Raw genomic sequence first — 288,358 nt, 5'->3', positions numbered from 1 at the left:
TTTTAGACTATCATCAATGCATAATCTCCGGACTTAGGATTGCGGGACTCGACCTGGTGCACATGAATTTGAGGGGAGGATCGGCCACCTCTCAATTGTTGCGTCTTGAGTCCAAATGGATTTTCAATTTGGACACAGTTGCCCCCCATGGACTAAATGAAGAATTGCTGTTCACCGGTTATTACCATACCTGACATTCATGGGATGATCCCCTAATTATCTTTGGGGTCATGTATTCTTCTTTTCCCTTCTCCCTTCTGTACGACTGTTGATGTAATGTACGACAGTTGATGTAATGAGTCCCCCCTCTCTTTCCCTCCCTTTTCCCTTCCTTTCTCTCCTTCCCTCCCCTCCCCCTTCTCCCCCCTTTTCCCCCCCCCTGTTCCTTTTCTTTCCCCCCCCCCCCCCCCTGCCCAGACATCCGGGGTGTATCAAATAATTACATTATCCATGGCTAATACACGGGAACAGCAACATATATATTTTTGATACTTCTGATGTCATCAGAGCACCGACAGTGGAGACACATCAGGGGGTTTCGGTTTTAGGTGGAGGTGTTGAGTTTTCTATTTCATTTTGCTTGACAGTGTATCCTGGTGGTATTCAACCACTGTATTGTTGCATATTATGGCCACACATTTCGGCATGGATTGGGCATTGAAATTCCATTGCCTTTATAGGGTCCTTATTTAGGTGGTTGTAGGTAGGACATAGAAGGCTTGTGCTGGTTACTATAATTGGTCCCGTATCAAATAACTGTTTATTTGTGTTAACCCCTTTTCTTCACAGGCTCTTATCACTTTTTCACTCGTATTCACGCTTTCACTGCACACGGTTCGGGCATCTCTGGTTTAACCACTTTTTCTATTTTTATTTTTCTACCAGTGGCTTTACCACGCTGATCACACATTATCACTAATTTTATTTTGCTCCTCTCTAATATTATTATTATCTTTAGAGTCTTTATTAGATCGCGGATCGTATACTAGGTTCATGTATTATCATGCATGTGTGTTGTTACACATACATGTATGGTATCGTTCACATTATTTGAATGTTTATGCCTCCTTGGGGATACACATCGGGATTGCTGACAGCACCACGTATATAGGTGTATTTGTCAGATATGTCTAATATATGTATATACAGGTATTGTTATATGCATTAATGTTATACTGCCTATACATAGCCTGTCTTTATGTCCTTTTTATACACCACATATTTGAAATTTGCGTATTATGCATATGCCCAATCCACTGTTAAGCATCTGTGTTATTATATCATTATAACATTATTAATATTAACATTGTTGAACATGACCGATATGCATGTAGATATTGGTGCTCCACCCCCATCCTTCCTGTGTGTGCCTTCCCTGTGCATTGCAGTGTGTAGCCAGGCCCCTGGGCGTGTGGTGAGCGCATTGGGTGCTCCACTATTCACAGTGGAGCGCACTGTGCGTTCCACCATGCGTTCCAGAGCGGCACGTCACTTCCGGTTTTATTACCCACTTCCGGTTTGTGGGTGCCGTCCGGATTGTGGGCCAGAGTGTCTGGCACTGCCGTTTTTGTGCTCTGAATTGCTGCATTGGCCACTTCAATCTTCATTGTTTGGTACAGATTCGTTTGCCCTCCATGTCCCCTGGTTATGTGGCTGTGTTTTGGCTGGTGGATCGCATATGCGTTCCAGCATGCGTTCCACCAGCCGATCATGTGATCCACACTTCCGGTTTCTTGCTCTGATTTGAATTCGATACGCCTATGCACTGACCACAGTTTCCTGCCACACAGGTGAACGCAATTAGTTTATTTAAGACCCTATATTAACTGACGCCCCAACACACAGTCCTTTACCCCTGAGGAAGCCGGATTGCTCCGGCGACACGCGTTGGGCGCTTGCTATGTTTCCAGGTCCACTGTACCAGCTGGCTATGTAGGTTTGGCTCTTGATATTTGACCCCATGTTGGTCTTTTTGCACCTTTAATTCTAGTGGTCTTACCTTACCTTACATTTGCTATATGTGATTAATTGTATTGCTTTATATGCTGGTTTATAACGCATACATTCTCTTGTGACAATTCAGTGGACCTGTGTGTGTCGGTTACATTTATTTATTGCATACCGCACTTTGTTCTAGATTGTATACAACTTTTTAATGCGTGTGTGTTGTTGTGTCCAATAAACTTTACATATACATTTTATTCTATAATGGTTGGATGTGCATTTATGGGGTGGATCTTTTGATTCTCTCTTGGGTCAGATCATTTTTGTCATGGGATAGGCATAAGGCCATCCTTCATATAAGATAGGGCCAGGGGCTATCCATAGTACTTAGTATATTGGGCAGACTAGATGGGCCAAATGGTTCTTATCTGCCGACACATTCTATGTATCCAGGCTAGAGGCCGTATCTCATCTTGTATCCAGGCTAGAGGCCGTATCTCATCTTGTATCCAGGCTAGAGGCCGTATCTCATCTTGTATCCAGGCTAGAGGCCGTATCTCATCTTGTATCCAGGCTACAGGCCGCAGCAGGGTCCTAGAGCCTCCTTTCAATTGTACAGTTTTCCCCAATAATCTTTTCCTTTGACTTTATTATATGTGAAGAAAAGAACATGTCTGAGGAAGGAGCCGAAACGCGTCACATAACTATGAAATGTGGCAATAAATAAGTACAATATATCATCTACAAGTGAGGGATTTTTCTTGTAAATGTATGTACTACACGTCAGCCCTGGAGGGCCCCGCTCCCTGCTCCTGTGGAGGGCCCCGCTCCCTGCTCCTGTGGAGGGCCCCGCTCCCTGCTCCTGTGGAGGGCCCCGCTCCCTGCTCCTGTGGAGGGCCCCGCTCCCTGCTCCTGTGGAGGGCCCCGCTCCCTGCTCCTGTGGAGGGCCCCGCTCCCTGCTCCTGTGGAGGGCCCCGCTCCCTGCTCCTGTGGAGGGCCCCGCTCCCTGCTCCTGTGGAGGGCCCCGCTCCTTGCTCCTGTGGAGGGTCCCGCTCCCTGCTCCTGTGGAGGGTCCCGCGCTCTGCTCCTGTGGAGGGTCCCGCTCTCTGCTCCTGTGGAGGGTCCCGCTCTCTGCTCCTGTGGAAGGTCTTGCTCCTGTGGAGGGTCCCGCTCTCTGCTCCTGTGGAGGGCCCCGCTCTCTGCTCCTGTGGAGGGCCCCGCTCTCTGCTCCTGTGGAGGGCCCCGCTCTCTGCTCCTGTGGAGGGCCCCGCTCTCTGCTCCTGTGGAGGGTCCCGCTCTCTGCTCCTGTGGAGGGTCCCGCTCTCTGCTCCTGTGGAGGGTCCCGCGCTCTGCTCCTGTGGAGGGTCCCGCGCTCTGCTCCTGTGGAGGGTCCCGCGCTCTGCTCCTGTGGAGGGTCCCGCGCTCTGCTCCTGTGGAGGGTCCCGCGCTCTGCTCCTGTGGAGGGTCCCGCTCTCTGCTTCTGTGGAGGGTCCCGCTCTCTGCTCCTGTGGAAGGTCTTGCTCCCTGCTCCTGTGGAGGGTCCCGCTCCCTGCTCCTGTGGAGGGTCCCGCTCTCTGCTCCTGTGGAGGGTCCCGCTCTCTGCTCCTGTGGAGGGTCCCGCTCTCTGCTTCTGTGGAGGGTCTCGCTCCCTGCTCCTGTGGAGGGTCTCGCTCCCTGCTCCTGTGGAGGGTCTCGCTCCCTGCTCCTGTGGAGGGTCTCGCTCCCTGCTCCTGTGGAGGGTCCCGCTCCCTGCTCCTGTGGAGGGTCCCGCTCCCTGCTCCTAAGGAGGGTCCCGCTCCCTGCTCCTAAGGAGGGTCCCGCTCTCTGCTCCTAAGGAGGGCCCTGCTCTCTGCTCCTACGGAGGGCCCTGCTCTCTGCTCCTATGGGCGCCACCTGAGCAGCTGATCTCCACAATTTCAGGAGACCAGTGGCTTTAGGACAAGAAGGCGACGTATCTCCTCTCCATGTTCAGTTTCACTGTGCTCCTCAATATGACTTATTGCACTGCTGATGTTTGTCCAAGGGATTACATGGATTTGTCTATTGGATTAAAGGGAACCTGTCACGTTGAAGATGGTGTCTGAGCTGCAGGCAGCATGTTATAGAGCAGGAGGAGCTGAGCAGATGGATATATCATTTTATGGGAAAAGATTCAGTATAACTTTCATTTTATTCATTTAAATTCCTGCTCATTCTGGGCTTTGAAGTCCAGGGGGCGGAGCTATCAGTGATTGACAGCCTTCCCTCTATGACTGTGTATACAGAGATAGCTGTCAATCACTGTTAGCTCCGCCCCCCTGGACTTTAAAGCCTAGAATGAGCAGGAATTTAAATGTATAAAATACAAGTTTTACTGAATCTTTTCCCATAAATCTATATATCAATCTGCTCAGCTCCTCCTGCTCTATAACATGCTGCCTGCAGCTCAGACACCATCTTCAACGTGATAAAGCAGTTTTCATGATACCTGCTCTAAATGTATACAGATATTGCCTGCTCGCATCTGAACTTGTACTTAAGTGACAAAAAATAGATAAATTATGGCGAAATATCTTATGGGTGTGGGGCGTGCGCTTCCACCGGTACCTACTCCATGCCTACTCTAAAAATCAGGTTTTAGCAAAGTCAGACTTGACCACTAATGCTCTTCTCCTTTCAGTTTCCTGAAACGCAGGAACCTTCTCGGCGACGCAAGGCTTTTGTTGCCAAACTTGTTTTTCTAAACCAACAAAACTCTTCCTTCTCGTTTCTGATTTATGACAATGAGTCATCTCGCCCTCTGGCCCAGAAGCGGAGAGCGCTCCGCTCACCAGAAAGCTGCTCTGTGCCCATGTGCCATCATCTACCATCTGATAAGAAACTACAACTCCCAGCATGACCTGGCAACCCTTATATTGAGATGATACACATCCCTAATACTAGAGGAGATACACAGAAGAACCCTATAGATCCGGGATGTCAAACTCATGGCCCTCCAGCTGTCCCAAAATTAGAACGTCCATCATGCCCAGGCAGTCTACGGCATGCTGGGAGTTGTAGTTTGGAGAGCCATCAGTTTGACACCCCTGCTATAGATCATTACTGAATGTTGCAGCCATTAGATGTGGCGTAAACTATTATTACTGCGGCAGATATGGGCCGCAAGGACGACACCTTGACATAGATACGGGCGGCAGGGTGGCTCAGTGGTTAGCACTGGTACCTGCAGCGCTGGGTTTAGAATCTGACCAAGGACACCATCTGCATGAAGTCTGTATGTTCTCCCCGTGGGTTTCCAACGGGTTCTCCGGTTTCCCTCCACAGACATACTGATAGGGAGCTTAGATTATGAGCCCCATTGGGGACAGCGTGATGACAATGTCTGTACAGTGGTGCGGTATATGTCAGCGCTATAGAAGTGCATAAAATAAATACAGTATAGAAACCCATAGCACAAACAGGCAGAATCTGGCCCCCTATGGTGTCATAGAGTTAAAAGAAGAAATCTGCTTTCGGGAAGCTGTATGCCTTTGTCCTCTCTAGGACCTGCTCCAACTTTTCTTAAAAAAATAAATAAATTGGAACTGATTCATAAAGAAAGACCCATGAGCAGCGCTGCTTCGATCCTTCACTTTTTGTAGAAGGGGCCCCTAACAAGGCGTCCCATCACTTGGAACCCCAGGGATCGGCTCTAATCTGTGGGGGAAACTTTTAACCGCTTCGGCAGCGCCACCACAGGTAAGAGGAAGCATTACAGTAATGCAACACAGGTCCTTTAGGGCTCATGCCGGGCCGCTGCTGCGCAATGCACGTGCACCGACCGCAGGGCCGCTGTATGTGGACGCAGTATTCATTCACTTAAATAGGGTATGCGATCCGCACTGCAAAAAGTAGTGCATGCACTACTTTTTTTTTGCGGCGGGGAGGCACAGACAGAAAATCCACAGAAGCATTCAGTAGTGTTTCGGGTCCATGCCTTTGTTCCGCACTGTATCTCCCGGATTCTCAATATGGGCAACGGCCGTATGCATGAACCCTTAGGCATTTCTTCTATCTAAATCTTCTGCTGTTCATCGTCATTCTCTGCTCCCCCTCCTTCCTTACTTTTAAATGAAAATTAAATGTAAGCTGCAGGCAGCCTGCTATAGAGCAGGAGGAGCTAAGCAGATTGATATATAGTTTTATAGGAAAAGAATCAGTAAAACTTGTAATTTATTCATTTAAATTCCTGCTCATTCTGGGTTTTTGAAGTCCAGGAGGCGGAGCTTTGGACCTACAACTGTGAAAAATTACCTCCTGTGCGAATTTATTATATTTGGATCAACACAGATGAGAGACCTTTATACAGGGTGTTGTCGACCTCATCAAATCTACAACTTAGCACTAGATCGGGGTTGCTGGAATTTACAGGCTGACTGCAGGAAAATACACTTGTCTGTACTTCTTCGCTCTTTTGTGGCATCAGGTAAAGGTCACAAGGAGAAGAAAAGGCGAGCAGCCACACACCTTGTTTTATAGCACTGCACCTCCTGGTGTGGAATTTGTTATGGCTGCCTCCATATATTCTCAGCGGTCAACTAAAAGTTATGTCAGGTAACATCAGAACAAGAGTGTATGTATCAGAGGTAGAAAGCAGTACAATACATGTAGTACAGGTAGAGAGCAGTACAGTACATGTAATACAGGTAAAGAGTAGTACAGTACATGTAGTACAGGTAGAGAGCAGTACAGCACATATGGTACAGGTAGAGAGCAGTACAGTACATGTAGTACAGGTAGAGAGCAGTGCAGTACATGTAGTACAGGTAGAGAGCAGTACAGTACATGTAGTACAGGTAGAGAGCAGTGCAGTACATGTAGTACAGGTAGAGAGCAGTGCAGTACATGTAGTACAGGTAGAGAGCAGTACAGTACATGTAGTACAGGTAGAGAGCAGTGCAGTACATGTAGTACAGGTAGAGAGCAGTACAGTACAAGTAGTACAGGTAGAGAGCAGTGCAGTACATGTAGTACAGGTAGAGAGCAGTGCAGTACATGTAGTACAGGTAGAGAGCAGTACAGTACAAGTAGGACAGGTAGAGAACAGTACAAGTAGGACAGGTAGAGAGCAGTACAGTACATGTAGAACAGGTAGAGAGCAGTACAGTTCATGTAGTAGAGGTAGAGAGCAGTACAGTATATGTAGTAGAAAGCAGTACAGTACAAGTAGGACAGGTAGAGAGCAGTGCAATACATGTAGTACAGGTAGAGAGCAGTGCAGTACATGTAGTACAGGTATAGAGCAGTACAGTCCATGTAGTACAGGTAGAGAGCAGTACAGTACATGTAGTACAGGTAGAGAGCAGTGCAGTACATGTAGTACAGGTAGAGAGCAGTACAGTATATGTAGTAGAGAGCAGTACAGTACAAGTAGGATAGGTAGAGAGCAGTGCAGTACATGTAGTACAGGTAGAGAGCAGTACAGTACATGTAGTACAGGTAGAGAGCAGTGCAGTACATGTAGTACAGGTAGAGAGCAGTACAGTACATGTAGTACAGGTAGAGAGCAGTGCAGTACATGTAGTACAGGTAGAGAGCAGTACAGTACATGTAGTACAGGTAGAGAGCAGTACAGTACATGTAGTACAGGTAGAGAGCAGTACAGTACATGTAGTACAGGTAGAGAACAGTACAGTACATGTAGTACAGGTAGAGAACAGTACAGTACATGTAACCAGTTATCATGGCTGAAGTCGCCTCTACAGCTGACATTGTGAATTCCAGTACATCCCTGGAACTGGGAAGGGACAACAGAGATTTTCCATTCCCCTGGTCTACAGGATGCCTCACTACACAGTCTTACACCAACAGTCCTGATCTGACTGACTGTGTAGGGATACACCGCAATGACAAAGGGAACGGTAACAAACAGCTCTTCTTCTCCTACTGATGGACGATTATTAGGATAGTGTCACGCTTTGGTGTAGGAGGGAAACAACACACCGGGCATAAGAGGGAAGGGGGAACAGGGAATCAGGCCTGAGAACTAGGGAAGGAAGATGGACACCTCCTAGTAAAACCCTAACCAAATTCCTGACTGACTACCGGTATGAACAGACCCCAGAGGTAGGCGAGTTCATAGACAGGAATACCTAGAGTCCTATCTAGCCCTATAGGACCCTGGTACTAATGGCAGGGACGAGACTACCTGTTCCTCCAAAAGGAAGGACGAACAGGAGTCTACTTCAGGCCTTATACAAACAATAGGGAAATGCAACACACAGAAACCAGACAAAATACAAAAAGGGAAAGGAAAGACTTAACTTCAAAGGAGCAATGGAAGCACCAGGAACTCCTCCGAGATCCACACACCAGCTATCCACAGCTGAAACTGAAGCTATAAGCCGCACAGCATTGTGGGGGAAGCAGCAATAAATAAGGAAGCTTAAATGACCACATTAGCAACACCTGAGGCAAGGGGTGTGGCCATTACCAGAAACAACACAGACACCTATTGATCCACAAGGAAAACTTGTCAGATCAAACCACGTGTTGCCAGTCTCACCGATCTCCTGCCAGCTTTCGCGGGAACGTCTGTGACAGTACCCCCCTTCTACGGGTGACCTCCGGGCACCCAGGACCGACCTTATCCGAGTGAGACTTGTGAAAAGCTTTCACCAAATGACTGGCATTCACGTCAGATGCCTGTACCCACATCCTCTCCTCTGGTCCATAACCCTTCCAGTGAACAAGATACTGAAGAGATCTACTGAGAACTCGAGAGTCAATTATCTTGGCGATCTGAAATTCCAAACGACCGTCCACCATGACAGGAGCGGGTGGCAAGGAAGACGGCATTATGAATGTTCAGGGCCTGAGGAAGTTCAAGACGAAAAGCTACAGGATTAATAATGGCAGTGATCTTATATGGACCAATAAACCTTGGACCCAACTTCCAAGAAGGTACCTTCAACTTAATGTTTCTTGTGGACAGCCACATAGAATCACCCTCTCTTAGGACCAGACCATTCATACGTTTCCTGTCAGCCACAGGCATATACTTGATGCCCATATTCATCAAGTTATTTTGAATTTTCCGCCATATACAGTACAGACCAAAAGTTTGGACACACCTTCTTTTTTTTTTTTTTTTTTAATATGTTTTATTAATTTATAATGCAAAAATTCATATCCATATTACAATTATAATATTATAAAATCCTTCAGTCCGTAAATTTATGATTTGCAACATGATTAAGAATAATTTCATGCAAGTATCCATGCTTATGGAGACAAAAAAAAGTAAAAATGGAGATCTCGCTTGCTGGGGGAAAGGCAGGATACATCCGCCATTCACAGCCTAATAGGCAAAACAAACACACAGAGCATCCCACTTGACATATTGTTATCTATAGAGGGGAAAAAGGGTTAGGGGCCATCAGCCCGGGCGACAGCCAGGGAGCGAGCGCGCGCCCCGCGCTCTCTCCCCCGATCATAGGCGGGAAATTGACAGGATTGACCATCATGTAACCATTCATCCAGTGCTCACATTAACCGTACGTAGCGGGCCTACTGCGATCTTTGATCGCAAGCATTTCATAAAACAAATTTGGGGGTCCAGCAGTCTTCCATCGCAGTAGAGAAGGAACTTCTTGCATATTTTGCTGCCTCATCCCCATGTAGTTAAATTGAGAGTTTAATGCCCGACTTAACCGTAGCTCACATATGTCCACACCAGTGTCTCGCATATAAAGGGACTCAGCTCGAGTATCACTCGGTGATCACCGGCATTTAGGTAAGATGTAGACATAAGCATTACCTAAAACCGGCTCTGTCCCGCTAAGAGAACACCTCTTGGTACCCATACAACCTGTGTCATATCACTGCCTGCAGTCGAGCCTCATGTCTGTCAGAGAGAGCCGCGTCCTAGGGCACACCCATTCGCCGGGCTGCCCAGTATCCCGGGCCCCGGATCCCCACCCATAACCGGCACGGTGTAGTGGTTCAATTAACCATTTTGGTTCGTTTAAAAAATAATATATTTAACCGTTGTTTAATGGCGGAAGGTCCTGCCATCCCCCAGCATTCCTAGAGATACTCCAATTCCCAAGTGCAACTTCACCTCCTTTACTATTTATAATTCATATAGAAAAGACCGGACCAATAGGATCATTCCCAACCCCGCCCCCCCCCCCCCCCCCCCCCCCCCCCACCTTGCAGGAAGGAAAAAAACAAAACAAAAAAAAAAAACAAAAAAAAAAAAATAAAAAAAAATAACCCAGATTAATTATTTAAGCTTGTCCCAGTCTGCCCACAGTTTGCCCCACTTTAGATAGGATCCTCTTTGTTTATACAAAATCCTCTCATAACTTTTCACTTTCTCAACCAAGCTTAACCAATGGTTGCAGTCTGGAGCAGAAGAGGAAAACCATAATCTGGAGATGAGAAGCCTGGCCAAAAACATTACTTTAATCAATAGTTGGCGTTTTATAGGCTGGTAATTGACCTCTGATAAATCTCCCAGGACCCATATCCTGGGGGACAGAGGAATAGCAATATTAAGTTTACGAGCCAAGTTAATTTGGACCGATCTCCAATAGCTGCTCACCATTGGGCAGTCCCAAAACAGATGTAAATGATCCGCCTCGGAATCGCCACAGCGTGGGCAGTCAGAGGAGGCTCTAAGTCCTCTCCTATATAACCACAGCGGTGTCACATATATTTTGTGCAAAATATTAAATTGTACAACAGTGTGATTAAAATTGTGTGAAACAAATTTTAAGCTTTCCCCTATATTCTCCCAATCTGGAGAACCCATCTCTTGAAGTACAGAAGACCAGGATCTTTGTCCTGGAGAAAGAACACCCAAAAAAAATCCTTTCATTAAGTGTCTATAACAGTGTGATATCTTAATTCTCGTGACAACTTTTTTACAGAGTAAATCATGTAAAAATTGGGGAGTATCTATAGAAAGAAGGTGACTATTCAAAGTACTAGAAAGTGCTGACCTCAATTGAAAGTATGCATACCAAGCCACCTCACCCAGGTTTGTTCTTTGCCTTAGCTCCGTCGGGGACAGGATTTGTCCGCCGCTGACCACCTGATATAAGTATTGAACATTCTTAGTCCTCCAATACTGGCAACAACCCAAATCCCCTAACTCCAAGAGCTTTGAGTTGTGCCACAATGGAGTACAGATAAGTGATGCCTTGACTCCACACCAGCTCCTTATAACCAGCCACGTCTTTATAGCCATTCTGCAAAAGAGTGTATACCCAATCTGTGGATTTGATAAATAATCAGACTCCAGTACAGTAAAAAAATCTGAAAAACCTGAGTCTTTCACCGCTCTGTTGCAGAAATGGCTACTTTCCCAATCATTAAAAAAACAAAGTTGAGAGGCCACGAAATAGCCCTTAAAATAAGGGAGGTTAAGACCTCCCTGATTATAGGGCATGGAAAAATAGAGTGCCTTCAGTCTCACGCGCTTCCTCCCCCATAATAGATCGTTCAGCATCCGCTCTATCAATCTAAAATACTTGTCCGTGATCCATACAGGCGAGTTGCGAAGGACATAAAGAACCTGGGGCAGCACTACCATTTTTATTAGAGAGATTCTATCCGCTCTTGCGGGCAGGATTTTTTGCCATATCTTAATTTTGGCCCTCAGCTTTTTCAACAGGGGAATCAAATTGAGTTGAAGGTATTCTTGAGGTTTGACAGAAACTGAAATCCCCAGGTATTTTATTGAATCAGAGATTGTTAGCTGATTGTCCCAGTCGCCTCGCAACTCATCTATAGGGAGGAGAACAGTCTTCTCCCAGTTAATCTGCAAACCAGACGGAGCAGAAAAAGAGCCCACCAAATCCATTATTCGAGGAAGAGTGGTTTCTGTTTGATGGACAAAAACCAAGATATCGTCTGCATAGAGGGATACACGATCATGCTTCCCCATTACACCGAAGCCAGACACCTGCGAGTCTTGCCTAATACTAACTGCTAAGGGTTCAATATAAATATTAAACAAGAGGGGGGAAAGAGGGCATCCTTGGCGAGTGCCTCTTCCTAGGGAGAAACTCTCAGTGATCTTGTCATTAATCCTAATCCTGGCAACTGGAGAGCCATATAATAACTGCACCATTGACATAAATCTCGGACCAAAACCCATTTTTTTCATCACCTCCCAGAGAAAAATCCACTCCACCCTGTCGAAGGCTTTTGTAGCATCCAACGACAGGATGGAGCGGGAGCCGCACCCCGGGGACTGAATATTCATAAATAACCTATGCAAATTATGATGGGTGCCTCTCTTTGGCATAAAGCCATTTTGATCTGGGTGGATAATGGTGGATATAACCCGCGAAAGCCTCCTAGCCAAAACTTTTGATAGTAGCTTAGCATCAGTATTTAGTAAAGAAATTGGTCTATAGGAACTCATTTCTATCGGACACACCTTCTCATTCAAAGAGTTTTCTTTATTTTCATGACTATGAAAATTGTAGATTCACATTGAAGGCATCAAAACTGTGAATTAACACATGTGGAATTATATACATAACAAAAAAGTGTGAAACAACTGAAAATATGTCATATTCTAGGTTCTTCAAAGTAGCTACCTTTTGCTTTGATTACTGCTTTGCACACTCTTGGCATTCTCTTGATGAGCTTCAAGAGGTAGTCACCTGAAATGGTTTTCACTTCACAGGTGTGCCCTGTCAGGTTTAATAAGTGGGATTTGTTGCCTTATAAATGGGGTTGGGACCATCAGTTGCGTTGTGGAGAAGTCAGGTGGATACACAGCTGATAGTCCTACTGAATAGACTGTTAGAATTTGTATTATGGCAAGAAAAAAGCAGCTAAGTAAAGAAAAACGAGTGGCCATCATTACTTTAAGAAATGAAGGTCAGTCAGTCCGAAAAATTGGGAAAACTTGGAAAGTAAGGGCTATTTGACCATGAAGGAGAGTGATGGGGTGCTGCGCCAGATGACCTGGCCTCCACAGTCACCGGACCTGAACCCAATCGAGATGGTTTGGGGTGAGGTGGACCGCAGAGTGAAGGCAAAAGGGCCAACAAGTGCTAAGCATCTCTGGGAACTCCTTCAAGACTGTTGGAAGACCATTTCAGGTGACTACCTCTTGAAGCTCATCAAGAGAATGCCAAGAGTGTGCAAAGCAGTAATCAAAGCAAAAGGCGGCTACTTTGAAGAACCTCACCACTTTTTTGTTATGTATATAATTCCACATGTGTTAATTCATAGTTTTGATGCCTTCATAGTCATGAAAATAAAGAAAACTCTTTGAATGAGAAGTGTCCAAACTTTTGGTCTGTACTGTAGATGACAATGATGACAAAAAACTTTCCTCCTCAGGGATACCAGAATTATTCTGAACCAGAAAAAGTGCCAAACTGCAGGTGAAACCCATATGCCTCAAAAAACGGCGACTTCCCAGTGGACTCCTGTATTTGTTTATGGCAAACTCTGCCAAAGACAAAAGCGAAGACCATTTCTGGTTCTCAGAGACAAAACATTTCAAGTAAGTTTCCAGACTCTGATTAGTGCACTTCGTCTGTCCGTTCGACTGAGGATGAAAAGCCGAAGAAAAGGACAGTTGTACTGCCAGTCGAGTACAGAATGCCTTCCAGTATCTGGAAACAAACGATCCGGGACCACGTCAGAGGGAATGCCATAGGAGTTTCACAATGTTGTCACCAAGTGTTTTAGCATTAGGTAGACCCGAAAACGCTATAAAGTGCACCATTTTACTAAAGTGATCAACTAACACCAGAATAACTGTCTTTCCTGAAGAGTTAGGTAGATCAGTGATAATATCCATGGATAGGTGAGTCCATGGTCTGGACGGGATGGGCAACAGAAGATCTGGAAGGCCTAGTATGTGTCACCTTAGCATCTACTATAGGCTGACACAGTCCTCAACACACTTACGCAACCCCGGCCACCAGAATCTACGAGAGATGAGATTGGCAGTGGATCTACTCCCGGGGTGGACCATAAGAACCGTACAGTGATGTTCCTAAAACACCTTGTGACGCAATTCCTATGGCACAAACAGTTTACCAGAAGGACAATAATCTGGTGTGTCTCCCTGGGCCTCTAACGCCTTCACCTCTAGGTCATTGCAAAGAGCAGATATCACCACCCCTTCTGACAGTATAGGACTAGGATTTTCAAAATCACCATGTCCAGGAAAACTATGTGACAAGGCATCTGCCTTGACATTCTTAACCCCAGGACGATAGGTGACAATGAAATTGAATCTAGTGAAAAACGAAGACCATCTGGCCTGCCTCGAGGTCAGTCGTTTAGCCAACTCCAGGTAAGCCAAGTTTTTGTGATCTGTGAACAACATGATCGGATGAACCTCCCCTTCCAATCAATGACGCCATTCCTCAAAAGCCAACTTAATGGCCAGTAACTCTCTGTTTCCAACATCATAATTTCTCTCTGAGAAAGAGAGTGTTTTTAAAGAGAAAAAGGCACATGGACACCATTTACCAGGTGACGGGCCCTACAATAAAACTGCTCCCACCTCCGACACGTCTACTTCCACAACGAAAGGTTGTGATACATATGGCTGAACCAATATAGGGGCAGAAGAGAAGCACTTGACCGCAGAAAAGGCTTGCAACGCCGAATCAGACCACACTGACACATCTGTCCCTTTCTTAGTCATGTCAGTTAAGGGTTTTACTATTGTCGAATAATTCTGAATACATTTTCGATATTAGTTGGTGAACCTGAAAAACAGCATAAGAGCCTTCAGATTTTGGGGTTTATCCCAGTCCAATACAGCACAGAATTTCTCTGGATCCATTCAAAAACCTGAAGATGACAGCAAGTAGCCTGAAAACTGCACCTCGTGTACAGCAAAAACACACTTCTCTAATTTTGCGTACAATTTATTGTCCTTTAGGATCTGTAACACCTGTCTAACATGATCCTGATGTGTCTCCACGTCTGGAGAATAAATTTGAATGTCATCCAAATACACGACAACAAACCTCCCCACAAGGTGATGAAAAATATCATTCACAAAATGCTGGAAAACCGCAGGAGCATTGGTCAACCCAAAAGGCATGACCAGGTTCTCAAAGTGACCCTCAGGAATATTGAAAGCCGTCTTCCATTCATCCCCTTCCTTGATCCTGACCAGATTATATGCCTCCCTTAAGTCCAACTTGGAGAACACCTTGGCACCAACAATCTGGTTAAACAAATCGAGAATCAAAGAGAGGTTAAGGATCACGGACAGTAATCCGATTGAGCTCACGGAAATCCAGACATGGCCGAAGACCTCCATCCTTTTTTTAACAAAAAAGAACCCTGCTGTCACTGGAGACTTGGAAGGTCTTATGTGTCCTTTAGCCAAACTCTTGGTAAAATACTCTCTCATGGCCAGTCTTTCAGGTTCAGAAAGGTTATACAAGCTAAAATTTTGGCAACTTATTTATTTATTTTTTTTTATGATTTTTAAAGAATTTATTTGTCTTGCACTGCTAAACATGAGTATTTGAACATCTGAGAACCAGCAAGAATTCTGGCTCTCAAAGACCTGTTACTGTGCCTTTAAAAAGTCCACCTCTACTTTACTCATTAATCTAACTTAGTTGTACCTGTCTGAGCTCTTTTTTTTTTTTTTTTTTTTTTTTTTTTGGTTTCAAAAAATGTATTGGGCAAAATACAAAACATTTATAATAAATAAAATTTTTACAATCTCTCAATTCTTAGTGACCCAACTAATTATATATAAACATAAATATATTCAACTCGTCTTTTCATAACCTTTAGAAAACCCTCCCCTCCCTCCCCCCCAATTTGTGGTGCGTCAAAGTAGGACCCCTAAATATGAAACAACCTGACCTCAGCTAATCAACCCTCCAACCATCCCATATCCTACTCCACTGGTACTCAGTTTCCCTCCGTTTATATATAATTTTCTCATAGTTCTTTACCTTATCAGTTAAGTTTATCCATGTATTTATGTCTGGAGTAGAACGGGCAAACCAGGTCCGAGTGATCAAAACTCTAGCCAACATCAGTATTCTGCTCAAGAAAATCTTTTGATACTTGTGATTTTTTAGTTTGGAAAGATCATTAAGAACAAATACTTGTGGTTCAAAAGGAATTTGAATTTTTAGTTTATACATAATACAATTATTGATACTATTCCAGTAATTTATAAGTTCTGGACAAGTCCATATCATATGGAGAAAGTCTGCTCCTACAGTGTCACATTTGGGACAGTTGGACGAATCTCTTAACCCACATTTATTCATCCACAAGGGAGTAATATATAATCTGTGGCAAATATAGAATTGTATTAGAACATGGTTGAAGTTCTGGGATAATGAAGATAAATTCCCAAAAATATTCTCCCACCCTTCTATTTGTAAATTCGGACAATCCACCTCCCACGCTTTTTGTCCTGGTGAGTGTATATCACTAAACCGTGCCTTTAGTAACAACTTATATATATTTGAAATTTTTATTCTAGAAGGTGTACCCCCTACCCAATCATTCAAAAACGATAGATTATCTATATCCAACAGCCGCTTATCATCCAAACTAGATAATACAGATCGCAATTGAAAATACCTAAACCATGAAAGATTTTTTATAATATGTGTCATTTCTATAAAAGGTTTAATTTCTCTATCTTTAACTACCTGTGAAATATATAAAATTTTATTCTTCTGCCAAAATGTGTCAGCTGCAATTTCATCCAGCCTTTGTAAATAGAAATTATGCCAAAGAGGCGTAAATATAAGTGAACCCTTAACCTTCAACCATGTCCTAGTTGTGGCCCACACTTTCAAGAATAGTTTTATAGTCTCTCTGTAGCCTCGCTCATAGCTCTTCAATAGCCCAGATTCCAACAAGGTGAAAATATTATTGTGAGCGTGACTAGTTACCAACTTCCCCAGCAGTGCGCTGTTTTCTGATTCATAGCACATTAGTAGCTGGGCTGCAATAAAATACCCCTTAAAATAGGGGAGATTTAAACCCCCGCACTCCACTGATTTATACAAATATTCCAACTTAATTCGAACTCGCTTTCTTCCCCAAATTAAATCATTAATTATTCTTTCCATAAGTTTAAAATGTTTATCTTGTATCCAAATAGGTGTGTTCCTAATCACATAAAGAAATTGTGGTAATATCACCATTTTAACTAATGAAACTCGATCAGCTCTAGATAGGGGAAGTTTCAGCCAGATTCCTATTTTTCTGATCTTTACCATTATAGGGATCAAGTTAAGTTCTAAAAAATTTTCAACTCGAGGCGATATAATCAAACCCAAGTATTGAAAAGTATCAACAGTATCCAACTGTGTAACAGGAACCTCTTTCTGTGGCAGCGGGTCTATTGGGAGCAGACTGGTCTTGGCCCAGTTTATAAGAAAACCAGACACCTCACCAAATACTTTAACCATTTGAATAATCCTAGGGAGAGTAGTTTCCGTATGATCTATAAAGAACAAAACATCATCTGCATATAATGAGATACGATCTTGTGTTCCCAGTGTCCCAAATCCTTTAACCTGATCATCCTGCCTGATAGCTATCGCAAGGGGTTCAATATATATATCGAATAATAAGGGAGATAATGGGCAACCCTGACGGGTGCCTCTGTTTAAATCAATACTACTACTCAAAATTCCATTAAGACTCAATTTGGCCCTTGGAGATCTATACAATAACTTAAGGATGCGTATAAACCTCTCTCCAAAGCCCATCCTAGCAAGAACCTTCCAGAGGAAGCGCCACTCCACCCTGTCAAAGGCCTTGGAGGCATCCAATGACAGGATGGAGCGAGCGGTCCCCCCAGGGGCCTGGATATTAGAAAAGAGCCAATGTAAATTATGATGTGTACCCTTATTTTGAATAAAACCGCTCTGATCCGGATGGACAATGGAGGAAATGACCCTAGAAAGCCTTGTAGCAAGGACCCTCGCAAGAAGCTTTACATCTGCATTGAGCAGAGAAATTGGTCTATAAGATTCTAAATCTAAAGGGTCCTTGCCTTTTTTTGGAATTAGTATTATTGTAGCCTCCATCATTGAATCTGGTAGTATCCCATCCTCCATTGATTCAGCAAAGACCTCCAACAATCTGGGAAAAATACAGTCCCCATATTTAGTATAGAATTCATATGGAAGCCCGTCTGAACCAGGAGTGGAGTTAGCTGAGCATAGTTTAATAGCTCCCTCAAGTTCCTGAATTGAAACCTCCAATTCTAGTGCTTTTTTTTGCGTCTCAGTAATAGTTGAAAAGTTGATCCTATCTAGATAAGAATCTATCTTATCCTCTGTAATGTTGGAATCAGCTTTATACAGATCAAGAAAATAATCAAGAAAGGCCTTCTCCACCGGGCCCTGTCTGGTGACTATCCTACCATCACTCGCTCGAACCTTATCTATATGTTTTTTTGGTTGTTGATTGGAGATTACTCTGGAGAGGAGTTTACCAGGTCGCCCTGACTCTGTAAAATATTTTTGCCCTTTAAAAAAAAGACTCTGTTGAGCCTTATCCAGTAAAAAGTTAGCATATATTTGGGTGGCTTTTTGCATATTTTCCCTATTCTTCTCCGTCTTATTTATCTGGAAGGATTCTGTCGCCAACACTACATGTTTTTCTAGATTTTTCTGTTTTTTAGCGTATTCCCTTCTAAGATTCGAAATATTGCTAAGCATCAATCCCCTCATATACGCCTTAAAGGTATCCCATACCACTTGAATTTTTGCTGATCCATAGTTAGTATCCCAAAATCGGCCTATTTCATTTTGAATTATTTCATGTGTCTTTATAACTGATAGCCAATAAGGGTTTAGTCTAAAGGGAGGTTTTGGTGTATATCTTTCCTGAGATAAGCATAATTCAAGTAGTAGCGGAGAATGATCAGATATTGACCTTGTTTCATATTTCATTCGCTTTATCAATTTCACATGTTTACTATTTATCAATACAAGATCTATTCTGGACAACGATTTACCTGCATTGCTAAAGCATGAAAAAACCCTTTTCCCCTGTCCCAGAGTTTCCCAAGCGTCCTCAAATCCAGCCTCCAGGCAAAACCGTGCCAGGGGAGACCCCTGGACCGGGCTGTCTCCTCTGGCACTCATAGAGACTCTGTCACGTAGAGGATCGATGACACAATTTTGGCAACTTAGCTCCGGGAATAAGATTGATAGGACAATTATATTACTGATGTAAGAGGTAAATCCACTTTCAGAAAACACGTCGGCAAAATCAAATATAAAAGAGGGTAATGTCTTAGTATTGGTAAAACTGAAAAATATGTATTCAGACAATTGTCAATGCAATAATCACCCCGATCCAGAATCTGTCTAGCTTGCCAATCGATGGTTGGATTGTGCTTGCTTAACCACGGTAAACCCAGAACCACCGATGCAGGGAGACCCTCCAACACAAAACACGAGATAAATTCTTGATGAGTCGCCCACTCTTAATCTGATATCATGCACCACTTGAGATAAACACTTCTGAGTTAGAGGTGCAGAATCAATAGCAAAAACGAAATGCTTTTTTCTAATGCACTCGGTGACAACCCGTGCATACAGACGAACTGAGCATCAATCAGGTTCACCCTGGCCCCGCTGTCGATAAACACCTCAATCCCCACAGTTTTTGACTCTAGCGCCACCTCAGCAGCCAGGAGAAATCAGGTACTACCAGTAAAAGTGTTTAACTTCAGAACGATAATGTGTTTACGCTTATCAAAAAAATATACAATTAACTATAAGGTAGATAGCGTTCAAAAAAGACAAACAAAAATACCTTTATTTAGAAAATAGTGAAAAGGCTATCTGCCCAATGACCTCGTGTAAAAAGGAGAGTAGGGAATGAATAACGCCCCGTAGAGTGCTCTGCTGGAATCTCACCCCCTAGTCTGCTCCAAACACTGGAACTGGTGGAAACACTCACACATCCACCATGCCCACTTGAAACAGCGGCAATGTGGTGTCACATCAGGCAGACAACCACTGTCCAGGGAGCGCACCTACAGATCATACAGGGTCATGCACCTCATACACACCAGACACAACCGCTATCTATGCTTCAGTCCTAGGTATACTAAATAAAGAGGTGCTGTTATGCCCTTTAAAGTCTGTATCCTTAAATAAGCCTTTCTATTGTAAGGCTGCTAGCATCACACTCCTAAACACTCGACACGTTCCATTGCTGTAAGAACAGCAAATCGTCAGTGGGAGCATGGAGAAGAACACATACAGTACATTGCGCGCGACACTGATGGCGTGCGCAAAACAAAGTATAGCTTCCAGCACTATGACGGGGCATCATTCATTCCCTACTCTCCTTTTTATGTGGCAGGCGCAGCACTATGAAGTGCCTTTTGCGCTGTGGCATTAGAAGAACTTTGGTATCTCTGACTTTTAGTCTAACCAGACTGTTACTCTGTAATTCCTCTAGCACACCAAATGCTTGAAATAACTTTTTTATTAACTTCAACTTTTCTTCATATAACACTGCCGCCTCCGCAGCAGATAGTCCATGTACATAACACGTGTTGAAAAGATATCACAAAATGGCGGTATGCATAAGATGGTGGTTCAACTGTTCAATCTTGTCATTCAACATAAAATGGTGGATATATTTCTCTCTTCGGTATCTGTACTCTCACTTTAAGTTATTTAAGCACTTTATGATCTCTCTGAGAGGTATATCTGAGGTCTAACTAATAGCTCTACTTGCAGTATGCAGTTAGCAGTGACTATTTGCAGATTGGTTGAGTATGATCTGGTATGGTTGTATGCAATCTGGATTGCAATATGGAATTTGAATGCTTGCAATTTTCAGCTTGCAATTTGTATTTGGTGGAATTGTAAGTAAACACACATATAACTGGTTAAGTATACAGTTCTAATCACTATACTAACAGTAGGAACATTATATAACTGTTTTAAATACCTATTTTGGCCTCTTGTTCCCATAAAACAGGACTCTGACTGGAACGGTGTGTCAGTTGAGCTCCTCTATCTGGTGAGTAATGATTCCAGCTAGGGGAATTCCCAGACAGGCTGTGTGTGAGGCTGGCTGTGATTGGTGAAAACTCTTGCTGTGTGAGAAGCTGGCTGTGATTGGTCTAGACCTCTGCCCAGCAACAACAGATTAACACTATGCTTTCTGTTGTTTCTGCTGTGTCACTCAGCTTACCTTACATTACAAAATGAATCTTAAAGGCATATTATATTTTTCTGCTTCTGTGAACACAATATATAACAGTTATATGACATCCAAAACATGAAGGCACTGTAAATAACTCTGCTTTTGTCTTTAACACATAAACATAGGAACTGTATTAAAGCTATTGGCGGGTCTAGCTGTATACAAATATAAGCTATACTAGCAACCTAGGACAGGTCTTAGCTGGCCAGCTACATTTTACACGAGGTCATTGGGCAGATAGCCCTTTATACTATTTTCTAAATAAAGGTTTTTTTAGTTTTTCTTTTTTGAAAGCACATTTTCTAAATCTCCTCTCACCCCTCCAAGAGTCAGATGGGAATTAAATGTCCCTCTTTAAAATTTTTACCATTGAATGTGTGGACATACTTTGATAAAATGTCCCTTTTGTCCGCAAAAAAAACCCAAAAACAAAAAACACTCCCTTCCTATTACCAGTATGCTTAAAAGTGGATCTAGCTCCTCCTAATTGCATGAGTTCGTCCCCAGACATAAATCCAGGAGTTATAACTTCAAAGTAAAAAAACAGGCACTCACCATCTGTATAGCAAAATTTGTATGTAAAACATCACATTTATTAACGTAGAGTATATAGGAGTTATAAGTAAACAAGCATAAATGAGTATAAATAAAACACCATATAAAACAGCAATATCCCCTTAAAATGTTCAAATAAAATTGAAAAACTTGTAAGCATACGTCAATTCCACCACGTATCAGATGGTCGTTGCTGATGATTAATGATGGTTAGTAATTAGTATACAGTCATGGCCACTGAGGAAGGGGTAGGAACACCTCGAAACGTGTCTGGCAGACATACAGACTGGACTACCTATCAAAATCCAACAACTATTCGCCCATATCTGAGATTCAATAATATCTATATTACGCATCCTTGGGCATAGGAGCGGCAATAGCGATCAGCTGCAACAAAGCCGAGGAACGACTTCCAATCCCCTAGCGGGAAACCACGTGACCTCCGGAGAACCACGCGGGACGCCGACCTGAACGCACAGCCTGTTGCGGCTACGCTGATCAGCGGGGCGCCGGCCTTCCAGACGGGAGAAGCAGAGCAGAAGCCGGGTGAGAGGCTAAATATCAAGAGGGACCCCAACTGATGTTAGCCTAAATGTATACACCCTCTAAGTTAGCTGATACACAATAACAACTATTAATATACCCCCCTAAGTCTGCGTCCCTCAGTATATGTTCTGCAGCAGTCCAGGACTTTACAATATAGGACTTCCGCTACTTAGTGGCTGGTTCTGATTTACCTTCTCTCAGTTCTGCACTTTTGATCATTTACTATATGGAGACAAACTGATCTGAGATAAATTCATCTCTCTCGCTATTTGGAATTAACAGACTCTGTTCCATACTTACAAGTCACCTGGGCTGATTACGCTGAATATTACCTCCCTGTATGAAAGTGGCCGGTCTACAGCGGATTAAACAATCGCTATAATAGAGGCTATAAACAAAGACTGAAACAAAGATCGCTCAGTCTCATCTATACGGAGGCATGACTGTATACTGACTACTAACCATCACTAATCACCAGCAACGACCATCTGATATCTGGCGGAATAGACATATGCTTACAAGTTCCTCAATTTTATTTGAACATTTTAAAGGGATATTGATGTTTTATATGGTATTTTATTTATACTCGTTTACTTATAATTCTTATCTACTCTATGTTAATAAATGTGATGTTTTACATACAAATTTTGCTATACAGATGGTGAGTGCCTGTTTTTTTACTTTGAAGTTATCCATTTTAGTTCCTTTAGTGACTGGGTGAATCACCTAAAAAACAGGGCACCTCCACCGTAGTATAAGGAAGGGTGAGCCACTATATACCAATTACCTGTCTTACCTGTAAACTCAGGAGTATCTTCACCCAAAGTATCAGAGTATCCATGTGATAGTACGTCCTGAGACTGGGGGCCCCTAGATCTCTCTTTCTCAGACATCTATCCATGCGTATAGCAAGAGACATAGCAGCCTCCAGAGACACTGGGGTTTCATCAAAGGCCAAAGCGTCCTTCAGCCTCTCTGATAACCCTTGACAGAACTGGCTACAGAGGGCAGGATCGTTCCACTCCATATCCGTAGCCCACCTCCTAAACTGAGAGTAATAAATCTCAGTGGAAAGATCACCCTGACGAAGGCCGCACAGCTTGGTTTCAGCTAGAGTTGTCCGATCCGGATCATCATAGATAAGACCTGAAACTTTTAAAAATTCATCTACCGACCGGAGAGCCTGTGCATCCCCCTTAAACAAGGATATAACCACACTGACTCGCTGTTTCTCATCCACAGATGAGTGTGGACGTAGCCTAAAATACAGTTTGCATGCCTCCCTAAACAAAATGAAATTATCACGTCCCCCAGAGAATCTGTCCGGGAGGGCAACTTTAGGCTCCAGATAGGTCTCCACCACCAGGACCAACAGCCTGTGGTCTCTGGATCTGCGAGACGGTCGCGCAGAGGTCAGCTACCTCCAAAGACAGCCCTTGCAGCTGACCTGCCAGTGCAGCAATAGGATCCATGGCTGCACACAAACAAACAAAAAATGATGGTTTTGGCGGTTTATAATTTCACGCTTCGGTGTGGGAGGGAAACACCACACCAAGCATAGGAGGGAAGGGGGAGGGGGGGGGGACTGGGAATCAGTCCTGAGAACTAGGGAAGGAAGATGGGCACCTCCTAGTGAAAACCCTAACCAAAATCCTGACTGACCAACAGTATGAACAGACCCCAAAGGTAGGTGAGTTCATACGCAGGAATACCTAGAGTCCTATCTAGCCCTATAGGACCCTGGTACTAATGGCAGGGACGAGACTACCTGCTCCTTCAAAAGAAAGGACAAACAAGAGTCTCCTTCAGGCCTAATACATTCCTAATCAAAAGTTTAAGACCACTTGAAAAATGACAAAAAATCCTATTTAAAGGGAGTCTGTCACCACATTTGACCATATTAGACAGATCCTATAGCGTTATATGTGCCACCCAGCAGTTAAAAACGGTACCTTTGTTGCATATAACCGAGTCTTCTTTCTGCCAAAAATGAACTTTGAAGACTGTGTAAACGAGCCCTCTCAAGTGCCCAGGGCGGTGTCTCAATCTTCCGAGCCCAAGACCGGACCTCCCTAACGGCTCATAACCCTGCCCTCCTTGTGCCTGTGCCCGCCCGTTTACTCCCCTCCCCTCGCCTTTTCCATTGCGGCTGCGCGGACAAATTCGTAGCTGGCGCATGCGCAATGCGATGCCCGGTCCTGGCAGGGCATCGCAATACTTACTGCGCATGCGCCGGCTACGAATTTGTCCGCGCAGCCGCAATGGAAAAGGCGAGGGGAGGGGAGTAAACGGGCGGGCACAGGCACAAGGAGGGCAGGGTTATGAGCCGTTAGGGAGGTCCAGTCTTGGGCTCGGAAGATTGAGACACCGCCCTGGGCACTTGAGAGGGCTCGTTTACACAGTCTTCAAAGTTCATTTTTGGCAGAAAGAAGACTCGGTTATATGCAACAAAGGTACCGTTTTTAACTGCTGGGTGGCACATATAACGCTATAGGATCTGTCTAATATGGTCAAATGTGGTGACAGACTCCCTTTAACATGGCTGGATCTTAACAAGGTTCCAAGTAGAGCTTCAACAAGCAACAAGAAGAAATGGGAGTGAGACAAAACATTTTTTGAGCATTCAATTTAATGAAAACAACGAATAAACTGAAACAGGCTGTTTTTCAGCTGATCAAAAGTTTAGGACCTCACCTCCCAAAAAAAACTAAAACCCCCCAAAACAGAAATCCAACTTCTAAACATGACCTCAGTAATGAGTATATCCGCCGTTATTGTTAATCACTTCAAAAATTTGTTTCGGCATGCTTGATGCAAGCGTTTCCATGGGGTGAGTGGGAACATTTCTCCAGGTGGTGAAGACGGCCGCACGAAGGCCATCTACTGTCTGGAACTGTTGTCCATTTTTGTAAACTTCCCTTGCCATCCATCCCCAAAGGTTCTCAATTGGATTTAGATCAGGGGAACACGCAGGATGGGCCAAAAGAGTGATGGTATTCTCCTGGAAGAAGTCCCTTATCCTGCGGGCATTGTGTACTGTAGCGTTGTCCTGTTGAAGAACCCAGTCGTTACCACACAGACGAGGGCCTCAGTCATGAGGAATGCCCTCTGCAACATCTGGACATAGCCAGCGGCCGTTTGACGCCCCTGCACTTCCTGAAGCTTCATTGTTCCATTGAAGGAAAAAGCACCCCAGACCATTATGGCACCCACTCTACTGTGGCACGTAGAAAACATCTCAGGTGGGACCTGCTTGTCATGCCAGTAACGTTGGAAACCATCAGGACCATCAAGGTTACATTTTTTCTCATCAGAGAATAAAACTTTCTTCCACCTTTGAATGTCCCATGTTTGGTTCTCTCTTGCAAAGTCCAAACGAGCAGTTCTGTGGCGTTCAAGGAGACGAGGTCTTTGAAGACGTTTTTGTTTTTTAAGCCCTTCAGTCTCAGATGCCGTCTGATGGTTATGGGGCTGCAGTCAGCACCAGTAAGGGCCTTCATTTGGGTCGAGGATCGTCCAGTGTCTTGACGGACATCAAATGGATCCTCCGGCTCAGTGCTGATGAAATTTTTTTGGGTCTTCCACTTGACTTTTTTGTCCCATAACCCTCAGGATCATTTAAGAAATTCCAAATGACTGTCTTACTGCGTCCCACCTCAGCAGCGATGGCGCGCGGTGAGAGACCCTGCTTATGCAGTTCAACAACCCGACCACGTCCAAAAAGGGAGAGTTTTTGCCTTTGCCATCACAACGTGTGACTACCTGACAGAAAATGACAAGGAATCCACATCTTTGCACAGATTTGGCCTTTTTAAAGGCATGTGGTCCTAAAATTTGGATCAGCTGAAAAACACCCTGTTTCAGTCTAATCGTTATTTTCATTAAATTGAATGCTCAAAAAATGTTTTGTCTCACTCCCATTTCTTCTTGTTGCATGTTGAAGCTCTACTTGGAACCTTGTTAAGATCCAGCCATGCTAAATATGATTTTTCGAGTGGTCTTAAACTTTTGATCAGGAGTGTATAAACAATAGGGAAATGCAACACACAGAACCCAAACAAAATACAAAAAGGCAAAGGAAAGACTTAACTTCAAAGGAGCAATGGAAGCACCAGGAACTCCGCCGAGATCGACACACCAGGTATGTGTGGCCACACATTAGAAGCGGTGCGCGTGCGTGGCACAGTGGAACGCACTGCGTCACTTCCTCTTCAGATAAAAAACACAAAAGGAGCCCAATATTATAGATGGAATCTATGATATAAATACAAAATGCTAATCGATCCAAACTGGAGAGCGAGCTGTGCGAAAACAAGCACAATGCATACACACCAGGAAAAAAGGCAACGAGAGTTAGATGTCACATACTGAAATGGAACGCATGGAGCCGGTCATGTGACCAATGGAACGCACGCGCAGGAGACCCGGAAGTCCCAACTCGGCAAACCACCGCTCAGGCGATACAATTGTAACGACCCTCACCTAAGACCACATACAATGAGTACAATTGATTAATGGGCTTAAACAGATGGAAGAGCCTTAAGCTTACATAGATAAATAAACCAAAGCAATCCAAATCAAAGGGAGAGTCAAGAATTCACTTCAGTGTTTAACAAAAGAATAATGAATTATTAAATAGGGAAAATAATATATATATTAATTTTTTTCACCTTCTCACGTGTCTTTATTTTGCACATATATGTACTTGTATTTTTATATATTTATACATATATATTGAGTTATTTATGCATACATATTTTTCTATACATTTTTATATAAATATATATATACTTTTCACATTTTTCAAACACTTTTTATTACTTATTTTCACACTTTTTTTTATATATATTTATTATCATATTTATTTATATTTTTTGTTTTTATTATAAATACCTATTCCCCTTTCTTTTTTTTTTATGATGTTCACTTTTTTACATTACATGTTGTCCCCTTCTCTCCTGGTTCAGTGGCTGTTATCTTGTATTTGTTATTTATTCACATTTTTATGAATTTGGATTGCTTTTGTTTATTTATTTATCTATGTAAGCTTAGGGCTGTTCCATCTATTTAAGCCCATTAATCAATTGTACTCATTGTATGTGGTCTTAGGTGAGGGTCGTTACAATTGTATCGCCTGAGCGGTGGTTTGCCGAGTGGGGACTTCCGGGTCTCCTGCGCGTGCGTTCCATTGGTCACATGACCGGCTCCATGCGTTCCATTTCAGTATGTGACATCTAACTCTCGTTGCCTTTTTTCCTGGTGTGTATGCATTGTGCTTGTTTTCGCACAGCTCGCTCTCCAGTTTGGATCCATTTGCATTTTGTATTCATATAATCGATTCCATCTATAATATTGGGCTCCTTTTGTGTTTTTTATCTGAAGAGGAAGTGACGCAGTGCGTTCCACTGTGCAGCGCACGCGCACCGCCTCTAATGTGTGGCCACACATACCTCTCTCCCCAGCTGTTAGTCATTTAATGTATATTAGTATATATAAAAGGTACCCTGTTAGCACTTTACACTTACACCCCTTGAGGAAGCAATACGCGAAACGCGTGTCGGGGCTGCTGACTATCACTCTGGTGTTTATGTAATTATCTATTTATTACCTTGTCTATTTTACACTGCCATTCCTTTATATTTTGCATGTTGCACTTTATATATTTATATGTACTTGGCACAGTGTATTGTTTTATGGGTCTGAGGTCAGGACTTTTTTTTACTTTATACTCTTGGTTTTTGTCACTTACACTGATTTTTGTACCTTTTATGACCCATTCATTTACAAACCGGATTCCCAAAAAGTTGGGACACTATACAAATCGTGAATAAAAACTGAATGCAATGATGTGGAGGTGCCAACTCCTAATATTTTATTCAGAATAGAACATAAATCACGGAACAAAAGTTTAAACTGAGAAAATGTACCATTTTAAGGGAAAAATATGTTGAATCAGAATTTCATGGTGTCAACAAATCCCCAAAAAGTTGGGACAAGGCCATTTTCACCACTGTGTGGCATCTCCCCTTCTTCTTACAACACTCAACAGACGTCTGGGGACCGAGGAGACCAGTTTCTCAAGTTTAGAAATAGGAATGCTCTCCCATTCTTGTCTAATACAGGCCTCTAACTGTTCAATCGTCTTGGGCCTTCTTTGTTGCACCTTCCTCTTTATGATGCGCCAAATGTTCTCTATAGGTGAAAGATCTGGACTGCAGACTGGCCATTTCAGTACCCGGATCCTTCTCCTACGCAGCCATGATGTTGTGATTGATGCAGAATGTGGTCTGGCATTATCCTGTTGCTCCCATCCAGTCCCACCAATAGTACTATGTGGTAACAGTGTACCCAATAGTAATAATGTCCCTCATTTTACCCCCAGAAGTAATAATTCCCCCTATAATGTGCGCCTGTACAAAAGATAACCACTTATGTGTGCCAGTACAAGAAATGACCCCTTATAATATTTGCCAGTTAAAAAAAAAAAAAAAATTCTAGTGCCCACTGTGTAACAAATGTCTCCATAGTGGCCACCTTAGAATGTGTGCCAGTACAAAAAACTAGCCCCTTTTATAGCCCCCGTTAGAAGGGATGTCCCCATAGTCGCCCCCTTATGTTGTGTGCCAGTACAAAAAACTAGCCCCTTTTATAGCCCCCAGTAGAAGGGATGTCCCCATAGTCGCCTCCTTATATTGTGTGCCAGTACAAAAAACTAGCCCCTTTTATAGCCCCCAGTAGAAGGGATGTCCCCATAGTCGCCTCCTTATATTGTGTGCCAGTACAAAAAACTAGCCCCTTTTATAGCCCCCAGTAGAAGGGATGTCCCCATAGTCGCCTCCTTATATTGTGTGCCAGTACAAAAAACTAGCCCCTTTTATAGCCCCCAGTAGAAGGGATGTCCCCATAGTCGCCCCTTTATAGTGTGTGCCAGTAAAAAAATGCTCCTTTTTACAGCTGCAATGCCCCCATAGTGCTTCAGTTACAAAATAATGACCCCCAACCCATTGTGGCCAAACCGCATGCTGCCGAATAAAAATAATAAACTCAAATACTTACCTCCATTCTGCAGTCGGGGATGCGGTGCAAGACTCGGACCTCTTCTAGTCTGTGCCCTGAGCTCTATGCAGCTCGGCTCAGGGAGTGCGATAATGATGCCCCCGGCCTCTGATAGGCTACAGGCACTAGGACTAAGGCCTATTAGAGGAAACCTTGGGCCGGGGAGACATCACTCCTGTGCCCCGTCGCGGCATTCAACTGTATTGCAGTCCTGAGCATAGCGATGCAGTTGAATATGTAGAGATGAGCCTTTCCACAATGGGAGCGCTCATCGCCCATGGCCCTTCCGCTGATGCCCTCTTGCCCCTTCCCGGTGCTACCTGGGGTAATCGCCTCACCTCGCCTCATTGGCGGCGCACCCCTGCTATAGATATTGAATGAATTTCGTGGCTGCTGCCCAGATATCACCTACTGATTCTTTACATGGCCGAATGATATTTTGGGTGGAAGTCCTCTTTAAGGATGACCTTCTGATGTTGGGACATTTGTCTTCTCGCCAGACCATGCATTCTAGGACAACCCTAGGTTCCTATGACATTTCTCGTAATTACAGCCCCTGGGACGCCGTGAATATTAATCGCTTTGTGGATCATTTGTGGTAGAGCTGTAATTACTCTGATAAATAATAATTTGTGTAATTGCTCCGAGCGGAGTCACGAGAGGGGCAGCCTTCTGGAAAAGCTCTATATGACTAACGCAGAGAGGGACAGATGACATGCAGACAAGCTAAACACCCGCACGTACTTTCGAGGGACAAATGTAACAGGTCTGAGCACCGACATCATCCACCAAGAGTGGTACTTCACTGGTACACACATCCTGTATAATACGCATAATAGCTCATAACAAGCTCGGCCTCTGATGCCACCAGATGTAAGGCGGCTATCCTATAAGTCAATGTTAAGCTCTTAAAATAAGCCTTGAGACATGACTTGGATGTTAAATAAGCCAGCACCTCATCTGCAGACAGCTGTTTCGGGGTGATTGCCCCTCATCAGTGCAGAACCTAGAGTACTGGCTTAACTGGGTGAGAGGCCTGTGTCCGGGTCAGGGGGGAGCCAACTCTCCTTAGGGAGAGAGCACCTTAATCAGTGAGAGGAGACTTATAGGTCATACATGCTCCTATGAGGGGCAATCACCCCGAAACAGCTGCCTGCAGATGAGGTGCTGGCTTATTTAATATCCCAGTCATGTCTCAAGGCTTATTTTAAGAGCTGAACATTGACTTATAGGATAGCTGCCTTACATCTGGTGGCATCAGAGGCCGAGCTTGTTATGAGCTCATTTGAATTTCTTCCCTCCAAGAATTCCAGAGAAGCATGTATGGCCTATAGTCTCCTCACACTGATTAAGGTGCTCTCGCCCTTAGGAGAGTTAGTTCCCCCCTGACCACTTATCCTGTACTGATCCTGAGTTATATCCTGAATTATACTCCAGAGCTGCACTCACTGTTCTGCTGGTGGAGTCACTGTATACATACATTACTTATCCTGTACTGATCCTGAGTTATATCCTGAATTATACACCAGAGCTGCACTCACTATTCTGCTCATGGAGTTGGTGTGTAATTGAATGTAATACAGAATAGATTATGTATCCAAAAAGAAGGAAAGAATGGCATTTGTCAGACAGATCCAGATCCATCTGACAAATGCATTTAAATACCGGAACCGTCTCTCCGGTGTCATCTGGAAAAACGGATCTGGTATTTATTTATTTTTGCATTTTTAAAGGTCTGCGCAAGCCGGAAAACCGATGCCGTTTTGCCGTTAAAGCTGGATCCGGCACTAATACACTTCAATGTAAATTAATGCCGGTATACTATAGGCCCCGCCCCTGTATATATGTATTATATAGGGGTACACTATAGGCCCCTCCCCTGTATATATTTCTTATATAGGGGTACACTATAGGCCCCACCCCTGTATATATTTATTATATAGGGGTACACTATAGGCCCATCCCCTGTATATATTTATTATATAGGGGTACACTATAGGCCCCGCCCCTGTATATATGTATTATATAGGGGTACACTATAGGCCCCTCCCCTGTATATATTTCTTATATAGGGGTACACTATAGGCCCCACCCCTGTATATATTTATTATATAGGGGTACACTATAGGCCCATCCCCTGTATATTTATTATATAGGGGTACACTATAGGCCCCACCCCTGTATATATTTATTATATAGGGGTACACTATAGGCCCTGCCCCTGTATATATGTATTATATAGGGGTACACTACAGGCCCCTCCCCTGTATATATTTATTATATAGGGGTACACTATAGGCCTCTCCCCTGTATATATTTATTATATAGGGGTACACTATAGGCCCCACCCCTGTATATATTTATTATATAGGGGTACACTATAGGCCCTGCCCCTGTATATATGTATTATATAGGGGTACACTACAGGCCCCTCCCCTGTATATATTTATTATATAGGGGTACACTATAGGCCTCTCCCCTGTATATATTTATTATATAGGGGTACACTGTAGGCCCCTCCCCTGTATATATTTATTATATAGGGGTACACTATAGGCCCCACCCCTGTATATATTTATTATATAGGGGTACACTATAGGCCCCGCCCCTGTATATATGTATTATATAGGGGTACACTATAGGCCCCTCCCCTGTATATATTTCTTATATAGGGGTACACTATAGGCCCCACCCCTGTATATATTTATTATATAGGGGTACACTATAGGCCCATCCCCTGTATATTTATTATATAGGGGTACACTATAGGCCCCACCCCTGTATATATTTATTATATAGGGGTACACTATAGGCCCTGCCCCTGTATATATGTATTATATAGGGGTACACTACAGGCCCCTCCCCTGTATATATTTATTATATAGGGGTACACTATAGGCCTCTCCCCTGTATATATTTATTATATAGGGGTACACTGTAGGCCCCTCCCCTGTATATATTTATTATATAGGGGTACACTATAGGCCCCACCCCTGTATATATTTATTATATAGGGGTACACTGTAGGCCCCGCCCCTGTATATATTTATTATATAGGGGTACACTATAGGCCCCATCCCTGTATATATTTATTATATAGGGGTACACTATAGGCCCCGCCCTGTATATATTTATTATATAGGGTACACTATAGGCCCCTCCCCTGTATATTTATTATATAGGGGTACACTACAGGCCCCTCCCCTGTATATATTTATTATATAGGGGTACACTATAGGCCCCACCCCTGTATATATTTATTATATAGGGGTACACTACAGGCCCCTCCCCTGTATATATTTATTATATAGGGGTACACTATAGGCCCCTCCCCTGTATAAATTTATTATATAGGGGTAAGCTATAGGCCCCACCCCTGTATATATTTATTATATAGGGGTACACTATAGGCCCCTCCTCTGTATATATTTATTATATAGGGGTACACTATAGGCCCCGCCCCTGTATATATTTATTATATAGGGGTACACTATAGGCCCCTCCCCTGTATATATTGATTATATAGGGGTACACTATAGGCCCCTCCCCTGTATATATTTATTATATAGGGGTACACTATAGGCCCCACCCCTGTATATATTTATTATATAGGGGTACACTGTAGGCCCCGCCCCTGTATATATTTATTATATAGGGGTACACTATAGGCCCCATCCCTGTATATATTTATTATATAGGGGTACACTATAGGCCCCTCCCCTGTATATATTTATTATATAGGGGTACACTATAGGCCCCACCCCTGTATATATTTATTATATAGGGGTACACTGTATGCCCCGCCCCTGTATATATTTATTATATAGGGGTACACTATAGGCCTCGTCCCTGTATATATTTATTATATAGGGGTACACTATAGGCCCCTCCCCTGTATATATTTATTATATAGGGGTACACTATAGGCCCCGCCCCTGTATATATTTATTATATAGGGGTACACTATAGGCCCCTCCCCTGTATATATTGATTATATAGGGGTACACTGTAGGCCCCTCCCCTGTATATATTTATTATATAGGGGTACACTATAGGCCCCACCCCTGTATATATTTATTATATAGGGGTACACTGTAGGCCCCGCCCCTGTATATATTTATTATATAGGGGTACACTATAGGCCCCATCCCTGTATATATTTATTATATAGGGGTACACTATAGGCCCCTCCCCTGTATATATTTATTATATAGGGGTACACTATAGGCCCCACCCCTGTATATATTTATTATATAGGGGTACACTGTAGGCCCCGCCCCTGTATATATTTATTATATAGGGGTACGCTATAGGCCCCTCCCCTGTATATATTTATTATATAGGGGTACACTATAGGCCCCGCCCTGTATATATTTATTATATAGGGTACACTATAGGCCCCATCCCTGTATATATTGATTATATAGGGGTACACTATAGGCCCCTCCCCTGTATATATTTATTATATTGGGGTACACTATAGGCCCCACCCCTGTATTTATTATATAGGGGTACACTGTAGGCCCCGCCCCTGTATATATTTATTATATAGGGGTACACTATAGGCCCCGCCCCTGTATATATTTATTATATAGGTGTACACTATAGGCTCCGCCCCTGTATATATTTAGTATATAGAGGTAAACTATAGGCCCCGCCCCTGTATATATTTATTATATAGGGGTACACTATAGGCCCCACCCCTGTATATATTTATTATATAGGGGTACACTATAGGCCCCGCCCCTGTATATATTGATTATCTAGGAGTTAGACTATAGGCCCCGCCCCTCAGATACTGGGTCACATGACATTATTTTTTACTCCGTAACAAAAATATAAATAATAATAGCCATATTAGGAAACCGGAAGTTCCGCCATCTTTCTCCTCCTAGACGGGCCTCATCTCACCGCCGCCCGCCATCTTGCCACACCCTTCTCTTGAGGTCACACCAGGTCATTTTACAGGCGCACGTCCCATCTTGCTACACCCTCGGGCTCAGACCTGCGCGACCTCTCCCCGGGTCTGTCCGTCTCCGTCCAGCTCTGTCCCTCTTATCGGCCCGCCATTCCTCCCTCCTGTCCGCTCAGTTTAGTTAAATCATCAGAGGCTACGCCCCCTGCAAGCCAGCGCCCAGCTTTGGGAGCAGCAAGATGGCGGCATTTCCGCTTCCTCATTCGTCTGGGGCCGCGGGGGCCGCTGGGAGAGCTGCTGTCTGCGGGTCCGGTGCGGGGTGACCGCAGGAGACCCCGGAAACTGCGTCACTGGCGGCGGCGCCTCATTAATATACAGACTGATTACCATAATGTCCTGATCGCGGCTCCGCTGTGTGTGTACAGGCGGCTGTGCGGGCTGCGGCATCCGAGCTGTGTGCGGCCTGGACGGGATGGGGGACAGCAGGGGTGAGTGCGCCCGGGGCTTTGTTATACCGCGGGAGGAGGCCTCCCCGCATGATGGGGGTCGTGGTACTGCAGGTAGGGGTGGGGGCAGAGATTATATAGAGGGCTACAGTGAATGCTGGGAGCTGTAGTACTACAGGTAGCTATAGGGGGTGCACGGGATGGTGAGGGTTGAGGTATTACACGTTGGTATGTCAGGACATGTTGGGTGCTGTAGTACTGCAGTAACGATAGAGGGCTTTACTGAATGCTGGGAGTTGCAGTACTATAGGTAGATACTAAATGGGATGGTGAGAGTTGTGGCATTACTTGATATGTTGGCATCATGGGCGTTGTAGTGCTGCACAGATGATAGAGGGCTGACGTGGATGATGGGAGTTGTTGTAGTAGTAGCAACTAGTAAAGGCTGATACAGGATGGTGGGGGTAGTGGGATTACAGGTTCGTAATTTATGTCATAGGAAATGATGGGAGTTGTACTACAGAGATGCTAGGTGGCGGCAGTTCATGCTGGAAGTTGTAGTACTGTGGGTGGATAATGAGGGTGAGACTGGTGGCATTACAGGTTTGTATGTCAGGACTTGGTGAGAGTTGTAGTACTGTAGAAAATAGACACAGGATGGTGAGAGTTGTATGGTTATAGTTTGTAATAGATATTATAGGAAATGATAGGAGTTGTACTACACAGATGCTAGAGGGCTGCTGTTAGTGCTGGGAGTTGTAGTACTGTAGGGAAAGAATTGGCATTACAGGTTGGTATGTCAGGACTTGTTGGGAGTTGTAGTACTGTATATACATAATGATAAATAGTGGCAGGGGATGGTGAGAGTTGTGCGGTTACAGTTTGTGATGGATGTCTCATGATGGGAGTTGTAGCACTGTGGAGATGATAGAGGGCTGCAGAGCATGCTGGGAGTAGTAGTATTGTGCCCAGATAACAGATGGCTGCAGGATCTGCTCAGTGTACATGGATGTTATACCCCGGGGGGTTTGTCCGGCCGGAGATCTTGGCGGTCTCGCTCCCCTCGTCAGGCGGTACGGTGCGTCCTATAGACATGCCCTCTATGACGCTCCCCGTATATATCTGCAGCTTCTACCTCCTTTTATTATACTTTGTGTTTTAAGACCTCTCTGCTTGCTGTCAGTGAATGGAAGCCTTAAGGAAGCGAGGTAACCCTTCTTCCTGTTCTGTCCAGGCAGCCCCGGGGCCAGTACATTTGTGGCCTGTCCTCTGGGCCAGTATCGGGTGGTCTCACTGTCCACACCCCCGATGATCCGCTGTATGGCGGCCGGTATACACACCGAGGTGCGAGACCCCCGCCCATCTCATAGTGGTCACCTCTTCTGATCCTGGGCTGTACCGATACATTGAAGCAAAGTCTCAGCAGCGAGGATTGTGCCGCTCCCTCCGTTAATTGTCAACTCCTTTCTGTCTCCACAGTTTGCCAAAGCCCAGACACCTCCTCGCTGAGCCCACCTTTGGGGCGCCCGTTGAGTGACACCCCCCCACCTAGCGCTCCCTTGCACCCCTCTATGATCGGCTCCGCCATGACCTCCTCGGTGAACTCTCCTCTGGGAAGCCTCAGCTCTCCTTTTCCCGTCATTAACTGTTCTGTGGGCTCCCCCGGAATCCCCGGCACCCCGTCTATAGGGTACGGACCCGTCAGCAGCCCCCAGGTAAGTGATGGGCGGTTTTCTCTGGGCACTTATCGCAGCAGGTTCGGCTGTTCTATGTTCATATGTGTCTGCATTGCTGTGGAAAATGATGTTTTATTAGATGCAAATGAGCCTCTAGGAGCAACGGGGGTGTCGCCATTACACCTAGAGGATCAGCTCCCCCTGCGGCGGATGTTCCCCCCCCCCTGCGGCGGATGTTCTCCCCCCCCCTGCGGCGGATGTTCCCCCCCCCCCCTGCGGCGGATGTTCCCCCCCCCCTGCGGCGGATGTTCCCCCCCCCCCCTGCGGCGGATGTTCCCCCCCCCCCTGCGGCGGATGTTCCCCCCCCCCCTGCGGCGGATGTTCCCCCCCCCCCCCCTGCGGCGGATGTTCCCCCCCCCCCCTGCGGCGGATGTTCCCCCCCCCCCCTGCGGCGGATGTTCCCCCCCCCCCCTGCGGCGGATGTTCCCCCCCCCCCCCTGCGGCGGATGTTCCCCCCCCCCCCCCTGCGGCGGATGTTCCCCCCCCCCCCCTGCGGCGGATGTTCCCCCCCCCCCCTGCGGCGGATGTTCCCCCCCCCCCCCTGCGGCGGATGTTCCCCCCCCCCCCCTGCGGCGGATGTTCCCCCCCCCCCCTGCGGCGGATGTTCCCCCCCCCCCCCTGCGGCGGATGTTCCCCCCCCCCCCCTGCGGCGGATGTTCCCCCCCCCCCGCGGCGGATGTTTCCCCCCCCCCCCGCGGCGGATGTTCCCCCCCCCCCCCCCCGCGGCGGATGTTCCCCTTCCCCCCCCCCTACGGCGGATGTTCCCCCCCCCCCTGCGGCGGATGTTCCCCCCCCCCCCCCCTGCGGCGGATGTTCCCCCCCCCCCCCCTGCGGCGGATGTTCCCCCCCCCCTGCGGCGGATGTTCCCCCCCCCCCTGCGGCGGATGTTCCCCCCCCCCCCCCCCTGCGGCGGATGTTCCCCCCCCCCCTGCGGCGGATGTTCCCCCCCCCCCCCCCCCTGCGGCGGATGTTCCCCCCCCCCCCCCCCCCTGCGGCGGATGTTCCCCCCCCCCCCCCCCTGCGGCGATGTTCCCCCCCCCCCCTGCGGCGGATGTTCCCCCCCCCCCTGCGGCGGATGTTCCCCCCCCCCCCCCCTGCGGCGGATGTTCCCCCCCCCCCCCCTGCGGCGGATGTTCCCCCCCCCCCCCCCCTGCGGCGGATGTTCCCCCCCCCCCCCCTGCGGCGGATGTTCCCCCCCCCCCCTGCGGCGGATGTTCCCCCCCCCCCCCCCCCCTGCGGCGGATGTTCCCCCCCCCCCTGCGGCGGATGTCCCCCCCCCCTGCGGCGGATGTTCCCCCCCCCCCCCCTGCGGCGGATGTTCCCCCCCCCCCCCCTGCGGCGGATGTTCCCCCCCCCCCCCTGCGGCGGATGTTCCCCCCCCCTGCGGCGGATGTTCCCCCCCCCCCCTGCGGCGGATGTTCCCCCCCCCCCCCCTGCGGCGGATGTTCCCCCCCCCCCCCCCTGCGGCGGATGTTCCCCCCCCCTGCGGCGGATGTTCCCCCCCCCCCTGCGGCGGATGTTCCCCCCCCCCCCCTGCGGCGGATGTTCCCCCCCCCCCTGCGGCGGATGTCCCCCCCCCTGCGGCGGATGTTCCCCCCCCCCCCCTGCGGCGGATGTTCCCCCCCCCCCCCCTGCGGCGGATGTTCCCCCCCCCCCCCTGCGGCGGATGTTCCCCCCCCCTGCGGCGGATGTTCCCCCCCCCCCCTGCGGCGGATGTTCCCCCCCCCCCCCTGCGGCGGATGTTCCCCCCCCCCCCCCCCTGCGGCGGATGTTCCCCCCCCCCTGCGGCGGATGTTCCCCCCCCCCCCTGCGGCGGATGTTCCCCCCCCCCCCCCTGCGGCGGATGTTCCCCCCCCCCCCCCCTGCGGCGGATGTTCCCCCCCCCCCCCCCCTGCGCGGATGTCCCCCCCCCCCCCTGCGGCGGATGTCCCCCCCCCTGCGGCGGATGTCCCCCCCTCCCCCCCCCCCCCTGCGGCGGATGTTCCCCCCCCTCCCCCCCCCCTGCGGCGGATGTCCCCCCCTCCCCCCCCCCCCTGCGGCGGATGTTCCCCCCCCTCCCCCCCCCCCCTGCGGCGGATGTTCCCCCCCCTCCCCCCCCCTGCGCGGATGTTCCCCCCCCTGCGGCGGATGTTACCCCCCCCCCTGCGGCGGATGTTCCCCCCCCCTCCCCCCCCCCCCTGCGGCGGATGTTCCCCCCCCTGCGGCGGATGTTACCCCCCCCCCCCCCCCCGCGCCGGATGTCCCCGTCCCCCCCGTCCCCCCCCCGCGGCGGATGTCCTTCCCCCCCCCCCCCTGCGGCGGATGTCCCCCCCCCCCCCTGCGGCGGATGTCCCCCCCCCCCTGCGGCGGATGTCCCCCCCCCCCCCCCCTGCGGCGGATGTGTCCCCCCCCCCCCCTGCGGCGGATGTGTCCCCCCCCCCCCCCTGCGGCGGATGTTCTCCCCCCCCCCCCCCCACTGCGGCGGATGTCCCCCCCCCCCCCCCCCTGCGGCGGATGTTCTCCCCCCCCCCCCCTGCGGCGGATGTTCTCCCCCCCCCCCCCCCCTGCGGCGGATGTTCTCCCCCCCCCCCCCCCCCTGCGGCGGATGTTCCCCCCCCCCCCCTGCGGCGGATGTTCCCCCCCCCCCCTGCGGCGGATGTTCCCCCCCCCCCCCCTGCGGCGGATGTTCCCCCTGCTCTTTCTTTGAAATGACCAGGCAGTGAAAAAGTCATCACACCCGGCCCTGTCAATCGAAGTACAGAGGGCATAACCGTTGCAGAGAGAGCAGAGTCTCTAGGTGTAATGACAACGCCCCCGTTGCTCCTAGAGGCTGATTTGCAAATATTAAAACACCATTTGGTCAGCAATGCGGGCACATAGGAACACGGGACCTTTAGCTTCTACAGCACAGAAGTGTCTCAAAACGTTGGCATTAAAAATCTAACTTGTCCCGCTGAGAACAAGCCCCGTGCGGCTGGAGAAATAATCCCTGGAGCCTTAAAGGGATTCTCTGGGAATTTGATATTGATGGCTTATTCTCCTCACTGATCATAGGGGTGTCAGGTGTCACCCCCACCAGTCAGCTGGCCTTCATTGGTCAGTCCTATCTAGATGACTGGGGCTGAGCCGCAATACCATGAGCAGCCACTATACAATGGGCAGCGCTGTGAAGAACTGGGGGTGAGTACCGCGGCCTCTTCAACAACGGATCGGCGGGGTTCCTCACTGATCTGATGACCTATTCTAAGGATAAGCCATCAGTATCAAACCAGGAGAGCCCCTTTAATGGCCAGAGTAGGCGCCGTCCTTAAAGGGGTTGTGCACTAATTTCCCGACCCCCTCCCCCTTAGTGCGGTGACATTTTTTCATACCTTGGTCTATAGGGAAACATGCTTGTAAAAAAATAGCCAATGAAGCGTATGTGCCGGTGAAGAAACCTTCCAGCTAAATCTGTTTGTGAACGAAGCCTTATACTGAACTGACGTTAGTTTCTGGCGGTTGGGATGAGGTCTGGTGTGAATCAGGGCGGCATGATCTCCATTGGGGGCGGCCATACTGTATTGTTACTGGTTTGGGGGTCTCTTCATTGTCACTGTTGTAGGTGCTGTTGCTGGATCTCGTGTGCTCTGGACAGTCACGTGTAATTAAGTCCTGGGCTGACATCTGGTGACTCCGGTCATATGATCATTCAGTTTTACGTAATTAAAGGGGCGGTCCAACCTAGAGAGGTTGTTTATATGGGTCAGAATCACGGTCACTCTCGTATTTTCCGGTCACATTTTTGGTCCATCTTGTCACGTGAACACTCGGCGCATCAGAGGGACTGGGGAGTGAACACCGGAGGGGGAGCGGCGAGGAGGACGGCTTGTGTTCTTTTCTGACTCTTTGAAACATGTAGTTTGCAATTTTTTTATTTTTTAACACGAAAAGTGGCGCATGCAAGTTATAAATCTCCCCCAATGACTTCACCAGCAGAATAGTGAGTGCAGCTCTGGAGTATAATACAGGATGTAACTCAGGATCAGTACAGGATAAGTAATGTATGTACACAGTGACTCCACCAGCAGAATAGTGAGTGCAGCTCTGGAGTATAATACAGGATGTAACTCAGGATCAGCACAGGATAAGTAATGTATGTACACAGTGACTGCACCAGCAGAATAGTGAGTGCAGCTCTGGAGTATAATACAGGATGTAACTCTGGATCAGTACAGGATAAGTAATGTATGTACACAGTGACTGCACCAGCAGAATAGTGAGTGCAGCTCTGGAGTAGGGTTGCACCGGGTATCGCATTATCGATACCCAATCGATACTTTTGTATCGATACCGTGATTTGCCACTTACCGATACTATGCTGCGCTCGGCCCGCCATGTTCTCTCCTCAGCATAGTCTCTCTCCCCCCCCCCCCCCCCCCCCCCCCCCTGCTTCCGCTGCCACCAATGGGAGAGGGGCGGAGGAGGGGAGGGACTGTGGCCACTGCGCCACCAATAATAACTAAACCATTAATACAAATACAGGAAGTGGTTGCTGCACCTGAGGGGTTAACTGCCGCTGATTGCAGCTCCCTGTCAGAGGTCGGGTTCCGGCTATGTGTTTCTGCCGCCAGCACCCGCCTCCTGTATTTGTAATAATGGTTTAGTTATCATAATTCGTGGCACAGTGCGCCCCCCACCCCAGTATTGTCCTTGGTGGCAGTGGCAGCTTCTGATTGGAGCCCCAGAAGTGTAAGGCCACATGCACACAAACGTACTTTGTTTCCGTGTCCGTTGTGTGTTTATTTTTTTTATTTTTTTGCAGATAGGCTGCGGACCCATTCATTTCAATGGGTCCGCAAAAAATGTGGACAGCACACTGTGTGCTGTCCGCATCAGTATGTCCGTTCCGTAGCCCGGCGAAAAAAAATAGAACATGTCCTATTCTTGTCCGTTTTAGGCACTGTTACAATGGATCCGCAAAAAAAAAAAAGACTGCATACGGATGTCATCATTTTTAATTTTATTTTTTTTGCGGATCCTCAAAACACATACGGTCGTGTGCATGTAGCCTAATCCTGGGGCTCCGATCGGTTACCATGGCAGCCAGGACGCTACTGAAACCCTCTATGGTGACCTCCCTGCTGCTGTGTGTACTATGTGCAGGGCAGCAGGGGGAGTGCGAGATCTATCAGGGTGAATAGGACAAGGGTTCTAGCCCCTAAGGGGGGAAATAGTTAATAAATAAATAAAAAGTAAAAAAAACACCAAAATATTAAGTATAAATCCCTCCCTTTCCCAATTTTACATATAAAATATATAAACCTATTACATATCGCCACGTTCGAACAGTCCAAACTATTAAAATATTAAAAAATATCTCCTATGCCGTAAACGCCGTTACAGAAAAAATAAATAAAAACTGCGTGATTCGACATTTTTTTTTATTACCTTTTCCCCCCCAAAAAATAGGGTAGGACTGTTTGATTATGGGCCGGGCGTTTCATAAAATGCGTAATGCAGGCTACTTATTTTTTTAGAATGGTATCTAGTATCGCAATACTTTTTTATGGTATCAAAATACTACTCTGGATATAACTCAGGATCAGTACAGGATAAGTAATGTATGTACACAGTGACTGCACCAGCAGAATAGTGAGTGCAGCTCTGGAGTATAATACAGGATGTAACTCAGGATCAGTACAGGATAAGTAATGTAATGTATGTACACAGTGACTGCACCAGCAGAATAGTGAGTGCAGCTCTGGAGTATAATACAGGATGTAACTCAGGATCAGTACAGTATAAGTAATGTATGTACACAGTGACTCCACCAGCAGAATAGTGAGTGCAGCTCTGGAGTATAATACAGGATGTGACTCAGGATCAGTACAGTATAAGTAATGTATGTACACAGTGACTGCACCAGCAGAATAGTGAGTGCAGCTCTGGAGTATAATACAGGATGTAACTCAGGATCAGTACAGGATAAGTAATGTAATGTATGTACACAGTGACTGCACCAGCAGAATAGTGAGTGCAGCTCTGGAGTATAATACAGGATGTAACTCAGGATCAGTACAGTATAAGTAATGTATGTACACAGTGACTGCACCAGCAGAATAGTGAGTGCAGCTCTGGAGTATAATACAGGATGTAACTCAGGATCAGTACAGGATAAGTAATGTAATGTATGTACACAGTGACTGCAGCAGCAGAATAGTGAGTGCAGCTCTGGAGTATAATACAGGATGTAACTTATGGTTGATAATATATTAAGTAACTTCAGTTTTATATGCAGGTTAATTTTTTTAGTGGTTTCTCTGTATACTGTAAATCTTTTATAGTCTTTTCTCTTCCCCTCCTGCGTACAGATAAATTCCACCGTGAACCTCTCCGGCCTGCATCCTGTCAGCTCTTCTGAAGACGTGAAGCCTCCTCTGGGGATGAGAGTCATGGGCGGCCATCCCAATGGAGGAACATCCAGTGGAAAGAGGCTGTGCGCTATCTGCGGAGACCGCTCCTCTGGTAAGGGCTGGTCCAGTCCGGGACGTGCACCTACCTCATACTCATCATTGCATTGGATTCTGCGGCGCGCTGTCCTCCGGCGTCTGCTCAGTTGTCGGATGTAGTGTGTCCAGGGTAGAGTTCATTAGCGCGACCACTGCCTGGAGATGATTCAAATCCACTGGAGAGGAAGTTTTTTTTAGTGACCTATAGACCCGTGGTTTGCATTTGACATCCAGGGTGGCCGCCTAACAGTGTCCGTGGCCAGACGTTTGACGGGTTCTTCCAGCTTTTAGATATTGAAGACTAACAGTGTCCGTGGCCAGACGTTTGATGGGTTCTTCCAGCTTTTAGATATTGAAGACTAACAGTGTCCGTGGCCAGACGTTTGATGGGTTCTTCCAGCTTTTAGATATTGAAGACTAACAGTGTCCGTGGCCAGACGTTTGACGGGTTCTTCCAGCTTTTAGATATTGAAGACCAATTCTCCAGCTACATAATCAATATCTGATCAATAGAGGTCCAGCACCCCTACCGATCAGCTGGTGCCAGAAGCTGGAAGCAGAAGGCGCTATGCATTGCAGCTCAGCACCCTTTCCTTTTGGGCCCCTGCCGGCATTTGTCAGGGAGATAAAGATGGAGCTATTGGATTGCGGCTCCTTGAACCCTGTTGTCCTCGGGTGATGAGCCGCTGCTCAAGGAGTCTGGTAGCGGGTTTCTGGCAACTCTCTGTACAGGGCACATGCACACTTGGCGGATTGGGAATGTGTATGAGGGAGGTCAGGTGGAATGGCCACCAGGGTGGATCATGCTCAATCAGGGTTGATCCTGCTGACAGATGGCTCTTTAAAGGAAATCTGTCACCTCTGGTAGTTGTATCATCTGAGACATTGGGGATATAGAGACCTGCACCTATCCTACAAGAGGACCCCCAAAGTGACAGAGAGTGATCCGGACAAGTCCAGCCACCGCTCTATTCTCTTCTACAGATCTACACAGATCTGCCGCAAATAGCCGAGCCAACGCTTGGCAGTTTTCTGAACTCCCATAGAAGCGAATGGAGGGTGGCCGTTCCTGTGTGGTTCACTCTCGTTGACTTTGGGGGCCCGCACCTACCTGACATTGGTGGCATATCCTAGCGACATGCCACCAATATCTCAGAATGTACAACCCCTTTAAGTACAGTAATACATGTGTAGAAACCTGCTGCTGACGGCAGATCAGTCATTTGTATGTCGACACTCACCCCCATTCCCCCACTGTGCACCCACAAATCAGCCGTGGATGCATAGAGAGGACTTCTCCTGGAGTCCTCCTCTATCTGCACGTGCACAGGATTCCTCTGAACACATTCCGTGGCTGGTTTTGGGGGGTATCGACGTACAAATTACTGATCTACAGTCAGCGGCGGGTGTCCTGTGCATGTATTACTGTCCTCATCCGGGGTGACAGATTCTCTTTAGGCTACATTTCACAACTGTAGTGTTTTGCGGAACCGGATCCCGACCCGAATACGTTGCGCAATTTGCAGACCGCACGCAGCCGCCGCTACTGTAGAAAATGTCTATTCTCTTCCGCAATTGCGGCAAGAATAGGACATGTATATATATTTTGGAACTATGGCACAGTGTGCTGTCCGCAACTTTTGCAGACCCATTAAAATGATTGCGGAACGGATGCGGACTCCTTCATACAGTCATGTGAATGTAGCTTTAATGTGTACGACCAGTGTAGTGCGAGCACAATAAGGCCCTGGGGTTCATGGCCACGCTGGACTCTGCGGCCCAGATCTGTGTACGTGTTCTGCACGGATCATTATCTATACAGGTAACTGGTCTCATAGTATATTCCCAGAAACCTGACATTTTAGCAGGGGTGTGTAGACTTTTTATATCCACTGTAGGTGAGCACTCGCCGCTGGCACGGGTCACTTCCTGCTGTTGTAATCGTACTCCAGGTTTCTGGAAACTCTGCCAGTCTTCAGAGGTTGCCAAAGACGCGGGGCGTAGCTCATTACCTGCAGGCCTGTACCCACCCTCAGCTGGGAGAGGGACGAGCAGTGACATGAAGAGACCCAGTGCTCACCAAAATAATAGGATCTCGGGCTGGGAGTTATTGTCCCTCAGCTGGAGGTCACTGGTGTAGCTTGACACAGAAATGCATTTCTCCAGATGAAAGGGCCTGCGGTTATTACTGGGCATAAACCGATTCGGCCCGAGTCGCATTAACGCTCGCTGGCCCGCTTGTGTCTTGCAGGGAAACACTACGGGGTGTACAGCTGTGAGGGCTGCAAGGGCTTCTTCAAACGCACGATCCGCAAGGACCTGACCTACACCTGTAGAGACAACAAGGACTGTATCGTGGACAAGAGGCAGAGGAATCGCTGCCAGTACTGCCGCTACCAGAAGTGTCTGGCCACTGGCATGAAGCGGGAGGGTAAGTGAGCGCTCGCCGCCGGCACCATCGCCTACCCCTCCTTCTGTCATGAACCGCCATTGCATTGTGTCACGTTTCTACACTGCACACAAGGCGACGTTCTGGAGACTCGCCCTTAGGGGTCCATTCACACGAGCATGCGGCAGCCATGCAAGTGTTGCAGACCGGGTCCACAATCACAATCCCTTCCATGGGTTTCTGGGTCCGTGCGCTGCAAAAGAGAGGACATGTACTATATTTCGCTGCATCTTGTGGATTGTGTGCAACACTGGCACGGCAGCATTACAAATTTTTTTTTTTTAATAGATATTCTTCCCGGAGGGCTCTATAGACATAAAGGGGGTTTCCAGATGCTCCAGGGGCTAGGTAGGAATGGCCATAATCCTGGACAACACCTTCAAAATGGGCAGGTCTTTTAAGGGATTTATTTTATTTTATTTTTTTACCCTCAGCGGTGCAGGAGGAACGTCAGCGAGGCCGGGAGCGTGAAGGAGAGGCGGAGTACAGCGGCTCAATAAACGAGGAGATGCCTGTGGAGAAAATCCTAGAGGCGGAACTGGCGGTGGAACAGAAGAGTGATCAGAGCCTCGAAGGCGGTGGATCTGTGAGTACCGCGGGGATTGGGAAGGTCTATTTGCTGGATCGGGCCCTTGTGATATCAAATAAGAGGGATTTTATTGTTGAGTAACTGAATATGAGACATTGTAGAGCAGGGTCCGGCATTCGAGCTGTGGATGATGGGCTTCTTCCCTTCTCTTCGTCCTCAGCCCAGTGATCCGGTGACGAACATCTGTCAAGCTGCTGATAAACAACTTTTTACTCTTGTGGAATGGGCCAAGAGGATCCCGCACTTCTCTGAGCTGCTATTGGACGATCAGGTTATACTGCTTAGAGCAGGTAAGAGGTCTTCTACCCGCAGGGCTCCAGAGACTTAAAGGGGGTTTCCAGGATTTTAATATCTGATCGTAGGGATCCAACACATCGCACCTCCTCAGAGTGGCACCTAGTCCACAACCACACAGTGTAGTGGACAAACTTTATTTGTCAACTTCTAGGAGGAATAATAGTCGTAAGGATAGACGCTCCAGGATTGTTATTACATGGGAAGGCAAGTAGTTACTACATCATTGATGTCAGGAGAGGTGACGGCTCCTCTTTACAAAGGACCTGTCACCATGCAATCTGGAGGCAGCGTGTTATAGAGCAGGAGGAGCTGAGCGCATTGAGATATAGTTTTGTGGGAAAAGATTCTGTAAAATCTGTACTTCATAGGTTTATATTTTCGACCCTGTGAATACCCATCGGTACAGGAGGGAGGGGTGAGTGATGAGTGACAGCTATCTCTCTATGTACACATAGACACAGAGCTGTCAATCACTGATGACTCCTCCCTCCTGTACCGATGGGTATTCACAGCAAGTGGCAGATGCAGAGATATATATGTATGCAGACTGCCATTGGATACGGCCTAGGTTAGGGGTCTGCAACCTTTAACACACCAACTGTTCTGAAACTACAACTCCCAGCATGCTCCATTTTCTGACTTGGGCAGGGTGCTAAATCGCCTTAAAGGGGTTGTCCACTTTATTCGTATTGCTGACCTATCCTCAGGATAGGTCATCAATATCAGATCGTCAGTGGTCGGACTCCCAGCACCCCGGCCGATCAGCTGTTTGAAGAGAAGGCTGCACTTGGACGAGCCCTGCCTTTACCTGCTAGCCGTCGACTTCGCAGCAATGAGCACGTGTAACTTCAGCTTTGGCGTCCCCATTCACTTTTAAGGGGGTCTGCTCCTTCCTATACACTTGAATGGTGTCCCATAGAAGTGAATGGGATGGTTTAGGTGTAATTACACCTGCTCACGAGGTGGTGCCGGGAGTCGGACCCCTGACAATCTGATATTGATGACCTATCCTGAGGATGAAGCGGACAACACCTTCTAAAGAGACCAGTCCTGTGTGGAGACTCATTGGCAGTGATCCATGGGAAACCAGTATGCAAAGAGGTGTCTACCAAGAAAGAACCATCTCGCCAGCGCCACCTATTGGAAGTGGCTTCCTATGAGTCAAGATCTGACTTCCAAACCTTGGGATTTAACAAACCAGATATCCATTCGTAGACAGTATATAGGAGGATTCTAGCTGGTTCGGTGCAAATAACACACAAAGACGAAGATGTTCCAATGATTAAGTTGTCAGTCACATACAGAAATAAAGTTACATACCTAAGAGCTAACCTGAGAGTTAAAATAATACACCTTTTATTATTTTCCGTAGATGGGTATAAATACAAGGTGTCCAAAAATCTCCCAAAAATAAAAAATTGCTAAAGAAAAAAAAATATATATATATTCTCAGTATCGGGAAGAGGATGAAAGGGTAAATGGGTGAACTTTCCCTATTTTACCCTAGAATTTTCTCAGCCCAGGGTTAACCCCTGATGGTGGAGGCTCCCTGTCCTTGTTCCTAGAACCTGGAAATTCCTGGAAATGAATTGTTTTTATATAGTCAACAACAAAAAAGGGGATATTAAATAGATAAAAGGCAATGGGACCCCTTAGATGATGAGGCATTCTAAGAAACACACAATAATAATGAAGTGGTGATGAATGTAAGTCACCAGGAATAGGTGGCTTCTTGTAACACAGAGATACCTTTTTAAATAAGAAGGTATTATGTGTCAAAGCAAGTGAAAGTCAATCTTTCGTTTAAACCTCCAGGTGACTGGGAACGAAAACGATAAATCCATTCAGTCTCCTTTTGGAGAATCTTTCGATCCCCGTCACCCTTCCTAGGGGACAGAGGGACGGCCTCAAGTGCAGAAAAACGGAGGGCTTTTAGATCGCCATTATGACACTCGTTGATGTGATCAGCTCCAGGTGTGTTACTGAGCTGAATAACCTCATTGATGTGTTCACACGCCCTCCGCCTAAGTTCCGAATGTCTTCCCGATATAGTCCTTAGGGCTCGTGCGCTGACGGATGTAGACAACTCCCTTTGTTTTACAGTTAATAAAATCCCTGATCAAGAAAATGCCACCGGTGACCGAACAAGTGATCGTTTTTGTCGTACGTATAAAATGACAGGCCTTACAAGTACCACACCTGAAGACCCCAGGGGGTTTTCTGTCCAGCCACGTGCCTTCTCTCTTGGGGCCGGTGTAGGGGCTATGGACCAAGCGGTCTTGTAAACTCCTACCCTTTCGATACGTAATCTGTGGGAAGGGAGAGATGGCCTTTGAGATATCATCCAAATCTGAGATAATATAATTTTTATCTTTTTATTTTTGGGAGATTATTTTTGGACACCTTGTATTTATACCCATCAACGGAAAATAATAAAGGTATATTATTTTAACTCTCACGTTAGCTCTTGGGTATTTAACTTTACTTCTGGTTCAGTGCAAAGCCTTAAATGCAGCTTAGACTATATTCCCTTGTCAAATCCCAAGGCTTGTTGGAAAGCCGGATTTTCACTCAGGCGGCTACTTCCAATAGGCGACATTGGTGCGATGGTTCTCTTCCTTGGGAGATACCTCTTTGCGTTTGGAATTTCTGAGAACAGGTGAGTGAGTGCTGGGAGCTGGTTTCACAACGGCTGGAGCGCTGACCATTTTCTTGTGTGCACAGCTATACAGGTTTCATGTTGTGCTGTCTACATGGATGTCAATGATTTCATATAAATCATAATTGGCATCTAAGGGCGATTCCAATATTAAAGGGCTTTTACGGGATTTTGATACTAATGAACGGTTCTCAGGATAGCTCATCGGTATCTGATAGGTTGGGGGGGGTCTGACACCTGGGACCCCTGCCGAACAGCTGTTTGAGAAGCCACTGGCGCTGCCACCTTCTCCGTGCTCACCAAGCATAGCGCTATACAGTGCACGCTGCTGTCCTTGGTAAGCACGGAGAAGACTGCAGCGCTCACAAGAGTGACATTGGCCTTTCAAACAGCTGATCGGTGGAGTTCCTGTGTGTCGGACCCCCAAGATTCAGATATTGATGACCTATTCTGAGGACAGGTCATCAGTAGTAAAAATCCTGGAAAACCCTTTAAAGCAGGCATGCTCCACCTGCGGCCCTCCTGCTGTTGCAAAACTACAACTCCCAGCATGCCCGAACAGTCTACAGCTATCAGTCTACAGCAGGGCATTGTGGGAGTTGTAGTTTTACAACAGCTGGAGGGCCGCAGGTTTAGAATGCCTGCTTTAAAGCCTATATGCCTCTCAGTCCTGCTCACTAGGACCGCTCTTCAGAGCTTCCATAGCCGTAAACGATACCGGATGTCGCCTGGTTTGAATACAGCTCTTGGGTAACGGGTTTTAACCTTCCTGTATTGATGTTTGTGTCTCTTCAGGATGGAACGAGCTCCTCATCGCTTCTTTCTCCCACCGCTCCATCTCTGTGAAGGACGGCATCTTGCTGGCCACAGGACTGCACGTCCACCGTAACAGCGCGCACAGTGCCGGCGTGGGGGCCATATTTGACAGGTAAATAGTAAAATAGTCTAATTTCTAGCCTCTCGTGAACCCCCCCCCCCAGTATGCTAGCGTCTGACACCTGTCTGTATCTTGCAGAGTTCTTACTGAGCTTGTGTCTAAGATGAGAGACATGCGCATGGACAAGACTGAGCTCGGCTGTCTGCGAGCAATTATATTGTTTAACCCAGGTAAGTCTTCTAAAGGCGTGAGCCCCATGGCAGCGGACCATCTCATCTGGTCTTCATGGTTTCCCCGAGACTGTAAACCTGATAACTTAGTGCTTCCATTATAGAAAGGCGTCCATTGGCCCTCAGGTTGTACGTATCCTTATAGTCTGTGTCTCCGCTTTTGTGTAGATGCCAAAGGACTGTCAAACCCAGGAGATGTGGAGGTTCTCAGAGAGAAGGTCTATGCATCTTTGGAGTCGTACTGCAAGCAGAAGTATCCAGACCAGCAGGGGAGGTGAGGCCTGGGAAGAGCGACAACAAATGCGGCACCTGTCAGCCGAATCAACCCCATTAAACCAGGCATAATGCCTAGTAGGGCTGACCCTGCTGATTTAAAAGCATGCCAATATTATACAGTTTGGTTGCTTCTGATGCATTTGCACATGAGCAGTTAAGTCCACCGAGGGCGGGACCAAGCCACCTTGTGCACCATTGCTCTTCCTGCTTCCTTCTCGATGGTTCCTGTCATCTTGCCTGGCCCTGTCCATCAAGTAGAGGCAGGGGCGGGCAGATGAACCAGGAGGAGCAGGCTGCACAGAGTGACTCGGGCCCGCCCTTGGTGCACTTAACTGCTCATTTGAATATGGTTTTAAGTATTTTTTCTCCAGAATGAGGTAAACTACTATCAAGGCCACCCTACCAGGTTTAGTAAGGTTGATCCTGCACTGATTGTGTTGTCCAATAGCTTAGTGGGATGCTGCATGCCAATCACTTACCGTAAGAGCTTTTGGACAGTTTGGTCATGGGAGGTTACGTTACCGTTAGTGAAATGTCTCTGCAGACTATCTGTGATTCTGGTCCAGGAGAATCTGTACAGTAAGGTGAGGTGCCACCCTACACTGGGCAGCCATGTCTGCAGTCCTCCGCTGACTATTTCAGTTTGGGTGGTAGTAGTAGTAGAAATCAATGTTTTTCTAATTTACCTACTTGTATTTGTGGAGCTTTGCTTTAGGGTGTGTCTTAATGGGGTTGGCCCATCTCAGACATTGATGGCATATCACTGGCAGATGCCGTCAGTGTCGGATCAATGCGGGTGCTGCCTCTGGGACCCACTTCTATCTCCAGAACGGGAGCCACGAAGTGAAGAAGAGCACACTGCGCATGCATGACTGCAATGGGAGTTCCAAATATCACCTTTATGTTCGAAGGTCCTATAGCGGTGAATGGAGAGTGTCATTATTGTGAGATAAGTGTTGGCCCCCACGTCTGGGACCTTCTCCTATCTCCAGAACAGGATGCATGGCTATCCTCCGTTCACTGCTGTGGGTGTTCTGAAAGTAGCCGGGCACTAGCTCAACTATTTCCAACAGTCCCATAGCGGTGAATGAACAGGGCCTGTTTGGGAGATAGCGGCAGGTCTCACCTCTGGGACCCACTCCTGTTCGACATTGATTGCATCCTAGCGCTATGCCATCTGAGTCTGAGATGGGAATAGCCCTCTAATACTTTGTCTGCTTCTTCCTTAACTGAACCTCCTCTGCTTTCCCCCCCCAAGGTTTGCAAAGTTGCTCCTCCGCCTCCCGGCCCTGCGCTCCATCGGACTCAAGTGTCTGGAACACCTCTTCTTTTTCAAACTCATTGGAGACACTCCAATAGACACCTTCTTGATGGAGATGCTCGAGGCACCCCACCAGCTGTCGTGAGAGACTTGACCGTAGCTGCAACCTGCTGCTCCATTCTGAGAGACGGCTAGAATACATACTCTAATAGATCGCTTCCAATTGGAGATTATATAGGCACCTCAAAAAGCTACCCCGAGAGATCGCCTGAACTGGTGACAGACTGCTGGTCCCCTCCAGTGACAGATCTCGGTCTTCTCGCTCTCCTAGATGCATCCACCTCAGAAGGGTTGGACTAAATGCAACTAATTCGTAGGGCGCGTTAATGAATGGCCCAAAATAGACCTAACCTTCCTGGTACCTCCCGAAATTGATTACAACCTAATGACTGCTGCTGAGGCTTCCACTAATCATGAAGACGTGGGCTCCACGAACTTTGGGACAAGGGTTTTTCCTTTTTTTCATTCAGGCACTCCTATGCAATATCCTTCATTATGCTAAAAAATGGATGTCTTGGAAGAGGGGCACCCCACCCGTGCCAGCAGGAGCTCTTCTGAGAGATGCGAACTCTATGACGGAGAGCTGCACCAAGCGGCAGCCATCTTGGTAAAGGACTGTTAAACGAAGAATGGACTATTGACGTTTGGTATTGATTCCTGGGGTTCTGTATAACGTGTAAGGAGTTCAATCTGTTCAGCCGATTCGGAACAGACCCTCGCGCCCCCGCCCTGTCTGGCTTTTTAGGTGCCCTGTTTGATTACTGCACTTGTTAGGGTAGAGGGGTGACTACTTGGGTGAAGGGACCTCTGTATGATTTCTTGGTGTCGCTCATTAACTCTGTTGGGGTGGGCTGTTGCTGGCGGCTCTGCTTTTTTCCTTGGTGGGGGGGGGGGGTGTCTTGAGGAAAACGAGGGATCCCTGCACCATGATCTTTTCCCTCGAGGAGAGATCCATGACTTTTGACTCCTTTGCTTGGTTCAACCAGTTCTTATACGATCAATGATGAATTTGGAAGGAAGATTATTGTATTGCACATGATTTTAAGACTTTGGGGTGAGAAAAAGACCTGTCTCCAGATGATTATTATTATTTTTTATGCATCCAGTTTGCTGGTTTCCCATAATACAAGGTTTTATTTCTAATAACCTGCCCTGGGCGACGAATTGGTATTTGGGAATCGGCACCCACAGCGATTCCCCGTTGATGCCTGGTTTTAAGGTGTGGTGTGTGTGCCCCCTCTACTTTTAAGAAGGTTTTTTTTTTTGCTGCTAGATCACGCCCTTCGATGTTTCTCTCCCCTCCCCGTCATCCTTAATGTCTCATTTTCATTTCTCTTTCTCTCTCAATTTAAATCCCCCTGAAGTTTTTGCCCGTCGTGTCCGTCTATCTCACTCACTGTAATCGGTAAACAGTTTCTCACTGTTAACGGTAAACAAAGTTTGTGTCGCCGTCTTAATCCAGTCCTTGCCTGCGGATACGAGTGATGTTACATGCAGAAACCCAGCCACACTTTGTTATATACACTTTCTAGGAGGGCAGCTCCTCGTGGGAGGGGATCTTAAGGTAGGTAAAGACTCCTCCCACCGGTAGCCCCGCTCCCTACTCTGCGCTCGTTTATTATTCCTGTTGCTTGGAATGAATATTAAAGAGAATTTAGCTCTGTCTCCTGGTTCTTTTTCATCTTGCTGTTTTCGGTACAGGGACCTTTAACTCCCAAGTTTATTCCCCCCGAACAGTAAGTTACTGGACACGTGGAACAAAAGCTGCGGCGAAACTGATGTGTTTGTCATGTGTGTATAAACCTGTAAAATGTCGCCCTAAAAAGGAATATTCAGCTTTGGGTAAAGTCTCAGATTTTCTTCTATAGTCAGGCATTTGTATTCTGATGGGCCCCTGGGGCTTGGCCTACTACAAGGGAGAAATGAGAACCTTTTCGTTCCTCCCCCGACTATCACTGCACTAACCTGGCTGTGTAAAAGCAGTACTTGTCCTGGCTGGCTTCTTCTCTACTGCGCTCCTGGGCAGTGCAGACACTCAAAGGGTTGTGGAAATGGAGACCTCGTTCTGACGCTTGAAATGTGGCTCGATGTTAGTGTCTGTTATGATCACGGGGCTGATGCACCAAATCAACAACTCCTTGGGACCTTTGATGCGGTTTGTTCAGGCCATTAGACCCGCGTCCTCAAATTGCCTCCATGAAGCCTTGATCCTATGCCCATGTCCGTTTGACATCCGTAAAAAAAATGTAAGTATTTTTTTTTTTTTTGCCCTTCGTGTGTCGTCTATATTCCACGGCCACTGCTCAGCCAAATCTTAATTGCCACAGCATCTCTGATCGGTGGTCAGTGAAAAACGGATCAAACGCGGATGCCATCGGTGTTGTGTCCATGTGTTTTCACAGACCCATAGACTATAATGGGTGGGTTTGGTCTCCATCATGGATCAAGGTAGTGCATGTCTCAGATTTATTAAAAAATTTTCTTCACTGCCCCACAGTCAATAATAATAAAATATGTGAACAGACGTATTAAAATCAACGGGTACGTGTGCGGTCTGCAGAAAAATGCACGGAAAGGCCTAAGACGGACGCTAAAATGTGGCTGCCTTATGGCAATCTGAATGAGGACTGATATTGAATGAACACAGGTGCAGATGCTTACAGTAAAGATTTCTCGCCATGCAGAAAGGTGACCTCCTCTCCGCCATCAATATTTATATGGTTTTATTCCTTTAGGCCTCTTTCACATGAGCGTGTCCGGATAAGGTTCGGATGCGTTGCGGCAAACCTGTGCGAGTAGGTACGCAATTGCAGTCAGTTTTGACTGAGATTGCGTTCCGTTGTTCAGTTTTTATTGCGCGGGTGCAATGCGTTTTGCATGCGCGTGGTAAAAAACTGAATGTGGTACCCAGACCCGAACCCGGACGACTTCACTGAAGTTCGGGCTTGGGATCGGTGTTCTGTAGATTGTATTATTTTCCCTTATAACATGGGTATAAGGGAAAATAATAGCATTCTGAATACAGAATGCATAGTACAATAGGGCTGGAGGGGTTAAAAAAATAATAATAATACTTTAAGGCCTCATGCACACGACCGTTGTGTGCATCCGTGGCCGTTGTGCCGTTTTCCGTTTTTTTTCGCGGACCCATTGACTTTCAATGGGTCCGTGGAAAAATCGGAAAATGCACCGTTTTGCAGCCAAGGCCGTGATCCGTGTATCCTGTCCGTCAAAAAAATATGACCTGTCCTGTCCTATTTTTTTGACGGACAACGGTTCACGGACCCATTCAAGTCAATGGGTCCGTGAAAGAACACGGATGCACACAAGATTGGCATCCGTGATCCGTGGCCGTAGGTTGCTTTCATACAGACGGATTCGAAGATCCGTCTGCATAAAAGCTTTTTCTGATCTAAGTTTTCACTTTGTGAAAACTCATATCCGACAGTATATTCTAACACAGAAGCGTTCCCATGGTGATGGGGACGCTTCTAGTTAGAATACACTACAAACTTTGTACAAGACTGCTGCCACCAACAATATTCAAACTGGGGAGGGGGGGGGGGGGGTCTGCGGCACCTAAAGGGGTTAATTGTACTATCATATTCCCCTGTAAGATCAGGGCTGCCAGGCAGCAGGGGGCAGACCCCCCCCCCCCTCCCCAGTTTGAATATTGTTGGTGGCACAGTGTGCACCCCCCATTGGCCCCCCCCCTCCCTCCCTCTATTGTAATAAATCGTTGGTGGCACAGTGTGCGCCCCCCATCGCCCCCCCTCTATTGTAATAAATCGTTGGTGGCACAGTGTGCACCCCCCATCGGCCCCCCCTCCCTCTATAGCAGTAACAACATTGGTGGCAGTGTGCGGCCTCCCATTCCTCCCCCCCCCCCCCCCCCCAATCATTGGTGGCAGCGGAGTTCCGATCGGAGTCCCAGTTTAATCGCTGGGGCTCCGATCGGTAACCATGGCAACCAGGAAGCTACTGCAGCCCTGGTTGCCATGGTTACTTAGCAATAGTACAACAGTAGAAGATTCATACTTACCTGCTTGCTGCTGCGATGTCTGTGAACGGCCGGGAGCTCCTCCTACTGGTAAGTGACAGTTCTTTAGCAATGCGCCGCACAGACCTTTCACTTACCAGTAGGTGGAGCTCCCGGCCGGACACAGACATCGCAGCAGCAAGCAGGTAAGTATGAATCTTCTACTGTTGTACTATTGCTAAGTAACCATGGCAACCAGGGCTTCAGTAGCTTCCTGGTTGCCATGGTTACCGACCGGCGCCCCAGCGATTAAACTGGGACTCCGATCGGAACTCCGCTGCCACCAATGATGGGGGGGGGGGGGGGGAGGATTGGGAGGCCGCACACTGCCACCAATGTTGTTACTGCTATAGAGGGAGGGGGGGCCGATGGTGGGCGCACACTGTGCCACCAACGATTTATTACAATAGAGGGAGGAAGGGGGGGCCCGATGGGGGGCGCACACTGTGCCACCAACGATATTCAAACTGGGGAGGGGGGGGTCTGCTGCCTGGCAGCCCTGATCTCTTACAGGGGAATATGATAGTACAATTAACCCCTTTAGGTGCCGCACCTGAAGGGGTTAATTGTGCTATCATATCCCCCTGTAAGAGATCGTGTGTTGCCAGGCAGCAGGGGGCAGTCTTGTACAAAGTTTGTAGTGTATTCTAACTAGAAGCGTCCCCATCACCATGGGAACGCCTCTGTGTTAGAATATACTGTCGGATCTGAGTTTCACGAAGTAGCTCATATCCGACAGTATATTGTAACATAGAGGCGTTCCCATGGTGATGGGGACGCTTCAAGTTAAAATATACCATCGGATTGGAGAAAACTCGAATCCGATGGTATAAAAGAACTCCAGACTTTACATTGCAAGTCAATGGGGACGGATCCGTTTGAAATGGCACCATATTGTGTCAACATCAAACGGATCCGTCCCCATTGACTTGCATTGTAATTCAGGACGGATCCGTTTGGCTCCGCACGGCCAGGCGGACGCCAAAACGACTTTTTTTTTCATGTCCGTGGATCCTCTTCATAGAAGTTCGGGCTTGGGATTGATGTTCTGAAGATTGTATTATTTTCCCTTATAACATGGTTATAAGGGAAAATAATAGCATTCTGAATACAGAATGCATAGTAAACCAGCGCTAGAGGGGTTAAAAAAAAAAAAAAAAAAAAATTTAACTCACCTTAGTCCACTTGATCACGAAGCCCGGCATCTCCTTGTGTCTCCTCTGCGCTGAGCGGCTGAACAGGACCTGGGGTGAGCTGCTCCATTAAATACAGGTTAAGGACCTTCGATGACGTCACTCCGGTCATCACATGGTACGTCACATGATCTTTTACCATGGTGATTCACCATGGTAAAAGACCATGTGATGACCGGAATGACGTCATCGAAGGTCCTTAACCGATATTTAATGGAGCAGCTCACCCCAGGTCCTGTTCAGCCGCTCAGCGCAGAGGAGACACAAGGAGATGCCGGGCTTCGTGATCAAGTGGACTAAGGTGAGTTAAAGTATTTTTTATTTTTTTTAACCCCTCCAGCGCTGGTTTACTATGCATTCTGTATTCAGAATGCTATTATTTTCCCTTATAACCATGTTATAAGGGAAAATAATAATGATCGGGTCTCCATCCCGATCGTCTCCTAGCAACCGTGCGTGCAAATCGCACGGCATCCGTACTTGCTTGCGGATGCCATCCGATTTTCACACACCCCATTCATTTCTATGGGGCCTGCGTCACGTTGAAATCGGACAATATAGAGCATGCTGCGATTTCAACTGAACGCACAAGTGATGCGTTAAAATCACCGCTCATGTGCACAGCCCCATAGAAATGAATGGGTCAGGATTTAGTGCGGGTGCCATACGTTCCCCGCACGGAAAACTCGCCCGTGTGAAAGGGGCCTTACAGCTTCCAGAAGCCACATTCTGGTTTTCCATAAACCAGCAATATACCATGTGGACCAGTAGGTGGCAGCGTTATCACAGCCCTGACCTAGCGGCTCCAGGTACGGGTGATCTGCTGTGTGAGTGTAACGTGACCTAATGAGGGGACGTCCACCTATGTACCCTGCTGTATTATAAACCCGCCTCACGTGTAAAGTGTTCTACCTACCGATATAGAATTTATTTTTGGGGCTATGTGTTTTTTTTGTTTTTTAACTAGTACGACGAAGTCCGCCGTAATGTCCCATGGCTACACAGAGTGCGATGCCCGGTGTGTCCTGAAACCTTTGTATCATCGCCAGCCGGAGGTTTTCCAGCAATTGTCTCCCCCTGTGGGATCAGACCCCCGCACATATCACTGAGTCTTGGGGACCGGTTCACTAACTTTTCTTTCTTTGACCACTTTTCATTGATACTAACCACGGCCTACCAGGAACGCCCCACAAGACCGGTTGTTTTGGGGATTTGCCAACTCGGTCGTCTCCATCGCACTTGGGCCCTTGTCACAGTCGCTCAGATCCTTACGTCTGTCCGATTTTCCTACTTACTGCCTAATATATCCCACCCCCGACTGCCGCCAGAAAATATTCACTTCACCGGTCAGTGGCTTTAATGTTACTGCCAATCGGTGTAATAATTTTGCCATTGGCAAAAAAAAGGACCCCATTTTCTGGTGACGAAATCAACGTTCCGTCCTATGGAGATCAGTTCAGTAAGTGAATGCGCTTTGTATCTAGTTGAACACTAAGGCCTCCTCCACACAAGCCAGTTTCCTCGTGAACGCGCAGCGTCCGGACTGATTCCTGACCCATTCATTTCAATGGCTCTGGGCACGAGAGCGTCGTTGATCACGCATCGCCTCTGCGTTCAGGAAAAATGGCGGCGTGTTCCATATTGTGTGTCTTTCACTCCCATAGAAGTGACTGGAACCTGCCTGAAAAATGGAAGGCCTCCAGATACAGTGTGTTTCTAGGAGATGTAGATTGTTATTCTTCACGCTAGTGTAAAACGTATACAAACCGCACGCACTGAACGCAATCGCAGAAAAAAAAAAATGATTGAACTTGTGTACAGAACCATCAGTTTTTTCCTGAACAGATCCCGTCTGCCTGGTGTGAAATAGACCTAACATTCCCTTACCAAGGGGTATCATGGAACTTGTAGAGGTGAATTCGCATATGGCAGATTTACTGCAAAGGTTTTTGGGACGACTGCTGGTTTTCTACAGCCCTGTTCAGATAAAAGGAACTGTCGCAGAAATTTCTGCTGCGTGTGAAGGCGTCCTAACTGTGCAACCTGTGTATGACCAGCGCTGCCTAAGGGCTCGTTCACACATGTGATGCCCATTGCCGTTTTGCAGATCCGCAATACACAGGCGCCATTATGCATCACGGATGCGGACCCATTCATTTCAATGGGTCCTCAAATCTGGAGATGAGGAACGGAAGCACTACGGAGTGCTTTCTGGGGTTCCGTTCCGTGCTTCTGCACCGCAAAAAGATGGAACTTGCTCTAACTTTTTGCGGAACGGAAGGATCGCGGATCCGTTTAAGTGAATGGGTCTGCAATCCCCATGCGCCTGCCCCACGGACGGTGCCCGTGCATTGCGGACCGCAGCACGGGCTTCACACGTTCATGTGAACGAGCCCTAATCCTGATGAAGTCTACGCCCAGAAATGGGATCTAGTGATGGATTATAACCCTGATGCGGCGCCGTGAGAGCGGCTCGTGGGATACGACTCTCTTTACTGGTTGCAGACATTCAGATGACGCTGGTTTATGGCTACTGGTATTCTATGGGGCAGCTGCACCTCTTGCGACTTGCATGCAATGCCATGGTGTACAGCCACGACCAGCTGCATGCATGTGGGTGACAGTAAAAGCCAAACCCCTAATCCTTGGTTTCATAAATGTGGGGCATCATCGCCTAAATCGCCAGGGGCCCCGTTACTGCAAAATGTCCCCTAGAGCTACAGTATATGACTTAGGCCTCGTGTACATGGCCGTTGTTGGCCGGTGCCTGTATTGCGGCCCGCAAACAGTGGGTCCGCAATATATGGGCACCGGCCGTTTGTGCATCACATCACGAAGGCGGACCCATTCACATGATTTGGAAGGTGTGCTGCGAAACTGAGGTACAGAACCACTACAGAGGGCTTCCGTGGGTTTCCTTCCCGCACCCCAAAAAAGTAGTGCATATACTTTTTTGCAGAGAGGATTGTGGACCCCATTCAAGTGAACGGGTCAGCATCCACATATGGCTGGTGCCTGTGCAACACAGAGGACAACAACGTCCATGTTCATGAGTCCTTACCTGTACAATTTTTTTTTTCAGACTCCTCCCCCTCCCTCCCTATGCCCCGCCCTCTAATATTACACTGCCTGCCCAACTTTTCCTTATCAATTCCTTCCTTTCTTCCCATTTGCACAGAACCTCCCCCCCCCCTTTTCTCACACTGCCTCAGTCTAATCCTTCTCGCTCCCGGGTCTCTTTCCTTCAGGACCCCCCCCCCCCCTCTTTCCGTCACGTTACACTGAATCCCCCCTCTCCACCGCCGCTTATCCCTCTCGTTCCTGTTTCCTCCTCCTCAGTCTCGTGTCCGCTCCTGAGGATGCCTTCTTCTCTCTTGCTCTCCCTCCCTTCTTTCACTAATAAGGTTACTAAAAAAAAAAAAAAACTCCTTTCAATAACAACCCAAATATGAAAGAAATGTCTTCATGCGACTCGCTGTTATTTCAGCTCTGAAGTTTTACCTAAACAGCCGGAGCAGGGCACAGGGCGCGTTCTGAATTCCCTCTCTGTCCTCGTGCTTTTTATATCACACCAGTCCCCGAAAAAAAACCGAAAAAAAAAACCTGGATTTAAATTTTTTTTTTTTCTGGTTCTGTCAATAGCTCCTTGTTCTTTGTGCTAGACTAGAGCGAAGGAAGGAAAGAGAGAGAGAACATGGCTCTCACCTCCTGCTCCCACTACCCCTTCAAGACCCAACCGCTGTCCCGGTGCTTGAGATCAACCTGAGCCCTCTCCATCTTTCACTGCAACGTCAACCTGTTGGGTTTTTTTTCACGTCCGAATTGCACATAAAAATAAATAAAAAAAGACTAGTTTTAAAAAAATTCTGATTCTTTCAATGTGTACAGGCGGAGATCTATACGATTAATCTTCACTTAACACTGTGACACGTGATGCCTCAAATCATAAATGTTTCCCCCCTTCCCTCCCTGGCAACAATCTGATAATTCCACTGCCGAGGATTTAGCTTTTCTTGGTATTTTAAAACAGAGCTTTGGAAAATCTCTACCAATGAAAACTCCCCCCCAAGAATTAATATACAGTATATAAAAGGTGATATTTTATATCAGCAAGAAAAAAAATCTCACTTTTTTACATTTTGTAATTTATTTATTTTTTACAACTTTTTACAACTTTTTAGAATTTTACATTTTAGTAGATTAATTCTGTCTTATATTTTAGAACTTATTTTTTCTCCGGATTGTAGAATCGCTTGTTTTTGTGCTTGGAGTACGTTAGCGACGGTAGATGGGCGCTGAGAATCTGGAAGCTCGCTCTTAAATATTGTGCCTGGTTTCTTGAAGGAAGGAGGCAGGTTCAGAGGAAAGCGGGGGAGATGGGGCAGGTCAATATTTAAAAAGAGCCCTGTGTGTGTGCTCAAGGTGATTGAGAATCCCAAATATTTTACAGTCTCTTGGGTCGGTCTCTTTCCTCCTCGCTCTCTTGCTGCTTCTGTAACCCCTTGTGTCCGAAATGAAGTCTTCTCCTCCCCTTCTCCTCTTCGTCATCGATGGCTTCTGCAGAAAGTTCTCTCGTTAAATCCCAGTTCTTCACCTTTCCCTAATTTCTTACAGATTTACCTCAAGCTACAAATAATCCGTCCTGACATTTTCTGCCCCAGAAACCGACGTGGTTGTAGAATTCTATATCTTCTCGTCAAGGTTTAATTGTAACTGCGTCTTGTTATAGTTAGGATACAGGTCTCCGCGCTTTGAGGTCTCGTAAAGGCTCCTTCCCTTATTTTTCTTAGAAGAGCGCCTGTGCATATAGCTCCAATTGTCAGGGGATGGGGGGGGGGGGCACAGAGTTTTGTCTGTACGTTCCTCGCAGATATTTAACACTTGTCCTTTCATGAATTGAAGGGAGGAACAAGAGTCTTTAGAGACGTTTATTTCCGGAACAGTCGCAAAAATAAACTGCGGGTGTGCTGACTGTAATGTTAGAGTACAGGCGGCCCATAGACTTTCCATAATGAGGCTTCATTATTTATTCCTCTCATCATTTCCACTGAAATTAGAATCGCTGGTTCGGTATAACAATGACTTCTGTATGACCCGCGACTTTATAATTACATTTCCTGGATTATTGTGACGGTTGTACATGTGTTCTTATTTAAAATCCAAAAAGAAAATGGATTTTTTTTTTTCTTTTTTGTGAAATACTCTCCTGCAATGTGTTTTCAGATACTTTCTATAAAACTTCTCTTGTCCCACATCCAAAAGTCTGTAAATCCTATATAGGTAATTGATCTAGAATTGGCTTATGGTCCAGAAAGTAAAAAAAATAAAAACATTGCGATGGGAGTGATCTTTCGGAGCACCATGGATGTACTCTACCGGAAAATGAACAAAAGAAGACCTGGAAAACAATGTGATTGAGCTGAAATTGTCATTGTATAAGTATCTGGACATCGAGCTGGCCAGGGGAGCTGCTGGATCATCTGAGGAGCATGTGTGGTGGGTGTTATCTTGATGGAACACCACTTCTCCTGACTCAAAAAGGCAGTAGGCCTGGTTCCATGATGTCCTGCATATACGGAAGGCTGGTCTTTGATCCCTCCGTGAATACCAGATAGGAACAGCCATGGTGGCTAATAGCGCCCCACACCGTGACACCTGGTCTTGGTCCTGTGTGTCTCCACACTATGCATGAGGGCAGTAGACGCTCTCCAGCAAACTCTAAGGCAGCCATCAATGGCAAGCAATAGAGTTCAGTGATGAAAGCAGGTTCTGCCTTGGTACTAATAATGGTCATATCAGAGTTCACATGAGAACTGGAGAGTGGCTACTGCCATCATGTATAGTGCGGAGACGCACAGGACCAACACCAGATGTCATGATATGGGGCGCCATTAGCTTCCATAGCCATACCATTGACCAGCCTTCGTATGTCCAGGACATTGTGGAACCAGTCCTATTGACTTTTTGACTCAGTCGCAAGATGTGGTGTTCCAACAAGATAACGGCCACGCACACACTGCCTGCACTACACAACGTGCTCTTCAGGATAATCAGCAGCTCCCCAGGCCATCCCCATCACCAGATCTCTTCCCCATGAAGAATGTCTGGGACTGGATGGGGTGATGGATCTCCCATGCATATTGGTAAACTATTTTGGCTGAACTATGATCCAAGATGAAAAAGCTTGGAGTAACCACAAGAGGATCTACAGCATGCCACAGCATGCCATAGGGGCAGCCTGTATCACAGTAAGGGGAGATTCCACCCATTATTAAAGGGGTTATCCAATTTCAGAACCCCCATCCCCCACATGCGCCTGGCCCCTTACCGGTAATATACTCCTGATGCCTCTCCTGGTTCCTGCACCGCCGCTGCTGCTTCTCCCTGCACACGGATGAAAACATCAGGTGTCGGGGGGGTTGCAGCCAATGGCAGGCGGGGACGAGCCTCCCTAGCATCGCGGGTGACACTAGGGAGGCTCGTCCCCGTCTGCCATTGGCTGCTTTCCCCGACACCTGATGTTTTCACCCGTGTGCATGGAGAAGCAGCAGCAGCGGTGCGGGGACCAGGAGAGGCGTCGGGAGTATATTACCAGTGAGGGAGCCGGCACACGTGGGGGGGTTTCAGAAATTGGATAACCCCTTTAATGTGACCCTGCCCTAACATATACCCTGCTGCAGAACCTTAAATGAAGGGGCACCACCTTGGTTTTGTGATCATTGACCGAGCACCACCAGCAGGTTTTACTTTGTCAATCTCAGCTCAACTCCAAGACTTTAATACTCAGGACAGGTCATCAGTATCTGATTGGTGGGGATCTGACACCTGGGACCTTCACCGATCAGCTGTTCGAGAAAGCAGCGGCGCTCACAGGGGCGCCACGGCCTTGTCCCAGCTTTTCCTAGGCCAGTGATGACACTTTTATCAGTCACATGGCCCAGGAGCGACTCAGCCCCATAGAAGTGAACGGGGCTGAGCGCGACACCAAGCACAGCCACTGTACAATGTACAGCTCTGGTCCTGGTGAACAGGGAGAAGGCCGCGGCACTCACAGGAGCGAGGAGCGGTGGTGCCTTCTCAAACAACTGATCGGCGTGGGTCCCGGGTGTCAGACTCCCACCAATCAGATATTGATGACCTATCCGGATAAGTTTTCCAGGTGTTTTATTTTATTTTTTTCATTTTTCAGTAGTGTAGTAAGAAGGTTAATATGATTAATAGATATTCCTCTAGGCTGAAATCACTGTTGCCCTACAAAATCCCCAAAAATTAAGATATTGGAGGGGGGCGAGGCCCCCATCGATGAGAAGAATCCCCTCCTGGCACTAGTGAACAACCACCCTCCATAATCCCGAATTTTTAACCCCTTCTACATTGAGGGCTATATTTTTCGGGACAAATTTTTGTGTCTGGATGACCAGCTGAAGGCGTTACCTTGGTTGAGCAGCTCATGTATCCAAGCCTTCCCAGTGTAGATTGGAAAATTTCTGAGGTCCATGGAGGGTGTTTTCACTTTTTCAGTAACGTTCCTCATTTTTCCATCTGAGACAAGGTTGTGCTAGACATATTGACCACTGTTTGGAGAAATAATTGAATTTCACTGTATTTTTTATAAATTCTTTCGAGATATAACCTATCCCCATAGGCCTGTATGTAAAGATACTTACCATCTGCTGAAGATGCCATGATGGTTGTGCTGCAGCTATTTCTCTGTATGAAGAAATTGGTTTCTGCTAAAAACAAACTTTTTTCCAGTCATTTGGTTCCTGTATTTTTGCTCCATTTCTAGAGTTTTTACTTTTTATCCTCTCACTGATTACGGTATTCCACCTCCGGCACAGTGGAGTTATCCGTCCATACCCCACCACTGCTGTGTGACTTCACGTGCCCTTGTATCTGGACAAACAGCAGGTTTTTATGTGTTTCACACTGAAATCCCACTGAATCCCTGCCATGGTTCAAAATGCAAATGTGAAAATGCGCATTGTGATAAAAAAAAAAAAAGCTCCATCCTTGGTGCCATTAAATGGGCACAAAAAGGGCACCAAGTCTGCAGCTTGATCTTCATCATGCAAACTGTGAACCCACTTGGGCGACTTTTGGATTTCTACCACAGATTCCATGGCCAATACATGTCGCAATTTTCCAACGTGCGAACATAGTCTTAGTCTGTACACTATTATTGGAGAAAAATGGCGGTATTACCCTTGGAATCTAGGGCTCTGTTACACTGGGTGATGATCGGTCCACTGAGCGGCTCATTGTCGATCATGGGGCAGTAAGCAGCCGACAATCGAGCCATCTGATTGGATCTATCATGTGAGCAGCACCTCTCCCCGTGTTATATATAATGAGTATGGGGGATGAACAATCGTAGTAGCGATCATTCATCCCAAATACTGTATCCTTCGGCTTGTGTGAAGGCACCAGTTGACTTGTTATATCGTTGATCAGCCATGTAAGTTGCGGCTTCACATCGGGCTGACTACAAGGACCCTTGGCTTGCGGATGTCCTTGTAGAGAAGCCGTACCCTTCATTGGTCCACATTGCCCATGGAGCGGGGCACTGTGCCTATCTCACAATCATTCAGCCTCAGTACTGAATGATTGTTCATGTAGTAAAATTGACAAATACAAAATGACCATATAAACAACATAAACTAGAATATGGCATCGCTGCTTCCATACCCTGTTGTGTACTGTTGGTAGATCTCATGATCGCCAGCACAAAAGGGCTACATCACAGCCGAAAAACCATCAGGTTATAAGTCGTCTTTACACGGGCCCATGAGCGGGGCAATTATCCAAAATAAATATTCCTAGAAACAATCGTTCCCAATAATTGCCTTGTGTAAAGGTGCTGCCGATCACGCAATGAACAATCAAGCCCATCGTTGACGACGTCCCCTAAATCATCGTTTCTGGGCAGTATCCATCCCTCGTCTCCATATAGTGGCTGTGATTGCTACATGTAAATGCGTCTCTCACCTGTAACGAGCAGGCAATTATAGGGAACAAACAGATCTTTCCCATAATTGCCCACTGTTTTGGCCCCTATAGGGGCCTTAAAGGGATTCTTGGAGAATTAGGACTATTTCTCTAAAGCTTGCCCCCTGCCTCCATAAATTCATTCATACTTACCTGCTCCCCTCCGCTCCTCCGAGCTGACTCCCACATGTCCATGTTCCGGTCCCCACACTCTTGGATTATAGAGTGAGCCCGAGGACCCTGCTCCACCGAACTAGGCTACTCTTTGTATAGGGGCAGCTCCTCCGCTGAATCATGTATCTCCGTGAACATAGACAGCAGGGGACACGTGACTGCTGCCTCAGACCACACGCAGGGTTTGTTTGTAGTCTGTTACCATGGAGACGCATAACTCTGCATAGGAGCTGTAGACACAAAAAAAAATTAAGATTTTTAATCAAAATAATTTGGGAAGTTGCTTCCAAATTTTTTCTAATGTCAAATAAACCCAATAAAACGAATATCGTAGCTGGGCATCGGTGACCTCTGCACACGCCACAGAGCATGCCCACAACTATCTGCCGTAGACAGTGAGGTGTTCTCCGACTTCATTTACACCCTCTGCACCGCGTGTCCGTCCTGTACCAAATAATCTGCGTTTTATATATGAATCCACCCTTTACGCTGTAGGCTGCAGACGCCTCATATAACATGTAAAGTGATCTTTGTAATGTTGTCGCCAGGGTTATACGGCACAGGCCGCGGTTTTATGGGGTTTAGTCAGCTGTGCCCCAACCACCTGCTTTATGACGTGTCTGCGCCACTCATCCTTGGCATTTGTAAAGAGTAATGACATTGTGCCTACATGCATTATAGCTTCACCCCACCTACATTTAGCAAAAAGCGGATCTGGATACCATTGGAGCAAACCCTCAGCTGCGAGAAGTCAAATTCTGTATCATTCCCTAAATGTAAACCATAATGTTTTCATTCACAGGCAGCAAGCAGAGATCTTGAATGATGACAAAGTAGAATAGACCTGTTCGTTATTAAAGGATTTCGCTTTAGTTGCGCACTGCCGCCTGAAAAGCTTCGTATAAAACCGGACATCATCTACACCGACCAGTAAAGCAGCAGGAAACGGGTCTATACAGCTGTTGCAAAACTACAAGTCCCAGCACTCTCTGCCTTCTGGTATGCTGGGGGTTATAGTTGCAGAGTCACAGGTTGGGGAACACTGGTTGCTCCTTTCTTCATCGACAGGGTTGTCGCTTTTACGTTTCTTCTCTACACATCTTTTTACCCCCCCCCCCCCCACACATTAACTACTCTCTACCACTAGGGGGTGCAATAATGGACTGCTCTTATTCAGGTCCATAGAGGAGTATACAGATGCGTATGGAATAGGGGCTCATTCACACTTGCGTGCTAAGAATCCAAGTGAATTCAGTTTATTTCATTGAAAGATTTTTATTTATTCCGTTTCATTTTATATGTGGGCTTTTTTAACGTGCCAGACATTTTTTTAGGGTAATGTTTTCAGCTGATAAAAAATGATCGCGTTGAATGTAAAAACACATTTTCTGTAGTTCTGTAGTTGACGTGTTTCCGCATTTGTTGTTTTTTAATGATCTGCATTTAGGGATCATTACAAAAAAGCAAAAAAATCTGTATTAGATTTGTATTTTCATATTCTAGTGTGAATGAGCCCTATGGTATCCGTGGTTTGTGGATCACAAAATGGATGCAGTCATATGCATAAGGGTTCATGCACATGACCGTTGTCGGCCGGTGCCCGTATTGCGGCCTGCAATACCACGGGTCCGCTATGTATGGGCACAGGCCGTTTGTGCACCGCATTATGGATGCAGACCCATTTGCTTGAATGGTTCCGCAATCTGGAAGCTGCGGAACGGAGGCACGGAAGCACTACTGAGTCCTTCCGTGGTTTTCTGTCCGTGCCTCCGCTCCGCAAAGAAGAAGTGCATGCACTTTTTTGCAGGTGCGCATCGCAGACCCTATTCAAGTGAATTGGCCCTGTTTTATTAAGAATCCATTATTGTCAGAACGTGGGCCCATCAGAGGATCCTCTGATATTCTGGGGGGCCAGCCGACCCTGGTTGAAGGGGCCCGTATCCGATTTGTATGCCGCCATGTGTGATGGTGTAAACTTATAGCAGCAGCCCATTTCGATTATTACCACTGGGTCCCCTTATGGGTTTTGTACACCCCCACCTCTTCAGAATTGCGCCCGACCTTTATCCCTTCCGTAGTTCCACATTACAATGAACCAAATCCCACAACCTTCAGCCTCCCCATATGTATGGACACTTGTGTTTCCCCTGTGTTTTAGATTGTAAGCTCCATTGTACAGCAACCTATTTGCTTACTGTATCTTATTTCAAGTCTCTACCCCCTCTATAATATAATATACAATAATAAAGGGCTCCATTCATTATAAAGGTTCTCAGACATTGACAGTACTTCCTGCTGTGTTAAAGGGAATCTGTCAGCAGTTTTGACCATGCTAAACTGCTGACAGCACGTGGTAGGGGCTGGGGAGAGCAGGGCAAGCATAGTTTTTGTGGAGATTTTAGATATCGGGAGTAGTGTGCATATTAAGTTTTATTCTGCCAGGTTCTGCTCCTGGAAGTGTCGAGAAGGCAGAGCTTCACTATGGAGTGCTCTCTGCATTGTGCTGCTTCACAGCCCCTACCCTTTGCTGTAGCATCCAATCAGAAGACAGCAAATGGTAAGGGGCTATGTAGCAGTTTAATGCAGACAGCACTTTACAATGAAGCTTCCCCTCCAGGGCACTTGCAGGAGCAGAACCTGGCAGAATAAAACTTCATATTCACACTACCCCTGATAATAAAAGCTCCACAAAAGGAATGTTTGCCATGCTCTCCTCAGCTCCTCCCTAGTGCTGTCAGCAGTATAGCAAGGTCCAAACCGCCGACAGACACCCTGTAATGCTGAATGCAGGCTGTTGGTATCTGTTGTCAGCCATCCTCTGACTACTGGAAATTCTGCTGCACGTAGATGACTACCACTTCTTCTCAGCTATTTCCACTTCTGAAAACCCCTGCACGTGTCTAGTATATATTTTACATCTTTTTCTTTTTATTTCAGTGCTTCCTTTGAAGTGGATTCCTCCCGCAGGTGTCCGCCTCTGCGCAGTTCATGCTGCATACCATAAACTATCTATAGGACGGGGGTCAGACAGTACTAATTAGTGTGGTCTGTATTATGGCTGCTGGAGGCAGACTCTGTAATCTAGACTCCATATGTCGGAATACTTTGGGTATGTTGTATTATGGTGAGCAGAGAACCACATGTGCAGAGTCTCGACATTTTTGCTGTCCTCTGGGCTTCATCTCTGTAGTCTTCCTCTGACTGGGATCTGAGTGACAATGACAGTGATTATGGATTGGCCAGGACTGGATGATGGGCGCAGATACTGAAATCTCTGAAGAAGGTCCCGCTGCTACAAAACATTGATGCCATATTGTGACCCATGACTCCCTGTCCCTGTAATTTCAGATACTCAGAATAGTCTAAACGCCGGCCTCCTGCGTCCGCACCATAATTACCCAGAGAGGAATCTCTGCTTTCTGCTGCCTCTTCTTCTGCTGCCAGTTCTCTGTATCTGAGATTTGTTGTTTCGTGAGGTCATCTCACGTACCAGGGGGTATGTAGTATACTAGTGGCCCATGTGGCTCCGATATGCCCATAGACAGGGGACGGACAGCTCGGGTCGCTCCACATTCCAGAGGTCATCTACTAGTTAGAGGGCAGTGATGTCACATGAGACTGGTGTATGATGGAATGTTTAATGGTCGGAAAGGACAATCTGGTGGAAAATCAGCCAAAGTAAAAGAACTTTTGATTGGTCAGCTGTCTGGTAGACCCCCATTGTGGAGACGCTGACAACATTGTAGATTAGATTGTATAGTTGTCAATTCTTCCCGATTGTCCTGGACACTCCTGAAGAAAAGAGGAGATCTCCCAGTCTTCCAAGAAAGGGTTCCACAAAAATCATCCTCTCACCCGGTTCCTCTCCATTCCCAAGTGACACCCACCTGATGTTGGCACCGGTGTCAGGATGTTGTCTGTGGCGGAGAGAGAGGTGCACGATTGCGGAGAGGTGAATATATGTCTGGTCTGGGACCTGTCACATTGAACATTGAGCAGATTGATATGTAGTTTATGAGATGACATATTCAGCATACATTTTCAGTTTGATTACTGCTCATTCTGGGCTTAGAAGTCCAGTGGGTGGTCCTGATTGATAAGCTATCTGTGCATGCAGACTTATACAAGGAAAGCCATTAGGACCACCTACTGACTCCTAAGGAGCAGTAAGTAATTAAACAGGTCCCTTTTTTATACTAGTTTGGTCGAAGGTCTCTATAAAGGATGGGTTGGGTCTAAGGTTTATAAATGAGGGGTTTGATTTTGGATCTGTATGAATGATGGATCTGGTCTGGGGTCTGTGAAAATGAGATGTCTGGTCTGTATAAATGAAGGGTCTGGGGGTCTGTATAAATGTGTAGATCTGGTCTGGGGTCTGTGTAAATGTGGAGGTCTGGGGTCTGTAAAAATGAGAGGTCTGGGTTTTTATTTTTATAAATGAGAGGTCTGGTCTAGGGTCTGTATAAATATGGAGGTCTGGGGTCTGTATAAATGAGAGGTCTATCAACAAAAAAAAACATAAACACTACTGCACAATTACTAAACATAACAATATATTTATTGAATAGTAAAATATATTAAAAGCACACACAACAGCCACACAAATACAAATGACACAAAGGACATTCAAAAACATAGCACCAATAATGAGCAATGGGGGGAAGAGGGGGAGCAGCAGGAAAAAATAAGTGTTCCATATTTAACGGGGTTCTGCACTTTGTTTAAAGTGATGATCTATCCTCTGATCATCAGCATCTGATCAGCGGGGGTCCGACACTCGGGACCCCCGCCGATCAGCTGTTTGAGAAGGCTGCGGTGCTCCAGCAGCGCCGTGGCCTTCTCATTGTTTACCGCTGGCCCAGTGACGTCACGACTAGTATCAACTGGCCTGGGCCGGGGCTAAGTTCTGTTCACTTGAATGGAGCTTAGCCCCGCCTAGGCCAGTGATACTAGTCGTGACGTCACTGGGCCAGCGGTAAACAGTGAGAAGGCCGCGCCGCTGCCTTCTTAAACAGCTGATCGGCGGGTGTCCCGGGTGTCGGACCCCCGCCGATCAGAAGTTGATGATTTATCCAAACAAAGTGCAGAACCCCTTAACCAATACCATAAACTGCCCCCCCCCCATGTGCCGGGCCCCTCGCAGGGAATATACTTACCCCGCTCCCTCCGCCGCTGCTGCTTCTCCCCGTGCGCCGATGAAAACATGATGCTAGGGAGGCTCCCCCCGATACCAGATGTTTTCATCGGCGCACAGGGAGAAGCTGCAACGGCAGTGCGGGGACCAGGAGCGACGCAGGGAGCGGGGTAAGTATATTCCCTGTGACGGGCCCAGCACATGGGGGGGGGCAGTTTATGGTATTAAATAACCCCTTTAAGTCAAAGCTATGATAAGCATCACATTGAAGCTAATACATGTACTCAATCTCACAAAAACAGACTCATTCTTAAAAATATGAGTATACAAATTATATATACCAACCTGAATTGTCCATATATCTATGTAGTGTCACAGTGCGGTTCACCGTGACGCGGGTTGCCGCACAGGCTGGCTGCACGCCTTTTGCATACTGGCTGCGGTGTTCCGTGTAGGATGGTTGTTTTTGGCTACGTGCTGGCTGCAGTATCTTGTGTGTTCCGTGTGTTTGCGTGTACCCTCCCTATGGCTGTACTGTCTCCCTGTGGGTGGCAACGACCTGCTTCTGTTTGGTTCTGTTGGGGTTAACTCCCCTGTCCTATGCCTGTGGATCTGTGCCGGGTGGGGCATCTCAGGTGCCTCTTAAGCAGCCTAATCTTCCTGGGAGCTGGGATTCAGTCTGTCCTGTTCCCGGTGTAGCTCCTTGCTGCTGACCCAAGGGGTCTTACCATCTGCCCGTGTGTATGGTCCCGCCTGGTTTTACATTGTTGTATTTTGTATCTTGTTTATCCTTGCCTGATCTGTATCTGCCCTGTACTATGCTTCGTTCCCGCTCTGTATCTTGTTTGTTATCATGCCTTGTTCCTTGTCTTGTCCATGTTAGCCTTGCAGAGCTTATCTGTCTCTGTTCCTGTTCATGTATGTTCATGCCTGTTCCTGTTATTGTCTGTCTGGCAGTCCTTACTGCTTCTAGTGTTCTGTTCTGCTCTGCTTGGTGCTTCTTAGCTTCTACTGCTTGCGGTGCAGGTGACTGCTTCTGTCTCTGTTCTAGCCTGTTCTGTGCCTTGTATCTGGATCGGTATGTCTGTCTGTCTCCGTGGGTACCCTCGCTGGTATTGTCCGTTATACAAGACCAGCTGCCACTGACTTGGTGTTACTCTTGGAGTCGCTCCTGGCAACTACCGTGGCTCAAGTCTATCCTCACCACCAGAGGCACTAGTGAAAACCAGGTGTTGCTTAGTTACGCCCCTCCAGTGAGTAGCCAGTCAGTGGCAATATTGGGTTCACACCCGCTGGTCAGTTACATGTAGTTCCTGCTGCACACCCTCCAATGCACGTTTTGCGTATTTTCCACAGGGAGGGGATGAATGAGGGTTTGGTCTGGGGTCTGTATAAATGAGGGGTTGTCACGCTCTAGTATGGGAGGGAAACCCCCACACCGAACATAGGAGGGAAAGGAAATAAGGCCTGAAAACTAGGGAAGGAAGATGGACACCTTCTAGTAAGAACCCTAATCAAAGCCCTGACTGACCACCAGTATGAACAGACCCCAGAAGTAGGTGAGTTCATACACAGGAATACCTGAAGTCCTATCTAACTCTAAAGGACCCTGGTACTAATGACAGGAATGAGACATCCTGTTCCTCCAAAAGGAAGGATGAACGGGAGTCTCCCTAAGGCCTAATACAAAACAACAAAGAGATGCAACACACAGAAAAGCCAAAATACAAAGGGAAATGTAATACAACCTTCCAAGTAGCTACGGCAGCACCAGGAACTCAGCCGAGATCCAAACACCAGCTATCCACAGGTCCAACTAAAGCTAAAAACCGCACAGCATTGTGGGAGAGACAGCTATAAATAGGGAAAGTTAAATGACCACAATAGCAACACATGGAGGTTAAGGGTTTGGCCAGTACCAGAAACAACACAGACGCCTATTGATCCACAAGGTAAACATGTCAAACCAAACCACATGTTTCCAGTCTCAAAGATCTTCTGTCACTCACTGTCGCAGGGACGTCCGTATGTCTCAGTATGACCTCCGGGCACCCAGGGTGAGACCTGTGAGAAGCTTTCATCAAATGACTGGCATTCACGTCAGATGCCGGTACCCACATCCTCTCCTCAGGTCCATAACCCTTTTAGTGAACAAGATACTGAAGAGATCGACAGAGAGCTCGAGAGTCAATTATTTTGGCGATCTGGAATTCCAAACTACTGTCCACCATGACAGGAGAGGGTGGTAGGGAAGACGGCTCCAAAGGTTCAACATATCTCTTCAACAAAGATTTATGAAACACATTATGTATTTTCAGAACCTGAGGAAGTTCAAGACGAAAAGCTACAGGATTAATAATGGCTGTGATCTTATATGGACCAATAAACCTTGGACCCAACTTCCAAGAAGGTACCTTCAACTTAATGTTTCTTGTGGACAGCCACACCGAATCACCCACTCTTAGGTCCGGACCTTTCATACGTTTCCTAAACGGGAAGAAGCAAAAGTGGTGCGTTCACCTGAGGCAAATGGAGGATGCACGGACCATGCCAGGAATCTTGGTGTGAAAGTGTATATCCAATAAAAAAGAGAAGGGTCCAGCTTCCAAAAGCCATGGAATCTTTTAATTATTCAGTGCAATAAAACCATAAACATCCAATTCATACGTTTCCTGTCAGCCATCCGTTTATACTTGTTGCCCATATTCATCAAATTATTTTGAATTTTCCGCCATATAGATGATGAAAAACTTTCCTCCTCTGGAATACCAGAAGTATCTGAACCAGAAAAAGTGCCAAACTGCGGTTGAAACCCATATGCCCCAAAAAACTGCGACTTCCCAGTGGACTCCTGTCTACGATTAGCCGACTCCAGGTAAGCCAGGTTTTTGTGATCTGTGAAGACCATGATCAGATGAATCGCCCCTTCCTACCAATGACGCCATTCCTCGAAAGCCAACATAATAGCCATTAACTCTCTGTTACCCACATCGTAATTTCTCTGTGCGGAAGAGAGTTTTTCTAGAGAAAAAGGCACATGGACGCAATTTACCAGGTGACGGGCCCTATCAGAGGTTGCAATAACGCCTGTACAAGCGTCATAGACGCCTGTTCAGGCCATTTTACTCCCTGGAAAAAGTCTAAGGAGTACCGATACGCCTTAGACTTTTCCCTGCCATTCATAAGCGCTGTGAACGGCGTAGGCGGCGCAGCGATGCTGCTGCTGCTGCTGCTTGAAACAACCAATGACAAAGCTCTTTACAGTAAGGGGCTTTGTGATTGGTCAGTGTGAGCGGGCTGCCGGAGCTTAGGGCACACTGCTCTGAAGTAAGGAAGGAGGCGCACGCGATCGTCACTGGCAGGGTAAGTGGCCTTGCTGCAGCGCCTTGTTTTAACTTATTCGTCCCTCACATGCTGTATGAGCCTAATCTGGCTATGAACTGAACACATATGGATATGTCAGCTAATGACAGCTATAGCGCTGCTCGTCCTCGGTGTGCACCCTGTCAGGGACCAGCAAAAATGTAAGGAATTGTCCCAAGATCAACACTATTTACCTATCCATACTTAACCCAGAGAACACTAGAACATGGTAACCGAGGTGGGGCCCCCAGCGATCATGTACTTGAAGGGGACATGTCTGTTTTACTAACGACTTGAATATCCCATGCAATAGCAATTCTGGGGAATCAATTCTTGTGACTCTATATTGTACCATTCCTCTATTATTCCTACTATAACTTATGAACAAATTGCTAGTAGTCTGCAATAAAGGTCCAGCGGGGGGGTTACCAGTTGACAGCACTGATTGAATAATATCAGGCTGTGCAGTGACACCCCCATCTGGACCTTCACTTCAAACTGCTAGCAAGTCATTCATAACTAATAGCAGAAATAAGAGGAATGGTGCAACATAAAGTCATAAGAATAGATGCTCCAGGATTGTTATTACATGTGGGGTGCAAGTAGTTTCCGAAACAGACAAATCCAGAGAGGTGAGGGGTCCTCTTTAACGACAGGTGATAAATATCAATCTTAGGACAAACCCTTTAAACCTCATAAAATCACTGCAACAGTGACCTCAGTGGTGACAACCCCTCAGCTCAACAGTGACCTCAGTGGTGCCGACCCCTCAGCTCAACAGTGACCTCAGTGGTGTCGACCCCTCAACGCAACAGTGACCTCAGTGGTGCCGACCCCTCAACGCAACAGTGACCTCAGTGGTGTCGACCCCTCAGCGCAACAGTGACCTCAGTGGTGTCAACCCCTCAGCGCAACAGTCACCTCAGTGGTGTCGACCCCTCAGCTCAACAGTGACCTCAGTGGTGACAACCCCTCAGCTCAACAGTGACCTCAGTGGTGCCGACCCCTCAACACAACAGTGACCTCAGTGGTGCCGACCCCTCAGCTCAACAGTGACCTCAGTGGTGTCGACCCCTCAACGCAACAGTGACCTCAGTGGTGCCGACCCCTCAACGCAACAGTGACCTCAGTGGTGTCGACCCCTCAGCGCAACAGTGACCTCAGTGGTGTCAACCCCTCAGCGCAACAGTCACCTCAGTGGTGTCGACCCCTCAGCTCAACAGTGACCTCAGTGGTGACAACCCCTCAGCTCAACAGTGACCTCAGTGGTGCCGACCCCTCAACACAACAGTGACCTCAGTGGTGCCGACCCCTCAGCTCAACAGTGACCTCAGTGGTGTCGACCCCTCAACGCAACAGTGACCTCAGTGGTGCCGACCCCTCAACGCAACAGTGACCTCAGTGGTGTCGACCCCTCAGCGCAACAGTGACCTCAGTGGTGTCAACCCCTCAGCGCAACAGTCACCTCAGTGGTGTCGACCCCTCAGCGCAACAGTGACCTCAGTGGTGTCAACCCCTCAGCGCAACAGTCACCTCAGTGGTGTCGACCCCTCAGCGCAACAGTGACCTCAGTGGTGTCGACCCCTCAGCTCAACAGTGACCTCAGTGGTGTCGACCCCTCAACGCAACAGTGACCTCAGTGGTGTCGACCCCTCAGCGCAACAGTGACCTCAGTGGTGTCGACCCCTCAGCGCAACAGTGACCTCAGTGGTGCCGACCCCTCAGCGCAACAGTGACCTCAGTGGTGTTGACCTCTCAGCGCAACAGTCACCTCAGTGTTGCCAACCCCTCAGCGCAACAGTCACCTCAGTGGTACCAACCCCTCAGCGCAACAGTCACCTCAGTGGTGTCGACCCCTCAGCGCAACAGTGACCTCAGTGGTGTCGACCCCTCAGCTCAACAGTGACCTCAGTGGTGTCGACCTCTCAGCGCAACAGTGACCTCAGTGGTGCCGACCCCTCAGCGCAACAGTCACCTCAGTGGTGTCGACCCCTCAGCGCAACAGTGACCTCAGTGGTGCCAACCCCTCAGCGCAACAGTGACCTCAGTGGTGCCAACCCCTCAGCGCAACAGTGACCTCAGTGGTGCCAACCCCTCAGCGCAACAGTGACCTCAGTGGTGTCGAACCCTCAGCGCAACAGTGACCTCAGTGGTGCCAACCCCTCAGCGCAACAGTGACCTCAGTGGTGCCAACCCCTCAGCGCAACAGTAACCTCAGTGTTGCCAACCCCTCAGCGCAACAGTCACCTCAGTGGTACCAACCCCTCAGCGCAACAGTCACCTCAGTGGTGTCGACCCCTCAGCGCAACAGTGACCTCAGTGGTGTCGACCCCTCAGCTCAACAGTGACCTCAGTGGTGTCGACCGCTCAGCGCAACAGTGACCTCAGTGGTGCCGACCCCTCAGCGCAACAGTCACCTCAGTGGTGTCGACCCCTCAGCGCAACAGTGACCTCAGTGGTGCCAACCCCTCAGCGCAACAGTGACCTCAGTGGTGCCAACCCCTCAGCGCAACAGTGACCTCAGTGGTGCCAACCCCTCAGCGCAACAGTGACCTCAGTGGTGTCGAACCCTCAGCGCAACAGTGACCTCAGTGGTGCCAACCCCTCAGCGCAACAGTGACCTCAGTGGTGCCAACCCCTCAGCGCAACAGTAACCTCAGTGGTGTCGACCCCTCAGCGCAACAGTGACCTCAGTGGTGTCGACCCCTCAGCGCAACAGTGACCTCAGTGGTGTCGACCCCTCAGCGCAACAGTGACCTCAGCTAAATTTAAAATTGTCTAAATTTGCTATTTATGCATGGAAGACAGTTCTAGATACTAGTAATGGTTTCCCTGCATAAATAGCAACCCCTTAATTTTATGTAGGCCTTTGTATTAACTATTTGAATTACTGTAACTTTCGTACTCCTCATCGGCTGAAAATACTCCTCAAAAATGGTAAGAGGAGTATTTTTACTCTTCCAGAAAAAAATTTGCATGACCTCTGGGCCTTACGATAAAACTGCTCCTACCCCCACCTCGGACGCGTCCACTTCCACAATGAAAGGTTCTGATACATCCGGAGAGGTTCTGATACATCCGGCTGCACCAATATAGGGGCAGAAGCGAAGCACTCCTTAACGGCAGAAAAAGCTCTCAACGCCGAATTAGACCACACTGAAACATCTGGCCCTTTCTTAGTCATGTCAGTTAAGGATTTCACCACTGTCGAATAGTTCTGAATACATTTTCGGTAATAATTTGTGAACCCCAAAAACAGCATAAGCGCCTTCAGATTTTCGAGTCGATCCCAGTCCAATAAAACACGGACTTTCTTCCGAAACCATTCGAAAACCAAAAGACAACAACAGGTAATCCTAAAAATTGCACCTAATGTACAGCAAAAACACACTTCTAATTTTAATACAATTTATTATCTCTTAGGATCTATAACACCTGTCTAACGTGATCCTGAGGAGTTTCCATGTCTGGAGAATAAATTAGTATGTCATCCAAATGCACGACTACCAGGTGATGAAAAATGTTATTCAAAAAATGCTGAAAAACCGCAGGAGCATTGGTCAACCCAAAAGGCATGACCAGGTTCTCAAAGTGACCCTCAGGAGTATTGAAAGCCGTCTTCCGTTCATCCCCTTCCTTGATCCTGACCAGATTATATGCCCCCCTTAAGTCCAACTTGGAGAACACCTTGGCACCAACAATCTGGTTAAACAAATCAGGAATCAAAGGAAGGGGGATAAGGATCACGGACTGTAATCCGCCGATTGAGTTGGAAATCCAGACATGGCCGAAGACCTCCGTCTTTTTTTCTTTTTAACAAAAAGGTCTTGGAAGGTCTTATGTGTCCTTTAGCCAAACTCTCAGTAATATGCTCTCTCATGGCCAGTCTTTCAGGTCCAGAAAGGTTATACAACCTAGATTTGGGCAATTTAGCTCCGGGAATAAGGTTGATAGGACAATCATAATCCCAATGTGGAGGTAAATCCTGGCATCCACTCTCAGAAAATACGTTGGTAAAATCACATATAAATAAAGGCAATGTCTTAGTAGTTAAAACGGAAAAAGATGTATTCAGACAATTGTCAATGCAATAATCACCCCAATCCAGAATCTGTCTAGCTTGCCAATCGATGGTTGCATTGTGCTTGCTCAACCATGGTAAACCCAAAACCACTGGAGCAGGGAGACCCTCCAACACAAAACACGAGATAAATTCCTGATGAAAATCACCCATTCTTAATCTGATATCAAGCACCATCTGAGATAAACACTTCTAAGCTAAAGGTGCAGAATCAATAGCAAATATGGAAATATTTTTCTCTAAGGCACTCTGTGACAACCCGTGCATACGGATGAACTGAGCATCAATCAGGTTCACCCCGGCCCTGCTGTCGATAAACACCTCAATCCCCACAGTTTTTTTACTTTAGAGCCACCTCAGCAGCCAGGAGAAATCGGGTACTACCAGTCAAAGACAAATGCAAATTTTCTTGTAAATTCTGTTTATTTTATATATATGCAAGCAATCAAATTGATACAAAAATAAAGTTGAAATAAAAACAAAAATCCTATACATGATGTAGCATCATATGTGGCATATATTCAAATAATAACATAATGTAAAAAGGAAGACAAAACAAGGAAGGAAGGGAAGGGTGAGGGGAGAGTGAAATAGAGAAAGTGGGGGAATATGACATCAGTCAGGTATCACTTCACCTTTTCTGACTCTCCTCTCACCCCTCCAAGAGTCAGATGGGAATTAAGCGTCTTTTTTTTTTACTTTGAATGTATGGACATAGTCCGATAAAATGTCTCTCCTGTCTGCAGAAAAAACAAAAAAACACACTCCCTTCTTACAACCAGTATGCTTGAAAGAGAATCCAGGAGTAGCTCCCCCCTAACTGCATGGGTTGGTCCCTAGACCTAAACTCAGGAGTATCTTCACCCAAAGTGTCAGAGGAGGCCGATACATCATGTGATAGTATGTCCTGAGAGTGGGGGCCCCTGCATCTTTCTCTCAGGCGTCTATCAATGCGTATAGCCAGAGACATAGCGGCTTCCAGAGACACAGGAGTTTCATGAAAGGCCAAAGCGTCCTTCAGCCTCTCGGATAAACCCTGACAAAACTGGCTACGGAGAGCAGGATGGTTCCACTCTGTATCCGTAGTCCACCTCCTAAACTCAAAGCAATAAATCTCAGCAGAACGATCACCCTGACGAAGGCAACGCAGCTTGGTTTCGGCCAGGGATGTCCAATCCAGATCGTCATAGATAAGACCCAAAGCTTCGAAAAATGCATCCACCGACCGGAGAGAGTGCGATCCGATCGGTAGAGAAAAAGCCCATTACTGCGCATCCCCCTAAGCATTGAAATAACCACACTGACTCGCTGTTTCTTATCCCCAGATGAGTGTGGTCGTAGCCTAAAATACAGTTTGCATGCCTCCCTAAACAAAATTAAATTATCACGTCCCTCAGAGAATCTGTCTGGGAGGGCAACTTTAGGCTCCAGATAGGCGTGGTTTCCACCACCACCACCAGGTCCAACAGCCTGTGGTCTCTGAATCTGTGAGATGGTTGTGCGGAGATTGGCTACTTCCAAAGACAGCCCTTCCAACTGTTCTGCTAGTGCAGCAATTGGATCCATGGCTGCACACAAACAAACAAAAAAAAATAATGGTTTGGGCGATTTATAATGTCATGCTCTAGTGTGGGAGGGAAACCCCCACACCGAACATAGGAGGGAAAGGGAAAAGGAAATAAGGCCTGAAAACTAGGAAAGTAAGATGGACACCTCCTAGTGAAAACCCTAATCAAAGCCCTGACTGACAACCAGTATGAACAGACCCCAGAGGTAGGTGAGTTCATACACAGGAATACCTAAAGTCCTATCTAACCCTAAAGGACCCTGGTACTAATGACAGGACTGAGACATCCTGTTCCTCCAAAAAGAAGAATGAACGGGAGTCTCCCTAAGGCCTAATACAAAACAACAAAGAGATGCAACACACAGAAAAGCCAAAATACAAAGGGAAAGGTAACACTTAACTTCCAAGAAGCTATGGCAGCACCAGGAACTCAGCCAAGATCCAAACACCAGCTATCCACAGGTCCAACTGAAGCTATAAACCGCACAGCATTGTGGGAGAGACAGCTATAAATAGGGAAAGTTAAATGACCACAATAGCAACACATGGAGGTTAAGGGTTTGGCCAGTACCAGAAACAACACAGACGCCTATTGATCCACAAGGTAAACATGTCAAACCAAACCACGTGTTGCCAGTCTCAAAGATCTCTTGGGGATGTCCGTATGTCTCGGTACGTCTGTGACAGGGGTCTAGTCTGGGGTCTGTCTAAATGAGGGGTCTAGTCTGCGGTCTGTATAAGTGTGGAGGTCTGGTCTGGGTGTATATATAAATGAGAGGTCTGCATAAATAAGGGGTCTGGTCTGGGGGTCTGTATAAATCAGGAGATCTAGTCTGGGGTTGGAATAAGTATGGAGGTCTGGTCTGGGGTCTGTATAAGAGTGAAGGTGAGGTCTGGAGTCTATATAAATGAGGAGGTCTGGTCTAGCATCTGTATAAATGAGGGGCCTGGTCTGGGGTCTGTATAAATGAGCGGTCTGGCCTGGCATCTGTGTAAATTAGGGGTCTGGTCTGGGGTTAGTATAAATGAGAGGTCTGGTCTGGAGTCTGTATAAATGAGGGGTCTGCTCTGGAATTTGTATGAATGAGGGGTCTGGTCTGGGGTCTGTATAAATGAGGGGTCTGGTCCGGGGTTTATATAAATGAGAGGTTTAGTCTGGGGTCTGTATAAATGAGGGGTCTGGTCCGGGGTTTATATAAATGAGAGGTTTAGTCTGGGGTCTGTATAAATGAGGGGTCTGGTCTGGGGTCTGTATAAGTGAGCGGTCTGGCCTGGCATCTCTGTAAATTAGGGGTCTGGTCTGGAGTCTGTATAAATGACTGGTGTGGTCTAGAGTCTGTATAACTGAGGGGTCTGGTCTGGAATCTGTATAAATGAGGGATCTGATCCGGGGTCTGTATAAGTGAGGGGTCTAGTCTGGGGTCTTTATGAGTGAGGTCTGTATAAATGAGGGGTCTGGTCTAGGTTCTGAATAAATGAGGGGATCTGGCCTAGGGTCTGTGTAAATGAGGAGTCTGGTCTGGGGGGCTGTATAATTGAGGGGTCTGGTCTGCTGCCTGTTAAAATGAGGGGTCTGTATAAGTTAGGGGTCTGGTCTGGAGTCTGTATAAATGAGGGGTCTGTTCTGGAGTCTGTATAAATGAGGGGTCTGTATAAATAAGGGGTCTGGTCTGGAGTCTGCATAAATGAGGGGTCTGGTCTGGGGTCTACAGAAATGTGCAGGTGTGCACATTTGTGCGGTCTGTATAAATGAGCAGTCTGGTCAGGGGTCTGTATAATTGAGGGGTCTGGTCTGCTGCCTGTTAAAATGAGGGGTCTGTATAAGTTAGGGGTCTGGTCTGGAGTCTGTATAAATGAGGGGTCTGGTCTGGAGTCTGTATAAATGAGGGGTCTGTATAAATAAGGGGTCTGGTCTGGAGTCTGCATAAATGAGTCGTCTGGTCTGGGGTCTACAGAAATGTGCAGGTGTGCACATTTGTGCGGTCTGTATAAATGAGCAGTCTGGTCAGGGGTCTGTATAATTGAGGGGTCTGGTCTGATGTCTATATAAATGAGGGTTCTGGTCTGTGGTCTCTTCTCTATAAATTAAGGGCCTGGGATGGGGTCTATATAAATGAGGGGTCTGGTCAGGCATCTGTATAAATGATGGGTTTGTACTGGGGTCTGTATAAATGAAGTATCTGGTCTGGGGTCTGTATAAATGAGAGGTCTGGACTGGGGTCTGTATAAATGAAGGGTCTGGTCCGCCGGCTGTATAAATGAGGAGTATAGTCTGAGGTCTTTATGAGAGAGGTCTTTATGAATAAGGGGTCTGGTCTAGGGTCTGTGTAAATGAGCCTAGTCTGGGGGGCTGTATAATTGAGGGGTCTGCTCTGGTGTCTGTATAAATGAGGGTTCTGTCTGGGGTCTGTATAAATGAAGGGTCTGGTCCGTGGGCTGTATAAATGAGGAGTATAGTCTGAGGTCTTTATGAGAGAGGTCTTTATGAATGAGGGGTCTGGTCTAGGTCTGTGTAAATGAGCCTAGTCTGGGGGGCTGTATAATTGAGGGGTCTGCTCTGGTGTCTGTATAAATGAGAGTTCTTGTCTGGGCTCTGTTAAAATGAGGGGTCTGGGGTCTGTATAAATGAAGGGTCTGGAATAGGGTCTGTATAAATGAAGTGTCTGGTCTGGCATCTGTATAAATGAGGGGTCTGAACTGGGGTCTGTATAAATGAGGGGTCTGGACTGGGGACTGTATAAATAAAGTGTCTGGTATGCGGTCTGTATAAATTAGGGGTCTAGACTGAGGACTGTATAAATGAAGGGTCTCTTCAGGGGTCTGTATAATTGAGGGGTCTGGTCTGATGTCTATATAAATGAGTGTTCTGGTCTGTGGTCTCTATAAATTAAGGGCCTGGGATGGGGTCTATATAAATGAGGGGTCTGGTCTGGCATCTGTATAAATGAGGGGTCTGTACTGGGGTCTGTATAAATGAAGTTTCTGGTCTGGGGTCTGTATAAATGAGAGGTCTGTACTGGAGTCTGTATAAATGAAGGGTCTGGTCCGTGGGCTGTATAAATGAGGAGTATAGTCTGAGGTCTTTATGAGAGAGGTCTTTATGAATGAGGGGTCTGGTCTAGGGTCTGTGTAAATGAGCCTAGTCTGGGGGGCTGTATAATTGAGGGGGTCTGCTCTCGTGCCTGTATAAATGAGGGTTCTGGTCTGGGGTCTGTATAAATGAGAGTTCTTGTCTAGGGTCTGTTAAAATGAGGGGTCTGGGGTCTATATAAATGAAGGGTCTGGTCTGATATCTGTATAAATGAGGGGTCTGGACTGGGGTCTGTATAAATGAGGGGTCTGGACTGAGGTCTGTATAAATAAAGTGTCTGGTATGGGGTCTGTATAAATTAGGAGTCTAGACTGCGGACTGTATAAATGAAGGGTCTGGTCTGGGGCTGTATAAATCAGGAGTATAGTCTGGGGTCTTTATAAGAGAGGTCTTTATAAATGAGGGGTCTGGCCTAGGGTCTGTGTAAATGAGGGGTCTGGCCTAGGGTCTGTGTAAATGAGGAGTCTGGTCTGGGGGGTTGTATAATTGAGGGGTCTGGTCTGCTGCCTGTTAAAATGAGGGGTCTGTATAAGTTAGGGGTCTGGTCTGGAGTCTGTATAAATGAGGGGTCTGGTCTGGAGTCTGTATAAATGAGGGGTCTGTATAAATAAGGGGCCTGGTCTGGAGTCTGCATAAATCAGGGGTCTGGTCTGGGGTCTACAGAAATGTGCAGGTGTGGGGTCTGTATAAATATGGAGGTCTGATCTGGGGTCATTATGAGTGGGGTCAGGTCTAGGGTCTGTATAGATAATAGGTTTTGGGTCTATATAAATGAGGGGTCTGGTCTGGGGTCTACAGAAATGTGCAGGTGTGGTGTGGGGTCTGTATAAATATGGAGGTCTGATCTGGGGTCATTATGAGTAGGGTCAGGTCTAGGGTCTGTATAGATAATAGGTTTTGGGTCTATATAAATGAGGGGTCTGGTTAATGTGTTCTGTTTAAAGGGAAAGTCTGTATTTCTTTAAGAGGTTTAGTCTAGGGTTTATATTTATTTTGAGGAAACAGCAAGAAGCTCCGGTTCTCCTTCATCTGACGTGGTTCTCCCTGCCCCCCTGGTCCGTCCTTCTCTCCCACTTGCAGCAGATGCTTAGAATGATTGTTTTGTTCCTAAATATCACGGAGCGGACGAGCACCTTGGAATATTCTGTGGACGACTGAAGGAATTCAGAATCATAAAGAATTATTGTCCTTGTTCAGTTACTTACTGCTCCATGGTAGGATGCACCCCCGTCCCCTGGCATTTGGTACCTAAAATACAATCTCAAAATAGGTTTGGATTCTGCGGACATAGACGTGCACAGGGAAGGTGTAAGGTGTGCCAAGGTACACTCATAATCCACACCTATAGTGTTAAAGGGGTTATCTGAGATGAGAAAAAAAAAGAAAGAGCGCCACTCTTGCCCATGGGCTATGTCTGGTATTGCAGTTCTACCCTATTTAGAGTTAAAATGTAGACAAGTACCTAACCAGCCCATACTGAAGGAATTTAAAAAATTCAAATGTAATTTTCCTGATTTTATTCCCTTTTTTCCTCATCTACCGTCCTCCTCGAAGGGTCGTACCCACTAGAAGTATAAGGAAATCATCCTAACCTTTCCCTGATGACACACGCCGCTCACGCCTATGTCCGAGGATCTCGTGTCTATGTGCGAAATGGGCTCAAAACCCAGCGCCAAAGTAAAAAACTCCTAATTAATGACAAATATTAGTTTGTGAGTCGCCCGATAAATGCAATTAACTGTTTTCTGTAGAATGTAAGTCGCTGCTGAGTCCACAGGAGGAAAAGTGAGGAATTTTACACACCCTTGTGGGACCAGAGAGTGAAGGTGAGTGACAGGGGGGAAACCGGGGGGCGACGGGTCGCCAGTGACTGACCATGTGGGATACATAGGAAGATGACCGGTAGGTAGGAGGAGAGGTGAGATGACAGCGAGGGATGGGCTGAGGAGAAGGGAAAGGTGGAGGAAGAATTGATGGAAATTAGGGATATTGTGACTTAATGACAAAGGGAAAGTGAGAAGGTGAGAGTGGAGGTAAATACAGGGGAAAGTGGGAGAGAGTGGGTGTGTTTAATGAAAGGGAGCTCACATAGGGTCTCACCTTGGACACCCCCTCTCCTCCTCCCCTCCCAGCACTGGGCAGCCCTCCTCTCCCCTCCCCGAGCTGTCTGCACATGGTGTAAGTAGAGAGTTTTCAGCAGTAGCTGCAGCCTGTCCTCTACTCTCCTGTCCTGTCCTGTCCTGCTCCCTTGTACCTTGCTCCTGCTGATCCTGCGGCCCTCCTCCTCTCCCCTCCCTTCCCTGTACCTGGGCATCATGCCCCGGCCTCAGCCCAGGAGATGCAGGGTCCCCGGGGTGCCCCCTCTCTGCAGCCTGGCGCTGCTTCTCTTCTGGCAGCTGGTGAGGACCCAGGCAGCAGGTAAGACTGGCTTTCATCATGCATTTTTTTGGGGGTCCAAACTATACCGGGGAGGGTAATAATGACGGCAAATAAAAGTACCCAAGCTTGGGTGACCATTGAAAAATCGCCTTGAAAATGACCAACGTTGGGAGGTCACCAAGGTGGCGATGAACTGTATGGGTCCATTGAATCGGTCACTTGGTCTTCCAGAAAGGTGTCACCAGGTGCCTTTTATAAGGAAAATAATGTCTTTGGGGGCTGTCAGATATTTCAGAAGTCTGCGCCGGGCTGTCAAAGTCATTTGGAATGAGTCAGCTGTGACTGGCACAGATTTCCAGACGGACAGACAGACAGCGAGGCGTCCAATGTGCACGAAATGTCACTGCAGAAATGCTAAACGTTAGCTCTGCAGCCTAAAAAAAACAGCAGGGATGGAAATGGATGGAGAAGGTTCAGGAGATAAAAAATAGATACAAAGTATCAAAGTATTTACAGATATCAGGTGCAGACGATTCATGGAGGTTGTCAGGTGACTACATTGTATCTCTACCTATGGATGTAGTCAGGCAGGGACCCCCAGTGCAGGTCTGGGTGCTGTCTGCAGGGACCCCCAGTGCAGGTCTGGGTGCTGTCTGCAGGGACCCCCAGTGCAGGTCTGGGTGCTGTCATCTCCAGTCCTTGGGGGGGGGAAAAGGTGTAAAACTAAAATGTTGAGATTTGTTTTTTTCTATCAATGTGTTTCCTTGTGTCTAATGAGCAGATGACCATAACTCTCAGCATCCCTTTACAAACGATAACAGATGTCAATGACACTGAGAACTACTCCCAACCGCAGTGAAGCCTCAGGGACCTCCAGCGCCCCTAATCTTCTGCAGGTCAGCGGAGGTCCATTGGGTATATTTAGGGGCGTTCGCTGGATTATAGGGCGAGCATGAACCACCTGCTGCGGTTTTGGGAGAAATGTGCGCTTCCTACCAGGTCTTGCACAATGTGTATTTATGTCTCTGCTGGTGCAGCTGGGTATTTAATATATGGCTATGGTTTCAGAAGACGTTGAGGTCATGGGGCAATTATTAGCCATGTTTAATAGTCTATGGCATGCGGCGTTCCTGTGCTAATCCAGGTTTTATATCGTCATATGAGCGGAATTTGCAAAAATGCTGCATTATGCTTATAGACTGCGTCCCTTGTCCCATCTGCGTGCTAACAGTGTGTGAACAGTATCATAGGAGGATGGGAGGACGCCCCTTACATAGCAGTGCCTTGTGCCTACGTGTTTGTGTAAGGGTGCCTACAGTGGAGGTATAGACAGCTGTGTGAATAGCAGTGTTGTGTGCGTGTGCAGGGGATGCAGGCGCACAGGGAGCCCAGGTAGAGGTAGGGGATGTGAGGTATGTCTTGGAGCGCAGCCTTCATACCACCCTCAGCGACGCTCATATCTCAAAGCAAGTGGTGCATGCAAGAGGCAACGCTGCTGGATTTATCATTGTGCTGGTATTTGCATCAAACGGTCCTGAAAATGAAGAGTTGGGGGGGTCACAGCCCCCATTTACAATAAAACTAGGGGTGGTGGGCGTGGAGCAGGTAAACCCCACCTGCATGAGGCCTGATTTCAGATCGTGAAGGGTTAACCCTTCCCAGAATTCCTCCCAAGGAGGAATTCGATGAATTTTATTGATACATTGTAACTTTTTTTGTTACTTTTATGGCTGTTTTGTGACACTTTTTGACATTTGTATCATCCGGCTGTTCTCTGAAGAGGGGGATGATTGATTTATTTAGTCATCTCGTGGGTGAAAACATTTAAATTTATATTATATATTTTTTTTTCTGCTCTGACGTTTCGGAGAACAATGAAGATATTTTATTGTCTGACCGGCCAGATTACGTTTTTTTTTTTTTTTTCTCTTCGGCTTGTTTTTAATGAGCTCAGCACTGGCGGATGGAACAAGAACAACTTTTTATAGTGGGGACAGAATTTTCCATGAAGGCAGAATGTGATTTTAAGTTGCACGAATCCATAAAAAAAGGTGCTGGCGGTGATGTGTGGGAAGGAAGGTTTTTTTTTTCCTTCTGGCTCTGAGATTTGCAGGACCCAAAGTGAAGAGCGAATCGTTTAGTGACAGTGTATAGCAGATTTCTGGGATAGAGGTGACAGATTGAGGGGTGGGGGGGGACCGGATCAGGACAAAAGTGTCATTTATCGGAGTCCGGAGAGAAAATCTACATGACAGCGCAGAATAGCGGGGCAGAGACGCAACAAATCATCACTTTAACACTTATAATTAGTCTTGGGTCAAATCCAAGATGAGGAAACATTCTAGGCCAAGGGTGGCGTAGATGACAGAACGTGGAGGGACAGAGGTCAGGCCAGGACAGGATCTATAGGGACTTATAGAGAGCTCGGTATAACGCAGGTGTAAGACTGATCCTCACCCTTGACGCATTTACGCTGATTGATGCTAAAGGGGTTGTATCGGTGGCAAGCACATGGATCCGTTCACATGAATGGGACGTTTCTGCAACCAATCTCCCATGTGTGAATTCTCCGTTAGGGTATAATTAGTGCAGTCGGAGCGTGTGAGTCCTTGTAAAAAACCAGATGCGTCACTGATGGAGATGGGACGCAGAGGACCTGACATCACCTGATCAGGCGGATTAGTGTCACTCCATGCCACCCCTCCTGTGTCACTGCAGTGAATGCCGCCCTCTGTCCTCTACCTGCTCGTCAAGTGCCAAGGAGGGCTGAGGTCTGCTCAATGGTTGGGGAGAGGTGTCAGTTATTTCAGGAGAAGACGGCGGGAGAGCCGAGAGACAGGGATGAAAGCAGAGCTTGTTAGGGGCGAGCAGCGAAACGGGGGCAGCCTGTCAATCACCCGCGTCCCAGAGAGGACGACATCAAATCCTCTACTGTACTTACCGCTAGAGGTGTAATACTATGGGGAGATAGATAGATAGATATGAGAAAGAAAGATAGATAGATAGAATATAGATAGATAATAGATAGTAGATAGATATGAGATAGATAGATAGATAGATAGAAAGATAATATATAGTAGATAGATAGAATATAGATAGAAGATAGATAGATAGATAGGATATAGATAGATAATTTGATAGATAGAATATAGATAATAGATAGATAGAATATAGATAGAATATAGATAGATAGATAGATAGATAGATAGGAGATAGATAGATAGTAGTTAGATAGATAGATAGATAGAAAGATAGGATATAGATAGAATATAGATAGATATATAGATAGATAGATAGATAGATAGATAGAATATAGATAGATAGGATATAGATAGATAATTTGATAGATAGAATATAGATAGATAGAAGATAGATTAAATCGATAGTTGATACCTGACAACCAGTGTTGGACTGGGGTGACTTGGAACCACCAATGGAAATGAAATGGAGGGTTCCCAAGGGTAGAATTGGAGAACCTTGAGCCTACCATAGGAGATGAGAGTGATGGTGAACTCTGGACCCCAGTGTCCTTGTTGTGTTCTGGGCCCCATGGAGGATCTTCCTGACCTTTGGTGGGACAGTCTAACCAGTTCGGACTGGCCCGCAGAGGAATAGGTGAATTATCCCGGTGGGCTCTCTTGCAAGTTAGGCCCTAAGCCCCATGGCCCAGACTGCACTGCATACAGATACCGGCCTACACTTGTATAAAAACAGCCTATATATTTTTTAACAAACTACCAGGTTTATTCTTATACAGACATCGGGTGGTGGAGAAGACTTCTAGGGCCAGCCAGTATGTTCTGTCCCCAGGGACCTGACCTCTGAAAGTCACTACAGGGGCCCGCATAATCCATCCTCCTGTAGCGTCTTGCTGCTGCTGCCGCTGTGTGAGCACGTGGTATTTGCATGTAGGTTTACAGCGGGCCCCCAAAATAAATTTTACTGGTGGTCCCTAGGCACCCCAGTCCGACATTGAGTCCAACCCTGATGAAGCTGTGCCATGGATTGGTGCCACTGAGGGCATAGTATGGAGCAAATTGGCCTTTGATTCTAACACCGCCTCATCTGTACCACAAGGAATAGTCTGGGGGCAGGAAAAACTTGACATCGGCTCCTGGCGCCATGTTAGGGAGGAGAACGGAGCCGGTAAATAGACAGGCCTGGACTAAATGGTTTAATATGCTGGTTCAGACTTAGTTCTGGACCGCGATGAGGCATTCAGGGGATATTTTGGCCTCTAACCATTTAATTATCTATTGTTGGTTGTCAGTCCCACATATACACAGATTCCTATAGGCAAAAATACTGAGAAAAGACATTATTGTGAAGAACTAAGGAAGGACCCCACACCGGTATCCATGTCCTGTGACCCGGACGTCTAACCAGTGACTCCTGGTTTACTGCGCTGACAACTACTGGCTGTGGATTCCATGGTGGTCCTGTTGTCAGTAAGTTGTATAGCGCAGATGCACTTAGGCCCCTTACCTGCTGGACCCCGTGACATCGGCATTAGCCTTACCTAAACATGTCCGCCCCTGATGAAGATCACATAGAGACAGAGCTGTAGAAGGAGCCATGGGCAGATGTGGGAGCCGCCTGCAATAATATGAATTAATGGAACATTTTACATGGGGCTGCAGGAAATAATTTGGGGATAATTTGATGTACATTATTTCTGAGGGATGATGTAATGGATTACATAGAAAGTAAACACAGGCATGAACATGATGGTATCTGGGTATGATATAGCGGTATACGCGGTTCTACACTGTATAAACTGGGGGTCATTTATCAGACTGGTGTAAAGTAGAACTTGCTTAGTTGCCCATAGCAACCAATCAGATTCCACCTTTCATTTTCCAAAGGAGCTCTGAAAAATGAAAGGCGGTATCTGATTGGTTGCTATGGGTAACTAAGCAAGTTCTACTTCACACCAGTCTGATAAACCTCCCTCATGAGTCCATAAAACCTAACATGGCGCCTCTAATAGTTGGTGAGGCCGCGGCACATGATGTCTGTGTTTTCATCCCCTTTATGACAGATCGTCGGTAACTCGATAGATTTCTCTGCTCTTTGAATTAATGACGAGAGAGATCTGCAATGTGAGACGTCACCAAGGAAATGGCTGTGGGTGTGATCCGGCTCAGAGCGTTCCTTCACACAAAGCATAATGTGCAGATTATACTCCGAGGCCTGGCGCTCACACAGAAACTGCAGTCAGGGATGAAATACAAGATGCCCGACCCTCGCCCGCCATACTGGTCCAAATACAGATGTGCTGTGTGGCCATGTCTAGTGCTGTGGGATCAGATATATTATAGCTGGAGATAGATAGATAGATAGATAGATAGATAGATAGATGATAGATTAAATCGATAGTTGATACCTGACAACCAGTGTTGGACTGGGGTGACTTGGAACCACCAATGGAAATGAAATGGAGGGTTCCCAAGGGTAGAATTGGAGAACCTTGAGCCTACCATAGGAGATGAGAGTGATGGTGAACTCTGGAGCCCAGTGTCCTTGTTGTGTTCTGGGCCCCATGGAGGATAGTAGATACATAGATAATAGATAAATAGACATGAGATGATAGATAGATCGATACAGAATAGATGATAGGCGATTAGTAGAGATATAGGTAGAGATATAGGTAGACAGACAGAACAATACATATAGATATTTATGAGATAGATAGATAATAGGTAGAAGGATAGATAGATAGATACAGGGCTTGTGGAAGGATTTTTGCCACCCTAGGCAAAAGCTAATTTTGCCGCCCCTTGACTCCGCCCATTGACCACGCCCTTTGACCCACCACTTTTTTGTCGGCCACCTATTTAATGATTGTTGCATGCAACATTTTACTTGACCAGCTAATTTTAGATATTCTACAGCAGTCCCGTTACAATCCCCCCTCCCCAATAAGCCTTTCGACCAAATAATAAAAATAGTAAAATAGAACATTTAATTAAAACATTTTAATTGTAAACATTTTCTCATATACAAAGCATAAAATAGCAGCATTGCGCATATACAGCAGCACGTACCTCTCACATCCAGGGCTTCCAGGTGACGTCTCCTCCGATGTAGATCTTCTCTGTTATCATCTTCTCCATTCGGTCTGGACACTTCTCTTAGCCGCCTCGTCTCTGCAGAGTGTGACACATGGACATCTTAGTGTCCTCACTTTTCTATCATCATCCCCCAAACTGGAGTCCCCACAGTGTTATCCTGCTGCTCGCTGTGCCCCGGCCCCAATACGACAAATACTATCCTGAAGAAATAATAGTGCCCCCATAGTAATAGTGCTCCTCATAGTCCCCACATTAAGTAATATGCCCCCCACACTGCCCCACATTAAGTAATTTGTTTTCACACTGCCCCACATTAAATAATTTGCCCCCCACACTGCCTCACATTATGTAATTTGCCCCCACACTGCCTCACATTATGTAATTTGCCCCCCACACTGCCCCACATTATGTAATTTGCCCCCCACACTGCCCCACTTTATGTAATTTGCCCCCCACATTATTTAATTTGCCCCCCACACTGCCCCACATTAAGTAATTTGCCCCCACACTGCCCCACATTAAGTCATTTGCCCCCACACTGCCCCACATTAAGTAATTTGCCCCCACACAAGCCTCACATTATGTAATTTGCCCCCCACACTGCCACACGTTAAGTAATTTGCCCCCAAAAACTGCCTCACGTTATGTAATTTGCCCCCACACTGCCCCACATTATGTAATTTGCCCCCACACTGCCCCACATTATGTAATTTGCCCCCACACTGCCCCACATTATGTAATTTGCCCCCCACACTGCAGCACATTATGTAATTTGCCCCCCACAGTGCCTCACATTATGTAATTTTCCCCCACACTGCCCTCCATTATGTAATTTTTCCCCCACTAAGTAATTTTGCCCCCACACAAGTTAATTTTGCCCCCAGACTGCCCTCCATTATGTAGTTTGCCCCCCCCTCCCCCCTGTACTTGTGTTTCTGATCCTGTACAGTCTGCACATGCCGGCTGCGCGAGCAGAGTTTAGTGTCTTCGGCGCGCAATCTCGTCCTGCGGGGCGTGATCCCGCGAGACCCACCTCGGGAGGTCACGGGTCTCGCGCCATTGCGCACCGAAGTGACTGAACTCATGCCCGCGCAGCCAGCAAGTACAGGATCAGATCAGTGACACAAGTACAAGGGGCGGGTGCTAGTGGTGTTGGGAACTTGGGTCCGGCGGGTGACACCCTATCAGACTGGTGTCACCCATTGCGGCCCGCACCAGCCGCACCCACCTCGCAACGTCACTGGTGGCCAGACTCTAAAGCGCCGGCACCCCCAGCAAGAGTGCTCTCTACGCGGTGGCCTACTCTGCTTAAGGGTGGCGCCGGCCCTGGATAGATAGATAGATAGATACTACTAACACATTGTAGCCCATGCAGTGATGTCATCACTTGGCACCCCAGGCTTATGTAATCAGAAGATGACTAGGTAGAAGAGGTTGGCCAACCACCTAGTAGCGGTGAACCTACTCTCTCTATATATACTGTATATATTTGCCATTTTAACTCTTTGCATTTCTCATTTATATTAAGCTTTACATTTGTATCTGCTCCATAGATAAGTAGCTTCAGATATGTCTGACTGAACAGTTTACCATGGAGACGTTAGTAAATATAATGGTGGTGGCAGACCATTTCTTGGAAAACACATCTAACTAGGCCTGGACCTAAGGCGGCAAATTTAGGTGATTATCATGCAGCAGGTCAGCGCACTCAGTATTAGAATATGATATGTTATTAATTGACCATAAAAACATAATTAGTAAAATTTTCATTAACTCCTCACCTTCCAAAGACTTCATGGGGAGGCACTAAGGGGGCATCATACTGTTTGGTGAACCTAAGGGGGGGGGGGGGCAACATACTGCATGGGGAGGTACCAGTGGCGACTCTAGGAACAATATATAGGGGGGGCACAAAGATACCACAGTCAAAAATGGGGGGGCACAAACAAAATAAGTATATATCAATAAGATTACAAAATACGAGTGAATTGCGATATGCAGGGATACAGTTATAATAAAGCAATTTACTTACAAAAGAAGCTACTCAGTCGTCTGCTGTGCCGTCCTCTGCTTGCATCCACGTATTCTTTCCCCTTCTTTCTGTCTCTCGTCAGTGCACAGGCACACTGTTATGGTGGATCTGTGGAAGACACACTGTTATGGGGGCATCTGTGGATGACACATTATGCCTCTCATTAGCCCTCATTATGCCTCTCATATCAGCCCCCATATCAGCCCTTATGCCTCATTAGCTCCCATATCAGCCCTTATGCCTCATTAGCCCCCATATCAGCCCTTATGCCTCATTAGCCCCCATTATGCCTCTTATTAGCCCCCATATGCCTCCAATTAGCCCCCATATGCCTCCTATTAGCCCCCATATGCCTCCTATTAGCCCCCATATGCCTCCTATTAGCCCCCATATGCCTCCTATTAGCCCCCATATGCCTCCAATTAGCCCCCATATGCCTCCAATTAGCCCCCATATGCCTCCTATTAGCCCCCATATGCCTCCTATTAGCCCCCATATGCCTCCAATTAGCCCCCATATGCCTCCTATTAGCCCCCATATGCCTCCTATTAGCCCCCATATGCCTCCTATTAGCCCCCATATGCCCTAGCCCCTATTAGCCCCCATATGCCTCCTATTAGCCCCCATATGCCTCCTATTAGCCCCATATGCCCCCATATGCCTCCAATTAGCCCCGAAATGCCTCCAATTAGCCCCCATATGCCTCCTATTAGCCCCCATATGCCTCCTATTAGCCCCCATATGCCTCCTATTAGCCCCCATATGCCTCCTATTAGCCCCCATATGCCTCCTATCAGCCCCCATATGCCTCCTATCAGCCCCCATATGCCTCCTATCAGCCCCCATATGCCTCCTATTACCCCATATGCCTCCTATTAGCCCCATATGCCCCCATATGCCTCCAATTAGCCCCCATATGCCTCCAATTAGCCCCCATATGCCTCCAATTAGCCCCCATATGCCTCCTATCAGCCCCCATATGCCTCCTATCAGCCCCCATATGCCTCCTATTACCCCATATGCCTCCTATTAGCCCCATATGCCCCCATTTGCCTCCTATTAGCCCCCATATGCCTCCTATTAGCCCCCATATGCCTCCTATTAGCCCCCATATGCCTCCTATTAGCCCCCATATGCCTCCTATTAGCCCCATATGCCTCCAATTAGCCCCATATGCCCCCATATGCCTCCTATTAGCCCCCATATGCCTCCTATTAGCCCCCATATGCCTCCAATTAGCCCCCATATGCCTCCTATTAGCCCCATAGGCCCCCATATGCCTCCAATTAGCCCCCATATGCCTCCAATTAGCCCCCATATGCCTCCAATTAGCCCCCATATGCCTCCTATCAGCCCCATATGCCTCCTATTAGCCCCATATGCCTCCTATTAGCCCCAAATATGCCTCCAATTAGCCCCAAATATGCCTCCAATTAGCCCCAAATATGCCTACAATTAGCCCCAAATATGCCTCCAATTAGCCCCCATATATGCCTCCAATTAGCCCCCAAATAGCCCCCATATGCCTCCTATTAGCCCCATAGGCCCCCATATGCCTCCAATTAGCCCCCATATGCCTCCAATTAGCCCCCATATGCCCCCATATGCCTCCAATTAGCCCCCATATGCCTCCAATTAGCCCCCATATGCCTCCAATTAGCCCCCATATGCCTCCTATTAGCCCCATAGGCCCCCATATGCCTCCAATTAGCCCCCATATGCCTCCAATTAGCCCCCATATGCCTCCAATTAGCCCCCATATGCCTCCTATCAGCCCCATATGCCTCCTATTAGCCCCAAATATGCCTCCAATTAGCCCCAAATATGCCTCCAATTAGCCCCAAATATGCCTACAATTAGCCCCAAATATGCCTCCAATTAGCCCCAAATATGCCTCCAATTAGCCCCAAATATGCCTCCAATTAGCCCCAAATATGCCTACAATTAGCCCCAAATATGCCTCCAATTAGCCCCCATATATGCCTCCAATTAGCCCCCAAATAGCCCCCATATGCCTCCTATTAGCCCCCAAATATGCCTCCAAATGCCCCCATATGGCTCCAATTAGCCCTTATATGCCTCCTATTAGCCCCCATAATGCCCCCAGCAGCCACATTTTTTATAAAATAAAAAATAAAAACACTTACCTCTCCTGTTCCTGGACGGACGCCGCCTGCCATTTTCTCCTCAGTCGACTGTGCTCTAAACTGGCGCGCACAGCGTGAGGTCACAGAGCGCCCTCACGCTGTGCGCAGCCCTGCACAGCCGACAGCCGAGGACCAGGAAGTGGTGAGTACAGAGCGTTCACCACTTCCTGGTCCTTCGGTACTAATGAGCGCTTCCATAATGGAAGCGCTCATTAGTATTCACTCTGGGGAATCAGCGGGGGGGCACCCGGGGGGGCAAGGGACAACATAGGGGGGGCAATTGCCCCCCCTCGCCCCCCTCTAGCGACGCCACTAGGAGGTACAAAGGTGGATATACTGCATTGGGAGGCACTTAGAGAGCATCATACTGAAAGGGAAAGCCAATTATGGGGCAACATACTGCATGGGGAAGCACTATGGTGGGTATCATAGTGTGTTGGGGCACTAGAGGTGCATCATTTCTGTCTGAGGGGCCTCTTCACTGTGTGGGTGGGCACTACAGGGCATCATTATTATAAGGGGGCACTAAGGGGACATTCTTATTTTGTTGAGGCACTACTCTGAGGGGAACACTAAGAGGGCATCCTACTATTGTGGCACTATTACTGTGTGGGGGTAGAAAGGAGATTGGGCAAGATTTGGCATTTATGGATATGGATTGGGTGGGGGTTAGAGACGTGTTTTAAGCATGGCACAAACTTTATTGTCTTTCATGACATTTTTGGAAAGTTGGGAGATATGTTAACTCTAGTCTTCCCCGATTTACGCCTTGGTTCATACATTTGCCATCCGGTGATTTATTGGTGTTTGGTGCTGAGAAATTTAAATATTCATCAGATTTTATTTAAATCTTCAGTCACTTAAAGGAAGCTAAAGGACATGAGTAATAAAGTGTCAGAGTGTCCCTCTTACACCATCGTAGGGAGGCATGAAGGTGTCCTGGCCTCCTGGACAATGAAATTCATGGCCATCTACTGTAAAGACGCAGCAGAGCAGAATTTATTGCTCGTATTTATTTACAGAACCCGTAATGAGTGCTCAGGGTGATAGCGCCCCCTGGCCATGACCCTCAGACACTACCTAATCCATGAATGCACGAGTCCACTTTTGTTGGGATGTATGCCAGAGAGTTATGTGATAGGACGGATGTCAGAAAAGCTCAGAGGAGGCATCCAATGGAACACAACATTTTCAAAGTTTCCATCAATTTGCCAAATTTCTGTCCTCCTTATTAGCGGGCTGGAAAGAATTTTAAAAATTCACAGTGAAAATGTGAAGTTCTGGATAATCCATTATACAGTTGTGGATTATTTTTCAGTTCATATGGGGTGGATGCGCCTGTTTACGAGGAGTGGATCATGGGATGAAACTTCATTCTGCCAGTGCAGCCATGTCAGAATAGAAGGAACCTACAGTACTGTGCAAAAGTTGTATCCAGGTGTGGAAAAATGCTGCAAAGTAAGGATGCTTTAAAAAATAGAAGTTTTAATCATTTATTTTTATCAATTAACAAAATGCAAAGTAAATGAAAAAAAATAAAAATCTAAATCCAATCAATTTTTGAAGGAACTTGGCAGCATCTTGGAAAACTAAGCCCATATCTTCTGTGGATGTAGGCTTGCTCAGATCATTCCATCTCTTCATGTAGGCCCAGACAGACTGGATGATGCTGAGGTCAGGGCTCTGTGGAGGCCATATCATTAATTTCAGGACTCCTTGTTCTTCTTTATGCTGAAGATAGCCTTTAATGACATTTTCTGTCCGTTTGGGGTCATTATCCTGCTGTAGAATACATTTGGAGTCAATTAGACGTTTCAAAATCACAGAATAAAGTGGTCTAAAAGGCAAAAGATGCTCAAGACCTCAAATGGTGTTGCGCATTTGTCAATTAGATGTTTCCCCTTAATGTATTGCCTGATGAATAAGTATCTGCCTGTATTTCTCAGTACTGAGAACACCCTTAATTCTGACCAAATCCCCAACTTTATTCGCTGCACTTTAAGTGCAGCTCCAAACTTGCCAGGACCTTCCACCATACTTCACAGCTGCCGGCAGCCACTCACTATTGTACCTCTCTCCAGCCTTCTGCCATTTTCAGCACTCCAGTTTCTATGTGTTTGTGCATAGATGAGTTACTTGGCCTTGTTTAACGTTGAATGTATGGCTTTTTGGCCACAATTCTTCCATGAAGACCACATCTGCCCAGACTTCTGCGCCTATGGTCCTCAACATTGCTCGGTTCTTTTTGCTTCTTCAAAAGAGCTTGATACAGGCAGATACTTATCCATCATGCAATATCCTCATGGAGGTGTCTGATTGGCTCCAAATTTATTCTGCAGCAGGACAACGACCCCCAACATCATGTCAATAAGAACTATCTGCAGCATAGAGAAGAACAAGGAGTCCTGAAAGTGATGATATGGCCCCCACAGAGCCCTGATATCAACCTCAGCCCTGATCTCAACCTTTGTCTGGGATTACATGAAGAGACAGGACTGGAGCAGATCTCCTCTTAGTTCTCCAAGATATTTGGAACAACCCCCCTGCCAAGTTCCTTCAAAAACAAATGATCTAAATCCATATTCGGTGTGACTACCCTTTGGAGGCAAAGGGTAGTCACACTGAATATGGATTTAGATAATTAGTTTCTTCATTCACTTTGCCTTGTATTAATTGATACAAATAAACTATTAAAGGGGTTGTCCCATCTCAGACATTGGTAGTATATATAAATAAAAATCCAGCTCACCAGTTCAGTCGTGCGACGGAAAAGCCATGTCAGCTCAGCGTAAACTTCATTCAAATAAACAGATTTCCAGCACGAAGGAGATAAAATCTTGCATGTTCTTAATTGAATATTCCAGACGTACACACGGTGCAGTGAAAGAGGTCCCTCCATGTCCCTGGTCAGACCGACTAGCCGGCTCTTATTCATGATCTTGATCCGGCTGGCTCGAAACATGTCGGTCTGACCAGGGACATGGAGGGACCTCTTTCACTGCACCGTGTGTACGTCTGGAATATTCAATTAAGAACATGCAAGATTTGATCTCCTTCGTGCTGGAAATCAGTTTATTTGAAAGTGGTAGTATATCACTAGGATGATAGGTGCGGGTCCCACCTCTTTTTGGCAGTCCCATAGAAATGAATGGAGGACTGCCGCACATCTATGACTTTGTGGCCTCTATCCTAGAGATAAGTGTCCCAGAGATGGGACCTGCACCTATCTGACTTTGGTGGCATATCCTAACAATATGCCACCAATGTCTGAGATGGGACAACCCCTTAAACACTTCTGTTTTTGAAAGCATTTTTAGGCTAGTTTCACACTAGCGGCAGACTTCGGGCGGATGAACAGCCTGCCGGATCCGTGCTGCCGCTAGTGCGCGCGTACCGCCCGAGGTATGCTCTGGACCAATTGACTATAATGGGGGCGGGCCGGAGTTCCGGCAGCAGAATGGCAAACATGCCGAGAGGCGGGCGAAAAAAAAAAATTACGACATGTCGTAGTTTTATTCCGGCCGCCTCTTTGCATGTTTGCCGTGCTGCTGCCGGAACTCCGGCCCGCCCCCATTATAGTCAATGGGGCCGGAGCATACCTCGGGCGGTACGCGTGCACTAGCGGCAGCATGGATTCGGCAGGCTGTTCACCCACCCGAATAGCCTGCCGGAGAAGTCTGCCGCTAGTGTGAAAGTAGCTTTACTTTGCAGCATTTCTTTGCACACCTGCCTACAACTGTTACACAGTACTGTATGTATACTGTTTATACCAATATGGACAAAACGTATATAGAAAAAAGCTGTGGGGTCCTGCTCATCTTTACCCCCTTATTATGTCTGATTTCTGCCTGCTCTGGCCGGTTTACCAGGCTATCATGTCTATCCCGAAATAATACCTGAGATGCCAGATAAAATAGTTGGCGAGCGGTCAGTGGGAAGGTATTCGCTGCTCAGAGAGGAGGCTGAATACGTCAAATAGCAATTCACATGAGCCCCGTGCCCCAAAACCGCACACGTTAAAACCATATGGATCTCATTCCACAGACACACACGGCTACTGTTTTCCTTTGAATTTTCCACACGCTGGTATTCGGCTGCGTCTGAAACCGTAGACTGATGTTTCAGGAAAGGATTTCTAACTTAATGGCAGGAATGTGGTGCTAAACAATGCACGTTTTACAAGCGAATCATTATGAGTGTTTGGGGTCCCTCTGCGTCCCCACCCAGGGTACCCCTGAAATGGCCCCTTTTGAAATGGAAATATATTGAATTTTCTTAGCCCAAGTCACTGTGAGCGCTGAGGGCATCCTCTGTCTGAGCCGGGGGAAGGATTTTCACAGAGAGCCCATTGTGTGAATGGATGCAAAGAGCTCCTGTTTATAGAACGGCTTCACTTCGGGTGAAGCTGGGGGGGGGGGGGGGGGGACGGAGCGAGGGAGGGAGGTAAATATTTGGTTTGGTTTTAGAAAGTATGTGTCACAAAAAAGATAGTTTTCAGAATCTGTCGGCTGCCCGTATGTGCTGAACACTGGGATGCATTCACTAAAAAGAGCTCTGGAGAGATACCATAATATGCACATTGTAGATGTCCCGGCTGGGCCTGGGGGTTAGAGTGGGCCCCATATGGTGGAAACATGTATTAGGTAGCTGAAATGCTCCAGAAAGAAGCATGGTGAGACCGGCTGGTCTTAAACAGTTGCCTAATTATCTCCTATGGTAACTAAGGATCAGACATGCTGAATCTAACATGCTCACTCTTTCTTCTACCTGAAATCTGCTGTTGTGGGGCATTTTGTAAATTAAAATTAGATATTTGGAAAACTTGCCAAAATTGTCAGGTTCAGCCCACTTTGATTCAAAGGTGGTCATATACAGCGGCGTAGCTACCATATGGGCAGACCACGATACTGCTATGGGGCCCAGGGCAAGAAGGGGCCCAGTCTTAGTTGGGATTATCTCCTCTTCTACTGGAGGTGCAAACTTGGTCAGGACTCTACCCTCTAATGGAACAACTTTTAGCAAACAAGGCAGTGGAAAAAATGGCCCAAGGGTCATTGAGAAGGGTTTAGACAGAAACCCTTCTGTCCTGTGTGGGGGGCCTGGTTTGATCCTTGCTATGTACCCCACTGGTCATACACATTAATTTTGGTTAAAGACATTATTATGTGGGACTGGCCTTTTCATTAGAAGGTTTGGGCTACCAAGGATCAGCACCACTTGAAGTGTCTGGTGGCAGTGTGTTCCCTTCTCCCCACTGAGAACATAAATGTGTGTATGGGGAGGTCGGGAGGAATCACCGCAAGTGTATGGTCACCTCAAGGTGTGAGAAAAAGGTCACCTCATCCAATCTGTCTTCTCTCTTCTTCTACTGGACATTTTAACGGACATATTATAGGGAAAATATGCTGCCAAGTTTCAGCATCCACACGGTGGACACCACGTTTTTTAGGGTAATATCTTAGTTTTACCTTGGAAATCATGGCAGCCACATCGTGTTTCAGGCCACTGACTGTTTTAGCTTATCTGGTTGATCTCCAAAACCACTATCATATGAGCTTCTTGATTTAATTAGTCCTCACCACGTAATTCTACTGGTCTCAATAAAGGGTAAGAAGAACCTTTTGGGTTTCATCAGGCTCCTGGACCTATACTGTAGTTTCCCCACTAAGGATAATCGCGAGGTTGTGGATGGCAAAAAAATGGTAATCATAATACAACCCTGAGACCCCTATACTTTCCATCCCCATGACCCCATGGTCACAGTTCAGACAGCACTGCTCCATCTAGACTATTATCTTTACAATAAGTCTGGATTATTTTTTTTGTTTAGGTCCTGCCTTAATCAGATTGGAGCCATCCATCAATTTATTAAGTCTTGAGTATTGCCCGACATATACTGTGCCTCGGCTGGAAGGCACCGACATATGCCACTGTAGAGACATACTGTCTCATATATTGCCTATAGACTCCCATGTAATTCAAAATCAATTATACATTCATATACACAGTAAAAAAAGAGGTATAATGATGTATCCGAGCCCAAAAGAGACCAAATGGACTCTCTTTCACCCCCCCCCCCCCCCCCCCCCCCGTTGAGTGAATGGAACCCTATGGATCTGGTGAATCCAATTCCTTTATCCTAAACTTTCTACTATAAAACCCACGTTACCCCTGCAGTAATTATATTAGTAAAACCAGGCTTATATTATATTCTGTAGCCTAAATCCTTAGAGCATATGTGTCTTTTTCCTCATCCTTAAAGAAAGCAGAAATCTCGATGTTTTGTTTTCAAATTTTCTGGTGGAATTGTGGAAACGGCAGCGGCCAGAAGTAGACAAGGACATAATCCATCCCAACACAAAGAATTTGGCAGACAACCCTCGACAGACCCATTCACGCCTGGCAAAATGAGCAGGAGACGGGAGTGAGGTCACTTTACACAAAGTTTGTGCTGTTGTTACAGCACTCGTGTGCGCTCTAATCACAAAATGGCGGTGGTATTTTTTATTGGAAGTCTTTGGAGTCGGGAAGCAGAACCCCCAGAGCAATGGGTTGTCAGGGAAAGCCTGGGAACTTAAAAGGGTTTTCTGAGGCTTATATACTCATGATCTAACCTCAGGATAGGTCGTCAGTATCTGATGGGTGGGGGTCGGATACCTGGGATCACTGCCAATCAGCTGTTTGAGAAGACATTGGGCTCTTATGAGCGCCACGGCCTTCTCGAAGTTCACCAAGCACAGCACCGTACATTGTATAATGGCTGTGCTTGATATGACAGCTCAGCCCCATTCACTTCTATGGGGCCGAGCTGGGCCTAGGCCACCTGACCGATGAATGTGCCGTCACTTGGCCTAGGAAAAGCTGAGAGAATGCTGTGGCGCTACAGTTAGCAATGGAGCCTTTTGAACCAGCTGATCGGCGGGGGTCCTGGGTGTCAGACCCTCACTGATCAGATACTGATGATGATACGTCATCAGCATATAAGTCTTGGAAAATCCCTTTATAACGGCCCTGAAAAAAAAACTAAAAGTGGCCCCATGTTGTAGGTGGGTCCAAATTGATAAAAGGCGAGTCAACACAAGTAGATGGGGACAAACAAGTAGGTGGAGTCAGCAGTACCATAATGCAGTCCAAAATACCGTCCTAGCAGAATCAAATCCCACAGTACAGCACAATACACTGCCCCAGAAGCTGTCCCTTTTGTGGTGGCCATCAATAGCTACCACGTTCTCTCCTCCTCTTATTCCAGTTATCTCTAATTAAGATGTACAGCAGGGGCTTAAGGGGTGAGATGCCATTCACAGCACCAACCAGCCCTACCTTCAGCATACTGCCTGGACTTCCCCAAATAAAGACCCAGTAGTATGATCCCCAAGTGGCCACATTAAGAAGAACATAATAAAATCAGCCCACTGGGAAATTTCTCTGTAGGGTCTATGGCCAGTCCATCCCTGGTGGTCATCCACCTTAGTCTTCGCAAAGAGAGGGAGTCTGTCACCAGGAAATTCAATGTTACACCAGGTCCCGTGCTTTGTAGGTCTAGCTACCTTTCGCGTAGCTATCCGCTGCTTAATTCTGGAGAAAACATACTGTTAGTCCATATGTAAATGAGTAGTTAAGTGCACCAAGGGTGGGCCCAAACTGCTCTGTGCACCCTTGCTCTGCCTTCTTCCACTACCAGCTCCTCACTTTCCTTCTTGATTGACAGGGCTAGGTTCCTGCATAGTCATCTCAATCAGGAAGGAGAGAGAGGAGCGGGCAGGGGAAGCAAGAGGAGCAAGGGTGCACATAGTGTCTTGGGTCCGCCATTGGTGCACTTAACTGCCATGGCAAGTGTCGTTTTTCTCCAGAAGTGAAGTGAAAGGTATCATTACATTGAGCTGAGCTAATAACACCAAGATGGTCCATAGCACTGTGGCCAATTGGCGGGATCATGTCCAGCTCCTCTGTGGAGGTTAGAGGGTGGGACTTTGGGTGCACACATACCAGGAGGGTTTCTAGGTTGCATCTTCAGTTCTGTCTGATGATCTTTCCCTGACTATTAATTATAAATTCTATTCAATAGTATAAAGTACAGGGCCACCAAGTCTAGGGCTATACAAGAAATGCGGTTGAGACTTTTAGCCGGTGATCTTATGGCGCCATAACACCCTGCAGTATCGAGGGTAGGACAACCCCCGAGTAACCTGCCTCAACGTGATCCTTATTGATACTAATCAGGCTTTAATAGCCCTTAAATTCCTGCTATTTTCTCGGTGCAGACTGTCTCGGGGCAGAAAGTGTTACTGCTTCTCATTCTTGAGACATTTCCATCTGTTTAAAGTTTTCTCTGAGAGCATAAAGCGATTTTCCAGAAGTGGTTATTTGTGCAGCCAGTGAAGGGCTGTGACGGATGTGTGTATATATTACGTGCGCCGTATATGTGTCACTGGAGCTGCCACCACTGCAATGTCTCCATTCATCTTATTTGATGTGCAGAAGTCACAGCGGGACGTGGGTCTGTACGGTCCCTGCCTGCGGTCTCTCTCCACTCCTGTCTTCTCAGATGATTGGGAGGATCACAAGTGGCCGATGCTAATTAGCTATTTAGAAACTGTACGGTCAGACGCTCAGGTTTCCCGATGCAGTTTTGGAAGCCAAATACTGGAGTGGATCATAAAAGCAGAGAAAGTATAAAGGACAGATACGACTTCTGGCTTCCAAAACTGCATCAGAAAATCTGACCGTGTGTAGTTACCCTAAGGATACGTTAACTATTTACCGGAGGATCTTCTGGCAGAAATCCAGGGCTGGCACTCTGACTTCACTGCCGCATGAAGAGCACCCCCCAATGGGGCAAATCCTCCGTTTTTTCCCATATGGAATCTGCAGAAAAAAGCAGTATGCTACATATTTTCATGGCACGATTTTCTGTTTCATGGTGTGGAAAAAAATCTGCGCAAAAATTTCCCATAGCGTGAAACAGGGTTGATGAAACCCCATCAGCATGCATGGATTGTGACGGCAATTTCAGCATGGAATCCATGGCGAACTCTGAGTTCATATCTGCAATGGAAGCCCCAATGAAAATTCCATCAAAACCAGCAGACAAAAAGGTCCCAAACGGAATCTGAACGGACACCATTATAGTCAATGGGGTCTGTTCGGCTCTGTTCAGTTCAGCTCCAGCACCTCCATTATTATCGTTTTTCTGCTCCTATCAGTGAGTGGAACAACAGAAATTGACAACGCAAGTGTGAACCAAGCCTAAGGCCTCTTCCCCTCGGGCGTGTGCAAAATGCGGGCCGCAATGCACAAGCACAGTCCGTGGGGCAGCCGCATCGGATCGCGGACCCATTCACTTGAATGGGTCCGCAATCCGGCCGTTACGCAAAAAGATAGGACATGTTCTATCTTTTTGCGGAACGGAAGTACGGGACAAAACCCCACGGAAGCACTCCGTAGTGCTTCCGTAGGGTTCCGTTCCGGGGTTCCGTTCCGCACCATTCTACATCTCCGGATTTGCGACCCATTGAAGTGATACGGCAATACATAGGTGGATTTACTGAGGATTGGTGGTGTGGACTCTGCACCATAATCTGCGGCACTGGTTTGCGTATAGTATAGGTCGCTGTCCCTCCTCTCCCCCTCTCCGTCTGGGTTTTACTCCCCCGTACTACTGTCTTGCTGTGCCCAGCACCTCCCAGAATAATATTGCTTCCCTTCTTGCTCCAAATGAGAACCAAATGCCAGCAGAGACTTCACTCCCCGAGTTTTCCATCTCGCTCATAAACCCAGACAGTCTCCTTCCACTGAGCACACAATGTCCTACTGACATGTAAATCCCCTGTACATCACAGCAGGTGCCATAAAGAGGAGGAGGCCGAATGGAGTGCGCCCATCTGATATAGGGCCATACACAACATGTGAGCCTCTCCCGCTGAAATCAGCGCTGTATGGATGGGATGCCTCCTCCTTGGTTACCGCTCTGCATTTTCACCTTACGGTCAGGAGTTCCCACCAGCGTTTTGTTTGTAGTCTGTCACTAGGGAGACGCATAGTTCTGCGTAGGAGCTGCATACACAAAACAATGCAATGTTTCTAACCATTTGCATCATTGTTGTTAGTTTTTAGAAATTGGGGGCAATCAAAAAACGGTTACAACAGTGTACCTGAACATACGGCACATCTATATACGGTAATACGGACACTTGTGCCTAGTACAGTGCGCCTTCCTGTCCTAAAAATGATAAAAATACAGCAGGCTCCCATCCTTTTCTCTGCTATCTACACATTAGGCCTCATGCACACGACCGTTGTGTGTTTTGCGGTCCGCAAATTGCGGAATGGCATGGACAGCCATTGATATAACTGCCTATTCTTGTCCGCAAAACGGACAAGAATAGGACAGGTTATATTTTTTTTGCGGACCACGGAACGGTGCAGCGGATGCGGACAGCACACGGAATGAAGTGAATGGGTCCGCATCCAAGCCTCAAAAACTGCGGCTCGGCTGCGGACCAAAACAACGGTCGTGTGCATGAGGCCTTATAGGGATGTCAAGTGAAGCATTCACCTGCAGCCGTCAGTACGGAGACTGTGTGTGGGCCTCCAGCTTCATGAATGGGGACGGGAAATGTACCTTGACCTCTGGCAGCCGGGTCACCCTCCAATGTCTATTTGGAGACTTCTTGGGGGGTCTGAAGAAAATGTAAAGAAGAGGGATGTCAGTGTCCTCCCCGGCCGACACCTGAAAGCTTCTCGCTGCTCTGAAGGAATCTTTTTGCTATTTGTCCTGATTTCCCGCGCACCAGTAATAATATGGCTCCGATACTATCCTGAGTCTCTCCGTCTGGGTGCACGACTACGACACCAACTATAGCAGAGGTCGGCAACCTCCGGCAACCCCCAGCATGCTCCATTCACTTCTATTGCATGTGTGCATGCTGGGAGTCGTAGTTTCACTACACCTGGACTGCCGAAGGTTGCTGATCCCGGAACTATAGGGTAGTGTTCAAATGATTGTAGACTCCTGGTTTAGTGGATCAGGACCATCTGACTTGCTGACATCGGCCAAGAAGGGGAACCGTTTGCACCTTTGCATCTTATATCCCTTTTAGATTCTTATTATGGCTCTCTAGCGCTTTCTATCCACAGGTTCATTAGAGAGAATACAATCATTGCCATTAACTAATTACCATGCATTTCGGACTAAGGATCATGGATATGTCAAGGCATCATGCTGGGAGTTGTAGTTTTGGAACAGCTGTGAAGGCCCTGGTTGGATATGATGTGAAGAAAAAGCCGGGACAGTCATCTCATCTATCTATATATTGATCTGCTCTCTTCCATCAGCTTTCCTCATCCCTCGCTTCCTCTCCGCCTCCCCCCCTGTCTCTTAGTCCCACTTGGATTGAGATATGTGGAGGGTAATGAGTTTTTCCTCCCTGGCTTCTGGTTGGAAGTCCTGCAGACTGAAAAAGAGTCGTGTTACTGGGAGTCTGCCATTCACATCAGCTCCTTTCATTAGTCGCCCCCCTCCTGCTACGTTCTCTGCATCTCTGTCTGTGTCTTCATCTCCCTCCGTCCCCCCTGACCCTTCTCTTTAAACTTTCCCCAATTCTTATTCCTCTGTTTATACAAGAAACAGGCAGACATCAGATCAGAGTGCACAGTATACAGGGGACAGATCAGAGTGCACAGTATACAGGGGACAGATCAGAGTGCACAGTATACAGGGGACAGATCAGAGTGTACAGTATACAGGGGACAGATCAGAGTGCACAGTATACAGGGGACAGATCAGAGTGTACGGTATACAGGGGACAGATCAGAGTGTACAGTATACAGGGGACAGATCAGAGTGTACGGTATACAGGGGACAGATCAGAGTGTACAGTATACAGGGGACAGATCAGAGTGCACAGTATACAGGGGACAGATCAGAGTGCACAGTATACAGGGGACAGATCAGAGTGCACAGTATACAGGGGACAGATCAGAGTGTACAGTATACAGGGGACAGATCAGAGTGTACAGTATACAGGGGACAGATCAGAGTGCACAGTATACAGGGGACAGATCAGAGTGCACAGTATACAGGGGACAGATCAGAGTGTACAGTATACAGGGGGCAGATCAGCGTGTACAGTATACAGGGGACAGATCAGAGTGCACAGTATACAGGGGACAGATCAGAGTGTATAGTATACAGGGGACAGATCAGAGTGTACAGTATACAGGGGACAGATCAGAGTGTACAGTATACAGGGGACAGATCAGAGTGCACAGTATACAGGGGACAGATCAGAGTGTACAGTATACAGGGGACAGATCAGAGTGTACGGTATACAGGGGACAGATCAGAGTGTACAGTATACAGGGGACAGATCAGAGTGCACAGTATACAGGGGACAGATCAGAGTGTATAGTATACAGGGGACAGATCAGAGTGCACAGTATACAGGGGACAGATCAGAGTGTATAGTATACAGGGGACAGATCAGAGTGCACAGTTCAGAGTGTATAGTATACAGGGGACAGATCAGAGTGTACAGTATACAGGGGACAGATCAGAGTGTACAGTATACAGGGAACAGATCAGAGTGCACAGTATACAGGGGACAGATCAGAGTGTATAGTATACAGGGGACAGATCAGAGTGTACAGTATACAGGGGACAGATCAGAGTGTACAGTATACAGGGGACAGATCAGAGTGTATAGTATACAGGGGACAGATCAGAGTGTACAGTATACAGGGGACAGATCAGAGTGTACAGTATACAGGGGACAGATCAGAATGTACAGTATACAGGGGACAGATCAGAGTGTACAGTATACAGGGGAGAGATCAGAGTGTACAGTATACAGGGGACAGATCAGAGTGTACAGTATACAGGGGACAGATCAGAGTGTACAGTATACAGGGAAGAGATCAGAGTGTACAGTATACAGGGGACAGATCAGAGTGTACAGTATACAGGGGACAGATCAGAGTGCACAGTATACAGGGGACAGATCAGAGTGTACAGTATACAGGGGACAGATCAGAGTGCACAGTATACAGGGGACAGATCAGAGTGCACAGTATAAAGGGGACAGATCAGAGTGTATAGTATACAGGGGACAGATCAGAGTGTACAGTATACAGGGGACAGATCAGAATGCACAGTATACAGGGGACAGATCAGAGTGTACAGTATACAGGGGACAGATCAGAGTGTACAGTATACAGGGGACAGATCAGAGTGTACAGTATACAGGGGACAGATCAGAGTGCACAGTATACAGGGGACAGATCAGAGTGTATAGTATACAGGGGACAGATCAGAGTGTACAGTATACAGGGGAGAGATCAGCGTGTACAGTATACAGGGGACAGATCAGAGTGTATAGTATACAGGGGACAGATCAGAGTGTACAGTATACAGGGGAGAGATCAGAGTGTACAGTATACAGGGGACAGATCAGAGTGTACAGTATACAGGGGAGAGATCAGAGTGTACAGTATACAGGGGACAGATCAGAGTGTACAGTATACAGGGGACAGATCAGAGTGTACAGTATACAGGGGACAGATCAGAGTGTACAGTATACAGGGGACAGATCAGAGTGTACAGTATACAGGGGACAGATCAGAGTGTACAGTATACAGGGGACAGATCAGAGTGTACAGTATACAGGGGACAGATCAGAGTGTACAGTATACAGGGGACAGATCAGAGTGTACAGTATACAGGGGACAGATCAGAGTGTACAGTATACAGGGGACAGATCAGAGTGTACAGTATACAGGGGACAGATCAGAGTGTACAGTATACAGGGGACAGATCAGAGTGTACAGTATACAGGGGACAGATCAGAGTGTACAGTATACAGGGGACAGATCAGAGTGTACAGTATACAGGGGACAGATCAGAGTGTACAGTATACAGGGGAGAGATCAGAGTGTATAGTATACAGGGGACAGATCAGAGTGTACAGTATACAGGGGACAGATCAGAGTGTACAGTATACAGGGAAGAGATCAGAGTGTACAGTATACAGGGGACAGATCAGAGTGCACAGTATACAGGGGACAGATCAGAGTGTACAGTATACAGGGGACAGATCAGAGTGCACAGTATACAGGGGACAGATCAGAGTGCACAGTATACAGGGGACAGATCAGAGTGTATAGTATACAGGGGACAGATCAGAGTGTACAGTATACAGGGGACAGATCAGAATGCACAGTATACAGGGGACAGATCAGAGTGTACAGTATACAGGGGACAGATCAGAGTGTACAGTATACAGGGGACAGATCAGAGTGTACAGTATACAGGGGACAGATCAGAGTGCACAGTATACAGGGGACAGATCAGAGTGTATAGTATACAGGGGACAGATCAGAGTGTACAGTATACAGGGGACAGATCAGAATGCACAGTATACAGGGGACAGATCAGAGTGTACAGTATACAGGGGACAGATCAGAGTGTACAGTATACAGGGGACAGATCAGAGTGCACAGTATACAGGGGACAGATCAGAGTGCACAGTATACAGGGGACAGATCAGAGTGTACAGTATACAGGGGACAGATCAGAGTGCACAGTATACAGGGGACAGATCAGAGTGTACAGTATACAGGGGACAGATCAGAGTGCACAGTATACAGGGGACAGATCAGAGTGTACAGTATACAGGGGACAGATCAGAGTGTACAGTATACAGGGGACAGATCAGAGTGCACAGTATACAGGGGACAGATCAGAGTGTACAGTATACAGGGGACAGATCAGAGTGTACAGTATACAGGGGACAGATCAGAGTGTACAGTATACAGGGGACAGATCAGAGTGTACAGTATACAGGGGACAGATCAGAGTGTACAGTATACAGGGGACAGATCAGAGTGCACATTATACAGGGGACAGATCAGAGTGTACAGTATACAGGGGACAGATCAGAGTGTACAGTATACAGGGGACAGATCAGAGTGTACAGTATACAGGGGACAGATCAGAGTGCACAGTATAGAGGGGACAGATCAGAGTGCACAGTATACAGGGGACAGATCAGAGTGCACAGTATACAGGGGACAGATCAGAGTGTACAGTATACAGGGGACAGATCAGAGTGTACAGTATACAGGGGACAGATCAGAGTGTACAGTATACAGGGGACAGATCAGAGTGTACAGTATACAGGGGACAGATCAGAGTGCACAGTATACAGGGGACAGATCAGAGTGTACAGTATACAGGGGACAGATCAGAGTGTACAGTATACAGGGGACAGATCAGAGTGTACAGTATACAGGGGACAGATCAGAGTGCACAGTATACAGGGGACAGATCAGAGTGCACAGTATACAGGGGACAGATCAGAGTGTACAGTATACAGGGGAGAGATCAGAGTGTACAGTATACAGGGGACAGATCAGAGTGCACAGTATACAGGGGGCAGATCAGAGTGCACAGTATACAGGGGACAGATCAGAGTGTACAGTATACAGGGGAGAGATCAGAGTGTACAGTATACAGGGGAGAGATCAGAGTGTACAGTATACAGGGGACAGATCAGAGTGTACAGTATACAGGGGACAGATCAGAGTGCACAGTATACAGGGGACAGATCAGAGTGTACAGTATACAGGGGACAGATCAGAGTGCACAGTATACAGGGGACAGATCAGAGTGTATAGTATACAGGGGACAGATCAGAGTGTACAGTATACAGGGGACAGATCAGAATGCACAGTATACAGGGGACAGATCAGAGTGCACAGTATACAGGGGACAGATCAGAGTGTACAGTATACAGGGGACAGATCAGAGTGTACAGTATACAGGGGACAGATCAGAGTGCACAGTATACAGGGGACAGATCAGAGTGTACAGTATACAGGGGACAGATCAGAGTGTACAGTATACAGGGGACAGATCAGAATGCACAGTATACAGGGGACAGATCAGAGTGTACAGTATACATGGGACAGATCAGAGTGTACAGTATACAGGGGACAGATCAGAGTGTACAGTATACAGGGGACAGATCAGAGTGTACAGTATACAGGGGACAGATCAGAGTGTACAGTATACAGGGGACAGATCAGAGTGCACAGTATACAGGGGACAGATCAGAGTGCACAGTATACAGGGGACAGATCAGAGTGCACAGTATACAGGGGACAGATCAGAGTGTACAGTATACAGGGGACAGATCAGAGTGCACAGTATACAGGGGACAGATCAGAGTGTACAGTATACAGGGGACAGATCAGAGTGCACAGTATACAGGGGACAGATCAGAGTGTACAGTATACAGGGGACAGATCAGAGTGTACAGTATACAGGGGACAGATCAGAGTGTACAGTATACAGGGGACAGATCAGAGTGTACAGTATACAGGGGACAGATCAGAGTGTACAGTATACAGGGGACAGATCAGAGTGCACATTATACAGGGGACAGATCAGAGTGCACATTATACAGGGGACAGATCAGAGTGTACAGTATACAGGGGACAGATCAGAGTGTACAGTATACAGGGGACAGATCAGAGTGTACAGTATACAGGGGACAGATCAGAGTGCACAGTATACAGGGGACAGATCAGAGTGCACAGTATACAGGGGACAGATCAGAGTGTACAGTATACAGGGGACAGATCAGAGTGTACAGTATACAGGGGACAGATCAGAGTGCACAGTATACAGGGGACAGATCAGAGTGTACAGTATACAGGGGACAGATCAGAGTGTACAGTATACAGGGGACAGATCAGAGTGTACAGTATACAGGGGACAGATCAGAGTGCACAGTATACAGGGGACAGATCAGAGTGCACTGTATACAGGGGGCAGATCAGAGTGTACAGTATACAGGGGACAGATCAGAGTGTATAGTATACAGGGGAGAGATCAGAGTGTATAGTATACAGGGGGCAGATCAGAGTGTATAGTATACAGGGGACAGATCAGAGTGCACAGTATACAGGGGACAGATCAGAGTGTACAGTATACAGGGGACAGATCAGAGTGCACAGTATACAGGGGACAGATCAGAGTGCACAGTATACAGGGGACAGATCAGAGTGTACAGTATACAGGGGACAGATCAGAGTGTACAGTATACAGGGGACAGATCAGAGTGTACAGTATACAGGGGACAGATCAGAGTGTACAGTATACAGGGGACAGATCAGAGTGTACAGTATACAGGGGACAGATCAGAGTGCACAGTATACAGGGGACAGATCAGAGTGCACAGTATACAGGGGACAGATCAGAGTGTACAGTATACAGGGGACAGATCAGAGTGCACAGTATACAGGGGACAGATCAGAGTGTACAGTATACAGGGGACAGATCAGAGTGTACAGTATACAGGGGACAGATCAGAGTGCACAGTATACAGGGGACAGATCAGAGTGTATAGTATACAGGGGACAGATCAGAGTGTATAGTATACAGGTGACAGATCAGAGTGTACAGTATACAGGGGACAGATCAGAATGTACAGTATACAGGGGACAGATCAGAGTGTACAGTATACAGGGGACAGATCAGAGTGCACAGTATACAGGGGACAGATCAGAGTGCACAGTATACAGGGGACAGATCAGAGTGTACAGTATACAGGGGACAGATCAGAGTGCACAGTATACAGGGGACAGATCAGAGTGCACAGTATACAGGGGACAGATCAGAGTGTACAGTATACAGGGGACAGATCAGAGTGTACAGTATACAGGGGACAGATCAGAGTGCACAGTATACAGGGGACAGATCAGAGTGCACAGTATACAGGAGACAGATCAGAGTGTATAGTATACAGGGGACAGATCAGAGTGTACAGTATACAGGGGACAGATCAGAGTGTATAGTATACAGGGGACAGATCAGAGTGTACAGTATACAGGGGACAGATCAGAGTGTATAGTATACAGGGGAGAGATCAGAGTGTACAGTATACAGGGGACAGATCAGAGTGTACAGTATACAGGGGACAGATCAGAGTGCACAGTATACAGGGGACAGATCAGAGTGTACAGTATACAGGGGACAGACCAGAGTGTATAGTATACAGGGGACAGATCAGAGTGCACAGTATACAGGGGACAGATCAGAGTGTACAGTATACAGGGGACAGATCAGAGTGTACAGTATACAGGGGACAGATCAGAGTGTACAGTATACAGGGGACAGATCAGAGTGTATAGTATACAGGGGACAGATCAGAGTGTACAGTATACAGGGGACAGATCAGAGTGCACAGTATACAGGGGACAGATCAGAGTGTACAGTATACAGGGGACAGATCAGAGTGTACAGTATACAGGGGACAGATCAGAGTGTACAGTATACAGGGGACAGATCAGAGTGTACAGTATACAGGGGACAGATCAGAGTGTACAGTATACAGGGGACAGATCAGAGTGCACAGTATACAGGGGACAGATCAGAGTGCACAGTATACAGGGGACAGATCAGAGTGCATAGTATACAGGGGAAAGATCAGAGTGTATAGTATACAGGGGACAGATCAGAGTGTACAGTATACAGGGGACAGATCAGAGTGTATAGTATACAGGGGACAGATCAGAGTGTATAGTATACAGGGGAGAGATCAGAGTGTACAGTATACAGGGGACAGATCAGAGTGTACAGTATACAGGGGACAGATCAGAGTGTACAGTATACAGGGGACAGATCAGAGTGTACAGTATACAGGGGACAGATCAGAGTGTACAGTATACAGGGGACAGATCAGAGTGCACAGTATACAGGGGACAGATCAGAGTGCACAGTATACAGGGGACAGATCAGAGTGTACAGTATACAGGGGACAGATCAGAGTGTACAGTATACAGGGGACAGATCAGAGTGTACAGTATACAGGGGACAGATCAGAGTGCACAGTATACAGGGGACAGATCAGAGTGTACAGTATACAGGGGACAGATCAGAGTGTATAGTATACAGGGGACAGATCAGAGTGTACAGTATACAGGGAAGAGATCAGAGTGCACAGTATACAGGGGACAGATCAGAGTGTACAGTATACAGGGGACAGATCAGAGTGTACAGTATACAGGGGACAGATCAGAGTGTACAGTATACAGGGGACAGATCAGAGTGTACAGTATACAGGGGAGAGATCAGAGTGTATAGTATACAGGGGACAGATCAGAGTGTACAGTATACAGGGGACAGATCAGAGTGTACAGTATACAGGGGACAGATCAGAGTGTACAGTATACAGGGGACAGATCAGAGTGCACAGTATACAGGGGACAGATCAGAGTGTACAGTATACAGGGGACAGATCAGAGTGTACAGTATACAGGGGACAGATCAGAGTGTACAGTATACAGGGGACAGATCAGAGTGTACAGTATACAGGGGACAGATCAGAATGTACAGTATACAGGGGACAGATCAGAGTGTACAGTATACAGGGGACAGATCAGAGTGTACAGTATACAGGGGACAGATCAGAGTGTACAGTATACAGGGGACAGATCAGAGTGTACAGTATACAGGGGACAGATCAGAGTGTACAGTATACAGGGGACAGATCAGAGTGTACAGTATACAGGGGACAGATCAGAGTGCACAGTATACAGGGGACAGATCAGAGTGTACAGTATACAGGGGACAGATCAGAGTGCACAGTATACAGGCGACAGATCAGAGTGCACAGTATACAGGGGACAGATCAGAGTGCACAGTATACAGGGGAAAGATCAGAGTGTATAGTATACAGGGGACAGATCAGAGTGTATAGTATACAGGGGACAGATCAGAGTGTACAGTATACAGGGGACAGATCAGAGTGTACAGTATACAGGGGACAGATCAGAGTGTACAGTATACAGGGGACAGATCAGAGTGTACAGTATACAGGGGACAGATCAGAGTGTACAGTATACAGGGGACAGATCAGAATGTACAGTATACAGGGGACAGATCAGAGTGTACAGTATACAGGGGACAGATCAGAGTGTACAGTATACAGGGGACAGATCAGAGTGTACAGTATACAGGGGACAGATCAGAGTGCACAGTATACAGGGGACAGATCAGAGTGCACAGTATACAGGGGACAGATCAGAGTGCACAGTATACAGGGGACAGATCAGAGTGTACAGTATACAGGGGACAGATCAGAGTGCACAGTATACAGGGGACAGATCAGAGTGCACAGTATACAGGGGACAGATCAGAATGTACAGTATACAGGGGACAGATCAGAGTGTACAGTATACAGGGGCAGATCAGAGTGCACAGTATACAGGGGACAGATCAGAGTGCACAGTATACAGGGGACAGATCAGAGTGCACAGTATACAGGGGACAGATCAGAGTGTACAGTATACAGGGGACAGATCAGAGTGCACAGTATACAGGGGACAGATCAGAGTGCACAGTATACAGGGGACAGATCAGAGTGTACAGTATACAGGGGACAGATCAGAGTGTACAGTATACAGGGGACAGATCAGAGTGCACAGTATACAGGGGACAGATCAGAGTGTACAGTATACAGGAGACAGATCAGAGTGTATAGTATACAGGGGACAGATCAGAGTGTACAGTATACAGGGGACAGATCAGAGTGTATAGTATACAGGGGACAGATCAGAGTGTACAGTATACAGGGGACAGATCAGAGTGTATAGTATACAGGGGAGAGATCAGGGTGTATAGTATACAGGGGAGAGATCAGAGTGTATAGTATACAGGGGAGAGATCAGAGTGTACAGTATACAGGGGACAGATCAGAGTGTACAGTATACAGGGGACAGATCAGAGTGTACAGTATACAGGGGACAGATCAGAGTGTACAGTATACAGGGGACAGATCAGAGTGTACAGTATACAGGGGACAGATCAGAGTGCACAGTATACAGGGGACAGATCAGAGTGCACAGTATACAGGGGACAGATCAGAGTGCACAGTATACAGGGGACAGATCAGAGTGTACAGTATACAGGGGACAGATCAGAGTGCACAGTATACAGGGGACAGATCAGAATGTACAGTATACAGGGGACAGATCAGAGTGTACAGTATACAGGGGCAGATCAGAGTGCACAGTATACAGGGGACAGATCAGAGTGCACAGTATACAGGGGACAGATCAGAGTGCACAGTATACAGGGGACAGATCAGAGTGTACAGTATACAGGGGACAGATCAGAGTGCACAGTATACAGGGGACAGATCAGAGTGCACAGTATACAGGGGACAGATCAGAGTGTACAGTATACAGGGGACAGATCAGAGTGTACAGTATACAGGGGACAGATCAGAGTGCACAGTATACAGGGGACAGATCAGAGTGTACAGTATACAGGAGACAGATCAGAGTGTATAGTATACAGGGGACAGATCAGAGTGTACAGTATACAGGGGACAGATCAGAGTGTATAGTATACAGGGGACAGATCAGAGTGTACAGTATACAGGGGACAGATCAGAGTGTATAGTATACAGGGGAGAGATCAGGGTGTATAGTATACAGGGGAGAGATCAGAGTGTATAGTATACAGGGGAGAGATCAGAGTGTACAGTATACAGGGGACAGATCAGAGTGTACAGTATACAGGGGACAGATCAGAGTGCACAGTATACAGGGGACAGATCAGAGTGTACAGTATACAGGGGACAGATCAGAGTGCACAGTATACAGGGGACAGATCAGAGTGCACAGTTCAGAGTGTATAGTATACAGGGGACAGATCAGAGTGTACAGTATACAGGGGACAGATCAGAATGTACAGTATACAGGGGACAGATCAGAGTGTATAGTATACAGGGGACAGATCAGAGTGTACAGTATACAGGGGACAGATCAGAGTGTATAGTATACAGGGGACAGATCAGAGTGTACAGTATACAGGGGCAGATCAGAGTGTACAGTATACAGGGGACAGATCAGAGTGTACAGTATACAGGGGACAGATCAGAGTGTACAGTATACAGGGGACAGATCAGAGTGTACAGTATACAGGGGACAGATCAGAGTGTACAGTATACAGGGGACAGATCAGAGTGCACAGTATACAGGGGACAGATCAGAGTGCACAGTATACAGGGGACAGATCAGAGTGCACAGTATACAGGGGACAGATCAGAGTGTACAGTATACAGGGGACAGATCAGAGTGCACAGTATACAGGGGACAGATCAGAGTGTACAGTATACAGGGGACAGATCAGAATGTACAGTATACAGGGGACAGATCAGAGTGTACAGTATACAGGGGAGAGATCAGAGTGTACAGTATACAGGTGAGAGATCAGAATGTATAGTATACAGGGGACAGATCAGAGTGTACAGTATACAGGGGACAGATCAGAGTGTACAGTATACAGGGGACAGATCAGAGTGTACAGTATACAGGGGACAGATCAGAGTGCACAGTAAACAGGGGACAGATCAGAGTGTACAGTATACAGGGGACAGATCAGAGTGTACAGTATACAGGGGACAGATCAGAGTGTACAGTATATAGGGGACAGATCAGAATGTACAGTATACAGGGGACAGATCAGAGTGTACAGTATACAGGGGACAGATCAGAGTGCACAGTATACAGGGGACAGATCAGAGTGCACAGTATACAGGGGACAGATCAGAGTGTACAGTATACAGGGGACAGATCAGAGTGTACAGTATACAGGGGACAGATCAGAGTGTACAGTATACAGGGGACAGATCAGAGTGTACAGTATACAGGGGACAGATCAGAGTGTACAGTATACAGGGGACAGATCAGAGTGCACAGTATACAGGGGACAGATCAGAGTGCACAGTATACAGGGGACAGATCAGAGTGTACAGTATACAGGGGACAGATCAGAGTGTACAGTATACAGGGGACAGATCAGAGTGCACAGTATACAGGGGACAGATCAGAGTGTACAGTATACAGGGGACAGATCAGAGTGCACAGTGGGACAGATCAGAGTGTACAGTATACAGGGGACAGATCAGAATGTACAGTATACAAGGGACAGATCAGAGTGTATAGTATACAGGGGACAGATCAGAGTGTACAGTATACAGGGGACAGATCAGAATGTATAGTATACAGGGGACAGATCAGAGTGTACAGTATACAGGGGAGAGATCAGAGTGTACAGTATACAGGGGACAGATCAGAGTGCACAGTATACAGGGGACAGATCAGAGTGTACAGTAAACAGGGGACAGATCAGAGTGTACAGTATACAGGGGACAGATCAGAGTCCACAGTATACAGGGGACAGATCAGAGTGTACAGTATACAGGGGACAGATCAGAATGTACAGTATACAGGGGACAGATCAGAGTGTACAGTATACAGGGGAGAGATCAGAGTGTACAGTATACAGGGGACAGATCAGAATGTACAGTATACAGGGGACAGATCAGAGTGTACAGTATACAGGGGAGAGATCAGAGTGTACAGTATACAGGGGACAGATCAGAATGTACAGTATACAGGGGACAGATCAGAGTGTACAGTATACAGGGGACAGATCAGAGTGCACAGTAAACAGGGGACAGATCAGAGTGTACAGTATACAGGGGACAGATCAGAGTATACAGTATACAGGGGACAGATCAGAGTGCACAGTATACAGGGGACAGATCAGAATGTACAGTATACAGGGGACAGATCAGAGTGCACAGTATACAGGGGACAGATCAGAGTGCACAGTATACAGGGGACAGATCAGAATGTACAGTATACAGGGGACAGATCAGAGTGTATAGTATACAGGGGACAGATCAAAATGTACAGTATACAGGGGACAGATCAGAGTGTACAGTATACAGGGGACAGATCAGAGTGTACAGTATACAGGGGACAGATCAGAGTGCACAGTATACAGGGGACAGATCAGAGTGCACAGTATACAGGGGACAGATCAGAGTGTACAGTATACAGAGGACAGATCAGAGTGCACAGTATACAGGGGACAGATCAGAGTGTATAGTATACAGGGGACAGATCAGAGTGTACAGTATACAGGGGACAGATCAGAGTGCACAGTAAACAGGGGACAGATCAGAGTGCACAGTATACAGGGGACAGATCAGAGTGTACAGTATACAGGGGACAGATCAGAGTGTACAGTATACAGGGGACAGGTCAGAGTGTACAGTATACAGGGGACAGATCAGAGTGCACAGTATACAGGGGACAGATCAGAGTGTACAGTATACAGGGGACAGATCAGAGTGTACAGTATACAGGGGACAGATCAGAGTGTACAGTATACAGGGGACAGATCAGAGTGTACAGTATACAGGGGACAGATCAGAGTGTACAGTATACAGGGGAAAGATCAGAGTGTATAGTATACAGGGGACAGATCAGAGTGTACAGTATACAGGGGACAGATCAGAGTGTACAGTATACAGGGGACAGATCAGAGTGTACAGTATACAGGGGAGAGATCAGAGTGTACAGTATACAGGGGAGAGATCAGAGTGTACAGTATACAGGGGACAGATCAGAGTGCACAGTATACAGGGGACAGATCAGAGTGTATAGTATATAGGGGACAGATCAGTCTCTTCTCTGAGTGTACAGTATACAGGGGACAGATCGGTCTCTTCTCTGAGTGTACAGTATACAGGTGACAGATCAGTCTATTCTCTGAGTGTACAGTATACAGGGGACAGATCAGTCTCTTCTCTGAGTGTAAAGTATACAGGGGACAGATCAGTCTCTTCTCTGAGTGTACAGTATACAGGTGACAGATCAGTCTATTCTCTGAGTGTACAGTATACAGGGGACAGATCAGTCTCTTCTCTGAGTGTACAGTATACAGGTGACAGGTCAGACTCTTCTCTGAGTATACAGTATACAGGGGACAGATCAGTCTCTTCTCTAAGTGTACAGTATACAGGGGACAGATCAGTCTCTTCTCTGAGTGTACAGTATACAGGGGACAGATCAGTCTCTTCTCTGAGTGTACAGTATACAGGGGACAGATCAGTCTCTTCTCTGAGTGTACAGTATACACGTGACAGATCAGTCTCTTCTCTGAGTGTACAGTATACAGGTGAAAGATCAGTCACTTCTCTGAGTGTACAGTATACAGGTGACAGATCAGTCACTTCTCTGAGTGTACAGTATACAGGGGACAGATCAGTCTCCTCTCTGAGTGTACAGTATACAGGGGACAGATCAGTCTCTTCTCTGAGTGTACAGTATACAGGGGACAGATCAGTCTCTTCTCTGAGTGTACAGTATACAGGGGACCGATCAGTCTCTTCTATGAGTGTACAGTATACAGGGGACAGATCAGTCTCTTCTCTGAGTATACAGTATACAGGTGACAGATCAGTCTATTCTCTGAGTGTACAGTATACAGGGGACCGATCAGTTTCTTCTCTGAGTGTACAGTATACAGGGGACAGATCAGTCTCTTCTCTGAGTGTACAGTATACAGGGGACAGATCAGTCTCTTCTCTGAGTGTACAGTATACAGGGGACCGATCAGTCTCTTCTATGAGTGTACAGTATACAGGGGACAGATCAGTCTCTTCTCTGAGTATACAGTATACAGGTGACAGGTCAGTCTCTTCTCTGAGTGTACAGTATATAGGTGACAGGTCAGACTCTTCTCTGAGTGTACAGTATACAGGGGACCGATCAGTCTCTTCTCTGAGTGTACAGTATACAGGTGACAGGTCAGTCTCTTCTCTGAGTGTACAGTATACAGGTGACAGGTCAGACTCTTCTCTGAGTGTACAGTATACAGGGGACAGATCAGTCTCTTCTCTGAGTGTACAGTATACAGGTGACAGATCAGACTCTTCTCTGAGTGTACAGTATACAGGTGACAGATCAGACTCTTCTCTGAGTGTACAGTATACAGGTGACAGGTCAGTGTTGTCTCTGAGTATTTGCCTTCTTATATTCTCAAATTTAGGACCTCATCAACTCAATCTCACACTGAGCACACTATGGGGCTATTTTCTAATACCATCTCTCATTAATGTGAAATTTATTAAAAGCAGGTCCACTATTCCTGTTCTCACAAGTATTAGCAGAATTCATCACTTCATTTGTACCTGTTTTGAGAATATTTCTTCTGTTACTGCAATCAAGCATTCAGGAGCCATCCAGGAGTTAGATCTAGCTGGTCCTCCCAAACTGGTTGTTCAACTGACAGCCAGTTTGGGAAGTGGGATGCCAACCTGGATCCTCATTGATTTCCATTTGTATCCACGTTCATAGGACTAAAGGCTCCATGTGCAGTGTCCCACTGGGTAGCTGGTGTTGAGAATAGGAGTGGTAGTGGCCATCCCACTTCTACTTAGTGGGAAGAAACAGGGTGGTTAACCCTGTTCTTGCCAACCTTTGCCACTCCTTCCTTGCTGGCAGTAACAGCCAAGAGACAAACAGTAGAATGCAATACATATCAATATAAACAATTTGTAGTAATATTAGGTCTGGGGTACTACATACCCCCTTGTTGAAAGCTAAGCCTTCTGCGGGCAGTGCTTGTAGTCCCTTCAGGTAGGTACATAGTTAATACTGTTGGAAAAAGACATAGATCGATCAAGTTCAACCAAGGGATAGGTGGAGATGGGAATTTTAGAAAAAGAGACTTGAGACACAGATTTGTAAACATTTTAATAGTCTTGCATCAGATGTCCAAGACCACAGTTCTTGTTGACCCCCTTGATTTGGAAAGACCAGGTTAAGTGCATAATCACTTACACAACAGACAATGTGTAGGCTAACAGCTCTAACTACCAGGGTGATATATTGCTTGTGCCTAAGGGGGCTCAGTCTATGATAGTACCGGTGCAGAGGAGGGGGTGGTAGCTATCCTAGTCTAAATGCTTTGCTCAGGTGTGTTTGAGTCCTGATGGTGGGTAGTGAGCTTGAAATGTTTCAGGAACAGAATCCCTGACTTGCGTCTCTTTAGCAAAGAGTCTAGGAAGCACAGGTGAGGGTCACAAGGGGGTCTATTACTTCAGAGTCTCTTCCTTGAGTACTTATTCCTGAACGTTGCACACCTTCCTCTAAGCAAGATATATCCACAACCCAAGAAAGGAAGGGAAAGGAACACAACAGGTGCAACTTGGATGAAAGGGGGTTCCCATACGGCCTAAGAGCACAAGTGGTGGCAAAATGTAGGGCCCAGTAAAGTCAGGTTCTTGGGTCTTCCAGCTTTGCTGAAGAATTTCAGGCCTGGTCGGAATCCGTAGCCACCAGCTTGTCACCTTCTGGAGCCTAGATGCCGGTCTTGCAGCCTTGAGTATCCTGGGCATTATGTCTGGCATGAATTCCTTGGGCAGTCCACTCGATACGAGTCCACTCGATACCCGGTTCGGATCCTCCAGGCTTTGTCAAGGCAGATCATAGGAATCCCCCAAACCCAGTGGAAATTTTATAGTGTGTCCTGCTCCTGGGGTGTAGACTGGAGATATCCTAGGGTATGGACAGCAGGTCAGAGGCAGACAGGTCTTGCCTGCTCCACAGCTGGGCGTTCTATTTGGTTTCCCGCTCTGGAGAGACAGTGCTTCGATGTGTCAGCGCACGTGATGCAGATCCAAGATAGCAGAATAACCCCTCCTGTGCTAGTGTGCAATGAATGGAGTATTTCTGGGCCTTTGTAGCAGGTGATGGTGAATGCGAAACACCCACACGGAGTCTTGATAACACAATTTGCTATAGCTTCCAATGGTTTACTCCAGCAAGGCAATAAAGTCTCTTTTAGGATCCACACACATTTGGGTCAACGATAGTAAGGCACAGAGGCACAATCCTGTTTGTGATACCAAATTCAATTCAGCGTCCCACTGAGGAGCAGGAGTAGAGGATGGGAGTGGCAGTGGCCCTGATGAAGTGTTGTGTCATGGTGAATTCCCTCAGGCCGTTGCTCCCTGGGGATTGGCAGTGGAATTATAATATTGAAGAACTTAACAAAGTCCTTTTTACTAAGTGCAATGTAGAACTTGAAATACATACAGTAGCAGCAAGCTTTAGTGCAATTCTCTGGCACCAGCAAGGATATTGAGTTGGTGGTAATTCAGCACTTAGTTGATACTGGCCTAGTGGTTGTTGGTGATGGGTGGCTTGACTTGTTCCCTCATTTCACAGCAGTGTCTGTAGAATCTGAATATAGCAATTCACTCTGCTGTCTTTATCCTTTGAGGCAATTTAGTGATGGCTAACTCTGGAGAACCCTCTGTAGGAGCAGGAGCACTGCAGTCTGTGTCCTCTCCTCTCTGTCTCTAGACAGAAACTCCCTCTCCTGGCAGGAGGCAGGAGAGGCCCACTCCTACCAAGAACTACTTGCCCAGCAAGCAATGTTTATGTGTTGACAGATAGTAATATGGACTACAACTAGTAAGTGGGAACAGCTTATTGCAACGTCGGTGTCATATCGAAAAGGGAAAAGTGGCGCTGAGACAATATGTTCATGACATTCTAGTTCCTTCCCAGACCTCCACTGATAAGTTCCTTCGATATGTCAGACTGATATTTAGGAAAAAGTTGCCCTGGAATATGTAAACATCCATCTGCCACTATGAACAGTCAGTACTCAGGAATACATTTTAGCATGTCTGAATTTAATTTATTGTAACCTAAGCCTCCTTGTTCCATGTAGAGTATTTATGTTAGGTGCATTAAGCTTGAATCTGATACTGTTTTTGTGCTCTTTTGTATGGAGGGGGTATGGCGCTGAGAACTCTTCAAAGTGCAGAACTATATCATTTCGATCCTCTAAGCACTTTGCTCCTTCTTGAAAAACTCTTCCAGGACCTAACACCCATGTGGATACTCGTGGATTTAACACTTTTGCCTGTTTTATGCCTGTATATGAAACACTTTAAGGAGAAATAGCTCTCAGGATCACTGCCTCCTGGCTCAGATGGGAAGGCAGACAAGACATTTACTCCAACACATTGGATTTTCATTTTATTCTGAACTCAACCAGCCTAATTTTCACATCAACATTTCAAAAACAATTCCTCGGCTGTCCAATCACTAACCAAACCCAATAGCCATATATATATATATATACTTTGATGTAGAAGTTGTTCTTTAGCAGCTGAAGTCTTAGAGATGGCAGTTCTCTGGAGAACTTGAGACCTTGAATGCAGAACTTCTTTCACATTTCACACATGTCTGTCTTGTTCACTCTAACTCAAACTCCTAACTTTAACTGACTAGGGGGTGGACCTGGTTCCTTCACCCTAGCAACCTAATGGGTAAAGAAGGTTTTAACCTATAGGTGCCTGTACACTGGCCATTGGGTTCACATTAACACAGATAACAAGTATTTGAACCATAAATCAGAACATTTCACTAGTTCACAATTACCGGTAAGTACTTTTAAGTACTTTTAACCTTTTGCAGTGCCCCCACTGGAGTATTATATATACCTAATATCAATGTGTGTGTCAACTTCTTTAATATGTTGATTTGATATGTATATTGGGTGGCACAGCAGACTGACGAAGGCTCTGGGCACGTGTGGCATGGCGCCTGCATGAGCTGAGTACAAAGGCAGAGCTAGAGTATACAGTGAGGTGCTTTGGCATGCCTCACAGTTAATGTTACTACAGGTTTCTCTCGGCAGGATGTAGTATAGTGGGCATCCAGATTCTGCCTTCTAGTTTTGCCCAGGGCTGGAAGCCTTTCACTTTCTAGACAATTTCTGCTATGGAGTCTATAGGTTTTTTTGTTAAGTCTATCTCCACAGAGCTTCTGCTCGCACCTCCTGTCAACACTGAAATGCTCTTAAAATATATATTTTGCTCTATTCTCTATTTTAGCTGGTTCTTACACTTCACTGTATTCTGCAATCCTGGGCTGATTTCAGTTGCCTCTCTTCTCATCACTGTCTGGACACTATCCGTACGCCCTGACCTAACTCCTTCTCTCTATGGAGATGGTGACGACAGCACCACCTCGTAATTGTAACTAAGCCCTATTAACTCCTCATGCACTAATAAATATGAAATGCATATATCAAATGAAAGCATATTTTAACCCTTTTGTAGAGTACCATTACTATAGTAGTAGGATGCTGCATGTGTACAGAAGATACTGTAAGTAGTGCACAGGACTGATTCTGAGAAGGTATATGGAAATGAGTTGGGCTCTGTCAGCATTTGTCATTGAAATGGCAGTGAACCCGAGAATCTTGCTGAGAGTTTGTAGATCGCTTCCAGCTCCCTGATCCTTAAGTAGACTTCTGTATAACTTGGGTGTGCAGAGGAAATTGCTCTGTTTATCCTGCAAGTCTTTTCAGACTAATTTCAGTGTTCTCCTGTTCTGTGTCAGATGGAAACCAAAACAGAGGGTTCCTTCATGTGCCTAATAGAAACTGTGGTGCCCATCAGAGACTGTAACCACAATGCTGTGTGCCTCAGCCCAGGTAAAGTTCTGTTCCATTTTGCTGTGTCCACCTCTAGGACAGGGAGTCTGTCACCTTCAAAATCGGTTTCAAAGTAATCCTACTGCCATAGGCAAATATGTTTTTTGGTGCACCTGGGCAAGGTTGCTCAATTTAGTACATTGCTCCGCCATAACACTGCCCAGGCTTCCCCTATTGTTGACTGAAAGTTCTTGAAATTTCAGAACCGGTAAGGATGATGCAGAGGAAGCGAGGTGCACCAAACAGATCGGCCCTGCCTAAAGTGCACCGAAAATCTTATTTGCATAAAAATGAAAAGAAGCATTTCACAGGATTAAAGGAGTGGATTTCCACAAGAAAGGTATGGTTATGTTTTGTGGCATCTAACCTACGTGGTGGTATGCTTACTTTGAAACTGATAGGATCCCTTTAAAAATTGACCCTCAGTGATGTCCTCCATGAGGAGCCTGGAATGACTTTCAGGTGAGAATAAAAAATATTAAAAAAAGTGTTCATTTATAGGTGCTTAAGACCAATGAGATGTCCTAGAAGTGTATGCGTTGTGATGGACAGATCTAAATATTAGTAGTATTCTGTATAATCTATTTCTAGATATGTGTCTAGTTTGCATCTCTAGGTGGTTGGATTGTTTGGAGTACAGCCTTGAGGCTCTTTTCTGGTCCGGGCCAGCATCCATAGGGCAGGAAATGTCTCATTCCAAATCTGGAGTTTATTATTTACTATTTTTTCTCATGTTATTATCAGATATTGTGATAATCGATGATTTGTTATGTACGATTGTTTGAATTGTTGGGATCCTAATGGTGGATACATTGATGGTATGTAACAGTACATGCTTGTATCTTTATCAATCGCTTTAAGATTAATATTATTATTATATATGAACACACGATTAGACATAATACACAATATATTTACTTACTGGCGGATGTATTGTTTGACAGAATTTAGTAGGTTGGATTTACTTGGTATGATTTCAGATGATTGATTTGTTTTTGATATGTCCTTATATGGATCCAGTGTGACTGTATGTACCCGAGGAAGAGAATCGACCGACCTCGAAAAGCATTGTGCGTTATACAACAAATGTTTTAGTTTATTACACAAACTTGTTTCAACTGATCATTGACCCAATGCATATTACATATTGGAATTTGTCAATAGTTACTGAGACATCTTGGAGAATAGGGACATGTAGATAGAGTCCTACTGAACATTTCTCACAGTAACGTCTGGTTGTTCAATAACTTCAGTCTCTTCTCTGAGTGTACAGTATACAGGGGACAGATCAGACTCTTCTCTGAGTGTTCAGTATACAGGGGACAGATCAGTCTCTTCTCTGAGTATACAGTATACAGGGGACAGATCAGTCTCTTCTCTGAGTGTACAGTATACAGGGGACAGATCAGTCTCTTCTCTGAGTGTACAGTATACAGGTGAAAGATCAGTCTCTTCTCTGAGTGTACAGTATACAGGGGACAGATCAGTATCTTCTCTGAGTGTACAGTATACAGGTGACAGATCAGTCTCTTCTCTGAGTGTACAGTATACAGGGGACAGATCAGTCTCTTCTCTGAGTGTACAGTATACAGGGGACAGATCAGTCTCTTCTCTGAGTGTACAGTATACAGGTGAAAGATCAGTCTCTTCTCTGAGTGTACAGTATACAGGGGACCGATCAGTCTCTTCTCTGAGTGTACAGTATACAGGTGACAGATCAGTCTCTTCTCTGAGTGTACAGTATACAGGGGACAGATCAGTTTCTTCTCTGAGTGTACAGTATACAGGGGACAGATCAGTCTCTTCTCTGAGTGTACAGTATACAGGTGAAAGATCAGTCTCTTCTCTGAGTGTACAGTATACAGGGGACCGATCAGTCTCTTCTCTGAGTGTACAGTATACAGGGGACAGATCAGTCTCTTCTCTGAGTGTACAGTATACAGGGGACAGATCAGTTTCTTCTCTGAGTGTACAGTATACAGGGGACAGATCAGTCTATTCTCTGAGTGTACAGTATACAGGGGACAGATCAGTTTCTTCTCTGAGTGTACAGTATACAGGGGACAGATCAGTCACTGAGTGTACAGTATACAGGGGACAGATCAGTCTCTTCTCTGAGTGTACAGTATACAGGGGACAGATCAGTCACTGAGTGTACAGTATACAGGGGACAGATCAGTCTCTTCTCTGGGTGTACAGTATACAGGGGACAGATCAGTCTCTGAGTGTACATTATGCAGGTGACAGATCAGTCTCTTCTCTGAGTGTACAGTATACAGGGGACAGATCAGTCTCTTCTCTGAGTGTACAGTATACAGGGGACAGATCAGTCTCTTCTCTGAGTGTACAGTATACAGGGGACAGATCAGTCTCTTCTCTAAGTGTACAGTATACAGGGGACAGATCAGTCTCTTCTCTGAGTGTACAGTATACAGGGGACAGATCAGTCTCTTCTCTGAGTGTACAGTATACAGGGGACAGATCAGTCACTGAGTGTACAGTATACAGGGGACAGATCAGTCTCTTCTCTGAGTGTACAGTATACAGGGGACAGATCAGTCTCTTCTCTGGGTGTACAGTATACAGGGGACAGATCAGTCTCTGAGTGTACAGTATACAGGGGACAGATCAGTCTCTTCTCTGAGTGTACAGTATACAGGGGACAGATCAGTCTCTTCTCTAAGTGTACAGTATACAGGGGACAGATCAGTCTCTTCTCTAACTGTACAGTATACAGGGGACAGATCAGTCTCTTCTCTGAGTGTACAGTATACAGGGGACAGATCAGTCTCTTCTCTGAGTGTACAGTATACAGGTGACAGGTCAGACTCTTCTCTGAGTGTACAGTATACAGGGGACAGATCAGTCTCTTCTCTGAGTGTACAGTATACAGGGGACAGATCAGTCTATTCTCTGAGTGCACAGTATACAGGGGACAGATCAGTCACTGAGTGTACAGTATACAGGGGACAGATCAGTCTCTTCTCTGAGTGTACAGTATACAGGGGACAGATCAGTCACTGAGTGTACAGTATACAGGGGACAGATCAGTCTCTGAGTGTACAGTATACAGGGGACAGATGAGTCTCTTCTCTGAGTGTACAGTATACAGGGGACAGATCAGTCTCTTCTCTAAGTGTACAGTATACAGGGGACAGATCAGTCTCTTCTCTGAGTGTACAGTATACAGGGGACAGATCAGTCTCTTCTCTGAGTGTACAGTATACAGGGGACAGATCAGTCTCTTCTCTGAGTGTACAGTATACAGGGGACAGATCAGTCTCTTCTCTGAGTGTACAGTATACAGGGGACAGATCAGTCTCTTCTCTGAGTGTACAGTATACAGGGGACAGATCAGTCTCTTCTCTGAGTGTACAGTATACAGGGGACAGATAAGTCTCTCCAAACGAATTCAACGTTTTTGCGATTCAATGACTCTCGCCATTTTGCATTTCAAATTCAGTACACTAGTAAGGAAAACAGATGGAGACAGAAGAGGACATGACCCGGTACGGGGCCATGGCCGGCAGGCTCACACAGAGTGCATTGCAGTCAGCCTGACAGCCACTCAGGAGGGAAGGTATTGGCTGGTCAGTCACGCACTATGTTAGGGACACCGTTCTGAGCTCAGCCACTCATATTATAGGAACGTGTCTGTCACCAACATAGCAATTAGCACAACAAGACAACGAGTTTAGGGTCCTAGGAGGGTTAGTGTTAGAGATAATGAAGATATATTTAGTTAGGTAGATTGAATTACTTTATAGAAAGTCAGGTTTTACCATTAGGGGTAGGTTAGTGTATTGTGTATCTGTTACAGCCAGGGCTGGAGCTGTATATAAACAGACTGTTTTGCAATGCACATGAGCTTTTGAGGAGGCAGTACTCTTTTGTATGTGCAAGAGTCAGCCTTTTGTCCCGAAAAAGCTGTTGTAATGCTTCTACAGTTAATACAGTGTACAAATAAATGTGCTTTTTTTTTTTTATAGCAGCAAATATTTTGGTTGCAGGGGTTGTCCAATTTCACCTTTTTATATCAAAGCAACTGTTGCAAGTTTTCTACAGGTAGTAAGTGTACAAATAGGCATATTTTACAGTGTCAATGACTGCATATATTTTGATTGCCGAGGTTGCAAAATTGCACCTTGTTTTTTCCAAAAACCTGTTTTTAAAGTTATTAAAGTGTAGCTGCCATGTTTTCATCAAATCTAATAATATTAATATTAATCTATTTTAGCACATGTTACTGCTGCAGCAGCATTATGCATAAAACAATCTTTTGTTTCTTCACATACCACTGTTTTCCTTGAGTTTTTCCCTTAGTTATGGCTGTTTAATCATTTACAATATGAGGACCTTCTCCAGATGGCTCCTCTGCCAGTTCTCTGAGGCCAAAACTGCTTTTCCCTTACTTCCCATACACACTTGCTGTAGCCAGAAGCTCCCTGCCAGCCAATCAGATTGGATTACTGAGAGACACGCCTCCTCACTCTGAAGCCTAATGCAGGCATGCAGTGTGAAGGACCGCCCCTCCGTCTTACTGTCTTCTTAGCGGAGACAGATGAGCCATAGCAACTGTCTTTTAAGAGAGCAGTGGAAAGGGACAGAGGACATTAATGAAAGCTGTTATTATAAGGTAATTACAGGTCTTTTGACAACCATTGACAGACTAACTCAGGTATACAGGCCTATCTCTTATAAACTAGCAAAAAAAAAAAAGTGTGTGTTTGCATTAAGTGTGTGACTTTAGATTACGTGACTTCAGATTCAGGGACTTTAGGAGGGGAATACAGTAAGTTAGATTCTTATCACTGCACTATATTGTATTTCTTCTCTTTTCTTGCGTAATCCCCATTTAGTATGTCTTCCATTATTGACAGCGCAGTTCAGTGCACATCTTGTCTAATGTATGCAGTCCTGGAACAGCCATTTGAGGGTGTATTTAATTTTTAAAAATGTGAGAAAATTGCCAGTTTGGAATCGCACATCGAGTACCTAACTGGGCGAATTTCACTACTGAGAAGCGTTGACAATTTGGAAAAGAGTTTGCTGCTCACTAAGCAAGCACTCTATGGGGTAGATGTGGGGGAGGGTGGTAGTGAGGAGCCTCAGGAAAGTGATGGAGCTAGCTGGATAACAGTTAGAAAGCGGGGTAGAGGGTAGAGATGCCAGGGAGGCTAGCCCTGATCTGACACACCCCAACCAGTTTGCACGGTTGGCAGATGAGGGACGGCCATACTGGACTTAGTATTAACCAATAGACCTGATATAACAACAGATGTGCAGGTTGGGGGACACCTGGGAAATAGTGACCATAAAGTAATAACTTTCCAATTTTCATTCAGAAGAGTGTTTCTTTAGGGAGGAAAAAAAATACCAAACTTGAAAAAAGCTAAATTTAGCCAACTAAGAGAGGCCATAGGCCTAACTAACTGAGACAAAGTCCTCAAAAATAAAACTACAGCCACAAAATGGGATATTTTTAAAAGCATCCTAAAATCTAATTGTGAGAGGTACATACCGTATGGGAATAAAAGGTTAAGGTACAAGAAAAACCAATGTGGATAATTAGAACTGTAAAGAAAGCAATAAATTGCAAAAAGAAAGCATTTAAATCACTAAAACAGGAGGGTAGCGAGGAAGCACTGAAAAACTAGAAGGAAAAAAATGGAATATGTAAAAAACTAATAAAAGCCGGCCAAACTAGAGACCGAAAGATTAATTGCCAAAGTGAGCAAAACTAACCCTAAAATGTTGTTTAATTATATAAATAGTAAAAAGTAAAAATCTGAAGGTGTGAGCCCCCCTATAGAGTAATGTGGGGGAAGTTACAGAGAGTGATGAGGAGAAAGCAAAGCTATTAAATATTTTTTTCTCCACTGTATTCACTGAAGAAAATAAACTGTCAGATGACATGCAGAATGTAAAAGTTAATTCCCTATTAAAAGTGCCCTGTCTGACTCAGGAAGAAGTACAGCAGCATCTTAAAAAGATTAAAATAGACAAATCGCCAGGACCAGATGGCATACACCCCTGTATCCTGGGGGAATTAAGTAATGTCATAGTCAGACCCTTATTTCTGATATTTAAGGACTCTATACTGACAGGGAATGTTCCACAGGATTGGCGCATAGCAAATGTGGTGCCAATATATTCAAAAAGGGTCCAAAAACAGAGCCTGGAAACTGTAGGCCAGTAAGTTTACCTTCTGTCGTGGGTAAACTGTAAAAATAAGCAAATAACACCATATCAGCATGGCTTTATGAGGGATCGGTCATGTCAAACTAATTTTATCAGTTTCTATTAAGAGGTAAGTTCTAGACTTGACAGTGGCGAATCAATAGATGTCGTATATCTTGACTTCTCCAAAGCATTTGACACTGTACCACATAAAAGGTTAGTATATAAAATAAGAATGCTTGGACTGGGAGAAAACGTCTGTATGTGGGTAAGTAACTGGCTGAGTGATAGAAAACAGAGGGTGGTTATTAAGGGTACATACTCAGATTGGGTCACTGTCACTAGTGGAGTACCTCAGGGGTCAGTATTGGGCCCTATTCTCTTCAATATATTTGTTAATGATCTTGTAGAAGGCTTGCACAGTAAAGTATCAATTTTTGCAGATGACACTAAACTGTGTAAAGTAATTGACACGAAAGAGGACAGTATACTGTATATACCGTATTTTTCGCCCTATAAGACGCACCGGCCCATAAGACGCACCTAGGTTTTTGGGGAGGAAAATAAGAAAAAAAATTTTTTTAACCAAAAGGTGTGCTGTGTGTTTGGTGGGTTTGGAACGAATGGTGGTCTCTGGATGGCACTATTACTGGGGATCTGTGGATGACTGACACTGTTATTGGGGATCTGTGGATGACGGACACTGTTATGTGGGGGATCTGTGGATGACGGACACTGTTATTGGGGATCTGTGGATGACGGACACTGTTATGGGGGGATCTGTGGATGACTGACACTGTTATGGGGGATCTGTGGATGACGGACACTGTTATGGGGGATCTGTGGATGACGGACACTGTTATGGGGGGATCTGTGGATGACGGACACTGTTATGGGGGGGATCTGTGGATGACTGACACTGTTATGTGGGGGATCTGTGGATGACTGACACTGTTATGGGGGATCTGTGGATGACGGACACTGTTATGGGGGATCTGTGGATGACGGACACTGTTATGGGGGGATCTGTGGATGACGGACACTGTTATGGGGGGGATCTGTGGATGACTGACACTGTTATGTGGGGGATCTGTGGATGACGGACACTGTTATGGGGGATCTGTGGATGACGGACACTGTTATGGGGGATCTGTGGATGACGGACACTGTTATGGGGGGATCTGTGGATGACGGACACTGTTATGGGGGGGATCTGTGGATGACGGACACTGTTATGGGGGGATCTGTGGATGACGGACACTGTTATGGGGGGATCTGTGGATGACTGACACTGTTATGGGGGGGATCTGTGGATGACGGACACTGTTATGGGGGGATCTGTGGATGACGGACACTGTTATGGGGGGGATCTGTGGATGACGGACACTGTTATGGGGGGGGATCTGTGGATGACGGACACGTTATGGGGGGCATCTGTGGCTTGCACTATTACAGGGGGATCTGTGGATGGCATTGTTACAGGAGGGGGGGGAAATCTGTGGATGGCACTGTTATGGGCTGGGGGGGATCTGTGGGTGGCACTGTTATATATGTGCCATCCACAGACCCCCCCCCCCAGCCCATAACAGTGCCATCCACAGACCCCCCCCCCAGCCCATAACTGTGCCATCCACAGCCCCCCCCCAGCCCATAACTGTGCCATCCACAGCCCCCCCAGCCCATAACTGTGCCATCCACAGATCGCCCCCGCCGCCAGTATACTAAAATAAGATGTTATATTCAATTTATACTTATTAAACATGCCCCCTCAGTCCTATTCTACCTTACATCCGAATCGCTGCTGTAGAATGCAGGCAGGCAGGACGGGCGGCCGGCGCGTCTCTTACTGACGTCACTTGCCTGCGCCGCCTGCTTCATTCATAAAGTAGGCGGCGCAGGCACGTGACAAGAGTTACGCTGCCGCCTGCCCGCCTGCCCGGCCTGAATTCTACTGCCGCGATTAGGATGTAAGTTAGTAATAGGACTAAGGGGGCAAGTTTAATAACTATTATTTGAAAATTACATCTTATATTAGTATACTGGAGCGGCGGGGCGGTGCTATACTACACTGACTGCACCGCCCCGCCGCTATTGCCAGCCCCCAGACCCTCCCCCCAGTCCCTCCCCGAGTCCCCGCTCACTGATACATCGCTGCCAGCGATGTAAAACTGCACGCATTCGCCCCATAAGACGCAGGGGCATTTCTCCGCCATTTTGGGGGAAGAAAAAGTGCGTCTTATGGGGCGAAAAATACGGTATACTACAGAGGACAGTATACTACTACAGAGGGATCTGGATAGATTGGAGGCTTGGGCAGAGAAGCGGCAGATGAGGTCTAACACTGACAAATGTTAAGTTATGCACATGGAAAAGAATAATGCAAGTCACCCGTACATACCAAATTGTAAAACACTGGGTAACACTGACATGGAAAAGGATCTAGGAATTTTAGTGAACAGCAAACTAAGGCTACTTTCACACTGGCGTTTTGGCTTTCCGTTTGCGAGATCCGTTCAGGGCTCTCACAAGCGGTCCAAAACTGATCAATTTTGCCCTAATGCATTCTGAATGGAAAATGACCTGCTTAGAATGCATCAGTTTGCCTCTGTTCCGTCTCCATTCCGCTTTGGAGTCGGACACGAAAACGCTGCTTCGTGAAGCAATAACCGCGGCTCATCAGAGCCAATACATTCTAATACTGTACGGAGCTCCTGCACTTCTTATACGTGATGTTTGTTGTGCAATGTCTGAAATGTGAACACTGTTTAGTCATTGTGCCCTGCTCAGAAGGAGGAACATCAGACCCCCTCTGAGGAAGGTGCTGAAGAGTGCACATCAAGCTGTCTGTGAGTGAGGAAGCATGTCTCTGTGCAGAAGCGAGACCGCCTGTAAGGGGGTCCTTCATCCTTGCATGCCATCCAACTGCTATCATCCTCTGAGAGAGGAAGAAATACAGAATTTACAGACTGTGTGGCACCAAAGTGAAGTATTGAGGCAAAGGTGTTGTGAATGTGAACCCCCTTGTTCAACTTGGAAAGTAGTCCAGTGTTAGTGTTGTTTATACTGGGGCTTGAGTAGAGGTAGTGTACATTTTTTCTTGACTGTATGTGTCATGTACTTACCTGCCCATGTGTTTGCAACGGTCCTGACCTTACTGTGGCAGTGCAGATAGCATCGATCAGTTGCTGCGGCAACCAAATCTGATGATGCTGGGGCTGCAGGGCCTATGAGAAAGCAGGGGCATCAGGCCAATCCGGCTCAGCACCGGGGAATTCAAAGAGGTAACGGCTGGCCTCAGTTGCATGTGACTGGTTTCTCCTGCATGTTTTGCTTTACCTCTCAGTTTCCTGGATCTTGAACTTTTGGTTTGTTTCTGACTTATCTCCTGGTATTAACCCAGTTTGGTATCTGACTTTGTGTTTGCCTTTTGTTTGGTTCTGACATTTACTCTGTGGTTTGACTTAGGTCTGCTTCTGGGTCTCACTTATTCTGTCTGACTACCCCTTTTTTCCCTGTTAGGCCCTTTGCACTTAGACAGGCTAGGGACCGTCGCCCAGATGGGGTCTGCCGTCTAGGCCGGATGACCCAAGCAGGTCGTGAGAGTGGTGTGGGTGGAATTGGAGGTGTGCTTTCCCTACCTAATGTGACAGTATATTTGAGGCTCCATTCACACGTCCGCAAAATGGGTCCGCATCCTTTCCGCAATTTTGCGGAAAGGGTGCGGACCCATTCATTCTCTATGGGGACGGAATGTGCTGTCCGCATCCACATTTGCGGATCCGCACGTCCGCATCCGTGATTCCGTTTCCGCAAAAAAATAGAACATGTCCTATTCTTGTCCGCAATTGCGGACAAGAACAGGCATATTCTATTATGTCGGCAATGTGCGGTCCGCAAAATGCGAAAAGCACATTGCCGCTTTCCGTGTTTTGCGGATCCGTGTCTCCGTGTATCCGCAAAACACATTGCGGACGTGTGAATACAGCCTAAGTGTTCTGTTTCCACAGAGCAGGTGCAGAGTCTGGTAGCGGCAGTGGCCCAGATGAAGTGCTGCGTCACGATGCATTGGAAATGCAGTACTGAAAAATGAGGCTAAAAATGAACATATAATAGTCTCTTTTACTAAGTGCAATGTAGAACTTAAAATATATTCAATAGCAAGCAGGTTGGATGGCTGCAGTTTAGCACGTATTTGTACTAGCCTGTAGAATTCTAGATGATAGGTGTCATAACTGTAGTCCCTCACCTCACAGCAATGTCTCTAATGCTGAATGTGGCTGTTCACCCAGCTGTCTGTCTTCTCAAGGATTCACTTAAGGATTACAATAAGTTGATTTCTCTAGAGAATCTGTAGCTGGACCAGAAATCCTGAGATAGGCTTCATCTCCAGTCTAAGGGCTCATGCACACGACAGTATATTTGGTGTTTATCCAATCAGACTTTTTTTTGTGTGGATCAGATGTGGACCCTTTCATTTCAATAGGGCCTACAAAAGATGCGGACAGCACACCGTGTGTATGGCTGTTCCGCGGTCACACCGCGGTCACTCAAAAAATATAAAACATGTCCCATTCTTTTGTAGACAAGGAAAGGACATTTCTATTGAAGTGAAAAACAAAATACCAGCATGCAAATGCCCGGGATCCGCAAAACACTACTGGACATGTGCATGAGGCTAGGGCTAAACTAAAACTGCCCGTCCTGGCACGGAGCAGGACCAGCCCACTCCTACCGAGAGGGGAGGAAGGGTGGTTAGCCCTCCATGCTATTAATCCTTGCCATCCATATAATTTGCTGCTATGCACGGCCAAAAACATAAAACAATATATAAAATTATAAAGCAATAACTATGTAGAATTGTAGTATACCCAGGTCTGGGGTACTACACACTCCCTTTGTAAAAGTCAGGCCATCCTCGGGCTGTGCATGTGGAGCCTCCTGGTAGGCTAGCATCAGAAACCCAAAGTTGCTGATCACACTGAGCCCTCCAATTGCATAGTAAGGGCATAAGTGGACACATGAAATTACATTGTTTAGGCTAGCATTCTATCTACCAGGGCTAGAGTGTACAGTATACAGGGGACAGATCAGTCTCTTCTCTGAGTGTACAGTATACAGGGGACAGATCAGTCTCTTCTCTGAGTGTACAGTATACAGGGGACAGATCAGTCTCTTCTCTGAGTGTACAGTATACAGGGGACAGATCAGTCTCTTCTCTGAGTGTACAGTATACAGGTGACAGATCAGTCTCTTCTCTGACTGTACAGTATACAGGGGACAGATCAGTCTCTTCTCTGAGTGTACAGTATACAGGGGACAGATCAGTCTCTTCTCTGAGTGTACAGTATACAGGGGACAGATCAGTCTCTTCTCTGAGTGTACAGTATACAGGGGACAGGTCAGTCTCTTCTCTGAGTGTAATGTATACAGTGGACAGATCAGTTTCTTCTCTGAGTGTACAGTATACAGGGGACAGATCAGTCTCTTCTCTGAGTGTACAGTATACAGGGGACAGATCAGTCTCTTCTCTGAGTGTACAGTATACAGGGGACAGATCAGTCTCTTCTCTGAGTGTACAGTATACAGGGGACAGATCAGTCTCTTCTCTGAGTGTACAGTATACAGGGGACAGATCAGTCTCTTCTCTGAGTGTACAGTATACAGGGGACAGATCAGTCTCTTCTCTGAGTGTACAGTATACAGGGGACAGATCAGTCTCTCCTCCGAGTGTACAGTATACAGGGGACAGATCAGTCTCTCCTCCGAGTGTACAGTATACAGGGGACAGATCAGTCTCTTCTCTGAGTGTACAGTATACAGGGGACAGATCAGTCTCTTCTCTGAGTGTACAGTATACAGGGGACAGATCAGTCTCTTCTCTGAGTGTACAGTATACAGGGGACAGATCAGTCTCTTCTCTGACTGTATAGTATACAGGGGACAGGTCAGTCTCTTCTCTGAGTGTACAGTATACAGGGGACAGGTCAGTCTCTTCTCTGAGTGTACAGTATACAGGGGACAGATCAGTCTCTTCTCTGAGTGTACAGTATACAGGTGACAGTTCAGTCTCTTCTCTGAGTATACAGTATACGGGGGACAGATCAGTCTCTTCTCTGAGTGTACAGTATACAGGGGACAGATCAGTCTCTTCTCTGAGTGTACAGTATACAGGGGACAGATCAGTCTCTTCTCTGAGTGTACAGTATACAGGTGACAGTTCAGTCTCTTCTCTGAGTATACAGTATACGGGGGACAGATCAGTCTCTTCTCTGAGTGTACAGTATACAGGTGACAGTTCAGTCTCTTCTCTGAGTATACAGTATACGGGGGACAGATCAGTCTCTTCTCTGAGTGTACAGTATACAGGTGACAGATCAGTGTCTTCTCTGAGTGTACAGTATACAGGGGACAGATCAGTCTCTTCTCTGAGTGTACAGTATACAGGTGACAGATCAGTCTCTTCTCTGAGTGTACAGTATACAGGGGACAGATCAGTCTCTTCTCTGAGTGTACAGTATACAGGTGACAGTTCAGTCTCTTCTCTGAGTATACAGTATACAGGGGACAGATCAGTCTCTTCTCTGAGTGTACAGTATACAGGGGACAGATCAGTCTCTTCTCTGAGTGTACAGTATACAGGGGACAGATCAGTCTCTTCTCTGAGTGTACAGTATACAGGGGACAGATCAGTCTCTTCTCTGACTGTACAGTATACAGGGGACAGATCAGTCTCTTCTCTGAGTGTACAGTATACAGGGGACAGATCAGTCTCTTCTCTGAGTGTACAGTATACAGGGGACAGATCAGTCTCTTCTCTGAGTGTACAGTATACAGGGGACAGATCAGTCTCTTCTCTGAGTGTACAGTATACAGGGGACAGTTCAGTCTCTTCTCTGAGTATACAGTATACAGGGGACAGATCAGTCTCTTCTCTGAGTATACAGTATACAGGGGACAGATCAGTCTCTTCTCTGAGTGTACAGTATACAGGGGACAGATCAGTCTATTCTCTGAGTGTACAGTATACAGGGGACAGATCAGTCTCTTCTCTGAGTGTACAGTATACAGGGGACAGTTCAGTCTCTTCTCTGAGTATACAGTATACAGGGGACAGATCAGTCTCTTCTCTGAGTGTACAGTATACAGGTGACAGTTCAGTCTCTTCTCTGAGTGTACAGTATACAGGTGACAGTTCAGTCTCTTCTCTGAGTATACAGTATACAGAGGACAGATCAGTCTCTTCTCTGAGTGTACAGTATACAGGGGACAGATCAGTCTCTTCTCTGAGTGTACAGTATACAGGGGACAGATCAGTCTCTTCTCTGAGTGTACAGTATACAGGGGACAGATCAGTCTCTTCTCTGAGTGTACAGTATACAGGGGACAGATCAGTCTCTTCTCTGAGTGTACAGTATACAGGGGACAGATAGGTCTCTCCTCCGAGTGTACAGTATACAGGGGACAGATCAGTCTCTTCTCTGAGTGTACAGTATACAGGGGACAGATCAGTCTCTTCTCTGAGTGTACAGTATACAGGGGACAGATCAGTCTCTTCTCTGAGTGTACAGTATACAGGGGACAGATCAGTCTCTTCTCTGAGTGTACAGTATACAGGGGACAGATCAGTCTCTTCTCTGAGTGTACAGTATACAGGGGACAGATCAGTCACTGAGTGTACAGTATACAGGGGACAGATCAGTCTCTTCTCTGAGTGTACAGTATACAGGGGACAGATCAGTCTCTTCTCTGAGTGTACAGTATACAGGGGACAGATCAGTCTCTTCTCTGAGTGTACAGTATACAGGGGACAGATCAGTCTCTTCTCTGAGTGTACAGTATACAGGTGACAGATCAGTCTCTTCTCTGAGTGTACAGTATACAGGGGACAGATCAGTCTCTTCTCTGAGTGTACAGTATACAGGGGACAGATCGGTCTCTCCTCCGAGTGTACAGTATACAGGGGACAGATCAGTCACTGAGTGTACAGTATACAGGGGACAGATCAGTCTCTTCTCTTAGTGTACAGTATACAGGGGACAGATCAGTCCCTTCTCTGAGTGTACAGTATACAGGGGACAGATCAGTCTCTTCTCTGAGTGTACAGTATACAGGTGACAGATCAGTCTCTTCTCTGAGTGTACAGTATACAGGTGACAGATCAGTGTCTTCTCTGAGTGTACAGTATACAGGGGACAGATCAGTCACTTCTCTGAGTGTACAGTATACAGGGGACAGATCAGTCTCTTCTCTGAGTGTACAGTATACAGGGGACAGTTCAGTCTCTTCTTTGAGTGTACAGTATACAGGTGACAGATCAGTCTCTTCTCTGAGTGTACAGTATACAGGGGACAGATCGGTCTATCCTCCGAGTGTACAGTATACAGGGGACAGATCAGTCACTGAGTGTACAGTATACAGGGGACAGGTCAGTCTCTTCTCTGAGTGTACAGTATACAGGGGACAGATCAGTCTCTTCTCTGAGTGTACAGTATACAGGTGACAGATCAGCCTCTTCTCTGAGTGTACAGTATACAGGGGACAGATCGGTCTCTCCTCCGAGTGTACAGTATACAGGGGACAGATCAGTCACTGAGTGTACAGTATACAGGGGACAGATCAGTCTCTTCTCTGAGTGTACAGTATACAGGGGACAGATCAGTCTCTTCTCCGAGTATACAGTATACAGGGGACAGATCAGTCTCTTCTCTGAGTGTACAGTATACAGGGGACAGATCAGTCTCTTCTCTGAGTGTACAGTATACAGGGGACAGATCAGTCTCTTCTCTGAGTGTACAGTATACAGGGGACAGATCAGAGTATATAGTATACAGGTGTCAGGTCAGATCAGAGTATACAGTATACAGTTGACAGATCAGAGTATACAGTATACAGGGAGTGTAATTAATCAGGGAGCCATTATCTTATAACAGCTACTTGGTTGGACGTTTGGTTGATGCCTTTACCTGCCAATCTTCTAAGTATTGGATGTCCGCCACACCTTGTATCCTTAGAGGACCTGTCAGAAACCATGCGCTCTTGGCAGTACCCTGGGAGCAGAAGAAACACAGAGGGGCCGGCAAGTAAATTGCAGACGCAGAATGTCTGAATTTGTGTGCACTATGACTATGGGAATTTCCTATGTCTAGGCAACGTGGGCATGTGCAGGTAGACATTTGTGAAATGTATTGTGGCCAAAAACAAAATGTTTCCTTCCGAAACACATTACTGATCAAATAGTCCTCAGAATTTCCTGTTTCTGAAGATGGCACGTCTTCTATTAATGCCTTTTCCGACAATCCCTGGAGGAGCTGAAGAACTGGATTCTTGATTGTCTTGGGTGAAAAGTAATCTGGAAGGAATTCTCTGAACCTGGGTGCCGCCGCAGGTTACAGAATTGAGTCTTAGATGGTTCTGTACATTGACACTCCATCCATCATCTGTGTTCACACAGAACGTATAGCCTTCCCTCTTTATTCACTAGGTGTTGTGTAAAATACATTCACCATAAACAATAGGAAAGGAGACCTTACAGCTGTAGAAATGCATCATCACGGTGAAATGGAAGCCACATTACTGGCACAAACTCCAGAAGCCTATTGGTAAATGCACTGACATGATTTGCTTTACCTCCATTAAGAGAGGCCACTCCAGTGATGTTGAGCCACTCAGCCAGGCGGTGGACACCCAAGAGAGGTCCTGCATGCACAACCCCAGAGGAGGAGCAGCCAACCACATCAGGAGATATAACCAAAGGAGACGTGTAGCCACTCTCCGTGGATGCACCGCCCATGCACCCACCTCAGCCAGGCGGTGGACACCCAAGAGAGGTCCTGCATGCACAACCCCAGAGGAGGAGCAGCCAACCACATCAGGAGATATAACCAAAGGAGACGTGTAGCCACTCTCCGTGGATGCACCGCCCATGCACCCACCTCAGCCAGGCGGTGGACGCCCAAGAAAGGTGCTGCATGCACAACCACAGGGGAAGAGCAGTCAACCACGTTAGAAGAGGAAACCAAGGGAGACGTGTAGCCACTCTCCGTGGATGTACTGCCATCCAGCCCCCCTCAGCTAGGCAGTAAGGAGAGGGCACTCCAGTGACATGTAGACACTCTCTGTGGATGCACAGCTCATCCAGCGACCTCAGCTGGACAGTGGACACACGAGAGTGGTGCTTCTTCCTACACAATCCCGGGGAGGAGAAGCCAACCACCTCAATCAAGAGGTGCAGTGACTAAGCCACTTAAGGGGGAAGGTACTGTCTTGAATTACCATCAGGCAGAGGGACTGAGACGCATCCCCATATGCAGTCTGGACACCAGCCAGTAACTCCTGCATGCACCTTATTATTGACTCATGGCACCACACCTAGATAGATAAATGGATAAACAGATAGGTAGGCATGAGATAGATAGATGATAGATAGATAGATTGATAGATAGAACGAAAGAAGAGAATAGCACCTCTAGACAGAATCGCAGGTGCAAGCTGTTTTTATGGATAGATAGATTGATATGTGATAGATAATATATAATAGATAGATAATAGATAGATTTGTACGGAGATATGTAAATATGTGTAAAAACTTTACAAGAAAGGGTGGATTTGATGCTTTTCTGTGTGTGTGGATTTATAGAGCCGGTTCCAGGGAACGCTGCATTGAGGGCTGTATGGATATAACAGATGCTGCTGGCATTTTTACTGTGAAATATTTAGATTTGCCAATTTCCATTCTCTCAGCCGAGCGGCTTCCAGACACCTGTGAAATGCTGAACCTCTGAAATTCTGAGGCACGATATACTGAACGTGATTGCTGTGCCTCTCGGTGGCTCTCGCTGCGACTGTGTGGGGCTCATTTACTATGGTGTCTGCACCTGTTGTTAGGAGTAAAAATGCCATTTTAGACAGTCACTTTTGAAAGTCACATTCACTACTGAAATTGCGCCTGTTTTGGAGCCTTTTGCGACTTGTTCGGCTAGTTTGATTTCTAAGACTAATTCAGACGTTTTCTAACTTCTTAGACTTTTTTCCAATCTATTTATGTAGGTGCGCCTTTCTTGCGCCTGAATTTGTTGCAAAAACAGTCTAATTTATACACCACCCAAGGGCTGGCATACTTTTCTAATTGGGACTTTTTTGCATTAAAAGTCAATCTTTCCAGGAGACCAGTCTTAGTGAATATGAACCCGTCGTATTGAAAAACAACCACCAGAGGCCAGGCTATTTGTCTAAAGCCTCATTCACATGTCAATGATCCACGGCTGTACGTGTTCTCCACAGACAGCACACGTACCCGTGTTTTACCACGGTCCATGGATCCCTGTTTTAGTACGGAAGCATGCCCTACTTTGTCCGTGTTCACGGATACATCACGCCCCTTATAATTTATGGGTCCGTGAAAACCACAGATGCAGCACGGATGCCATCCGTGTTTCAGGGATTATTAGGAAGAGATGCTTTGAAAATTTCCTTTTAGCTGCACAGTGGATGACACACAGACAGCAAAAAAGGACACACGGCCAACACACGGCTCCTTCACGGACATCTTCATGGAGGCATCACTGACCTCCTTTTTTCGGATTTGAGCACGGACATGGATGTGTAAATGGGGCTTAAATGTGCTTACGTGTGGTTTGGTTTGATTTTCTTTGGGGGTCATTTATTATTTTAGGTGTATTTCAGGTGCAGACGGGGACGCAACGGTTAGTTCAGCCACTATCTGCGACTTCTCCCCACTCACACCAGGTCTAAAAATGACGTGGATGGGGAAGGGGACAGGACCGTCTAATTCATCATTTTCTAAGCCTGTTTGAGGCGTAAAAAATGGTCTAAATGTAAGACAGCTCGGAAGCGGTCTTACATTTAGAAGCGGCGGTGGATGCGCCGAAGTTCATAACTGCAGCGATTTACCACCAGCGCAGGGGCTTATTAAGACCGGTGTCTAAAATGCAGCTCTTAATAAATGACCCCCCTGTGTATCTAAATGTGATGCAATGCTCTGGTTATGTCTCTATTTTAAAAATGCAAAAAGTGCAAAAAAAATACAAAAAAAACACGAACACACAACAAAACCTAACGTATTTAAGCGAAGTCTTTCCCGAGGCCTGTTGTTTGTCACCTGCCTTCGAGCAACATATTTAGATCTGGCAAAAGCCTATTTTGTGCAGTTTATATATGTCAGTGTAATCGAGAAATGTACCAGGTGGGAGACATTAATAAATAAGATGTCTCAGGCATCACTCAGATCTATAATCACTGCCAAAACGTATCCCAGTGACATTATTCTTACATGAGATTGGCTGAGATTTGCGAAAACTATTGCAAGAACAAAGTAAAGATGTGACCCAGAGCGCCACGCAGGTTCTATGTCCACTAGGTGGCAGTAGAGAGACAGCTGATGTCCTCCTTGAGGAGATCTAATTTGCATAGCTGTTTCCCAGGGATCATTGCCTGACCTAGAAGACTCCCTACTTCTGCTCATGGTCTCCTCAAGGAGGAACAGTATCTCCTTTTTCAAAAATAAAGCTTGTACTTAAAAAGACAAAGTCAATGGGGTCCATCTGCTGCTATTGATATCCATTTTGCAGAAGATCGGCAATGCATCTTGGTTTCTGTTCAAAATGGAAACCTCAACAGAATTGTGAACGGATCCTAATTGAGAGGTCGCAATCTAACCCTATCAACTGGGGAGAACTAGAAGTGTCAATATCTACTGAAATGGATGTGTTGATATCATCCTTGTTCCATTATATGCTTATTATTAATCCCCAATCCCTTCCACTCCTCATATAAAGCCCACAGTGTTGGTGAAAGCTTTACCCACCATAATCTCTTATCTGTTAACCTCCCCTCTTCTCATAGCTTACCCCGTGGATGTATTGAAGGGCCTCCAATTCCATACACAACCTGAGGGCGTAAAGAGGATTCCTGGCTTCTGCCCAGCCCGACGTTCAAGCACTGGTGGAGATGTGGCCTACAAGATATCCAAGCAAGCTCAGATCAGCGCCCCCACGCGGCAGCTCTTCCAAGGTAGGTGTTGTCACACAAGGTAAAGGGATGGGTCTCTTGTTTGCTGAGCTAACACCTTGTCGCTGTACAGGTAAATTCCCAGAGGACTTTTCAGTCATGGCACTGGTACGAGCGAAGAATGGCTTGCAGTCTTTCCTCCTGTCCATCTACAATGAGCAAGGGGTCCAGCAGCTCGGAGTAGAGTTGGGTCGTTCTCCTGTCTTTCTCTATGAAGATCAGAATGGAAAACCGGCTCCTGAAGACTACCCAATATTCAGTGGGGTCAATCTGGCCGATGGAAAGTCAGTAGATATATCATTGGTACATTTACTCCAAATTCTATCTTGTGCTTCCTCAATGTCTCCGGCTTCTCTCTCTGCATCTTTTACCCTTCCCTTTGTGGTCCTCATCTTCACTCGTCTCTTCTTCTCCCACCGTCCAGATGGCACCGTATAGCACTGAGTGTACAGAAGAAATCAGTCACTTTAATATTAGACTGCAAGAAGAAGATAACTAAGCAATTGCCCCGAGGAAACAAGCCCGTTGTGGACACCAAAGGGATCACAGTTTTTGGGACCAGAATTTTGGATGAAGAATCATTTGAGGTGAGAAGGACATTGAGTTGATGAGTTTATAACTGTCCTGCTTTATTTCCTTACACTATAGTGTATACATATTACATATTCAGATTTCTTTGGATTTTATTTTTTTCCAGGCACCTTAGACCTAACACATATAGATTAGTATCAATAGGATATGCCATCACTTTCTGATCGGTAGGTAGCTCGTCTGTTGGGACCCCAGCGATCCTGTGAATGAACGGGCCAGTGCTTCGGCACCAATCCCTTCAGTTTTCTCTAATTAGTATAAATATGGTCGCACTGTAGTGATATTATGGTGTAACCATTTGCACAACTTTGCACGAAATCAATATTACAGATGAATATAAGAAACTTTCTAATATATCTTATCAGAGAAAATGCCTTGTTCTAGAGTTATCGACTGTTTTCTTCTCCTTTTTCCAAACGGACTTTCTCTCTGAAATTTGTGAGAATTTTTCAGTTACATGGGCTGCCTGCTCACTGAGGGATCAGATTACATTATCCGATAGAAGTCTATGGAGGAAGTGCAGAGAGAAACTTGCAGAGAGAGACACAAAGGGGTTATCCAGGTAAAGATAATGATGACGTATCCTCAGGATAGGTCATCATTATCACATCGACAGGAGTTCGGGTCCCCCACCGCTGTTACAGGGAGTCATCATTCTTACCAGAGCTCTATTGAGTGCAGCAGGCTGTCTGCAGCTTTCCAAGCACAGCGCCATATATTGTACAGTGGCTGTGCTTGGTATTGCAGCTCAGCCCAATTCACTTCAATGACCGATGTACATGGCCTAGGAAGAGGCCACAGAGCTCGGAGCACCTACCTCTTTTAACAGCTGATCAGTGGGGGTCCGAGGTGTTGGATCCCCTCCGATCTGATATCGATCAATAGATCATCAATGTAAATTACTGGATAACCCCTTTATATTGTTTGTCTCACTGCAAGTGCTTTATTCACATCTATACTGCTCAGTACTTCTCTATAATATATGGAGATAAGAAGCAAAATCTGCTGTCACTATGTGTAGTCTTAATTACAGCTCGTCTACAGCCACCAGCTCAGGAAGAACTAATAATTGGAGAGATAGTACACCGATTGGAAAACTGGCGGATACAAGTCATGTGATGGTCGGATAAAGTGTTATTTCTCATGTACACACACACACATTGCAGCTTATTCTGGGAAGATATCTGAAAGTGTAGTTTTGCTGTGATGAAATGTCTCTACAGTCTTTTCTGCCTCCCATGCTGGGTTTTGAACTTGTAGTTGACTTCTTCCTCACTAATTCTGTACACAATGCCTGCACGCGCCGGCCTACAGCATCCTGCCACATACAGACACCACATCTCCACCCCAGCTGGCTCTGAAAGGCCCGTTTCCTTAGAAGCTCAGCCAGATGACCCCCCCCCCAAGTCTCTCTACTGTACAGTCTTGTGTCCAGACCTGGCGCCTTTCACTGACTCCTCTGGAAATGTCTTAGGGGCGGCCAATGTCCTTTCCAACTGGCACCGATCAGTGGTGAACTAAATAAAAAATGACCGGACCTATTATTTAGAAGACCTGAAAAGCACCCAGAATACCGGAAAACACTCGAAGTAGGAAATCTCCTAGACCTGAGAGAAGGCAGGCATGGATGAGACTTATACTCACCTCTCCCCTTCACTGCGCTTCGCTCCTGGGCTCCGCTGGCTGCAGACAACATCCTGACTCTGCCCCCGGCACGGAGAGCACAAGCGGGGAGAGGTGAGTATCTGTATGCTTGGTCTGGGGTTTGCATAAATGGTTGTCTGAACTGGGGCTCCTGTAGATAGAGGTCCGGGCAGGCTGCTCTAGTCTATGTTTAGATGGGTGGTATGTTTGTTGTTTGAATAAGAGTGTGTGTGGAGTAGGGGGGTGGGGGTTCTATATATATGGGGGTCTAGTGTGAGGTGCAGATAGGGGGTTATATAAATAGGGGGTCTCAGCTGTGATCTGGTCTTGGGTCTATGTAAATGGGTTCTATGTAAATGGGGGTCTACTCCAGAGTCTGTATAGATGGGGTATGTATATATATATAAGGGTCCAATTTTGAGAATGTATAAATGGGGGTCTGCTCTAGAGTCTGCATAAATGGGGGTGTGATGTCTATATAAATTAGGTTATGTTCTGGAGTTGGGGATCTGAGGTCTGTGTAAATGGGGGGATCTGGTAATGGATGTGTATAGATGGGGGCCTAGTGTCTAAAAATAGGGGCTCGGTTCTGGGTTTGTATAAACGTGTGTCTGGTCTGGGGTCTGTATAAATTAGGGGGTCTGGTCTGGGGTCTGTATAGATGGATGTCTGGGCTGTAATCTGTAATGATGAGGTTCTGGTCTTGGCTCTGTATAAATAGGAGTCTGCTCTGGAGTCTGTATAAATGGGGGGTCTGGTCTGGAGTCTGTATAAATGGGGGGTCTGGTCTGGAGTCTGTATAAATGGGGGGTCTGGTCTGGAGTCTGTATAAATGGGGGGTCTGGTCTGGGGTCTATATAAATGAGAGGGTCTGGTCTGGAGTCTGTATAAATGAGGGGTCTGGTCTGGAGTCTGTATAAATGGGGGGTCTGGTCTGGAGTCTGTATAAATGGGGGGTCTGGTCTGGAGTCTGTATAAATGAGGGGTCTGGTCTGGAGTCTGTATAAATGGGGGGTCTGGTCTGGAGTCTGTATAAACAAGGGTTCTGTCTTGGGGTTTGCATGAGTGGGGTCTGGTCTGGGGTTTGTATAATTGGAGTATCAGGTCTGGAGTCTGAATAAATGTGGTGGTGGTGGGGGTCTGACCTGGAGTCTATATTGTTTGGGGAGTCTGGTCTATGGTCTGTATTAGTTTAAAGGGTCAAATTTGAAGTATTTGTGATTCATAGGGCGCCGTGTCCTATTTAAATAATTAACCTTATCCTAGAAATCAGTGAGAAGCAGCTTTCTCTCCAATGCCGGGTTTCAAGCAATAGAAATAAGTGCAGATGAGCGCCCCCCCCCCTTACTGGTGAACTTTGTGCATTACCTCTTGTCACTGAAACTAATTAAAATAATGTGATTAGTTATTTCTATGGTGAATGAGCTTTTGGTAATTTACTTACAATTACAGAAAGTAAGAAAAATCTGCTCCTTCTTTGTAGAATTATTGAGGTGCAGCGCCCTCTTGTGGTGTAAACATAGAAATCAGAATAAGGGTCCATTCACACATCCACATTTTGCAAAATGGAATTGCGGACCCATTCACTTCTATGGGACAGCATGATGTGCTGCCCGGACACGGAATTGCAGACCCGCACTTCCGTTCCTGAAAAAAAATAGAACATGTCCTATTCTTGTCCGCAATTGCGGACAAGAACAGGCATATTCCATTAGTGCCGGCAATGTGCGGTCCGCAAAATGCGGAACGCACATTGCCGTTGTCCGTGTTTTGCGGATCCGTGTATCCGCAAAACACGCTGCAGACGTGTGAATGGAGCCTTAAGGCTCCCCCTTGTGGTGAAATGTTATATAAATTGGAATAATTTAGAGCTGGTTCATTGTGTACTATACTGAGTAGCATTTTTGTCTGTATTCAAGTTGCGCATCTTTTTTAAGGTGCATTATAGAAATCCATGAGAAGGAGCTCCCTCTTGTGGTGGATTTTGATAACCTATTAATTACTCAAGTACTTAGGAGATGCTCCCTCTAGTGGTGGGGTTTATCATGTACTCATATAAAAGAAAGCCATCAGAAAAGGCTCCCTCTTGGGGCGGATGAAAATAATATTTTAAACTTAGAAGTGTTGAATTTCATTAATATAATCGGGTTAAACTTTTGACATTGTTACTCTGTGATAACGAGATTGTTAGTATTGCAAAGTGTTCAATAAAAAGCTTATTGAATAGGAAAGTAAGGAGCGCCCTCTTGTGGGAGAATATGATAATATATGAAAGTTTGAAAATACCTTTTTAAAAAAAAAAAAAAAAAAGCACTCCCTCTGGGGAATAATCTTACCTTAGCAAGGGGGGAACTAACTCTCCTAAGGGCGAGAGCACCTTAATCAGTGTGAGGAGACTATAGGCCATACATGCTCCTCTGGAATTCTGGGAGGAAAGGGATGCAAATCAGCTCATAACAAGCTCGGCCTCTGATGCCACCAGATGTAAGGCGGCTATCCTAAAAGTCAATGTTCAGCTCTTAAAATAAGCCTTGAGACATGACTTGGATATTAAATAAGCCAGCACCTCATCTGCAGACAGCTGTTTCGGGGTGATTGCCCCTCATCAGTGCAGAGCAGAGAATCCTGGCTTAACTGGGTAGGAGGGTAGGAGGCCTCTGGATAGATCATCAGCATCTGATTGGCGGAAGTCCGACACTCGGGACCCCCGCCGATCAGCTGTTTGAGAAGGCAGCGGCGCTGACAGTAGTGCCGCGCCCTTCTCATTGTTTACCGCAGGCCCAGTGACGTCACGACTAGTATCGGGGATAACCTCTGTTCACTTGAATGGATCTTAGCCGCGCCCAGGCCATTGATACTAGTCGTGACGTCACTGGGCCTGCGGTAAACAGCGAGAAGGCAGCGGCGCCGCTGCCTTATCAAACAGCTGATCCCCCCGCCGATCATATGCTGATGATCTATCCAGAGGATAGACCATCAGTTTAAACAAAGTGCAGAACCCCTTTAAGTATTGATGGCCTATCCTCTGGATAGATCATCAATATCTAATCAGTGAGGATCCAACTCTCAGGACCCCCGCCGATCAAATGTACAAAGAGGCTATCCTTTATGTTCATTGTTCACATGATACCCAACACAGCTTCTATATACAATGTATGGCGCTGCGCTTGGTGAAACCAGTAGTTGGACCCCCACCAATCTCATATTGATGATTTATCCTGAGGATAGGTCATCAATATGTGAATCCTGTAAAAGACCTTTAAATATTAATGACCTATCTCATAGTATACCAAGAACAGCTCAACAGCTCACTGATGGAAATCACTGACCGAACACTGATGTGTGAATAAGGAATAAGATAGCTATCCAAATAACCTATCCAAATAAGATAGAGGTTGCAGCACTTGGTGGAGCACTGCAGACCCTTCCAACGGCTGATCAATGAGGGTCCTGGGATTTTTACCCCAACTGATCAGATATTAATGACCTAAACTAATCGTTATAGGAATCAATGAGAAGGAGCTCCCTCTTGTGGTCAATTAAAATAAAATATTCAAGTTAGAAAATAATGGAGGAGCTCCCTCTAGTGTTGAACTTTGCAAAAAAGTACAGGTTAAGAAATAGGTAAGGAGGGGCGCCCTCTTGTGGTGGTTTATGTTAATTCAGTCAGTTTCTATAAATCAAGAAAAGCAAATGATGAAAAGCCCTACTTGTGTTGGATTTTTGATAACACATTAAAGTTTTAAAACTATTTAATGAACCACTCCCTCTTGTGGTAAACTATGTTCATTATTCCCATTATAATATAGTAACATAGTAACATAGTACATAAGGCCGAAAAAAGACATTTGTCCATCCGGTTCGGCCTGTCATCCTCAATGAGAAGAAGCTCCCTCATGTGGTACATAGCAATATTAAATTCATTTAAAAAAAATTAAAAGAAGTTAGGAGCGCCCTCTTGTGGTGGATTACATTTATATATTCATGAAAAAATAAGTAGGAGGAGCGCCCTCTTGTGGTGGATTTCAATCATATATTAATGCTAAAAAAATAGGAGGAGCGCCCTCTTGTGGTGGATTTCAATGATATATTAATGCAAAAAATAGGAGGAGCGCCCTCTTGTGGTGGATTTCAATAATATGTTCATGTAAAAAAATAGGAGTGCCCTCTTGTGGTGGATTTTAAGAATTTACTCCCAAAAGAGAAGCAAATGATGATGAGTGGTACATTTTAATAACACATTCACTTTATTAAATAATTATTTAATCTAATATTTTTAATGAATACATTGCAGTTTAAAAAGTAATGTAGTAATGTACAAAGTAAGTAAAGAAAATACGAGCGCGGATGACATCCTGGTAAGCGATACATATCATAAGGATACCACTTCATGGTAAATTATGTTAATAAGCTTGTGTAACCAATCTATAGCTCCATGACGTAATAGATTTGAGAATTTACTCACATCAAGGAGAAGATATTTGATAATATAAGCAGATTAGAAAAATATAAATAAAATGGGAAGTGCTCCCTCTAGTGGTAGAATTTGATTATACATTCTGGTTTTGTGTAGATTTTAATTATTTACTGGTATAACAGAAATGATAAGAATCCCTCCCCCCCACCCCCTCATGTAGTGGATTCTCAGAACATATTAAAGTGTGAGAAAGAGCTCCCTCTTGTGGTAAATTTGAATGCTTCCACACGTATGTATACTTACATTGGTATTCATCACTGTACTGTTACTCCATAAGTCAGAAAGAGCTCCCTCTTGTGGTGGATTTCGATAATATATTCAAGTTAAAAAATAGACAAAGATTAGATACAGATGAGTTTAGTTATTTCCCATTTAAAAACATGCTCTCTCCTATGGTGGATTTCTTTAATTTATTTATGTTAGAAAATACAAATATAAACTTGCATATAAAATTCCCTTGAAAGTTATATAAAACTTACTCTAAATACTCCAAAAGTTTATATAAAAGCCCTGAGGGAATTGTTAATGCAAATTTGTATATATAAGCTGGTATTGTGGAAAACACTATAGATAGATATGAGATAGATAGATAGATAGATATACTGGTCAGGAGGTGCTCCCTCTTGTGGTGGATAGTGGCAGAGCTTACAATTTACTCACATGAAAAAAATCTGTAAGAAGAGGCTCCCTCTTGTGGTGGATTAAAATAATATTTCCAAGTTAGAAGCGTTGGATTTCGAGAACATATTCAGGTTGAAAATAAGTGTGGAGGAGCTCCCTCTTGTGGTAGAATTTGATAATTACCTTTAAAGTTAGACGGGTGACCAGAGGAATCTCCACCTGTACTTACATCAGAGTATCTTCTTCTCTGCCCTGGTGTAATAGCTGTGAATCAGTGTTTTTCTATCCACCCTCTTGATCTGTGTCTGTCTTTTCTATCATCGGGAAGGATGTCATTCCAGATGTGTTTTTTTTCTGTATTTACACTCCATGCTGAAAGTAGGATGTATTCAATAAATATAATAGAAAACAAAAGAAAATATATAAGGAGAAGCATTTTCCTTATTGCAGATTTAATAATTTACATTTCAGACATCAATGATGAGAAGCTCCCCCTTGTGGTGGAATTTGATAATATAATCAAGTGACAAATATGTAAGGAGGAGCTCCCTCTAGTGGTGGATTTCCATACTCTCAAGTTACAAATATGTAAGGAGGAGCTCCCTCTAGTGGTGGATTTCCATACTCTCAAGTTACAAATATGTAAGGTGAAACACCGTCCTGTGATGGCGTTCGTTAACTGACATTAAAAATCAGAGCGCTGCTATTCCCTCCTGTTATGGAATTTGATAATATATTGAAATTAGAGAGATAAGGTGGAGATGTGTTTTCAGGTAACAGAAATAAGCTATTTTTTCCACATGACTTAAGTTTTTTTTTAATCTCACAATAGAAGCCATCTTTAATGGAATGGAATGTGAGCAAATAGAGGGGCCCATTCATTTTTTGTCGTACCATTTTTTTCATACTAGGGGCCACTTTTAATTGATTTATTATAAATATACAGTATAAGAGGGAGCACCTCGTTATTTAGCTCCTGAGTTCAATGCATTATCTAATTCTACCACAAGAGGGAGCTCCTGCTCTTTCAATAATCTCTTTACTATTCTACATTGTGCTTTTCCCAGTCATGGAGTAACAGTATAAGTTGTATACTAATGTAGGTATAAGGACAGAAAATACCCGTGTGGATGTGTAAATGATTGCAATTTACCACAAGAGGATGCTTTTCCTAACATTTAAAAATTTGAATTTGTTTTGGGAATCCACCACAGGAGGGGGCAACCTATCATTTCAATGATGTGAGTAAATGAGGAAACCTTTTCTTAACACTTAAAGACAGATGTTCGGTCTTTAAAGATGGCTTTAGAGAGGAGCAAGCACCATAGCTGCCAGGTGCCTGCTTTTTTACTCAACAGACACCTTGGGCGAATGTACCACGGCAACTGAGAGGTAAAAAAACCCAGAAGCGCCCACCTCTGGTCCTGAAACGGCTCACCCATGCGCCAATCGGAGGAGCCGATCATTCGCTACAGGTGGCAGCACTACATTGGAATATATTGAATTTCCATTTAGCAGTGTACCAAAACTGCATCCGGAAACCCGTCCGTGTGGCCGTACCCTAATAAAGAGAGTAAAACACAGTCAAGGGCAGATCCGGTGACTTACAGATGATGTCCCCACGGACTTCAGTTCTTCACTTCCCTTTTCTTCTGCATTTGGTTCAGACCATCACGGGTAGGTGTCTTTGCTCAGGGGTGTGCAGCCCCTTCTGCCACATAAGAAGACACCAGCATTACTAAAAGGCTCATGGTAGATGGGGAACTATTACAGATTTTGTAAATTAGATCCCAAATTTATACAGACCCCAGATCAGCTCCCAGAGTAATACAAGCCACTGTGATCCTGCTGCTGCTCCCAATACTGTGCGCTGTGTCCCCCCCATGCCCACAAACATTATACGGTCAGAAATAACAGTGCTATACAGATAGTTCCCCCACAGTAGTAATACTACTCCCCAAGATTTCCCCCATTAGTAACAATGTCTACATATTATGCCCAATATTAATAATGTCCCCACAGTCCCCCAGTAGTAATAATTTAACCATAGTGGCCCCAGTATTTATAAAGCCCCTCCTGCAATGCCCACTGTAGTTATAACCCCCCCCTGTAGTGCCCCCTGTATTATAATGACCCCTGTAGTATCAATATATAATGCTCCCCCCATAGTTCCAAAATATAATGCTTCTCTGTCCCCCCATAGTACCAGTATATATATGCCCCGGTAGTGCCAGTATAAATATAATGCTTCCCCTGTTGTTCCAGTATATATATAATGCTTCTCTATGCTCCCTGTAGTGCCAGTATATATATAATGCCCCCCCATATTTTGAGTATATAATGCTCCTCCATCCCCCCTGTAGTGCCAGTAGATAATGCTCCCCTCTGTAGTGGCGGGTATGTATAATGCTCCCTCACCACTTCCTTAATGAGGTGCCCCCATCAGTGGCAGATATATAATACTTCCTCACCACTTCCTTGGTGCCCCCAGTAGTGCCAGGTATATACAGTATAATTCTCCCTCACTACTTCCTTGGTACTCCCCAGTAGTGCTGACATTCAGTATGAAAACCCCCACCTCATTCCTGTTCCCCGCCGCCGTCTGTGATGCAGGCCACAGTATGATCTGTGGCTTGCGTTGCCACGTCTCGGTGCAGGTGGTATTGATGACATTACTGTGACAGGTCTTGCGCAATGACATGATCATCTGAGACCTGGCACAGGGTGTTGTGGTGATATCATAGCGACCTCTTGCATTGTTCTACTGCCTAGTGTTCTGATGCTTGTGAGAGGAGCAGACGCAAATGTTCCCCTTTGTGGGCTAAGAGGTGACACCCTAGGTGTTAATACACAGCATGGGGGTAACTACAGCCATAGCACCTACTATGGGGCCCAGAGTTTGGTGACTTTCTGCTATATGGTGGGTTTTCTGATTTATGGAGAGGGGGAATTAGGATTACCTTTCAATACCTTCCAGTCTGATCTTTTGGACAGGAGACTCGTGAAATTTGGGATATCAGACCAACTGAGAACATGGATTTTTGCAGTACCTGACCAATAGACCTCAATTTGTATGCTAGAGAAAGTCCAAGTCTAGCACTCAGCTGTGTAGCACAGGAGCTCCGCAGGGAACAGTATTATCATCATGTCTCTTTTCACCATATATGGCTGATTTCCAGTATGGCAGTGAGCTCTACCAGTTACAGAAGTACTAGGATGACTCAATGAAGGTGGGCTGCATCAAAGAGGGTGTGAGTAATAATACAGAAAGGTGGTGGATGAGTTTGTGTGCTACAAATCGCCTGATCCTCAATGTATCAAAAGCGATAGAGATGCGTATTAATGTCGGTTGAGACAAATGTGCTGACATACCACTACTAGTTGATTGTCAGTGTAGTGCCCTGGGGCAGGGGTACTTTAAAGTCTGGACATTTGTGGACATTTAACTATTTCCCCTGTGCAAAGTTATAAACTTTTTACTTTATTTCAATTTAAAGGGTTAACTTGCACTGACCTATACTGTGTAACTGCGTTTTATATATATGTTACGATATATATCCTGTTCATTTGCACTGTATTTGCGAGGCTCCGTGAAAAAGGGTTAATGAATACTGTAAGACTTTTGGGACTTTCTAACTAATAATGAGAAACTGGTAATTTTCCACAGCTGCCATAGGGTTTAAAGAAGAGCATGTTTTTGGGGGAAAAAGCCAGACTTGTTTACCATCAAAACCAGACAGTCTGACCTTTTGAATGTCTGGTTCAGCTATGTTGTTATGCGTGAAAACCTGTTTTTGTCTGGAAAAACTACTGTGTCGTTGCCATTGAGTATCATTAAAGCGCTAAAGCAAGTCTATGACAGACGGAAGTTGTAACGTTGTATCTGTTTGTGCTGAGTTTCTCCAGTCCACCCCTCCCAACAGAAGGTTCTAGTTCAGCTAGAAACTGTATATACGTAGAGCAGTCAGAGCCCCTAGTGTTCTGCAGTTAGGGTTTAGTGCTTGGAGGGGGATACTCTGCCAGACTACCTGAGTGACCAGAAGAAGACACAGAGACGGGGATACTTTACCACAGACACTGGATCACCAGCCTTGGACCAGGGTACCAGACTTCTGAGAGAGAGAGGGGCAGCTTGCTCAGGCCCTTCCTCAGCATCAAACCCTTCTTCTGCCAGGGAGGAGACTGAAGAAACCAGCCCTCATCTGTATTATTTTACACCTGAATTCCTCTAGTAAAGAGGACGCTCTTTACTATGGATTTCTACATGTGACATTATTAAATTTCCAATATACTTTTAGATGAGCTTAATTTAGAGAAAACAATTTAATGCTAGAGTAAGCTGTTAGAGGCAATGTCTTGAAGGGGCACCATCAGCTACAATGTCCCATAGAATAACCCTGGTTCTGGGCAGTATCATATCTGAGAATTAAAACACAAGTATGAATATGGCCTCTGGATGGACTTTCCTCATATATTGTATTGTTTTTCTTCACATTTTGCCTGATGTTTGGGGACCGTACCCTTCCCCCCCCCCATACCCACCACATGCAGAGAGATATTTCCATTGCAGCCTTTTCCACAGCATAAAGCATAGGTGACTGCTCAGCAAGGGTCAAACTATTAGGGCCCTAACTAATCCCTTGAATTTGGACCTACTGTATGGAGCAGCATATGTACATGGGTGTCCGCCGCTCTACTCAGCTCTATGGGGCTGCCAGAGATACCTGAGTACAAGCGCTCGGTTATCTTGGTTAGTCTCATAGAGCTGGGTGGAGTGGTGGACTCACATGTGTATCTGCCACTCCATACGAATAGAGAACAAGGGCCCCCCGTTCTAATGATTGGCAGAGGCCCTAGCGGTTGGACCCCTGCTAATCAGACATTTGTTCCCTATGGATAGAGCATAGTAAATAAGTTGTCATGGGATAACACCTTTAAGAAGTGGTTTGGCACTGACCAGGTTAGTATGACCAAAGGACCTGTCAGAGGACCAGGATTTGAGAGTGTACTGGGCCCCAAACATACAGCAGAAGATAACTTAATCTGAAGTTGACTTTAGAGCCCATCACTTACCACTAAGATCTATAAATTAGGCTCTGTGGAAATCTACGTCATGATTTCCATTGTGATAAATCTGTCACCTGATGAATACCGATGGTGCTCAATGGACGACATTGACTTATGGTGGGTTCTGTTGGGGTTCCCTTGTGCTCTGCGTGTGGTGCTATTCAATCAATTTACACAGAATTAGTGATGGAGCCTCGGACACAGCTGTGAACAGAGCCGGACCTTGTAGATCTTATTGATGGTACATCTAGGTGTACAATGAACACGGCAAAGATGTTCTGTACATATCGACGGTGTGCCTTTCGAATCATCTCCTCTTCTAGGCCTAAGGAACCCCAATCCATCTGAACTCAATATAGAAAGAAATAATTAAAGGTTCTGTGCTGATTTGTCGCTGATTGAGGTAATATATAACTAGTGTAGTCCTGTTGGTTTAACAATGTTTTCTTGTTCGTCCTCAGGGTGACATTCAACAACTACTTATAGCAAATAACGCTCAGGCAGCTTATGACTACTGTGAACACTACAGTCCAGACTGCGACTCTGCTCTTCTCAACACTCCTCAAGCCCAAGACCCCAACACAAGGCCAGATGTAAGTACGGGGTGTAGAAAGGCAAGGAGCCAGTATTCTCTGCCTTCCAGGTATCTCTCTTGCATACACAGGGCTGTTCATACTACAAAAAGTCAAAAATGTGTTCACAAGGGAAAACCTTGAAGATCGCTCTGATTTCCACTCTGCTTCTTTCTTTCGGGGCCTTTTTATTGTGCAGACATTTTTTTAGTCCTCAGCATTGGACTGTGACAAAAGAGTAGAATCGAATAATAGTAGTTTGTATGTTAGGACCGTTCACACCTCGTTGTATGGTTCCATAGGAATATGAAGCCCCAAACATAATCTAATTTATAGGCATACAGTGACATCTATCAACTATTGATTATTTTTTACTGTGTCCCTCTGTGTAGTAAAGTACAGCAGACTACGATTTCTATTACAAGGAAAAATGCAGATGCCTCTCGGCCCACTGTATACTCTTTTGGCATAGCTTGGGTGAATGAAGGTCTATGGATATTTTTAGCGTGTGTGTCGGGAGCATACCAAATGTGAAAGTGTGAACAGGGACTAAGTGATGCTTCAATAACAGAGCACATGTCCACATATTGACAGAAATGCCCCAACTGAGGGCTGTCAAGATCATATTTGGCCTCTACCCTCTGTCGATCAGGTCACATTACAGTCCACTATGGCCAATGGCCACTTACACTTCAACTCAAATTCATCAATGAATTATCTACAACCTGCCAGACTGACACACATGTTTGTGCAGTCATAAAAGTGAGCAAACTCATAGAGAAAGTTTGAATCTGGTGAGAAAAGTCCTTCAAAAGCCTTCGATTATTGTATGGACCACACTGTGGACATTACATTATAGACAGAGAGATGTGTTACTATCCTTCTTCTTCTTGCCTTCTACCTGTCACCTCAGTCTAGACTCTCCCTTTCAATATTACTCATTGTATATGATCTGTCTTAAGAGATTGAGTAAGATGAGATCCTTGTTGATCTCACTAACACCAGTGGTGGAATGAGGCTGAGACCTTGTCTTACAGCTTCAGAAAGGAGCTGGAAAGCTAAATCAAATTTAGTTGTGATCTGATATTTCAAAAAACTTTCATTTTCACTAGATTTTTTTCGTGGTTTCGTGATATCGTGATTTCAGACAGTTGTGCCACGAAACACATAATCGTGAGCAGACTTGGTCTTCAGGCAGCATTCCAGCACGTCTCAATCTCTATTAACAGTTCCAGAAGGGACTCTTTCTTGTCTTTTTTCCTACGCTTACTACCCTCTCCCTCCTCCCGCCACATGTAGTATGCAGAGGAAGAGGTGGAGTATTATGAATATCCGTACTATTATGACAATAAGGAGGAAGGCACGTCTGCCCCACCTACTGCAAGTGCCCCTGAAGGGGGTGCCGTTGAGCAGGTAACCTGTGGATGTGTCAGTCTGTACATCCTGGTGTCATGTGTCATATCATCCCATCTGGCATGTATAAGTGTAGAACTGGAGGCTGCCCAGCCAGGAACGTGGGTCAGGATTACAGAGATGTTCCATCTTATAGCAAGACAAGGGTGCAATAGGTAAAGATGACCAATAATAGGAGCTAACTAGGGTCAATAGATAAAGATGGGCAATAATACGGGCTAATCAGGGGTAAAGGGGCAATTCTTATCCTATCTCTGTAGTTTCACACTTTTATTCAGTTATTTTTGATAGGCCTAGAGCATTATATGTATAATCTCTGTTGTGTTTTGTGTCTATATTTCCCTGTCACTACCTCAGAGTCTTGTCCTTGGTCATTATTCAGTCATTACTATCTGCATTGTCTGGTTGAAAGAAAGTCACGGACACCTAAAGCTCCCCGTCAGAATACGTTTTTTTTGTGTAATATCTGTGGCGGCCATTTTGTACCCTTTCTGCTGCCAGGAACCTTGGGGACAGTGGGGACTAGTAACTCTTTTTTTTTTTCTAAAATGATTTTTATTAAGGAGTCTAAAGCTCTCACTAAATTATTACGATAGAAAACTCCAGTATTCCCGGGTGTCTTTCATTAAGTGACTCTTACGTTGGAAGGGAACAAGTCATGTTGGACATGGTGTCCGATCTGCAGGCAGCTTAGTATAAAGCAAGAGGAACTTAGCAGATTGATATATACTGTAGTTTTGTGGGAAAAGATTCAGTCTAACTTGTAATTTATTCATTTAACTCTCTACTCATTCTGGTCTTAGGAGTCCAGTAGGCGGTCCTGTGGACACTTACGAACCAGAATGTGCAGAGATTTAAATTGATAAATTACTAGTTCTACCGGACCTTTTCCCAGAAAGCAATATATTCATCTTCTCAGCTTCTTCTGCTCTATAATATGATGCCAGTGGAGTAAACATAATTTTCTTGGTGACAAGTTCCCATAAACCCTTTATATTACAATAGTTATTATATAATTATAATATACATATATATATATCTATTACTATTATTTTTTATTACTTTCATCTTGTCCTGATCCTGTATCTGTATGTACCGTTCTTCCTCATGTAATCTCATTGTATGTGCACAGTTCCTCAAGTAATTGCTTGCTTTTACATTCATTATCTGTATTATGTTTAGTTTGTCTCCTCTTTTAGTGTATTTTATGTAATTTTGGTTATATTCTATGGCATGCATCCTATTTTTCTTAATTGTTGCTCCTCGTGAAATGATTTGGGGTTCAATTTACTTATATCAGGGCCACATGAGTTTTCTTTCTTTTTCTTTTTTATAAATTACTTCTTTTCACATGCTGTGGTTATTAGGATTCTGAAACCTGAAATTCCTATACTGTCCAAAGTTCACAAATTTTTAAACTGGACCAGTTGTTTTGTAAGTAAATTGAGCCCGGATTTTCTCTCCTGTATTAGTCTGTGTTTTTTTTCTCATGTTAGCTCTAGTTTTCTTTCTGTAGAGATTATTTCCTGCTTGAGGATGCAGAATCCATGATTGTGTATTTAGAAGCCAGGACATTGTCTCCTCCACTGATTTGATGTTAGGACAGTTTTTTGTAGAAAAAGTCTAGATGGAACAGAGTACTCCCCTTACTTTTCCTTGCTGGGCGACACCTACAGTAGTTCCTGCATCCATTGACCATCGTCTGTTCATCACATGTTTTATTCATGTCTCTTTCTCTCTCTTTTTCTCCAATCCATTTTTTGTCTGTGTCCCACGTGTTCTTCATTGTCTCTACCTGCCCTGAAAACCCCATGTCCTCCTCCCTATTTACCTGTCATGGCCACTGGCAGAAAAACAAAGCCAAAGCCAAAAATCACAAGCCACCAGCCAAGTCGAAGTCAAAGGTGCCTCCTCCTGCAAAGAGTACTGGCAAAGCGAAAAATGGTGTTGTAGGCAAGGCCCCCACCAAGCGAAACACCCCCACCAAGCAAAACACTCCCACCAAGCGAAACACCCCCAACAAGAAAAACACTCCCACCAAGCGAAACACCCCCAACAAGAAAAACACTCCCAACAAGAAAAACACCCCCGCCAAGCGAAACACCCCAGTGAAAAATTCTGTGGGCAAAGCTCAGCCCAAGAAAAAATTCGCCGCCGCCAAGAGGAGGAACGTGGGGAATAGTTACCAGCAGGTAGAGCAAAAACAAAGTATGCAGATCCCAGGGGCGTGATCTGACATACATGACACCCGCCTCCCCCCACGGTTACCCCATGATCCTTTCTTTCCGAGGATATGGGCATTCTACATGGAGATGTTGATGATGTTTGTTTGTCCTCGTTTTGCATCGTGTTACTTGTGTTGCTTCATTCTCTGCCTATTGCTCCAAGCTTGGGGTTCATTCATTGTTGTCTATGCAAAACAAGAGACCTCTGATACTTAACAGAACAACGGCACAAACCCCCTCTAATTTACAGATTGGCACAAACATAGCAAAGAAGAAATTCATATAATTGATATTGGTTATTGACCTCTGTAAATCTGCATTTCATCATCGAGGTTGGATTGTTCTGTTCCTTCAGGGCTCTCATTTTTTGCAATTTGTGTAACTGTTCTGTTACAATAAATAAATGAATGAAATTTATCCCACTCCCCCATTCATGGCTGGGAGGACATCATCTGAATAGATTTACGATGGGATTTATTATCAACTGCTCAGTTCACCTCTCACAGCGGGATGATAATGCCTCATCTGTGTAACTCTACAGTATGATGGGGAAGAGACTTTGTTCTCCTCAAGTTTGAGGAGTAAATTGATAACAAACTAATGCTTGCAATTTTTATTTTCTTCCCTTCTATCCCTTGATCTTTTTCCCCTATTTTGACCTGTTTCTTCCATATTCCACTTCCTCTATTTCTTTTCTTGCTTTTTCTCCATGCTTTGCTATTTTTTCATCTTTCAATTCCTTACTTGCTATGGTTATAAAGGACCCTGCCCAGATCACTGAACCTGTCTTGACCCCTGAGCCCGTCGTGCTAGAACAGAGCCCAGATTATACTGTATCACCAAATGAGGAAGATGTTTATGAGGTTTGGGAGGAAGAACCCACTCAAGAAGTTCAACCCAATACACAGGTAACCTCTGGTTCCTCTATCGGGCACTGATGGATAAAAAAAAAAAAATCAAATGGTCTAGGACCCCTTCTTATACAGAGTTCTGAACCATAACCATAAAACAAAATCTGTGACCACCCATACCCATCCAATGGGATTCTCCATTTTCCCTCCATACTTTTAAAGATTTGATACATATACCTAATTGCACTCTCATGCAATGCTCTGGTTCTTTTTATTTCACTTTTACCTATAGTTCCTTTCCTTATCTGTATTCTCACCTTATTTGCCCCTCCAAAAGGAAAAGGAAAATGCTCCTTCTACAGATGTCAAGGGTAGTGATTCCTTCATAGAGGAATATGTGACCGGTGAGGAGGAAAATCCAACTGCCGGGCTGGACTATGAGTATGTGTACAAGGATTATCATGAGGGTTCGGAGAGTACACACCTGGGTCCAGTCCTCTCTGCAGAGACTCCTGAGAGTGGAGGTGTAAGTCTCACGTAACCAAGTCAATGTCGCATGAGGACATTCCGTCCTTCAATGTTTTCTATTCGACTCTGAGTGCAAATCAAAATTCTTCCCTCCATCTCTGGTCCTTTTGATGTTCGTTCGTCATGTCCTGATTCCTTTGTCTTGTTCGTCTCTATTACCCAATTGTTCGGTCACTGATGCTCATTCTTCTTGTCAATCCTTCGTGTGATTTTTTTCTTCTTGTGAAAACGTTCTACGACGTTGACCACTTCTACCATGTCGTATGTGTTTTCTTCACCTTCTCGATGTTTGTCAGGGTCTTCTCCGGACTTCACCCCTCTCCTTGTGTCATCTATCTGTTGTCATTTGCTTTATCTCTACTTATCCTTATTGCTCACATAGATTATGATGTCGCAGTGACATCATGTTCTATTATGTGAAGTCAGAATGGGCGTAATCCAAGACGTCTACGGGATTCTTTCTGACTCTCGCTTATGGCATCATAGAATTCCCAACATGCCCTGGAATTTTATGATATGACAGTAGTGTATACCGTGTCTTGAACATTGCAGCTTGCATTATGTAGTCAGCTTTCACTACTGCAGCCCTATATTACTGGGGTCACTGTGTGTGGTGATATCATATGTCAAACCTTCACATATGAGCTTCGTTATCTGCATACCTTTATGCTTTAAAATAATTTGACAAGGAAGTTGAATTGTAATGAGTACCTAAATCTTAAAATGATATTCGTCTATATATTTAGATACTATGCATGAAATATTCCTTGTTCATAAAAGATGTTATGGAGAAATTCCTCTAGTAGATGTATTTGCATTAGTATACAACACCTAGGAGAGGTCTTCGAAGTCTGACTGATACTAAATAACTGTGTCTTTGTGGTTATATATCTGCCACCCACAGGCTATCAGTGGTCCCCGTGGGCTGAAAGGAGAAAAAGGTGATCCAGCTCACTTGGAATCGGTAAGTAGATTCCGGGAGCACATTATACACATGTTTCTGATTTTGTATCCGAGCCCCTGAGCTTCTAATGACACCTACCTAATACTTTAATACTCCATTGTAAAGTTATTGCTTGCCTATTCAATTGGTTCTCTGTGTGTCAACTGATCCTGTCCTCCACATAGTGCAAAATTAGATCAAACATTTATTGGTATATACCAGAAATCAGAAGCTGGAACATTCGCATTAGTCACTAACATATATAAATTTTTTCCTTCATTGTAGCAGACATACAGTACAGTATTTGTAAAGGCAGTCACAGGAAGTGCAGCCACATTGGTTCTCATTTTTTAATTCATCTCAAGTGTTCAATCTTCCTGCAGCGCCTCTACAGGCAAAACTAAACATTACACAGTGCACTTGTGAATTTATAAGTTGTCTGTCTAGCGCAGGGCCAGTCAGGGCCTCCAGAGCGAGAGAAACTTTTTGTAAGCAATCTCCTCTCTGGCTAAAACTAGAGGATCCTTAACAGATAGGCCCTCTCCATTAAACACAAATTCCCTTCCCTTGCCAAATCCCAAGGCTTGTTGAAAAGTCAAATCTTGATTCATAGGGGGCCACTTCCAATAGGTAGCACTGGTGAGATGGTTCGCTTTCTTTTGAGATCCCTCTTTGCATATTTGTTTTCTATGGGGCATTGCCAATAAGATTTACCATACCATGGAGTACTTCCAGTAAGTCTCCATAAAGGACTGGTCTCTTTTAGGAGATTTGGCACCCTGCCTCAGAAACCTCAAATTCCCTAATACCGCTAGATTACATGAACATGGGTTTTCTAAATTGGGAAACCCCTTTAATAATACAGAGAAGCGCAGTTGGCTTTCTTTCACCCAGGCCAAAGATTCAGTTTGTTGCCTTTGCCATGGCTTGTTTCCTGGAGATCCAATTCCCGGGACACATGTCCTGCCCGCCCCCTGCTTATACTCCTGATAGTACAGGCTGACAAAATGACAATTTGTCCCCCAGCAACTAATATGGTTACACCTATGTGTGCAAGTAAATAAATCAATACCAATCCTTGGTGCTCCTCTGATGTCAACTTTACTAATATATGGCCAATTTTCATTGTGGTAATTTTGGTAAATTGCTGATTATGATATGATCATGACATGCTTTTTTTCTTTTCCAGGGTATGGTAGTCGAAGGTCCACCAGGGCCTGAAGGACCCGCAGTATGTATAATATTCTTATTTTCAAAGCTGTCCACACACCTGCTAAATAGCATATGTTTTCAATGATGTTATTGTGTTCATCATTTTCACACCCAAGAGTCCTTACAGAAAAGGGAAGGGTCAGGCCATCAAAGAAGACTACACAGAAAAAACAAACATCAGTTTTGTTCATCCTTTTATTGTTATGAGTTTTAAAAAAAAACTATATAAAAAGGCATACAGGAAAAAAAGCTAAAGAAGAAAAAAATAATACTAAAACTAATCTAATAAAGTTTACTGTTGTATTTTGTGTTGTAATCTGCACATTTCTTGACTCTTTCATTTATTTTTTAAACAGGGTCAGACTGGTCCCCCTGGAATACACGGCCACCCTGGACCTGTTGGTGACCCCGGAGAAAGGGTATGAATATCCAAAAGAGGTTCCCAATAAATGTGATGCATTTATTGCACCTAACAGTATATAAACTATTTTATTTTAAAATTTTAGGGTCCCCCAGGCAGAGCTGGTCTACCAGGAGCCAATGGATTGCCAGGACAGACCGGTAGCTCTGTTATGCTTCCTGTAAGTTTTTATTACTTTTGTGTAGAGTAGAAAATTTGCAATTTTGAAGTTAAGAATATGATGCCAGCCAAAGTGGAAAGTACAAAATGGCTTACTATTTCTGTCTTATTTTAAATATATTTGTAAAACGGTATTTCTCAGCAGCTTAAAATGTGATCAATTACCCAAGCAAATTTTATGAAGAATATGAACATTTTGCTTGAGCATAAAAAATTCTGTTATTGATAAAAAATCTGTTACCACAATATGTCATAAATTCAAAATTTTCTGTCATAGTTCCGGTTTGGGGCTGGTGGTGGTGACAAGGGGCCGGTAGTTGCTGCACAGGAAGCTCAAGCAGCAGCCATTTTGCAGCAGGCCAGGGTAAGACTTATCCATATCAAGATCAAATTTGTGAATTTTCTGAAAGTTGCAGTATGGAATGAACTAATTACATGTTGTTTTTGCAGTTGGCTTTGCGTGGGCCTCCTGGACCAATGGGTTACACTGGACGATCTGGACCCTTGGTAAGTTATGGCATGGAATTTATATATGGTTGTGGCGGAAATAACCTCGCCACTGGGTTTTGGAGGGGTCTGTTTGCCAGCCTTTTTCCTCAGGATTATGGCCTATATACTAAATCTTTGAAGGAGAAGGTAGACCGGCCCCACAGCCTAAATCTGTAGAACTGTTTTGGGCAGGAAAGCCATGATTGCGGTGGGTCAAATGTGACTTCCATGGAATTCGGGAACCCCTGCTCGGATCTGGGTGATTTCTGGATATGTTGTTCGCCCAGATCAGAGCTATCCAGGGATGTATAATTTATGGGGATATGTGGGGCTTTGGGGTGTTTTCTGTGTTTTGGGGAAAAATGTGTGTTTTCTGCCTGTGAGTGATTAAGTTAGCCTATTGTGTTTGGTAATTGTATCACAGGCAGACCCCATTGTGTTTGTTATTTGTATCACAGGCAGAGGGGGGGGGGGTTGTGTACAATTGCTGGGAGTGTTTCCATACTGTAAATGCATGTGATTGGCTAATGTAAAAACTGTCTCAGTCCTCCACAAGGTCCCCAGGGGAGTGTCCCTTGCTGGAAGACCTGCATAAAAGGCCGACATGTAGAGTTAAAGAGTTCCTGTTTTACCCTCAACATAGAGCCTCGTCTCATGTGTGTGGGGAAAAGGCTGCATCTACACTGGGAAATGCTATATGCTGTATACTCCCCTGGCTATAATCCCTGAGCTCTTTTAAGAGCTTGTTCCTGCATCACTCTCTGAAGGAACCACTGGAACCTGGAAGCCATGTCGTAGGTCCAGGGTGGATAGAAGACGGCGAGATCCCAACCAAGCTGCGGCAGTTTGTGGAGTCGGCAGTGCTTACGGTGTCAAGTGGAGTGCTTGGAGCCCTCAGGAAGCACTAGGAGCATTCATCAATGGAGGTACCCAGTTGGGGTGCCAGGAGATCCGTTACAGTGGTGGCAGCAATGGGATGGCATCCTAGTGCTCGGAGAAGCAGCTCGGAGACACCGTTCGTGAATTTTCTAAATTTAGGGCAACTCTTGTCCCCGTACAGCGCCCCTGGCTACAGCAGTATGGAACCAGTTTGTAACCAAACAGCGTTACTAGACGAGGGGGAGGACCTAATCGATCGGGATGCAGTCCGGAAAGGCGTCTGATATGAGGCACTGGAGGGCGTACACTGTCGGTGGGGCGAGAGACTCCCCAGCGAGGACCAGCGATGGCAGACGCGACTGTCCCCACGGATGCCCCTCCTGGGAGAGCAGGGTGAAGGAGCTCGAGCTCCGGGTGCGACAGGAGCTGTGGCTGAAGAATGCCTACCAGACGCTCTGGTGGTATACCGCTCGGCATACACCCTGGACGGCGGAGCACGACAACCCGGAGGGGTATGATTACGATGGCCCTGGCCTGTTGTGGGAGACTTTCACAGAACTGGAGTTCGGGAGCACTACGGAGACCCGATTTTATGACATCTATGACTTCAGGGAGGGTATGCAAGATTGGGCTGACTCCAACGAGGTGAGACCAGATTTGGAATATTTAGTGACACTGGAATAGGGGCTGGAGCAGGACTACCGACATCTTCTCTGAGGTCTCTCCACCGACCTTACAGGGATGCTGGACGGTCGGCCCAGATCCCCAACGGCAGCCGGAGTCGGTCCTGCTCCCCAGTGGCAGTATGTTTTGCAGGGAGAGGAGAGCATTGTCTCCCTTTCCCAGCGGCAGTGTACCTTGCAGGGAGAGAAGAGCATCGTCTCTCTTCCCCAGCGGCAGTGTACCTTGCAGGGAGAGGAGACAACCGGTCTCTCTCCCCAACCACAGGGAGACAGCACCCCTAACTCCGATGATGCAGATGGGACTGAGGTTTCTGCACCAGACCTACAGGGATGCTGGACGGCCGGTACAGATCCCAAACCAACCCCGCAGGAATGCCAGGAGGAGGAAGTAAGCGATCCCTCCCCTCCACAGCAGATCCGCAACCAGGTCCTGGGGGTAGGATTCCCTGACCACATCCTAGCGGAAGAGCTGGCATCTGGGCAGAGCGCAGTCAGCCTCTGCCCTCCCCTATCCTCTTGTCCAGAGCCTGACTCCCCACAGACTACCCTAGCAGAAGCGCTGGCATCCGGGCAGAGCGCCGCTGGCCTCTGCCCTACCTGTCTCTTTGTTACCGGGCAGGACTGCACACCAGTTTGCCTAGCTGAAGCGCTGGCACCAGGGCAGAGTACCGCTGATTCCTGCCCACAAAGCAACCTCCACTCCCAGCCAGAGAGCAACAAAGAGACCGGGAGTACCAGTTACCCACACAACCTTGGTGGACTCACTGGACAGAGACAGGCTACCAAATTTAACAGGTCCAGTATTTGGTTGTGGGTGGGCTGCCTACCAACTGGCATGAGGTCAGGTACCTGGTTAGTCTTCCCTGGAAGGGGGAGATGTGTGGCGGAAATAACCTCGTCACTGGGTTTTGGAAGGGCCTGTTTGCCAGCCTGCCCACAATGGTTATATATGTAAAATTATACTTTAAATACTAATCTTTGCAAACTGTAATGAGCCTTATTTCTCCTGTTTTAACAAATGCCCCAAAGCTTTACTGACTCTACATTCATAGAACTAATCAGAAATGAGCAGAGGCAATACAAAATACGAGGTTACCTCTAATCCAATATCTGGCATGTAGACCTACAAGGATAGGCCATCAGTATCTGACCTGCAGTGGTCCAACACCTGCACTCTCACGGATCAACTGTTTCAGAGGAGCTCTGGTTCCAGAACAACTCCATCCACCGTCTAATGGTTGGACCTGGCTACCATTCATTGGTAGCAGCGCTGCAGTAACCAGCTCCATCCTCTACACAATGGATGGATCTGTGTAGTTCTGGCCCCAACTTCCAGTGCCAGAACTACTTTTAAACAGCTGACTGGCAGAAGCGCAGGGTATTGGAATCCTGCCGATCAGATATTGATGTCCTATCCTGGGGATTGGCCTTCAACATAAAAGGGGTGCACAATCCCTTTAAAAATTAATAATAATTTGCCAGTAATTCAGTATGACCATAGAAGACTGGACTTTCACTAGTTTGAACTTCTTGACTTGGACGAATCTCATTAAAAAACCCAAACTGACCATACACATAAGATTAGTATCAGCCAGAATTCAGGTGATCAGTTGTTCGTCGAATTGTTAGTATGAATGATCCAACCAGTGGCGTAGCTAGAAATGACTGGGCCCCACAGCAAATTTTTGAATGCTCTCTCAGACCAGGCATGGCAGCTGTTCCATCCGTTTTATACACTGTCTAGACCAGTGATGGGCAAACTACGGCCCGCGGGCCGTATACGGCCTGGCGGACCTTTTTATCTTGCCCGCAGAGCTGTCCGGAGGCAGCAGAAGTGGAGATGAGCGCTTCCATTGCGGAAGCGCTCATCTCCATATTCATCTATATCGCTGTCCTCAGGATACACAGCGATACAGATGAATGGTACGGAGGAGCAGGGGAGAGGCATCTCCCTTGCCTGTTCCTCTGATAGGCTACAGGCCTAGTGCTTGTAGCCTATGAAAGGCCGGTTCAGGCGGCGCGATGGCGTCATCACGCCGCCTGAGCCGTTCAGAGCCGGACACAGGCCAGAAAAGGAGCTGCATCGCATCACTGACAGCAGAATAAGGTAAGTATATGTGTTTATTGTTTTTATTATTTATAGTATACTGTGGCAAGAAAGGGGGTTGGGGCCCTATATACCGGCACAATATGGATTGGTACTATGGAGAATAGGGGAAGCACTATGGGGGTCACTATGGAGAAGAGGGGAAGCACTATGGAGGCCTTATATACTGCCAAAATATGAGGGGCACTATGGAGAAGAGGGGGAAGCACTATGGAAGCCACTATGGAGAAGAGGGGAAGCACTATGGGGGCCCTATATACTGGCACAATATGGAGGGCACTATGGGGGCTGCCATAGTATCTATTCTGCGATTTGCAACAACAAAGCTAACTCCAGACTTTGATGCCTTAGCAAAATAGGGAGACCAACAACACTGTTCCCACTAAAATTGAAGGTAAGTTATACATACTATGTTATGAAAGAAATACATTGCATAAAAGTTTTGTACAATAACTTTTTTTTATGCTTTTCTACCTTGAATTAAACTAAACCTTTAATGTCACGAAATTTAAATTTAATTTATATTAATTCACACAAACACCCCATCCATCTACTCTTGGTCCGGCCCCTGGGTCCAATATATGAACCCATTGTGGCCCATGAGTCAAAAAGTTTACCCACCTCTGGTCTATACTGTCACTGTATATATTTTCATTGTGTAATACCTCCTGGATGGGCCCTTCTGGGTCAGGGCCCCAAAGCAGCTGCTTCCCCTGCTTCCCCTATAGCTACTCCCCTGGATCCAACTATCACCATTCCAACCTGGCAAAACAGAGATATAGTTACATTTCTGTGAAGTGGCCAATGATCAGGCATGATCGGCTGAGCATGCCATACAGGATACAGTTCTGCCAACATTGGTTGAAAAAATCCAACCAGACAGATCACATTTTTGCCAGTAGTCTATTGTTGCCCATCGCGCAAGACAATTTGCATATACTTGTCAATTGAAGGCAGGACGAAATGTTCAGACTCTTATATGTATGGGTAGCAGGGGTGGATTGGCCATAGTCCCTACAGGGAAATTTTCCGGTGGGCCGATGCCCAGGGGGCCGCTGAAGTTGTCTTGATAGCCGCCGGCCAGGTACATAATGATCTGATGCTCAACGGCTGCAGGTGGACTCCTGAACTCAATTATATGACTGTCCTCATGATGGTGATACAGTTGAATACTGTGGGGAGGGCGGCAGTATTTTGTGTTGTCCTGTCTTCTGCTGGGGCAGTATTCTTTGCTGCACTACAGTATTGCAGGCCCGATTGTCCCTGCCTACTTATTTTGGCCTGACTTCTGTCAGTTTGAACCCACCTCCAACATGGGGCCACTTTTAGGTTTTTTTCCAGGGCCACTTTAAGTTCCTAATCCGCCCCTGATGGGCAGCTTAACCATACTAAAATCATTATTTAAAGGTTCCTCATCATGACCTGGAAGTATTCATGCTGTAGTCGATTTTATTCATATGGAAACATAGCTTAGAGTCTGCAGGTGGAATTTAACAATGAAGTTTTTTGTGTTGTACTTTTTATGTCTTTAATATGTTTTTCTTTTTTTTCTTTTTTCCAGGGAGCACTAGGAAGTCCTGGATTAAAGGGTGAACAAGGAGATTTAGGTCCTCAGGTAATTAAGTAAGCACAAAGACATTGCGTTGTAATATTCTTACATCGGACGAACAAGATCAGTTTATCTATTTGCCACAAGTGAGATAAGCATCAGTGTCCTAAATCGTAATGTAGGGTGGTCATATACATGAAATAACTGTCGTTGGAATACTCACTTGGCTCCTGATTCTCTCATACATGCTCGCTCGGCCAAACGTGCATATTTTGTGAATGGGAGAGCATAGAAAGTCACTGTCAGACACCTCAAGCAGCAGCTTGTCTTTCAGAGAATATAAGGATTGGACAGTAGAAATCCAACTACTTAATTTTTATCTCCCTGACATCTACCATCTTGGAGAGTCAGGAGGCCACCATACACATATCTAATGTGAATGGCCAGCTTTATGAAAATAAGATGATAAAATGAATCATGGTGTTCTCTGGTTTAGAAAAACTATTAGGCATTCTTAGTAGATAGAGGAGGACCCAACATGTCTGTTCATTATATGGAAAGCCTGGGTTTTATGTAATGCTTCATTCACCCTGTGGTGGTGCTGCAAGGGAATTGATCACTTGCTGCCTGGTTCCCTTGCAGATTACTACTGAGGGTCCTAGCAGGTGGCCACTCTATGATCAGCTTATTTTTGGGAGACCCTTCCATCAAATTTTTTTTCTTTCAAAAAGAGAAAGCTTGCTCATTTGGCCTATAGCTATTCTTCCCAACATATACACATTCATATTGGCCAATCACATGTGTTCCCAATGGGGATATGGGAGTAAGCCACTGCCAGACTCCTCCATTAAGAACAAAAGGATCAGATGTTGAAATTCATCATGCCCATCCATTCTCCCCCATGACTCAGGGCACTATCTGCACGACCCCATACAGATAAGATAGTTGGCCAGTTATGAAAATCCGAGAGTTTGGTCGACTTCATTGTTATTGGCCATACTTAGATTAGCTGCAGTTTGGTCCAATCCTTTCATTATTGTTCTTGTGATTTGAATGGTTGATATTGGTCAAAATTGTTATACTTTCCGAAACTAAGTTTATGTTCTCTTACATCTTTAAACACAACTCCTATCCATATGTCTTATTAAGAAAAATGGGCACCATAGTGGGGCCACTCTCCCTACCTAAGAGTTTTCTCAACTTTTCTAGGGCCTAAGAGGACCACAAGGACTGTCTGGACCTCCAGGAAAACCAGGGAGAAGGGTAAGGAGTCTGACAAATCTCTTTGATTTCAATAAACAGAAGTATACAGTCTTCGAAGTCTTGTACGTGTTCTCTAACACATTATCTTGTCTTAGGGTCGTTCTGGTGCTGACGGAGCTCGTGGTCTGCCTGGTGAATTTGGTACTAAGGTAAATATTTAATATTTGACCCTGGTGATGCCATCTCTGTTCTGCCGTGCCACAGAATATCGTAATAATCTTTGCTTCTGTTTTAGGGTGACCGTGGCTTTGATGGACTGCCTGGACTGCCAGGAGAAAAAGGTCATCGGGTAAGTCAATCCATTAGTTTTCATGTAACAATTTTGTCAATTACAGGTATGACACTCTTTAGTTTCTAAAGTACAATTTCTTTTACCTAACATCTCATGAGGATTAACATATGCTCTCACAAAAGTTCTTTTAATGATGTGGCCTCTTATAGTTAAAGTAGTCCATTATCAATGGTTCACATTTGGAGAATTTTTTTTAAACAATCTCGTTACATCTTTGGCTTGACTGACGCCATACCTGTGGTGAAATTTTTGGGTATTGGCTGGAAAAATCCTGTGTATAAGCCAATGTGCCTATACCTTTTAATAGTCAAAGTATGCCACAACGGTGGCAAAATATTGGCAAATATTTGACTGGAATACAGCATCAGCAGTTTAGAACAGTATAATTAACTGCATTTTTAATATAGTTGTGTACAAAAATGTCAATGGCAGACAATATACAATTGTTTTTTAACGTACTGCACACAGATTACAGTAATGGGAGAGAAAAAATGTGAGAAAACTGGCACGTGTAAATTCAATTGGCAAAAAACTGGCACGTGTAAATTCAATTGGCAAAAAAATGACATGTGTGAATTCATAAAAGCAAACAAGATGACTAAAATATTTTAAACAAAAATTCATCTTGTGAGTGGACATACAGTATGTGATAGCAGAAACACATATAAGAAATGCAACAAAAGTGCCCTGGGTAAAGGCGGGATAGGGTATGTCCATGTACAACTGATGATGGTGGATCACTCCACAATTTTTTTCATCTCTGTGGAAAAAATTTCACTTGTATAAAAGTACTTTGTATAGATAATCCAGATCAACAAAATCCTAACACCAAAGTGATCTGATTTAACATAGCCTTAAAGGGAACCTGTGATGTGGATATTTGATTATAAGCTAACTAATTATTTACAATCATTAACTACTAAATAGTGCCTTAGATGTATTCACTTACTGGTGTGACAGATGGTTACCTCATAATATACACACAAAGATGCCACATGCCGCATGCTAATGAGCTGATTTGAGTCCAGCGTGACGTCAGTGAGTCCAGCGTATATTTAATTCAGAGCTATAGCCACTCCCCTGCCCACCTGCTGCTGATTCCTATGGAGGTGGGCGGGGAGAGTCAGTAGCTCATGAATATTCAGGACTCATCATTATCAGCTGGAGCTTTTCAATACAAGATGTTGGCAGATTGACTGGGTCAATTAAAGAAAGTGACCCAGCATTTTGCTAAAAGAATCAGTCACTTATTTATGTTGCCCTTAGTTAGGACACCATAAAACTGGTGACAGGTTCCCTTTAAATAGTTTCCTAGTCATTTTCCTACAAAATCCTCCTTTTCTTCAAAAATATCTTGAATAAAAGAAGCCTTCTTCATGACACTCTCGGCAATTGTGCCTGAAAAGGGAGAAATGAAGAGTTTTGCTAGAAATAGTCTTATAGTGAAATTATTTCATGGTGTAAATTTTGGATTTTCTATGAAAATATTCCTAAAATATTTCTCTTGGATAATGTAACCTTTTTGGCCAGTTACATCCTATTTTTTCCATCCATGTAACATTTTACTGTTTATTTTTTCTATAAATTTTTAGTTTTAAAAGTTGTCAGAACCTTTCCTATCAAAACTGGAAATTGTATGGACCACTAGAAGCACACAATACAAAAAGCACTATCTAATTTTCTTCAATTAGTGTGTCGTTTGAGTAAACAAAAAATTATAATAATACTGCCAAGGACTGTCACTCAATAAGTACTACTATAAAAGATACTATTTGATCAAAAAGTTTACAGGCCCACTGATAAGAAATATCTTGTTTTTGTAGGGAGATACTGGAGCTCAGGGTCCTTTGGGGCCAATAGGAGAAGACGGAGAGAGGGTGAGTACATACTTTGGTACTCTTAGGTTACCATGTTACTTTATACTTTGATCAGAATCTGATGTTTTCATTTTTATATCTCTTAGGGAAGTGATGGAGATGTTGGACAACGTGGACTTCCCGGTGAACCAGTAAGAAAATTTATTATACCTTTTTTTGTAATCAATTATGCACAGTTTTTGGAAGCAGATATTCAGTCTACAAGGGCAACTATCTTCTATTATTTTTTTGAGATGTCAAGATTAGAAAGTCTTTTTGCAATGTTAACTAGCCTTTTATGATATGTTTGTGCTTAATAAGTGATAGCTACATTTCTGACATATTCCTGTATCTTATGCGTATGAACTATGATCCTCATTTCTTGGTAAGATAGTCGTGATCGCTCACCATCGTAGCTGATATAGCTCATCCAGACCATGTAGTGAATTGTCCCGCTCAATAAAACCTCAATTCTACATGATATCACAATACAGGAAATAAACTCTGTGTTTATGCTGTAATAAGTTGTCATCTTTTTGTTTCTTTAGGGTGTCAGAGGTTTACTAGGACCCAAAGGCCCACCTGGTGTTCCTGGCCCACATGTGAGTAGCGCCTAAATTTTTCATCCTCTGTATATCATGATGAGTGCTTGCCATAGTAACACCTTTCTTGTCTCTGCAGGGTGTAAGAGGTATGGATGGACCTGGGGGACCAAAAGGAAACCTGGTAAGATAAATTATCCTCTTAAAACTCATTATGGAGGATGACGAGGGTGACAAGACCGGCATAGTTGAAAATGCACTTCCTTTCTCTTTTTAGGGCCCACAAGGTGAACCTGGCCCTCCAGGACAACAGGGAACTCCAGGGACACAGGGACTTTCAGGGCCGCAAGGTGCTCAAGGACCTCCAGGAGAGACTGTAAGCGTGCTTTGTTTGGAGTCTTATAGAAAAAGTGTATGGTTGGTTCTAAAATGGCATCTAATTATTAAATACTTACTTGCAGGGACCACTAGGAAAACCTGGACTTCCTGGCATCCCTGGCTCTGATGGACCTCCTGTAAGCACACATTAGCTATGTAACTTATTATACTGTCTACTTTTCTCTTTGTGCATTTCTGTTTGTTTGAATTTGCTTTTTTTAGTACTTACTTATGTTGCCCAGATACATAATATAAACGTTGGTCGAAATGGCCAATTTAGTCAAAATGGCCAATTTTGGCTTACCATCATCTGAAAATTATAAACTAATGATCACTGCAGATAAGGCTTGTACCAAAATTTGCACCAATTGTACAGCAATTTTCTTTCGTAAAGTCATTAATAGCTTCTCTCCAATGTTTTTGGCCTCATGTTTTTTGAGAAGCCATTTTGTATCTTGAACCAAAAATCATCCCAAAGAATCTTGTCCATTTAGTGGAACATACAGTGTCACAGAGGCTTTTATCTCAGTCTCTTCAGTAGATCTTAGGGAAATCCCGGGCTAGATACGGTACTAGCAGACTCTATAGAATCAGTGTACAGACCATTTGTAATGGCAGATGTAAGACTGAACAGGTTATGATGACCATAAATAGTGTATATTCTTCAGCCTTTCTTGCTGATTGTTCAGGGATTCATAGTTATTTTAATGTCTATAGAGGTAACCATATCTTCTGCATTATTCCTTGTAAGGCCCAATCATTTTTAAGGTACAAATTGGTTGCCTGATAGGGTCCTGTTTGGCGGCATGCAGTGACAGGTTGCATTCTATGTTCTCTCTGAGGAAAACATTTACATTCTTTGACCACTATAGGCTGTTGTATTCTATAGAATACATTTCAGATAAAAAGGGATTTCCTATTTTTCCATGAGCCTTTTAATTTCATTGTTGAACAGGAAATATGGGATCAATATGTGACAAAGCTCCAACCCCTAATTCATTTCTAGTGTATTTCCCAATTAAAAAATACAGATGTCCACCACAGAGCGATATCATATGTGTGACTGCTGTATTATTTCTATTAAGTCTGAAGGAACATAGAAATTTAGCACAAAGGTTTTGGTTGCAAAAGGAAATATAATACTTTACATTTATCCTAAAATCTTTTTTTTTTTTATTCTAGGGTCATCCTGGTAAAGAAGGTCCTGGAGGCTTCAAAGGCAACCACGTAGGTTTGATTTCTGTAACCTCATCTAAAGATGGCCATATACCTCTGTCAGCCGACAGCTCTTCATCCCAACCGCCCCATATACATAGATACTCAGTTCAGCTGAATGTGCATGTGTGTCGGGACAGTGGAATAAGCCTTTGCCAGACAACTTTAGCGGCAGCTTATTTCCCTTGAGAACAAAGAATCGGGCACAGTGTCAGACTGGGGTTCCTTAGACATATTATTAGTAAAGTCTAATAGGATTGATTCAAAGAATTAGACCTTAGCAGTATGAGATTGGCTCCAAAGGCAGCTCTGAATGGTTTTTTTTTCTGGACATTTTGTGCCCACTATCATATCAGAGCCTAGGCCTACTGGAGAATCCTCTGGCACTCTAGTAGGCCCGTTGGATGTTGATCGGGAAACTGGAAGTTCTCTGATCTTTTATTCCATGACATCTATCAAACAGATGTAGGCCGAACATCTAAAAATTAACTGGTTGACTGCTTCTGCGGGTTTGGTTGACATTAGTCTCATAAGTAGGACCACCTTTACTGTTTGTACTTAGTAGTAGGACCACCTTTACTGATTTCTTCATAAATTGTGGAATGTGCTCCAGGTGCAAAATTTGTCCATATTGTAGTTGTCTGAAAATTTGTGTAAAATATTTTTTTTCACTTGCAAATTCAATTGCAATTGTGTAAATGGTGATTACATGGTTAGCCGTCCATTTCAGTTATTGTAGAGTTTAATCAGTAATCTCTACAAGTAGTTTAAAGTAAATCTTACATCCTACTTATAAACCAGGCAACTGACAGTTTTGTTTTGGCCAACGGTTAATGTTCTGCCGATGGGTACATTAACATAATGGGATTGTTTTTTGTCCACTGAGCCATTGAAGAGCCCCCAAAACCTCCTTTATGACAGATACTCTTTCACCCAGTAATACCTTCTTCCTTCTTATCTCTTCAGGGTCCATCTGGTCCACAAGGTTCAATTGGTTATCCTGGACCCCGAGGTGTGAAGGTACTGGAAATTAAATTGATGAATTCATGCTGTTTGTAATTGTAATAAATATGACTAATTTACAAATAGTGATTAAATACTTTGTTTGTAGGTAACTATATGTTGCTGCAGGATCAACTTATGTGGTTAAAATCACTTGTAAACTATGTTATATCTATATATTTCATATTGTACAGGTCTGGTAGAATGAAAAAACTAAACCCCATTGAGGTAGTTGTTAAGTTGGTGTCATGTCATGTAAAGGGCAGAAAAATAAACCTTAACTCTAAATATTGAAAAAAAATTGAGCCATAGATCAATTACTTGAAAATGTTGTGGCTTTGAGACTATAACTTGGATAAGACCAATAATGGAAACCAGATTCCGAAATCTCAAATATGTTTACCCAAAATAAAACAAACAAGCAGATAGCTAAGGCTACTTTCACACTTTTTTTTATAAAGCTTCCGTTACTGATAATACAACCATCTGCATCCGTTATGAATGGATCTGGTTGTATTATCTTTAACATATCTTTAACATTGCCAAGAAGGATCCATCATTAACTCCATTGGTTTTCTATTGTGGCAGATTGTGGCAAAGAAAATGGATCCGTCCTCATTGACTTGCATTGGGGGTCATGCCGGATCCGTCTTGCTCCGCATCCCAGGACGGAAAGCAAAATACAACATGTTGCAGTTTGCTCTCCGGTCTGGGAATGCAACTAAACAGAACGGGATGCATTTTGGAGAATTCCGTTCTGTTCAGTTCAGTTTTGTCCCCATTGACAATGAATGGGGACAGAACTGAAGCGGGTTTTTTCCCCGGTATTGAGCCCCTATGACGGAACTCAATACCAAAAAACTAGTGTGAAAGTACCCTAATGCAGATAAAGCAAGACCTTGTATATGGCTATTGGAAACAGCTTTTGGGAGCTGGTTAATCACATGCTATGTTGAGGACAGGAGCTTCTTCAGGACCTTGCACAGTAAAAATAAATCGAGTCACTCACAACTTACCTATAGGTAGCAGTACAGTAAATGTAGTACAGGTAGAAGGCAGATCAGTACATGTAGTACAGGTATAGAGCAGTACAGTACATGTAGTAGAGGTGTAGAGCAGTACAGTACATGTAGTACAGATAGATAGCAGTACAGCATATGTAGTACAGGTAGAAGGCAGCACAGTACATGTAGTACAGGTATAGAGCAGTACAGTACATGGAGTACAGGTAGAAGGCACAGCACCGTACATGTAGTACAGGTAGAGAGCAGCACAGTACATGTAGTACAGATAGAGAGCAGTACAGTACATGTAGTACAGGTAGAAGGCAGATCAGTACATGTAGTACAGGTAGAAGGCAGCACAGTACATGTAGTACAGGTATAGAGCAGTACAGTACATGGAGTACAGGTAGAAGGCACAGCACCGTACATGTAGTACAGGTAGAGAGCAGCACAGTACATGTAGTACAGATAGAGAGCAGTACAGTACATGTAGTATAGATAGAGAGCAGCACAGTACATGTAGTACAGGTAGAGAGCAGTACAGTACATGTAGTACAGGTAGAGAGCAGTACAGTACATGTAGAACAGATAGAAGGCAGTACAGTACATGTAGTACAGGTAGAGAGCAGTACAGTACATGTAGTACAGGTATAGAGCAGTGCAGTACATGTAGTACAGATAGAGAGCAGTACAGTACATGTAGTACAGGTAGAGAGCAGTACAGTTCATGTAGTACAGGTAGAGAGCAGTACAGTACATGTAGTAAAAGTAGAAGGCAGCACAGTACATGTAGTACAGGTAGAGAGCAGTACAGTACATGTAGTACAGGTAGAGAGCAGTAAAGCAGATGTAGTACAGGTAGACAGCAGTACAGTACATGTAGTACAGGTAGAGAGCAGTGCAGTACATGTAGTACAGGTAGAGAGCAGTACAGTACATGTAGTACAGGTAGAGAGCAGTACAGTACAGGTAGTACAGGTAAAGAGCAGCACAGTACAGGTAGTACAGGTAGACAGCAGTACAGTACATGTAGTACAGGTAGAGAGCAGTGCAGTAAATATAGTACAGGTGGAGAGCAGTACAGTACATGGAGTACAGGTAGAGAGCAGTGCAGTAAATATAGTACAGGTAGAAAGCAGTGCAGTACATGTAGTACAGGTAGAGAGCAGTAAAGCATATGTAGTACAGGTAGAGAGCAGTACAGTACATGTATTACAGGTAGAGAGCAGTGCAGTAAATGTAGTACAGGTAGAGAACAGTAAAGCAGATGTAGTACATGTATAGAGCAGTACAGTACATGTAGTACAGTTAGAGAGCAGTGCAGTAAATATAGTACAGGTAGAGAGCAGTACAGTACACGTAGTACAGGTAGAGAGCAGTAAAACATATGTAGTACAGGTAGAGAGCAGTACAGTACATGTATTACAGGTAGAGAGCAGTGCAGTAAATATAGTACAGGTGGAGAGCAGTACAGTACACATAGTACAGGTAGAGAGCAGTACAGTACATGTAGTACAGGTAGAGAGCAGTAAAGCATATGTAGTACAGGTAGAGAGCAGTACAGTACATGTAGTACAGGTAGAGAGCAGTGCAGTAAATATAGTACAGGTAGAGAGCAGTAAAGTACATGTAGTACAGGTAGAGAGCAGTAAAGCAGATGTAGTACAGGTAGAGAGCAGTACAGTACATGTATTACAGGTAGATAGCAGTGCAGTAAATATAGTACAGGTGGAGAGCAGTACAGTACACATAGTACAGGTAGAGAGCAGTACAGTACACATAGTACAGGTGGAGAGCAGTACAGTACACATAGTACAGGTAGAGAGCAGTACAGTATATGTAGTACAGGTAGAGAGCAGTAAAGCATATGTAGTACAGGTAGAGAGCAGTATAGTACATCTAGTACAGGTAGATAGCAGTGCAGTAAATATAGTACAGGTGGAGAGCAGTACAGTACACATAGTACAGGTAGAGAGCAGTACAGTATATGTAGTACAGGTAGAGAGCAGTAAAGCAGATGTAGTACAGGTAGAGAGCAGTACAGTACATGTAGTACAGGTAGAGAGCAGTGCAGTAAATCTAGTACAGGTGGAGAGCAGTACAGTACATGTAGTAGAGGTAGAGAGCAGTGCAGTAAATATAGTACAGGTGGAGAGCAGTACAGTACACATAGTACAGGTAGAGTGCAGTACAGTATATGTAGTACAGGTAGAGAGCAGTAAAGCATATGTAGTACAGGTAGAGAGCAGTATAGTACATCTAGTACAGGTAGAGAGCAGTGCAGTACATGTAGGGAGCAGTACAGTACACATAGTACAGGTAGAGAGCAGTGCAGTATATGTAGTACAGGTAAAGAGCAGTAAAGCAGATGTAGTACAGGTAGACAGCAGTACAGTACATGTAGTACAGGTAGAGAGCAGTGCAGTACATGTAGTACAGGTGGCGAGCAGTACAGTACATGTAGTACAGGTAGAGAGCAGTAAAACATATGTAGTACAGGTAGAGAGCAGTACAGTACATGTATTACAGGTAGAGAGCAGTGCAGTAAATATAGTACAGGTGGAGAGCAGTACAGTACACATAGTACAGGTAGAGAGCAGTACAGTACATGTAGTACAGGTAGAGAGCAGTAAAGCATATGTAGTACAGGTAGAGAGCAGTACAGTACATGTAGTACAGGTAGAGAGCAGTGCAGTAAATATAGTACAGGTAGAGAGCAGTAAAGTACATGTAGTACAGGTAGAGAGCAGTAAAGCAGATGTAGTACAGGTAGAGAGCAGTACAGTACATGTATTACAGGTAGATAGCAGTGCAGTAAATATAGTACAGGTGGAGAGCAGTACAGTACACATAGTACAGGTAGAGAGCAGTACAGTACACATAGTACAGGTGGAGAGCAGTACAGTACACATAGTACAGGTAGAGAGCAGTACAGTATATGTAGTACAGGTAGAGAGCAGTAAAGCATATGTAGTACAGGTAGAGAGCAGTATAGTACATCTAGTACAGGTAGATAGCAGTGCAGTAAATATAGTACAGGTGGAGAGCAGTACAGTACACATAGTACAGGTAGAGAGCAGTACAGTATATGTAGTACAGGTAGAGAGCAGTAAAGCAGATGTAGTACAGGTAGAGAGCAGTACAGTACATGTAGTACAGGTAGAGAGCAGTGCAGTAAATCTAGTACAGGTGGAGAGCAGTACAGTACATGTAGTAGAGGTAGAGAGCAGTGCAGTAAATATAGTACAGGTGGAGAGCAGTACAGTACACATAGTACAGGTAGAGTGCAGTACAGTATATGTAGTACAGGTAGAGAGCAGTAAAGCATATGTAGTACAGGTAGAGAGCAGTATAGTACATCTAGTACAGGTAGAGAGCAGTGCAGTACATGTAGGGAGCAGTACAGTACACATAGTACAGGTAGAGAGCAGTGCAGTATATGTAGTACAGGTAAAGAGCAGTAAAGCAGATGTAGTACAGGTAGACAGCAGTACAGTACATGTAGTACAGGTAGAGAGCAGTGCAGTACATGTAGTACAGGTGGCGAGCAGTACAGTACATGTAGTACAGGTAGAGAGCAGTACAGTACACATAGTACAGGTAGAGAGCAGTAAAGCAGATGTAGTACAGGGAGAGAGCAGTACAGTACACATAGTACAGGTAGAGAGCAGTAAAGCAGATGTAGTACAGGTAGAGAGCAGTACAGTACATGTAGTACAGGTAGAGAGCAGTGCAGTACATGTAGTACAGGTAGAGAGCAGTACAGTACATGTAGTACAGGTAGAGAGCAGTGCAGTACATGTAGTACAGGTAGAGAGCAGTACAGTACATGTAGTACAGGTAGAGAGCAGTACAGTACACATAGTACAGGTAGAGAGCAGTACAGTACATGTAGTACAGGTAGAGAGCAGTACAGTACACATAGTACAGGTAGAGAGCAGTACAGTACATGTAGTACAGGTAGAGAGCAGTACAGTACACATAGTACAGGTAGAGAGCAGTACAGGAGAGAGCAGCACAGTACATGTAGTACAGGGAGAGAGCAGTACAGTACACATAGTACAGGTAGAGAGCAGTAAAGCAGATGTAGTACAGGGAGAGAGCAGTACAGTACACATAGTACAGGTAGAGAGCAGTAAAGCAGATGTAGTACAGGTAGAGAGCAGTACAGTACATGTAGTACAGGTAGAGAGCAGTGCAGTACATGTAGTACAGGTAGAGAGCAGTACAGTACATGTAGTACAGGTAGAGAGCAGTGCAGTACATGTAGTACAGGTAGAGAGCAGTACAGTACATGTAGTACAGGTAGAGAGCAGTACAGTACACATAGTACAGGTAGAGAGCAGTACAGTACATGTAGTACAGGTAGAGAGCAGTACAGTACACATAGTACAGGTAGAGAGCAGTACAGGAGAGAGCAGTACAGTACATGTAGTACAGGTAGAGAGCAGTGCAGTACATGTAGTACAGGTAGAGAGCAGTGCAGTACATGTAGTACAGGTAGAGAGCAGTACAGTACACATAGTACAGGTAGAGAGCAGTACAGTACATGTAGTACAGGTAGAGAGCAGTACAGTACACATAGTACAGGTAGAGAGCAGTACAGTACATGTAGTACAGGAGAGAGCAGTACAGTACATGTAGTACAGGTAGAGAGCAGTGCAGTACATGTAGTACAGGTAGAGAGCAGTACAGTACATGTAGTACAGGTAGAGAGCAGTGCAGTACACGTAGTACAGGTAGAGAGCAGTACAGTACACATAGTACAGGTAGAGAGCAGTACAGTACACATAGTACAGGTAGAGAGCAGTACAGTACATGTAGTACAGGAGAGAGCAGTACAGTACACGTAGTACAGGTAGAGAGCAGTACAGTACACGTAGTACAGGTAGAGAGCAGTGCAGTACCATGTAACTTGATGTACCACAGTGTATATCAGTACCATTTCTGGAAAATTAAACCTTTTTTTGAATACTTTCAAGTATTAAATATAAAAATCGCATAAACAGACCAAAACATACTTATATTCTGTAGTGTATTTGGACATTGCTGAATGTTTGCTTACTCCTTTGTCTTTACAGGGAGTTGATGGAATCAGGGGTCTTAAAGGGCACAAGGGAGAAAAGGTAACAGATTAATCTGTAATTATCCGTTGTCTGCTCAATAGCTGCAAGCCATTTAGATCCTCCTTCCTAATCACTTACAATTTTTTTTGCATAGGGTGAAGATGGTTTCACTGGATTCAAAGGAGATATGGGTGTAAAGGGTGACAAGGTACAAGTCAAAATATATTTGCCTAAAATCAATGATTATATTTAAACATCACATCGAGCTATACTCCATTAACTTAGGCTACTTTCACACCTGCGTTCGGTGCGGATCTGTCTTGTATCTGCACAGACGGATCTGCACCGATAATGCAAACGCTGGTATCCGTTCAGAACGGATCCATTTGCATTATTCATTAAAAAAAGGTCTAAGTGAAAGCGGATCCGTCTTGACTTACATTGAAAGTCAATGGAGGACGGATCTGTTTTCAATTGCACCATATTGTGTCAGTGAAAATGGATCCGTTCCCATTGACTTACAATGTAAGTCAGGACGAATCCGTTTGGCTCCGCATCGTCAGGCGGGCACCAAAACGCTGCAAACTGTTTTAGTGTCCGCCTCAAAAGCGGAACGGAGACCAAATGCAGCGAAATTGATGCATTCTGAACGGATCCTTATCCATTCAGAATGCATTGGGGCTGAACTGATTTGGGCTTTGGGCCACTTGTGAGAGCCCTGAAACGGATCTCACAAGCGGACCCAGAAACGCCAGTGTGAAAGTAGCCTTAGACTGACCATACCCATTAAAAAGCTGTTGGGTTACGAGCATTTTGCTATCTCCCCTCATTCATATGCATGGTTGACTCTGCCATGTTTGCATGTTCTCCCATTAGAAGGAGTGAACCACTGCCAATATTTCTTTTTTAGGGTGAAGGTGGAGTCCCAGGGTCTAGAGGAGAGGATGGGTCTGAGGGCCCAAAGGGAAGATCTGGTCCTCCTGGTGATCCAGGACCCCTTGGATTGCTTGGTGAGAAGGTGAGATGTGGTATTGTCTGGTGTGTGTTCACAATCAAATAGTACTACATAAGGCAGCCATTAAACATGTATTTTTTGTCTTCCAGGGCAAACTAGGTGTTCCCGGCCTGCCAGGATATCCTGGGCGACAGGGGACAAAGGTGAAGGAGAGTTACAGGGGAAAATGACGGGTGTGCAGAGCCCAGAACTGCAGTGACTCATGGTCTACTTACCTTCTGTTGTTACAGGGATCTCTCGGCTTCCCAGGATTCGCAGGGGCCAATGGAGAGAAGGGAGCACGGGTATGATAACTATTAATATTTTCAAACCTATGCCAGGGTTTTCTCATGCTCAACATTTATTTTAGACATCTTGGAACTTGCCTCGTTCCTTATCCTGATCAGTCTTTGCTAATATCACTGCCCAGATTAGTTCTGTAAAAATATCATATTAAAAAAAAATCTAAAATATTTTACTGGTCATGGAGCATCATTATTCCATTGCTATGGCTCAATGTTATTCATCTTGTAGTTTTTGTGATGCAGAGCTCCAAATCTCCGGTAGAAAGAGATTTCAAACATAACATGCTGGCAACCTGCAGCTGCCACTATGGGGAGAATAAGAGCTTGCAGTGAGCTCTGCAGCTCCCTCTAGTGGTGCTTTCAGGCAGTCAGAAAGTTAAGTTTCTATGTCTATGAACTGGATTTCGGGTTTTGTATTAGGAAAATACAATCATACAATCATTATAGATGAAGAAAACTGATCATAAAAAACTTGTACTCGTCACTTCGCTTGATCTCTTTAGATTAAGAAATGCAAAATTCTGTTAAAAGGGAAAATTTTTACTTTTAACAGTTTATTGTTATTGCTAATGTATAAAGTTTTACTTTCTGCTTTTTATTTTTAGGGTCTTTCTGGAAAATCAGGCCCGAGGGGAGAAAGAGGACCCTCCGTAAGTAATTTGCTGAATAATCCTTTCCATCTCATCTATATAAAGTTTCTCTTTCGAACCTTTTATATAGCCGCTTTTTGTATATATTCCACCAGCTATATCGGACAACCCGCTATAATCATCTTGATCTTTCCTTATTTTAGCTTTTTATAATTTATCTTTTTTTATTCCCAGGGTCCAAGAGGTCAAAGAGGACCCCGAGGCGCCACAGGGAAATCAGGACCAAAGGTTGTGGAATAGGATCAACAATTTTTTTTTGTATCATTGTGATGATTCAGCCTGTAAAGTATAGCTATAGTATTTGTATGTAATGAGGAGTAGGGCCTACCCTATAGATACTCCCCTGCCGGAGTGCAATTTGTGAAATTGCACCAATTAATCAACTTACTTTACAGTTATACAATAGCAAATAATGAAAAACGAACAAAGGAGCAAAGTCAACTGATAAAATGTAAAATCTAAAGGAGACCCAAGATAGTATTTGCCTATAGTCCTGATGCTATAGATTGGCCTGATAAGTAGGTAAAATCCCTAAAGATCTCTACAACACAGTGTGCATTTTGGGTTGGGTTGTGTTAGAGCTTTTCTGAATTGATTGATGGTTTATGAACCAAGTTGTCCTGAACTTTATTTCTGTAAACTTAAAATGTGGACAAGAGTCGTAGCTGAAGAAGTAGTTTACATCTCAGAAATCTAGAATAATTAAAGGCAAAATTGTACCCTCCCCAAAGTGTTAACCACCATTAATGAACATTCAGTGATGGTTGTTCATCAGTATTACTCCAGCGTTCAGCTCAGTGACATTATATGTGTAGGTAGTCATGTTGTTTGCCTGTGACCTGTTCAGACCGAAATAGTATATCCAATACATACTGACTTATTATGTCCCCTCCTCTAGGGTACATCTGGAGGAGATGGTCCTTCTGGTCCACTCGGAGAGAGAGTAAGTCCAGATCTAAAGCCAACATATCGTCATAATCCATTTTTAAATACTTTATAACCATCTCATAGTTTCCTTTTAGCACTTGTATATTAACTAACTGTTCAGCTATCATTCTACCATTTATATTTCTGCTTTGCTCCCTTTTCCATCTTGGCTCTATCCTGTTTTTATCATTGATACATGTATTATCATTTATTTCCTCCTGAATTTCCTCTAAGTTGCCTTCCTGTTTTTCAGGGTCTTCCTGGACCACAAGGCTCTAATGGGTTCCCTGGGCCTAAAGGACCCCCTGTAAGTACATTTTAAAGAACTTGCCACCAACTTTGCATAATGTCCGATGGACTACCATTAGGCTACATTATTAATGTAGTCATGTGTCCATATATTTTGGATAAAAGTTGCCTAAAACAACCAGTTTTGACCTATACAAGTGATCTGACTCACTTTTACGCACATCACATGTCTAAACAAAGGACTATGGCTTAAGGGCCCCATAGACATTACAGTGTAGTCAGGCAAACCCGCCAAGAATGGCAGGTACAGCCAACAGTCTAATGTGAATTGGAAGCTACCAACTCTCCCCCAAGAGATGATATCCGGGAGAGAAGCATAAGGTGAATGGCATATTTTCACCCAAGCCTTTTGTTCTCCTGGGACATAAGCCACCACCAGAGGTGTCTGGCAGCAGCGTTTTCCTCTATCCCCACTGACGGCACATACACACTTGGCTGAACAGAACGTGTATGTGTATAGGGGAATAGGGAGGGAGTCGGGAGATGTTGTAGTCAGATTAACGATTGTTCATGCAACAGCTATTGTGGCCGGAAAAATGGTCAATATTTTTAAATCGACCACACAGATGGAGTCCCATTTATTAGAATCAGCTAGTTTTGCGGATAACATGTTGGGCTCTGTGGAAAATTGCCCATGTGAATACACCCATTGAATTTAATGAGTTAGTGTTGAGTCTGGGTGCTGTGTGTTCTAAATTCAGACAGCACCCACATGGAAATATGGTTTGTGTGAAAGCTGCCATAAGGTATCTGCAGCGCTCCTTTTTTTTTTTTTTGCTAAGTAATAGCGCAGCATGATAGAGGCTTTTTTATGGGTGTATATAGTCTATTAGGATCATCTGTCCATCCAAGCTTTTTCTCAGAGGTCTCTGTTTATGTAAAACTATCCAGACCTAAAGGCTTATTCCCATCTCAGACATTGGCATGCCACCAATGTCAGATAAGTGCAGGTCCTACCTCTAGGACCTATTCCTATATCCAGAACATGACTCCCCCCCAAGTGAAGGAGGACACATCACTCAAGTGTGGCCGCCCTCCATTCACCACTATGGGAGTTCAGGCAGTCAGGCATGGTGAATGAAAAGGTGGCCCTATATGCCCAGTGCGCTCTCCATTCACTTCACCCAAAATAGCTGAGCATGCTCACTTGGCATTTTTCAGAGGTATCATAGAAGTGGATGGGAGCACACGTACATTCATGGTGCCCTCTCCTTCATTTTGGGGGGCCTGTTATGGATTTAGGAGTGGGCCCCAGAGGTGATATGCCATCAATACAAGATAGGTAAAACCCTTTAAATATTATCTCCTTTTTTATCACTTCAAGTCCCAACTAAAAATCTAGTTACTTCTGGTTCTGAGATGACCAGTGTTCCTACATTGTAGACCGTGTGTCCAGGGTAATTGGACAATTGCAGCTATAAGACCAAATCTATTTGATTAATTGTCAGCCAAGTAGGCATGTTTTATGTTGAATATATAAGCTGCTCGAATTCCTGGGATTTCAGAGCAGTCGGAATTGTATAATTACTGGAATAGTTCATCTTGGAGAAGAGTTGGGGTCAATTTTCTCATAGAATTTTGTTTTGCCCTAACGGGCAAGTGTAAATTGAAGTAAAAATTTTTTTCAGAGGAGAACCAAATTCTACAGGAAAACTGCCCCCCCCTTTTTCTTATCTTGGTAAAACAGAACCTTCCTATCCTATCAGATATATGATATGGCAGATGGGACAGATTTCAATTTGATCAATAGCCATCTTACAGTCCAGTTTAGATTACAATTGGTCTGTGGGTAAAGACAGCGGTTATTGCCATGCAGTAGTCTGCTAGTAATGTCTGGTCCTCCCCCACCTGCCTCCTGTCCACTGTAAGGGGGCGGTCCAGACTACACAGTCAGACTACAGACAGCTCCAAGCAGGAGGAGATGCTGTGGGAGAAAAAGTACAATCTGTTTATTGGGGGTTTAAGATCCCTTTTACAATAAGTGATTTTTAACATTAAAGGCATTGACTGAGAGAAAGGGGTCTACTATTTTCATTCAGGCACAGCTCGTTCGTGGGTTGTATGTTTGGTATTGCAGCTCAGCCTTATTTGACTGGAGGATGAGCCCATAGCAGCCACATATGTTACTATGGCAATTGTTCCATTTTTAGATTTAGAGAACATTATTATTTCCACAGGTCATTTATTCTTAGATACACGCCAGTTTCTGGCATACAGTACATCTGTTGCAGATTCAGTCGCAAAGGGGATTTGCGGCTGAATCTGCCACTTTTCCCCACCCATGCCACGCCTCCTTTTTAGACATGGCGTGAGGGGGCAGGCCCATCTCATTTATCATTTTCTATGTCTGTTTTAGGCATAGAAAATTATCTAAATTAACGCCAGCAAGGGAGCTGGCTTAGATTTAGGCCGGCAGTGCATGCGCCTAAGTTCTGTAGAGGCGCCGGCATCATGTGCCAGTGCAAGGGGTATTAAGACTGGCGTCTAAAATGCCGGTCTCAAAAAATGACCACCATTATTTCTTGGTATGTCCTTTTATAAGATATATATTTTAAACTATAAACCACCCTCTGTAATGTTTCTTACTTAGGATAACATAATCACTACAATGCCAAGAAACAGAAAGTACTCAGATAGAAAAAGGATCATCTGCCATAGTTGGTTACTATAGATACATAATATCATGGATCCCGTAAAAATTGAATACTTCACCAGAGTGATTAGAGCCTTAATAAGAAAAAAACTGATCACTGAGTGTAATCGAGAGGACAATTAAGTAATTTCTTCTACTTCTTGTTCTTGTATAGGGCCCTCCAGGAAAAGATGGGATCCCAGGACATCCTGGACAGAGAGGAGAAGTGGTGAGTATTGGGGTTTCTTGTGGGGTATGCTATACAAGCCTCTGACAGTACCATTTAGAGCTATCACATTACTATCATATAATGTAATATCTTGTTTTTTTGTAGGGTTTCCAAGGTAAAGTGGGAACTACAGGACCTCCTGGTGTTGTGGGACCACAGGTATGGTATATCAGCACATATTCTTATACATCTCTCTTAAAGTGACCCTATGGTTCAAGAAACTAAATTCACATAACTCTTACAAGATAAGCTTCTTTTAATCTTTTTAATGATTGCAGATCTGCTAATTCTCAAGCTCCTCTTCTGACATCCAAGATGGCCGCACCTCTTCTCAGACTATCTGGTGCACAGTGTGCATCGGTAGCCCAAGACACTTCTTACATGTCCAGCTCCACACTTGGATTGGTCAGTACTGTTCACGTGAGCAGTGCTGGCCAACTCAACGGCATCAGAAAGTGTCTTGGGCTACCAAATACACAGTATGTATCAGGCATTCCAAAAAGTAGTGCGACCATCTTGGACGGCAGAAGAGGAGCTCGGGAATGGATAAAAAGGAGTTCACCATGTAAATATTCTGTTCATTCCCCAGTTAATGTGATTTTTTTCTTGAACTGGACGGTTGCTTTAATATACTGAGTGGTGCATCGCATGAATTCTGTCTAAATGTCTATTTTTGAATAGGGTACCCAAGGTGAATCTGGACCTATGGGCGAGAGAGGACACCCTGGTCCTCCAGGACCCCCAGGAGAGCAGGGCTTGTCTGGCTCATCTGGTAAAGAAGGTACTAAGGTGAGCAAATTATGACTTCTGTTTTCAGTTCCATACCAAGATTTTTCTTCATTTGAACAGGCCAGTATATTATTTGTTCTCACATGCCATAACGGAAAGCTGTTATTCTACATGACTTACTGTCCCGATACATTCTAATCAACTTTCTTACACAGGGAGATCCTGGAACGGTCGGTGTCCCTGGAAAGGATGGCCCAGCTGGTTTGAGAGGATTTCCAGGAGAAAGAGGCCTGCCGGGTACACCAGTGAGTACTGACCCGTGCACTAACCTGATGGATGAATGGTGGAAAGCATGCATTTCTGAGAAAAATTAAGAAATGCTGTATATGATATGAATCATATACAGCATTTACAACCTAAGATACACATGTGATACACAGTCTATATGATTTAAAGATATATCAGTAGCATGTTTAGAAGGAGACCATTCCACTGACTATAATACACGTACGGGAGGACCAGATTATGCATTCTATGACAACATAGGAATATATAGCATGGCCTTAAAATGTAAGATACATTTTGTTGAAGGGCAAGAAGATATGCTCTTCATCTGGATCAGATATATTTATGGTCTGATCAGTTATTGATGGATAACAGCAAATATATATATATATATATATATATATATATTTAAAGAAGCACCACCATAAACTATTATGTTATTCACTGTACTAGGTATTTAGCTTCCATTTTGAATACATGCCCCAAAGAAGCAACACTGCATGTAGATTTTGCTGCAAATCTGTCACCATGGAGAATCTCCAAGACGTTGTACATTTTCTTATTGTCTTTTATGTTTAGTTGTGTTGACTCATTATGTAAAATCACTAAATCATTATTTTTCTTTACTTTTTTAGGGTGGTCCAGGTCTGAAGGGTAATGAAGGTCCAGCTGGTCCCGCTGGTCCAGCAGTAAGTTCACATCTCATACAATATCCCTTCAGTGAAGATGAATACACATTAGATTAACACTAGTCAAATCTACCGATCTTGTCTTATATATTTGACGTTGTCTCAACTTTTGAAAGACGGATTGGCCATGTTGAATTTTACATGCCAGATCCTTTTGTTCTCAGAGGAATTACTTGTGTTTTCTCCCTTAGTACATATACATTCTTGGCAGACCCAAGAGTGTATATGTATGGGTGGGATGAGAGAAATAATTTGACATATATCCCCCTTTACATAGGATTGCCATGGGTTATAGCTCACTCTACATTAGAGTCTGTATATTTTTACATGGTAGAGATCGGTTTGTTTCTGATTTGGATATGGTTACATATCTCCAAACATACAACCACTTTAGTTTCGAAGAGATACTTAATACAATCACTTATTGGTAAAAATACATTGCAGTGGTTTGTCGTTTGCACATCTTTTTTCGTCATTGCTTTGACTGTTTTTGTCATATTGTTCAGTCACTGGATGCATTTTATCTTTAGGGATCTCCTGGAGAAAGAGGTGGACCAGGCCAAGGTGGACCAATCGGGCCCCCTGGAAGACCAGGCCCTCAGGGACCTGCAGGCGGTGCTGGAGAAAAGGGTGTTCCCGTATGTATAAACCTGGGTGGGCATGACGTCCATATACATTTAGTACATAGAATATTTGTCTATTATTTCTATGTTGAGTCACATATTTTACGAGTTGCACCATAACGCTTTGTTGTCCAGCACATGCTATTTGCTCCCAGGACACTGGTGAAGTTATAACGCTATAAGTCAATGTCCCCATCTGGACATGAGGGGCACTCCTGTCCCCAGTGTACCATTGAGGTCCCCATAGATTATTCCATGAACGAGTGGACGATGGCAGAGATTAGATACAGTATGGATTTCATTCCGCTGTATAAAGCAGTAGAAGAATGTTTCATGTTTGCATATTGTAATACATTCTCCATGTTATTCTAGGGGGAAAAAGGTCCCATTGGCCCTGCAGGCAGAGATGGAGTGCAGGGACCTGTGGGTCTTCCTGGGGCAGCCGGACCTTCTGGAATTGCTGGAGAAGATGGGGATAAGGTAAACTTTGTTTAAATGTCCTGTTGCTTTCCCTGGTGTTCCATGTCTTGCATTGTAATTACTTATTATTATAAAGTCCCTTCGACTATGCAGTGAATCATTTTATGACCCTTCCGTTTCATAAGCAGTATCCCTAATATTTTCAGCCAATAATATTCCAGCGCTGTTGTTGACCTTTGTGTCGCTGTACATGTGTTGGTGACATATATTGATACATGCAAGGTTGAAATCTCCCCATAGTTAGCACAAAGTTTTTTTTTAAATTTAATATATGTTGTGTTATCTATGTCATTAATGCCTGGAGTGCGTAGAATTGACGCTGCTTATGACGTTGTGATTTTGCAGGGTGAAGTTGGTGAGCATGGACAGAAAGGAGGCAAGGGTAACAAGGGAGAACATGTAAGTATCTGGACATTTTTTAATGACTAGGAACTCGTAAATCATCATCGTCATACAGTTTGCTAAACCTACTAAAAGAATCATAGCATGTGCCCCCCAAGGTACACCTAGGCAGAGAACCTAGGCGTATTGTGAGGACCTCAAATACAGCCCTTGACTCCATGAAATGGCAGCATACCACATATACTCAAGGGGGAGGCACACATATACACTTAAAGTGCTAAAAACAATCTAAAATGATGACCTCTGAACCTAAAGATTTTAGGCAAAATGCATGTTGAGGGAACGAGGACCACAGGCATAAAAAAGCCTATACATATACACAAACATACAACAAAATTAGTAGAGATTGGTAAAATACCAAAGTGCCCCCATAAAGGGGTTGTGCAAGAACGAAAGGGGTTTTGGCAAACTTCCCCTTATACACACTTGGCCAGACCTGTAAAGGGAAGCTTAATTACCTGCTTCCCGGTGCTTGCTCCCTGCTCCGTCTTCTCCCGGCTACGCTAAGCTCCCTCACTGAAAACATCCAGTTGGACGTGGTTGCAGCCAAATCACTGGCCACAGTAGTGAGCGGCTCTTCTTACGTCATGACAAATGATCACATGAAGAAAGAGGATCCAGTCACCGCCGCAGGCAGTGTCAAATGGGATGTTTTCATTGAGGGAGCCCAGTGGTACATCGTAGGCCAGGAGGAGACAGAGTCTGATCTTTTTGGTTGTGTAGATCACTCAGGGTACAGGATTTGTATCCTTAATGGGGCAGCTGCACCATATCTTAAGGAATATGCTTTAGAAATGTCTTTTGTCGAGATAAGGACATTTATTATCCCTTCATTCGTGCTTTACATTTTTTCTTCTTGGGTGATTATATTATATTTACATTTTCTTTTGGTCACTATTATAAAGCCAATGCTCCTTTCATATATTAGATAATATTTTCAGTAACTTTTACACTTTTCACATTAGGTACATAAGTTATATACTTCAATAGACTTCATTGCAGGGTCTTCAGATTATTTAATGTTAATTGTGTGTTAGTTTGTACATTTATTACAGTTTTATTGCTTTTTATGGCAATTGTTAGACATTGAGGCCATGGAGTCTGATGTACCGCAAAGATTCCCTCCACGTAATGAGACATTGCTTTATAGTATTACATTTATGGATTTTAGTGCAGCAATTTATATAGTCTTGGGGGGTTATTTACTGTCCAGAAATACGCATATTAGGCATATTTCTGGCGCAGATTGAGGCGCAAATAACCTTCCTAATAATCTGTGACATTTTCCCGCTCACGCTAGGTCTACAATAGTGGGTGTGGCGCGGGCGGGGAAGGGGATGGGCAAGGAAGCCGTCTTACATTTAGACTTATGCTGGATCCGCCGAAGTTATGGAGAGACCTGGGCCTCTTCATAACTTCGGCGGATCCTCCGCCAGCTGTGGGGCTTTATTAAGACGGGCATCTAAAACGCTGGTCTTAATAAATGAACCCCTTAGTGTTTTATGTCTTTTATTTAATATTCTAAAGCATTATAGGTTTTGTCTATAGATACTGTTAGAACCACATAAAGGCTACTTAGACAATTCTAGAGAAGACAAATTTATTTTGTGTCAATTTTTGTCATTAAAAAAATATGAATTAAAAATTTCTTTTTTTCCAGGGTCCTCCTGGTCCACCTGGTCCTATTGGGCCTGTTGGACAGCCGGGTACTCCAGTAAGTAATTTTTCAGATAAATTAGATAAAATCCTTATATCATAATGTCTGAAAATGAAGCATTTTACTTATCTTCTGTAAAACTTGAAAATACATTTCCATTTTTTTAATTGCCATTTAAGATGGACTGTTTTTTTGAATGACAAGTAAAACTTTTCCCTCAATGACTTTGCAATATTGTCATTAAAAATCGGTTATCATTAGTTAGTTGTGTCTATGGACTATCTGTTAAATTTGACATGGAGTGCAATATTTAACCCTCTAATTTATACTGAAGGTATAGGTTGAACCTTTGATGACAGTTTTTCAATGATGAAGGAAATCTGTCAGCATTTCTTCCCTTTGAAAGAAAAATCTGAAAGACCTAGCCTCAAAATCATTCCTAGCGACATTGTAAATTATGCTCAAGGGCATCCTCTGCTAATACAAAGTGCCAGTCCCTCCCTTAGGGCTTGTTCACATTTACATTAGAGGCTTATTTCGGGGCCTCCATGGCAGATTACATCCAAAAGATCAGACTGAAAAATCCTGCATGCACCTGAATAAAAAAACAAATAGACCCCATCATAGTCAGTGAGGTCCGTTCATCTCCATTCGTTTTAGTTATGTGCCAGATCAGGCACTTCCATTAATTTCATTGATTTGCTTCTCTAACCCCGTAGAACAATGGAAATGACTAGTTCATATGCTAACATACATTTTATCCTGTAAGACTCCTGGACCAACACGTTTCCACCGCATGCTGGTCTTACTCCTGGTCTGATCAGTGATAAGAAGAAACTTATAGAATCGTCTAGAGGACCTGTGAACTCCTTTATGTATATAATGAGGAAAAGTAGTGACAGGTTCAAACATCAGACACTCTTCAAAAATATGCCTATATCAAGGAGCAAGTGAACACAACTTTTTGTATTCATAACCCACAGCATTGCTTCATCTATCACAGATTTTCTCTTCAACTTTTCATCTATTAACAATTGGTATACGTTGCGAACAGTATTAAAAATAAACGAGACTACACATTAGAGAATTAAATTAAAATATTTGTTCCACATTTGCTAAACGTTTCTTTAAAAAAGAGTGTCGTGCTTATCTCCGTTTAAAATAATAGAAATCCCATCGTGCTTTACAGGGTACTTCAGAATATGACTCCCGAAACCTTACATTTTTTAAACACATAAACATTCTGCATATTCACATTATATGTACAACTGTCTCCTATGCTGTATAATTATTAGGGTGCTACATGGTAGTTTTTGAAAGTATTTAGTGCCAATGGTATCCACAGACCTGGATCTGGCTTTTACTAACCAATTTTGTGCCTTTTTTCAGGGTGCTGATGGAGAACCTGGCCCACGTGGACAGCAAGGTATCTTTGGAGCAAAAGGAGATGAAGGTACCCGAGGTTTCCCAGGTTCCCCAGGACCCATTGGACTACAGGTGAGATGTATGGGACTTCTAAATGGGCACTAGTAAATTCTTGAGAGAGCACTGGCTATTAGTAAGGACATTGTCGGAAATGCGTCAGTTGTTTGTGTGGGCTCTAGGACATGGATTTTTAACATGCAATCCATAAAAGCAAAATAGAAGATTTTTGGATGACGGACCTTTCTATGTCCCTTTAACAATGCATTGTTGTTCTCAGATACTTCTAAAACTGGGTAATATGCCAAGTAATTGTTCTGGCTTTGGGGTAGTTTGTACTATTTCTATAACTAGTTGTGGCCAACAACTATTTTATGTGATGTAGATAGTTTTGCTAGATTAGAGGGAGTGTAGGAGCAAGTGTTGTGTTGGTTTGACTTGATTAGGAACTGGATGATGTAGAATATGACCAAGGGGTGGCTGACTCAAGGAATGCTTTAGATAGATAGGGTGTTAGATAAAGTGATCTCTGCTACATCCGTACAGTACATCCTAATTATCACCTCTACATTAGGCTGTATTATGTAAATTCATCTGTTATCCTTCTGCGTTTCAGGGGCTGCCCGGTCCATCTGGGGAGAAGGGAGAGACAGGCGACGTTGGTCCTATGGTGAGTGCGGTCAAGTAATGAACAATGTCACGTATCACTGCGTCTCTGATGAATATCACAATTATATATTTTCTTCTATTGTTACTCAGGGCCCACCAGGGCCACCTGGACCTCGCGGACCAGCAGGACCTAATGGAGCTGATGTAAGTTATTACTAGTTGTGGCCTGTATGTCTGTCCATTCTGTGTTAGTGTCAATATGGCTATAATCATGTAAGAACAGCTTTCGTTAACCTTGTATTGCTTGATATACCACATCATAGTGCAAGATGCATTACTATGAGATTCTTAGCCACTGTGTTACCCTAGTCTGCCATTACAGCGTCAACCCTCTGTTTATTCATCTAAAGTATTTTAAATAAGACTTAAGATTTTTGTATATTCAAAAAACAAAATGGCAGTAACTACATTTTTCTTTAATATGGAGAAACAACCAGCTAAAAAACTCAGACAGTAGTACAGTTAAGCTGTTCATGCTCATAAATTTTTCCAGAAGTATTTTAATCATGTGAACATAGCCCTAAATCCAGTGAAACTGCCCCATATGTATTGGGGCCTCCCATACTTCCCTTGACAGGAGATATCTGAGAATAAGATGGATTGGGAATTTTAGATTTATACGTATACGTTTTGGTAGTGGTCTGTCCTCTATCCCTCCGTTGATATAAAGATGTATGCTAAATTGAGCTAAACGTGCATTTTCATGGTGGAGTCAGGTGGACAGTATTACATGTGTATGACACTGTATCTTCAGCTGAGTACATGTTGCCTTTATCCATTTGAAGTCTTTTAATGATTGTGTTGCTCTTTGTAGGGGCCTCAAGGTCCTCCTGGTGGAATAGGAAACTTGGGACCACCGGGAGAGAAGGTAGGTCTCTTTTATTCTTGGAAAGGTAGTTCTAAAAATAGTTTGTCCTTTGGTCTTACATAAAACTGGAGATTAGCCATATAGAACAGTTTTGTTAAAATACATTTCCTTTTGTAACATTTATAGGGAGAACCCGGTGAAACCGGAGTCCCCGGTGTCCAGGGTGAACTTGGACCTAAGGTGAGTGATTAAGGAATGTGATCTTTTACTTTTGGTCTCATCTCTGATATGAAGTTCACTGTGGAGATCATAGGAAATTGTTCTTTAATAATTATATGTTGCCAACTGTTCAAATTTAGCTGTAATCATGATGTGAACAATAAATGTGACCTGGCTCTAATGGAGTATTATACATGAAACCTCTTTACCTGTTTCTTTTCTTTTCAGGGACCACGTGGAGACAGAGGTGAAAAGGGAGAGTCTGGGCAAGCAGGTGATGCTGGACCTCCTGGAGGAAAGGGACCTGTTGGTGATGATGGACCTAAAGGAAACCCAGTAAGAATGTAGTGTCATAGAAACAGGCAAACGATTCAGATATTCATTTGTGAAAGTTCTAAAACCATTATCAAAAAATTAAATAGACAACCAGCAAAACAGAACATTATTGAGTCGCATGCAGGTGTATGAATTATATGAAGTGTGGATATTGATCTCATATCACTCAAATTTGCCAACATTGTCTGAGCAGTGGGCCTTCATCAGTTAGGACCCCCAACCAATCCACTGAATAAAGAATGTGCAATGGAGGATAAAGTTCAGAGGGCCATTCGGCTTTACTTCTACACAGCTTTGCTGTGTTGAGCTGGCCATGCACACTAGATCTATGTTGGCAAAGCCCGGCAATTTTGGCAGATTTGGCTAACCATATATTGTACATGGTGTTCCCTTCTAAGACCAAAAGGATTGGGCAGTTCTCCAACACAAGTCCAACATCGGGGGAGATAGGGATTGGGTGTGTTGTATTTCAACTGCCTGGTCATTTTTTTCTGGCAGTGGCTTTCTTCCCTCTCCCCATCCACTGCATATGTATGATTGGCCGAGGATAGGAGGATTGGGAGAGATAGCTTCTGGCCAACTGGGTGCTCGGCAGACAGTTATTTCACATCTATTGCCAGCTTAGGAACTGCAACACATCCCCATCCCCAACAATAGAGCTGTGTGGTATTGAATCAGTGAATAGCTGCAGCCCCCTTGATTGTTGTGATTAATGGGGGTTCCAATGATTCATGACAACTTACCAATATCTCATCAATGTGACAAATGTCTATTTTATTAAGGCTTTAGTCCCGAAAATTGAATTTTATCTTAAAATGGCTTTTACACTTAATGGTGTCCAAAGGTTGGCATTTGATGGGGTATAACTATATAAATAAATATACCCCACACCGATTCTGCTGCCTGTATCTTCCTGGGGGTTTCTGTATGGGTGTATTAGCTCAGCAAGAGAGAGAACTTTCTAGACTTCATCATACACAGCTCCCTCACTCTCCTGGGCAAGTCCGGTTATTATGGCTGAAGTATAGAAATTACAAAGTTCATTTTTGGACCGTGCAAGGAAAACTGAGAAATTAGTTTCAGTGTTGGTCCAGTCAGGAGCTCAAAAATGGTAGGTATCTCAGTACCTACAGGGGATGTATTTTCTTCAGATCTTGCTACTTGACTCTTCTTTAGCTCAGCACCATTAGGGCAGAGCTGTGATCTGTGACTAGAGTTTAGCTACAGTGCATACAGGGATTCTGAGACGGTCTGAGACACACCCACTGCCTCGTCATTGGCTCAGGCTGCTGCTCTCTCCCTCCTCTCTGCTACAGCTCTGCCTCGTCAGATTGGCTGCTGTTTATAAACACAAGCGCGCCATAGGCTCGTCAGGAAGCTAGTGCATGAAGGGATGATTTTCATCATAGGAAGGGCAGAAAGATTATATAGTACAGGTTACTAAACCATCAATGAGAAATTAAGATTATCAGGTAACTGCCACACTTATACTGAAGCAAATAAGCCTTAGTAAAAAAGAGCCTGGAGGATCACTTTCAGTTTTTCCCTAATTCAGTCGGCTGTTTCCTAGCAATATGACTTCACTTTTTCATATTCACTTGGTAGGAAGACCATTTTAAGATAGACCTAAACCTTAGATAAAAGCTGGTTCAAAATAGGTGGCTTAGGCTAGTTTCACAATTCGGCGGGCGGTTCCAACAAAAGTGTGCTAGAGTTCTCCGGATCTGGCTTAGCTGGATGGTGCTGCGTGCCCACTGGACCCCATAGACCGTAATGGAATCTGGCAGAAATCAGGCCAATCTACACCAATAGATAAATTCTGGGATTCAGCCAGACAAAAATCACTGCACTGCAGTTTTTGTCTAGCCGAATCCTTGGATTTATCCCAGGAAGTGTCCGATTCTCACTGGCTAGGCCAGATCCGGAGAACTCCTCTGCCAGAACAGCCTTCCCAATTGCTTTAGCGCAAATTTTGCCTTAGTTAGTTGCCTTAGACTAATTTGTCCGACCACTGGTCATGAATTCGTCTCAATGCTTTGTTTTAGACATCATCAACTGACTGACAATCTGTCAAATATTTTTTTTTCTGGTGTGTTTGACCTTTGGTCATAAAAACTAATGTGGAATCTGATAGTTTACATTGTTAACATACATCCTGCTTCCAGGATGATAAAGACCCTGTATCTGATGAGATCTATGTTAAATGTTTGTAGTGGTATCGGGCAGAACTGCAGTTATACATCAGGCAACATGCTAATAATTCTGTTTTACATTCTGGTCCATGCAATATGTAAAGTCTCCTGTTAACCACCTTTGTCTGTTTTAGGGTCCTGTTGGATTCCCAGGAGATCCTGGACCCCCTGGAGAGATGGGACCTCGAGTAAGTACTCATGGATTAATTAAAATGAGTCAAGTTCTGGAAGTGTTAAACCATGATCATTAATTGTGAGTAGGGAACAAGTCAGGTTATAGTATAGATCTGAGGGGTCCTCACCCTGGGGACATGTGCTGTAGCTATTCACATGCCTATAGAACTGACTTGGAAAAAAAGGTGTAGTTAATTTTCCTGCCTGTATAAAATAGTTGGGTCTGTCAAGAGGCTGTCCAAGTGATGGCCTAACCTAAGAATTGCTTGTAAAAATATTACACATTACAAATCTTAGCTTGCTGGCTACATTCAATTTTTTTCAATATATGTCCACATTCAGAAGTGCAGAGGTAGAAGTCCAGACCCAGTGCCTGGGGGGACCTAAAGGCCACTCTATCACATAAGAAGTACAATAAATGGCACATTAAAGTTGGGGTTGCTGCTACAGATTTTTGCATTGGGACCCAGGATCTTCAACTTATGCCCCTTGCACATTATTCCCCTCAGTATAAACATATATAACACTGTAATGTATTCTAGCTGTTCTCCTAGAAGCCCATTCACACACTGCCATAGGAAACTACGTAGGTTTAGGACCCCTCACCTTTTCCTTCAAGCCTTATTATTCACCATGTCTGGTGATTTGTGTTATTCTTATCCCCTGATTTCTGTTGATGATTGTTACAGGGACAAGATGGAGCAAAGGGTGATCGAGGAGAAGATGGTGAACAAGGAGAGGCAGTAAGTGGACATTCCTCGGTGAATTCTCAAATAGCTGTTGCTGATATCTGCAAGACAGTGTAATACATCTGTTGAGTTAAATATAGGGATTTTGACTCTATAAAAGATATCAAAATAATAAAAAATTTGATTGAATGAATGTGGCCTTTATCTCTACGAACCTGCTGATTTCAGTAGGATTGGCAGAAGTGTAATGTGTATAGGAGTGTCCCAATTCTTCTCTGACAGCAGATGTCAGGGAAAAGAAACATTGGGCCATGTTGGATTTCAAAGTTGCTCTTGTGGGAGATCACACCATCAAAGGAGGTGTCTGGTAGCGGTTTATTACCCAATTCCCTTTGAGATCAGATTAGGGCCAGGAGGAGCAACTGCTGGCTGGACTTATGTAAGGTGTATGGTCATCTTTAGTGGTCTACAGTAGTTGGGGAAGTATTTCCTACCTGGGTGCTCACATGTTATTCATGTTGCCTATGACTGGAAGTGAACACAACTTTATGAACAGCTGCAAAGTTGTCTTAACACTCTGCCTTATCACTTACAACTCCTCTATAAGTCTTTTTTAGGGCACACCTTTCAAGCGCTACCTAATTCAGACCACTTTTAGTCTACATTATGGAATTTGAGTCCCTTTTTTGTAGGAAACTGACACTTTCTCAAGACCTACTGATACATACATTGACAGAATCTCGATTTAGAAAATGCCACTTGGGACTGAGCTTTGTTGTACACCAGGTCTAGTGGTTCGGCTAAACAGCAGAATCGTGTGGTCTGATGCCAAATATGGTTGTCACTTAACAGGATCGGGTCCTACTTATAGACTGACATGACTTGAAGTCCTTACTTAAATTTAGATGGCCACTTATTCTGGTCAGCCACTTCCCAAATTTCCTCTGAAGAGAAGTGTCTGCCTGCATGGAAAGGAGTAATATGCTCACAGCATATTGCTTTTTCAGAGACAATAGTATTCCATGGTAATGCCGAGGACACAAAGCTTTACATGGCTTAAAAAAACAATATGATCATTGACGTTGCTTTAGACATATACTGCAAAGCACAAGTATCACAAAACATTGCTCATAGAGATGCAGGCATATATTTACGTGAATAAGTTCTTATATACTGCGCTTATTTTTTAGGGATCTCCTGGTCCTACTGGAGAGAATGGACCCCCTGGACCATTAGGAAAACGAGTAAGTAAAAGTTGGAATTAAATTAAATAACCTTGAATTTAGTTTGTCTTGAACTTGACCTCTCAGTTCCTCAATCTCACCTTTTTAATGTAATTTCTGAGTTGATTTGTCATCTAATGGTATCCAGTACATGATGGCGGCCTTCCTGTGAATTCTATACAATGACAATATGTCTTACTTTTCTCTCTCTCTCGCAGGGTCCTGCTGGTCCATCTGGTCCTGAAGGTCGTCAGGGAGAAAAAGGAGCTAAGGTAAAAGTGGAGTATTCAACTCCATGATCTTACGGATAAATGTCATGTCTTAATGAACAGTCTGATATACGACCTAGCATTACAGTGTTTCTTAATACACTTCTTTATTTGCTTTTAGGGATCACCTGGTGCTCTAGGTGCTCCTGGTAAGACAGGTGCTGTTGGACCTCAGGGAACTGCAGGAAAGCAAGGACCAGAAGGACTAAGGGGCATCCCTGGAGCTGTGGTGAGTGCTATGCTCAAAATAGATGGTACATACTGTATGTAAAACAGGTATATCAATAGTTTTATTACATATATGCCCCAATTAAAACCATGCAGTCATTTCCTGGCCTGACGCAGCAATTACGGTAAATAATCTACAGCCATTTTGCCCTACATACTGGGCTGATCTGAATACAGTATAGTGAAGTCACTTACCTGCTACCAAAGTGGATACTGGAACTTCATACTTATATTTTGTAACCAAATCAGATTTGCCAAATTCCACTTTTTGAAGCAGACATGTCACAAGTCCTTCTGGCTACTCAAGCTGGGCAAATCTTTAGAAATGGATTGGGTATTTTAATTAGGATTTTGAAAGCCAGGGGTGTATCTCCAGTGAAGGCAGACCATGCAACTGCTGGGCTGCAGCCGCCCATTCCGAGCCGGTTGATTGCACAAAATTCCTTTCCACTCCTGGCTCACTGTCTCCTTTCGACTTATTCCGAGGTCACATTGTAGTGTCACAATTTTGCCCAAAAAAATCACTCCGAAACAAAACAACAAACCATAAACTGTGAATAAGTCATATGCTGGCGTCGGATGGCCTTCATGTGGACAATTTTAGTGTCTGTAGTAAACAATACCCTGTTCTCCAGTGGTTTTACCGAACCGGACATAGATCAGTATAGAACCCTCCAGTTCAGTAGAACTCCAGGAGCAGAGAAGGACTGACGGGCCGTCGGTCAGCCACTACATAGTAAATCAGTAAGTGGTTTACTCTGTACGGGCTGGCATATAACAGGTAAAAGGGCACAAAATATGTATGGGTTAGGACGTATATGTGTAAAAATATGTGTAGAGAGCATGCACTTGTATGTAGTTAACATGTGTGTCTGGAATGCATGTATGTACTGAGTGTGCAAATAAACATAAATACTAAATATGTGTGTGTAGTGCATGATGGTATTATTTGGGCACTCCATTGTGGTATTGTTTGGACACTAAGTGACAACGTTATATATAGCAGAGGTTACTCTGACTCAATAGTTAATGGTCAAGTGGCCCTTTCAAAATGCTGCCATAAGGCACGGTGTTTTCTATTTTCTCCTCTGCTGAAAGCGAAAGACAATGGGCTTCGACTATTCTAACAAAAAACTTTAGTGTTTCCCACAGCAACTAATCAGATCACTGTTTAATAATCCTTATTGGTGGTTTTCTATGGACAAACCTCACTTTTGGTCACCATTCAGTCTAATGACACAAACACACCTCACTCATATGGTTAGAGCGGTGTACTGTAACCATGCAGGGATCTGATTTTTTTTTTTGTCTGTCCATAGGGTGAACAAGGTCGTCCAGGAGCAACAGGTCAAGCTGGACCCCCTGGACCTGTGGTAAGTGAGACAACAGCGGGTTTACTATATAAAATCTACACTTGGTGAGAATATACTAAGCTAGCTATTTGTCCTTTAGGGTCCTCCCGGATTGCCTGGGCTCAAGGGAGATGTTGGCGCTAAAGGAGAGAAGGTAAGAGACTGGACTTTTATTTTATTTGACTGTGTATGTAAAGAATATGTAGACACATTGGTATATTTTTTATACATTTAAATTACCAATATATAGCTAAACAGCTCATATCACATCACCGACATGCATCCATCTTACAAAAGAGGCTGAATGAATACATTTGGACAATATAATTATTATTTGTTACGGACCGTTTCAGCAGACAAGGGGTTAAGATCTGTTTAGGCGATATGCCCCTTTCTGAGAGACAGGCACAGCTACTGCAGAACACCAAACTCCCGAACTGGATACAAAATAGCACTCCAAACTGGAACCTCGCGAATAGCTGCTAGCAGACGAACAGGAAAAGCATACAATCAGCTTACACTCCTGGCAATCAGTCTCTAACAGCATACAGGGAATCCCCCCAATGACGAGACAAGGCTCCGTGTTGAGGGTCAAGCAGTGGTCTGACTGTACTTCAGGTACAGCCTCTTTTATTCATAAAAAACAAACATAGTACTGCCCACAGGGTTTTGAAATCCAACCAATCAATATCTTACAACACACACAATGCAAGTACAGCAACCAATCGTTCACGCCCCCTAGAGGACCAGAAGGGAGACTGCGACACAGAACAGATACAACACATCCCCACAATGCATCATGGTTTCCTCCTATCTGTCCCGGAGACAACCGAGGGCAATCCAATTATCTCTCAGGACAAAGGGAGATCGCCAATACACATGTGGAGACAACAGAACAGACATCACCATTTAAACACACAATGGGACAATGGCACAATGGGATAATAGAAACACACCCAGCATATTCCTCCCAAGCTGACAAGTTACACTTATTATAAATTGTTCCAACTTTGTGAGGTTACATTGTCCATACATATAACTTACATCAATTTAAACAGTATAACTTGGGGACAAACCTATCCAAAATTCCCTGGAATAGGTTCAGGGGTTTAAAAGTTAGTATGGGCCATAATCCTGAGGCAAGAGGCGTTTAAACAGGCCTCTCCAAAACCCAGTGGCGAGGTTGGTTTCGTCACATTATTAATAGTATATCATGTTTTTAACTGCAGTTTTACAGAAGGATAACCTTGGGTCTTAAAGGGGTTGTCCAGCAGGAGAAATTATTTAAAAAACACCTTAGAATGTTCTAAAATAAAAAAAAGTAGTAAAACCAACCTTACCAGTTCCTGCTGCTCCTGTTTTCCGAGACATCACCAGTTTTTACTTCCTGCTCCTTCGCGACAAGGACATGTGACCATTGCAGCCAATCAGTGATTGGCTGCAGCATAATATGTTCAACCAGTAATTGGCTGCAGCATTACATGTCTGCGTAGAGAAGGAGCCCGTAGTACAAACTGGTGGGGCGTATCAGAAAGAAATGAGTGGAGGTTGGGTTGGGTGAGCAAAAAGCTTTACTTGGCATGCTATTTTACACAATTTTTTTTATTTTTTAAGTGAACGATCAGGACAAGCCCTTTAATATATCTGGGCAGCAGTTTCTGACTTCAGTGAACATATGGGATAAGAGGCTGCAGGAAATTATATTTAACCCAAAATAGAAGAGAATTATTGGAAATAGGGTTGGGAAATATTAACCTAAAAAACATTTTGTAAGGAAATTGTTAAGACTAAACACAAAACTTCTAGTTGTCCCCAATTTTACCTTATGAGAAAACCCAATAATTTTTAACCTGACGAGGGCAGATACTGTCCCTGTTTGCTACCACGAAATGTTGGAGAGCATTACATGTATAACATGGGTGACATTATGACTGATACTTTAGTAGACTAATGTTAAATATGTCACATGTGAACCTCAATATCAGTAGTAATACTGGAGTAACTTACTTTCCTCATTGTTTAGGGTCACCCTGGTCTTATTGGACTCATTGGACCAACAGGAGAGCAGGGCGAGAAAGGTGACAGAGGTCTGCCGGGCCCAGCTGGCAAAACTGGATACAAAGGAGAACCTGTGAGTCTAGTCATTATTATATACATCTGTGTTTGGGTACCGTATGAGCATTATCTTGTGTCTTATTCCATTTTTCTTTGTACTGTAGGGTATTGCTGGTGTCACAGGTCCTATTGGCCCAGGAGGATCTGCCGGGCAACCTGTAAGTCCTTCTGCCTCCATTAAGTTTCATTATTATACCCTTCTTATATCACATTCACTCCAGGTCTTGAACCCTAAAATACATTTAGCCTTTAATGAAGCGACCCTTCAGACTCCCCTTCATTAAGGTTCTTTACCCTCAGTATATGTGTGACAATCATGTTTACTATCTGTATTATATTCTGCCCTTGTTGTATTGGAAATGACCTCTTTATGCACTGACTTCCTGGTGAGCCTGTGATAGGCTTGTGTTTATGAAAAGCAACCAATCAGGAAAGTCCAGACTCCATGCTGTAGCCAATGATCAGACAGGGGATGTGTCTCAGACTACCTTAGACTCCCCTTAGGCACTGTAGCCAAGTTGTAGTCATGGATCACAGCTCTGCTGTAATGGAGCTGAGCTAAAAAGCCACCAGAAAGTTAGATTTAAAGAAGGTAAATAGCAGGTAATCCTCCTCTTCGGGTACTGATTAGAGATGTCCCGAACTATTCGCCGGTGAATATCGCATGTTCGCGTTCGCCGCGGCGAGTGAACATATGCAATGTTCGGTACGCCTCCTATACGTCATCATTGAGCAAACTTTGCCCCTGTACCTCACAGTCAGCAGACACATTCCAGCCAATCAGCAGCAGACCCTCCCTACCAGACCCTCCCACCGCCTATCAAAAAGCAAGGACAGCATCCATCTTAGATTAATTCTGAAGCTGCAGTGTCACAAAGTTGTAATCGCAATGCGAATAATATAGGTTATATTAATCGCATTGCGATTACAACTTAGAGCTGGGTTCCTAATGGTTATATTGATAGAATATAACGAAGATTGAGAATATAGTGCTATATTCGTTGTCAATTCTAGCAATACAACCATTAGGAGCTCAGATCTAAGTTGTAATCGCAATGCGAATAATGCAGGTTATATTAATCGCATTGCGAATTCAACTTAGAACTTCTGCTGACTTCCGTGCTCATGGAGCGTCCCCATCACTATGGGAACGACTCCATGCTAGAATGTACTGTCGGATTTGGGAAAGTTGAAATCGCAATGCGATTAATTCAAGTTCTTTAAATCGCATTACGATTTCAACTTAGAACTTCTGCCGACTTCCGTGCTCATGGAGCGTCCCCATCACCATGGGAACGACTCCATGCTAGAATGTACTGTCGGATTTGAGAAAGTTGAAATCGCAATGCGATTAATTCAAGTTCTATAAATCGCATTACGATTTCAACTTACCACACTCTGCGTCAACTACGTAATTTTCCATGGGAGTTTTGCCATGGATCCTCCTCCGGCATGCCACAGTCCAGGTGTTAGTCCCCTTGAAACAACTTTTCCATCACTATTGTGGCCACAAAGAGTCCCTGTGGGTTTTCAAATTCGCCTTCCTATTGAAGTCTATTGCGGTTCGCCCGGTTCGCACAATCGCGGAAATTCGCGTTCGCCATTCGCGAACGGAAAATTTTATGATGCGACATCTCTAGTACTGATTTCTGAGATCCTGACTAGTCAGTTGTATTAAGTATATGAGGTAGAGAAAGTAGGTGCCCAACTGGGGCTCATCTAGATAGCCCTGCAGAATATTTCAGTGCTACAGAGATACATGTTTGAGATAATTTCCATTTGTGTTCTGAATTTACTTTTCTTTATTTTTTTAGGGACCTCCTGGTCCTAAGGGAGCTAAGGGTTCCTCGGTGAGTAAACTGTACCAGCTCATGGTTTTCCAGCTGCCATCTTGAGGTGGAGCCCTTACTTTATTTAGTGGTGACATTACAGCTACTAATATAACTTTCATTTAAGCATTACACATGGGGACATATGGAGGGGATGTGTGTTTATTCACATTCATACGTTTGTCTTCTTCTTGCTTTTGTGATGTACATCATGATTATAGAAATTCAGCTTATTATAGTCATAGCCAACTCTTATTCAATTATAGTAATAGTTTTTATTCTATAAGTGGACAGACTGTTAGATGTTTGGATGGATGAAGATTATACAGTCTTTGTACCCTATACCTCAGTCTATCCTATGTCCATCTCTGTCAATTATACACTTTCTATATGTTGTCCATTTCTATTTTCTTACTCATCTGTCCATTATAAACAGGGACAAGCCGGACCCAAAGGACAGAAGGGTGTACAAGGTCCACCTGGACCTCCGGTAAGTGCTGCTTTAGCTTGATGAACATAACCTATGATTTTTCTGAGTGGATAGTTGATTGCAAACATCTTACCTTCCATTTTTTGTACAGGGACCTCCAGGTGAAGTCATCCAGCCGCTACCTTTCCAGATGCCCAAGAAAAGTAAGCGCTCCATTGATGCAAGTCAGTTCATGGCAGATGAACCTACTGGGGATTATGTCGATGGCATGGAAGAAATCTATGGATCTCTCAATGCTATAAAGAAAGATATCGAGCTGATGAAGACACCCTTGGGCACAAAGGAACACCCAGCCCGCACATGCCTGGACCTGCGACTGTGCCACCCAGAGTTTCCAGATGGTAAATAAGAGTAGCGATCACAGGGTTGATGGAAACAATGCAATAATAAAAAAACTATTCCAACAAGGACACCTATAAGAAATGTTCAGGGGCAATTAAAGTGGTGGACATTTATGATATATACACATTTTGCATGAGAAGGAAAAAAATCAAGGACCCTCATTCCTCTAGGCAAGGCAGTGGTCAATGGCAGGAGGTGGTCGCATCCTGGTGGAGAATGAATGGGGAGATGACCTCTCTTAACTTAACTCAAGCTTGCTTGGCTCTTTCCATAACTTAAATATAGAGAACAACAAGGTACAGGCACCTCTCCGTTCAATCTCCAGCTGGAATACAGAGCCTTGACTGAACTTTCATTATATTTTGTTTTGTATCTGAAGCATTTACCTTTGCTGAGGTTTGCTACATCACATTGGGAGCTCAGAATCTGACAATTGACACCTTTCCATGTGTTACTGTTTGTTAAGCTTCATTTCTCATGTCAGCAAAGGTGGTCTTACTCTTTAAATTTGGTCACTGGTGTGTTATAACACAATTGTCCTTCCTCTCAGGTGAATATTGGATTGATCCAAACCAGGGCTGCACCCGAGATTCTTTCAAGGTCTTCTGTAACTTCACAGCAGGTGCAGAGTCCTGTATCTACCCCAGCAAGGACATTGAGAAGGTTAGCAGTACAATTGTACGATTACGCTAAGCTGGATGAGATATAGCATTGTTGCTCACCAGTTTTTCTCGCTTTTAGGTTAAGATGTCTACCTGGAACACTGAGAAGAAAGAAACCTGGTACAGCAAGTTCAGGAGTGGCCGTAAGGTTAGTGCACACAAAGGCGGGAATTTAAAGATGGTGGCCACCCTATTATCAGTAGTATCTGTCTCATAACATGTTGCATTTCTTGATATCCCACCGCTGTTTTAAAGGAATTCTGTCATCTGGCTATAGAGATACAGACATGCACGGCTAGATCGCCGCTAGCATGTCCGCAATATACCGGTCCTATAGGATTTTAGAGATATGTAAATTAGTCTTGTAAGGTGACCAAGGGGCTGTACGAACCTTCCTGGTGCCCAGCCACGCCCGCCTGTGAAGGAGCCCAGCACCGCCTATGTCCTTTCGTCATCGATAGATAGCCGTAAACTCGCAGTTCCTTCCCTGAGGCTGATGCCAGCACAGGGAAGGAACACTATACCAGCACTGTGCATGCGCGAGCTCGCGCATCGCGAGATTGCGGCTATCTAACGGTGACGAAAGGCGGAGATTCGGAGGACATAGGCGGTGCTGGGCTCCTTCACAGGCGGGCATGGCTGGGCACCAGGAAGGTTCGTACAGCCCCTTGGTCTCCTTACAAGACTAATTTACATATCTCTAAAATCATTGTTTAAAGAAAATAAAAGCACACAGCCCTATAGGACCGGTATATTGCGGACATGCTAGCGGCGATCTAGCCGTGCATGTCCGCAGCTCTATAACCTAAAACTTGGTGACAGAATCCCTTTAAGATAACATAGTTATAGATGTGTGCGCATCGGTCCATCCATAAAGTGTTAATTGTTAACAAGTGGCGTAATAGTCATTAAAATTTCTGCTATTCAGTTGTAACTAAAAAAATCCTATTTACAAAAAATTGTATTCTGCTTTATGTCGATTTTAACTTAATCTCTCTTTATTTAATTTCCTGGCAGTTCTCTTACGTTGACTCAGACAATAACCCCATTGGTGTAGTCCAGTTGACCTTCCTCCGCCTGCTGAGCATTAGTGCCCGTCAGAACTTCACCTATAACTGCCACCGCTCTGCTGCCTGGCACATGGCCTCTGCTGATAGCTACCAAAACGCACTGCACTTCATGGGCGCCAATGATGAGGACCTTTCCTTCCACACAAGTCCTTATATCAAGGCTCTCAGAGATGGATGTTCGGTAAGTAGAAGTAATTTTTACAGGATTAGGCTACTTTCACACTTGCGGTTTGCTCTCTGGTTTGGGAACGCAACTAAACGTAACGGAATGCATTTTGGAGCATTCCGTTCTGTTCCGTTCAGTTTTTTCCCCATTGACAATGAATGGGGACAAAACGGAAGCATTTTTTTTTCCGGTATTGAGCCCCAATGACGGATCTCAAAACTGGAAAACTAAAATGCTAAGTAGCCTTGGACACACATCGTCTGTAAAAAGTTTTGCAAAAAAGGATTATTTTACTTATATTTTGAGTTGATTTTGTACTAAAATTTAAAATATATGACCAACAAGTCAGTTTCTCTCTGGAAGTGCAGTCTGCTCCACCTGGCAGATCGGTGTGTGTGGCAAAAATGCAGTTGGTTTAGAATAGCATTAGCTGGCATAATATGAATAGCAGATGTTTTTTCCATCATAATGTAGAGGGCCATAGTTGATCAGTCAACAAGAGAAGTACTTGAAGTACCAAGGACAGCCTAAGATTGTGCCAGAGAAGTGGATAGAGAGAGAACCAAGGCACAAGCGATATCAAAAATATCAATACCAGGGATAGCAGACAATAAGGACAAGGACCAAATCACAGCAAAATCTTGGCAGAAAAAAGGACAACATAACTAGAGCTTCTGGATCACATGGTTTGATCATTGAAGATCTTTAGCATCAGAAAGTTGTGGTCATGGAGCTATTTTTCAGAAGTAAGAACAGTGTATTTTCAAAAAGTTGCAAATTTTGCTAAACAGAACTTTCAGCAAATTTTTTTGACTTTTATATGTTAGAGTAAAATCTTTCATAAAGTCCCCCCATGGAGAATACAGGACACAGGGCTCTACAAATACATGGACTAATTGACACACAGCTACAGGAGTGCAGTGGAATTCATGGCACTTTTAAATAAGTAATAATAATGTAGACAGAGAAAACTTTTATGAATCTTACAATTGGAGAACTGAGCCGATGCAAAAGCCAGAGCAGATGCCTAATATTTAGAGATATACAGTAGATCACATATTCACATAACAGTTTTCTCAAGTAATAAACATTTTGTAACTAACTGCATTCTGTGTTTTCATCTACAGATGAGGAAGGGCACCGACAAGACTGTGCTAGAGATTCTCACTCCACGTGTAGAACAACTTCCTTTGACGGACGCTATGTTTATGGACTTTGGAGAACCCAACCAGAAATTTGGATTTGAAGTGGGACCTGTATGTTTTATGGGCTGAGGCAATTAAAAAATAGAGACAATCCCCCACCCAACTGTACCCCCTTCTTAAAAAAGGAGATGCCCGACCCCCTTTTCCTTCATTCCCGTACACCAGTATTCGAGAATCTCAGCTGACAAGGAGCAGAAAGCAAGCACTTCCAATGAGGTGCTACAAGAGACCAAAAAAGTCCCTGGTCAACCCGTGACAGAGACCTAAAGCTGGGTGGATATTCTGATGACCAAAGAAAGATTTTTTTTATCATAGACTTTTAGCTAGAATTATTTGTGGCTTTTTAAATAAGACATAAAGACGACAGTCCCATGCAGAAAAAAAAAAGAAAAGGGTGTGGACTTCCCATGTCCTACAAAATTCACATTGTGGACATAATGAGCCACTTTTTTTTTGCCCAAAAAGAGCTTTCTCTTTCTTTTATTTCAAGCTCTTATGTCTCCCAATTTAAAATGATCACATGCAGATTTTTAAAAACAGGACTCTATTTTTTTCTTCTGTGGATAAATAAAAGTTTTAAATATTATTTAAAAAAAATAATAATAATTATAATAATAAAATTTGTTATAAATTTCCCTTCTATCTTGCACAACATGGGAAAATATTAATAGAAACATATGTCCTGAACAGATAAGAAGACAATTAAAAATCTGTGAACCAGTTTTTACTATGGTGCTCGGAGTAAAGCTTACGTTTTGCCCTTAAAGATTATAAAAAAAATTCTCACAGGTGCTCAGAGTATTACTGTGTAATGTTTGTAAGTATTTTTTGTATTGTAATATATAATCTATAATTTTGCTGCTTTTTATTTTATTTTATTTTTTGTTCTTATTCTTGCGCATGTCCATACATGACTTCTTGCCGGCCACTATCCACCTCCTGCCGCCTCTCTCCACTGTTACATCCAGTCCCTGTTCTCTATTCTGCTCTGTGTCTATAGTTTCCTATTTTATTTAAATAAATAATGTGCAAAAGGTGAAATCCACAGAGGAATAAAATGGCCGGTCGGGTTCTTTTCTTGAGTTCTGGAAAATCTACACATTTCTATGCACTGTGTGCTCTCTACTCATGGCTATGGGAGTTTCAAAAATAGCCAAGCGACTATGCACGACCACCTGTCCATTCACAGTTATGGGACTGGCAGAAATAGCCGAGTGCTGGGTCTGTGAATAGAGGGTGGGAATGCTCGAATAAATGGAGTCTGCCACCTCCAAAATCGGTTTCAAACTAAGCATACTTGCATGTAGGATAGGTGTCCCTGAATCATAACCATACAGTTATTGTCAAAATTTAGTCCTCTAATCCTGAGAAATGTTTCCTTTTTATACAAATATGGGTTAGGTGCACTGTGGGCAAGACCCTCTTAGGTAAGTGCACTAATGCTCGACCAGTTATGCTGACCAGCACCTCCCCCTTTGGTTTGATTGACAGTCCCGGGGATTTTAGAGCTGGTGGCGATTATGCAGGGATGTCAAGTGCGCTGAATAGACCAGCTCCGCCCCCAGTGCACAAAAAAAACTAATTTGCATAATAATAAAAAGCATTTCTCAGGTTTATAGGAGCAGATTCTCACATGAAAGTATAGTTATGTTTTGATGCATCTATCCTACATGGCGGTATACCTGAAACTGATATTAATGTTGATATACATTATAAATAGTGGTCAAGCTTATGGGTTTATATCTAATCCCTCTATGGTCTATGGTGCTTTAGTCAATAATACTTAAAGGGGTTCTCCAGGAATTAAGAAAATGAAAATACTTAAATATTGCTTTATTATAAGTATATTCTCAAATACCTTTCATTAGTTATAATGCCTCGTTTTGTCTGGGGAGAAATTATCAGGGGAAACAAAATGGCCGCTGTCCCATTAGTTCACACAAAACCTGTCCCGATCACACATGAGGACAAGTTACTTCACAGCACTGAGGTAAAGAGCTGCCTCCTCCTCCTCTCTACTTGTCAGGGATTATGATCCAGAATACAGATGATAAGAACTTTAGCTGAATCTCTGGGGAATTTAGTTCATGAAGAGACATGAAGTACAGAGAGGACGGACAGGACAGGCTGTAGGAATGGAGGCTGCATACAAGTGCTGCTGCTCATTAACCACACTTCACCCTCCTCTCAGTCATGTCTTCTCATCTTCTCCATTCCCACGGAGATTCACCTGTATTCAGGATCATGATTCCTGACAAGCAGAGCAGAGAGGAGGATGAGGCAGCGCTATGGCTCATTATGGTGAAGTAACTTGTCCTGCCGTGTGATTAGGACAGGTTTTGTGTGCACTTATAGGACGGCAGCCATTTTATTTCTCCTAATGATTGCTCCCTAGACAAAACAAGCCATTCTAAGTAATGAAAGGTATTTGTGAATATATTTATTATAAAATAATATTTAAGTATTTTCATTTTTTTAATTCCTGGAGAACCCCTTTAAGGATGGGAGTTACCAGGGTATTTAACTAAGTTTTCATATAACTAAAACTTGAAAATAAACATAGTAATTTCAAGGCCAATGTAATTGTCAAGCGAGGCTCTCTCTATTCACCCAACCAACACATCAATCATTTCATGGACATCACATATGGGCGATAAAAAATGCATTTAGATATCATGAAAAAAACTTCAATATTATATAATAAAATGACACGATATACAGTGTTATTATAGGTTTGGTGAAGAGGTGACAGTTGGAGGTCTGGGGCAGGATACTAAATAGGTCCTGAATTTTTTGTAGGAGTTAATGCTCAGGTTTCTTCGATACAGAATCCAAACCTCCTGATTCTCTTCACACAGCCATTGTGTAAATCTGCACGGATCGGAAACACTGTGAAGTTTAGCTGCTGGTAAAATCTACAGCACAATAGAGTAGCAGCCACGTGAATAAGATTTTGCAAATATCATCCACTTGCTGCAGACATTTTCCACATGGACAGTATTTCAGAATGTCAGAAAGCACACAGATTTGTTGCAAATCTTTCCCACTGAGGCTCCTTTCACACCTGCGTTCAGGTGTCCGCTCGTGAGCTCCGTTTGAAGGGGCTCACAAGCGGCCCTGAACGCAGCCGTCTGGCCCTAATGCATTCTCAGTGGAGGCGGATCCACTGAGAATGCATCCGTCTGCCAGCACTCAGCCTCCGCTCCGCTCAGTGAGCGGACACCTGAACGCTGCAAGCAGCGTTCGGGTGTCCGCCTGGCCGTGCGGAGGCGAGCGGATCCGTTCCGACTTATAATGGAAGTCAATGGGGACGGATCCGCTTGAAGATGACACCATATGGCTCAATCTTCAAGCGGATCCGTCCCCCATTGACTTTCAATGTAAAGTCTGAACGGATCCGCTCAGGCTACTTTCACACTTAGAAAATTTTTCTAAGTTATAATGCAGACGGATCCGTTCTGAACGGAGCCACCGTCTGCATTAATATGAGCGGATCCGTTCAGAACGGATCCGATCGAACGCTAGTGTGAAAGTAGCCTGACTTGAATAAGGAATGCAGGCAACGCTACACTGCGATCTTCTGATGTGTTAGGTGTGTCACGCCCAAAGTGGCAGTGTAGCCACGTTCTAATCTCTTCAGTAATACTGGAGTTTTGCCAGCTGACTCATGATCCTTCAAAAATGTTGGCAGAAGAGTACTTTGGATGTCCTGGACCCATGTTAAAAAAAAACAAAAAACAATACCTGTTCCCTTCGACTAACTGCTGATGGTCTCCCATGACTCTGTATCTAACAGCAGCATGCTATATAGAATTATTACACATAAAAATTGCATTCAGGAGGTAATGCGAGGTACTAGTGTGTCTAATGATTCCAACTACTTTTCCACTGTCAATGGACACCTTTTTATCGTACCAATAGTTCTGCCTGGGTGAACTATGGGCCCACAAGCTTTTGGTACTTATCTGCCAACTCTGCAGAACACAACAGCTGATGCATCATGGAAATTGCATGCATGACGTTTTTCTGTTATAGAGCCGGAGGAGCTGAGCTGATTCATATATGGTTTTGTGGGAAAAGATGCAGTATATATATTTTTTATTATTTAAACCTCTGCTCTTTCTATGCTTAGGAGTCCACTGGGTGGCACTATCAGTGATTGGCAGCTATCTCTGTACACAATGATAAGGGGCAGGCTGTCAATTACTGGGTAAGACCTCCCCCTGGACTCTTAAGACAAGAAGGAGCAGACGTTTAAATTAGTAACTTACAATTTCTTCTGAGTCTTTCCAACCAAACATACATATCAGTCTGCTCACCTCCTCCTGCTCCTTTTAAGGAATAGAAACTCTAGAAGTTAGTTTGAGATTTTCAGGGGTAAGCATTAATACTTTTGTAGATCTTCATAAAAATCATACTATCAGGTTTCAGGAGCTCTGCAGTCATGTTGGGGATACGTCATTCTTGAGGCCAGTGAGTGGCTGCAGTGCTCATGTGACCACGAATGAGACATCATAACTCCTGTCAGGGGACAGGAGCCTTGGTGCTGGCACAGAGCGGCTTGTACAGGGGCTTGTACAGGGTACATTTTCTTCTTGGTTTAAAATGGGTTGTCCCAGTAAGACAATTTATATCCACAGGATAAGTGTCTGACCCCCACTGATCACAAGAACGGGGCCAATGCTCCCCTCTGTTCAACTCTAAGGGACTGCCAGAGATTGCAGAGTACAAATGCAGTGTCCTGAAATATACAGCAAAACACTGAAAGTGTTAATATCATTGTATTTCATGTATTATGTGCATGTACTGCAAATAGTATAAGGTTGTATAGGGAGTGGATGGTCCCATGAAGCTGGTCAGGGCTGGCTCCACCATTCTTCTCTAGGAGGAAGATTCTGGAGTTAATGGCTGACTGCTGAGGAGAGAACACCTTAGAGCAGCAAGAAGCAGATCGTATAGGTAGATTACATTTTCCTACAGCCCACGAACAACTTACAGAAAGTTTAGCAGACAGATTGCAGACTCTAGCCTAGAGAGGAAGGGTGGAGCCAGCCCTGTGCAACCTTATGGGACCGCTTATTCCCTATACAACCTTATGGGATTTGTAGTACATGCACATAATATATGAAATACAGTTGCTCCATTCAAACTGGGCAGCACGTGATCAGCAGGGCTCTCAGAGGTCAGACCCCCACTGATCAATCAATTATCCCCTGTCATGTGGGTAGGAAATAAGTTGTCTAAATTTCACAACACTGTTTAAGCAGTTTCCTGGTGGTCTTCAATTTGTTTTGGAGATCAGACAACCCCTTTAATGTTGCACGTGTGATTTCATTAGCCTCTCAATAGATAGCATGTTTTCTCTATTGAAAATCCTCAAGACGTGGCCTGTTGGGGTTCCCCGAAGACAAGTTTTGGAAGCTCCAGGATAACGTGGAAACACACAATCAGAGAACCGCTCAACAAGCAAGCATCTTGTCAAGATGATTTATGAGCAGGAGAATTTTCCAAGATAATCTTCCATAAGAAGCTAAAGTTTATATACAGCTTGAAATGGCCACTTACAAATGAAACCCTAGGATGTATTCAAACAATATGGTTGGGTGGAGTTTAACCCTTTCGAGTCCCAGACATTTTTCACCTTACGAAGCCAGTCAAATTTTGCAAATCAAACATGTGTCACTTTAATAACTCTGGAAAAGTTTTACTTATCCAAACCATTCTGAGATTGTTTTATCATGTAAATTGTACACACATTGTACTTCATGTTAATGCTAAATTTGAGTCAATATGTTTTACCTTTATTTAAAAAAAATCCCAAATTTATATAACATTTGTAAAAATTCACTATTTTCTAAATTTTAATTTGCCTACTTTTAAGACAGATCACGAAACCTCATAAAATAGTTATTAATTAACATTCACCATATGTCTACTTTAGGTTGGAATAATTTTGTAAAATTAATTTTATCTTAATAGCCTTTTTGAGGGCTTAGAATTTGAGAAGCAATTTTTAAAATTTTCAAGAAGGTTTCCAAAACTGACTTTTTTAATGACCAATTCAGTTCTTTGAGGAGCTTACATAACAGAAAGAAACCACCCATAAATGACCCAATTTTAGAAACCGCCTCCTTTTAGTTATTCAAAACTGATTTTAAAAACATTGTACCTCTACTAAAGCGAAATGGGGGTGAAATTTCAAAATGTTACTTTTTTCCATTTCAATCCATTTTTTTGTAACACAGCAAGGGGTAACAGCAAAGCAAACCTTAATATTTATAGCCCCAATTCTGCAGTTTACAGAAACACCCCATATGTGGTTGTAAACCATATGGTTTTTGGAGAGCAGATTTTGCTGGACTGGTTTTAGAACACCATGTCACTTTTGAAGAGACCCTGTGGTACCACTACAGTGGAAACCCCCAAAAAAGTGACTGGAAACTATACTTCCCAAGAAATGTTTCAAGGGGTCTAGTGAGCACCTTGATCGACAAGCATTTAATAGAATATAAAAAACTCTTGGCTGTAAAAATGAAAAATTTGAGGAAAAAGTCACTTTAGACCGAGATTTGTCATTTTCACAAAGGGTAACAGAAAAAAGTCACACTACAATTTGTTACCCATTTTCTCTTGAATATGACAACACCCCATATGTGGTTGTAAACTGCTGTATGGAAACACTGCAGGGCTTAGAAGGGAAGGCGCACCATATGGCTTTTGAAGAATAGAATTTGCTGGACTGGTTTTCCGGTACCCCTACAGTGGAAACCCCCAAAGAGTGACCCCCTTTTGGAAACTAAACACCTTGAGGAATTTATTTTTGGGGACGTAGTACTCCACATGCATCACAGAATTTGGAAAAACTTGGCTGTGAAATCGAAAAATTACATTCGTTTTCCAATAAAATGTTGCATAAGCCCCAAAGTTTTTATTTTCACAAGGGGTAACATGAGAAAAAGGACCCTACAATTTCTTACTCATTTTCTCCTGACTACGGTAACACCCCCTATGTGGTCATAAACTGCTGTTTGGGCACACTGCAGGGCTCAGAAGGGAAGGAGCTCCATGTGCATTTGAGGCTTAGTTTGTTCATTTATACAGCACTGGGCATCAACTGCAGAGACTATGAAGTTAAATAAAAAAAGAAACCCCCAAGAAGTGACCCTATCTTAGAAACAGCACCCCTCACAGAATTTGCCAATGGGTTTAGTAAGCATATTGACCCCATGAGTGTTTACTGCACTGCAGAAGTGGTGCAAAGTGAAAAATGCAATTTTTACACAGAAATGCCCATTTCAGTGCCAAATATGTTATGCCCACCCTGCATTAAGTCTCATTCACATGTCAGTATTCCACGTACGTGTGCTGTACATGTTCTCCATGGACAGCACACGCCCCCATTCATTTTAATGTGTGGACAGTGTTTCAGCACGGTCTGTGGGTCCATGTTTTTAGCACGGATGCATGCTCTATTTTGCATGTCTAATGTGCACATTGTAGTCTATAGGTCCGTGAAAACCACGGATTCAACACGGATGCCATCCGTGTTTCATCCGTGTTTCATGGATTAGGAAGAGATGCTTTGAAAATAATTTTTCAGCTGTTCAGCGTCACAGATTTGAGCACGGACATGGACGTGTGAATAAGGCTTTAGTGTGAAAAGTCAGCCCTCTTTTTATTATGCCGTGATTCCTCGTTTTAGAAACACTCTACATAAGACCCTAATCTTTTTCCTGGACATACACCGGGCTCAGGAGTAAAAGAGCACCATGTGCATTTGAGGCCCAATGTGGTGAATTATGCATCTTGTGCTGACAACTGTAGACAATATGGGGTGAAATAATAAATGGACCACCCTAGAAGTGACCCTATTTTGGAAACTGAAATTAATGAGCAGGGGACGATGCAAAATGAAAATTGCAATTTGTTTCCACATATATGACATTTCAGTGCCCAATATGTTTCGGCCAGGGATCAGCCTGCCGGATCCATGCTACCGCAAGTCCACCGTGCCGGTGGAAGTCCGTTCCGGCCCCATTCACTATAATAGGAGCGGGCCGGAGGTCCGGCCGCAGCACGGCAAACATGCCGAGAGACGGCCAGAATAAAACTACAGCATGCTGCAGTTTTTGTCCTTCCCCCTCTCGGCATGTCTGCCGTGTTGAGGCCGGACCTCCGGCCTGCTCCCAATTAGTGAATAGGACCGGATCGGACTTCTGCTAGCACGGTGGATTTGCGGTAGCACGGATCCGGCAGGCTGTTTCCCCGCCGGAACAGCCTGCCGGAAAAGGCTACCACAAGTGTGAAAGTAGCCTAAGGCACCCTGTGCCGTTTAAATTGTTAGGTAGGTTCTACTGGTTACTGAAATGCCATAAAGGTTGATGTGAACTGCTGTTGGGTACACTACAGGGTTCGGGAAAGACCATCTAACGGCTTTTGCAGTGCATATTTTGATGTATTGGTTTACAGGTGCCTGTTGCTTTCACGCAGCCTCTGCAGTACCAGTGCAGCCATTTTCTAAGAAACAAAGTTTTTTATTTTTCTCACGATGGAGCTGAGTGAGGGATTATTTTTTGTAGGGGATTTTGTGTGCTATTTCACCACACATATGAGTTCTTGATCTCTTTTTATTTAACTTTTTTGGGAAACAGATTAAAGAAAAGGCAGCAACCCAGCCATTACTTTTTGGGTTTTGTTATTGTGGTGTACACCGTGCGAGAAAAGTGACATGTTATATTTATCCTTTATTCTGCTCTTCAATAAAATTACAGAGATACCAATTTTATATAGTTTATTTTTTTTACATTTTACCACTTTTTATCATTTTTGAAAAAAGATCATATTTTTGCCATATATTTTTTATTTTTCTGTCTTGTGCGAGGGCACGGTTTTTGTGGGATGAGATTAAGTTTTCATTAGTATCATTTAGGGGTACATAAGACTTTATTGTTCACTGGATATTATGCTTTTTATGAGTTAGCAAAAAATTGCTGTTCTGGCACCGTTTCTATTTATTTTTTACGACGTTCACTGGATGGGATAGATAATGTAATGTTTTATAGATCCTTTGTCTATTTTTAATTTTTATTTATATTTTAAATGGCCTGATGAGGGTAAAGGGGAGCTTTTTTTGCTTGAAACTGTTAGCTTTTATTTTTATAAAACACTTTTTTTTATATTTGTCTCACTAAGCGACTTTTGTGGGTCCGATCCCTTTTCCAATGCAGTACTATTGGTAAGGCCTTGGGCTGCCATAGCAACTCACCATGCTGCCATAACCCAATCACCATGCTGTACATGTATGGCGCAGTTCTTTAACACGATTTCAGCCACACCGTACATGTATGGCCAAGATCTAGAAGGGGTTAACTGGATTAAAACGGCATAAAAAATAAACAGCATGCAGTTTATCTGCTTTTCTTGTGTAGTTGCAGTCCTTACAGTTAAAACATGCTAAAGGGAATCTGTAAGCTCCGAACCCCCCCCCCCCTCAAACTAGAGATAATGCTGGTTTGTCAAAGCACAGCGTTGTATGAAGATAAAAATTCCATGGTCGGACTCACTACCACTTACACTATACACTGCTTACTATAGTTTGGGGTTGTTTGGGAGCTGACAGACTCCCTTTAAATAAATAGGTTTCACTTGTAAAAAGCGTAACTGCATTAAAAGCAACGTAAAAAATAAACGCACTTTGTAAATACAGTTGCAAGAAAAAGTATGTGTAATGAAATGGATTTCTGCAGAAATTGGTCAAAAAATGTGATCTGATCTTCATCTAAGTCACAACAATAGACAATCAAAGTCTGCTTAAACTAATAACACACAAAGAATTAAATGTTACCATGTTTTTATTGAACACACCATGTAAACATTCGCAGTGCAGGTGGAAAAAGATCCCCTAGACTAATTACATCTCCAAGAGCTAATTGGAGTGAGGTGTCAGCCAACTGGAGTCCAATCAATGAGATGAGATTGGAGGTGTTGGTTACAGCTGCCCTGACCTATAAAAAACACACACCAGTTCTGGGTTTGCTTTTCACAAGAAGCATTGCCTGATGTGAATGATGCCTCGCACAAAAGAGCTCTCAGAAGACCTACGATTAAGAATTATTGACTTGCATAAAGCTGGAAAGGGTTATAAAAGTATCTCCAAAAGCCTTGCTGTTCATCAGTCCATGGTAAGACAAATTGTCTATAAATGGAGAAAGTTCAGCACTGCTGCTACTCTCCCTAGGAGTGGCCATCCTGTAAAGATGACTGCAAGAGCACAGCGCAGACTGCTCAATGAGGTGAAGAAGAATCCTAGAGTGTCAGCTAAAGACTTACAAAAGTCTCTGGCATATGTTAACATCCCTGTTGGCGAATCTACGATACGTAAAACACTAAACAAGAATGGATTTCATGGGAGGACACCACAGAGGAAGCCACTGCTGTCCAAAAAAAAACATTGCTGCACGTTTACAGTTTGCACAAGAGCACCTGGATGTTCCACAGCAGTACTGGCAAAATATTCTGTGGACAGATGAAACCAAAGTTGAGTTGTTTTGAAGAAACACACAACACTATGTGTGGAGAAAAAGAGGCACATCACACCAACCTCAAAACCTCATCCCAACTGTGAAGTATGGTGGTGGGGGCATCATGGTTTGGGGCTGCTTTGCTGCGTCAGGGCCTGGACGGATTGCTATCATCGAAGGAAAAATGAATTCCCAAGTTTATCAAGACATTTTGCAGGAGAACTTAAGGCCATCTGTCCACCAGCTGAAGCTCAACAGAAGATGGTGTTGCAACAAGACAATGAGCCAAAGCATAGAAGTAAATCAACAACAGAATGGCTTAAACAGAAGAAAATACGCCTTCTGGAGTGGCCCAGTCAGAAGGCCTGACCTCAACCAGATGGAGATGCTGTGGCATGACCTCAAGAAAGCGATTCACACCAGACATCCCAAGAATATTGCTGAACTGAAACAGTTCTGTAAAGAGGAATGGTCAAGAATTACTCCTGACCGTTGTCCACGTCTGATCTGCAACTACAGGAAACGTTTGGTTGAAGTTATTGCTGCCAAAGGAGGTTCAACCAGTTATTAAATCCAAGGGTTCACATACTTTTTCCACCTGCACTGTGAATGTTTACATGGTGTGTTCAATAAAAACATGGTAACTTTTAACTCTTTGTGTGTTATTAGGTTAAGCAGACTGTGATTGTCTATTGTTGTGACTTAGATGAAGATCAGATCACATTTTATGACCAATTTGTGCAGAAATCCATATAATTCCAAAGGGTTCACATACTTTTTTTTTGCAACTGTATATAAAATATGCTCCATTAGTCAAACAGAATTTACCTAATGCTAGCTATTTTAAGGGAACAGTCCTGTCAGGAAATCCCTTGCCCATGTACAATATTAGGACATCATGGAAGTTGGTCCCTCGCTTGAGACCCCATTCTCTGTGCCAGAACAAAATGGCTCCTGCTCTGGTGCGCCCATTACACCCATGCCTTGCTGCAGGAGGGGACGGGGCCTACAGGGCCAACTAATTTACTATTTTGTGTACCAGAAAATTTGCTTGCAGCATAGCTGTACATAGCTAATCCCCCTGTCAAGAATCGTTAATTTCCAGAAAGTGCGTCCATATTCCTATCACAAATAACAGAGCAACATGGCAATAATTTCATAAAGTTGACTGAATAGCAATGCTGCACAGTGCTGCTACTGCCATACGCTGCAAAAATAATAAACCATACAGCACCAGTGCACACAATGCCGGGTGACTACGCCATAGAGTTCTCAAGTAATACAAACATACATAACATAATGTATAAATAAAGCTAGTATGCAATTAAGATTCACGGTGGTCACAATGTTTAGCCACACTGTATTCTAGACAAATTCAAAACTATAGAAGGAAGTAGATAAATGGCGCACACTATGTACTGCTCTTCTTCGCACATTGCACCCATTTCCAAAATAAGTTCATAAAACAACCACCATGTGGCGGCATGCAGCTAGATAACGAAATGAATTGCCAGTGATGGCTGCAAAAGGCAAAGAGAAAAATAAATGCCATACAGAATATAAAAACCGCACAAGTATTGGCATGTCTTACCTGTAGGCTTTTTCTTGCCCTGATGCGTATTTTCTGAGAAATCATGCTTTGTGTGCATACTTTGCCTTATATCAGTGGTGGCGAACCTATGGCACAGGTGCCAGAGGCGGCAATCAGAGCCCTCTCTGTGGGCACCCGCACCCTGGAAAAAAGTCTAAGGCGTACCAATATGCTTTAGACTTTTCTTGCTATTCATCAGAGCAGGGCGCGCTATGAATGGCACAGGTAGCGCGCTGAATATAGGCAGGTGTTATAGTTAAATGATAAAGTACATTGGACTGTAGTATTCAGATTAAATTGCTGTGTTGGCACATTGCGATGGGGCTGCAGTTTGGACACTCGGTCTGTAGAAGGTTCACCATCACTGCCTTATATCCTGCCTATGGTTGTAACGTACCAGGGATTGGGTACATACTGGCGCACAGGGCAGCAAGAACAGACATTTTACTGAGCATTGAGGCACAGGCTTAACGGTTACAGTTCAGGTGATTGTCAGATGCTTGGCGGTTACAGTACAATGCGTAACCTCTACACTCACTAGGAGGCTATAAGTGTGGCCAGTGGCATTGCTAGGGCTGGTGTCACCTGGTGCGGTAGAAAATTGTGTCACCCCCCCAACCTGTGGACACGCCCCTTTTTACCGATAATGTAGTAGGTGTCACCTGCAGTCCTATGTAAAACCACATATAACATAGTGATAACTCTCTGAGTACAGATAATGTAGTAGATGGGTGTGAGGCCCCAGATTTCAGAACACGCACAGTGTGACCTGAAGTCTGGGGCCAGGATGCGGCAGGGTGGGCCAAATTCTATATCCATCCTCCAATCCTACCGTGAAACAGATATGTGGATGGACATTATTATTTACAGCAGAATACGGCACCCCATTGTATCAGGGACTGGGAGTTTGACGCATCCAATCAGTACATACGTGGACAGGATTTTACGACCCTTTGCGGTGTCCCTGTCCTCGTATGTACGTGATTCTATGGATGTGATAAAAAAATTGGAGGGAATTCATCTTGGTGAGAACGTTATGCTGGCCAGCTTGGATGTTGAGGCCTTGTACAGCTCCATACCTCACGACAGGGGGTGTGGAGTTGTGGCCTCATTTCTTAGTCAACGTGGCACCCATTGCTGGCAGCATAACGAGTTCATTCTTGAACTAATGAGGTTTATCCTTGAGCACAACTGTTTTATCTTCGATCATCGCATGTACCACCAGCTCAGGGGAGTGGCGATGGGGAGCCCCTGTGCCCCGACTTTCGCCAATCTCTACCTGGGCTGGTGGGAACGTGAAGTTGTGTTCGCGGAAAACCAGAGATGGGCTGACCACATTAATTTGTGGTTACGCTTCATCGATGATGTGCTGATTTATGGTCGGGGAGTGTGGAGGATTTCAGTCGGTTTGTGTCAGATCTGAATATAAACACCATGGGATTATTTTTCACATCGGAGATCCAAGAATCTCAAATTAATTTTCTGGATTTGACCATCTTCAGGGACAAGATGGGCAATATTGGCACACGACTGTTCCGCAAGGAGACTGCAACCAATAGTCTCCTTAGATGGGACAGTTGCCACCCCTTGCCCCTGAAGAGGGGAATTCCAAAAGGGCAATACCTTCGGGTAAGGCGCAACTGCTCCAGCATGTCGGACTTCAGAACGGCGTCCAGTGACCTACAGACGAGGTTTAGGAGTAGGGGGTACCCGCAACATGTACTAGCCAAGGCGTACCATCACTCGCTGGCCCAAAATCGGGATGCCCTCCTTACTCCTAAACCAGGATCGGTGGGAGGGGATCAGTTGCGCATCATAGCCACGTATGATGAAGCACATAATACAGTGAGAGATCTGCTGACGACCTATTGGGGCATTTTAAAATCAGACCCAGATATTGGTGATATTATAGGCGACGCACCTCTAATTACGTACAGACGTGGACGTAGTTTGAGAGATCGCCTGGTCCACAGCTTCTATCAGGCCCCCACTACATCTACATGGTTGAGCAATAGCCTTAAAGGGACCTTCCGCTGCGGCGGCTGTGTAGCGTGCCCTGCAATCCAGACGGGCGCTGCATTTATTTGTAGCGTCACTGAACAGAGATTCACCATCAGATCATTTGTGAATTGCAAAACGAGAGGCCTGGTATACTTGGCCACCTGTGTTTGCGGTAAACAATATGTGGGTAAAACCACAAGGGAATTCCGCAGAAGAATAGCAGAACATTTAAATGACATCCGCAAAGGGGCTGACACCCCTATTGCCAGACATATATCAACTACACATAATGGTGATGCGGATGTCATTAAATTTCAGGCTGTGGAGGTGGTTAGAAGATCGCCAAGAGGAGGCGATTTTGACAGGCGTCTATTACAAAAGGAGACACAGTGGATTTACCGCCTGTATGCACTCCAACCTCATGGATTGAACGAGTATAACTCCTTTGTGTGTTTTCTCTAAATCTCAAGTTTGTGAGTGCAACAGGGGGGTCATTAGGGGTTATGATTCATTGCCCGGGATCCCTGTGTCCCACAAGTATTTATCAATCAGTGACTCCATGTCAATAGGTCGGCAGAAGTGTTGATACCTGGGCCCTGGGTAGGGCCACAAGATAGTAGGGGTAGGGAAGTGTAACCACGAGCTGGTATGGTGTATATCACTTCATTCCTCACACCCTCCCTGTGCCACTTTAAAAGGATGTAAAAGGATTTATACATCTGCCTGATCTGTTTTTCACCACCGAGGGAGTAATGCTGCTGGATCCCTTGTGATCTTCTGTGAACCTATGGGATTATTCTGACCGCATCGATTGGTATCCCCCACAAATACAATACACATTAGGGATCGCTCGGCGGTCCTCGTCCCGACTGATGTTTTACCAGGCTGCCATTTCAGTAAGTCGCCGAAGATTTAACTCCATTCGTACATTGTGAATGTTGTGACATTCATCTGGGCCTGTCTCAGAGAGGGGGCGGCACAATGGGGGCGGGATGGATGATGCGGCGATAGCCGCGCCTCCTGTATCCCCATTGGCCGCCCTAGAGGCGTGGCTCAGCACAGGGGGAGGAGGACTCTCCTTATATTTCGTGCACCTGAGCGGCCGCGTTCGGCCACCTCGTATTAATAGCTGCAGCCTCTGTCACGGAGGTTATGCAGCTCTGATTATTTATCCTAATACCCACAGATTCACGCTCCTGACGAGCCGATGATGGCGAAACGCGTCGAGTGTGGTGTGGGGATAAATTAATGGTCACACTTTCTGTATTGCGCTCACACTGCAGTTGTGGTCTGTGGGTTACAGCCCTGTGCAGTTAGTGAGCAGATGCAATTCAGTTCTCCTGTTCCATCCAGCTCAGCCTAGGTCCATTGATTCGTGCCTGCAGGGCCGATCCTCAGACATCCGATTCATACTGAACGGATGGATTCAATTGAGGTCGGCATATGCAGACAGATGTTTATTAATGGATTAGTCTATCGTAATTTTAGTCTAGGGCCTCATTAGCTGGCAATGGTTCAGAGCACTTTGACCGCGTTACAGTGTATACTTTTGGTGGTTTGATCGAGCACGGCACCACTGCCTTATGATCTAGCCTGCAGTAATACACGAATTGCGGCTTTTCTAGTGACGTCATCCACAGTTGCAAATACCGCATTCTGCGGTGTCATAGGTCTCATCCATCGACCTCACACTGATTGGACGGCGCCCTAGAAATTTTAATATAGGTTAGTTTACCCTTCCCCCCCTTTTTGTTCTGTTTAATAAAACCTTAGTTTTAACAGTAAAATAGCGTTCCAAACGACAGTGATTTAATTTTGATAGGTGGAACGTATACTCTATACCAGTTATATCAGTGAAATCACATATAACATAGTGATAACTCTCTGAGTACAGATAATGTAGTAGATGGGTGTGAGGCCCCAGATTTCAGAACACGCACAGTGTGACCTGAAGTCTGGGGCCAGGATGCGGCGGGGTGGGCCAAATTCTATATCCATCCTCCAATCCTACCGTGAAACAGATATGTGGATGGACATTATTATATACAGCAGAATACAGCACCATACCTGTTACATGCAGTGACGTCTCCTGTGATGTAGACTTCCCTCAATGTATTCATTCGGAGATTAGACGGCCATGACACCTTCTTTCAGCCGCTTCTCGTCTCTGCAGAGTTTCACAGAAAACATTTTTAGATTCCTCACTTTACTATCATCCTCTACTATCCTTTACTATCATTATACACTGGGGGCCATTATATATACTAATAATACAGAGGGGCAATTATATATTATAATACAGAGGGGGCTATTATATACTAATAATACAGGGGGGGCTATTATATGTACTAATAATACAGAGGGGGCTATTATATACTAATAATGCAGAGGGGGCTATTATATACTAATAATACAGAGGGGGCTATTATATGTACTAATAATACAGAGGGGGCTATTATATACTAATAATACAGAGGGGGCTATTATATACTAATAATACAAAGGGGCAATTATATATTATAATAATACAGAGAGGCTATTATATGTACTAATAATACAGAGGGGGCTATTATATACTAATAATACTGGGGGGCATTATATATACTAATAATGCAGATCTCTGTTGTCCATATACCAGGCCTACCACCAGTATTACCCCTTCATATACCGCCTGCTCGCCTGGTCACCCTGACCAGGCGGTATATGAAGGGGTAATACTGGTAGACCTGGTATATGGACAGCAGACATGGCATCCTCTGAGCAGTACTGTCTCTGGTCATCCTTCACCAGCACCTTGACCGCCACCTACGTAGCCTGTGACACTGACTGTCACTCACTGATAGCCAAGCAGCAGGCAGTGAAGTGCCATGAGAGCCAGGCTACGCAGGTGGCAGTCAGGGTGCTGGTGAAGGATGACCAGAGACAGTACTGCCCAGAGGATGCCATGTCTGCTGTTCAGTCCATATACCAGGCCTACCACCAGTATTACCCTTAATATACCTCCTGCCCACCCCACACCTAACACTCAGGATGCTGTCACACTGACTGTGACACTGACAGTATGACTGACTCACTGTCAGTGTCGCTTTATGCTCATTCAGGCTGCCTGCTGTGGAGTCCTGAAGCGGCACACTGCGGCAGCTAACTTCTTGCTCTGGCTCCACAGTTTGTTTCCCGCCTGGAAGGTGGGCGGAGCTTTGTACTGCCGCGCGCGCCCTGGTGATTCATTAGGGCGCGCGCTCGTTCTGTTGATACTGCTCCTCACTCTGCGGCGCTGCGCAGTGCAGCAAAGCGAAACTCAGTAAGTTCATAGATTTTTTTGTGCAAGCGGCGGCCAGCGCCCCCTGCAGTCTGGCGCCCGGGGCAACGGCCCCCCTGACCCCCCCTACGTTACGCCACTGCCCCTGACCACCCTTGTCACGCCCCCTTTAGAAAAGACCGGGGGCGTAAAAACCGAGAGATGTGACTATATTTTGCCACTTTTCAGGAACAAGGGACATGATCTAAGAGGCAGGAAATAACTTCTCAGAGCGGGGAGGATGGGAGTCCTACCAGAAAGTGTTGACAGTGACAACTACCCCCAGCATGTCCAGCCTGTTAATATGTGATATCAGAGGACATTACAGGAGGAGAGGACTACAACTCCCAGCATCTCCTTCACTCAATAAATCCATCCGTTCTCTCTTTTCTTCTACTTCATACAACACTCCCACCCCGCACTAATCACATGACATCATCACAGGTCCTTTCCTATCACTTCTCTCCACTGCTGAGCTCCGCCCCTCCTGATCACATGACAGTGACATCATCCCAGGTCCTGCAGCAGATACAGAGCAGGTCCTGGTCCGTAGTCACTGGAAGTGCTAGCAGACAGAGTGCTTACCGGGGGTGGGGGGTGCTAATGGTGTTGTGTCCAGCGGGTGACGTCATTCACCCCATCAGACTAGTGTCACCCGGTGCGGCCCGCACCCGCCGTATCCCCCTCGCAACGCCACTGCACTAGTATTATTATACCGTATTTTTCACTTTATAAGACACACTTTTTTCCCAAAAAAGTGGGGGGAAATGGCAGTGTGTAATTATAAAGCAAATTCTATTGAGCGCTTCCATTATGGAAGTCTGATCTGCGGTCTGATACGGGGGTCTGATATGGAGGTCTAATGGGGGTCTGATCTGAGTTCCTGATATGGGGGTATGATCTGAGTTCCTGATATAGGGGTCTGATCTGAGTTCCTGATATGGGGGTCTGATCTGAGTTCCTGATATGGGGGTCTGATCTGAGTTCCTGATATGGGGGTATGATCTGAGTTCCTGATATAGGGGTCTGATCTGAGTTCCTGGTATAGGGTTCTGATTTAAGTTCCTGATATGGGGGTCTGATCTGAGTTCCTGACATGGGGGTCTGATCTGATTTCCTGATATAGGGGTTTGATCTGAGTTCCTGATATGGGGGTCTGATCTGAGTTAATGATATGGAGGTCTGATCTGAGTTCCTGACATGGGGGTCTGATCTCAGTTCCTGATATAGGGGTCTGATCTAAGTTTCTGATATAGGGGTCTGATCTGAGTTCATGATATGGGGGTCTGATCTGAGTTTCTGCTATGCGGGTCTGATCTGAGGTCTGATAAAAAAAAAATTAAAAATCCTCCTCTAAAACCTGGAGTGCGTCTTATCATCAGGTGCGTCTTATAAAGTGAAAAATATGCAATTATTTCTACTTATGCTGATGTTTTAATTTTCTTACACCAGGTGGGGGCCCCATCCTATTTTGCTACGGAGCCTCAGGAACTGTATGATGCTCAAATACAGCGTCCACACATCAACACACTTCTCAAAAGCCTCCATCAGAGTGCCCAGCACAGCTGTACATAGCTGGTCCCCTGGTCGAGAATTGTTAATTTCAAGAAAATGCCTACAAAGGGGGTATTCCTATCATTCAATCTGTGTTATACAGCAAACACCCATCTACAAGGGCAGGAATCGGATCCCAAACGTCTAACCCCTTTGATACCAGAGTAAACAGCGACTAAGCGGGGGGGCTCCCTGATCAGGAAGACCCCATGCCTGCCATCTTAGTAGTCATATCGTAGCCAGCATATTGGTCATGCGATCACAGATCCTGAAGCGGGACTAAAAAAGCAAGTAAAAGAAAGTTTTGTAACATTTTTAAAATATAAAAAAATAATGATTAAAAGTAAAAAAAAATATCTTTCCATTTACTTATTAAAAAAGCTTTTCTTTTTCATTCCACCCACAAATAACTTATTGAGCGATTAGTTTCTCAACACATTACGTGGAACAATGGTGGCATAAAAAAAAAAGTTAGGACTCTTGAAAAAAAAGGAAAAATGGTTGTGACAGTAAAGGGTTAAAGTCTAGTTCTCCTTCTTCCTGGGAGGTAGCTAAAGTTCTGCGGACACGTTTTTTTTACAGAATACAGGCATCATCACTTTCATTTCAACAATTGTGTAAGGAATAGGGAACGCAGCTCGGCTTTTCTTGCAGACTGAGGGTTTCTGGGAAGGAAGGTGATTTCAGGTGGAAAGTCCCGAGGAAAAAATATAACAACAAACTTCCGTGACCAATCATGTGTCACCAATCTGTAAACAGGGCAGGAAACAGCCAATAGCGAGTGCTAAACATATATCATCACCTGTTGCCGGGTAAGAGGCAGCACCAGCCGGCTCTCTACAGGCGGCTGATGTAATCCTGTGTTCGGCAGACAGGGGGAGGTAGTGTACAATCAGAAAATGGAAATTTGTATAGCTTTGGAATCGCTTTGAGTACAAAGGACGCGTCACTGAAATCTGCCTTATCAGACGTCAGGCTTTGTAAGTAGAGGTCTGCTGTGCTCCTCTGCCAGATGGTACAAGACTGATTTTTTTATATCTAAGTAAAAACAATTCAGTGGACTGCGGCGGACCGATCGATAGAGTCCACCATATTGATTTTACATATTTTTATTTTATTTTTTATTAATAAGTTAAAAAACTAATATACAAGGGAAAGCAAGCTTATAAACATTCCTATACTCCCCACAATTCCCACCCACCTCCCCCTCGGTGAAAGGGAGACCATCTACCATAATTGTCTAGCCAAGTGCTTCACACTTTGTTATGTCACTTAACTTTATCATAATTTTTTGTTTTACATTTTCCAGCAATGTTAGTGCTCAGGGCTTGTTCACATCTGTGTTGGAGACCCCTCTCCGGACCACCATTGCAGATACCATCAAAAAACAGCAGAGAGAAAATTCCTGCCTCCTGTACATTTTTCGGCGATGTTGGGTTCATCAGAAAAAAAACAACTTTTTGTCTTTATGTGAGGGTTTCAGTGCACTAAGGTGGGGGGCTGGCGCCTCTGGGCACCTCAGCTCCTCAGTAATGGCCACGCTACTTCGGTGCACTGAAGCCGAGGACGGACTGGGAACTTAAAGTGGCCCCCGAAAAAAACTAATAGTGGTCCTATGTTGTAGTTGGGTCCAAATTGACAGAAGGTGAACACAAGCAGGCCATATTGTGGCACATTATACCACCTTAACAGAGCCAACTACCACAGTCCGTCACAAAATACTGCCAGCAGCACAAAATACATCCCCACTGGGCGGCCGTGAGGAGGGTTCAGGTGGCCCTCTAGGCATCGGCCCACTGGGAAGTTTCCCTGTAGAGTCTATGGGCCAGTACGCCCCGGACTGGAGCCCTTGTTTGCATAAAGATTAAAAGTTTTTTTTTCCTCTCAGGAAGGACACAATCAATTTTCACAAGATGTGTATAATTTTAATCAGCAGGATCAACCCTAACAGGCAGTATGCATGGTTTAGAATAGTAGATTCTGCTGATAAATGCCCTTTAACCACTTCAGCCCCGCTAGGTGAAACCCCCTTCATGACCAGGCCACTTTTTACACTTCGGCACTACACTCCTTTCACCGTTTATCGCTCGGTCATGCAACTTACCACCCAAATGAATTTTACCTCCTTTTCTTCTCACTAATAGAGCTTTCATTTGGTGGTATTTTATTGCTGCTGACATTTTTACTTTTTTTGTTATTAATCAAAATGTAACGATTTTTTTGCAAAAAAATGACATTTTTCACTTTCAGCTGTGAAATTTTGCAAAAAAAACGACATCCATATATAAATTTTTCGCTAAATTTATAGTTCTACATGTCTTTGATAAAAAAAAAATGTTTGGGCAAAAAAAAAATGGTTTGGGTAAAAGTTATAGCGTTTACAAACTATGGTACAAAAATGTGAATTTCCGCTTTTTGAAACGGCTCTGATTTTCTGAGCACCTGTCATGTTTCCTGAGGTTCTACAATGCCCAAACAGTATAACTACCCCACAAATGACCCCATTTCGGAAAGTAGACACCCTAAGGTATTCGCTGATGGGCATAGTGAGTTCATAGAACTTTTTATTTTTTGTCACAAGTTAGCGGAAAATGATGATGATTTTTTTATTTTATTTTTTTCTTACAAAGTCTCATATTCCACTAACTTGCGACAAAAAATAAAAAATTCTAGGAACTCACCATGCCCCTCACAGAATACCTTGGGGTGTCTTCTTTCCAAAATGGGGTCACTTGTGGCGTAGTTATACTGCCCTGGCAATTTAGGGGCCCATATGTGTGAGAAGTACCTTGCAATCAAAATCTGTAAAAAATGGCCTGCAAAATCCGAAAGGTGCACTTTGGAATATGTGCCCCTTTGCCCACCTTGGCAGCAAAAAAGTGTGACACATCTGGTATCGCCGTACTCAGGAGAAGTTGGGGAATGTGTTTTGGGGTGTCATTTTACATATACCCATGCTGGGTGAGAAAAATATCTTGGTCAAATGCCAACTTTGTATAAAAAAATGGGAAAAGTTGTCTTTTGCCAAGATATTTCTCTCACCCAGCATGGGTATATGTAAAATGACACCCCAAAACACATTCCCCAACTTCTCCTGAGTACGGCGATACCAGATGTGTCACACTTTTTTGCTGCCAAGGTGGGCAAAGGGGCACATATTCCAAAGTGCACCTTTCGGATTTTGCAGGCCATTTTTTACAGATTTTGATTGCAAGGTACTTCTCACACATATGGGCCCCTAAATTGCCAGGGCAGTATAACTACGCCACAAGTGACCCCATTTTGGAAAGAAGACACCCTAAGGTATTCCGTGAGGGGCACTGCGAGTTCCTAGAATTTATTTTTTTTTGTCACAAGTTAGCGGAAAATGATGATGTTTTTTTTTTTTTTTTTTTTCTTACAAAGTCTCATATTCCACTAACTTGCGATAAAAAATTCTAGGAACTCACCATGCCCCTCACAGAATACCTTGGGGTGTCTTCTTTCCAAAATGGGGTCACTTGTGGCGTAGTTATACTGCCCTGGCAATTTAGGGGCCCATATGTGTGAGAAGTACCTTGCAATCAAAATCTGTAAAAAATGGCCTGCAAAATCCGAAAGGTGCACTTTGGAATATGTGCCCCTTTGCCCACCTTGGCAGCAAAAAAGTGTGACACATCTGGTATCGCCGTACTCAGGAGAAGTTGGGGAATGTGTTTTGGGGTGCCATTTTACATATACCCATGCTGGGTGAGAGAAATATGTTGGCAAAAGACAACTTTTCCCATTTTTTTATACAAAGTTGGCATTTGACCAAGATATTTATCTCACCCAGTATGGGTATATGTAAAATGACACCCCAAAACACATTCCCCAACTTCTTCTGAGTACGGCGATACCAGATGTGTCACACTTTTTTGCAGCCTAGATGCGCAAAGGGGCCCAAATTCCTTTTAGGAGGGCATTTTTAGACATTTGGATCCCAGACTTCTTCTCACGCTTTAGGGCCCCTAAAAAGCCAGGGCAGTATAAATACCCCACATGTGACCCCACTTTGGAAAGAAGACACCCCAAGGTATCCAATGAGGGGCCTGGCAAGTTCATAGAAATTTTTTTTTTTTCGCATAAGTTAGCGGAAATTGATATTTTTTTGTTTTTTCTCACAAAGTCTCACTTTCCGCTAACTTAGGACAAAAATTTCAATCTTTCATGGACTCAATATGCCCCTCAGCAAATACCTTGGGGTGTCTTCTTTCCAAAATGGGGTCAGTTGTGGGGTGTTTGTACTGCCCTGGCATTTGAGGGTCTCCGCAATCATTACATGTATGGCCAGCATTAGGAGTTTCTGCTATTCTCCTTATATTGAGCATACAGGTAATGAGATTTTTTTTTCCGTTCAGCCTCTGGGCTGAAAGAAAAAAATGAACGGCACAGATTTCTTCATTCGCATCGATCAATGTGGATGAAAAAATCTCTGCCCAAAAAAAAAAAAATGGAGGGGAAAGGCGTCTGCCAGGACATAGGAGCTCCGCCCTACATCCATACCCACTTAGCTCGTATGCCCTGGCAAACCAGATTTCTCCATTCGCATCAATCGATGTGGATGAATAAATCATTGCCGGGATTTTTTTTAATATATATATATATATATATATATACATACAAAGTGCTTGCCAAAGCATAGGAACGCCGCCTCCTCCTCAGCTCGTATGCCTCGGCAAACGTATCTGTTACTGCAGAGTAGAAATCTCGTCTTGCAGCGCCGCATACACCGACTTGCGTGTAATCTGACAGCAGCGCAATGCTTCTGTCAGAATGCACATCGGTGCTGCAGCTAGTAGATCGGTTGGTCCACCTGGAAGGTAAAAAGACAAAAAAAAAAAAAAAAAAGAAAAAACCAGGCCGCAACGCAATAATTTTATTAACTTTGGAACAGAACATGTAACTTTAACTTTTGGAACTAAACATTAACCTGTTTGCTTACCTGTTTTTTTTTTTGTTTTTTTTTTACCTTTATAGAACAAACCTCTCCTTCCCCATGGGTCAATGTGCAAAGCGCAAATCGCCCAAAGATGTGGCGAAGTGCGTTATGCACTTTGTCCCATGTGAAAGGAGACGTTTGCAGCAGCTGTGAGTGAATGGGCCCTAATAGCCCTGTGTGCCTATCCTGGTGAGATGATCCCTATGCTAATAGTGTACCTGTGAGTGGTACTTCCGGAAACACTCTCCAAAGCATAGGGCAGGGTGGTCGGGACAGTCAGGACAGAAATAGCGGGTGTCACGCCTTATTCCACTCCTGCTACAGACACGACATTTTTTTCGGGGTGGCGGTCGGTTTGAGGTACCAGCAACGACACTGGGGAAGTGTCGCTCGTGTAGACGGCTAACTACACTGGTGGATGGGGCCACGGAACCTCCTGGATACAGGAGGTTCGCGATGATCTCTTCCTGAAATTTGAGGAAGGATCCAGTTCTCCCAGCCTTACTGTAGAGAACAAAACTATTGTACAGAGCCAATTGAATTAAATATACAGACACCTTCTTATACCAGCGTCTGGTGCGTCGGGAAACTAAATACGGAGCCAACATCTGGTCATTGAAGTCGACCCCTCCCATGTGGAGGTTATAGTCGTGGACTGAGAGGGGCTTTTCAATGACACGGGTTGCTCGCTCAATTTGGATTGTCGTGTCTGCGTGAATGGAGGAGAGCATGTAAACGTCACGCTTGTCTCTCCATTTCACCGCGAGCAGTTCTTCGTTACACAGTGCGGCCCTCTGCCCCCTTGCAAGACGGGTGGTAACGAGCCGTTGGGGGAAGCCCGCGCGACTAGTTCGCGCGGTACCACAGGCGCCAATCCGTTCTAGAAACAAATGCCTAAAGAGGGCCACACTTGTGTAAAAATTGTCCACATAAAGATGGTACCCCTTGCCGAATAAGGGTGACACCAAGTCCCAAACTGTCTTCCCACTGCTCCCCAGGTAGTCAGGGCAACCGACCGGCTCCAGGGTCTGATCTTTTCCCTCATAGACCCGAAATTTGTGGGTATAGCCTGTGGCCCTTTCACAGAGCTTATACAATTTGACCCCATACCGGGCGCGCTTGCTTGGGATGTATTGTTTGAAGCCAAGGCGCCCGGTAAAATGTATTAGGGACTCGTCTATGCAGATGTTTTGCTCTGGGGTATAAATATCTGCAAATTTCAGGTTGAAATGGTCTATGAGGGGCCGAATTTTGTGGAGCCGGTCAAAAGCAGGGTGGCCCCTGGGACGGGAGGTGCTGTTATCGCTAAAGTGCAGGAAACGCAGGATGGTCTCAAATCGTGTCCTGGACATAGCAGCAGAGAACATGGGCATGTGATGAATTGGGTTCGTGGACCAATATGACCGCAATTCATGTTTTTTTGTCAGGCCCATGTTGAGGAGGAGGCCCAGAAAAGTTTTAATTTCGGAAACTTGGACTGGTTTCCACCGGAAAGACTGGGCATAAGAGCTTCCCGGGTTAGCGGTTATAAATTGTGTGGCATATCTGTTTGTTTCGGCCACAACTAAGTCTAAAAGCTCCGCAGTCAAGAACAGCTCAAAAAATCCCAGGGCCGAACCGATCTGAGCTGTCTCAACCCGAACTCCAGACTGGGCAGTGAAAGGGAAAACTACGGGTGCGGCGGAAGTTGGGGACTGCCAATCAGGGTTTGCCAGCACCTCTGGGATTCTAGGGGCTCTACGGGCACGTCTTTGCGGTGGCTGCGACGGGGTCACTACTGCACGTGCCACCGTACCAGCTTCAACTGGCCTTCTGGTGCTCGCTACTTCACCAGGTTGTACGGCAGTGCTGGTACTAGGTCCAGGAAGGGCTGCGCTGCTGGTGTATGCCTCACCACGTAATCCGACAGCACCAGCCCCACTCTGCTGCTCTTGAAGCGGATCCTGCGCAACCTGCGGTCTAGCGACACGGGGCCGGGTACGCCTGCTGCTATCAGGGACCTCAGCCTCCTCGTCCGAACTTTGGGTCAGAGAGCCACTGCTTTCTACAGGTTCGTATTCTGACCCGCTGGATTCATCAGATGAGGGTTCCCACTCCTCATCCGACTGGGTCAGAAGCCTGTAGGCCTCTTCAGAAGAATACCCCCTGTTAGACATGTGGGCAACTAAATTTCGGGGTATTCCCTGAGACTACCCAAGAAAAAAAAAGCAAGCCTGTCTTACAAAGGGGAGCCTAGCGAAGTACCGGAGGCCGCTGCGGTTGCTAAAAAATATCAAAACTGATTTTTTTATCGCCGCAGTGCGTGTAAAGTGAATGTGCAGTGATCAAAAAAAAATAATTTTTTTGTCACTGCGGTGGGGCGGGCGTGGGCAAACGCACGTGTGGGCGACCGATCAGGCCTGATCGGGCAAACACTGCGTTTTGGGTGGAGGGCGAACTAAAGTGAGACTAGTACTATTATAGATCTGACCGTGATCAGTTTTGATCACTTTCAGATACTATAAAAGTACAAATGCTGATTAGCGATACGCTAATCAGCGAATAACGGACTGCGGTGCGGTGGGCTGGGCGCTAACTGATCGCTAACTACCTAACCAAGGGACCTAAACTATACCTAAAACCTAACGGTCAATAACAGTGAAAAAAAAAAAAGTGACAGTTTGCACTGATCACTTTTTTTCCTTTTCACTAGTGATTGACAGGGTGATCAAAGGGTTAATTGGGTGCTGGGAGGTGATCTGGGGGCTAAGTGTACTGTAGTGGGTACTCACAGTAATGATGTGCTCCTCTGCTCCTCTCCTGGAACCAACCGACCAAAAGAAGGAGCAGAGGAGCACAGCAGCCATATAACCCCATCATATTTACTAATATGATGGGTTATCTGGCTGCTGATTCGTTTTTTTGAAAATCATCAACCTGCCAGCCAATGATCGTGGCCGGCAGGTTGATGACGAAGTTCTTCTTTGAATTTTGCCGGCCCACGATGCGCATGCGCGGGCCGGCATACCCGGAAATCTCGCGTCTCGCGAGAGGACGCACCGGCGCGTCCACCCAGAACAGCACGACCGCCGCGAAGACGCAATCCTGCGTACGGCGGTCGTGAGGAGGTTAAAGAGGTTGTCCCATCTTGGACTTTGGGTGGGGTCATTTCGCTAGGATATGCTCTCAATGTCTGATAGGTGTGGATCCCACCTCTGGGGCCCACAACTATCCTTAGAACAGAGCACGCAAAGTGTCGGCGGGTGCACCGCACATGCGAGACAATGTCTGTCCCATTTATTTCAATGGGAGTGCCGAAAATGCACTCCCATAGATAGATACAGTGGATATAAAAAGTCTACACACCCCTGTTAAAATGTCAGGTTTCTGTGTTGTAAAAAAATTAGACAAAGATAAATAATTTCAGAACTTTTTCCACCTTTAATGTGACCTATAAACCTTTAGGTGGAGGGAAGAAAACAAAAAAATCTAAAAATAATGTGGTTGCATATAAGTGTGCACACCCTCTTATAACTGGGGTTGTAGCTGTGTTCAGAATTAAGCAATCACATTCACAATCCTGTAAATAGGAGTCAGCATACACCGGCCATCATGTAAAGGGCCTCTGATTAACCCCAAATAAAGTTCTGCTGCTCTTTTTGGTCTTTCCTGAAATTTTCTTAGTCACATCCCACAGCAGAAGCCATGGTCCACAGAGAGCTTCCAAAGCATCAGAGGGATCTCATTGTTAGAAGGTATCAGTCAGGAGAAGGGTACAATTTTTTTTCCAGGGCATTAGAAATACCATGGAACACAGTGAAGACAGTCATCATCAAGTGGAGAAGATATGGCACAAATAGTTAAGGCTGCATGCAGCCTGTTGTTGTGGGAGGGGCCAGGTCCCCCTACTTAAACCCCCCTGCACAGCTCACCTTCACCGCATCCGCCACCGCACTTCATGTGATCGTCACTTCCGGTAAGCACGTCACTTCCGGCAAGCACGCGCCCCGGGTAAGTATCGCCGCGTTCCCATGGTGAGCTCCGGTCTCCCGCCTGCCGGGCCATGTCCGTCCGCCGGCTCACTCCTCCACCCGCATTCGGCCGCCGCGGGCGCCCCTCCCTCCCCTCTCCGCCGTCCGGGGCCGCCCGTCCTCTCGCGAGAGGCAGGACGCATGCGCGGCACCACGGCACCCGCTCACGACCGCACGCGGGGGGGGGGGGGGGGGACACACCGCCGGCCACAAGGTGTGTCATTTCGCGGCAATCCGACTGGACACTGCCGCCGCGCATTGGCAAGGCTTCACTAAGGAGTCGGGTGGATTGTGGAGCTGTCTGGGGGGGAGGCTGGCTGTTGCCCATGGCGACCAGTCACGGCCCGGCGGTCTTTCCAAATTCTGCTCATGGAGATTGGGGGCTGTGGTGTGGTTGGTTGCCGTGGGCGGAGGCATCTTTCCCCTTAGACAGTGTCACAATTGTGTCCCTTCTCATGCAAAAAAAAAAAAAAAAAAAAAAAAAAAGGATCTTGCCCTGGTGGGGGCGGAGGCATGCGGGCACTCAGTCCTCCCGCCCCGGTGGGGCTGCCACTGCTCAGCCGGGGGGCTCGGGCAGCCGCCACCCGCGCTGTCCAGCGGCCACATTCCGGTCTCTCATGTGGCCTGGGCCACGTCCTGCTCCAGGCCCAGCCTGGGATGGCCCCCTGGTCATGACCGACACTGGGTGGTCTGAGCCCTGGCACGCGGTGAATTGCCCGCCACAGGTGGCCAGATGGGCAATTCACGGGCCACATCCCCTCCACATCCCACTGCCCCTTCAGGTCGCCGTGCCGGGCCGGCATGCCCACCCCCAGGCCCGCTCCTGCCAGGCCGGCTCACGCCACGGTTCCGTCACACACGTCCAGGTCAGGTCAGGTCAGGGGCGCTCCAGGTCATTCATGCCCCGGCCTACCCACGGCCTCCCAGCGGGGCCCCTGGGGGCTCCGGCCTTGGTGCTCTCCATGTTCACATGTGTGTTCCTTTCCCAGGTGCCAGTAGCGTTCGTGGTTCCCGTCGTACCTTATTCCGACTTTCCCAACGTCAGGTTAGGTCCTGCAGGAATTCGCTGTCGGCCGCTCGCGGGAAAACTCATACCTGAGGGTTCAGGTAGGTAATCAGGGGCTGCTTCTGGCAGTCCCTCCTCCCGACATCCCGGGTTGCCTCCCAGGAGGCACACGGGGATGTGTTCTCGCTCTCAACCCGAGACGTCCAGGTGTCTCCTCTGTCCTGCTCAGCCTGAGGCGTTCAGGTGTCTTCTCTTTCCAGGTACCCTGAAACGTTCAGGTGTTCTTCCTGTCCATCTTGGCCTGAGGCGTTCAGGTGTCTTCTCTCTCCAGGTTCCCTGAAGCGTTCAGGGGCCTCTCGGTCCATCTTTGCCTGAGGCGTGCCGATGGCTTCTCGGTATAGGTACCCTGAAGCGTTCATGGGTCTTCTCTGTCCATCTTTTCCCAAGGCGTCCAGGTGTCTGCTCCATCCAGGTACCCTGAAGCGTTCTGGTATCTTTTCTGTCCTTCCTTGCCAAGGCATGTAGGTGTCTTCTCTGTCCAGCTACCCTGAAGCGTTCAGGTGTCTTCTCTGTCCATCCTTGCCTGAGGCATTCAGGTGTCTTCTCTGTCCAGATACCCTGAAGCGTTCAGGTGTCTTCTCTGTCCATCCTTGCCTGAGGCGTTCAGGTGTCTTCTCTGTCCAGGTACCCTGAGGCGTTCAGGTGTCTTCTCGGTCCATCCTTGCCTGAGGCATTCAGGTGTCTTCTCTGTCCAGGCACCCTGAGGCGTTCAGGTGTCTTCTCCGTCCAGGTACCCTCAGCGTTCTGGTATCTTCTCTGTCCTTCCTTGCCTGAGGCGTCCAGGTGTCTTCTCTGTCCAGGCGCCCTGAATCGTTCAGGTGTCCTCTCTGTCCTTCCTTGCCTGAGGCGTTCAGGTGTCTTCTCTGTCCAGGCACCCTGAAGCGTTCAGGTGTCTTCTTCGTCCAGGTACCCTGAAGCGGTCAGGTGTCTTCACTGTCCTTCCTTGCCTGAGGCGTTCAGGTGTCTTCTCTGTCACGGTGTCCATGCGCACCCACAATAGTTCCAGTCTCGCGCGGCTTTTTTCTCATGTCACTCCCAACTTTCCAGTTCCCAGGTCCAGCCGTTTCGTTCCCGTCCATCCTCTGACGGTAAGACAAGGGTGTTGACCCAACGCTCCCAGGTACGTCACCTTTTACGTTCATCCACGACCTTTTTTAGTCGGGGTGCACGGCCCCACGACCTCTCCAGCGGCCGTATTGTTGTCTTTAATTCCAGGTGTTGCAAGGTCTCTGCCATCATTGAAGCCATGTCACAGGTCTCTGACGTCGACGACATGTTGTCCCTCCCGGGTACCTCAGTCTCCAGCCAAGGCGGCCCAGTTGCCCTCCGAAGATGGACTGTGCCGAGGCTCATTGCGGAATTGGCCAAGAGAGGCATCAGACACCCAGCGTCAGCCAGGAAGGCCGAGTTATACCGCCTGTTGATGACCCAGTCCAGCGCTCCTGAAGGGGAAGATCCACCTCCAGCCATCCAGCAGTCCCTGGTGCTGTTGCAGGCCTCCTTGGATTCCCTCATCTCGTCCGTTGCTGACATCAGGACCAGGGTGGTGGACTTGGAGTCCAGAACACCGGCATCTTCCCAGGCGGTGGTCCCCGTCTCCGATCCCCCTCTGTTGCAGCTTCCGGCTCCAGGTACGTTCCCGGCTGCTCCGGTGGTGGCTCCTGCGCACTTGGTACCCGACCACATCAGGAAGGACATCTTGGCGGGCAAGGACGTGAATCTCGCGTCCATCCTGATTGCGTCCCACGATGCCGCAGACAGCAAGACTTTTGACTGCGGGGAGGTCTCGGTGGTCCTTCGGGCCAAGGATGGGCGTCTTAACCGCAAGCTCTCTGTCGTCGAGTTTGTGTTGGCCTTCGGCCTGTTTAGAGACGTGCTCTGCTCCGCTTCCCCGGCCCGCCGGGAGGAGCTGGACACGTATCTACACAGGGTCACTGGACTGGGGCACAAGTACGGCGGCACGGCTTTTTATGACTACCACCGCTCCTTCTCAGCCAAGGCCGCCGCCGCGCTTGCCCAGTTCCAGTTCTCTGTCAACTGGGCCACGCTGGACATGGAGTTGTTCTGCCAGCATTTCGCCGGCCTCCGGGCCCCCGCTTGTTCGACCTGCCAGTCGATTTTCCATTCTACTGAGTGGTGTCCTCAAACGGCCACGGCCCAACCAGACAAGGCCATTCCTGGCCCCTCTGGGGTCTCCCGCAGTCCCTCCACCACCGATAAGCTGGGCAGACCCATTGTCTACCTTGGCAACAGCCAAGTTTGCAACAACTTTAACTTTGGTGCATGTGTTTTTAGCGGTTGCAGGGCCCTGCACATCTGCTCCATCTGCTTCAGGGCCCACCCCAGGTCCACATGTCCCAAGAAGGGGTACAAGCGCCTATGACTAGCCGACTGCGACATCGACCTCCTGGCTCTCCTGTTACGGGACCATCCGGCGCCAGGGTTCGTGGACTTCCTGATCACTGGCCTCTGCTCCGGGTTTGACACAGGGTTGGTGGCACTACCCCATTCCACCTGGGAGTGCGACAACCTGCAGTCGGCCAGGTCAGATCCCACCGCTGTACAGGAACTCCTGAATTCGGAGGTGGAGAAAGGGTTCCTCCTGGGCCCCTTCGACCAGGTGCCTTTTTCTCGCTGGCGGATCAGTCCCATAGGCATCGTGGCCAAAAAAGATTCAAATAAAAAACGTTTGATTTATGATCTCTCCGCCCCCCATGATTCTGTCATCCCCAGCATCAATTCGCTCATCCCTTCGGAAGAATTTTCCATGACCTACGCGTCCATAGACGAGGCCATTGCCCTCATCCTTAGCGCCGGGAAAGGCGCCTGGTTGTCTAAAACGGACATTGCGGACGCCTTCAAACTGCTGCCCATTGCCCCTCACCTTTGGCAGTTCTATGGCATCAGGTGGGAAGGCAAGTTCTATTTTGCCAACAGGTTGACCTTCGGCTCAAAAAGCAGCCCGTGGTTATTCGACCAATTGGCGCAGGCCCTGCACTGGATCCTGATCCACCACGGCAGCGCCCCAGCGGTCATCCATTACCTGGATGACTTCCTCCTCATTGAACCTCCGCTAGGTCGACCATCAGGGCTGCTCTCACTCCTGGAGATCTTTGCCGCCCTTTCCATCCCAATTTCGCAGGGGAAGACCGCGGGGCCGGTCACTTCCATCACCTTCCTGGGCATTGTCCTGGACTCAGACAAAATGGAAGCCAGGCTTCCAGAGGCAAAGCTGTCCCAGATACGGGAAGTCGTGGCCAGGGCCATCACCTCGTCCCAGGTGACCAAGGTCGAGCTACAGTCCATCCTGGGTCGGCTGAACTTTGCCTTAAGGGTCATGCCCCAGGGCAGGGCTTTCATTTCCCGGCTGCTCTCGCTCCTTCCCTCAGCCTCCGAACCCAGCAGCATTGTCCACTTGGACAGGGCTGCCATGGCAGACTTACGCATGTGGGACAGCTTTCTGTTATCTTGGAACGGTGTCAGCCTGTTTGTCCCCTCATGGTCCCAGTCATCCACCAGGGTGTTTGCCGATGCCGCAGCATCCCGGGGTTTCGCGGCCATATTCGGGTCCCAGTGGCTGGCTGGCCCATGGCCTCCTCAGGTCAGTTCCGACCCTCAGTCCCTCAGCTCATCACCATTCCTGGAATGTTACCCCATCGTGGCGGCCGCTTCTGTCTGGGGTCACCTCTGGGCAAATTCCAGCGTCATGTTTGTGTCTGACAGCCAGGACCTCGTGGACATCATCTCCAAAGGCCGAGCTAAGTCGGCCAGGGTCATGTCCCTGTTGCGCAAACTGGTCTGGCTGGCCATGACCCATAACTTTCATTTTTCATGTTCCCATATCCCAGGTACCAGCAACACGGCGGCCGATGCCTTATCGAGGTTCAATTTTCACACCTTCTTTCAGGTATGTCCAGAAGCAGACCGGACCGGGGCCCGAATTCCCGGTTTCAGCGACCTGATGTTGGACTAAGGTCTCTGCTGGCAACCGCCGAGGACCTCAGGCACCGATCCCTTTCGGTCAACACGGCTCGCAACTACGGCACTGGTTGGAACCACTTCCAGGCGTTTTCCAGGATCCATCCCCAACAGGGGATGTCCTTCATTGCGTACATCATGGCTTTCATGGCCCATTGCCATGTCAACCTCAAGCTGGCACCCAGCACCATACGTTTGTACCTGGCCGGGGCGCAGCACTTCTTAGCCCTTCAGAACCCAGAAGTACGCGCAGCATTCACATCCCAAGCCGTCAAGGCCACGCTCAGAGGCATTGAGAAGAACAGTAAAGACTCCAACCCGTCCCGTCGGCCGGTCTCCGGTGAGCTGTTTAGGCAGCTGTCTGCAGCCCTAGATGGCAATCCTTTTGGCCATTTCCCTAGCCTGGTCATCAAAGCCGCGATGTACCTAAGCTTCTACGGCTTCCTTCGTCCAGGAGAATTTTCAGTTCCTTCCCGGAAAACGGTCTTCCTGAAAAAGAAACAGCTATCCTGGAGCCAGGATCATCTGGTACTAAGCCTGCCTTCCACCAAGACGTCCCAGACCGGTCCTCCCGTACTGATCCGTTTCTTCAAGTCCGGGAACGCCTGGTGTCCGGTGGTGGTACTCCAACATCTCCTGGGTTACACACCATCTCCAGATCCAGAGTCTCCGTTGCTGCCATTCCAGGGGAAACCCCTTTCCACGCCACAGTTTGTCTCCCACATCAGATCCCTGGTCGCAGGGTTGGGGGTGGACCCCAAAACCATATCAGGACATTCATTCCGCATCGGAGCAGCTTCAGCGGCTTCCAAGCACGGGACGCCTCCGCACGTCATCCGTCACATGGGTAGGTGGAGATCTGCCTGTTTTTCCCGATACATCCCGGATCCGCTGACTGAAACCCGACAGGTATTCCGTTCCTTGGCTTTGTAACCCTGTTCCACACGCATTAAACAGCAGCACTTCTCCTACCTGGTGTCTCTTTGGCCCTCTTTTAGGCAGGCCCACGTCCCGTGGCTCCAGGCACACACCAGCCACTGTCTAGCCCCCTCCCGTCACCTTACTGACCGTGGCCGCGGCCACAAATAGTTAAGGCTGCATGCAGCCTGTTGTTGTGGGAGGGGCCAGGTCCCCCTACTTAAACCCCCCTGCACAGCTCACCTTCACCGCATCCGCCACCGCACTTCACCCACCCTTTCCCCCCCTTTTTCTTCCACTCTCCCTAGGGTTGGCCCTCTTTTAGGCAGGCCCACGTCCCGTGGCTCCAGGCACACACCAGCCACTGTCTAGCCCCCTCCCGTCACCTTACTGACCGTGGCCGCGGCCACAACAGTGACATTACCAAGAACTGGACGTCCCTCCAAAACTGATGAAAAGACGAGAAGAAAACTGGTCTGGGAGGCGACCAAGAGGCCTATAGCAACATTACAGGAGCTGCAGAAATATCTGGCAAGTACTGGCTGTGTGGTACATGTGACTTAGTGGTTGGCACTCATTGGGGGCTTAGTGGCTGGCACTAATTGGAGGGGCTTGGTCGCTGGCATTCATTGGGGGGGCTTAGTGGTTGGCACTCATTTGGGGGGCTTGGTGGCTGGCACTCCTTGGTGGGCTTGGTGGTTTGCACTTATTGGGGGGGCTTGGTGGCTGGCACTCATTGGAGGGGGCTTGGTGGCTGGCACTCATTGGGGGGGCTTGGTGGCTGGCACTCATTGGGGGGCTTGGTGGCTGGCACTCATTGGTGACTGGCACAATAAACTGTTTGGGCAACCATAATATGACCTTTAAAGGGAATTTTCTATCAGAAAATGAACTATTGTTTAAATCAGTTTTTCAGTAAAACAAATATTTTAATAATCCGGGTGATGTTCTTATTAATTTTTCATGTCACTACAGATGTTTAAAACAAATCCAGAAAGCCTGCGTTTTTAACACTGATCACAAAGACTAATAATAGGCTGACGCTTCCTGTTCTGTACAGATAACTATTCAGCAGTCATCTCATTATCATGACAGGCAGGTGAATGACAGATAACCCCTATATATACTAGTAGAGGACCCACCATTCACAGTGGGTGGTAGTTATAGCTTATACACTCCCCTTTCAGTACAATGAACTCTGCACCAGTTACAGGCCATGTCCAGAATACTCTCCCACAGAAGTCAATGACTTTCTATTGTGTCCTATGGTCCATGAGGCAGTCATAATTCATAAATGTAAATGCTGCAAATAGCATTTCAGATGCAAAAGTTGTCGCCAGAATCATGTACAAAAAATAAAATCTATGTCACATCTACTACAGAGGTACAAGGAGGATGTGGTCCAGGGGTTGGGAAGAAGACATTTCTCAGGAGACAGAAAGTGTTCTGTAAGAAGGAGATAAAAACTGAGATATTTAGGGTGGGAGCTCCTGGGAGACAGTGAGGAGCCGTCCCTCACAAGGGTGGGTTCATATCACGTTTTATGCATCCGTTTGACGTATATCTTACAAAAAAAGGATACAAAAACTTAGCACACCACGTTCTTGTATCCTGCACAGTCCAGTAAAAAAACCGCATAAGTATTTTTTTTCAATGGTAAAAAAAGGATAAGTATTCTTTTTACAATGGAACTCTATGGTGAGCGGATGCCACTGTATGGCATCAGTCTGTGGCATCCGTTTAACGTATATGTTTTTTGTATATATTAAACGTGATTTAAACCCACCCTAATACTGACCGCCATAAGTCACCTCCAGAGGCCGGTCTGTGAGGAGAGGGGGGGTGTTGCTAAGGCAACGGTCAGTTCTGAGGAGAGCGGCCTGCAGTGTGATGGAGGACTGAGGAGACAAAATGGAGGAGCAGCTACGCAATGTGAGGAGAAACTCTGAGGAAATAAACTGTATATGGTCACTGGGCGATTATATACCTCAGTCTGAGCAGACAGAAGCCATACTACAGGTCAGTGTATGACAGGAGAGAGCGGAAGGCGGCCATTAATAACCTGAGAGACAGATACTGAGCGCAGAGACCGACAGCACAGGACAACGGTCAGTTCTGAGGAGAGCTGCCTGCAGTGTGATGGAGGACTGAGGAGACAAAATGGAGGAGCAGCTACCTAATGTGAGGAGAAACTCTGAGGAAATAAACTGTATATGGTCACTGGGCGATTATATACCTCAGTCTGAGCAGACAGAAGCCATACTACAGGTCAGTGTATGACAGGAGAGAGCGGAGGGCGGCCATTAATAACCTGAGAGACAGATACTGAGCGCAGAGACTGACAGCACAGGCCTGAAGAGACTAATGGGGTCATTTATTATGGGAAATATGCAATTTTTTGGTGTACTTCCATCGCAGATTTGGTCGCAAAGGGGATTATTGGCCCAATATGGCACTTTTCTGAGGTGGCGGAAAAAGGGGGCATGGACCGGGAAGGGAATGAGTCATCATTTTCTACGTCTGTTTTTGGCATGGAAAATGACTTAAATCAACGCCAGCAAGGGAGCTGGCATAGAGTAAAGCAAGTGGCACGGCCGCCAGTAAAGCGCCTAAGTCATGTAGAGGCCGGCGCCTCTACATAACTTAGGCACATCAAGCGGCAGCGCACATGAAATAAGACCAGCGTCTAAATCGCCGCTCTTAGTAAATGCCCCGCTAATAGTCCAAATAATTAAAGAGAGCGCCTTTGTTATAGGACAATTATATACCACATTATATACCACATCCTCCTCTGAGAGGGTTAAAATATTAAAGGGGTTTTGCCACTACAGCAAATAGCATTTATTATGCAGGGAAAGTTTCCATAGTTACGACCGCCCTGTATTCCAGCAGCACGGCTCCTCTTGTATACTGTAGCCTATGTGAGCTCCCACGGTCCCGGCCACCAGAGAGGCCGTCACTTTTCCCTATAGTGTGTAAGCACGACCACCACAAATTGATTGTAGGGTGGTCATAACCATGGAATCAAGCAGTGTTTAATGTAGTGGAAAAATTAATCCAGCCAGCAATATGGACAATCACAATACATTAGTAAGTGCTTTGTAATAACTTTCTCTACATAATAAATTCTATTTGCTTAAGTGAAACAACCCCTTTAATTACATTTAATAGTAAAGGCTGGCGCCTAATAACTATTTCTATCCTAGGGGTGAGTGTGAATGAGAACAGACTTGTAGCTGACTAAGTTTGTGCTTTGTACATCTACTTTTATCGTATATTGTGTTATTCAAGTCTTTCCCAGTTTTCCATGTAAAGAAAACCCTAAGCAGATATAATATAAATCCTGGTTTGGTATCATCCCCTGAGATCTTAAAGGCTAAGTGCACCTTTAGGGGCATTTATTTTTTAAATTATTGCATTGTACTATGTTTGAGCACAAAATAATTTTTTCAATTGGTGTTTATTAAAAATTTTGAGCCCTTTTCTCTGTACAGCCTTGAGATTCTCTAGTAGCAGGATCTGTATTTTCACTCTATTCCATCAGGCAGTTCAGCTGACAACTCCTTATCTCTGATCTCTGGCCTCCTAAACACTCATTGTAGCTCAATTCTGTCTTACTGATAAGGATATGGCTTATATAATTAATTACAACCTTTTAGAAATTTAGAGATAAAGGTTCACAAAGTAAAAGTACAATTCACATAGCTAGACAGGGTTAACCCTTTGTGACAGAACAGCTGAATATTTTTAATAAAGACCAATTGAAAAAAATATTTTTAGCCCAAAGCGAGTAAAATGCAATCATAAAAAAATTGCGCCCAAAAATGTACATAGCCTTTAGCTATTGGCGTATATATAGTTAGGTAAGGACATCCTGAGTCATTCCTGGTGTAGAGAAATCCTCTTCATCACATGTGAGCTTAAAATAACAACTCGGGTGGAGGAACTATGTGACGTCCATGCAAAATTCTTGCTTGCTTCATCCATAAAGGTGTCACGGGGTGCTGAAGGCGCACTCGGTCTCCCATCAGCCGCAGACCTGCTGCTTAGCTTCTGGAGTGAGGATCTGTGTTTGACCTCGTTCCCAGGGCAGCTTTGCTAGCTGGGAGGCTCCCTGCTTCTAGGTCTGCCTTGAGCGCCGAGCTGATCACTCGGCGCTCGACTTATCTGTCTGTCGGTCATGTGACGCTGGCCACGTCACATGACCCTCAGACCCCACTATAAATACAGGCAGCCTGCTGGCCACAGGTTGCCTGTTAGTTCTAGGTTCCTGGATATTTGTTGGACTACTGAATACTCACCTGATCCTGTTCCCTGACGATCCTTTGCCTGCTCCTCCTGCACTGCACATCCGTCCTGGTATTGTGACCTCGGCTCCCACCTGACTACTCTTTGCGGACTCCTCTGGTACTTCTCTTTTCTCCTGGTATTTGACCCCGGCTTCTCCTGACCATTCTTTGCTTAACTCTTTGTACTGCGTAGCTCTCTTGGTTCTGACCCGGTCCGTTCACGTTCTGTATTTTGTCTTGTCTGTCTTCCCTGCACATATTCTAAGTAAGGGACTGTCGTCCAGTTGTCCCCTGTCATCAGGACTCGTGAGGCAAGTAGGCAGGGCCAGGGGTGAGGGTGGAGCGCAGTGGTCACTATCCTTCCCCCTGTGTGTGTGTGTGTACGTGACCGTTACAAAAGGATCGGTCATCCATCTACGGACACTGCTCAGCTTAATTTCCAGAGCAACTCCTACCAGTGGTCAGTGAAAAATGGACCAAACACGGATGCCAGCTGTGTTGTTTCAGTTGTTTTTCACGGAGCCATAGACTTCAATGGGCATGTTTGGTCTGCATCATGGATCAAAGTAGCGCATGTCTCTCACGGTCAGTGAAAAACTACTGATGCGTGAACAAACAAATGAAAACCAAAGGCTTGTGTGCTGTCCACAGAAACTGCACTTGGTACACGTCTGTGAAAAATGCAAATGTAAACAAGGCCTAAGTCAAAGAACAAAACCCAAGGACACTCTGTACTTTGTACTACTAATTATTTAGGCCTCTTGTATGCCTTTTTTATTGTCTAAAGGGCCTTTTACACAGACCGCGAATCTCAAAGATAGTCCCTAACGAGAGTTCATAGGAACTCTCATTAATGATTATCTGGCCGCGTAAGTGTACCGCCGATTAACCAATGAATGAGCAAAATGCTCCAGTGGAAACAACGAGTCAATGTGGGGAAGAGCGATCACCTCTCCCCAGGGCCGGCTTTTGGGTGGGTGGGGGGGGAATGGGCCGATCCTCTAAGGGGCCCCCTGCTTCAGTCCCGGCAGATCGCAGATGGTTGAACAGTCGGGACTGCCCTGCTCTGACTTCATATACGGAGTCAGTGTTCTGAACATGAAAGGGGTATCCCAAGCATGGTCACTATGCTTGGAGACACCCTGTATATGTGTGTATATATATATATATATATATATATTTTTAATGTTTCTGTGGGGATTCAAACTTACAACCATCTACATCAGGGATCAGCACCCTTCGGCACTCCAGCTGCTGTGAATTCCCAGCATGCTCCATTCATTTCTTATGGGAGTTCGGAGAAGATCAGAGTAAGTATGCATGCTTGGAGTTGTAGTATGCAGCTGGAGTGCCAAAGGTTGCCTACCCCTGATTTACATTAAAGGCAAGAACCTTAACCACTGGGCTATAGAGCTCAATGCTAAGTCATTGCTGAAAAACCTCATAGAAGTTTCTCTTGTATAATACAATAGAAACATCTATGAGGTTTTTAATACAAGAGAAACTTCTCAGAGGTTTTTCAGCATTGACTTAGCATTGAGCTCTATAGCCCAGTGGTTAAGGCTCTTGCCTCTAATGTAAATGGTTGTGAGTTCAAATCCCCACAGAAACTTTTTAAAAATAGAGGCTAAATAAAACTTAAATACACGGTGTGTCCCCAACAGTAAAAAGTTTGATTTTATTGAGAAAAAAAATGGAGCAAAACGTAAAATATGATCAAATAACACCCACATCAACCTTTTTAACTTGTGTAACCAGTATTTCCATTTCATCCACCATGACGGCCCACATTGAGATTGACCCTTGACCTCTGTAGGGGCAGGAACACATAGAGAGTTTAAGAACCCCCCACCCCTCCACCTCCTCAGTGCTTTCCTGCCCCTACAGGGGCCAACACGTGGAGAGTTCCTCCTTCATGGAGGATGAAATAACCTTAACTTTTTTACAGGTTCTCCAGCTGGCCTCCCACGGCAGGGGCTAAGGCTGGCCAGCTAGGAGCATCGAGGACCCTCGTCTTGGCTTATGCCGAGGCCTGTGGTCCTCCCCATACCTTCAGACTTCCTTCCCTCCTGGTGGAAGCAGTTGAAGGTGCCGGCTTCTCGGCGCGCGCGGCGCTCGGCGTCCTTTCCTTCTGGAGGACCGAGCTCTAGCGTCCGGCAGGGGGAGCAGGTGCGACGCATGGAGTGTCTCTATGGGCGGGCCGGGCGACGCACGCCTCTCTTAGTAGGCTAGTGCGGCGCAGGCCTACGCCGTCATGCAAGGCGCAGCTAGATGACGTCAGACGCCGGGATTTTTAAAAAAGAAGACCGCGGTTCCTTTCGGCCCCTTGCCTGCTACACCGCGATGTCTGAGACACCTGCTCCCCGCCAGGAAGGTCCTGATCCTTCTGCCTCCAGTACCGTGAGTCCCCTTCTGGGGGGTGTATATTTCAGTTTGTAAGCCTGAATTACTAATGCTGGGATATCTGGTTGCTTCCTTCTGCAGGGCAGCAAGGAGTTAAAATCCAAGCAGAAGACAAAGAACCAAAAAAGAAGCCCTTTCGGCAGTACCAACCCCAGCAGAGATCCTACAGGGGGAAAGGGAAGTCTGGCCGATGGAGTTATCCAAAAGGGGGGAGAGGAAGAGGCTTTATCCTCAATCCCCAGAATAGGCAACCTAAACAGCAATGACGCCAGGGTAGGGGGGCGACTGATGGGTTTTCTATCCTCCTGGAGTCAGGTAACTTCAAATCCCTGGGTGCTAAATATAATCTCCCAGGGTTACAGGATAGAGTTCACATCAGTCCCCCCAAGAAGATACTGCATCACACCTCAGAGCAGATCAGATCTCCCGAAAATCTGGCAGGGCGTCCAGGATCTCTTAGAGCTAGGGGTAATTCGAAAGGTTCCTATCCCAGAGGAAAGGAGAGGTTTCTATTCCAGTCTTTTTTTAGTAAAAAAACCAGACCAATCCTTTCGCACGATAATAAACTTAAAACCCCTAAACAGGTCTATCTTATACAGGAAGTTCAGGATGGAGACCATCCCATCCACAATCCCTCTGATTCCAAAAGGAGCATTCATGTCGTCAATCGATCTAAAAGACGCTTACTACCATGTCCCCATCCATCATCTTTCCCAAAAGTATCTAAGATTCGCTCTAAGAGGACCAGACAGGTCTATACACCACTTCCAATATGTCGCCCTCCCTTTCGGTATCTCCTCGGCCCCCAGGGTCTTCACAAAGATCGTAGTAGAGATGGTGGCCTGCCTACGTCAGGAAGGAATCACAATTATTCCTTATCTCGACGACTTTTTAATTTTGGGCAAGACAGAATCAGAGAACCTTCTGGCGACCCAAAGATTCTCGGAACTCTTAACCCCTTAGGGACCCATGACGTATCGGTACGGCATGTTTCCCGAATCCTTAAGGACCCATGACGTACCGGTACGTCATGGCTTTAATTCGCGATTCCGGCGCCGCGGGGGTTAATCGGAACGGGATGCCGGCTGAAATCATTCAGCCGGCATCCCGTAACAACGCAGGGGGGGTCATTTGACCCCCCCGTATAGACGATCGCAGAAAACCGCAGGTCCATTCAGACCTGCGGTTTTCTGCGTTTCCGGTCCATTCGGGTGTGCTGTGACCCGATGAACCGGAAAAAGACTGCGATCGGTGGCGTAATTTTACACCACCAATCGCAGTCCGAGGATTTGAGGAGGCGGTGCTGGCCCTGGTGCTGAACACTGCTGTCCAGGGTGCTGATTGGTGCAGGGGAGAGAGGCGCGAGATTCAAACTTCCTGCGCTCCTCTCTCCCCTCCTCTTCCTGTCCAGCACCCTGACCGTGCAGCATCGTCCAGCACCAGCTCCTGTGTCCCCCTAATCGGCATCCATCACCCTCCTGCACCCATCGCCACTCAGGTAGGTTAGGGTCAGTGAGGGAGAGGCACCATTAGGAAGGGAAAGAAGGGAAAAGTTAGTTAGGAAAAAAAAAAAAAAAAAAGAACTTTTACACAACTTTTTTGATCCATCTATCAGACCCCAGAGCCCCCCCTGCCACTTGCCCCCCCCTACCAGCCCCCCACCACCACCAGCCCCCCCCACCCCCCCCACCCATCCCCCCACCAGCCCTCCCCCAGCCCCCCCCCCTCACCACTAGCCCCCTTACCACCACTTTTTTTTTATTTTTCTGCGTTCGCTGACTGGTCGGCACTTTAGCGTCCGTCCACTGTTAGCGCATCGCCTGCCCCACCGCTGATCAGCGTTGTACCGCTGATCAGCAACTTTGAACTTTTTTTTTTTTTTTTCCTAACACTTGCCCCTTTATTTTCCTTTTTTTAGTACGCGAACACCCGTTGCCCCCACACACACGCACATATAATAAAGGTTTCCACACACGCACACCTACACGCACACACACCCATGGCCCGCCGGGTGTTCTCGGCCGAGGAGGCATACGCCCAGATTGCCTCCGACTCCGAGAGCCCCAGTGAGGATGAGGATGACCCCACATTCCTTCTGTCATCCGCATCCTCCTCATCATCATCGGATGACGATGAGCCACCAAGGCGGCGGAGACGCCGCCAGGCGGAGCCAGGGGCCACACATGCTAGGGATCCTGTGGCCCACCCTAGTACGAGCCGCCCTGGGGTTCGTACTGGTTTCCCGGCCCACCAAATAAGTTCACCGGAGCCCCCTGCCGATGAACTTAGCTGGTGTCCCCCAGTGGACTTTGAGCCTGAGATTCCGGATTTCGCTGGCAATCCTGGAATCCAGATTCCCACAGTGGGGTTTACTGAAATAGACTTTTTTAGTTTTTTTTTCAGTAACCCACTGGTGAATTTGATGGTGGAGCAGACGAATCTGTACGCCCAACAGTTCGTCGCTCAAAACCCAGGCTCATTTTTGGCTAGACCCGGTGGCTGGACGCCGGTCAGTGCAGCCGAAATGAGGACATTTTGGGGCCTCGTGCTGCATATGGGTCTAGTCCAAAAACCCAGTGTCAGGCAATACTGGAGTGGGGACGTCCTATACCAGACCCCACTGTACAGTATGGTCATGACACGTCCCCGGTTTGAGGCCATCCGGAAATGTCTGCATTATTCCGATAATGCAGCATGTCCACCCCGAGGTGATCCTGCCTATGACCGGCTGTATAAGATACGGCCGGTCATCGATCACTTTGGGGCCACATTTCAGCAGGCCTACGTACCTGGAAGGGAGGTCGCGGTTGATGAGTCTCTCGTTGCGTTCAAGGGGAGACTCAGTTTCCGCCAATACATTCCCACAAAGCGGGCGAGGTATGGCGTGAAGCTATACAAAATTTGTGAGAGTACCTCAGGGTACACTTACAAATTTCGTGTGTACGAGGGGCGAGATTCCCGTATTCAACCCCCAGAATGTCCCCCCACTCTGGGTGTTAGCGGGAAACTCGTGTGGGACCTTATGCACCCACTGCTGGATAAGGGTTACCACTTGTACGTGGATAACTTTTATACCAGCATTCCCTTGTTCAGGTCCCTTGCCGCCAGATCCACGTTCGCTTGTGGGACCGTGCGGAAAAATCAGCGCGGCCTCCCTGCCCACCCCCTCCAGGTACCTATCCCCAGGGGTGAGACCCGTGCCCTTACCAGTGGAAACCTGTTGCTGGTCAGGTATAAGGACAAGAGGGATGTCCTTATGCTGTCCACAATCCACGGTAACAGCACCACCCCAGTCCCTGTGCGAGGTACCGCGGCAACGGTCCTCAAGCCCGATTGTATCGTCGACTACAATCGGTATATGGGAGGAGTTGATCTCTCTGATCAAGTCCTCACGCCATATAATGCCATGCGCAAAACCCGGGCATGGTACAAAAAAGTTACGGTCTACATGGTGCAGGTTGCCATGTACAACTCTTTTGTACTATCCCGAAGCGCTGGCAGCACAGGGACATTCCTCCAATTCTATGAGGCAGTCCTCAAAGACCTGATCTTTTCGGACCGGGAAAGAGCAGGCCGGAGTACCTCGGGAACTGGAGGCGCCCGGATCGTCCCTGGCCAACACTTTCCAGGTGTGGTCCCCCATACTGGAAAGAAGGGACGAACCCAAAAAAGATGCAGAGTGTGTCACAAGAGGGGGATACGGAAGGACACCACCACTCAATGTGACACGTGCCCCGATCATCCGGGCCTCTGCGTTATCGATTGCTTCAGGGAGTATCACACTTCCATGGAGTACTAAATTTTTATAATCCCCAACAGTCCACTAGAGAACATAAAACACTATGGCTCTTAGACTTTGGAGACACAGAAACAATTTTTTTTCCCCAAAAAAATATTAGTTTTAGAGCAGGCATCCTCAAACTGCGGCCCTCCAGATGTTGTAAAACTATAACTCCCAGCATGCCCAGACAACCTACAGCCATCAGCAGGGCATGGTGGGAATTGTAGTTTTACAACATCTGGAGGGCCGCAGTTTTTAGGATGCCTGCTTAGTGTCTCCAAAGTCTGAGAGCCATACATATTGGGCATCGTCGCGTGCGTAAAAGTCGTCGCTATAAAAATAACATTTGACCAAACGCCTCGAATGAACGGTGTTAAAAATATAAAACAAAAACGGTGCCAAAACACCCATTTTTGGGCAAAATTTCAATTTGAATCCCTTTTGCCGGTAATAAAGCAAGGGTTAACAGCCAAACAAAACTCAATATTTATGGCCCTGATTCTGTAGTTTGCAGAAACACCCCATATGTGGTCGTAAATGGCTATATAGCCGCACGGCAGGGCATAGAACGAAGGGAACTCCATACGGTTTCTGGAAGGCAGATTTTGATGGACAGTTTTTTTTTTTGACACCATGTCCCATTAGAAGCCCCCCCTGATGTAGCCTAGACTAGAAACTCCAAAAAAATGACCCCATCTAAGAAACTACACCCCTCAAGGTATTCAAAAGTTACTTTACAAACTATGTTAACCCTTTAGGTGTTCCACAAAACTAAATAGCGAATGTAGAACATTTTTAGAATTAAATTTTTTTGTTACATTGCCTCAAAAAAGAGTAATATAGAGCAACCAAAAATCATATTTACCCCTAAAATAGTCCCAAAACAACAACCACCTTATCCTGTAGTTTCCTAGATGGGGTCACTTTTATGGAGTTTCTACTCTAGGGGTGCATCAGGGGGCTTGAAAGGGTACATGGTGTAAATAAACCAGTCCAGCAAAATCTGCCTTCCAAAAACCATATGACGTTCCCCTCCTTCTATGTCCTGCCGTTTGGCCAAACAGTAGTTTACGACCACATATGGGGTGTTTCTGCAAACTACAGAATCAGGGCAACCCATTTTGAGTTTTGTTTGGCAGTTAACCCTTGTTTTACTCCTGGAAAAAATTGATTATATTGGAAAATTTTCCAAAAAATAGAAATTTCTAAATTGTTTCTCCATCTGCCATTAACTCTTGTGGAACACCTAAAGGGTTAACAAAGTTTGTAAACCCAGTTTTGAATACCTTGAGGGGTGTACTTTCTTAGATGGAGTCACTTTTTTGAAATTTCTATTCTAGGGGTGCAACAGGGGGCTTCAAATGGGACATGGTATAAACAAAACCAGTCCTGCAAAATCTGCCTTCCAAAACCCATATGGCGTTCCCCTCCTTCTATGTCCTCCCGTTTGGCCAAACAGTAGTTTACGACCACATATGGGGTGTTTCTGCAAACTACAGAATCAGGGCAACCCATTTTGAGTTTTGTTTGGCAGTTAACCCTTGTTTTACTCCTGGAAAAAATTGATTATATTGGAAAATTTTCCAAAAAATAGAAATTTCTAAATTGTTTCTCCATCTGCCATTAACTCTTGTGGAACACCTAAAGGGTTAACAAAGTTTGTAAACCCAGTTTTGAATACCTTGAGGGGTGTACTTTCTTAGATGGAGTCACTTTTTTGAAATTTCTATTCTAGGGGTGCAACAGGGGGCTTCAAATGGGACATGGTATAAACAAAACCAGTCCTGCAAAATCTGCCTTCCAAAACCCATATGGTGTTCCCCTCCTTCTATGTCCTGCCGTTTGGCCAAACAGTAGTTTACGACCACATATGGGGTGTTTCTGCAAACTACAGAATCAGGGCAACCCATTTTGAGTTTTGTTTGGCAGTTAACCCTTGTTTTACTCCTGGAAAAAATTGATTATATTGGAAAATTTTCCCAAAAATAGAAATTTCTAAATTGTTTCTCCATCTGCCATTAACTCTTGTGGAAGACCTAAAGGGTTAATAAAGTTTGAAAAAACTGTTTTGAATACCTTGAGGGGTGTAGTTTCTAGAATGGGGTCATTTTTGGGAGGTTTCTATTATCTAAGCCTCACAATATGACTGCAAACCTGAACTGGTCCATAAAAAGTGGGATTTTGAAGATTTCTGAAAAATTTCAAAATTTGCTTCTAAACTTCTAAGCCTTGTAACATCCCCAAAAAATAAAATATCATTCCCAAAATGCTACACACATGAAGTAGACATATGGGGAATGTAAAGCCATCACAATTTTTGGGGGTATTACTATGTATTACAGAAGTAGAGAAACTGAAACTTTGAAATTTGCTAATTTTTCAAAAAAAATTGTAAAAATTTAATTTTTTTGTGCAAAAAAATTAACTTTTTTGACCCAATTTTAGCAGTGTCATGAAGTACAATATGTGACGAAAAAACAATCTCAGAACGGCCTGGGTAAGTCAAAGCGTTTTAAAGTTATGAGCACTTAAAGGGACACTGGTAAGATTTGCAAAAAATGGCCAAGTCCTTAAGGTGAAATAGGGCTGAGTCCTTAAGGGGTTAAAGAACCTTGGATGGATTATAAATATAAAAAAATCCACCCTAACCCCGTCCATGAGAATAAAGTTCCTGGGTGTGGAATTAGATTCGTCCCGGCTGATGACCTTCCTCCCTCAGGACAAAGCTACTGCACTGACAGAGAAAGTCAGAACATTCCAGAGGGCTCGCAACTGCTCCATCAGGAAGGCCATGAGTCTCCTGGGAAGCCTAACCGCCTGCATTCCCTCGGTGGCATGGTGCCAAAGCCACACAAGAATATTACAAAATTGGATCCTAACTATTTGGGACGGAAGACAGTTAAGTCTAGACAGGGTCTTTTGGATCCCTCAGTCGGTAAAAACAGACTTGGATTGGTGGAAAGTAAAAAGAAGACTGCTAGGAGGCCTTCAGTGGCGGAACCATCCCGTTGTTCAAGTAATCACGGACGCAAGCCTTGGAGGCTGGGGAGCAAAGATAGGAGATCATCTTCTACAGGGTACCTGGCCCGCCGAGATAAGAGACAAATCCTCCAACTACCGAGAGCTTTACGCAGTCCTGGAAGCTTTATTAAAAGGAGAGTGCCTTCTAAAAGGGCGACATCTAAGGGTAATGTCAGACAATACCACAACGGTGGCTTATCTGCGTCACCAGGGGGGAACAAGATCACAGCCTCTTGGCGAGATAGCAAAAAGAATTTTCTCCTGGGCAGAAGTAAACACTTTATCTCTGTCCGCCATCCACCTAAGGGGCTGCGAAAACACAGTAGCAGACTTTCTGAGCAGAGAAATAGTAGACCCAGGAGAATGGTCTCTGAACAGAAATATCTTCCAAAAGATCTCGGAAAGATGGGGCTGTCCAGAAGTAGACTTATTTGCCTCCAGAAAAAATGCGCAGGTAAGCTGTTTTTGCTCCCTAAACCCAGGAGACAATCCATGGGCAATCGATGCTCTATCAATACAATGGAATTGGAGACTAGCCTACGCCTTTCCCCCAATACCACTACTACCTCGGGTCGTCCAGAAGCTCCTGGAGGAACCGACTACTCTCATCCTAATAGCCCCTCTATGGCCAAAGAGAAGTTGGTTCTCCACTCTAAGACAGCTATCGCTGGAGGATCCATGGGAGATTCCCTTCCAGAGGGACATTCTAGTCCAGGGCCCTCTTCTTCATCCAGACCCAGGCATGTTCAGACTGTCAGCCTGGATCCTGAGAGCGAGACACTAAGAAGCAGAGGACTTTCGGAAAAGGTGACACGTACTCTGAGGGCAAGTAGAAAAAAGGTGACCTCCTCCATCTACCTTAAGATCTGGAAGAAATACTGTTCCTGGTTAGGAGTTGAGCGCCCAGACACCACCTCTCCTCCCATCAACAGAATTTTGGACTTTCTACAGTGCGGCCTGGAGTTAGGCCTTAGACCTAGTACTTTGAAGGTCCAAATTTCTGCCCTAAGCTCCTTCTATGACTGCAGCCTGGCCAACCACAGATGGATCAGGAGGTTCTTCAGAGCGGTTGCAAGGTTGAGACCCTCCCTGAGATCCAGAACTCCGACCTGGGATCTTAACACCGTACTAGAGGGCTTAACAAAACCTCCATTTGTACCTTCGTCGGAGATCTCTTTAAAACACCTTTCCCTTAAGACTGCCTTTCTGATCGCTATCACCTCAGCCAGACGCATTGGGGAGATCCAGGCCTTATCGTGTAGAGAGCCCTACCTCCAAATTAACAAGGATCACATCCGTCTAGCTCTCGACCCAGGTTTCCTCCCTAAAGTAGTCTCTCCTTTCCATCTAGAGCAGGAGATCTTCCTACCCTCTATCCCTAGGTCCGAACATTCAGGGTCTAGTGATAGGTTACATCTCCTGGATGTTAGGGACATAGTTATCCGTTACCTGGATTCTACCAGAGACTTCAGGGTGGATGACAACCTTCTTATTCAGTTTTCAGGGAAAAATAAAGGAAAGAAGTTAGCCAGGTCTTCCATAGCTAGATGGATCAAATCCACTATTGAATGCTGCTACAGGATCCAGAACAAAACCAGTCCTGGTAATGTTAAAGCCCATTCTACTAGGGCCACGGCCTCTTCTTGGGCCGAGAAAGGAGGGGTCTCGCTGGACCAGATCTGTAAAGCCGCAACCTGGTCTAGCACTAATACTTTTGTAAGACACTATCGTCTTAATCTTCCGGACGCAAATTAAGCTCTTTTCGGCCGGAAGGTTCTACAGGCGATATCCCCACCCATTTAGTTATCTGATATGTCTCAATGTGGGCCGTCATGGTGGATGAAATGGAAAAACCGCAATTAGACTTACCGGTAATCCCGTTTCCTTGAATCCACCATGACGGCCCATACTATTTCCCTTCCCAAAAAAAAATAAAATATATATATATATATATATATATATATATATATATATATATATATATATATATATATATATATATATATATAAAAATATATAAAAAAAAAATAATAAGAATTTGGGGATTTATGTTGCATATACATGCAGGAGTTTAAGGGTATGGATCAATATCCTTTTACTTTTGTTCCACCTTTTCGGGTAATTGTAAAGCACTGAGGAGGTGGAGGGGTGGGGGGTTCTTAAACTCTCTATGTGTTCCTGCCCCTACAGAGGTCAAGGGTCAATCTCAATGTGGGCCGTCATGGTGGATTCAAGGAAACGGAATTACCGGTAAGTCTAATTGCGGTTTTTTTGGTTGGAAAAGGTGGCAACCCTAACAGCACTAACGCTCAGGACGTCTATAGGCCCGCTCACTGCAGCAAGCTAAGCCTCATCAGGAATCACTTCGTAAAAAATGGTTTTTTTTCTTTTCATCACGATATTCTGACCCTCATAACTTTTTTATAGTTATGTCTACGGAGATGTATGGGGGCTAATTTTTTGCAGGACGAACTGCCGTTTTTGACGATGCCAATTTGGGGTGTGTATGACTAGATCACTTTTTGTTCAATTTTCTTGGGAGAAAAAAAACGCGAATCGGCCTTTTTTAAAAAAAAATCAGTTATGCCATTCACCATATGGGCTAACTTTTTTGGGGTGTTTTTGCATGCGGTGATGCCAATAATGCAATTTTTTGGTTTCTTTTTAATTTGGGGAATGGGGTAATTATTTTTTTACTTTTTGTCCCCCAACTGGACCACAATTTAAAATCATCAGATGTAAATTGTCTGTATAGAAATCCCTATATCACAGTTCAGTGCTGCCATCTAGTGGCCTGAGCTGGGATATACTAACAATGAGCCTGGAAGCCTAGTACAGACTGCAGCTTATTTATACAGCAGGGTGCTTTCCCAAAACTCCGCTGGGGGAAAGCACGCCTGAAGAGGAATCCCGCACTTCCGGTTTTAACACTCTCAGATGCCGTGAGGGGAACTCATTGCTGTGAGGGGAGAGGGCATGTGGTGTATTCTGGGGCCATGAGGGTGAATAACTGTGTGAGGTGCTTTATGGGGTGTAAATCTGTGAGGGAGGGCCGGAATCGACAGAATGTAACTGTGTTGTTAGTACATTATTACAAGATTTGGGGCCCCACTTTTGATTTTGCCCAGGGCCACATTTTGTTTAAAACAGGCCGTGCCTCTCCCCATAGTCTGGAAGAGATCGCTGCAGGCGATTGCCAAGAAGGAACGCTTCCTTCCTGACAAGCTGCTGCTCTGTTGTCCCGTGTAAGGGCTCATGCACACGACCGTATGCCCTCCGAGATATACGGTCCGTGAGCGGGCCATATGTCCCAGAGCGGCATACATCGTGCCCACGGGAGCGCGCAGCATCATAGGTTACTATGATACTGTGCGCATTGGGCCGCCCGCGGGACTATTGTCCTGCACCCATAAGATCATATGAGTGCAGGACAATAACCCTGCGGGCTTCCCAATGTGCACAACATCATAGTAACCCGTGTGCACAATGTATGCCGCTCCGGGACATATGGCCCGCTCACGGACCGTTTATCTCGGAGGGCATACGGTCGTGTGCATGAGCCCTAAAGCGGTATACTAGTAATTGCATGTAACCAATTGATCACGGAACCAGATGTGCAGAAAAGCGACTTTTTTTTTATTCACTGCACCACTCCTGACCCGCTGCTGTCCAGAACCTAGTGATACCTAGTGATGTCCAGAGTCTAGTGATACCAGCTTAACTCGCTATCATGGGACAAACCCTTTAATTGCTTTTAGGTTGGATTCACGCATTGGGGGAATTTATCATTTCCCCTTCACCAGTTTTCTGGCATTAAAAAACAAACAGTGTTTGCAACTTTTAAGTCACAACTGGCTTTTTTTTGCCGCCTTTGCAAAGTTTAGGATAAAGGGGCACGACGAGGGCAGGATGAGTGCAAGGCAGCCCCAGCACACTTATCATCATTATGCCAGAAACTGCCCCAAATAATGACTGAAGCTGCTCCAAACTGCTGTAAATTTCAGTTTAGTGCATATATTGCCGGAGGAGGCGTTTAATGTATGATAAGGCCTGCGCCTATGAACTTACACAATACAATAAACTGAATACAAATCCATCGGTCTCTTATTTGTTGAAGAGGTTCGGGATCAGCATTTGTTTAAAGGAAGTGCTGGGGTCTGTACTTATTTTGGGGTGTGATGAAGGGGATCACATGGACTACACAGGTTGGGGCACGTGTTCACATTGCTTCTCTGAATATTCCTGGCTATGCCTGAATGCTGCCTACAGAGCCCTGCGCAGCAGCACACATTCCACAGGCATTACTTCCTGTAGGGGCTCCTGCACACAAACATGTTTTCTTTCCATGTTCATTCCGTATGCGGAATCATTCACTTCAATGGGTCCGCAAAAAAAAAATGGAAATTTTTGTGTGCATTCTGTATTCTTGTCTTGTTTTGTGGACAAGGACAGGCATTGTTACAATGGATCCGCAAAAAAACTCAGTGGGCAACACCATCATCATTCTAAGGGTACTTTCACACTTGCAGCAGAGGATTCCGGCAGGCAGTTCCATCGCCGGAACTGCCTGCCAGATCCAGCAATCCGGACACAGACGTCATACATATTTTTTGCGGATTTGTATTTTGCAGACCACAAAATACATACGGTCATGGGCATGAGCCCTAGGAAAGCATTCTCACACAGTAGATTACTAACTACAGCAACTACAAGGCCCTGTAAGGCCGGGAGATTTTTTCACTGTAGATCCGGATGCAATTCTGCAGCATAAATCGCCAATTTATTAAAGGAGTAAAATTTGCAGTAAAAATCCGTGCCATGTTCTATGTTCAAAACAGTAAATTTCCACTACATTTGAATGGTATTTTTTAAAACCCTTTCCACATGTATTGTACTTTGCACTGCCTGTACTCAGGGGCGGACAGGCCATAGACCTTACAGAGAAATTTCCCACTGGGCTGATGCTCTCTTCACGTCCAGCCAGTGGATGTTTTGGGGGAGATATTTTGTGCTGCTGGACCATGGTATTTGGCTCTGTTAGGGTGGTATAATGTGCCACAATGTAGTATTGCTGACCCCATCTACTTGTGTTGGCCCTGCCTTCTGTCAATTTGGACCCAATTTGGTATTTTTTTCAGAGTCCCCTTAAGTTCCCAGTCCGTCCCTGCATGTACGCCTACAGCCAGTATCCCTTCAGCCGATCCCATTATTACTGGGATAGGCATTTGACTTGTTGCTCTAATTGAAGTTATGTAATACAGATGAGACAAAAGCGTTATGAAACTTTGTGGCTTTCTGGGACGCCGGGAGTTTCTGAAGCAGAAAGTCCCTGGCAGAGAAATCAATTACAAGTTCCACAAACAGAGTCACTTATCAGGTTCCCAGCGAAGCCGGCGAGACATCCCCGAGAGCCAATGAAAAGCCTGTTTATTCTGTAGTCAGTTGTCTCCGGGTAAAGACACTGAGCAAAGTGCTAACACCAAGATAAAGCATAGCTGATGTACAGGAAAGAGGCGGCAGCAATACACAGATAGAGGTCACTGTGTCTCTACAGACTCTTCCCGGGAGTCCCTTTGGATTTACTTTTCTTGATACCATTTTTACAAAACTGCAAAGATCTCCCAGGTTAAAGGGGTTTTCCAGGAATTAACTATTGATGGGTGATCCTCAAGATAGGACATCAATATATGATCAGTGAGGATCTGACTCCTTGCAACTCACAGCGCCGTACATTGTATACCAGCCATGTATGGTGGCTCAGTCTCATTCACTTGAATAAGACTGGGCTGCCCAAAGACCATGTGACCGATGGACAAGACATCACAGGCCAAGAAAGAAGCCTCTTCTAACAGCTGATCGGTGGGGTTGCCAGGAGTTGAACCCAAACAATCTGATAATTATGACTTATCTTGATGATAGATTATCAATATTTAGGTGTGTAATGACAACGGTTGTGGACCAGACTGCTGAACTGGACTTCACCTAAAGCAATTGTCTTTTTCAAGTCCTAACAGTGGTTCTTGGTACTCGATACCTCACAACTTACAGTAGGGCTGAATTGCACAACAACAGGACCTTCGCAAAAAAAAAAATGGATGAAGCGGGTATCAACACTGGCAGAAAACAAGACAAGGTTAGAACTAACTCACTGGTGGATGGCAGGAACTGAATCCTGAGGGTATGGAAGGTAGACATGTACCAGCAATGGAGTGGATGGCAGGTGTATGGCATATAGGCATATTACAGAGGAATGTCATTGAAAGGAATAGAACAATACTGATCAGATCAAATCAGTCAGGACAATACAACAACACAACAAACACATCCCAAGCAGAGTAAGAAAGACAGTGCAGCTACAGGTCTCAGAATACACCTAGCACCTAGAAAACATTATACCCTGTAACCTAAATGGAGCAAGGCTTGGGGATGTAAAGGCTGAACAATCAGCAACTCCACCCTGATTAACCAGGTAAAGCTAGGAGATAACCAAACCCAGAGAATGATGCAATTCCAATTGTGCAGAAACTGCTCAAGCAAAATTAGTAGCTAGAGACCCTTGTTGCTTATAACAAAGTCATGGAACATCCGTTTAATTCTAAAATCAACTATCCTGCTCCTTGTAACAGGAAACTAGCTGAACTGAAGTGATTATATAATAGCCAGAATTTTTATATGACATTTTGAACTGTTAATCAGACCAGGGTTTGATGGGTGGAGATCTTTAACGTGGAATTATAAAGCCAAGGTCAAAGGAATGCAATTTTATTTATGCAATGTGTTTCAACAGTAAATTAGCACCTTTATCAAGTACAATGGCATAAACATGCTGGCCATATTAGATTGAATGGCATCTCTTGCTGCCAATTCAAACCCACCTATAATATGAGGACACTTTTCAGACTGCTGTTTGTAAGAGCCAGATTACAAGGGGTCTCTGGGATTACTATGGTTTTTAACAGATATGTTCACGTCATTGCTTACCTCATGTACATCGTCTCTGTGCTTTTTTAAAATTAATTTTGGACTCTTCTGATTCATTTTTACCATGTAAACCAATCACTCCAGTTTATTTCCAACCTGTATGTAGCTAGTTACTCAGACGCTCCCCTACCACTGCCCCTGACACTCCCATGGATATGGACATAGCCCAGAATGAAAGATAGGCACAATAAAGGCAAAATAAATACATTACAAAATTACAACGACCATCATAACTAATTATTGTATTTTATTCAGTTTTGTATACCTATGGGTGCAAATAGATGTGTGATCATGATATTAAAATCAAGTGTCGGGGCCTAGCCGCTGATGGAGGAAGATGTGTGAGGGCTGAGCTCTGCTGCCACGCCACTTAAACTTGGGCCCCTAAGCCTCCTTTACTAATTCCCCATTGGCAAGAAGCTCCTAAATAAGCCCTCACAGAGTATATTACCTCCTCTGGATCCTTTGCAGCGCCGCATGCTCCGGGACTTTGTCCTGCGGCTTGGATCAAGTGCACCGCCATTGCCGCCATCTTCTCTGCTGGCCCCTTCCCTGTCAGCTCCCGACGATGCCCTCCTGCAGCACGGCAGAGAGGAGCGAGAGGTCAGTGCTCATGAGGGGTCCCCAGCTTCCCCCCTGTCAACCTCCCACCCAGTCCTCTCTCCTGGTGGTCGGGGAGACACAATTGTGGCCATCATGGGGACGGTGTCCTCTGCTCCCTTTTCCCCTCTGGAACCAGAGGATGACATAGGAGCTAGTCCCTCCATGTAACCCTATACTGCTCCTACTCCTGCACACTCTCCGTGCTTGAATCCTGGCATATATGGTGGTCTTCGCCCTCAGTTCTCCACCCCTTCCCCAGTGGATTGGGCATCTGTTTTTTTCCAACTGCCTACTAAAGGGGACTTCCGAGCTCTAGTTAAAGAGGTCATCATGACATGCCGCTCTGAAATTTCAGCAGTGTACCATGATCTACGCTACATTGCTACCCGTTTGGAGACCATGGAGAAGGACCATGAAACTACACGGTCGTGTGTCTCTCAACTTCACATCTTGGTGTCCTCTCAGGTCATGGTGCTATGTGCACTGCAACATCACTTAGAGGACTTAAACAATCACAGGAGGAGGAATAAAATTAGAATCCGTGGCCTCCCAAGGCCCCCCGAGGAAAAGGACTTACAAGGGACCTTGGACACTCTTCATCTTAATTATGGAATACCCCTCATCCTGCACCACTAAACTGGACATGATTCACAGAGCCCTTACCCTAAGTTCACACCTGAGCGTTTTACAGCGCGTTCAAACGCGCTGTAAAACGCTCAACACATGAAAACCAATGCTTCCCTATGGGAATGGTTCTCACCTGGGCGTTTTACAGCGCGTACGATCGCGCTGTAAAACGCCCGACGCATAATCAAGTACTTGAGCTTCTTTGGGGCGTTTTGACGCGCGTTTGTGGCCATAGGACACTGCAGTCAATCACACAAACGCGCGTCAAACGCGCGTTTACTATTACAAAAAACGCGCATAAAAGCGCGCGACAAAAACGCGCGTAAAACGCGCGTTTGAGAAACGCTCAGGTGTGAAAGCAGGGTTAGGCCCAAGGGATCGTCTCTACAACCCAGAGACATTATTTGTTGTGTCCATGATTTTACTTGGAAGGAAGCTATTATCATGAAAGTTAGAGACTCCCGACATCTGAATTTCCAGTGTGCATGCATACAACTCTTTCAGGACCAATCTTGGATCACTTTACAGAAACAATGCCATCTTCTACTGGAAGCTCTGAGAACATCAGATCGCTTACCGCTGGGGTTTTCCTTTTGCCCTGACTGCTCGAATGGATTTCCACTCCATTGTTCTAAGCTCCTATGCTGATCTGGACTGAATCTGTGCCGCTCTGGACTTGCCAGTACCTGACCTATCTGACTGGGCGACTGCTCTGACATCTCTGCTCACTCAATTCACCTGGCAGGCGACAGGAGGTCCAGACGACACTTGCCTTCGACTAGAGTGGTGTCTGCTGATCCTGGGAGGGGGACTTTCTCACCAAGAATGGTGCTCATCAATCCCAGAAGGGTGACCCCTTATTGTTGATTTACTCACTAGAGTAGTTAAATACTCTCCCATGCTTTATTAGGACTCTACTGTTACCACCCGCTCGGGGCCTAGGAAATCCCTATAGTGGCGTGGTTGCTGCTTGTTCGTTAAGATTGTTCTTGTGGTTTTCAATCTAGTGGTACTGCTCAAGTTATCCCCCCACTCTCTTGGGACATGGCTGGTTCGGTCCCTTTTTCAGTGGAGTGGGTCACTACACAGACATCCACAGTCTGTTTTCCGTATTGTTCTCCTATTCTTCTCCTCCCCCTCTTTTTCTTCTTTCGAGGCATCTTTCTGTCTTTACAAGAAACGGTCTGGAGGACGCACCCTCAGAGTAGATGCCTGAGTATCTCTCAGATACTCAAGAGAGAAATATATCCACCATTTTATGTTGAATGAAAGATTGAACAGTTGAACCACCATCTTAATCATACCGCAAATTTGTGATATATTTTCAACACGTGTTATGTACATGGACTATCTGCTGGAGGCAGCAGTGTTATATGAAGAAAAGTTGAAATTAATAAGGAAGTTATTTCAAGCATTTGGTGTGCTCTTTAAACCTACTGTTTCCATAGAACGGCGCTAGAGGAATTACAGAGTAATAGTCTGGTTAGACTAAAAGTCAGAGATACCAAAATTCTTCTAATGCCACAACGCAAAAGGCACTTCATAGTGCTGCGCCTGCCACAAATCCTGGTTGAAATTTAGGGTTGCCTAAGATTGTTGACATCCTTCCTGGTCTATTAGATAACTTCCCCTTAGCCAACCAGTTGTTTCATACCGCTAGGGCATGTGCAGCCAAAAATGGCGCTCTTTCCAGGTACTCCCTATCTTCAGGCAACAGCCAAGGGGTGATGTGCAAGTCCCAAGGTGCTATTTGTCTTTCTAGGGCTACACATTAGCACATTTAGAGACGGTGGAATGTGACCAGTCCAATAATCTGGCAGTGATAGCTGCTTCATGGTACAGCTTGAGGTCTGGTAAGCCTGCCTCGCCTTTAGATTTAGCTTTTTGTTTTGGAGAATCTTTATTTTTCATTTACAAAACATGTACATAGCCATAACCATTGTACATATATGAGAAGAAATGTACATGTAAAATACAATAGTCCAAACAGTATTTCATAGAACATAGGGTCAACAATACAGGTTGGATAATACTTGTCTTGCCTTATATATGATTCATGTATAAGAGATGCCTTTTGTAAACCATCACTATCAGTCATGTGTGTCCTTAGTCGAGACACACCATTTGCTAGTTATTTTGTAACCATGTCTTCCATGGATTCCACATCTTACTAAATCTATCATGGGAATATGTTTCCCACAGGGGTCAAGTTCTGGGAAAAAAAGTGTGGGAACTCACCCAAGATCCAGTGCCTCCGCGTGAAGTCACAGCACGCGGCGTACACAAAGGGCAGGGAAGGTCGGGAGGGAGAGCAAGCAAGTGCCTTATTTTTCACCCTATAAGATGCACCTAGGTTTTAGAGGAGGACAATAAGAAAAAAATATTTTTCATTACACCTCAGGTCAGACCACCAATCAGACCCCCCAATGTTAATCAGACCTCAGCTAACAGGCCCAATAAGATCACCAATGTTAATAAGAACCCAATAAGACCTCAGATCAGACCTCAGCTCAGACCCCAATATGAATGACCCCCAATCAGACCTCAGATAAGAGCCCCATGCCTCTCCATCAGCCCCCAGTGCCTCTCCATCAGCCCCCAGTGCCTCTCCATCAGCCCACAGAAGCCTCATAGCAGCCCTCAGTGCCTCTCCATCAGCCCCCAGTGCCTCTCCAGCAGCCCTCAGCCAGTAGCCTCATAGCAGCCCCCAGTAGCCTCATAGTAGTGCCTTTCCTCCAGCCCCCAGTAGCCTCATAGCAGCCCCCAGTGCCTCTCCATCAGCCCTCCCTTGTCACTCTCTTTCTCCCCCTCCCTCCCTTGTCACTCTCTCTTTCTCCCCCCTCCCTCCCTTGTCACTCTCTTTCTCCCCCCTCCCTCCCTTGTTACTCTCTCTCTTTCTCCCCCTCCCTCCCTTGTCACTCTCTCTCTTTCTCCCCCCTCCCTCCCTTGTCTCTCTCTCTCTCTCTTTCTCCCCCCTCCCTCCCTTGTCACTCTCTCTCTTTCTCCCCCCTCCCTCCCTTGTCTCTCTCTTTCTCCCCCCTCCCTCCCTTGTCACTCTCTCTCTTTCTCCCCCCTCCCTCCCTTGTCACTCTCTCTCTTTCTCCCCCCTCCCTTGTCACTCTCTCTTTCTCCCCACCCACCTCGAGTGTAGCGTAGCCGAGCTCTGTCCGGTCCGTGGTACAGGAGCATTTGTTTTCTGTACCCGGCCGGACTGAAAGGAAGTGCACACTAAGTGAGCACTTCCTGTCAGTCCGGCTGGGTACAGGAAACAAAAGCTCCTGTACCACGGACCGGACAGAGCTCGGCCACGCTACACTTGAGGCGCTTCCCTCCTGTCAGTCCCTCTCTTCATACTGCGCCAGAGCGGGGCGCCGACAGTGTTGAGGGGCACAATGCGCTGCCCTGCTGAAAGGGAACGGCGTTCCTGCTAAGAAAAAAGTGCAGGAACGCCGTTCCGACGCGTTCCTGCAGGACTCGAGCCCTGGTTTCCCAGCTGGTGAGCTCCTCCATCCTGTATATTTCCTGGACCTTTAATTTCCAGTCCTCCAAAGATGGAGATTTGTCACTAAACCAGTGTATTGGGATAAGCAGTTTAGCAGCCATAATGAGTAAAGAGGGTAAGTTACCCTTCACAACTGCGCAGGAAGCATTTGGTAAGGTAAGCAGGACGAGAGTGGACAAAGGGTTTATATTGGTCGAGCAAATGTGGTTAATGGTCTCTATGATGTTAGTCCACTAGTGAGCTATATTTGTGCAAGGCCACCATATGGGTAGGAGGGTTCCCACTGATTTATGACATTTCCAACATTCTGAAGGCAGCGTGGGAGATACAGTCAGGTCCATAAATATTGGGACATTGACACAATTCTAACATTTTTGGCTCTATACACCACCACAATGGATTTGAAATTGAAATTAAACGAACAAGATGTGCTTTAACTGCAGACTTTCAGCTTTAATTTGAGGGTATTTACATCAAAATCAGGTGAACGGTGTAGGAATTACAACAGTTTGCATATCCGCCTTCCACTTATTAAGGGACCAAAAGTAATGGGACAGAATAATAATCATAAATCAAACTTTCACTTTTTAATACTTGGTTGCAAATCCTTTGCAGTCAATTACAGCCTGAAGTCTGGAATGCATAGACATCACCAGGCCTCTACTGCAACTGTCTTCAGTTCCTGCTTGTTCTTGGGGCATTTTCCCTTCAGTTTTGTCTTCACCAAGTGAAATGCTCAATCAGATTCAGGTCAGGTGATTGACTTGGCCATTGCATACCATTCCACTTCTTTTCCTTAAACTCTTTGGTTGCGTTTGCAGTATGCTTTGGGTCATTGTCCATCTGCACTGTGAAGCGCCGTCCAATGAGTTCTGAAGCATTTGGCTTAATATGAGCAGATAATATTGCCCGAAACACTTCAGAATTCATCCTGCTGCTTTTGTCAGCAGTCACTTCATCAATAAATACAAGAGAACCAGGTCCATTGGCAACCATACATGCCCACGCCATGACACTACCAAACACCATGCTTCACTGATGAGATGGTATGCTTAGGATCATGAGCAGTTTCTTTCCTTCTCCATACTCTTCTCTTCCCATCACTGGTACAAGTTGGTCTTGGTCTCATCTGTCCATAGGATGTTGTTCCAGAACTGTGAAGGCTTTTATTAGATGTCATTTGGCAAACTCTAATCTGGCCTTCCTGTTTTTGAGGCTCGCCAATGGTTTACATCTTGTGGTGAACCCTCTGTATTCACTCTGGTGAAGTTTTCTCTTGATTGTTGACTTTGACACACATACACCTACCTCCTGGAGAGTGTTCTTGATCCGGCCAACTGTTGTGAAGGGTGTTTTCTTCACCAGGGAAAGAATTCTTCGGTCATCCACCACAGTTGTTTTCCGTGGTCTTCCGGGTCTTTTGGTATTGCTGAGCTCACTTGTGCGTTCCTTCTTTTTAAGAATATTCCAAACAGTTGTTTTGGCCATGCCTAATGTTTTTGCTTTCTCTCTGATGGGTTTGTTTTGTTTTTTCAGCCTAATGATGGCTTCACTGATAGTGACAGCTCTTTGGATCTCATCAGCAACAGATTCCAAATGCAAATAGCACACTTGAAATGAACTCTGGACCTTTTATCTGCTCATTGTAATTGGGATGATGAGGGAATAACACACACCTGGCCATGGGACAGCCGAGAAGCCAATTGTCCTATTACTTTTGGTCCCTTAACAAGTGGGAGGCACATATGCAAACTGCTGTAATTCCTGCACCGTTCACCTGATTTGGATGTAAATACCCTCAAATTACAGCTGCCAGTCTGCAGGTAAAGCACATCTTGTTTCATTTCAAATCCATTGTGGTGGTGCATAGAGCCCAAAATGTTAGAATTGTGTTGATGTCCCAATATTTATGGACCTGACTGTACCTTGTGTATAAAGTCCAGGGTGCAATACCACCTGGTGATGAGTTTTCCTGCATCCTGATACATCTAGAGACCCCATGAGAGCGTGCCAAAACTTTAGATATTTCTTCATCAGTTAAGGTGGTATTGAGTTATTTTTCCCACTGCTTAATATATATTGGTTTCTTAGGTGCGGTATGATCTTGGAATAGAAATTGGATATCATTACTTTACGTGCTATGAGATAGGCTATAAACATTTCATACCAGGAAGGTTCATAATTTAGCCCCAGTTCTTTTAAGAACCAACTACATATTTTGCTAGAGTGGTCGTAATGGATCTCTGTCCAGTACCCAATCTGGTGTTGCTCTTTCAGTATACCGAACTCAGGAACCTTCCTCCCAGTTAGCAAATCACCCATGACTGTGCCTCTAAACTTATGCCATATCCCCAAGTCGTCCTTATAGTCCCTATCTAGCACGTATGGAATTAACTGTGCTGGCAAGAAGAGAGAGGTAGGTGATTGTAGTAGCCTCATTGCAGCAGCTAGTGAATGCCAAGTTGTTATAGCTCCTCTAATAGTCTGAAAGCCCTACTGCAGTTTGGAGGTTTTTGGTACTATCCAGAATTATGCTAGTTCTGCAATCTTTAAATAGTTTAAGGCTATCTGACAGCCCAGCTTGGGAGAGGATACACTCAGTAATTCTGAGTGCAGCCTAAGCTCGATGGCTTTGTAGTAGTTTCATATCTGAATTCAATAATGATATTGGTCTGTAGCTAGATGGTGCATCTGGATCTTTCCCTGCTGTGGGCAACACTGCAATATGTGCCTCCAATGCCTGCGGCACTGGGACACTTCCTCCTAATAGTGCATTGAAGTACTGCTCCAATCTAGGGCTAAGGACTGAGAAGAACTTTTTATAGTAAAGGACAGGAAAGCCTCCCAGGCCTGGACTTTTTCCATTAGGGGTTGAGTTTAGGGCAGTTTGTATCACTTGTAGTGTGATAGGAGCATTCAGGGTGGATATGTCTGTGGTTGAAAGAGTAGGTAGCTTTAATGTTGACAATGTCTAAAAGTCTTCTATTGTTTCCAAGGATCTCAGGTTATAGAGATCAGAGTAAAAAGCTGAGAAAGCTGAAGCTATGTCCCTAGTATTGGTAAGTAGCGTACCATTCGTAGATTTGAGTTGTCTGATATGGGTTTGAGCAAGTATTTTCTTAATTAAGGCAGACATGATCTTATTACCTTTTTCTCCATGGGCATAATGTTTATGTTTCACCTTCAAATATGTTCCTGCAGCCCTAGCATTAAAAGGGGTTCTTCAGGAATTAAAAAAATGAAAATACTTAAATATTATTTTATAATAAATAAATTCACAAATACCCTTCATTATTTAGAATGGCTTGTTTTGTCTAGGAGCAATCATTAGGAGAAATAAATTGGCCGCTGTCCTATCAGTACACACAAAACCTGTCCTAATCACACAGGAGGACAAGTTACTTCACAGCACTGAGGTAAAGAGCTGCCTCATCCTCCTCTCTGCTCTGCTTGTCAGGAATCATGATCCTGAATACAGGTGAATCTCTGTAGGAATGGAGATGAGGAAACATGAGAGGAGGATGAGGTGTGGCCAGGGGCGTAGCTATAGGGGGTGCAGAGGTAGCAGTCGCTACCGGGCCCAGGAGCCTGAGGGGGCCCAAAGACCCTTGTGCTGCAGTATAGCAAATGCATACTGGTCAAGTTGCCGGCTGGAGGGAAGGGGTTAGGTCAGGAATTTGGCATGGTGGGGAGGGAGGGCCGTTTCAATTTTTGCCTCAGGCAGCATGAAGGCTATGTGCTTCCCTGCCCCTGGCCACAAAGCACTGAGGGAAGGGGGGCCCAAGCTGAACTCTTGCACCGGGGTCCATGAGCCTTTAGCTACGCCCCTGCAGGCATGTCTTCAGTTTATTTTCGCCGGCGATAAAAAAAGTAACATGCTACGGTTTTATCTTTTGCCTGATCAGTCATAACGATGCTCAATAAAATGAGTAAAAAAACAGACATAATATAGTACACAACAATCTCGTTCTAACAAAGCTAGAACCAGCCCTTTACCTCACATGGATCCAGAGATCTCACCATTCTCTGCTCTAATTGTTCCTAATTCTTTTCAGCCTGGCAGCTCAATGGGGTGTGTCCTTTCCGCTGCAGCTCTCTCCCTGTAACTGCCATAGCTTCTAATAGAACATATGGCAGGTTGCAGTTGGAGATTTAAACTGGGCATGTGCGACCAGCTCAGTGAGACGGACAAAAAATAAGGAAAAGAACAAACAGCAGGTGGCGCTATACAGATACATTTTATTGAATAACTCACTGGCTATATTACATTTTTAATTACATGCAACTACAAAAGTATTCAGATCCAGGTGCTGGGTTGAATAATGTAGAATATGTTTTGTGACACAACCCTTTTAAATAGTATAGGACTCAAAGTTCAAACCATTGTGCTGTGTTCATGTTTCCTCTCCTTATTGTGTAAAGCTTTTATACGAATCTATTTTTTCATTGAAAGATTATATTTTTTTGCTAAAAATTATAAATTGTCATTCTTTAAAGCGAAGGTTATCTGATGATCTTATACGATATATCAGTATAAATAAGCAGTCTGTGCCTTTAGTGTGATTGCACTGTAGATATGGAGAACCTACAGTGTATTCATTCCAGACAGGAAGTATTCATGATATGTAGGTTCCTCCTGTAACAGGGAGAAGTCTGTCAATCAGGAATACATTACATTCCTGTTTGCTGGCATTGGCCTGAAACAAGTAAACTGTATGTTTTCATATATGCAAATGAGCCTCTAGGAGCAACAGGGGCGTTTCTGTTACACCTAGAGCCTCAGCTCTCTCTGCAACTGCCGTGACCTCTGCACGGCAGATTGACAGGAGAAGGCAGAAGGGTCTGGGATCCAAGGAGTTATTGTGATTGCCTGGAGCCGGGAAAGAATTTTTACCCCTAAAAGCAGGAAAATTGGTTTCTACTTCATGGAATTTTTTGTGCCTTCCTTTGGATTAACTTAGAGGATAACTGGCTGAACTGGATGGACGGATGTGTTTTTTTCAGCCTTATTAATGTATGGGGGTAATACTGATCTTCCTACAGTGGTCTGTTAGTAACAGTATGGTGGTAATATTCAATCACTATTTAGCTGTATTACTAGTAGTCATAGTACGGCATTATCTGGATTGGGGGCCACTCAGGTGACGGGTGCTGACCCCCTATCTATGCCCCGCAGTCATGCCACTGATGACATCACAGATAGTGTTTCTAAGGAAACAAGAAGTATTATCGTGCCAGGATTCTAATGATGACATCACAAAGGGTGGCTTAGTATGAGAGCGGCCATCTTGAATGTACTTTATTAACCTACCCTTAATGGAGATATCACTAGTGGATGGAGTATTACCTGGGGGGGATCATTTATTTTGAGACTTGTACTAGTTTTCTGGCTATAATAACAGTCACAAACTTTAGCACATGCTAATTTTATGGAAGAATTTGTAACTTTAAATAACATAGTACATAAGGCCGAAAAAAGACATTTGTCCATCCAGTTCGGCCTGTCATCCTGCAAGTTGATCCAGAGGAAGGCAAAAAACCCCTGTGAGGTAGAAGCCAATTTTCCTCACTTTAGGGGAATAAAAATTCCTTCCCGACTCCAATCAGGCAATCAGAATAACTCCCTGGATCCCCGACCCCTCTCTAGTACCTATAGCCTGTAATATTATTACGCTCCAGAAATACATCCAGGCCCCTCTTGAATTCCTTTATTGTACTCACCATCACCACCTCCTCAGGCAGAGAGCTCCATAGTCTCACTGCTCTTACCGTAAAGAATCCTCCTCTATGTTTGTGTACAAACCTTCTTTCCTCCAGACGCAGAGGATGTCCCCTCGTCACAGTCACAGTCCTGGGGATAAATAGATGATGGGATAGATCTCTGTACTGACCCCTGATATATTTATACATATTAATTAGATCTCCTCTCAGTATATTACACTTTTAAATATTGGTAACTCGCCCCTTCAGGATCCAGCTCTGAGCTTACTTAATATACCCTTAGGATACCCATAGAAAATAGGGGCTGAGTACGATTTGTGCAATTTGATAATTAAGAGCAATAAAACAAAATTTGTAAAAACAAAAAACACTGTTTATTTATAAAAGGTTTTAAATGAATTTTCTGCAGCTTTGGCTCCGTCTTCAGAATTGGCTAGATCCAGGTCCGCTAACTTGTAGAGAGGAGGTCGGGGGTCACACCTCTGGCAGATTTTCAGGGACAGAATATTGTCACCAGAGGGTCCTGAGGTTATTTTGTAGTCGGATCCTAGAAGAGAAAATACCTAAATAAAAAAAACTGTTTACAAAAACACAAGGAGAAGACGGAGGGAAGCGGCCAAACTTACCGGACCTGGTGGTGCTCTGCTCATCTTGATTGGAATTTCAGATGGTTTGGATGGTAAAACCATCTATAGATGGTAAGTGGGCCCCAAGGGGTAGATGGTAAGTGGGCCCAAAGAGGTAGATGGTAAATTGCCCCAAGGGGTAGATGGTAAATGGCCCCAGGCGGCAGATGGTAAGTGGGGCCAAGCAGCAGATGTTATATGGTGGCCAAGGGGCAGATGGTAAGGTAAGGGCCTATCGGCAGATGTTACAGACGTGGACAAAATTGTTGGTACCCTTTGGTCAATGAAAGAAAAAGTCACAATGGTCACAGAAATAACTTTAATCTGACAAAAGTAATAATAAATTAAAATTCTATAAATGTTAACCAATGAAAGTCAGACATTGTTTTTCAACCATGCTTCAACAGAATTATGTAAAAAAATAAACTCATGAAACAGGCATGGACAAAAATGATGGTACCCCTAACTTAATATTTTGTTGCGCAACCTTTTGAGGCAATCACTGCAATCAAACGCTTCCTGTAACTGTCAATGAGACATCTGCACCTCTCAGCAGGTATTTTGGCCCACTCCTCATGAGCAAACTGCTCCAGTTGTGTCCGGTTTGAAGGGTGCCTTTTCCAGACTGCATGTTTCAGCTCCTTCCAAAGATGCTCAATAGGATTGAGGTCAGGGCTCATAGAAGGCCACTTTAGAATAGTCCAATTTTTTCCTCTTAGCCATTCTTGGGTGTTTTTAGCGGTGTGTTTTGGGTCATTGTCCTGTTGCAAGACCCATGACCTGCGACTGAGACCAAGCTTTCTGACACTGGCTAGTACATTTCTCTCTAGAATTCCTTGATAGTCTTGAGATTTCATTGTACCCTGCACAGATTCAAGACACCCTGTGCCAGACGCAGCAAAGCAGCCCCAGAACATAACAGAGCCTCCTCCATGTTTCACAGTAGGGACAGTGTTCTTTTCTTGATATGCTTCATTTTTTCGTCTGTGAACATACAGCTGATGTGCCTTGGCAAAAACTTCGATTTTTGTCTCATCTGTCCACAGGACATTCTCCCAGAAGCTTTGTGGCTTGTCAACATGTAGTTTGGCATATTCCAGTCTTGCTTTTTTATGATTCGTTTTCAACAATGGTGTCCTCCTTGGTCGTCTCCCATGTAGTCCACTTTGGCTCAAACAACGACGGATGGTGCGATCTGACACTGATGTTCCTTGAGCATGAAGTTCACCTTGAATCTCTTTAGAAGTCTTTCTAGGCTCTTTTGTTACCATTCGGATTATCCGTCTCTTAGATTTGTCATCAATTTTCCTCCTGCGGCCACGTCCAGGGAGGTTGGCTACAGTCCCATGGATCTTAAACTTATGAATAATATGTGCAACTGTACTCACAGGAACATCTAGTTGCTTGGAGATGGTCTTATAGCCTTTACCTTTAACATGCTTGTCTATAATTTTCTTTCTGATCTCTTGAGACAGCTCTTTCCTTTGCTTCCTCTGGTCCATGTCGAGTGTGGTACACACCATATCACCAAACAACACAGTGATTACCTGGAGCCATATATATAGGCCCAATGGCTGATTACAAGGTTGTAGACACCTGTGATGCTAATTAGTGGACACACCTTGAATTAACATGTCCCTTTGGTCACATTATGTTCTGTGTTTTCTAGGGGTACCATCATTTTTGTCCATGCCTGTTTCATGAGTTTATTTTTTTACATAATTCTGTTGAAGCATGGTTGAAAAACAATGTCTGACTTTCATTGGTTAACATTTATAGAATTTTAATTTATTATTACTTTTGTCAGATTAAAGTTATTTCTGTGACCATTGTGACTTTTTCTTTCATTGACCAAAGGGTACCAACAATTTTGTCCACGTCTGTATAGCCGGCGGCAGATGATACAGCTTGGCCGCTTTCTCTTCCGGGTACTTGAGGCCCTGATGTTAGTGGTGTTCCCCGGAAGGTCCTCCATCTCCACATCCTCCGGATACTGGCGAGGGCCAACATCCATTTTGTCATCACCGTGATCGGACTTCATGTCAACATCATCAGGATACTGTCGAGGGCCGACATCCATTTTCTCTACAGCATTCATCACAGGAATAGTCTTTGGCATCAACCTCCTCTTCTTCCAGGACTTCCCCATGGTGAGAGCCAGCTAGAGATACTGACACTGCTGTCAGGGTGTGACCCCAATTTATGGGATCAGACCACACACCCTGTCTATGTCATAAGTAAATGAGTCGTGCCCCATTATGACATCACAAGTAAAAAGGTCATGCAAGAGGAGGGGGGGGGGGGCAGGGGGACAAGCATCTATTGATGACATCACAAGAAGTGCCTTAGCATGAGAGCGGCCATATTGGATGTACTGAACTCACGTTTTTAATATCACATCATGTACATACATGTTCTTCCCTGAAATTTTCTTCATGTTTGTTCATTCTCTTCACATAGATTTTGGGATGAGGGGTGGGATATATGACCACAGAGGACTTTGGTCCCTATAGAAGCCAATCACATCGCAGCTTTCTATTTGGCTCTTTGAAAATAAAAGCTGCGCTGTGATTGGTCGCTATGGGCAACAAAGACAGTTTTACTGTTAATCTGACCCGATGTGTTAGATGATAGAGGGGAGTGATATAATGTGTAAGAGATGGTGGGAGTGATGAATTATGTATAAGATAATGGGAGATATGCATTGTGTGTGACATGATGGGAATAAAACATTGGTTGTATGATGGTGGGGGTGATAAACTGTGTATGAGAGGATGGGAGTGATACATTGTGTGTGAAATGATTGGAGTGCTTACAGATATTTATCTATAATGTAATATTTTCACAATAAAAAAAATATTTTAAAGATATTTTTGATACTTTACAGTGGATTATTGTGGGGTGCAGTGTAATATACAGGACTGTACATGGGGTGCAGTGTAATATACAGGACTATACATGGGGTACAGTATAATATACAGGACTATACATGGGGGGCAGTGTAATATACAGGACTGTACATGGGGGGCAGTGTAATATGCAGGACTATACATGGGGTGCAGTGTAATATACAGGATTATACATGAGGTGCAGTGTAATATACAGGACTATACATGGGGTACAGTATAATATACAGGACTGTACATGGGACGCAGTGTAATATACAGGACTATACATGGGGTGCAGTGTAATATACAGGACTATACATGGGGTGCAGTGTAATATACAGGAGTATACATGGGGTGCAGTGTAATATACAGGACTATACATGGGGTGCAGTGTAATATACAGACTATACATGGGGTGCAGTATAATATACAGGACTATACATGGGGTGCAGTGTAATATACAGACTATACATGGGGTGCAGTGTAATATACAGACTATACATGGGGTGCAGTGTAATATACAGGATTATACATGGGGTGCAGTGTAATATACAGGAGTATACATGGGGTGCAGTGTAATATACAGACTATACATGGGGTGCAGTGTAATATACAGGATTATACATGGGGTACAGTATAATATACATACTATACATGGGGTACAGTGTAATATACAGGATTATACATGGGGTACAGTATAATATACATACTATATATGGGGTGCAGTGTAATATACAGGACTATACATGAGGTGCAGATGTGGCTAATGAGTAGCAGCACTTGAATTCAGCCTCCATTACCACAGCAACACATTACCACAGCCTGTCCTGTCCGTCCTCGCTGTACTTCATGTCTCCTCATGAACTAAATTCCCCAGAGATTCAGCTAAAGTTCTTATCATCTGTATTCAGTATAATAATCCCTGACAAGTAGAGAGGAGGAGGAGGCAGCACTTTACCTCAGTGTTGTAAAGTAACTTGTCCTCATGTGTGATCAGGACAGGTTTTGTGTGAACTAATGGGACAGCGGCCATTTTGTTTCCCCTGATGATTGCTCCGCAGACAAAGTGAGCCATTATAAATAATGAAAGGTATTTGAGAATATATTTATATTAAAGTAATATTTAAGTATTTTGACTTTTTTAATTTCTGGAGAACCCCTTTAAGTATATCTTTATGTCATGGAACCATGAACCAGACGTACAACAAGAGATAAGTGGAAATAAGAAGGCTTTATTGCAAATCAAGCTGTAAGCAAAAGTCCAAGCGGATGGCTAAACCGAAGCAGGGTCTTGCGTAGACAGGGGTCAGGAACTAGAAGGGTAGTCAGACGAAGCCTGGATCAGGAACCAGCAGGGTAGTCAGACGAAGCCAGGATCAGGAACCAACGGGGTAGTCAGACGAAGCCAGGATCAGGAACCAACGGGGTAGTCAGACGAGGCCAGGATCAGGAACCAGAAGCAGCAGCAGTCTTAGAAGCATGTGAACACAGGAGGACCAAGCAAGGAATTGAAGCCACAGACCTCCTATATATATGAGCTAGGCATCCAGCTCCTCCCAGTGGGAAGGAGAAGCCGCAGGGTGGGAGGCTACAAGAAACCCAGAAACCAAGATGGCCGCCAGCACATGTCAAACGAAGGAGAACAGTGAGAAGGTAAGACCATGACAGTACCTCCCCCTCAAGGGCCCCTCCTCCGCGGAGTAAGGAACGGTTTCTGAGGGAAGCGTGCGTGGAAGGCTCGGAGCAAAGCAGGAGCATGGACATCTGCGGAGGGAACCCAGGAACGCTCCTCTGGACCATAACCACGCCAATGGACCAAAAACTGCAACCGACCGCGGACCAGGCGTGAGTCCAGGATATTGCTCACCTCATATTCCTCACGATTGCCCACTTGGACCGGACGGGGCCGAGGAACCGAGGAAGTGAAACGATTACACACCAATGGCTTCAACAGGGAGACATGAAACACGTTGGAGATCCGCATGCCAGGAGGAAGCGCAAGGGCATAGGCTACTGGGTTTACCCTGCGAAGCACTCGGAAGGGACCAACAAAGCGAGGCGCCAGCTTGGGAGTGGGCACTCGAAGGTTGAGGTTGCGGGTGGACAACCATACACGGTCTCCGACCTGGTAGGAAGGAGCGGGCGCTCGTCTGCGATCAGCCTGGAGTCTCTGGCGCTGCACAGAGACCTCAAGGGACCTCTGGATCTGTACCCAAGAAGCACGTAGGACGGAAAGGTGATCCTCCACAGCCGGAATATCCTGGGGAGAGAATACCTCCGGTAACACGGCAGGTTGGAACCCATAATTGGCCATGAAGGGAGACGTCCCAGAGGAAGAGTTCACCGCCGTGTTCCTGGCAAACTCAGCCCAAGGCAGGAGGTCAACCCAATTGTCTTGGTGATCGGAGACATAGCAACGAAGGAATTGCTCCAAGGCCTGATTGGATCGTTCTGCGGCCCCATTGGACTGAGGGTGGTAGGCCGAGGAGAAAGAGAGATGAATCCCCAACTGGGAGCAAAAGGCGCGCCAGAACCTGGACACAAACTGACTCCCCCGATCCGACACAATCTCCTTGGGCAAACCGTGCAACCGGAAGACCTCCCTGGCGAAAATCGTGGCCAACTCTTGTGCAGAGGGTAACTTCTTGAGAGGAACACAGTGGCACATTTTGGAAAACCGATCCACAATCATGAGAATGACCGTATGGCCTCGGGATGCAGGGAGGTCCACAATGAAATCAATCCCCAGGTGTGACCATGGGCGCTCCCCGGTGGCTATGGGTTGCAAAAGGCCCAACGGAAGGTGCCGAGGGGACTTACTCTGGGCACAAACGGAGCATGCCGCTACATATGCGGCGATGTCGGAACGTAGAGAAGGCCACCAGAACAGACGTGAAACAGCCCAGGACAGCTGATTCTTACCAGGATGCCCCGCGGCCTTGGAGTTATGGTAGGTTCGCAACAACCGAGTGCGCAACTCCTCAGGCACAAAACACCTGCCGTTGGGTCTCCCAGAGGGAGCACCAGATTGAGCCGCCAAAATCTGCTCACCCAGGGGAGAGGTCAGGCTGGTGCGAATGGCGGCCAGGATCTGATTCGGAGGTATGACCGAAGTCGGAATCGACTCCTCCCCGGACAGCTCGGAGTACTGCCGTGATAAGGCATCCACTCTGATGTTCTTGGAACCGGGTAGGTAGGAGACCACGTAATTAAAACGTGACAAGAACAGAGCCCATCTGGCCTGACGTGGTGTCAATCTCTTGGCCTCAGAAAGGTAGGTCAGATTCTTGTGGTCCGTCAGGATGAGAACCGGAACCACCGAACCCTCGAGCAAGTGCCTCCATTCTTTAAGGGCCTGCACGATGGCCAATAACTCCCTGTCACCAATCTGATAGTTGCACTCCGCGGAAGACAGTTTCCGGGAGTAAAACCCACAGGGAAGCAGAGGACCCTCTGGTGTTCTACGCTGAGACAGAAGGGCGCCTACTCCCGTCTCAGACGCGTCCACCTCGAGGACAAAGGGCAACCCAGGGTTGGGATGCGACAGAATCGGAGCCGACACAAAGGCGGACTTTAGAGCCTCAAAAGCTCGGATGGCCTCGAGCGGCCAGACCTGGAAATTACTGCCCTTCCTGGTCAGATCCGTGAGAGGCTTGGCTAGCATAGAAAAGTCCCTGATGAACTTCCGATAATAATTGGCGAAGCCCAAAAAGCGCTGCAGGGCACGGAGACCACTGGGCTGGGGCCACTGTAAGACAGCCGAAACCTTCTCAGGATCCATGGAGAACCCCTCAGCGGAAATGATGTAACCTAAGAAGGTTACCTGGGATCGGTGAAATTCGCATTTCTCAAGCTTACCGAACAGCCTGTTCTCTCGTAACCGTTGCAACACTCGTCTGACATCCATAATGTGGGCCTCCATGGATTCAGAATATACCAAGATGTCATCCAAATAGACCACCACACACTGCTGCAACAGGTCACGGAAAACATCGTTGATGAATTCCTGGAAGACTGCGGGCGCATTGCACAACCCAAAGGGCATAACCAAGGATTCATAATGACCGGTCCTGGTGTTAAACGCGGTCTTCCACTCATCGCCCGCCTTGATCCTTACCAGGTTATATGCCGCCCTCAGGTCGAGTTTGGTAAAGACCGTGGCCCCTTTGAGGCGATCGAACAGCTCGGAAATCAAGGGTATCGGGTAAGCGTTCTTGATCGTGATGCGATTGAGACCCCTGTAATCGATGCAAGGCCTCAACTCACCGCCCTTCTTTTTCACAAAGAAAAATCCAGCCCCTGCCGGGGACGAGGATTTGCGAATGTGTCCGCGTGAAAGCGCCTCCCTCACGTACTCCTCCATGGCCTCATTCTCCGCTACCGACAGTGGATAGACTTTGCCACGAGGAGGAACGGCACCAGATTGTAACTCTATGGCACAATCGTATGGGCGGTGCGGAGGTAGGGCAACCGCGCGCACCTTATCGAATACATCCCGGTACTCTTCGTATTCAGGAGGCAACAGAGAGTCCGAGGAAGTACACAGCAACTTGACAGGCCCATGGATGCAACTAGCCCCACACTGCGGTGACCCTGAGAGGATCTCGGCCGATCTCCAATCGAAAGTCGGATTATGCTTCTGGAGCCAGGGGTACCCCAAGACCACCGGGTAGTGTGGAGACGAAATCACCTGGAGACAGACCGACTCTCTGTGAACGGCACCAATGGCTATCCCCACTGGAAGGGTCTCATGAGTCACGTGTGGCGGCAGAAGGGGTCTGCCGTCTATCGCCTCAAGAGCCAGTGGGGAACCTCGAGACTGCAGAGGAATGGAATTGGCGGCAGCGAACACACTATCAATGAACAAACCACCAGCACCAGAGTCCACCAACGCCTGGGTCGTCACCGAGCCCCCGACCCAGGAGAGGACAACAGTGATCAGTGGTTTGTCAACACGGGAAACCGGGGACGAGGAGACTCCACCCAAGATCTGCCCCCGACAGGATCTCAGGTGCGAGCGTTTCCCGGACGGTTCGGACATGCCAACCGAAAATGCCCACCGAGACCACAGTACATGCATCGGCCCTCGCGTCTCCGGAGTACCCTCTCCCCCTCGGACAGGCGAGCAAACCCCAGCTGCATGGGTTCACCCCCAGACAAGTCATCCCCAGGAGGCGTGGGAGGAGAGGGAGGCACGGGTGGGACAGCAAACGTAGGCGCCAATCTGTTAGAAGACCTCCGCAGGCTCTCCTTAAAGGAAGGCCTCTCCCTGAGTCTGGTGTCAATCAAAATCAGGAAAGAAATAAGAGACTCGAGCTCCACTGGTAGGTCCTTAGCTGCAACCTCATCCTTCAAGGCATCCGAGAGACCATGAGAGAAAGCAGCGACCAGAGCCTCATTATTCCAGCCCACCTCTGCTGCCAGGGTACGAAACTCGATGGCGTATTCAGCTACGGATCGTGAACCCTGTCTGATGGACATAAGGAGCTTCGCAGCAGAGGCAGCACGAGCCGGCACATCGAATACCTTCCGAAGAGAAGCAACAAAACCGGAAAACTCGGCAACCACCGGATTGTTGTTCTCCAATAAAGGGCTGGCCCAGGCCAAGGCCTTTTCCGAGAGCAGCGAGATCAAGAAGCCCACCTTTGATCTCTCAGTAGGAAAGGCATGTGGCAGCAACTCGAAATAAATGCCCACCTGGTTAAGGAAACCTCGGCACTGAGTTGGCTCTCCTCCAAAGCGCTGTGGAAGGGGGGCAGAACCGGTCATACCCCGAGACACCGCAGGCGCAGCAACAGGTGTCGGGGTAGACTCTTGCGCAACAACCGGAGCGGCAGTAGGAGCGGGCCCAGGAGTGACAACCGACCCATCGGCAACGGAAGCGAAATGAGCCGTGCGTTCAAGCAGGGTTTGCAACGCCACAGCGAACCGACCCAACAGGTGATCCTGCTGATCAAGTCTGGCAACCAGCGTAGGTAGCGAGGATGGCCCTGTACCGTCAAAATTCATGGCTTGGTCCTAATGTCATGGAACCATGAACCAGACGTACAACAAGAGATAAGTGGAAATAAGAAGGCTTTATTGCAAATCAAGCTGTAAGCAAAAGTCCAAGCGGATGGCTAAACCGAAGCAGGGTCTTGCGTAGACAGGGGTCAGGAACTAGAAGGGTAGTCAGACGAAGCCTGGATCAGGAACCAGCAGGGTAGTCAGACGAAGCCAGGATCAGGAACCAACGGGGTAGTCAGACGAAGCCAGGATCAGGAACCAACGGGGTAGTCAGACGAGGCCAGGATCAGGAACCAGAAGCAGCAGCAGTCTTAGAAGCATGTGAAAACAGGAGGACCAAGCAAGGAACTGAAGCCACAGACCTCCTATATATATGAGCTAGGCATCCAGCTCCTCCCAGTGGGAAGGAGAAGCCGCAGGGTGGGAGGCTACAAGAAACCCAGAAACCAAGATGGCCGCCAGCACATGTCAAACGAAGGAGAACAGTGAGAAGGTAAGACCATGACACTTTAAGAGAGGATCTCAGTTGAATTAGCTCGTCCTGGGCCGCCACTGCCAGTGATCTTTTGTGTGCGCTATCTAATGATGTTATTTGGGAGAGTAGGGTCATAATTTGGCGAGTTCTCTGTTTCTTTTGATAGGAGCCTAAAGCAATTAATTCGCCTCTCAGCACTGTTTTATGTGCTTCCCAAAAGCAAGTTTGTGAGACCTGAGGGGAATCATTTTCAGCGAAGAACTGAGCTATTTTACTAGCAATAGTGTTTACCTCTTGTGTTGTATCTAGGAGGGCGGGGTTCAGCCGCCATGTCCACTCTCGCCTGGACAGAGCTGTAAGTGCTAGCGTGAAAGTTACATTGGTGTGGTCAGATGTGGTGATACAATGAACATCGGCATCAACCACCTCCGAGAGGCACCTGTTGCTTAGCAGAAAGTAATCTAGTCTTTGATAGGACTTGTGGGTATTCAAGTAAAATGTATGATCACGTCTGTCGGCATGTAGTGTGCACCAGACATCGCTCGCACTCAGTTTCTTTAATGCCGTATGCACTCTTTTTAAAGCTTTATATGAGATAGCTGATCTCTGAGATGATGTATGTAGTAGAGGATTTAAGGTAAGATATAAAATCACCACAATACCAGAGGCAAAGGAGGAAATAGTGTTCAAAGTGCTTTTTAGCCAAGCAGCTGTCCTT

General features: G+C 45.4%; 2 protein-coding genes across 5 annotated transcripts; both read left to right on the top strand.

Annotated features, from left to right (window-relative positions):
- The first annotated feature begins 34,451 nt into the window (after positions 1–34,451).
- Positions 34,452–53,214, top strand: RXRB (retinoid X receptor beta). 4 transcript variants are annotated; one of them, XM_044305828.1, is made up of 11 exons: positions 34,452–34,692; positions 36,130–36,365; positions 42,716–42,869; positions 45,105–45,284; positions 45,591–45,650; positions 45,737–45,888; positions 46,052–46,181; positions 49,643–49,775; positions 49,863–49,954; positions 50,123–50,228; positions 51,489–53,214. In XM_044305828.1, the coding sequence occupies exons 1-11, from the start codon at positions 34,677–34,679 to the stop codon at positions 51,634–51,636; spliced, it is 1,407 nt and encodes a 468-aa protein (XP_044161763.1). In that variant the 5' UTR covers positions 34,452–34,676; the 3' UTR covers positions 51,637–53,214. The 4 variants fall into 4 exon arrangements, with proteins under 4 accessions (XP_044161763.1, XP_044161762.1, XP_044161764.1 ...); XM_044305827.1 differs by having other exon boundaries at positions 42,689–42,869; XM_044305829.1 differs by lacking the exon at positions 45,591–45,650 and having other exon boundaries at positions 42,689–42,869.
- A 28,603-nt stretch (positions 53,215–81,817) lies between these two features.
- On the top strand, positions 81,818–213,845 carry COL11A2 (collagen type XI alpha 2 chain). The gene is made up of 68 exons (XM_044305311.1): positions 81,818–85,599; positions 145,237–145,404; positions 145,475–145,685; positions 145,826–145,988; positions 158,263–158,394; positions 159,673–159,786; positions 161,637–161,745; positions 161,872–161,978; positions 162,773–162,919; positions 163,200–163,388; positions 164,295–164,354; positions 165,523–165,564; positions 165,902–165,964; positions 166,052–166,126; positions 166,403–166,489; positions 166,576–166,632; positions 171,845–171,898; positions 173,042–173,095; positions 173,191–173,244; positions 173,331–173,384; positions 175,211–175,264; positions 175,351–175,395; positions 175,792–175,845; positions 175,925–175,969; positions 176,063–176,161; positions 176,247–176,300; positions 177,346–177,390; positions 178,345–178,398; positions 184,466–184,510; positions 184,605–184,658; positions 185,361–185,468; positions 185,555–185,608; positions 185,696–185,749; positions 186,355–186,399; positions 186,574–186,627; positions 187,298–187,342; positions 187,580–187,633; positions 190,443–190,496; positions 190,602–190,655; positions 191,178–191,285; positions 191,441–191,530; positions 192,146–192,199; positions 192,730–192,837; positions 193,195–193,302; positions 193,648–193,701; positions 195,365–195,418; positions 196,751–196,858; positions 197,400–197,453; positions 197,543–197,596; positions 198,267–198,320; positions 198,447–198,500; positions 198,708–198,815; positions 201,142–201,195; positions 201,871–201,924; positions 203,061–203,114; positions 203,312–203,365; positions 203,484–203,591; positions 204,910–204,963; positions 205,043–205,096; positions 206,966–207,073; positions 207,162–207,215; positions 208,872–208,907; positions 209,323–209,376; positions 209,468–209,717; positions 210,269–210,381; positions 210,460–210,528; positions 211,398–211,631; positions 212,744–213,845. The coding sequence occupies exons 1-68, from the start codon at positions 85,497–85,499 to the stop codon at positions 212,888–212,890; spliced, it is 5,619 nt and encodes a 1,872-aa protein (XP_044161246.1). The 5' UTR covers positions 81,818–85,496; the 3' UTR covers positions 212,891–213,845.
- The last annotated feature ends 74,513 nt before the right edge of the window (positions 213,846–288,358 follow it).

Source organism: Bufo gargarizans, chromosome 9 (genome assembly GCF_014858855.1).
Source record: "Bufo gargarizans isolate SCDJY-AF-19 chromosome 9, ASM1485885v1, whole genome shotgun sequence".
Lineage (NCBI taxonomy): Eukaryota > Metazoa > Chordata > Amphibia > Anura > Bufonidae > Bufo > Bufo gargarizans.
Note: the sequence above shows the minus strand (reverse complement) of the source record. Positions and strands in the feature narration are given on the sequence as shown.

Bases quoted from the DNA above. Each gene is read 5' to 3' on its own strand.
- COL11A2 (XM_044305311.1), top strand. From the start codon at position 85,497: ATGCCCCGGCCTCAGCCCAGGAGATGCAGGGTCCCCGGGGTGCCCCCT. The intron at 185,609-185,695 runs GTGAAGGAGAGT...CTGTTGTTACAG, and splicing joins CTGGGCGACAGGGGACAAAG to GGATCTCTCGGCTTCCCAGG. The intron at 203,592-204,909 runs GTGAGTGCTATG...GTCTGTCCATAG, and splicing joins GGGGCATCCCTGGAGCTGTG to GGTGAACAAGGTCGTCCAGG.
- RXRB (XM_044305827.1), top strand. The intron at 42,870-45,104 runs GTAAGGGCTGGT...TGTGTCTTGCAG, and splicing joins CTGCGGAGACCGCTCCTCTG to GGAAACACTACGGGGTGTAC. The intron at 45,285-45,590 runs GTAAGTGAGCGC...TTTTTTTAATAG, and splicing joins CACTGGCATGAAGCGGGAGG to ATATTCTTCCCGGAGGGCTC.